At 44.4% G+C, this 231,039-nt stretch overlaps 1 protein-coding gene across 6 annotated transcripts; it reads left to right on the top strand.

The window, feature by feature from the left end:
- The first annotated feature begins 37,214 nt into the window (after positions 1-37,214).
- On the top strand, positions 37,215-212,670 carry TMEM164 (transmembrane protein 164). 6 transcript variants are annotated; one of them, XM_039233521.1, is made up of 7 exons: positions 37,218-37,246; positions 37,942-38,606; positions 105,335-105,384; positions 136,315-136,381; positions 174,191-174,269; positions 206,470-206,570; positions 208,276-212,670. In XM_039233521.1, exons 2-7 carry the CDS (start codon positions 38,217-38,219, stop codon positions 208,480-208,482), a joined length of 894 nt encoding a protein of 297 aa, XP_039089452.1. In that variant the 5' UTR covers positions 37,218-37,246; positions 37,942-38,216; the 3' UTR covers positions 208,483-212,670. The 6 variants fall into 6 exon arrangements, with proteins under 6 accessions (XP_039089456.1, XP_039089452.1, XP_039089455.1 ...); XM_039233520.1 differs by lacking the exon at positions 37,218-37,246 and adding an exon at positions 37,568-37,600; XM_039233519.1 differs by lacking the exon at positions 37,218-37,246 and adding an exon at positions 37,576-37,622.
- The last annotated feature ends 18,369 nt before the right edge of the window (positions 212,671-231,039 follow it).

The raw sequence follows: 231,039 nt of genomic DNA, 5'->3' as shown, positions 1-231,039 counted from the left end.
TGGTCAGCAATCACTTATGTCTCCTGAGAGAGAGGAGTGGGGGAGTGAGAGCCTTCAGAGGGTAGCAGGTAAAATCAGTTGAAGGAAATTAAATTGTAAATTTTTGTCTTTGGCTCTGAAACATATTTGGTCTCATGGAATCCGGAGAGCTTGGAATCCAGAACTTGGAGCCCTTCACCTGCTATTTTCCATACTTGGTCAGTCTCAAAGTGTTCATTCAAGAACAGCTCAATTGTTGCAATCATCTAACAATCTTTCCCCAGGATCTATATATGCATTTTAGGTTCTTAGGCCACTCTTTTTCAAGGTACGGTTCTTGGGCCACATCTACCAGAATCACCTGGAACGCTTGTCAAAAAATGCTTCACCTCAGGGGCACCTGGGTGGATCAGATGGTTACGTGTCTGACTTTGGCTTAGGTCATGATCTCAGGGTTCATGAGTTGGAGGCTGGCATTGGGCTCTCTGTGGTCAGCACAGAGCCTGCTTCAGATCTTCTGTTTCCCTCTCTCTTTGCACCTCCGCTACTTGTGCTTTCTCTCTGTGTGTGTATGTGTGTGTGTGTGTGTGTGTGTCTCAAAAATAAAAATAAACATTTAAAAAATGCTTTGGGGAACCTGGGTGGCTCAGTCAGTTAGGCATTCGACTTCAGCTCAGGTCGTGATCTCAGGGTTTGTGGGTTCGAGCCCCGCATCGGGCTCTGTGCTGACAGCTCAGAGCCTGGAGCCTGCTTTGGATTCTGTGTCTCCTTCTCTCTCTGCCCCTCCCCTGCTCGTGCTGTCTCTCTTTCTCAAAAGTAATAAATAAACATTAAAAAATAAAAAATAAAAAAATGCCTCACCTCAGACTACTGAATGGGAATCTCTGGCAGGCGACCCAGGCATTGGCATTTTCTTACATTTACTGGGGAAATCTGTTATAAAGGGCAAAGACTGCTGTCTTTACTGTGAAGAGCCTTGGTTTAGGGGTTCCTAATCCTGCTCAAATATGTTTCAGTGTTATAACTACATAAAAACACCATAATAATGGAAAAGCATATTAACTGAGCACTTACTTTATACCACCTAAGTGTGCTTAGCACTGTGCTAAATACTTTGGGCATTACTGTTACACATGCAAACCTCGCAATCACCAAGTGAAGCAGGGGATGTTGTCTATATCTCACAAATGAAAAAAGTCAATGTTGGGAGAAGCAAAGGAAAAGCAGCTACTAAGTGGGAGATCTGGGATCCACATCTTGGTTGAGCCATCTCCACAGGCCGTGGTCTGAGACATTATTATATCCTGCCTCCAGCAATCATGCTAAAGTTGATTCTCATAGCACTTAGTCATTCTTTTTTTAATGTTTATTTAGTTTTGAGAGAGACAGAGCATAAGCGAGGGAGGGGTAGAGAGAGGGAGACAGAATCTGAAGCAGGCTTGAACCCATGAACCACGAGATCATGACCTGAGCCGAGCTTACACACTTAACTGACTGAGCCAAACAGGCGCCCCAGTACTTAATAGTTTTTAAGAGATACCACAAAATGGTAAGATGCAGAGTTGTCATTGCTATGGAGGAGCCCAACATGTCTCTGACATCATTTTGTCATCACATCCTTTTTTATTTTTCTTTCTTTCTTTCTCTTTCTTTTCTTTCTTTCTTTCTTTCTTTCTTTCTTTCTTTCTTTCTTTCTTTCTTTCAGTTTATTTATTTTGAGAAAGAGAGTGAGCAGGAGAGGGAAAGAGAGAAAGGGAGAGAGAATCCAAAGCAGGTTCTGCACGGTCAGCACAAAGCTCCACATGGGGCTTGAACCCATGAATCATGAGATCATGACCTGAGCTGATATCAAGAGTCAGACACTTAACTGACTGAGCCACCCAAGCACCCCCTGACCCTGTTTTGCAAATCTTCTTTCTCTGTCCTTTTATACTATCTTTGACACTCACCCCCGCTGGCTGAGGGTAAATCGGACTCCTCTGCTTATATTCCCTTTCAGCATTCTGGACACCAACATTCACAAAAGTGAATGAATTCAAAGCATGCTTTCCATAGAATAGGCATTTGACGTACACTCTGAATGGCTTGTCATGTGACTGCCGACCTTGCTGTCTCCAAGTTTACTCCAACCAAGTTCTGTTAATTCTCCACTTTTCCAAAATCAGTCCTTGGATGTTTGGTGTGCACCTATATTGATTCCCAGAAAAGAAAAATACATAAAAAAAAACACACTCTTATTATCATTGAACCAACTGGGTGTCATTTTATAGTTCAGCTTACCACTTCATGGTATGGTTGCTTTCCACCACCACAGTCTACCAATATGACAGTCTTCAAGGGGCTATCACAGACCTACTTTTAGAAGCTGATCTAGCTGGAAAGAAGCACAAGTTGGGTTCATTATTTTTAGAAAGGGCATTTATTACTGGTCTCTAATAATGTCAAGTAGGTCTCATCTGAAATAACAGGATCTTGGATTAGATGACAGATAAAGATCCTACTGATGGGGTTTTGGAGTCGTAGTGGGGCTATGGAACCCATGGCCAAGAAAGAATACTTAAGATCTCTTTGGTGCAAAAAGGTGATTTTATTAAAGCACCGGGGACAGGACCTGTGGGCAGAAAGAGCTGCTCCTGGATTGTGAGGAGTGACTGATTATAAACTTGGGAATTGGGGGAGGTGAAGGCAAAAGGGAGGATTCCAGAAGGACTTTCATCTGCTAAAGAGGACTCAAGATACTGAAGGCCTAGCTATTGTGAAGCTAAGGTTGTTTTTCCCTCTAGCAGAGCATTAACAGGAAGACAGTAGGGAGTTCCTGGAGAAATGTTCTACTCCCGCCTGCCTCAAGTATTCTCAATGAGCTGCAGGTTGCAAAGGAATTTAATTTTATCTACATTTTCTTCTTGCCTTTGTTCCCCACATTACTATGGAGGGGAGGGTGGTGTTGGGGCTCCAGGAAACAGTCTATAGGTTTCTGGAGATGGCCTTTTTTTTCTTGTAAATCATTAAAAACAGTTGTAAACTGATAGAGACTCATGTATGATTGTGATCTCTATCAGTTAATTAACCATTTGTTTTTCCCTTTCCTTTGTTCTTGGGCAGCCAGGAGTGTCTGAGGAATATCACCGATATCCCCTCCGAGGTGGGAGGGAGTTTGCATGGTGTCAGCCTGCCTTATGCTCCTTCATCACTTTCATTTCTAAACATTTAGAGCAAAACACCCAAAGTAGCCAACCTTCCAGAACAATCTTCCCACAAATACTCCTATTAGTTACATGCTCAACTGCTCTAATAAGAGACCCACCAATATTGTGTCTGAAACAAAATAGCTTATTATTTTTAATGTTTATTTATTTTGAGAAAGAAAGAGAATGTAAGCAGGGGAGAAGCAGAGAGAGAGAGAGAGGGAGAGAGAGAATCCCAAGCAGGCCCTGTGCTGTCAGCATAGAGTCTGATGCAGGGGTCAGTATCACAAATGATGAGATTATGATCTGAGCCAAAATCAGGAGGTGGGCGTTTAACTGTGCACCCAGGCACCCCGAAAATAGCTTACTTTTGATGTACTTAGTCAAAGTAGGTGATCCAAGGCTGATACGGAGTTTTGAAGATGTTAAGGGTATGGGCTGCTATCTTGCTGTTTCCCACCCTGTTAACTTTCCAACTCATAAGAAAGGAGAGCACGGGCAGCGAGAGGCATGCTTCTTTCTTTTTTTCGTGCTTCTTTCTTTTAAGGGCACAATTCAAAGTCAGATGAAGGGCTCCTGCGTGGTTCAGTTGGTTAAGCACCCGACTTTAGCTCAGGTCATGATCTCACAGTATGTGAGTTTGAGCCTCACATGGGGCTCTGTGCAGACAGCTCAGAGCCTGGAGTCTGCTTCAGATTCTGTGTCTCCCTCACTCTCTGCCCCTCCCCCACTCACGCTGTGTGTGTCTCTCTCAAAAATAAACGTTAAAAAAAATCAAAAGTCAGGTGAATCACTTCTGTTTGAGTCTTATTGGCTACAAATCCCATCACTTGGCTGCACGTAGCTGCAAAGGATGTTGGGAAATGCAGTTTTTACCTGGGCTGTCATATGCACTTAAGGTTCCCATTACTATAGAAAAATGTAAGGATAGATATTGTGGGGAGTCAATAGCAGTCTCTACCAGCACACCGTATTATGAATGAACTACCTTGTTTATCTCTTCCCCCCACCAAAGACTCCCTCTTTGCTTCACTGACTTGCTCTTCATTGGCTATAACCAAGCAAGAAGGTTCTTGATGAAGAATATAGAATAGAGTTCCTTGGCCTGTCATGAACTTGGCCTAGAGCCAGTCTCAAGCAGACTTTAGCTCTGGGAAGGGTGAAATATCTGTTGTCCAAGTGGCTATCATCTATAAAATCTGATCAAACCACTGGAGAAGTCACCCCAGTCTTTGAATGAATTGCATCCTTCAGCTGGATTCAAGCCATAGACATTGTTTTTGAGGCATTGGTAATACCTGGCCACCATTTTTCTTTTCGGTCCATTTATATGTATTAACATACATGTTATTTACCAGTTATTAAAAAGAGCATAGGTTCTGGTTAATCAGCTTAGTGTGACTGAGGATCCTAATCTTCACTCTGACCTTTCGTTTCTTCATCTGTTAAAATGCAGTTAAAATCATCTAATTCAAGGGATGGTTGTGAGGATTATGGGAGCCAGAGACTATGAAATCACTCAGAATATTGTGCATATTAGGCACTCAATAAATATCCTTTTTTTTTTAACACTAACAATACCATGAATGATTCATTTATTAACTGCTCATTATGTATGGGCTAGGCAGTATACTAGCTTCTACATAAATAGCTGGTTCATGTGTGCATTTTTTAGTATCTAAGAGTCATAGAAAGCTCCTTTACAAATAGTTGCTTAATTAGGGCTTTGCAAATGAATGTGGACTGAACTTGCTGTGTGTCTCACAAAGGGCTTGGATGGGGGAGGGTGCTAGGAGAGAGTGAACCAATGGTCCTCATTTGAGGATAGTTTCCATTCCTTTAGTAAAACTAAATTTACTCAGTTTTCCTGCTCTTCTGCTACTTCACCTGTCATTTGGAGAACATTTGGAATCTCAGAACTGTACGTCTTCCTTTTTTTTTAGTTTTATTTAAATCCAAGTTAGTTAACATACAGTGTAATAATGGTTCCAGGAGTAGAACCCAGTGATTCATCACTTACATACAACACTCAGTGCTCATCCCAACAAGTGCCCTCCTTAATGCCCATCACCCATTGAGCCCATCCCCTCACCCAACACCCCTCACTTTGTTCTCTGTATTTAAGTCTCATCGTTTGTCTCCCTCTCTGTTTTTAACTTATTTTTCCTTCTCTTCCCCTATGTTCATCTGTTTGCTTTTTAAATTCCACACATGAATGAAATCATATGGTAAGTCTTAAAAATTCTTAACATTCTCCCTCTCTGAATTACGCTACCTTGAGACTTGGGGTACATTTCACCCTTGAACAACACAGGCTTGAACTGCATGGGTCCACTTTTTTGATTCAGTGCAGCACTGTAAATGCATTTTCTCTTCTTTATGATTTACTTAATAATATATCCTTCCCTCTGTTGTATGTATACTATATAATACATACAACATATGAAATCTGTGTTAATTGACTGTCTGTTATCAATAAGGCTCAGGTCAACAGTAGGCTGTTGGTACTGAAGTTTTGGAGGAGTCAAAAGTTATACACAGACACTCGACTGAACTGGGGTTGCCCCCCCCCACCTCCATGTTGTTCAAGGGCCAACTGTAGTTTCAATGCCAGCCAGCCATTTACTGGCCATCTGACCTTGGACAGGTCACTTCTATCTTCTGAGCCTTGCTTTCCTCATTTGTGAAAAGAGTGTATTAACAATACCCACCTTATAGGTTTGCTGTGAGGATTGAATGAGATAATACATGCAAACAGCTTTAATATGGTGCCTGGAAAGTAGTCATTAATAAATGTTAACTATTTTCATTCATGCACTCGTTTATTCGCTCAATGATTGTTTGTTAAGTGCTGGAAATGAGCCAGGTGCTGTGCCTTCCAAAATCTTCCAATCTCACTGGGAAACCAAGACAAATTTTGAAATCAGGATGTGGGAGTCCTCCAGCTTTGTTGTTTTTCAAAACTGTTTTGGCTTTCAGGTCCCTTGAGATTCCATATGAATTTTAGGATAGGCTTTTTTTAAATTTCTGCAAAAAACATCATTTGGATTTTGATGAGGATTTCATCGACTCTCTAGATCACTCTGGATAGTATTGACATCTTAACAACATTAAGTCTTCTAATCATGCTGGGAAAACTGGATAACCACATGCTAAAGAATAAAACTGGACTGCTATCTTACACCATTCGCAAAAAGTAACTTGAAATGAATTAAAGACTTAAATATAAGACCTGAAACTGTAAAACTGCTAGAAGAAACCAGAGGAAAAGACCCTTGATGTCAGTCTTGGCAATAATTCTTTTGGATAGGGCACTAAAAAGCATAGGCAAAAAAAAGACAAAAAGAGCAAAAAGAAACAAGTAGGACCACATCAAACGAAATGCTTCTGCACAGCAAAGGAAACCATTAACAAAATAAAAAAGGCCACATACAGAATGGAAGAAAACATTTGCAAACCATATAACTGATAAGAGATTAATACTTAGAATATATAAAAAGCTCATAGAACTCAATAGCAAAAAAGTAAATAATCTGATTTAAAGTGGGCAAAGGCATTTTCCAAACAAGATATACAAACAGCCAACAGATACAGAAAAGGGTATTCAACATCATTAATCACTGGGGAATTGCAAATCAAAACCACAGTGAGATACCACTTCACACCTATTAGAATGGCTATCATAAAAAAAGGTAAAAGGTAACAAATGTTGGCAAGCATGTGGACAAAAGGAACCTTTGTACACTGCTGTTAGGAATGGAAATTGGTATAGCCACTATGGAAAACAGTATGGAAGTTCATGAACATTTTAAAAACTAAAGCTACCATATGACCCAGCAATTTCACTTCTGGGTATATATCCATCCAAAGGAAATGAAATCACTATCTCGAAAAGATATCTGCACCCCCATGTTCACGGAAGCATTACTGTTGATAGGTAAGGCATTGAAACAACCTTAGTGTTCATCAACAGATAAATGGATAAAGATGTGGTATGTACATACACACACACACACACACGCACACACACACACTGAAATGTTACTCGGCCATTAGAACAAAAGGAAATCCTGCCATTTGTGACAACATGGATGAACCCAAGGTATCATACTAAATAAAATGAGCCAGACAGAGAAACACAGATACTGCATGATATCACTCAAATGTGGAATCTAAAAAAAAAATAAGTCAAACTCATAGAAACAGAGAGCATAATGGTGGCTGGGAGAAAAAAGTTAAAAAATAATTTTTCTTATGATGAAAAGTAATGCTTTGTTTTGTTTTGTTACATTTTGTTTTGTTTCTAAATGTATTTGCATTGGGTATGGAAATCTAAGTTGACCATTTTTGGGTACAGCAGCCCCCCGCTCTTATCCATGAGGAATATGTTCTGAGACTCCCAGTACATAACTGAAACCATGCATAGTAGTGAATCCCAGTATACTATGTTTTTGTCCCAAACATACATGCCTATGATAAAGTTGCACTTACAAATTAGGCACAGTAAGAGAGTAATGACAATAATAATAAAATAAAACAATTATTTTTTTTAACTTACATCCAACTTAGTTAGCATATAGTGCAATAATGATTTCAGGAGGAGATTCCAGTGATTTATCCCCTATGGACAAGACCCAGTGCTCATTCCAACAAGCGTCTTCCTTAATGCCCCTTACCCGTTTAGACCATCCCCCCACCCAACACCCCTCCAGCAACCCTCAGTTTATTCTCTGTATTTAAGAGTCTCTTATGTTTTGTCCCCCTCCTTGTTTTATATTATTTTTGTTTCCCTTCCCTTAAATATGTATCTAAAATTCCACATATGAAGGAAGTCATATATTTGTCTTTCTCTGACCGACTTTATTTCAATTAGCATAATACCCTCTAGTTCCATCCACATTGTTGCAATAAAATCAACAATTATGATAATATACTGTAATAAAAGTTATGTGAATATGCTCTCTCCCTTTCTCTCTCTCTCTCTCAAAATTTCTTACTCTTCTTACTTTTCTTCTTGTGATAATGTGAGACGGTAAAATGCCTACATGAGAAGATGAAGTGAGGTGAGTAAGGTAGGTACTGTGATGTAGCGTTAGGTCAGTGTTGACCTTCCAATGCTTTGTCACAAGGAGGGTCATCTGCTTCCAGAACACGGTTGGCCACAAGTCACTTAAACCACAGAAAGTGAAATGGCACATAATGAGGAACTACTGTACCTTAACAATGGTGCTCCACTGTCCTCTCACTTGCATCATTTCTCATGAAAAACCTCTTATCTTCTGCACTTCTTGTCTCTTTCCTCCCTCTGTGTTTGAACTTTCTCCTTATCATTGGTTTTCAGTAATTTGATTATGATGTGTCTTGGCATAGTTATCTTTGTGCTTCTTGTGACTGAAATTAGTTGAGCTTTTTGTATTTGTAGGTTTATAATTTTAAGCAAGTTTGGAAAATTTGGGGCCTTCATCTCTTCAAATACTTTTTCCTTCTCCCCACCTATCCTCTCCTTTGACTGATTACGCACGTATTAGGCTGCTGGAAGTACTCCCGCAGCTTATGGATGCCTCGTCATTTTCCAAAAATCCTCTTTTCTCTTTGTGTTTCCTCTTGAATAGTTTCTATTGCTGTGATGGTCTGTTTCTAAAATGGCTCCCGGGGTGCCTGGGTGGCTCAGTAGGTTAAGCGTCTGACTCTTGATTTTGGCCCAGGTCATGATCTCACGGTTTGTGAGTTCGAGCCCTGAGTCCGGCTCTGGACTGGCAGTGTGGAGCCTGCTTGGAATTCTGTCTCCCTTTCTCTCTGCCTCTCCCCAACTTCTTTCTTTCTCTCTCTCTCTCAAATAAAAAAAATTTTTTTTCAATAAAATAAAATGGCTTTCAATGATCCCACCTCCTGATTTCATGTTCTTGTGTAGTGAGCTCCCCTCAAGTGTGGGCTGGAACTAATGGCTTGCTTTTAGTAAATACAATAAATTAAAAGTGGTGGAGGGCGCCTGGGTAGCTTAGTCGGTTAAGCGTCCAACTTTCGCTTAGGTCATGATCTCACGGTTCATGGGTTCGAGCCCCGCATCGGGCTCTGTGCTGACAGCCAGCTCAGAGCCTGGAGCCTGTTTCAGTCTGTGACTCCCTCTCTCTCTGACCCTCCCTTGCTCGCGCTCTCTCCTAGAAATAAATAAAACATTTAAAAAATAAATAAATAAAAGTGGTGGGATGTCTTCTCTGAGACGAGGTTATAAAACACTGTGACTTCTGTCTTGCTTTCACTCTCTCTGGCTCTTCTTGCTGGCTTACTCTAATGAAGCATACTGCCATGTTGTGAACTATACCTATGGACAGACCCAGGAGGCAAGGAAAAGAAGGGCAACCTCTGACCGATAGCCATGGATGACCTGAGGCCATCAATCCAACAACCAGCAAGGAATCGCATCCTGCCAGCAACCACATCAGTGAGCTAGGAAGCAGATACTTCCCGAGTCAAGCCTCGAGATGACTGCAGACTGTGACAGATCTAGAAACAGAGGACCCAGCTAAAGTGTATCTGGCTGTCAGGTATACGAAACCTATGAAATTATACACATTGTTTCAAGCTTCACATTTTGGGGATGCTTTGTTATGTAACATTAGGTAACTAATACAGCTTTGAGTGTCAAGGAGTGACCACTGTTTATCAAAGACATGAGAATGTGAGAGTTGCTTTGGAGCCTGGAAGCAGGTGGAGACAAACTTCCTTGAGCAGCCCAGTGAAGAACACATTCTCGAAAACTGGTGGAAGGAAGATCTTTGTTATGCAGTGGCACAAAACTTGGTGATGTTGTTTGTCACATGGGAAGCATGATATATGCACGATGAACTTGGTGATTTATCTAATGACTTTTTAAATGTTTATTTTTGAGACAGAGAGAGAGACAGAGCGTGACCAGGGGAGGGGCAGAGAGAGAGGGAGACACAGAATCTGAAGCAAGCTTCAGGCTCTGAGATGTCAGCACAGAGACCGAAGCAGAACTCAAACTCACAAACTGTGAGATCATGACCTGAGTCGAAGTCGGATGCTTAACTGACTGAACTGAGCCACCCAGGTGCCCCCAGCTAAGGGACATTTTTAAGCAAAGTTTTAAAGGAACGGCTTGTTTTCTTCTTGCCACTTGAAGTAAAATATATGAGGAGAGAGAGAGAGATTGAGAACAGAACTGTTAAACAAAAAGGAGCCAGCAACTGGTGGTTTTGAAAAGTCTAAGCCTTTCCAGAGAGCAAAAGATGCTAAAATTAAGAGACTAGAAATTGGCTAGAGTTGGGGCGCCTGGGTGGCTCAGTCGGTTGAGTGTCCGACTTTGGCTCATGTCATGATCTCACGGTTCGTGGGTTCTTCTAAGACAATGTTAAATAATACTGGTACTGGCCGCTATTCTTTCCCTGCTTCTGATTTTAATGAAAATGTTTTCCGTGTTTAACTGTTGCCTTGGATGGTGGTTATTGGTTTAGATTAGATGTCCTTTATAATGTTAAGGAATTCTCTTAATTCTTAAATTACCGAGTTTTTTTTTTTTTTTAAATCAGGAATTGTTGCTTAATGTGGCTAACTTAATGGTTTTTAAGAATCTGTTGAGGGGATGGGGTGCCTGTGTGGCTCAGTCGGTTAAGTGTCCGACTTCGGCTCAGGTCATGATTTCATGGTTCGTGGGTTCGAGCCCTGCATCGGGCTCTGTGCTGACTGCCAGCTCAGAGCCTGGAGCCTGTTTCGGATTCTGTATCTCCCTCTCTCTCTGACCCTCCCCTGCTCATGCTCTCTCTCTCTCTCTCTCTCGGAAATAAATAAAATATTTTAAAAAATGTTTTTTTTTTTAAATGTTTTTTTTTTTTTATTTATTTCTAGGAGAGAGAGAGAGACAGCGTGAGCAGGGGAGGGTCAGAGAGAGAGGGAGTCACAGACTGAAACAGGCTCCAGGCTCTGAGCTGGCAGTCAGCACAGAGCCCGACGCGGGGCTCGAACCCACGAACCGCGAGATCATGACCTAAGCGAAAGTCGGACGCTCAACCGACTAAGCCACCCAGGCGCCCCAAAAATTTTTTAAAAAAAGGAAATTGGCTAGAGTTGAGGGGGACCTGCCTTGTTGTTTGGACCTTGGAAAAATTCAAGCACCACTGAAGTGGAGATAATACATTGTTTACAGAGCCTGCAGTAGGTCCCAGGGATTTACATGTATTACCTTTTTTTTAGTTCTTACAAGACTACCCCCATTTTACATATGAATATAACGATTCATGCTGCGAGTGTGTGGCATAACTGAGCTTCAAACCCAAGGATATCTAGCCACAGAGGGCATTTGCCCTTGTAGGAACAACATAGTGGTTTGAACCTTGCCCCTGGAATAAGGCAGAAGTACAGATACTGAGATACCAAGTCAAATATAGCATAAATACAAGTTTTGTTTTGTACACACAATTACCCCCAAAAAAGTATCAGAGTAGACACCACGATACTGGATAGAGAGGGGCCAACATAATAGCTACATGGGTGGGGAATAAAAATGTCTGGCCTCATTGCCTCAGAGCAAAATATGAGTTGACACACCCCCATCCAAGAAAATGGCTTAAAAGCCTGTACTGATCACTGTCTGGGTCCCTGCTTTATTATATGAACCTGATCATTTTAGAGAGGCAGTCCATAATTAAGACCTGAACAAATTGATCATTGATTAGATATCAAATCTATAACATATCTAATATTACCACAGGAAAGGTAGGTGGTATAACCTGGTTTAAATATTTAATTTTTAATGTTTATTTTTGAAAAAGGGAGCATGGGAGCAAGAGGCAGAGAATCCAAACAGGCTCTGCACTGTCAGCACAAAGCCAGGTGTTGGGCTCGAACCCATGAACCCTGAGATCATGACCTGAGCTGAAGTGGGATGCTCAACTGACTGAGCCACCCAGGTGCCCCAAACCTGGTTTGAATGAGAACTGCAAGGGTCAGAAATCAACTCCAAATCTACCAGGCAAGAAATGAGGGAGTTGAGAAAGAAAGAGGGGAAACACACACACATACACACATGTACCCACACACACGCACTTGCACACATATAAGCATTCAAGGGGAATCTACAACTAACATTCTAAAATCCAAAAATTAAAGACAACCAGAGATGTCTGGGTGGCTCAGTTAGTTAAGTATCTGACTTCAGCTCAGGTCATGATCTCATAGTTCGTGAGCCCCACATTGGGCTCTGTGCTGACAGCTCAGAGCCTGAAGCCTGCTTCAGAATCTGTCTCCCTCTCTCTCTGCCCCTCTCCCACTCGCACTGTGTCTCTCAAAAATAAACATTAAAATTTTTTTAAAAAAGACAACCAGCAAATAAGCAATAAAAATATTTTTTTTCTCTAGAAGAAATTCAAGGGCAATACAGATGCTCTAAAATTGTCCTCAAAAGAAAGGATAAAGTACAACATCCACACAAGTAAGAAAATATTTAATTATCTTCAACAGATCTGGAAAATAAATGGAAATGCTAAATCATAGCAAATAAAAATATATGCAGTCATTTAGATAACTCAATAGATACTATAATATCTAAGGCAGTCACTGTCAAATAGGGAATTGAAAACTGAAATAGAGACTATATCACCCAGAATACAATATTTTTTAAAAAATCATGAAAGAGTTATCAAAAAGACATTAGAGTTAGGTTGACCAGCTCTAACACATGTCTTAGTGAGTTTCCAGAAGAAAATAGAGGAAATGATGGGAAGCTCCTTTTTAGGATGAAACATTAAGATTTTCCAAAAATATAATAACAGGAGTACTCTGATTAAAAATACACACTATGCTGAGAAGGTTAATAAAGGAGAGGGAGAAGAAGAAGAAGAAGAAGAAGAAGAAGAAGAAGAAGAAGAAGAGAAGAGAAGGAAGAAGGGAAGGGGGAGGTCTTTTGTTAGGACCTCGGAAGGATCAAAGCAGTCAGAGTCACTAACACCAAGGGCCCGCTGAAACAATTAAGTGTGTGCTTCACAGATTCTCTATTTGAACAGTAGGGCTGTAGGAAGCTTGAGGACATTGTCCCTCAGTTGGCTTGGCAGAGTCCCAAGGTAGAGAAGGGATAATTTTATAGATTTTTAATTATGTTTTTGTCTAATGAAGTAAACCCTGAAGAAAGTCACAGTAGCCCCACAAAGTTTTTGAGAAAACTCTGTCAGCAGAAACACTGTTGGCTTTGACAGAAAGAGAAATGATACCAACAGCCCACAGGGTATAGCCAAGTGTGATGCAGAATTATTACTGAATCTGCAAGCTTAATTACATTCTAACATCTTCCTGGTAGTTTTCAGAATTTCTATGGAACAGGGGTCCCTTCGTACATTTCATTTCCTCCTGTTTTGAAGAGGGGCCTTTATAGCAGTTATTCTATGCATAATCTACCATTGTCTACAGGGTGTTTGGTGGGAATTAGGAGACAGAAAATTTGTCTCCTTTTTTTTTTTAAGTTTATTTATTTGTTTTGCGAGAGAGCATGCAAGTGGGGAAGGGGCAGAGAAGAGAAGGAGAGAAAATCCCATGCAGGCTCTGCACCACCAGCACAGAGCCCGATGTGGGGCTCGAACCCACAAACTGTGAGATCATAACCTGAGCTGAAGTCGGATGCTTAACCAATTGAGCCACCGGGTGTCCCACTTATCTCTTTAGTTTTACAGATCTTCAAATCAAGAGGAATTGGTAGTTATATATAAAGAAGTACATTTGAGGAGCCTCAAGCACCCTGGATCTCATTTAAATGAAAAGATTCTAGGCTTGGAGCTGATGGTGTAAGGAGATGAGTATTAATGTTTTTATTTACTTTGAGAGAGAGAGAGAGAGAGAAAGCAGGGGAGGGGCAGAGAGGGAGGGAGACAGCGGACTCTAAGGAGGCTCTGTGCTGACAGCAGAGAGCCTGATGTGGGGCTTGAACTCCTAAACTGGGAAATCATGACCTGAGCCAAAGTCAGACGCTTTACCAGCTGAGCCACCCAGGCGCCCGTGAGATGAGAGTTTTAGGGAATTTGAACAATGGGTGAATTCACTTGGCCTGTGGGAAGGACACGGATCACTGGGGGTTAGAGGGTTGACTGTGCTTGCTAGATAGCTCCTGACTGTATTCACATTCTTGCATAATAGCTTCCTTTTGAGTTTGAGCTGGACCTAGTGACTTGCCTCTAACAAATGGAGTTGAGAAAAAGTAAAGGGATGTCATTTCGTTGTTTTTTTTTTAAATTTATTTCTGAGAGAGAGAGAGAGAGAGAGAGCGCGAGCAGGGGAGGGTCAGAGAGAGAGAGAGAGAGAGAGGGAGGGAGAGAGAGAGATACAGAATCTGAAGCAGGCTACAGGCTTTGAACTAGCTGTCAGCACAGAGCCCGATGTGGAGCTTGAACCCACGAACCATGAGATCATGACCTGAGGCAAAGTCAGACGCTTAACCGACTTGAGCCACCCAGGTGCCCCAAGGGATGCCGTTTCTAATATTAGTTTATAAATGATTGTAACATCCACCTTGTTTGTGCACTTTGTTTACTCGCTTGCTCTCATGAAATCAGCTGACATGCTGTGACTTTCCACAAGGAGAAGCTTATGCGGCAAGAAACTGAGGATGGCTCCTGGCCAATGGCCAGAGAGGAACTGAGGCCCTCAGTCCAACTGAGACCTGTTAGGAGCTCAATTCTGACAACCAGCAAGTGAACTTGGAAGTGGATCTTGCCCCAGTTGAACCTTGAAGTGACCAAGGCTCAAGCCAACAACTTGTTTGCAGGCTTGTGAGAGATCCTGAGCTAAATGATTCAGGTTAATTAGACCCAGATGTCAGGTCCACAGAAACTGAGATAATGCATATATGTTGTTTCAAGTAACTAAGTTTTGGGGTTGTTTACTACACAACAATAGAACACTAACAAAATTGCTATGTTTTCAAATTCACCATTTTTTTTTCTTCTGCAATGTCTCATCTACTATTAATCTCACTCTGTTTTTTCCAGTTCCTCATTTATTTCCTTGTATTAGTACTGATTCATAGTTTCCTCAATGTGTTACAATCAGTTACTTCCATTATTTCTTTTAATACACTGAATGTCTCACTATGGCCAATGGGAGCCCCCTGGCTTACATGTCTTTTCACATGCCTCTGTTATTTTTTGAATACTTCCTTGCCACAGCTTTGGAATCAACTATTTCTTAAAGGATTCCCAATTCTTTTACTGGAGAATGATATTTAAAAGCCAAGATCTGCATATCCAGGCATACATACACATACACATATACACATGCACACACATTTACCTCCATATTTATTTCTAGATCTAGCCAAGTATGTATGTATACCACCTGTGGTAGGGCTAAATAATGAACCCAGATCCTGTGAATATGTTCCTTGACATTGTAAAAGGAAATTTGTAGATATGATCAAGTTAAAAACCTTTTTAAAAAATGTTTATTTATTTTGAGAGAGAGAGAGAGAAGGTAAGGGAGGGCAGGGAGAGGGGCGAAGAATTCCAAGCAGGCTCTGTGTTGTCAGTGCAGAGCCTGATGCGGGGCTTGATCTAATAAATCCTGAGATCATGACCTAAGCTGAAATCAAGTGTTGGTTGCTTAACCGATAGAGCCACCCAGGTGCCACAGTTAGGTAAAAGGCCTTGAAATGAGAGTATTTCCATGATTACTTGCGTGGGCCCATTGTAATCACAAGTGTCCTTACAAGATGGTGGCAGAAGGAGACTTGACTACAGAGAAAAGAGATGTGATGATGGATGCAGAGGTTGGGATGATGCAGTTTGAAGATGGAGGAATGAGACCATGAATGAATAAATGTTGGTGGCTTCTAGAAGGTAGAAAACCCAAGGAAACAGAAGGTTCCAGAAGCTTCCAGAAGGAATTCAGTCCTACTGACACCTTTATTTTAGACTTTTGACCCACACAACTATAAGACAATACATCACTTAAGGCGCTAAGTTTGTGATACTTTGCTACAGCAAAAATGAATACACCACAAGTTCATTTTAATGCCTCCAAGTCCAATCTGGTACCATAAAATTCATTCTAGTTTTATCCTTTTCTTTATTTGTAACTCCTTTCTTGTACAGTGAGAAAACTGACTCCTTTCATCCGTAATCGTCCTGTATGTAACCAAACCTCCATCTCTGCTATCTCCATTTCTTCCTACAGATTCTCTTCTCGCTGCACACACAACAATGTGTATGAGTCTCATAAACATTACATCGAGTAAAAGAAGTCAGATATAAAAGAATAAAAACTGCTTGATTCCATTTATTCTTTTGTTTTGTTTTATTCCATTTAAATGGAGGTTGAGAATAGGCCACAATAATTAATGGTGATACAAGTCAGAATTATGTAACTTCTAAGGTGAAAGGTGTGGCCTAGAAAGGGGCATTAAGAATAATAAAAGTGTTCCACGTCTTGGGGCCCCTGGGTGGCTCAGTCAGTTAAGTGTCTGACTCTGGATTTCAGCTCAGGTCATGATCTCATGGTTTGTGGGTTCGGACTCCATGTCAGGCTCTGTGCTGACAGCATGGTACCTGCTTAGGATTCTCTCTCCCCCTCTCTCTCTGCCACTCCCCTGCTCTCTCTCTCTCAAAAAAAAAAAAAACTGAACTAAAAAACTTAAAAAAGTTATTCCATGTCTTAATCCAAGCAAGGATTACACAAGTACAGTAAAACCTTGATTTGGGAGCATATTTTGTTCTGAAAACATGCTTGTAATCCAAAGCACTTGTAAATCAAAGCAAATTTCCCCACAGGAAATAATAGAAACTCAGAGGATTCATTCCATGACCAAAAAATATTCATATAAAAGTAATTAGAGGGGCATCTGGGTGGCTCAGTATTATAAATAAAACATTAAAAAAAGATTATACTAGTATAGTGTAACACAAAATAATAAAGAACATACAAAATATAAAGAAAAGTAAACAAATTAACCTGCACTTACTTTTGAAAACTTTCATGTCTGGTATGAGGGAGACAAAAGAGAGGAGGGGTATTTTGTAGGACGACTTTCACTAACACTAACCGATGTTGACTCAGTACAGTATTAATAAAACTCTTGTCATCTACTGTATTTAACATAAGGCAGCAGAGGAAAGGGTCTAGATCTGCAGGCAGCCTGACCTAGAATGAAGCAAAGCATTCCTAAACTTACTCTTGAATGGAAAAGCAAAGGACTTTCCACAGGGGCTTTGAAGTGACAAAAAATACACTTGTGCCAGTTGTGGGCACTTTCCAATTTTCTGAAAAATCACTGATTTCTGCAGCCTGAGACTGAGAATCTGAGCATGGGAGACAATCACCCACAATCCTGATGCGAGAGAGAGAGAAGAGCCATTGGCTCAGTTGTGATCATTTGACATTTGGAGTCACATACTACTCGTATTTCAAGTCATCACTCATTTATCAAGTTAAAATTTGCTAGAAATATTTGCTTGTCTTGCAGAACACCTAAAGTACAAATTACTTACAATCCAAAGTTTTAGTGTGTGTGTGTGTGTGTGTGTGTGTAATTTCATCCAGCTGATGTCAGACATCTTAAAATATTTTTTTAAAAAGCAACCAACATGTTTCCTTCTGGAAACCTTTTTGAATTATCAAAGGTGGCTGTATTTTATTCCAGAGTCTTTATAGGGATTTTACAGCATTTAAACCTCTAACAATTCAAGAATACTTCTGAGAAAGTCTAATAGTGATCTCTGTTTCCCAGTTAGGGTCACAAGCATGTGGCAATGCTTAAGTACATTTTAAATTCCCTCTACCCATCATGCTTAAAATTATGTCTTCCTTTACAATTAAATTTTTTTAATGTTTATCTTTGAGAGAGAGAGAGAGAGTGAGTGGGGGAGGAGGGGCAGAGAGAGAGAGGAGGACACAGAATCCAAAGCAGGCTACAGGCTCCCAGCTGTCAGCCCAGAGCACAACTTGGGGTTCAAACCCATGAACTGTGAGATCATGACCTGAGCTGAAGTTGGATGCTCAACCGACAGAGCCACGCAGGTGTCTCTTCCTTGACAACTTTTTAATTGGGGGTTATATTGCATCAAATTTTGCCCCCAAGGTGAGGCTTTTATTAATACTTTCATATTTTGCCATCTCAAATTTGTATAATTCAATTTTTTAAATGAGCAAAGGATTTGAATAAACGTTTCTCCAAAGATATACAAATGGTTAGTAAGCACATGAAAAGATGCCCAACATCACTCACCATTAGGGAAATGCAAATCAAAACCATAATGAGATTGTACTTCATATCCATTAGGATGGCTTTAATCAAAAAGACAGACAATAAAAAGTGTCAATGAAGATTTGGGGACATTGGAACCTCCATGCATTGCTGGTGGATATGTGCAGCCACTTTGGAAAACAATTTGGCAGTTCCTCAAAAAGTTAAGTACAGAGTTTCCATATGATCCAAACAAATCCAGTCCTAGGTATGTGCCCAAGAGAATTCAAAATACATGTCCACACAAAAATGTGTACATCAATGTTCATAGTAGCATTGTTGAAAAGAGGCAAACATTGGGGTGTCTGGGTGACTCAGTCGGTTAAGCATTGACTTTGGCTCAGGTCATGATCTCACAGTTCATGAGTTGGAGCCCCACATTGGGCTCTCTGCTGACAGCTCAGAGCCTGGAGCCTGCTTTGGATTCTGTGTCTCCCTCTCTGTCTGCTCCTCTCCTGCTTGTGCTCTGTCTCTTTATCTCTCTCAAAAATAAATAAAAACATTTAAAAAAATTTTTTAAAAAGAAAAGAGCCAAAATTGGAAGTAAGCCAGATGTCCATCAAAGTATGAATGGATGGACAAAATGTGGTATAACCATACAATAGAATGTTATTTGGTCATAATAAAGAATGAAGTGCTGATACATGCTACAACATGGGTAAACCTTGAAAAATATTCGGTTAAGTGAAAGAAGCCAGACGTAAAATCCCACATGTTGCACAGTTAAATTTATATGAAATGTCCAGGATAGCCAAATCCATAGACACCCCTCTGTATTTTCTTTTTGTATATACGTTTTAGGGCACCTGGATGGTTCAATCAAGTGCATATATGTTTTAGGGCGTTCGACTCTTGGTTTTGTTTGGCTCAGGTCATGGTCTCATGGTTTAATGAGTTTGAGCTCCGAGTTGGGCTCTGCACTAGCAGGGCAGACTCTTCTTGGGATTCTCGCCTTTCTTGCCTCTCCCCCCACTTGTGCTGTCTCTGTCTCTCTCAAAATAAATAAACCTAAAAAAATTTTGGGGCGCCTAGGTGGCTCAGTCGGTTAAGAGTCCAACTTCAGCTCAGGTCATGATTTCACTGTTCGTGGGTTTGAGCCCCATGTGGGGCTCTGTGCTGACAGGCAGCTCAGAGCCTGGGGACTGTTTCAGATTCTGTGTCTCCCTCTCCCTGCTCATGCTCTCTCTCTCTCTCTCTCTCTCTCTTTTCTCTCTCAGAAATAAATAAAACATTAAAAAATATTTTTAAAAAATTTTAAATTCCTACTATTTAAAAAAAAAGAATATATATGTTTGAGATTTTCCATCAGCATATACAGACATACACTGTATTTTCCAAATGTGACATGGTAATCCATCATACAGCTATCTGGTAATTTATACAATCAGTTGTATATTAAAAAACACATTGTTTCTCTCTGTGCAGGAGTATATACTTTGTGTACCACTACAGATGTAAAGAACTTACTGGGCTGTCTGAACACAGGGGGACAAACATGAAATGTTTTCTTCTCCAATTAATGTTTTTTTAATGTTTACTTATTTTTGACAGAGAGAGAGAGAAAGGGAGAGAGAGAATCCTAAGCAGGCTCTGTGCTGTCAGTGTAGACCCTGATGCGGGGCTGGAACCCATGAACCATGAGATCATGACCTGAGCCAAAACTCAATGTTGGATACTTAACTGACTGAGCCACCCAGGCACCCCTCCAATTAATTAGCTCAAAACTCCTTCCCTTTCCTTACATAAAGTCATGTGGGCAGCATCCCTGGTTTTCTAGCCAATTTCATATGATGTGTTTAATCTAGTCTTGTCTGACTTGAAATCTTCACTCTCATTTCTGATTCAGGCTGTTTTCCAATGCCCCTCAGCTCAGGCATGCCCTGTGGCCAGAGGGACTTGAGCTCTGTGTGTTTTTCCATCCCTCTCCCCTAATGCTTCTGAATTCTCCAGATTGGGGGAGTGCAGTGTTGTGATTGGAGGAATGGGGTAGAGTTATTTAGTATAACTGGGGTAGATTTGGTCTCTTCTGTCTTCTGACAGGCATCCATGTGCTTCTCATGGGCTCTTAAGTGTATCACCCCTCACAGGTGTGATGTTCTCGAGCTGGCTTTGCTTAATTCCTACTCTGGCTCCTGGCCCTGATTGGGTCCCTGCCCCCCACAGTCTGATTGGGTCCCCTCCCCGCAATTATTATCATTATTTTCAGTTTTGGTCTCAAAGAATAGAATAGAAAATATTACAATGAATGTGGTATTTGAAGTATTATATTTTTAATGTTTATTTTATTTTTGAGAGCAAGCTGTGTGAGTGGGGGAGGGGCAGAGAGTGAGGGATAGAGAGGATCCGAAGCAGGTTCTGCGCTGACAGCAGAGAGCCTGATGCAAGGCTCAAACTCACAAACCAAACTGTGAGATTATGACCTGAGCTGAAGTTGGACACCTCACTGACTGCACCTCCCAGGTGCCCCTTGAAGTATTATTTCATGCATATTTTGTGTCCGTTATATACATGTCATTCATGTATGGGTTGCAGTGGAAAAGGTATTTGTGATTTAAGAAGTTGGGAAGCCCCTCTGAAAAGTTAACGTCAAGCTCAGGAGGCCTGGTTTCTGTCCTTAGCCTTGCTATGAACTTGCTGGTGACCTGGAACAACTCCCTACTTCCCTCTGGACCTCATGCTCCTTTTCTAGCAGAGGAGGGGGTTGAACTTGCTTGTTTCTTCTTGTTCTTCCTTTTTGCAACAAGAGTAATCACTAACACTCACACCTATAGAGCACTAACAACGTGCTAGGCACTGTTCCAGGCACTTGTGTGCATTGAGGAATTTAATTCACTCTAGTTCCATGACGTAGGAGATTTATATTATCATCCCTATCTACAGATGAGAAAACTGAGGCCCAGAGAAATTGAGCTGGAATATGAACCCATGCCTGTCTGGCTCAAGATGCCATGCTCACAACCATTACCACTGCTGGTATACAGATACACTGCCTTCCTGGCTTATTTTGAAGGAGAGATATTAGACTCTCTTGGCTCTGGGATGGCTCAGTGACTTTCTAGGAACCTGGGGCTTAGTCACCCTTCTTTGTGAAGGTCACTCAGAGCACACAGATTGATGTGACATTGCAGTATTAGGTTCTGGCTTCCTCAGGTTCCTCCTGCATTTCCTCTTATCTCATCAAGGGCATAGTTTTATAAATATCAGAATCCCTTTGTCAATCTCTTCCATCAGTTCACTCCCAACACATCTCTCTGCTGTCTCTTCCTTTCCAATATTAGTTTAATATTCTTCACATCCAAGTGCTTTCTAGCCCTACAGATAAGAAAGAAATTAGTGTGTGTATGTGTGTGTGTGTGTGTGTGTGTGTGTGTGTGTGTGTAGTTAATATTAAATTTCCTCTTTTGGACCATCTCATTCAAAACAAAGCCCAACACACTTTTTGCTGCCTCATGAGTTCCAAGGATTTCTGAAGGGAGCAGCATAGAATCTCCTGGGTGCACTATTCCCAAACCCCTCCTGTCGCCACTGTGCCCCCTTGGAGTCATACAACCCTTCTCCCCCATCTACAGGCCCAGTGAGCTCTGCCACATCTCTGGGATCAACCCTGCCCTTCAGCAATTTAAAGGCCTCTAATTCAATTCTCAGGTTCAAGGCAAGTCCTGCAATGACACAATCTTCATCCTGAGTCCAAACTCCTTATCTTCTTATCTCTGTTCTGATTCTTGCCTTTTGTTCCTGAGCTTGTTGGGGCCTTGATAATCGTCCATAAGTGGGAATCTGTTTTGTTCTTGGGTGCTGTTTCCATTCCCTTCTCCAGGAATTGAAATTCTCCAATAGCTCTGGCTTTGCAACCTTGTGACTTACTTCCCTGATGCTGCCTTCCCAGCTAGATCTCTGAAGACCAGCTGCTTCTAGAGCTCCCAGTGCTGTTTGACACACCTGTCAGGAAATTCCAAGCCCTAGTACCTTGAAACTTGCTCCATCTGCTGTAATTAGCCCTTCTGTCTAGGGTGTGTTCATGTGAAAAGCCAGGGGCCAAATAGATGTTCCCATTTCCTTGACAGTGGGGGACCTTGTTCAAAGTGTGGTTCCTGGACCAGCGGTACCAGCAGCATCTGGGAGCTTTTTTAGAAATGCAGAAAATTGGACACTGTCCCAAATCTACTGGATAGGAATCCGCATTAAAAAGAAAAGTTTATTTTGAGAGAAGGAGAAGGGGGAGAAGGTAAGCAGGGGAGGTGGAGAGAGGGAGAGAGAGAGAATCCTAAGCAGGTTCTGCACTGTTAGCGCAGAGCATGATTCAAGGCTTGAGCCCCCCAAACCCTGAGATCATGACCTGAGCTGAAGTCATCTTTTGTAGGGTTCATGTTTGTGGTGGTGTCTCTGGTATCTTTGTTCCTTGCAACCTTTCCTTCAGAGCATCCCCCTCAGGATTTCTTGTAGGGCTGGCTTCGTGGTGACAAATTCTTTCAATTTCTGTTTATTTGGAAAGGTTTTTATCTCTCCTTCTATTTTGAATGACAGGCTTGCTGGATAGAGGATTCTTGGCTGCATATTTTTACTGTTCATCACATTGAAGATTTCCTGCCATTCCTTTCTAGCCTGCCAAGTTTCAGTAGATAGGTCTGTCACCACTCTGATAGGTTTCCCTTTGTATGTTAGGGCCCTTTTCTCCCTAGCTGCTTTCAAAATTCTCTCTTTGTCCTTGTATTTGGCCATTTTCACTATGATATGTCGTGCAGAAGATCGATTCAGGTTACGTCTGAGGGGAGTCCTCTGAGCCTCTTGTACTTCCACATTTACTTCCTTCCCCAGGTCGGGGAAGTTCTCTGCTATAATTTGTTCCAGGACTCCTTCAGCACCTTTCCCTCTCTCTTCCTCTTCTGGGATTCCTATGATACGGATATTGTTGCGTTTGACCGTATCGCTGAGCTCTCGAATTCTTCTTTCCTGTTCCTGGATCAGTTTGTCTCTTTTTTTGTCAGCTTCTTGTTTTTCTATAATGGTGTCTTCTAAATCACTTATTCTCCTTTCTGCCTCTTCAATCCGTGCATTGGAGGCCTCTAATTTATTATGGATCTCATTTATCGCATTTTTTAATTCTTCATGCCTATTTTTATTTTCCATTCTGTCTGTAGCCATAGTTTCTTTGATGTCCCCTATGTTTTTTTCAAGCCCAGCTATTAATTTTACCATTATTATTCTAAAATCTTGTTCAGTGATGCTGCTGATATCTGTTTTGAGCAGTTCATTAGCTGTCATTTCTTCTTGGAGTTTCTTTGGAGGAGAGGTCTTTCGTTTCGTCATTTTAGTTAGCTTTCCGGCTCTTGTTGGTTTTAAAGACCTATTATTCTCTCTGTTTCTATGAGCACTGCTATATCCAAGAAGGCTCTTTGACTTTCCAGGGCCTACCCTTTCAGAGAGTGTTTTTTGAATGGTATCCCCTGGTCTCTCTTGTTGGGACCTTGGTTATTTTATTTTCCTATTCGTAGTGATATTTGGGACTCTCCACCTTGTGCACTCTAGCTTGTTTCTTGAGGTAGCCCTGGAAAAGAAAACAGACAGACAAACACACAGGGAGCAGGAGCACACAAACGCACAGGCTAATTCAACTAACATGCAAAGCGAGAGGGAAAACGAAAAAGTTAAGAGAAAAGATGGAGGAGGGAGGGCGAATAATAGGGAGTATAAAATACATAAAAGGGTCAAAAAGGGGAAAGGAAAAGGAAAAAAGAAGAAAACCGATGGACAAAGAACGGTTTAAAGCATATAACCAGATTTCCCAGCTACAGTTAAATAGCCGTGTGTATGCAGTGCTGGTTGAGGAGCATAGAGAAACAGAGAGAAAGCAGGGCGGGATGAGACACAATTGGAAATAGAATGAACAGGCAGAAGGGATAAGAAGCTTTTTTCAAAGAGGTAAAGGGTAGAATATGGTTGGATAGGTGAGAGAAGGGTGCTGGAATTATCCAGAGAAACTATATAGTCTAATTACTCCTGAGAGAAATAGCTGAAAATGTCAGTAGGTGTAGAATTTACATTTACACAATGGACTCGTGATTGTTTAAGCAAGCTGGCGACCAGAGTTAATCAGGTCAGTGTTCTGGGGAAAAAAGAGAGAAAAGAGAAAGAAGAAGAAAAAAAGAAAGAGTAAAAAAGGGGAAAAAAAAGAAAAAAAAGAAAGAAAAAAAAGGAAAAAAAACAAAAACAAAAAGAAAAGAAAAAAAAGAAGAAAGAAAGAAAAAAAAAAGGGAGGAGGGCACCTCTCAGGCAGGGATGGGCGTGGCGGGATCCAATGCCTCAGGCGGGAGCTCTGCCTCGGCGGTTGTGGGGAGGAGAGTGACGGTGCTCCAGTCCCTTCTTGAAGCAAGCGCTGCTCCTCGCTTTTTTGGGCGTGTAAACTCCCCGTACCGGGGGCACAGCCGAAGTTGGTTGCACTCTTCAACCCAGGCCAGTCCCAATCTCCAAATCCCAGTCGGCGCGCCCTGCTGAAGTTGCCTTAGACACAGCTTCCCAGGCAACCCCCTCGGGCAATTCCAGGCTCCCTGCCGAGCTCTGGGGGCGGAGTCAGAATTGCTGCTTCCTTCTCTGGGTCGGGCTGGCGTGCATGGGCGGGGGCTTGCCCGCAGGGGACCTGAGCTGAAGTCAGATGCTTAACTGGCTGAACCACCCAGGCGCCCTGTTTTCTGACATGATTTTAATTTTTTTTTAACATTTATTTATTTTTGAAAGAAAGAGACAGAGCGTGAGCAGGATAGGGGCGGTGGGAGGGTGGGGGGAGACACAGAATTGGAAGCAGGCTCCAAGCTCTGAGCCATCAGCACAGAGGTGGGCCCGGGGCTCGAACTCACAAGCAGTGAGATCATGACCTGAGCCACCCAGGCGCCCCATGACATTATTTTAAAGAAAAGTCTGATACATTTTGCAGATTCTTGGGTATAGGGCGTGGGAGAAAAAGGAGGAGTCAAGGATGACTCCAATTTTTTTTTTTTATCTCAGCAATTGGAAGGATGGAGCTGCCATTAACAGGGATGGGAAGGATTGGAGGAGAATCAAGTTTGTGGAAGGGGAATCAGGTAATCTCAACATGTCAAGTTAAATTTGACTATTAGTTCTCCAAGAGGGAACATTGAATATAGAGTTGGGGAGATGCATATGGAGTGAGAGAAGACTGAACCTCAGATACAAATTTGGAAATCTTCAGTGTATCCAGGGTGGTTAAAGCCACCACCTAGGGAAGAGTATAGAGAAGATAAATAGTCCAAGGTCTGAATTCTGGGACACCCTATTGGTAGAGGTTGGGAATGAGAGGAGAAATCAACAAAGGTCATGGAGTTGGAACTGCCAGGGAGGTAGCTGGTGACAGAATGCTGTCCTGGAAGCCATGGGGTGGGAGTGTTTCAAGGAGGAGTGTTTCTGTTTATAATGCTGATGAAATGTCAAGCAGGATGAGGATTGAGAACTGACCATTTGATTTGACAAAATGGAGGTTCATTAGTGATCTTGGGAGGAGCTACTTTGATGAAGTGATAGAGACAAAAGCCTGCCTGCAGATGATTCAAAGGAGAAGTGGAGAGGAATAGGAAGAGTGAAGACAGACAGCTCTTTCAAGGAATTTTGCTGTGATAGGGAGAAGAGACTAGGACAGAAGCTGGGGTGGGGATGTGGGTCAGTGGAGGACTTTACTTTTGAAATGGTAAATACTACAGCAGGTAAATAGGGAAGAAATGATTCATGCAAGAGAGGGGTGAAAATTCCTGGAGCCATGTTCTTTTTTTTTTTTTTAATGTTTATTTTTGTATTTTGAGAGGGAGAGCATAGACAGGGGAAGGGCAGAGAGAGAGAGGGAGACAGAGAATCCCAAGTAGGCTCGGCACATAGCCTGACATGGGGCTCAATCCCACAAACCATGAGATTATGACCTGAGCAGAAAATAAGAGTCAGACCCTTAACAACTGAGCCAACTAGGCACCCCATTGGAGCCATGTTCTTAAGCAGGTGAGAAAAGGTGAGATTAAGGGCACAAATGGAGTTAGTCGGTGGAGGAACCAGGATTCAAACCAGCCCTCCCTTCCTTCAGAGCCTCTTGCTCTCCATCACCAGGCTACGGTGTCACCCAGCGAATACTCATTAGACATTCCCCAGCAGTTGGATCTACTCTTTTCGTCACATACTCAGGCAACTGTCTTACTTGGGATTCAGGCCAGTATTCCTCTTTGCCTTTCATTAGGGGAAGAATTAAATCTAGGAGACATGATTTCAGCTTCTCTTCTGATTCCCTAAAGCCCTTCCTTCCCCCTTCTGATTTCATTTGTCACTGCGGGGGGGGGGGGGGGGAGTGAACGCTGTAAGAAAGGCCAGTGATGCCTTGGTCTTATTTGTTTTGCGTTTGTTTGTTTTTGAGAGAGAAGGAGGGCGCAAGTGAGCTAGGGCAGAGAGACAATCCACAAGGGGCAGAGAGAGAGAGAGAGAGAGAGAGAGAGAGAGAGAGAAGCAGGGCTCACCCAAACTAGGCCTCGAACTCATGAACCATGAGATCATGACCTGAGCCAAAGTCAGATGCTTAACCGACTGAGCCACCCAGGCGTCTTGCTTGGTCTTACTTATAATACTGGCCTCATGAGCAGGGAATACCCATTCTCTCCCTTCTGTTTGTCCTCTCTCATTCTCTATGGATCTCTAATTTTGCTCTTACTGGTTGGTACGGCGATCCAAGAAGCAACAGTTATATTTGCAGGTGTTTTTTTCACCTGGCCCAAAGAAATAGGCAAGAATCTTCGTAGACGGGAGTAAGAGGAAGGGTGGAAGGCAGGGAAATGTCGGAGTCTCCCTGTTGCAATGTGCTTCCCTGTAGAGTTGGAGAATAGCCAAGGAAGTCCCCTTAGCAAAGGCAAGTCATTTTCCCCACCTTCCCTCTGTGAGCCACAGGCAGCCAGATCCAGATGCACTTACTCTGTGGGCCATTTGGGGGAGCTGGGATGGCTCATCCCAGAACTGTGAGCCCACTCAGAGTAGGAGGGGCCCATGACAAGGGATTGACAGAAATGCCTGCCAGCTTTCCCAGTCAGGTGGCTCTATTTGAATATTTTAGGCTGTGTTTGAAGGTAAACACAATTTTCTGGGCCAAGGGAAAAGGAGAACTGGAAGCAGACAGGGTAAGGAAGAGAAGGAAAATAAAAACAAGAAGGAAGGAGCAATAACAGACATTTGGAGGGATGTCAGAAGGAAGAGGAAGTGAAAACCCAGGCTGGTCCCGCTTAATGCGAGTTCTCTTGGACCCTCGAGCCATAGGCATTGGCTAGAATGAAATAGCATTTTTGCCTTTACCCCTCCAGCTTGCGTAAACACCCCCTTCTGTGTGAAGCTTATGACTTCGAATATTTACATCAGAGCAAGAAGTAAAACCAGAGGTCATTTTTCTGGTCTAAATCTAAGCTAGTCCGCTTGTCTTCTTCATAGGGGTGCAGGGCCTTTGACCAATATAGTACTCACCATCTGCTCCTAAGAACCACCTTGGCTGGTATCCATTAAAAATGCCATATTAGAGAGCTCGCGTAGAGCACAGTATTATGTTATTTCTTAATCTAATCCTCTGCCTTTAGATGCTGGAAATGAGAATTAGTCAGAGTCTAATCTCTCCAGAGATGTTTTCTTTCCAGGCAAGCCTGGTCTGTCTCCTAGAGAAAACAGAATGAAATCCAATCTTTGGATTGGATGTGATGAGATGTGATGATGTGATGAGAAGGGGGGGAGGGAAGCAGACAGTGCTAGGAGAGGCCCAGAAAATGCAAATGGCTGTAGAAGGCAGATAAATTGTTTTTGTTTGTTTGTTTTTGTTTTTCCCCCAGAACGCCATTTGGAAAGATCCCTTCTATTTATGGTTGACCTGACCATCTCAAACAGATGATGTGGCTGGGTTGAAATAAGCTTTGTTTATTGCAGGAGACCCAACCAAGGCGGGGGTGGGGGGTAGGGTGGGGAATCATGTTGAGGGCAAAAAAGAGAAAAGACAACACCACGAGATATCTCATCCCTTTCTTTATATTTTTTCTTCTGTTTTTTTTTTTTTTTCTCCTTTCCTTCTGCACTTAGAGTTGGAGTTCCTTTGACCTTGGAGGGAAACAGAATTGTGTTCCCAATTATCCACTCATCTCTTTTAGAAACTCTAGACCAAATCTTGTATATAAAAAAATTCTGTTTGCTTTTAAAAAATTAAACTCTTTGAGATAATTGTGGATTCATGTGTAGTTGTAAGAAGTGATACAGAGAGATCTCTTGTACCCTTGACCCAGTTATGTTGACTTAAGAAAAAAAAAACACTTAACTGAGGTATGATTGATGTACAAAAAGCTATACATATTTAATATATAGAACTTGATGAGTTGGAAAATAAGTATACACTCATGAAATCATCACCACAATCACTGCCACAAATATGTCCTTCAACTCCAAAAGTTTCCTCTTACCCTCTTATAATTTATTTTTTTGTGATTAAAAAAAAAAACACCTCACACAAGATCTACTCTGTTAGCAAGTTTTTAAGTATATAATACAACATTGTTAGCTATAGGCACTATGCTATATTTAATTTTTCAAGAAACTTTAAGGTGACTTTATTTTGAGAGAGAGAGGGAATGAGCAGAGGAGGGGCAGAGATAATGGGAGAGAAAGAATCCCCGGCTGGGTCTGAGCTGTTAACACAGAGCCAGAAGTGGGGTTCAATCTCATGAACTGTGAGATCATGACCTGACCTGAAACCAAGAGTTGGACACTTAACTGACTGGGCCACCCAGGCTTATATTATACTTTTTTTTTTAATTTTTTAAATGTTTATTCATTTCTGAGAGACAGAGTACAAGCAGAGGTGGAGCAGAGAGAGAGGGAGAAACAGAATCGGAAGCAGGCTCCAGGCTATCAGCACAGAGCCTGATGCGGGGCTCGAACTCACAAACTGTGAGATCATGACCTGAGCCGAAGTCGGACGCTCAACCGACTGAGCCACCCAGGTGCCCCTATATTATACTTTTAAATATAAAGAGTATATTTACTTTTTAAAGTCCAGTCCACTTTTACTTTAGTGGAGTCCATCACTCTTCATCTGCATGATGAAGTTCATAAACATTATGCCGTTATAACCTCTGAAAACCCAGGAAATGTCATGTCAGAGATGGCCCATTCTGAAGCAGAAAACAGAAAGCATCTGAGTCCCATGCAGTCACTGCATCTTATTATTCACCCGCTGTTATGATAAATTGTACCTTTCTTGACATAGAGTTCCTATAAACTGTTGTAAGTCAGAGTAAAGGAAATATCAAATATGGAATGTAATGGTCAGAAAGAACGAATGGAGGTTGATGAAGAGAAGAGATGGAAGAAGACAGAAGGAAGTGACCCTAAAGTTAACCCTCCACAACAAAAGGTAGCACCAAGCGGGGTAGACTCTGGCAAATGGCCAGAGTGCATGGAGATGAACCAAGAATCTGAGGATAAAATGTTCATGTTTTGAACTCCTGGTGTATATATGTGATTAGCATGCTAGAGGCCAGTCCACGGGCAAAATTGGGACTCCTGTCTCTTATTCCTCTGTTCTGTCTGTCTCTGTCTGTTTCCTTAGAAACAAATCCATCAATATCCGGAGAACCCCATCCAAGAGGGAACTGCTCTGAAGATATTCAGTCCCCAAGGGCTTTGAAAGCAGATACTAGCTATGACAAATGAGTCCTTGAAAGAGCAAATCACTTCCTAATTTGGAGCAGCAAATAGAAAAGCATACCCATTTTTAAAGGTAGGAGGTATCACCAAGTACTCAGATAATTAAAATATTGTGGTCATTAGGCTGCGGACCTGTGCTCCAACTCTGTATGGCTCACTTGCTTCTCACCCACCCGGGTCCAAACAATAGAAACTGTGCTATCGTTCACAAATTAGTCCTCCGCACCTAGTCAGTCACTTCACAAGAATAAGCCACACAGGCCATATAAGACTCTGGGCAAGAGGCAGGTGGTGGGGTCACCTGGTCAGGCTCTGCATTTGGATAGATCTGGCTTGGAAATGCGCCCTTCCAGTTATTACCAGTGGGACCTTAAGCAAATTACTTTCTCTCTCTCTCCTCTCTCTCTCTCTCTCTCTCTCTCTCTCTCTCTCTCTCTCTCTCTCTCTCGGCCTTGGTTTCCCCCCAGGGTTGAGATAATTTAGCACATAACTACTCAATAAATGAGAGTTGTCACTATTTTCATTATCATTAATAATGTTGTTTTTCTCAGGTGTGGATTGAGCTACTAAGTGTAAATTTGGAAACTGATTGCTACTGCCTCACTTCCCCTCAAGAAGTCTCAGAAGAGATGCAAATTCACCTGGCTCTGGACACTCTTTAACCCATTCCAGGAGGGGGGCTTATTGTCAATACTCCTTAGTAATCTCAAGTCAAATGAAATCTATCTCCTTTCCTGGATCTGACTCCACCACTAGAACAATGAATTAAAAAGCTCTTGGCCTTCCCACAAGGGGCCCAATTGCCTTATCTTCACTGTAACAGGGAGATAGTGTCCCGACTGCTTTATCTTACAGAGAGCCAGATTAGGGTAGGGGACTTGCCTAGAGGTAGAATGGATGCAGCTACAGCTCTCAGAATCCTCCAGGGGTTCCCAAGCAAGCTTTCCAAAACTGCTTTCAGCATATTGATTTCTGACAGCGTTGCACTTCAGGAAAAGAGCAACTACAAACTGCCAGCTTGCCCACATCTCAAAATCAATTGCACATGTACCAGATGCTTGGTTTTCTTTCTTTCCTTTCTTCTCAGGAAAGCATGCGGTTTCTAATAACTTCACTGCTATGTTGTGGTGGGACAGGATGTCAGTTTCACCTGAGGCTATAGCAGTGAAAGGGTTTTCAACAGAAAATTGGTCCACTTGACCCACTTGGGGTAGATTTGATTTCTGCCTTAGGATTACAGTATGAATGTTTGGGATTGAAAGGGTGAAAATCCCTAAAGCAAACAGTTATCGAGTGGCTTCCTTGGGAGACAGGGTGCAAGCTACTTTCCATATATATTACCACATTGATCCTCACCACCACCCAGCAAAGTAAATACTGCAAATAACATATCGCATATGAGGAAAAAGGCTCCAAGAGGTTAAGTCACTTGCCTGGGGTTGCAAAAGCTCATTGTTGGCAAGGAATTGAACCCATGTCTACCTGATTGCAGGGCCAGTTTGTTCCTTTACTTTGTTATTCAAATATTGATACATAAAATAAAGTTGATACTTTTCATATTAATTTTGGCATTAGGGATTACAATATTTCTTGCAATATTCAACTTCTGAATAAAAAAAGGGATGTGGGTTTATGCATTCTAATGCTCGAAATATATGTTGTCTGTGAAATTGTAGCTATAAAATACCTGTTGGTACATGTTACCAGGCACATAGTGTCCCTCAATACATATTTATTAAGAAAGAACAATAGCAAAGGATGTGAGGAAATACAGCCAGGAGAAATGAGCCTCCCCCATGCAGATGCTGGGTCTGACATTTCCATGCACCTGTGATTAGCTTAGCCTGCTATGAATCAATTTATGTCTCTATTCAATGAAGCAACTTTTTCATTACCACATCATGGTATAGAGATAATAAAGGGATATCTGGGATTCTAAACTGGTGTCCAAATCTGTAAGGCCAGTTCTCTTACCCTAACGTTCTCAATTATTTTCATAATTTTCTTAATGTTTATTTATTTTTGAGGTGGGGGAAGGGGCAGAGAGAGAGGGAGACACAGAATCTAAAGTAGGCTCCAGGCTCTGAGCTGTCAGCACAAAGCCCAACACGGGGCTCAAACTCAGGAACCCATGAGATCATGACCTGAGCCGCAGTCAGATGCTTAACTGACTGAGCCACCCAGGCATCCCATTCTCAATTATTTTTAGAGAATATTAAAGTTAGAAGGGAATTTAGAGTGACTGACTGAAATCCTTTCGGATTCCCAAAGAGAGAAGTGAGACCCAAAGAAAGGGTCTAAGCAAATAGACCCAAGCAAGTCAAATCCAACCCCCGTGTCCTGGCTACCAGTCCCCTACACTTTCAACCAGATTACCATGCTGCCTAGCCAGGCTTCCCCAGGCTGTGTCAAGGGCGGAGCAAGCAGCCATCCTTTGCCCAGTATGCCACAGCAAGCTTTTGGCTCTGCCTGAGCCTGTGACATTTAACCACAGACCTTTCTTGGAACCCCTGGAAAAAAGACAGCCACCTGACTGCTTCATGATTTAAATAGGCGAGTAATGCCAAATTGAATTTCTGATGACAGAGTAAGTGGTGGCTGAGGACTACAAGCCAAGAAAACATTTTTCCACTGATAGTTAATGAATGGAATGAGGGGAAGGTTTCGATTTGGAAGCCTGAGGACTCATTTTTGGCCTTGAACTTTTTCTTCAAATTGGGCTTTCTAGATGATAAATAAAAGGCTTAATAATGTCAGTTTCTGGGGCACCTGGGTGCTCAGGTGGTTAAAAGTTTGAATTCAGCTCAGGTCATGATCTCGCGGGTCTGTGAGTTCAAACCCCTTGTAAGGATCTGTGTTGACAGCTCAGAGCCCAGAGCCTGCTTCGGATTCTGTGTCTCCCTCTCTCTCTCCCCTCCCCCACTAGCGCTCTGTCTCTCTCTTCCTCAAAAGTAAATAAACATTAAAAATATAAAAAAATCAGTTTCTGTGCAAAGTTAGTTTACCCGAAACCAAAGACCTTTTTGCATGTGTGATGTCACTGAAGTTTTTATTTCTGTTCTTAGCATGTCCTAAAGGTATGTATTTTAAGGACTTGCCTAGTGAAAACGTGTGACTTTTCTATGATTTAAGATTTAATGAGGGTCATCATCTTTCAGATTTGTATATCAGCAAGATTACAAAAAGCCTCCTGTGTGTAATCTTATTTGTTTTGGGCATATTCTTGTAAAGTAGGGAGAGGATGGGATTTGCACGTTTCTGCCAAACATGGGGAAAGAACATCAAGGCATCAAGTCAAGGCCGTAAGGCAAATAGAGATTTCCCTTGTAAAGGTAAATATCTCTTACTTACAAAGGGGTACTTCTCAGTTTTCAGAATTTTCCTGTGTCTGCTGTTTTTTTTTTCTTTTCTTTTTTAATAATCAGCTTAAAATAATCCTGTGTCAAAGAGGCATATTTTGGGGTGACAAGTTCTGCTTCCTTTCACTGACATGGGGACCCTTCTCCTCACGAATGAGTTTTGCCTGCTGTTGTACTACCCCTGAATTCTTCTTGCCTTCCTTGTCTGTACAGCTCATGTGTGAGATGTGCTCTTGAGGAAGCAGCTATTTGCTTTGCTTGTATTTATTTATGCTCCCCTCATGTACCGTTACCTAACCCTTCCTTGTTTGTGAGTCATGTCCCCCTCGCTGGATTTTAAGCTCCTTGAAGGCAGAAATTGCCCACATGTCTAGCATATTCCTGCATGCATAGCAGAGGCTCAGTAAATATTTGCAGAATGAAAGCTGGAGTTGAATGAATGGAGAGAAGGAAAGAAGCAGTAAGCAGATAGTCAAATCAAGACAAAGGCTTCTCTCTTCATTCTCCCCCACAGACATGCATTTTATTTTAACTGATAATACTTGATATAATATCAGGATTGTGCATTGTTTTTTGCTTGTGGGCGATCACGCATGCATTTGACTTTCAGGTTAGATTGTGGGTAGAGAGTCAGGAGTAGACTGAAAGAATATAAAGCGCAGGGGGAGAAAAGGTCAGATGGCCAAGTCAAAGAGAAAGAGCTTGCTTTGGCCTGTGCTGTTGAACCCCAAATTCTAGACCTCATTCTGTGTGATCTTACGCAAGTCACTTTACCTTTCTGAGCCTGTTTGTCCCCGTCGTACAAAAGAGGTTATAAATTCTGCTGCTTTGCACTCCACGGGAGGTCAGCTGAGCTAATACCTGGGAAGGTACTTTGCACAAAAGAATTTAGGGTATTGTCTCAACAGACAGAGAGGTGGCTCATATCACCAGGCCAGCTAGATCGGCTTTCTGCTTTAAGATTCAAACATGACTTGGATGAAAAGTTGGGAAGGCTGAGTTCTTAACATCATAGAATATCAGAGCAGACGGGTATCTTAGAAACCATTCTAGTTCAACCCCCTCATTTTACCTGAGTACGCTGAAGCAAAGAGAACTGATTTCCCCTAACATCCCCCTGAACGGAGCCTGGATTCCAGGTACTCTTTTCACTGTGCCCTGCAAGGCTCTACTTAAAAAGCAAAGTTCATTTGCTCTCGTTACTGTTGGGAGACAAGAGGCCTCTGGCCTGTGTCACAACAAGGAAGCAATCAGGACATTTATCTGAGGCTTTTTGAGTTTCTAAAATTTGACGCACCGTTTTGGTTCAATTATTTCTTGCCCTTTTTTAACCTATGGAGCTACAATCTTCTAGTGTTTGTATACTGCCTACCAGATTTGCTACTCTGCTTAGGTGCTGTGATGGGAGGGGGTGGTTAGAAAAGATTATGACCCAATCCCTGCTGTCAAAGATGTGAGTGTGGGAGATAGGACTAACAATGAGAAAACAATGGGAGGCAGTATGTGATTCAGGATAAAATGAGTAGTGCAGGCAATAACTGCTATAGAAGTTCAGAGGAGGGAGAAAGTTCTGGGACCTGGGGGTGGGGGTTGGGGGTTGGGGGAGAAAGCAGTGTCATGTGGCATCTGAAGGCTGGGTAGGATTGTTTATGCAGATGTGGGCGAGGGCACTAAATCTGAGGGTATATGCCCGTATGTACGCAAGCTCACACAGATGCAGAACTGGGTAATAATAATGGGTAGCATTTATTGGGCATTTATGTCTATGCACCAGATAATGCATAATGTCCTACATAGTGCAACACATTTAAAAGTACATAATCCTAGGAATTAGATAATAATTAATAGCCCTTCAGTTAATGGAAGTTGAGGCACAGAGAGGTTACAGCAATTGCCCAAAGGGACACAGCAAGTAAAAGGGATTACAGCCTTGGGGCCTAAAAACACTTGGCCCTTCTACCTATGAAAAAGAGGAACTTGTGACTCAGATGAGGAAATTAGCCTGGCTCCAGTCATTAAAGACGGTGGTTTTGCAAACGCAGGGCCCTGTAGCAGGCCAAATTGTCGATAGAAGTTCAGCAGGAACATTGGAGGGATTAATGAAGCCATTTACCGAATTCTATATCCTCATTTCTTCCTTCCTGGAAGACAGGAACTTGAGGTCTCCAGATGCTGCAGGTCATTGCCGGGAGCCCACCACTTTACCCTTAATGTTTCTCGGTTATGTTGCGGAGGATTTAACAAAACACCTAAGGAGAATGAATGAGGGAGCCCAGGAGTCAATTCTAGTTTGTTGTTGTTCTTTATTAATTAGCACTTGAAAAGCATCTGGCCTATCGTGGAGGCCCTACAAAGCTTGGAATTGGATAAAGCTACCTGGCTCCAAAGCTCAGTTTGTGGGGAAAACCAGGCTTGGAAAGGATGCGAGGACAATGGCCTGGTAATGCAGTAGATTGTATTTTATGTTTTGAGTCTGGCTTGTGGCCAACACCCGAAAGTATTTCCTAGGCAAAGTGCCTGTGTTTTTCTGGATATTTTCCTAACTCACTGTGAGTCTTCAATAAATGTTGAACCACTGTGAGGTAGATCCTGAGGTCCCTTTCCTGTTTCCTCCTCCCAAGAGAAGCAAACCACAGTCTAGGGTTAGAAGGCAGCCTAGAAGAGGGGACCTTGCTCCAATCAGCAGCTCTTTTCCAATTCTTGGGCTCCTGCACAGTCCCGTTGTCCTTGCTGGCCTTCAGGGGCTTGACCCTGAGTCGCGTGCATGTTGGAAAACAGCTGGTACCCTGTAGGGACAGGGGAGGCGAAACGGTTAGGAAAGCTTCTCCCCCGACTCCCCGGCAGCAAGTCCAGGGTGGAGGGCAGGAGAAAAAGGGAGGAGGGCCAGGAGAGGGAGCGGCTGTGGCCTGGGGTAAAAGGTGAAAAATACCGAAGCAGAGCAAGGAAAAGAAGGAAAAGGAGCCTCCATCCTCAGGCACTGAAATGGCCAGTGGGACTGGGGCGACAAAGGCAAGGAAAGAGGACATCCTGGTCCCGCAAGAGTCTCCTTTCAGGTCAGAAAGGAGGAGACGCGCCGAGAAGGTCACAGCCAAGCAAACACCCCGAAGCAAAGCTGGCACAGAGGCTCAGGACTAGCCAAGCTTCTTCATTCCCCGTGAGCTTAGTGAGGGCCCGCTGAGCGCCTACTATGTGCTCGGTGGACAGAGACGCGCCCGGGGCAACCGCGTGGCGGAAGCCGGAGTCGGCCAAAACGGCTTCCCGGGGTGGGCGAACTGTGTAGACGGCGCTGAAGGAAGGTGGATGTGCACGCGTGCAGGCTTGAGGAGTGCAGAACGCGAGGCAGGCCGGGGAGGAGGGGAAGGAGGCGGGGACTGAGGCCGGAGGGGGGTGGAGAGGGGAGGGGGGAGGAGGGAGGGAGGATGGGAGGTGTGAACAGTGGGAGCGGTGGGGGGAGCGAGGGAGGTCGCGGTGGGGAGGCGGCGAGGCGGGGCAGTCGCGGCCCGAGGGCGAAGGGGAGGGCGAGAGGCTGCGCTGGACGCCGCGGGGCGGGGGGGTGGGGAAGGCGGCGGCGGCGAGGGGGAGGAGAGAGGGAGGGGAAGGAGGAGGAAGCGAGCACGGCCGCTGCAGGGGGAGGAAGACGGGGAGGAGGAGCCGCGCACGGTGGCGGCGGCGGCAGCTGCGGCCGCCGGGTGAGCCGAGCGCCGGGGCGCTGGGAGCGCGGGGAGCGCGGGAGGCGAGCGGCCGCCGAGCCGGAGCCGCGGGCCGAACTGCCGGTGAGTGGAGCCCCGAGGGGCGCGGCGGCAGATCCCCGGGCCGGGCGGGAGGCGCGGGCAGATGCGACGCCGGGGCGGAGGGAGGGGGCCGGCCGAAGCCCAGCCCCTGGCTGGCCCGGCCTTCCGACCCCCCTTCTCCCTCCCCGCCGGCTTCCTCCCGCGGCTGCCTGCGCCAGGGGGGCTGGTCCCGGGCGGGCCGCGGGCGGGGGGAGGTGCTGCCCGAGGGCGGGCGTCTGGGGCCGGGGGTGGAGCTGGGGGCGGGAGGCTGGCCTGGGACGGCGCTAAATTGGCTGGAGGGGCCCGTCGGCGGCGAAGTTGCTAGCTGGGGGCAGAGACGGCCACGCGGTTGCAGGAGTAAGAGATCCCCTTGTGGCGAGTGCGTGAGACGAGGAGTCCGGCGTCCCTGCCATCCCCGTCGCTCTCCCCGCGTGCCCGGCCCCGCTAGCTCCTCTCCTGGCCTCCGCGTGTCCCCTCGCTCTCACCCCCGGCGCTCCCCGGCTGGCTCCCGCGGCTCTGCCGGGTCCCCTCGGCCCTCGCCGTGACCCTCCCGACCTCCGGCTTCCCCTGCCCCCTGCTTGCTTCGCCACTGCCCCTGTTCCCTTTTCTGCCCTCGCTAGTCACCCCGCCCCGCTTCGTAATTCCCGATGCAATTGCCTCTTTGAGACCTTTTTTTTTTTTCCTCTCCTTCCTTTTAGATTGGCCAACGGCTCCTTTCAACCCTGCCTCGTTGGTGGCCACTGGAGAAGCGCGGGGGGCTCCCCAGACAGCCGTGGGGACAAATTAGAGCCAGCACTTGACCCCGGGCCTCGCGTGTAGCTTCCCTTCCCCTGCTCTAGGTGCCCCGGTGTCTGGAGGGGGGTGCGGGGGTGTGCCCTTCGGTACACGTCCCAGCACCCGGGCAACCCTCTGGGCTTGTGTTCCATCTCGCTCTTGCTTCCTGCACGGTGGTCGAGGGGAACCAGTTGGCATCATGTCCCGGTATAGCTACCAAAGTCTCCTGGACTGGCTCTATGGGGGCGTGGACCCCAGCTTTGCAGGCAATGGGGGCCCCGACTGTGCTGCCTTCCTCTCTTGGCAGCAGCGGCTGCTGGAAAGTGTGGTGGTCCTGACCCTGGCCCTGTTGGAGATCCTGGTGGCCCTGCGGCACATCCTGAGGCAGACGAAGGAGGACGGTAGGGGTGGCCGTGGCTGCCAGCCAGAGCAGGTGACCCAGCGGCCAGAGGAAGGCAAGGAGAGCCTGAGCAAGAATCTGCTCTTAGTAGCCCTGTGCCTGACCTTCGGGGTGGAGGTGGGCTTTAAGTTCGCCACCAAGACCGTCATCTACCTGCTCAACCCCTGTCACCTGGTCACCATGATGCATGTGAGTGTGTTGACTTTTTCCCTGGCAGCCTTAGTGATAAGAGTCATTTGTGTGCTCTAGACACTCGGAAGTGTAGAGCACTTCATCCGGCGGGAAGTGGGACCCTTAAACATGATTTTCCCAGAGTGGCTGTTTCTGTGCGGATTCCACATTTGTCTTTCTTTCATCTTTGCACAATGCGTCAGCTCCACAGTGGAGGTAAGGGACATAGTGACAGAGCCCTAGGAATCACTGGCACTCTGGTAGGCTGTCCCTCCCTCCCAGCCCTGCCCTGGCCTTTCACAAGCAGGAAGACCAGCCCCAGCCAGATGCCCTTTCTGAATCACATCTGGGACTGTGGCCCTGCTGCAGTGAATGTCCCAGAGGCCCGATGACACCTTTTCCTGGAGGTGGTCATATAAGGTTCCTTGTCTCTGCTGGGGTACTTTGGGGAAATACTTCATGGGGGAGTTTTATGCTCTTAAGGTGAGGTCTGCCTTTGAATTCTGAGATGCACTGGAGCAGGCTGACGCCTGAACTTCGGGCTGGTGCTCTCTACCCACGGTGAGAGGGTATTTATTTTTTGCAAACCTCTCCATCTTATCGCTCTTATTCTATTTCCTGTGGTCATGGTCTGGGGTGCTCAGAGAACTGATTTCTTTACCTCCCATTAGTGGTGCTAAGAAAAACAAATGGGATTGAAAAGGAAAGTTGCCAGATACATAAAAATAATCTGGGTGAGGCCCAAGAGTGAGAGTCTTTCTGCACTCAGCCTGTGTGGAGAGATGTTCTAAAACTATAAAATCATGGAGGAGGAGGAAGAGGAGAGAAGGGAAAAAAAAATCTTTATTTTAGATTTCAGGCTGTGAAAAACCTGGTGTGTTTTATTCAGGGACAGTTTTGAAACCTGTCATTAGCATCTTTATTGCTTTTATATTTGTAGAAGGTTATTCTCTGGAGACTTGCAACAACCCTGTGTGGGGCAGGAGGTTGAGGTTATTATCTCGGTTTTATAGGCCGGGTGGGGCCCAGGGACGAGAGGTTGCTTGCCTGCAGCCGAAAGACGAATTAGCGTCTGGGTTGGAAAGTTCACCCGCCCTCTTTGGGGTTGCAAGCTGTCAGTGGAACGACAGGGAGGTCTCATGGGGAGGCCCAGGCTGATAGGCATGGCACTGCCTACTTGTGGCTTCCAGGCTTGCTCACTCGCTCTGTGAGCCCTTTTTTGATTGCAGGTTCCTGCCCTCAGTTTCCCAATCTGTAAAATGTGGCGAACGGTCCGTCTCCAGCCCCTTCCTGTCTTGCAGATGTGGCAAGGGGGTGTGGACAGCCGTGTGGCAGTCAGCAGTGAGTAGGGCCTCAGGGTGGCATTTTTTTTTTTTAAGAGAGGGCTTTTTGGGATGTAATGTTGTTCACAGGAAGCCCAGGGCTCTCCCAGCTAGACTTTCTGTGTAAATTTGAGCCCAGTCCTCTTTCTTTTTTATTTTTATGAATGGGCTTTTTGTTAATGAGAGGAAACAACGCATCTCAGCCGCTGCTGTGTGAGGCTCTCAGGACAGGAGTGCTTTTTTTGGACGGCAGGTGGTGAGGGTCAGAGGGTGCCTCTCCCACAAAGGGGTCTTGAGGCCTCTGGCAGCCCCGTATCTAGAAGGTCAACAAAGGAGTAAATTCAGCCTGGCTGGGGCTGCTGCTGGTGTGATGACATCAAACCTGGCAGCACCATGGTGTTGAGTGGAAGGGTTTTTAGAAGCTTTCAGAAGACTCTAGAGACTTAGTTCTGGCATTATGTAGTTGTGTGACTTTCAGGAAAAGTAACTTCTTGGGCCTCAGTTTGCCCATCTGCCAAATGAGAGCATGCTTAGCTCTGGACAGTCAGCGTTCTGTGATTCTTTTCTCCTCAGGTAGTGGCCAAGGATGCAACAGAGTGCTATTCTAGAAATGCTTCTGGCCTCCTCGTGTGGAAAAAGGAACCTCATTTCTTCTTTGCTGGGGTCAGGTGGCCTTGTTCATCTTCTGCTTCCTGTATCTCCCCAGTGAAGTCAACCTGACCTGGCCACCCTTGGCCACATGCATAGATGATGATGATGCTTGGGGCTGGTTGCTGGAGAGGGATGGATGCTTGGGTGGGGGCAGGGGACTATGGGCTGTTCCCTGTCACCTGTGCTTTTTCTCTTGTCGTGTGCTTAGCTTTGCTCGTTACTCCTGTCCCTGCTTTGTGTCATTTAAATAGTAGCCTCAGGCCTGCTGTGGGACCCAGCCTTTGGTCAGTCCCACATCCCATACCCTATGTACTCTACATATGCCTCTTCCTGGGAAGCAGGAAAGTATGGATTTTTAGAAGTTAGTAGGAGTCCTTAGAAAAAAATCACAACGGATGGTCAGAAACCATTTTCTGACTTCACTGCAACAAGGGCTCATGATAGCCAGTGTGGTTAATAATACCTTACACTTATCTGCCACTTTACTGCTTATAAGGCACTTTCATGTACATTATCTTATTTAGGCTTATGATAGGTTAGCTTGGGCCTGGAAAAGAGATGTTAAAATGTTTCCTGTGACCGTGTATATATATTCCACAGGGGAGATGTTGAGCCCGGAGAAATGCTTTGGCCAGTGAACTTGCTGAATTAGTCTACACTATGGCAGGACATTCTGTGGAGTTCAGAGGTCCCGAAAAGGAATGGGACACATTGGCTGAAATGAAAGGGACAGCTTAGCAGAAAACATTTCTGGTGTGTTTCTCCCAACAGGATGACTCAATTTTGGCTTCATAGAAAGGCCTTGTTCCTCCGAGTGTCTGTAAGTTTGTAACAAGAACAGTATTGCTTTACGCCAGGAAGTGGAAGAGTTGGAGGGAAATTGGTTAGTTTCCCCATCTCCCATTTTTCTGTCTGTAACATATTTATTCCCAAGGCCTTTTTAAACAGCGCCTCATCATGACCATGCTGCTCTTGGATGGCTGCCAGCATTAGAAGCATAACGAAGGGCAGTTCTGGTGTCTGAGCTCTGTTCTTGATTAATATTCCTGCTGTCCGGTTTCTTTTTGGTCTCATCTGATGTCTCAGAGGCCTTGGGACCGTGGGTGATCGTGGTTTGTATGACTGAAGCACCACCATCTCCCATCTCCCCTTCGGCTGGAGCGCGAGAGGGTTCTGGGGATCTATAAGCCCCAAGATTCACACACCATTGTTAAGCCCCTTGGTGAAGATCAGTGGTGTCTACCAATGAGCATTTCTTCGAGCGTGGCTAGTCCCTTCGTGCATGCTACTCTGGCAGGTATGGGTGACAGGGAGTGAGTTTACTCAGTGATTATGCTATTTACCAAAAATCACCCAGCAAGTTCATGGCAGAGGTGGCTTTAAGACTGAGCCACCATGGTGGGAACTGAGGCATTAGCAGAAAGAGATTCTCGTAGCTGTTTAAGTCGTAAAGTCTACAGTTTCTCAGCAGAATGGTTAACATGCTCAGCAGTTGGACCAGTTCTATCTGTATAGACTGGTGTTCTTAAATTATTGGCCCTTCATCTCCCTTGCACGGAGTTATACTATCTCTGTCTTAGGTGTGTAACAAAAAGATCCCATACTGATGGCTTTTCTAATTGTCTGGTTCCCGTCGGCTGTGGATGTGTCTGTGTTGAACATCTCCTGATTGAGCACTGAACTCAGTGGGGCACAGCATATGGCTATGCACATAAGGCAGGCTGGATCCAGGCTGGATGTTTGCCAAATTAATAATTGATGCCACAGACCCTGGAGCGCCACGTCACTGTTTTTTTTTTAAATGTTTATTTTTGAGAGAGAGAGAGAGCATGTACGCAAGAGAGAGCGCGAGTGAGCGAGCAAGCGGCGGTGGTGGGGGGTGATGGGCAGAGAGTGAGGGGGACAGAGGATCCAAAGTAGGCTTCTACTGACAGCAGCAGGACGATGTGGGGCTAGAACTCATAAACTATGAGATCATGACCTGAGGTGAAGTTGGACACTCAATGGACTGAGCCACCCAGGCGTCCCTTAGCCAGTTGTTCTGAGTGAGCCCCATCCTGTTTTAGAGGATGCTATTGTTTTATCATTGCTATTGATTCCCTGTCTTCTTTATACTATATTAGAAGTCTGATTTCTACCAAATTCGGCTTGCCTGCTTTTGCTTCACTGTTTGATTTTCCTCCTTCCTCCTTCCTCACCGCAAATGTAAGAATGGCACATCTTCAAAACATTCCTGAGCTTTTTATGACACCTTTTGGAACTAACTGAATAAACAGTGGTGTGTTCCATTCACCCTGTGATGGATTTGTTTTAGAGAAAACCTGATGGATTTGAGAACTAGGCTTTTTACCCCCCCCACCTCCTTGACTCGAGACCAGCCACACCTCCTCATCCCCATCTGTTGTCTGGAGCACTGGTAACTGCTCCTGTTTGGAATTGACGTCGGTGGGTAATGGGTACAATGAGGGATCCAGCCATCTGCTGACAGCTTATCAGATGGACTCTGTCCTGTGTCATCAGTCCAGGGGGACACAAGAGGCTGATGTTTATATGGGCCTCAGCAGTGAGGCATGACATTCCTTTTTAGTTTGTTTTATTTTTTCCCCCAAGGAAATTTGCAGAGAATTTTTCCATCTTCCATTGTTACCGTCTTTTGGGGGCGTCCATTATAAAGAGAAGTCGTGTGTGGATTGGTGGATCCGACAACTCACAGAACGCCTTGGGACTTAACACTATGATGCTGGTTTTGCTCATGGCTTGCTATGGGGACCCGAGGAAATTATTCCATCTTTTCCTGTCTCTGTCTTCTCTGTGAAATGGGCCACGTGGAAAACAAAGCATTTTTAATCCTCTATGTGGTCACTTTAACAGAGAAGCTGGGTAGAGCTGATCAGAGCTGGCACACGACCAATGTATTTTCACCTCAAAGTCAGAAACTGACAAACCTCCACTCCTTTGCACCTTTCTTGATAGCTTTTGAAATTCATTCCCCTGAGCATTTCTGTTGCTCTTCTCTGGCTCCTGGCACGCGTCTGCATGCGCTTCTCATGTACAGCCCATAAAACTGGATGTTGCGACTCTTTCCTGCTAACAGGACCCAGCATGGTGCTCGCTTTTAAAGGAACAGTATGTTGCTGGCTCCTACTCATGTGATGATCCACAGCCTCCCTGAAATTTTTTTAAACTTTTAAAAAAACATTTATTTATTTTGAGAGAGAGAGAGAGAGAGAGAGAGAGAGAGCACACACAGGGAAGGGACAGAGAGAGGGAGACTGAATCCCATGCAGGCTCTGTACTGTCAGCACAGATCCTGATGCGGGGTCGAACTCACAAACCGTGAGATCATGACCTGAGCCAAAATCAAGAGTCGATGCTTAACTGACTGAGCCACCCAGGTGACCCTCTCTGGATTTTTGTCCCTTTGCCATACCTGGGCCACCGTTGTTATCATTGTCTTTGTAGGATTTGTTGTGTGTTCCTCCCTGCTGTAGATTGTCCTGAAGATCTTTACAGATGACTCTGACCAACTCCAGTTATTCCAGTCATTCTGGTAACACCTTTTGTCATCCTTTCTCAAACCACCCTCTGAACATTCCTCAGATGATTTGCTTAATTAATGTATACCTTTGTGTACACGTAGGTAATTCTGCCTTTGGCTGGGTCACTTTTTTTTTTTCATGTTTGTTCAGTCTCCACCATTAGCGTGAGCGCATTTTTTTTTTTTTTTATATAATGGAAGGGGTCAGTGTTATTTTTTTCTTCCCCTTTGCAACTCCCTGCAGAGCTTAATACAATACCATACACATACATTGGTTGTTTAACGTGTACCTGGATAATACTGACTGCTCGACGGACAGAGCGAAGTCTTTTCTCCCTTTTTTGTTTGCCTCCGGTGGCCCTGCCTGTGTTCCTTTGAGGTCTGACAGGCATGGTTCCTGTGTCTCTTGTGCCCATTTAGGGGGATCTCCTGTCCATTTTTTGAAATCGCCAGAGGAGAGACGTGGTCGGGGCTCCAGCTCGCACATCTTTTTTGTTGCATTTCCATCACAAAGAGCCAGTGATTAGCGCTGCAGCCTGCTCTCTGCTCAGAGCCTCTGCTCACTTTCATCCCAGTGAGGAAATTATGCTGTTGGATCTTGGTCTTAATCCCTCGGCAGACATCTGGATAGGCCTACTTTCTTCTTTTCCTTCCTTAATATTGTATAAATTAAAGAAATGTTATTAGGCTAGTGACTCACTTTCCATCTCTTTCTGGATGTTTCACTGGGTAGCTCATTGTTAACATGCCTCATTGAAATGCCCTCTGTAAGAAGAGCCAGATTTGTCAACTTCTCCTGGCCTTTTGTATCTTTTTTTTTTGTGCTTTAATTTTTTTTCAGCTTTATTGAGGTAAGATAGCTGTAAGATACTTAAAGTATGCAACATGATGGTTTGATGCACACATACATTGTGAAAGGGTTCTGCTTATCGAGTTAGCGTATTTGTGATCTTCTGTATCTTTTCTTAAATTGAGAATACCTCTTTCCCGGTTCCCCTCTTCTGCCAATAACTGCCAGTGTGGACATGAAGAGCCTTGGGGTGTGGGGAGAAAGGATTCTTGAACTTTTTCTGTGAAAGATGACCTTGGTAACTTGTAGTGCAGATCCCTGGCTCTCTACATGGAGTCTGAATAGGTAGAGGGTGGCAATGGGACTCCGCATTTATTACATGCTCCCTAGTAATTCTGATGTTGGTGAGCCTTGAACCCCACTTTGAGAGACATTATCTAGTAGCAAAAGCATTAGGTAGCACGTTGGTTCAAAAGCTTATCCTGACTGGCACGAATCTGGGTGGCCTGTGGTCAGGGCATTGAGCCTTCTGGCAGTGCCTCAGTGTTTATGTAGGTGTGAAATAATGTGGCTGTGATTAAAAGTGTGAGGGCCTCAAGTTGTTGTGAAGTAGATTTTAAGGTAGCTTCAGCATTCCAGCAGCTTCTTTGGTGACTGGGAGTTCTGTCACTGACATATTTCAGCCAGGCCTCTATCACCTTCCAGTCCTCCCTCCCTTCCAGTCTCTAAGATCTTTGGAAACTAAGGGGAGGAAACATGCACATAGAGTTATTGCATGCTAACTCTCTGTTTGGAGGATACTTGTTTTATTTTTTAAATTTCTTTTTGAGAGAGAATGTGAGCAGGGGAGGGGCAGAGAGATGTGCGGATCTGAAGCGGGCTCCATGCTCTGAGCTGTCAGGACAGAGCCCGGCGCGGGGCTCGAACTCACAAACCCCGAGATCATGACCTGAGCTCAAGTCGGATGCTCAACTGGCCGAGCCACCCAGGCACCCCACATTCAGCAACTGTTTATCCAGTGATTCAGAGATAGATACGAAACATTCTTTCCCCTCCTGTTACTCACTTTAAATGAGACAGGCAAGAGAGCAACAAAATTACAACATGACATGTACAGTAACAGATTTGAACAAGACATAGAGCCCAGACGGTCTTTTTTTGTTAACCTTGTGCAATGAAGGAAAGCCTTCTAGCAGAGGGGACATTTGAGCAGGTTCATGAAAGAGACCCATTAGCTGCAGGAGAGCAGGGACTCTTGTTTGGTTTTCTGTTCTAGTGCCTCTAGCAGGGCCTGGCTCATAGTAGGTGGTGGTCAGTGAGCACGCGGGAGCGCGTGGGTCTGTGTTTGCTGGGCATTACAGGAAGGAAGGGATTTCTAGGCATAGGAAACAATATATGCAAAGCATAAGAAAGCATCTCAACTGTAACTGGGAGTTGTTCGCATATTACTGTCAGGGGCAGATTTCATCTCATTTCTCCCTTGGCAAACCAAATAAAACTCCAGAAATGCTCTTGTCATTTCTGCGCTGCTGATAGCCAACTGCAGTTGCCCATCAGTGCTCAGTCGGAGGCTTGCGAGCTAGAGCACTGTGTTTTCTGTGCTGTCCCAAGGAGGGCCCATGCTGTCAAGGACAGACAACAAAGAACACTGATGAGAGCTAGCAGGCATTAAGTACAGGAAATGAGATAGCAGGCATCCCACCTGCGACCAGAAGATTTTTAGTGGCTCGTGGGATGGCTGCTGCCCCCACTGAGGTTCACAGCAGAACCCAGCTGATGAAATGCGATGCCGTCCTGCTACCTTTCTTGTTCGTGTCCCTTCTCCCCTGCTTCCAAGTCTCTCCCCCAGCCCAGCCCACTCAAGCCTGTCCCTTTCCAAAATAATCCAGGCTCCAATGCAGTTCCTTCTAGGGTCCAAAATGCCCATTCTGTCAGAGGCGGTGATATCCACGGGGGAATTAGGAAGAAAGCCATTCCAGTATGAAGAGGTTCCAGACCCAACCAGGTGTGTATGAGGGGGAGGCTTTTCCAAAAGGGCCTCATTACCCCAACTTGATTTCAAGTTGGTGAGGTGTGTCCCAGTGTTTTTTTTTTTTTTTAAATGTTTAATTTATTCTGAGAGAGAGACAGAGAGAACAAGTAGAGGAGGGACAAAGAGGGAGATACAGAATCTGAAGCAGGCTCTAGGCTCTGAGCTGTCAGCACAGAGCCTGATGTGGGGCTTGAACCCACAAACTCCAAAGTCATGACCTAAGCCGAAGTCGGACGCTTAACTGGCTGAGGCACCCAGGCACCCCCGTCCCATTGTTTTTGAGCACGTGGCCTTTTCTCATGTTCAGTGTCTTGCTACTTGCTGGCCCCCAGCATGAGTCTCTCTGCAAGGTGCTTTAGGTCTTGGGGGGGACTCCTCCTCTGGGCATCAGCCCTCTCTGTTTACCCTGCTTCTTCCCAGGGAGAGAGCTGCCACCTAAACAGGGCATGGCTTGCACATCTGTCCATGCGTGCTGTGTCGAGGGATCTGGACCTGAAGGGGGCGGTTGGGGGATCTGAGTTACCTGTGGTTCTGTTCCCATAGCTGCTGGAGGAAATGCCAGAGGGAAGAAAGTAGGGACGAGTCTTGTCCTGGGCCTGGCGGTGCTCAGGGAAGGGGATGGATGGCAGGAGCCATGGATGGATGGCAAAAACAGTCCAAGCTGTGCCCTGTTGGGCAGATGTTTAGGTGGGTAGAAGAGGGAGAAGCAAAGTCACCCAGAGGGGAAGTCAGGAAGCATGGGCCCGTGCTGTTTCCATCCTGATGCCTTCAGTCTCCCTGCCTCTATCACATATCAGTGGTGGTATAAACTCAGGGTGTATTTTGCCTGTGTGTTGAATCGCCTTTGCCAATCGACCAGCTGTGTTTGCAGAAAGCCTCTGCCTGCCTGTGCTCTGGCTGTTGCTAGCAAAGAGACATTTCATTCAGGTGCTGATTAAATAGGGCGCAGAGCCAGATTGCACATTAAGGCCCTTAACTATGGCTCTGGGAGCCTGGGTAAACACTTATTAGATGTTCTGGGCAGAGCTCTAGCAGAGGCTGCTGGATGTGAGGTGCTTTCTTCAGAAGACAGGTTGAGGGAAGATAGGGGTGAGGAGAGACTTCTAGAGAGAGTGTTGATCCTCTTTTCCTAGATTAATGAGAGCCAAATTAACCTGGGAGGGGTAAACAGCTTTCCTCGTTGGCATTTACTTGTCACATTCCTGCTGGGACCCTGGAGGTTTGGAGTTAGGACACAGCAGGGAGCCTGACTAGGTAGGGCAGTAGAAATGCCTCCTTTTCCAAATGCAAGTTCAGCCGTGCAGCTTGAATTTTTGGACCACATTTCCCGGGTCTGCATTTGAGCTGCTTGACCATGTGATGTTAGACATGTAACATAACTGCTGCAAGCCTCGGTTTCACTCATCTGTAAAATGGGAATCGCGGCACCTACCTAATAGTGTTATTGTGAGGATTTAAGGAAATAATGTATGTCAAGCATTCAGTGGCAGTTCTGGCTCATTGTGAGCACATAACTAATGTTAGCAGTTTTTCAGAGTAGTAGTATTACTACCATCTATTTCAGGGCAGTCAGTGGTGGCACAGTGAGTGGGTCAGCACACAGAGAGCACAGACCCGAGTTGGGGTAAGGGCCCGGGTTCAGATCTTACCACCAGCTGTCTGCCTCTGCACAAGTTACTTAACCTCTCTGAGCCTACGATTCCACATGTGTAAATTGGACTAAATCATACCTACGCTGCTGGGCTGTTGTGAGGATTAAGTGAGAATAAATGAGAAAACCCTTGTGAAGTACTTAAGATAGTACCTGGTATCTAGTAAATGTTTAATAGGTTTTAGCTGTGATCATGGTGGTCGTAATGGTGACCGTCATCATTGTTATTATGGCTGCATGCTCTTGTGAGCTTGGGTGCTTGATGCTGTGGTAAGAAGATAAGGCTTATGTACAGGAAGGCAGTGTTGGGAATCTCATCTAAGTAAAGCTTTCCTGGCACATAGTGGGCAAAAATATTGGTTCTGTGTTGTTAGTGCCCATGTAACTCCTTGGGGCAGGGTTGGTTGGCTGTTTGAGGCCTACGGACAGCTTGATGGGTAATTTGAAAAGTTACTTTGAATCACCCAGTCCCATCTGAAGAATTTGGAGGATGGCTGTCACTGGTAGGGAGCTTGGTTTTCCAGAGACCTCTGGGCCACTCTTCCATCATTGTGCTGGCTTCATGGGGCAAGCTATCTTGAGATTGGTAGCCTAGGAAACCAGCAAATACATGACGGAAGTATGGAAGGAGTGGTTTGGCGGGTGGACAGAGACAGGTGTGTGGATTTATTTTTCTCCTTTTTCATTAATTCCTTTTTATTGAGGGGAGTGTAACTTTCTCAAATGCTGTCTGTTACCAGGGTTAAGTAATGGAGGAGGTAGGGCTGCTTCTAGAGCTCTCTCTGAGGACAAAGGTAGGTTTAAAGTAGACCAATGCTGGGGCACCTGGGTGGTTCAGTCTGTTGAGCGTCTGACTATGGCCCACATAAGGATCTTGCAGTTTGTCAGTTGGAGCCCCACATCACGCTTGCTGATGTCAGCATGTCAGTGCGGAGCTTGCTTTGGATTCTCTGTCCCCTTCTCTCTGCCCCTCCCCCACTTGCACTCTCTCCCAAATAAATACATATTTAAAAAAAATAGAGTAAGCCAGTGCCTTGCTTTCCATGTCAGCAAATAGACAGGAAAAAAAATTAGACAATCCTGGTAGCTTTGGGGTGTGGCAAACCTCTTGTGTTTTCAAGACCAGCTAACTCAGAAATGACTTTGTTCTGGGGGCTAAGCCACCTTTAAGTGCTGCCTTCCAGGGCCAAGGCCTTGGTCATATGACTGCACAGCCGTGGAGTGGGGGTTGCCCCCCCCCCCGGACCCTCTCCCCCACCTCAATGCCATCAGAAGGCCTTCAGGCAGATTCCCGAACATTGTGGGTAAATAGGCAGTTTCTTAGCTGTGGAGTTGCAAGAACTGAGAAGGCTAAGGTCATGTTTTCTGTAATAATCCTGGTTCCCTGGCTAGAGCTGGCTTGGAGGGCCTTTCTAAAACAAACAGCAGCCCAAAGAAATAGCAGCTCTTAGAAATTCGCTGTGGAAGGTCACCCGTTCCAAGACCTAGGGGAGATTGTAACAAAGGGTCCTCTTCATATGACTACTTGCTCCCTGTCCGTTTGCATTTGCTAAGAGTTTCCTTTTTTAAGTTGGAGGCACTTGAGTGAGTGTGTGTGTGTGTGTGTGTGTGTGTGTGCCTGTCACTGCCCTTTATTCTCTGTGCCCTGCAGGAATGTTGCTGAGGGTCATGTGCATAAGTGCCTTATTATCTTCAGCACTTTTTAAAGAATTTTTTTAATGTTTTATTTATTTCTGAGAGAGAGCGTGAGCAGGGCAAGGTCAGAGAGAGAGAGAGAGAGAGAGAGAGGGAGATACAGAATCTGAAATAGGCTCCAGGCTCTGAACTGGCTGTCAGCACAGAGCCTGACGTGGGGCTCAAACCCAAGAACCGTGAGATCACGATCTTCGCTGAAGTCGGACACTCAACCAACTGAGCCACCCAGGCGCCCCTCTTCAGCACTTTTACACTTACTCCCTTGGGCTGCAGCAGCTTCCTGCAGCTCCCAGTGGGCATTTCTCCCAATTTCCAGGGCTCCCAGGCCCACAGGTAGCAGCAGGGCACCCACCTGGGATTGCTATTCCGTTGCATGGCACCTCACTGGACTTCCACTTCACCCCTCCTCAGAACAGCCCTGCAAGCTTAGCCCAAGCCAAGGTCATGTTTCTGTGTTTTCTTGTGAGGTTTCTGGCCAGTGAGGGAAGAGAACAGATTGACGCCCCCGCCCCCACCCCCACCAGGGCCTTGTGGCTGTTCTCCCTGGGTGTGGCTCTCAGGGGGTTGGGGGGTATTGCCGTCTTGATCACAGGAGGTCAGGGGTGACCTTTAGGTCGAGGCTTCATTGGATTTGTGGAAAAGAATGCGAAGCCTGCTGCGTGGCAGGGGCTCCTGACTGCTGCGGAGTGTTTGGCCGTACCTCACAGCTGGTGGTGCTGTGTTTGCTCAGATGGACACATGTAGAAACCAGGCTGGGATCATCTTCCCAAGTTTCTTACTCCCTGCTTTGGGCTTGTTTGGAAAAACAAATTGCAAAGTACACTGGGGTCCGCACCTGTTGTTGCTGTCCACCCCCCACCCTTTGCCATGGTCAGTTGGTCAGTTATCAGTGAATTGAGGATTAACCTTGGCCCCTCCCACTCACATTTTCTCTTCCCCTTCCTTTTGGGCTTGGGGGTCTCGCTTTCCAGTCATAACTGTCCATCACTGTTGAGAACAGTTGGTGCCTACTTCTCCTAGAGGGCTCCCTACTCCTGCCACACACACCCCCCCCCCGCCCCACCTTTTAAACACTATAAACCTGGAACAGTCAGGTAGGCAAAAGAGAGTCAATTTAGATCTCACTAGAAGTTCTGGTTATCTCTGTACACTCTCTGAAATTTAGTAGCAGTAATACCACTTGTAATGTTTTTGAGCATGTCATCCCCCAGGCAGGGTGTTAAATACACCACCTGCCTGTATATTACCTAAGTTGCTGGCCTTCCACAAAGATCATTTTTGTTTTATCTAACTCTTTCTTTCCCTCCATTCTGACCGATGTCCCCTTTGGTTGACTAAAGATACTGTATAATGTATTCCAGCAAAACTTCCTTGGTTTTGCCAGAATGGCAGAGTGATGCCAAGTCAGAGCTGAAAGATACCTCGCAGACCATCCAGTTCACCTCCTTCCTCATTTTTCCGGATGAACAAATGGATCCAGAGAGGTGAATTGATTTGTACAAAGGCACACAGTAAACAGAAGCAGAGCCAAGTCTCTTGACTCCCAGTTCATGGTCTCCCTCTCATGCCACACATGGCCTCCTTCTATCCCTAACTATTCTAGCCCGAAAGAAGCCAGACTTTTGTTCTTGTCCACTAGTAGAGAAACAGAAATCTTGGGTTGTTTGAGCAGGACTCAGAAACTTAGTCTAGCACTGGTGAGACAAAGGCCAAAGAGGAAAAAGGTCAGAATAATCTGTCAGCTCAGTGGGAGAGGTCTGTTTATCTTGGTAAACAATGAAGAGTAATAGAGTGCTGGATTAAGTGTTAGCCAGCCCTAGGCCTACAATTCATTCCAAAACTAGATGACAGAACCTCGTAGTTGTGGCTGTGCAGGTAGCCTCGCTGTGCTTCACTGTTATTGTGATAAGACATACAGCGTGCGGGCTTTGGAGCCAGACTGGCCAGGTTCAGATCCCAGCTCTGTTGCTTTCCAGCTGTGTAGCCTTGGGCAAGATCATTGACATTGCTGAGACTTATTTTTTTCCCTCTGTAAAGTGGAGAGAATAGTATCTACCTTGTGGGGTTTTGGGAGAATTAAATGTATGGCTACATATAAAGTATTTAGAACAGTATCTGCTGTATGGCAGGAGCTTAGGAAGTATGAGTAATGGCTGTTATCATTGTAAGATAGGGATGATCTCCACCCTTCCTAATTCATAGGGTAAGCATGGGAATCAAATGAAATAAGGTATGTGAAATGAAAGCTCTGGCTCAATGGGAAGAATTCTCTTTTGAGAGCACGAACATTCAAAGCTTTATTCTCACATTGTGTCTAGGATCATTTACTGATTGATATTTCCCTGGTGATCTGGTAGGTTTATATTTTATAAAAACACTGAGCCCATCAAGTGATGGGTATTGTGCTTTTTCCCTCCCAGTGTACTCAAGGGCACTTGAGACTCCTGCATCTCAAGTAAAGTGGTTTGAGGATTTGAAATGAAAAGCAATTATACTCTTCCCTCAATGCTCCTATCTTAGTTGATGGCACTGACGTCCGTCTAGTGACTCAGGTTATATCCTTGGAAACCTTGACACATTTCCATTCTTCCCTCTTTCTCCCTTCCATCATCACAGGCTCTGATTCGTCTTGATTCTGTCTTTCATTATCTCTTCCATCTGTCTCTGCCTCCTTTGATTCCTCTGCCCTAATTCATCCAATTGTTTATCTTTATCACCATCACCATCTGGCTTATTATATCGGCTTCCTGACTGATTTGCACTCTGTTCATCCTTTACACTGCTGCCCGAACGATACTAGTAGCACACACGTTGAGTCATGCAATTCCCTTGCTCAAAACCTTTCAAGAGCTCCCTATTACCTTGTGCCTTATGCATATACCCAAAGGTGCCCTGAGCTGATTTTGCTGATTGGTCATACACATGTTTTCCCAATGAGTCTCCCTGTAGGTCCAAACTTTTTTTTTTAGCACAGCATAGGCAGCTGCTGTCAATCATTTGGAGTTGGCACATAGACACAGGCTGGCAAATAAATAAACTCTTTGGAGAAACCCTAAAAACTCCATGATGATAGGATTCAGGGTCTTCTATGACCTTTCTTTCCAGCCTTAGCTTCTAGGACATTCTTTTTTTTTTTTTACAAATAGTTTATTGTCAAATTGTTTTCCATATAACACCCAGTGCTCATCCCCACAAGTGCCCTCCTCTGTGCCCATCCCCCCCTCCCCCCCCACATCCCTCAGTCCTCAGTTTTTGTCAGCATTCAAGAGTCTCTCATGGTTTGCCTCTCCCCCTTTCCCCCACCATTTCCCCCCTTCTTCTCCCCCATGATCCTCAGTTAAGTTCCTCCTAATCCTCCTATACGTGCAAACATATGATATTTGTCCTTCTCTGCCTGACTTATTTCGCTCAGCATAACACCCTCAAGGTCCATCCAGGTTGCTACACATGGCCAGATTTCATTGTTTCTCAGTGCCATGTAGTATTCCATCGTATAGATAAACCACATCTTCTGGATCCACTCGTCCGTTGATGGACACGTAGGCTCTTTCCATGTTTTAGCTATTGTTGAGAGTGCTGCTATGAACATTGGGGTACATGTGCTCCTATGCATCAGCATTTCTATATCAGCTTCTAGGACATTCTTATTCCGTGTGTGCATCATGCACTTGCATGCTTCTCTGAGTTTATACTTTGGTCATGTCATACCCTCAGCCAGAAATATTCTTTCTTTCCTATTCCTATTGAAATACTCATAACTCAAGGCTTAGCCCAAACACTGCCTCTTGTGAAGCTTTCGTCAAACCTCCACCCCAGACTTAGCCACTCTGGTCCATTTTAGCATTTTATTCTGCCATGCATTACATAATTGTTTATGTATCTTTCCTGAATGCAAAGCCTGTGTTCCTGTGAATGTCTCTGCCCCCCCACAGCATCTAGTGCCTACTAGAATCCTAATTTGGACAAATCCCTTTGTTTTGCAGATGGGGGAATTGAGGCTTCGAAAGGGTCATGAGTTGATTTTGGGACTTGTTCTGTTTCAGGTGTCTGAGACATGGAGGCTGGAACGTCCAGCAGGCAGTTGAGTTGTGGTTAGAGTAGAAGTGTCGAGTTAGGAAGCTGTCTAGGGAAGACAAAAGAAAAGGCAAGAACATTGTGCCAGTTAGGGAAGAGAAGGAAGCAAAATATTCTGTGGAATGCCTACCTTGGGGGGCAGAAAGAAGACTCAGCGAGGCAGCCATCCAAGGAATTGGGAGGCATTTCAGGAAGCAGGAGCAGGTCGCCTATGTCATGTGATGCAAAGAGGTGGAGACCCAGGAGGCCTTGAGAAAGGGCAGTTGGAATTGGTGAGTACAGGCTGGTCCTGTGGCCAGCCATCCACCCACTTCTAGCTACCTAGATATTTGAGTGGGAAGAAGTTGCATACAAGGACGTTTATGGCCTCAGTGTTGGTAAATAGAGAATGTTGGGAATCTGCCCACCAGGAACAGAATGGTAAATCTGGCCGGTGGAGTATTGCACAGCTTTTAAAGGGAGGCTGATCTCTGTATTCCCTTTGAAAGATGTTCGTGATATATTGTTAAAATTAAAAATAAAACAAAACAAAGACAAGTTGCGGGGATGCCTGCCTGGCTCAGTTAGTAGACCATGTTAATCTTCATCTTGTGGCTGTGAGTTTGAGCCCCACATTGGGTGTAGAGATAACTTAAAAAGTAAAAAATAACAATAAAGAAACAAGTTGCCAAGCAGCATGTTTGATAGAAACCCATTTCCTAAGAAAACAAACAAAGCCTTTTATGTGTCCATGGCTGTGAACCCATTGTAGAAGTCTACAATAATTAAAAAAAAAAACACTAAACTAAAAAGGGGCACCTGGGTGGGCCAGTTGGGTAAGCATCTAACTTTGAGTCAGGTCATGATCTTGCAGTTTGTGAGTTCAGGCCCCCAGTAGGGCTCTGTGCTAACAGCGCAGAGCCTGGATCCTGGTTTGGATTCTGTGTCTCCCTTTCTCTCTGCCCCTTACCTGCTCATGCACTGTCTCTCTCTCTCAAAAATAAACATTAAAAAAAGTAAAAGTCTAGAATATATCCCAAATGATGCTTACCCCTGAGTGATTAGAGGAAAGTGGGTACTCTCACTTTTTACTTACTTCATTTCTGTGTCATGCGAATTTGACACAAGTACAAATTTTGTGGGTTTTTTTTTTTTTAGTTTATTCGTTTATTTTGAGAGTGAGGTAGAGTGAGAGGGCGAGAGAGAATCCCAAGCAGGCTCTGCACCACCAGCGCAGAGCCTGATGTGGGGCTTAAACTCCCAAACTGTTGAGATCATGACCTGAGCTGAAACCAAGAGTCTGACACTTACCCAACTGAGCCACCCAGGCGCACAGAGAAGGGACAAGTTAAATCTCCATCTTGGGAGTAAAGAAGCTTCCAAAAAGAAGGATGAGATCTCAGGCCAATTAAATCTCCAATAAAAGGAATGATTGGGGGATAGACTGGACTAGCTAATTGCCTTCCGTAACTGAGAGTTAATTAAGAAAGCCTCTTTTCGGTTAAAGACTTGCCAAAAATGTTTGACTTGCCAAAAATGTTTTGGCACTGGCAGAGTTACCTTAATGCTCAGAGAATACTCTGGTAGAATTTGGGGTGTTCTGGTGGGCCTTGGAGTTAGCTGCTGGACCTGTCACAAAGTTGGGGGCTGGAAGTGGGCATGGAGAAGGTGGGGGCTAGGAGTCCTGAGCCCTGGCTGCACGTTATGGTCACCAAGGAAGCATTAAAAAAAAAAAAATGCCAGCATCTGTTTGCTTCCACCCCATTCTTGAAGAATTTTCTGGGCTGGGCCCTGGGCAGGCATCATTTTTTAAAGCTCGTTAAATGATTGTACTGTACAGCCTGGATTAGGTACAGTGGTGTCAAAGGGCGGATTAAATGTGCCCTAAGCCTGAAGTGGGTGGATCACTGGCAAGTGCTCATCCCATTGGGTGCTAGCTCTTGGCTGCTCTGTCAGGAGAGCTCTATGCTGGAAGATTCAGGAGTTCATTCTGCACTTATTGGGCCTTGCATCGGGCTGGGTTAATTGACTTGCCCTGACTCCCGACAGCTTGTAGGACAAGCGCTAGCATTTGGCTCGGGTCTTCCCCCTTTCCAGTATGGAGCAGGGTGCCTGGCACCTAGGTGTTTAATCATTGTCACGTGAAGTCACAAGGAGCTTTGTTTTCTTATGCAATGCTGCTTTTTATGAAAAGCCCAGGAATGGGAAAATCTGACCTACTCTCTGGTGGGAGAGAGGTTGGAGGGGAACTGCTTGGCATCTGAAAAACTTAGGATATGCCAGGCCCTCTGAAGCGAATCTGTATCACTCAACATTTATTATACAATTGCTCTGGGCCTCACAGTGTACCGGGGGCCGTGAGCCACCCAAGGACTAGCAGATAAGGTTTTTGCTCCCCAGGGAGCCTATTATTAAGGCTTAATTACTGCATTTTTTTATGTGGCAGGATAATGTGCAGAACTTAAAGTGGGAGAATGCCAGAGGTCAGAGGCCCTTTCGCATGCCTGGAGTTCAGGCACTCCATTTTGCAGCTAGGGAAAGAAGCCCAGAGTAGGAAAGCCACTTGCCCAAGGTCACACCACTAGGGAATGGCAGAGCCAGGCTGGTGTGCTAGGCTGCCACCCTTTGTGGTCCTATTACCCTGTTAAGTTTATCATTTGAGGGACAAGGGAACCTAACGGCCCATGTTAAAACTTGAACAAGATACCGATTTTATGTTTAGGCTTCCTTACAGTTGCAGGAGGCGGGGTTTTGACTTTGAGTCTTTCTTAAAACCTTGCCTGGGGAGGGCCAGCACTGGTTACCCCTGAAATTATAGCTCAGGCCCAAGAGGCCTAAAGATAGCTAATTTTCCCTTTACTGAAACAGCCATGGACTGTAGCCCCTCCTGTGTCTGATTATGGCACTTTTCTACTTTTTTTTGGGGGGGGGGTGGCTTTCCCCAAACATAGTATGTTGATGACTTTTCTGCCTTGGTCATTCTTTTTCAGGTAAACCTCTTGTGAAATTGACCTTAGAAGTAGGAGTTGCATGGTGTTATGTGTGCATCTCAGAATTCGTGCAGGGGGTGGGCTCCTACTGGTGCCAGCACTAGGCTGGTTCTTTTAAACCTGTTCTCTGTCAGTTTCCTAATCAGAAATTCAGTGTCAAGTCGGGGACCTTCTCTGAAGAGACAAGGGTACCCCCACGTACAGATACTGGGTTGCTCTTCCCAACATCCTCTCGGCACTCACAGGATTAAGGACCTGATAGCCCTGCTGTCTGGTGTGCCAGGTTACAGGAGTACTCACAACTAATATTTTATTTTATATTTTATATTTTATTCTATTTTTATTTTTCATTTCATTTCATTTTTTATTATTTTTTAAAAATGTTTATTTTTGAGGGGGATAGAGAGAGAGAGAGAGACAGAGCATGCACAGGTCGGGGAGGGGCAGAGAGAGAGGGAGACAGAATCACAAGCAGGCTCCGTACCATCAGGACAGAGCCCGAAGTGGGGCTCAATCTCACAAACCATGAGATTGTGACCTGAGCCGAAATCCAGAGTTGGTTGCTTAATGGACTGAGCCACCCAGGCACCCCATAACGAATACTTACTGAATGAGGCTTCTCATGTGCCAGGCACCCTGTGGGATCGATGTTCTTATTGGCACTTCTATTTTATGGGTGAGGGTGATCAGATTCAGAGAAGTTAAGTAACATGCCTGAGGTCACACAGCTACAGAGTGCCCAAGCTGGTATGGACATCTAGGCCTGGCTGACTCCAAAGCTGGTGTTGTTAACTGCTAGGCCATTAGAGCCTATCATTTAAAGAGGTTACCAGGTACATTGCCTTTTATATTGAGGAATGATTTGCCAATTTTCTGCAAACCCATTTAAGAGCTAGTGAGAGAGGCCTGCATGCAGTTCTGTTCCACTGTGAGGCGAACTGTGTCAGGACGCCTGCCAGTCACCAGCACTGCTGTGTCAGGTGAGTAAGTCACTTCTCTTCTGTAGAATTCATTTTCCGTGTCTGTCAAAGCGAGGGCTTGACCAGCTCTGATATTTCCTGACGCTTTGGTTCAGGTCTCGCTTCCTGGCAGAATGGAAAAATCAGGGTACTGGACGAGGGACAAAATGCATCAGAAATGCCAAAGTGGGGAGAATCTAATGGTGCTCCCAGGAGCTTCCCGGATGGATCAATTAGATCAAGGAACCTCAAATAGCTTACCATGCTTAGGCAGTTACACATCGGTTCTGTTTTCCCTTGGGAATTTATGAGGATCTAGTTTCTTGTCAGTTACTCATAACAGAAAGTACTAGCTTTCTTATAGTGGCTATTATAGAATTTCAGGTCTTGTAGTCTCTAAAAGTATTTCTAAACATCAAATAAAGACTGAATGGTAATAGGGCACTTATGTATGGGTGTGCTCATATTTTTTTGCTCTATGTTAGAATTACTAGGATTTGTGTCCTGTTTTGCAAGAGGGCTTTGGGAGATAGTGGTTTCTAAAAGAGAAGCAATCTAAATAGATTGTATGTGCAACTTTGATCTCCTGCCAGAGTTTAAAAGCAGGTGGGTACATAGCTAGGTCTAGTATAATTTACCTTTTATTTATCTGTTTTGTTATAAAAAATCACCTTGTATTCAAGAACACTTAAGGTTAATAATCTGTAAGGCCTAGATGATGCCTAGTTAGAATGGTGGCTCTGATCTTAAAAGTATTTTTAGGTGATTGTTGGGGAGCGTGGATGTATGTGTTCTTGAACCTGGAGGCCCTTATTTTGGATGGTGTGTGTATCAGCTTGCATCGAGCAGACCTCTAAAAGCCTGCACCTAAAGCCAGCCTCTTCTGTCTGTTCAGATTACATACTGCCATTAGGAGCAACAGACTCATTTACCTGGGGACAGAAATGCTGAAGCCCTGATGGGTAGACTATGATGGTGGTGGTGCTTGGCCCATAGTCCATGCTGTGCAGATGTTAGCCTTGCGCCTGCTAGTCCCATATGAAAGCGCCTGGAATGCTCATCACTTGTGGGCAATCAAGTGAGTTAGCCTGGCTAACTGTGGAGGAGCTAACAACCCGGTGGTATCAAAACCAACCTAAGCTGCATACACATCCTGTTCCTCAGCTACTGGTCCCATACTCCAAGCTAATTTGACCTTATTCTCACCTGAGTCTGGGTAAGCTCATAAGGAGAATCTGTTCCGGCCGTAAGATCCTGGTTTTCAGCAAAAGGGTTGAAGTCAGGCTACCAGAGTGGCAGTATTTCTGTGGGTTTTTAAAAATACTGCTCAGTCATGCCATGAAATGGCACCAGCATGTCATCTGGCTATGTTGCAGACACGAACTTGTATACCCTGCTGGTTTGTTGATCTTTAGGCTTCTCATGATGATTGTTTGAATCCCCATTCTAATTTTGGCCTCTGTTTTCACAATTTTTTTTTAATTATTAAATTTTATTTTAGAGAGAGAGGGTGAGAACAGGAGAATGTGGGGGGTGGGGAAGGAGAGAGAGAGACAGAGACAGAGACAGAGAGAGAGAATCTTAAGCAGGGTCCATGCTCCATTTGGAGCCTGATGAGGGGCTCAATCCCAGGACCCTGGGATCATGACCTGAGCCGAAACCAAGAGTCAGATGCTCAACCAAGCCACCCAGGCGCCCCTGGCCTCTGTTTTCAGGAGAATTGGAATCCGTAGCTTTGTACATGCACTACCACTTCCCTCATTCATTTGAGAAACCAGTTTCTTTTCTTTCTTTCTTTTCTTCTACCTTGGCTTAGGAGTCAGACAGATCTCAGTTTGAAGCTAATTTCTTTCTTGGTGGGAGATGCACAGAGAGAGAGAGAGAAGGAGAGGGAGCAGGAGAATCCCAGGCAGCCTCCACACTCAGTGTGAAGGGCCATTGCGGAGCCCGACACTGGGCTGGATCCCAGGACCTTAGAACCATGAACCGAGCTGAACTGAGCCACCCAGGTACCCTGAGGCTAATTTCTATCACTCATGAGCTCCAAACCTTTCAGCAAGTCACATAATCCCTGCCATCCTGTTTCTCATTTGTAAAATGGGCCTGAGAGTTCCATAGGCTTCATAAGGTTAGGGAAAAAGTTTAATGAGTTCTTATTTGTGAAGCCCTGAGAAACATGTATGGTACATAGTAGGTGGTCAAAAATACTTGTTCCTGTCTTCCTCCTTCTCCCCGCAAAATGGACCTGGTAAGCAAAAGCTTTTCTTTCTTTTTTTTAAAAAATAAATTTATTTTTATGTATTTTAAAAATGTTTGTTTATTTTGAACGTGAGAGAGAGAGGATGTGCATATGTGAGTCGGGGAGGGGCAGAGGACCCAAAGCAGGCTCCGCGCTGACAGCAGCGAGCTCACCTGACGCAGGGCTTGAACCCACGAACCATTAGATCATGACCTGAACCAAAGTTGGGTGCTCAACTGACAGACCCACCCAGGCGCCCCACAAAAGCTTTTCTTCTAATACCTCACAAAGGCTTTGCAGCATTAGTTAGAGCTAAGAGGCTGAGGTTTGCCTTTTTCTTAAGATGATGAAAAGTAGCTTTCAGGAACTCTGGATTGCATCCTCTCAGGAAGCCTGAAATTGTTGACTTTTGTGGCCATTACAGAGTTAGTAAGATTGGGGCAGAAGTCTCCAGAGAAAGGGTGTATGCTTCTGCTGATTGCCCTCTAGACTGCAGAGTGTGTGGGTAATGAGCTGGGTGTTGGGTGTGGGAGTTGGGTACCCACCCTTAGGGAAAACATGGGTGACTTTCATTGGCTCCTGTGACAGGTGGCTCCCTGATGGTTCACCCTTGGCTTGGAATCCAATAGATGTTAGAACTCTTGGTAATGGGCCTATTAACCACTTCTTCACATGAATAACAGCAGCTTGCATTTATTTAGTGCTGACTTGGTGCCAGGCTGGCCTAAGTGCCTTAGAAGCTTTAACTCTTGTAATCCTCACAAGAATTCTAAAAGGTAGGGTACAGAGGAATGAAATAGCCTGTCGGAAGTCACACAGCTAGTGGTGGAGCTAGGTTTAGACACCAGACCCGGGGGCTTCACCAACAACCCTATATAGTCTCTAGCCTCTTTTCTTCTTCCCTTCCCTTCCCATTCCTTTTGAACTTTTGGATTGTAATCGTTTTGATTTTTGTTCATTATTTTTGTATATAGCGACCTTGCTAAATGCTTTTCAAGTAATGGTAGTTAATTTTTCTGAGGATCCTTTTGGGTTCTCTAGGTTGTTAATCATAATCTGCAAATAAGGAGGCATTTATCTCTTTCTTTGCAGCCATTGTCTTTTAAAAAATATCTTTATCCTGCCTTACTGTTCTGGTTAAAACATTTAGTATAATGTTTAATAGAAGTGACAGTAGTGGGTACCCTTATCTTGACTTCTGTCTTAAAGGATGTGCTTGCTGTGTTTCACCATCAAGTATGATGTTTGCTGTAGATATTTTTCTTGTTGATCTCCTTATTACACTATAGAAATTCCCTTCTATTCTGAGTTTCCTAAGTTGTTACATTTTTTTTTAAGTCATGATTGGATAGTACACTTTATCAGAGGTTTTTGCTTCGTCTGTTGAGATGACTTTTGTCAGTATGATGAATTACATTGATTGATTTTCTACTATTAAACCAACTTTGCATTCCTGGTATCAAATCACAGTGGTCATGGTATATTAAGTTTCTAGTTCCTGGGTATGGGTTTCTAGTATTTGGTTTGATGTTTTTATAGCTATGTTTGTGAATGAGCTGGCTCTCGTTTTACTTTTTCATACTGCCCCATTAGGTTTGGGTATTAAGTTTATGCTAGCCTCATAAAAAGGGTTGGGTAGTGCTTTCTCTTTTTCTAAACTCTGGAATAGTTCATATGAGGTTGGAGTTATTTGTTTCTTGAACGCTTGCTGGGACTTGCCGGTAAAACTATCTGGGCTTTGGTGTCTTCTTTGTGGGAAGATTTTTTTTTTTAAATATTTTTATTTATTTCTAGGAGAGAGAGAGAGAGAGAGACAGCGTGAGCAGGGGAGGGTCAGAGAGAGGGAGATACAGACTCTGAAATAGGCTCCAGGCTCTGAGCTGGCAGTCAGCACAGAGCCCAAAGCGGGGCTCGAACCCACGAACCACGAGATCATGACCTAAGCAAAAGTCGGGCGCTTAACCGACTAAGCCACCCAGGCGCCCCGGGAAGATTTTTTTTTTAATGCTTATTTATTTTTGAGAGAGAGAGAGCATGAGCAGGGGAGGGACAGAGAGAGACACACACACACACACAGAATCTGAAGTAGGTTCCAGGCTCTGAGCTGTCAGCATAGAGCTGACACAAGGCTCGAACTCATGAACTGTGAGATCATAACTGAGCCAAAGTTGGATGCCTAACCTACAGGCACCCAGGTGCCACTGTGGGAAGATTTTGGACTACTGATTCAGTTCCTCTCATGACAATAGGAATTTTCAGGTGTTCTGTTTCTTCTTTAGTCTGTTGGTAGTTTGTTTTTCTATGAATATAGTAACTAACAGTTGTATCTACATTTTCAAATTGGTTGCTTTAAAATTGTTTAATAGCCTCTTAACTGTAGAAACATTAAAAAAGATCTCTCCCTTTCCATTTATAATATTACCAACTTTAAAAAACCTTTTATTTGATTTTTAATTCCAGTATAATTAAGTGTTCTATTAGTTCCAGGTGTACAATGTAGTGATTCAACAATTCCATACATTACTCAGTGCTCATCACATATATGTATTCTTTTTTAAAAAAAATTTTAATGTTTATTTTTGAGAGACAGAGACAGAATGTGAACAGGGGAGGGGCAGAGAGAGTGGGAGACACAGAATCAAAGCAGGCTTGAGGCTCTGAGCTGTCAGCACAGAGTCCAATGCAGGGCTCGAACCCAAGAACCGTGAGATCATGACTTGAGCCGAATCTGACACCCATACCGACTGAGCCACCCAGGCACCCCATTACATACATGTACTCTTACTCTCCATCGCCTCTTTTACTGCCCTCCCAACCTCTCCTTTGGTAACCATCAGTTTTTTCTTTAGAGTTCAGAGTCTTATTTTTCATCTCTTCTTTTCTTTGTTCATTGGTTTTGTTTCATAATTCCACATAGGAGTGAAATCATGTGGTATTTGACTTTCACTGACTGGCTTTTTATTTTTCAAAAAATCAATCTCACCAGAAGCTTGTAAGTTTTATTTATCTTTTTTAGGAAGCAATTTGGGCTTTGTTAATCTTCTCTATTGTATGTTAGTCTTCTATTTTGTTAATTCCTGCTCATTTTTAAAGTCGTTCTTCCTTCATATTGTCTTTGAGTTTTATCTCCTCTTCTTTTCCTAACTTAAGTTGGATGCATAGCTCATTTATTTTCAGACTTTCTTATTTGACTATAAATATGAAAGGCTAATAATTGTGTGCTGCCTACTGCTGCAGCTACATCCCACAAATTTCATTATGCACTATCTTGTTAGGCCGTTCAGTTTGTAAGCATTTGGTAATTTTCATTGTGCTCTCTAAGCCACTGTGTTCAGAAGGATTGAAACAGTTTTTTCTAAATATTTGTTTAGTTAGCCATTGTTGTTGATTCCTAACTTAATAATATTGTGATCAGAGAATGTGGTCTCTGTTGTCTGTTTCTTTGAAATTTGTTGAGACTTGCCTTGTGCCCTGGCACGAGGCCAATGCCTACTAGATCAACCTTGTAAATTTTGCTGCTCTTCTACAGCTTTGCCTTTTTTTTTTTTTTTTTTTTTTTTTTTTTTTTTTTTTTTTTTTTTTTTTTTTTTTTTTTTTTTTTTTTTTTTTTTTTTTTTTTTTTTTTTTNTTTTTTTTTTTTTTTTTTTTTTTTTTTTTTTTTTTGGTCAGCTTCCCGCATCAGTGGTTGGGAGAGTTGTTAAAATTTATCACCACAAAGGTGGATTTATCTCTTTCTTCCTTTAGTACTATCAACATCACTTTGTACTTTTTAAGGTGGGTTATTAAGTATAATAGGTCAGTTTTTACATTTCTTTGTTACATCCATTGATCAAATGTTCAATATAGGGGTTCCCATTGCAGCTTAGCCTGTAGATAGATTAATAAGGATGACTTGGTGAAAGCAGAAGCATCCCTCTAGGTGGGCTAGTAAATTGGATTTTGAGCTCCAGGGAAGAAACACATTTAAAATCAGAATTGCATCTTCCCAGTTATAGAATTAAATTCTTAAAGCAATTTGACTTTGCCAGACAAAATTAACACTCTCATATCCTCCAGTGTCAGAGGCTTTTGTCATCATTAAAGCAGTTTTGAAAGCCTTATTCCTTTTAGGGTGGGCAAGAGGTTGGGAAAGAGAGCTTTATTTCTCTTGGGCCTTATAACCATTGCTGTTGGCTGGTCAGATGTGTTTCAGACCCTTCGGCATCTTTCTTTCTGTTGCCTAGCATTTTCTATGGGACCTGGCCCAAATCCCATTTACCTCTCTGCCTTTTAGGCTCAATGCTTGTAATTATGTGGGTAGGCCTCATTCCCTTTCCATCTGACAGAGGTGAGGTGTGCAGAAATTGAGATAATAGTTGCATAGGGATTGTAAATAATTCACCAGCTCCTCTGCTCACTCTGCAGGAAAAAAAAAAAAAAAGAACAAGAAAGAAAGTCTGTGGGAGACAAGTGCTCACAAGGACCAAGCAACAGGAATGATGGCAACGAGTATGCCTTTTATTAGATTTTCGAAGAGAATCAGACTCCATGAAGCTAAAAGTCCAACAGGGAGACAAATTACATTTGGTCACATTTGGGTGGGAATGGAACTTTTCAGCTCTGGCTCTTGAGCCCACATGGTTCTGGGAAATCTCATTTTCAGGCTCCGTTAGGGCAGCCCCTGATTCTGATTGTATTTCCTAACTGGGTATCCCGAGATGGTCCCCTTTGCTGGTGCCTCCTTCCCTCCCAGAGAATTTCAAAGAAGGGGGAGTAAGTGAACCTGTTAGGACCCGCTCTTTCCCGCTGCCTTTTGATTTAAAATGCAGATACACCCCTCTTTCTACCTCTTCATTTTTATTTTAATTTTTTTAACGTTTATTTATTTTTGAGAGAGAGAGACAGAGACAGAGACAGAATGTGAGCAGAGGAGGGGCAGAGAGAGAGGGAGACACAGAATCTGAAGTAGGCTTCAGGCTCTGAGTTGTCAGCACAGAGCCTGACACAGGGCTCGAACTCAGGAAACGCCAGCTCATGACCTGAGTCTGAGCACCAAAGTCTGATGCTTAACTGACTGAGTCACCCAGGTGCCTCCCCTCTTCATTTTTAAAAATAAACTTGGATTTTTTTTTTTTACTACAGAAGCAATCTGTGATCATAAATGTAAAAACTTAAAAAAAAGACAAGAATGTGTAAAACAAAAGTGAAAGTTTCCGGGAATCCATCTCCCTACCCTCATTCTCTTTCTTTCAGAACACCTTGGCTGATGCCAAAGAATCTCTCCTCTCTACCTTCTGATTCTTCATATTTGCTTTTCTCACCAAAGCGTAGTGCAAAAGAAATTCCAGCCTAATGGTGGTGGAGATGGTAGGGGCGAGGTGGAGCTGCAGATTGCACACGATATGGCCGTGTGCAGATAAAAGTCAAGGCAGAAGGAACTGGATGTGAAAGTACCGATTATTCATCTTTATTTAAAAATGGATAAATTACAGGGCAAGGGGATACGATCCAGCTGTGTTTCTTTGTGTTGGGGGGATGGGTAAATAAGAGGTACACGCCACAGTCACCAATTTTTGTGAAACTGCTTTGGAAACTCTTAACATGTTTTACAAGTATGAGATTAGCATTAACATTAGTACTGGCTCTGGTGTGGTCTCCTGTGTTTGCCTGAACAGTCAGTACACGTGTGTCTGTGGGCCTTGGCATGAAAAACCGACAAAATGGTATCCTGTGCCTCAGTTGTTACTTCTGTTTGCAGTTCTAAAAGCTTATTCAGTTGTCCTCATTACCGCATCCAAGGGGTAGAAAAGCAGAAGTCAACCTCAGAGAGGAAAGGCCCAGAACAAGTGTAGCTTACTGGTGGTGCGCACACTTGAATTACCGTCCTCCCCCGTGGAGGGTATTGAAGAAAAACAGAAGCATCGCCTAGTAGTGCCTCAAATACAATAAAGTGGGTGACAGTGCTCTGTAAACTGTAAAGCTGGGTAATAATACAAAGGATCGTTGTCATCATAACTAGTGAGATTAGCTGTCACCCAGCGACTTAACTGTAATATGCTTCCAGGCAGTTCCAGAGGGGTGCCATACGCTCCTTTCCTGTCCAGGTATGAGAAAATGCCACAGAAACACAGTCTCCCGATAACTGTAAAACCAGGCAGCTCAGTTTAATAAGACGTTTGTCAAGAAGATAGAAGATAATGACCAATTTTTGGTAGATAGATAGTTGCCTGCTGAAACAAAGCCTGTATTGAACTATTACGGAGTGGGAAGAAGCATTGCTATGACAACAAATTACTTATATTTGATTTAGAAGAAGGAGAGCAGTGCAGCTTAGTGGTTCAGAAAGCTCGTGAGAACGATTGTTGGCAGTGGGTATGTGTTAACATACAAAATGTTAAGCATGATCTGTTCAATAATTGAGCACCTTGGTGCATTTCGCATCTTCTCCTTCTTGGACCAATATCCTACAACACAAATAATTTTTTTTAAACGGCTAGCAGATTTACACATGAATTGCTCTGTATTATACGGTGCCCCAAGTGCAATTCACAACTTTAATTTGCTGAAGTCCTCAAAATGTCATGTATTTAAAAAAAAAACAACAACCAAAAAAAAAAAAAAAACCCCACGTACACACAAAAAACACCACATTCAGAGAGACCTATTTCCTTTGATTTTTATTCCATCAAGACGTGAATTAATGGTAGTTGGGAGTTTTTCATTCTGTAGATGATTAAATCATCTTTGTGATTGGTAGTTTATTTGAAAGGAAACTACTCTTAAGACTGTTTCCATGCTTTCCCTGTGTCCATGCCGGAGAGAGTGAGTAAATGATAGTTTGTGGTTTTTTATAGTGCATCTGGGGAAGTAGGGCTGGCGCAGGTGGGGAAGGCACGGAGAACCTGCAGAAAGCCTGTGAATGTAGACGCTTCCTTGTAGAGAGACAGCTCGCATTCCTTGGAGGCAAGTTTTAGGGTCTTGACCAAGTTCCAAGGGTGGGTAAACCTAGGAGCTCCTTGAGTGTCTTGAGGCGGGAGCCCAACACTTGTTATTTTTTCCTTCTTGTGCCTTTCCTTGCCCCTTCTTCCCCTTTACCCAACATCATGTCTTCTCTCTGTGTCCTAGAACAGGAAAGAAAAGTAGGAGATAGGAAAAAGCTTGGAAATTGGAGGACCGACCTCAAGAAGGCAAGGATATTACCCTAAACTTTACAGCGGTTTCTGCAGGCAAAAGTCACAAATTTGCATATGGCCTCCCCCTTTCTTCGGAGGGAAAAATCTGATTGGTCGTTACTCCAAGGGAGGAAGCCACTTCTTAGGGCTTCTTCTTAGGAGGAAGTTTGCAAACAATAAACAGCCAAGTCTTAAGTTCACCTTCCCCTTTAAATGAGGAGTGGCCCCGAATCACAGCTGTTGATGAATCACAGACTTTGCCTGGCATGCCTTTTAAATTCCATCCTTTTAAAGGATGTGATGTTCTGTTTTGCTAGCAGGCATCATGTCAGATCATGTTCTACCCTCCTCAGAAACTTCTAGTGCTCCCAGTTACTTACAAGATAAAATGTGAAGTTGTTTGCTTGCTCCTTGTGGCCCTTTGCAGTGTGGAAATAGACCTTTTAGAAAAAAGATCACAAAAGTAATACATACTTGTTATGGACACTTTGGGAAATAGAAGAGTTAGAAACCTTCTTCTCTAAAGGGGCAGACGGTAAATATTGTGTCTGTCAGAGCTACCCAACTCTTCCTTTGTAGCACAAAATCAGCCATGGGCAATGACAATATGGAAATGAATGTTTGTGTTCCAATAAAACTATAAGTCAGAGTTGGTTTGACGGCTATAGTTTACTGAACCCAGGTATAGGGAATAAAAATCACCTATAATCTTGCTACCAAAATGTTAAAATTTTTGCTAAGTTTTCTCCTTTCTTTCATAATCTTTGACATGGTTGTGATTATGTATTTTTAAAAATTTTTTGAGAGTGAGTGCATGAGCACATGAGCAGGGGAGGGGCAGAAGGAGAGGGAGAGAAAAAAAAATTTTAAGCAGGCTCCACACTCAGCATGGAGGAGCTCAACTTGGGGTTCGATCTCACAACCATGAGATTATGACCTGAGGTGAGATAAGAGTTGGTTGCTTAACCGACTGAGCCATGCAGGTGCCCCAGACTCTGTATTGTATACTACCAATTTTGCCCCCCCCCCCAATTTCTTTCACTTAACAGTCCCATAATGTTTTCCACATCATTTAAAGCTTGTCAGAAGCATAATTCTTTTTTTAAAGTTTTTAATGTTTATTCGTTTTTGAGAGAGAGAGAGAGAGTGTGTATGTGTGAGCAGGGGAGGGAGAGAGAGAGAGGGAGACAAAAGAATCCAAAGCAGGCGCCAGGCTCTGAGCTGTCAGCACCGAGCCCGATCTGAGGCTTGAACCCACAAACCGTGAGATCATGGCCTGAGCCGAAGTCAGATGCTCAACTGATTAAGCCACCCGGGCTCCCCAGAGGCATAATTCTTAATGACTCTATAATACTCCATCCTATAACCAGATCACAGTTTATCTGATCATTTCCTGTTTCTCAATTATAAATGACATTGCAAAAAACTGCACTGTGCATAAATCTTTCTATTTCCAATTTTATACACTATTTTTCTTGAAGTGGAATGATCAGGTCAGGGGTATGAATGCTTTTAAAGGAGCTTAACATTGGCTTTCCAAAAAGGTAGCACCCGTTTACATTCCCACCAGCCATGCAGAAGAGAGTCTGTTCTAACTCATCTTTGCCAACAGATACTCTCACTAAAGCAAAATCTTTTTCAAAATGGCATCAAGTTCATATGTAGTTCTTTAATTATTAGAGTGGTTGGAAAAAATGTGAAGTGATTGTTAATTAGCTGCTGTATTTCTTCTTTGGCTCTTGTCTGTAAATGCACCTTGGGCTCTAACTTGCTACCCTGTTTGCTAATGCAGCTTCCCCCTTTCATTCTCTGAGCTCCTGTGTCAAAATTTTACTCATCTTTTAGGGCCCAATCCAGATCTGAATTCATCTCCCTGTCCATACAGCCCTCCTTCGTTCTTACTCATTTGATCTCTTTGCTCCCCATAGTATCTGTTGTAGGGCCTTTATCTCTTTCTCTCTCCTGCAGTTCTCTGTATATGGGCTTTCTTCCTCGGAGCAGGGACTGGGCCATGTTATTTGTATTGGTTCCCAGAACCTAGCAGAGAGTAGTATACAGGGCCCTGACTCATCTATTAGTACTTTGTTGAAACGTTCCTGAGGTCTGCGGCATGTGACTTTTTGGGGAAAAAAGTTATATACAAAATTAAAACAATGTTGCAATTATCTGCAGTGTTTACAGACCTAGCTGGGATCACTGATAAGAATGCATTTCCAAAGTCAGGCAGAGAAGGACAGCTACCATATGTTTGCACGGATAGGAGGATTAGGAGGAACTTAACTGAGGACCATGGGGGAGAAGAAGGGGAAAAATAGTGGGGGAGAGGGAGGGAGGCAAACCCTGAGAGACTCTTGAATGCTGAGAACAAACTGAGGACTGATGGGTGTGGCGGGGGAGGGGGGAGATGGGCATGGAGGAGGGGATTTGTGGGGATGAGCACTGGGTGTTATATGGAAACCAACTTGACAATAAACTATTAAAAATTAAAAAAAGAGTGCATTTCTAGTTGCTTAAGATGGGCTGTAGCCCTAAGACCCATGCACTCCTTTTTGTGAAATGTGAGTCTTCAAGGTTTCCAAGTGATGATAAACAATTTTAGCACATATTAGGCTACTCCTCCCTTGCATATATAGTATAGTACTGTGTTGTGCAGTAGAAATTTCTGTGATAATGGAACTGTTTAATGTCTGCATTTTCCAATATGGCAGCCACCAGCCACATGTAGTTACCAAGTATTTGATGTGTTGTTAGTGTAACTGAAGGACTGAGTTTTTATTTAATTTTAGATACTTTACATTGAAATAGTGCTCGTAGTGGTGTCTACCATATTGGACAGTGCAGTATGTCTTTTATAGCTTTAAAGGTACAGTGTCTTTTATAGCTAAAAGCATGTTATTTATGGTAATCTATAGTAACATTGACGTTGTGGCTGCCTGGACGTTTGGAGAGGCATCCCAGATCCTGGTGGAAACTTGGAGAGAGAGAGAGGAAGCTGTGAGTTTGTTTCACGATGGCACCTGCCTCCGGTGGGAGGAAAATAATGCCAGATTGGTAGGTTGGAGGCAGAGCATGACAAGCTGGAACACCAAGAACAGACATTTGGACTTGATACGGTCAGTAAGAGGGAACCACTAAAAATTCATGAGAACAGGAGTGACGGATGAGCGTGGTGTTACAAGGTCACCTTTGCCAGGGGCGTGCAAGCTGCTGGGAGAGGATGTGAGTTATTGGACCCTCCTTTATTGGATAGGGCTGGACAGTAGTGATTCACCAACTCCATCAAAACCCAGCCACATCAGAAAACATAAGTGATTTACTTTCGCATTAGCTTCCAGTTATTGTGTGTCTTCCTGTAGCTCAGATACACACCAGCACTGAGCGCCGCAGGCTTCTAGCTGGGAGGTGGGAGAGAATGGCTGTCTGTTTGAGGAGGGGCAAGCCAGTCACCGCTGCTTAGCCACAGGCAGAATTGACCTCTGCAGTCCTGGTGCCTTGAGCGTTGAAAGGTGTGTCTCAGATGGCTCTCTGATCCTTTCAGAACTAATCTGGGAGCCCACCCATTCTGTCCTCACTTGCCTGCTTCCTTTAAGGGCTGGTTGTAAATTTCTAATTTTTTTTAGAAGACTTTTAATCTGATTGTTGCCCCCCCCCCACCATTTTCACTTATGTTGAATAGTTACATTTCTTTGTTCTATCTACTCCTTCATGTCCCCATCCTTGTACTTGTACTTGTACATCATGTACCCCTCTCTTAGGACTTTGCTTATACTTCCATAACCCTGTCATGACTTTAGGACCTGGGCTTAATAATTAACTGTCAGTGTTCTAAAGATCTGCCTTTGGACTCATTTTTAAGAAAAAGAAAAATGTTATTGAAGGGAACTCTCCCTCCCCTCACATTCTCCAGCGCTCAGTGAATGTAGCTACTCCCGTTTTCCACCCTACCTGGGTGTCCATCCTCCAGGCCCAGGTTGGCTCAGAGAGACAGGCTAGCTCAGAAGTAACCTGCTTTTTTTTTTTTATGTGTATTTATTTTTGAGAGAGAGAGTTTTTGTTTGCAAGGCAGGGGAGAGGCAGGGAGAGAGGGAGACAGATTCTAAAGCAGGCTATCGGCTGACAGCAGAGAGCCCAGTGTGGGGTTTGAACTAACAAACTGCAGGATCATGACCTGAGCTGAAGTCGGATGCTTAACTGACTGAGCCACCCAGGCACCCCAGAAGTAACCTCCTTTTTGGGAAAACATTCTATTCAAGTCATATCTAGAAGTCTCCAGATACCAGTGACGGGGGGGGGGGGGGGGGGGGGGCGGCGGTGGCAAGGCTTTGAGAGACAGCTGATTGTTAAATCTCCATGTGTCAGTGGGGGTTGCAGTTGAGAACAGAGGGCCCTTCCTCCACTTTACTCAAATTGCCGGCGCCAGTTGCTGAGAGAACAGGTGGCCCTGTGTGGGCCTCCCCTCACCTCCTGCCCTTGAGACACAGCTACAAGAAGTGAGTAGTACTTCTCTCTCTTGGTGTAGTGAAGCAGCTTCCTCACTCCTGTGTTGCCTGATTAAAGGAAAGAGAAAACTTCTTGTCTTGTGTTGCCACTGGGGAAAGGGGAAAATTTCATCTTAAAAAATTTTTTTTATTTATTGTTTTTGAGAGCGAGAGTGAGCGCGCGAGAGCGAGCATGTGAGTGGGGAAAGGGCGGGGAGTGGGGGTGGGGTGGGGATAGAAGATCCGAAGCGTATTTGATGCTGTCAGCACAGAGCCCAATGCGGGGCTCAAACTCACGAACGAGAAGATCATGACCTGGACTGAGCCACCCAGGCATCTTGAAATGGGAAAATTTTAAAGAAAAAAGCTACTTTGAGCTGTACACTTAAGATTTTTGCAAAAATAAACAATCTCTTATGGTTTCTTTCTGGATCACAGGGGTGGTATATTTTAAGCATTAAGAGCATGGATTCTTTTTTTTTTTTTAAATACCAGAACTTACATTAAATTTTTTAAATGTTTATTTATTTTTGAGAGAGAGACAGAGACAGACAGAGAGACAGAGTGCAAATGGGGAACAGACAGAAGAGATGGACACACAAAATCCGAAGCAGGTTCTAGGCTCCGAATTGTTAGCACAGAGCCTGACGTGGGGCTCCAACTCATGAACTGCGAGATTATGACCTGAGCACAAGTCAAATGCTTAACCGACTGAGCCATCTAGGTGCCCCAAAAGTGTCTGACTCTTGATTTCGGCTCCGGTCGTGATCTCACGGTTCGATTTGTGAGATTGAACCCTGAGTTGGGCTCTGTCCTGAGCCTGAGTGTGGAACCTGCTTGGGACACTCTGTCTCTCTCCCTCTCTCTGCCCCCCCTCCCCAAGCTCTGCTCATGTTCTCTCTCTCTCTCTCCCTCTCCCTACTCTCCCTCCTCCCTCCCTCAAGATAAACATTACAAAAAAAGAGCATGGATTCTTGCATTGTGTATTTACTGAGCATGTACTATCAGCCAGTAATTCTGCTAGATACTAGAATCTGACTCTAGTGGATTAATCTTTTGGTTCTGCCAGTTGTTAGCTATTGGAGCTTGGGTAAGTTTCTTACCTTCTTTGAACTTCAGTTTATCTGTCTGTAAGACAGAAGTAATAATGCATACCTTGCATGGTTGTAAGAATTAGGGAGTGTCTGTAGAGTACAGTGCCTAGGACCTTGTTAAGTCTCAGTAAAACATAGTTATTATGAAGGCAGTCCATTTATGTTTGTAATAACTTCAGGGTTAAGCCCATTGACCCAGTGTCCTTTCCCCTCATTCCTCAGGATGCTTGCTTTTGCCTTCCTGAAGCCACATATCCTCAAGTAGGAAACATTCATTGGGCGTGACAGATTTAATAAGCTTTTCTTGACAGGAAGAGGGTTCTTACATACTAGATGTCTGAGGAAAACTCTAGAGCTGCCTTTGCTAAGGAAACTTAAGGTAATTGTCACCTGTCTGAGAGGTTTCCGCCCTGTCTGAAGGCCTGGATGGGATGTGGTTGATGGTAGTGCCTCCTGGACTTTTCAAGAGTAAGGTCCCGGGGAAGATGGCCTCTACTTTCTGTAGTTGAGGGGCTGGTTGGTGGGTGGGGGATATTGTTTTTGAGTTAGGGAATTCTTGTATTCCATACTTGAGAGGCATGGTTGCCCCGCCTGGGGATGCTCTGTTGGCCTGGCTTTAAGGGAGGCTTTCTAGCTGATCTCTTAATCTTCAGCAATAACACTGAAAATCAGTTACACTCTCAACCTTACTTAGAAACCGACCTAGCCGTCACTTAGCCGAGTCATTTTCTTGGGATTCTGTGGGTCTAGATTTTGATTTTCTGTAATACCCTGGCCAGATTTCTGTTGCAATAGCAAGAAGAAATATAGTCTTGAAAAATTGTTTGTGGTACAAAATCTGTATGTTAAATCCTACTTTAAGTGCAGAGGGGGCAGCTTACAAAAGTAAGGAATTCCACGGAGAGCCTCATAGGGAAAAAAAATCCTTTGGTAATGTGAATCATAGCTTTTGGATTTCTTGTTTGTTAAATCTTGATTTTAATGTTTGCTTCAAGCAAGTCTGCCTAATATTTAGGCTACAACCTCCTTTTAGTGAAATGACTGAGTGGGTTATGTTCCATTTATAAAATACTCAGGGAAATGGAACTAGTGTCTTGGTTTCCCTTGATCTAGGTCCCTGGAGGCTAAGACCTTAGAACTATAGCTGCATCTCTGTTAGTTCAGTTAGAATGGGTGTTTCCAGCAGCTTTTCCCTGTCTTTATTTTAAGGAGTTATATATAGTCACTTTTCATGAGGACCGAATACAGAGTAATTTACTCTGGATTCCTTCCTTCTTTCCCTCCTTCCTTCCCTGCTTCTTTCCCTCCTTCCTTCCTTCCTTCCTTTTGATGGAGAAGGATGCAGAAAGAGAGGGAGAGAGAATCCCAAGCCGGCTCTGCACTGTCAGCACATCTCCCCCCAACACCATGAGATCATGAACTGAGCCAAAATCAAGAGTTGGTGCTTAACTGACCCAGGCACCCCCAGCGTAATGTAATTAAAAAAAAAATAACTGAATGAACTTTTCACTTCCTTCTACTGGCCTTTGCCTTCTCTATGTTCACCCAACCTCTGAGGTTTCCTACTGCTTGGGCAGGTGCTAAGGCCATGTTGCTTCTGAGACTAGAGGACACACTTGAAGACTGACATTTGGGTCCTAACTTTTAGCTTGATTCAGGGCGAAGCTGCTGCTAGATATCCTCTTCTTTTCCTGGATCCATATTGTGAATTTTGACTCTGACCCTTTGGATAAAATACCTCTGTGAACAACAGATTAAATGGGGGAATTCTTCCATGAAACAAATGCATTTAATAGTATTACCTTGTAAATAAGTAGCAAACCTGAACAACTCACATTCCCTCACCCCTACTAGCCATACGACAAGAACTAGAAAGTAGATAATTTTTTTTTGTTTCTTTGATTTTGCTTGAAGTGAGTTCTCAGATTACACACATCCCTGTTTGTAGAGAAATCTCAAAAATATTTGTTGCAAAATGATCTAATAAGCCAGTTTGGTTGTCCACAGTTACTAGATTCTGTTTTGGGGGGGCAGGGTATCAAAGATCTCCAATAGTTAAGAGGTAGGTAAGAACTATAGATTTCTTACCCACAATCAGTATATTACAATGAAAGCAACTCTGTCACACAAATATTATTAACAGTCAGGCCCAAAACAGTCCTATGGCATGATCTCTAAGCCCAGAGACTTCCATCTCTTATTCTTTCCAACCACTATTTCGGATGAAAGATTCACTGGCGGTAGATGTAACAATGTTGTAGTAAGTAGGGTTCCACTTACTTTCTCAATAAAGGGCACATTCGAATCCTCTCTTAAGTATTTGAACATGAGATTTGTTGCATCTCCTGAGCCTAAGGTGTCATTCCAAAGGGATGAATGACATTTGGTCAGCTAGAGTCTTCTATCTAGGTCATGTATTTCCTAGTGAAATATAATTTCTAATATGCATTGTTCTAGTTAATAAGCCATCTGAAGGATTTTGTAGCTGAAGCATTTGAGTGGGCTTTTTATTCCCCTTAAAAAAATTCAGGTGTATTTTATACTCCTTTTAGGATACAGTTCTGTGAGTTTTGGCAAATGCATACACCATAATTAAGATAGAAAATTGCTTCCATCAACTGCGCCCCCCCCCAATGCCACATGACTTGCTTGTGGACTTTTCAAAATAAGCAGGTTTATTGAGATGTGATTCATATACCATAAAATTCACCCATTAAATTTTTTTGAGGGGTGGACAGAGGGAGAGGGAGAGAGAGAATCTCAAGCAGGCTCCATGCCCAGGGCAGAGCCCGATGTGGGGCTCTATCTCATGACTGTAAGATTTCATGACCTGAGCCAAAATCAAGAGTTGGACACTTTAACCAACTGAGCCACCCAGGTGCCCCTCACCCATTTAAAGTATCCAATTTGGGGGTGTCTGGCTGGCTCAGTTGGAGGAATGCACGGTACTTAAGATATTGGGGTCATGAGTACAAGCCCCATGTTGGGTACAGAGGTTACTCAAATTTAAAAAGACACTTGAAAAAGTATACAATTCAGTATTTTTGGAGTATTACTAATTTTTAAAAATTGTGGTAAAATGGGTATATAATATAGAATGTGCCATTTTAACCATTTCTAAGTGCACTATTCAATGGCATTTATTGTATTCACAGTGTTCTGCACTCATTACCACTATTTCCAAAACATTTTCATCATCCCAAACCAAAACTGTACCCATTAAGCAGTAACTCCCCATTCCTTCCTTCCTGTGACCCCACCCCACCCTGCCTAGCCCCTGGTAACCACTGTCCTAAGATGTTTCTAAGATGGCACTTATCTAGGTATATCATAGAAGTGGAACTGTACAATAGTCCTTTCATGCCTGGTTTATTTCACTTTGCATAATATTTTCAAGGCTTACTCATGTCATGGTGTTAATCAGTACTTCTTTCCTTTTAAAGGCTGAATGATATACTCTACTCTGTGAATATACCACATTTGGTTTATCCATTCATCCATCCATGGACACTTGGCTTGTTTTCCCCTGGCTATTGTGAACAGTGCTGCAGTGAACATTGGCTTCCAAGTGTCTGTCTGAGTTTCTGTTTCCAATTTTTGGAGTATATACCTAGGACTGGAATTGTTAGGTCATACTGCAATTCTGTGTTTAGCTTTTTGAGGAGCCGTAGAATTGTTTAACAACACCTGAGCCATTTGTATTCCTGCCAGTAATGTACAGGGATTCTCATTTCTTCACATCCTCTCCAGCACTTATTACCTGTTTTTAAAATATTAGCCATCCTAGTAGGTGTGAAGTGGCATCTCATTGTGATTTTGTTTGCATTTCTCCAATGACTAATGATGTTGAGCATCTTTTTATGTGCTCATTGGCCATTTGTATATCTTCTTTGGAGAACTGCCAGGGTAAGTCCTTTGCCCATGTTTAAAAACTCAATTGTCTGTATTTTTATTGTTGGGTTTGTGATTGTGGGCTTTGATTAGTGACTTCAGTTGCTAACTAATCACCGCTGGAGTGTGTATTCTCAATTAGGGTTTTTCAAAGGTTAACTGCAGTGTTCTGGTAAATGTTTAAAGGACTGATTTATAGCATTTGCCAATTTCTATGGTCCATTTCAAGCTACCAATCTGTCCTTATTAAAGTAACAAAGGAGTGGGAAGGGATGTGCACAATCAACTCTTGTTAGCAACTACTATTGGGCTTCCAGCACACCACTGAATGTTAACTAACCACCCTACAGTGTAGGATAAAACTCTCTCTCTCTCTCTCACACACACACACACACACACACACACACACACGTCACAGCATCTTTGTTGAAAGTATTTTAAATGAATTTGCAGACATTACAACTAGAAGTCAATGAAAATAATTTTCAATTACATACTTGAGCTCCCTCGCTGAAAGTAAGAATAGCTACCATTTGTTGAGTACATCATATGCTAACATGTTCCAAGTGTTTGTAGCTGTGTTACTGCCTTCTGTCCCATGCATGGGATTTACTTACTGAGTGCCAATTGCCATAAACAGAGTGAATGACTTTCTTCTAACACCAAAGACACTTTGTTACTTTGTATCCTCCACCCTTCGTAAAATCTGCTCATATTGGAAGTGAAAACTGAAGCTGTTGTGGTACCACCTATCAATGAACTGTAGGAGTTAAAAAATATTCTTTTTTTTTTTTTTTGAGAGAGAGAGAGAGCGAGCGCGTTAGAGTGTGTGAGTTGGGGAAAGGCAGAGAGAAAGAGGGAGAGAGAGAATCCCAAGCAGGCTCCATGCTCAGCATGCAGAGCCTGACACGGGGCTCAATCCCTGAGCTGAAATCAAGAGTCGGACGCTTAACTGATGGAGCCACCCAGGCGCCCCATGAAGGGCTGTTTGTTTAAAGAAGGGGTGATAGTTGGCACATGGTACAAGAAGATTGATAACCACAGTTGGGTACCCAAACCAGCATTCCTGCTTCAGAAATACTATAACTTACCTGGAATGATAAGATGAAAATCAATTAGCATTGTTAGGTGTTATAGGAAAGCCTTAAGCCCCTTAGGGAGAGTTGTGAGATAAGACTGCATATAAAATTATTTCCTGTCTCTTTAGGGCTTTGCAGCTCTGGTCTTTATTTATTTTTTAAATTTAAATTCCAGTATAGCTAAAATACAGTGTTTTATTAGTTTTCAGGTGTACAATACAGGGATTCAACAATCCACGCTTTTGAAACCCCTGCTAAGAATCTCTTCAACTCCTGTAGGCTCTGGTCTGGGTTTGCGAAACATTGATTTCAAGGCAGCACAGCCTTTTCATTCATCTTCATCTGTTCCTGGGTTTTCAAGATGGCCACCACCAGGTGTTCCTGTCATTCTGACCTGTCAATTTTCAGTGTTCTCGGTGGTTGTGTGTCTTTGTTTTCTCCTGTGTCCAGGCACTTGTCACTAGCAGGCACCTCTCGACTTAATCCGGTGCGGCATTTATTATTGTTGCAACTGGGGATTGATAGGAGAAAAGAAGGTTATCTAGGGGAAACGGTAGAGGTAGTAGAAGTATCTGACAGCCATTATTAGGTGGCTGTCAAAGTTGCGGGCTTTACTCTCCGGCATGTACCACTCCAGGGAATGAAATAATCCAAGAATGATAAGCTCCCACTTGCTGTCAGATTGTGATGCTGCCTGCTTTGTTCTAGTTAACACTGAACACTGACCTCACATGGCACTTGGAGAAACTTAGAGGAAGATAAGATGATCATAGGGCGTAAAGCAAACTGAAAGAAGGCCTGCCCAGAGATGGGACAAAGGCAAGTGATATCAAGTTATCAGCATTTGTCTATCTCGTGCTTTCTTCCTCTTTCTTCTTTATCGTGGCAACATGGTGTTTTCCCCTGTTATACATGTTCGCCTTCTTTTACCAGCCTGGTGAAGTTAGTTTAGTGTAGGGGTGGAGGGCAAAGAGGTTTGGGTTGGGGTCAGGTTCTATAATTTTTCCCAGCTAAGAACATAAGAATATGGGTGTTTGAAGCTCATGAATGGACATGTCAGTTATCTTTCAGATTACATGCTAAGCATCAGGCTTATACATATATATTTTACTGTGCCTTCTGGCCCATGTTCCCTTCGAAGGCAAACCATTATATGCCAGCTGTGCCTGGCAGCAGCCATGATCTGTACCAGAGAACCTGCCTCCCTGGCTTCGGTTTATTGGACTAAGAGTTGGCCACCTGTCTCCATTAATAGCCTATCCATCACCTGGTAAGCAGCATGGGGTTGACAGGATGAGCTGGGCCAATTGTATTCCCCTCCTATGAAGTTAGAATTGGGAAGGTGAGAGAGTAAATAAGGCAATTTGTAGCAGGGACAAGAGCCAAAAGATGATGGGGAAGGAAGCTGCCATGTCAGGCCATGTCCAGGCTGGAGTTAGGAGGAGACAGATACTATGAGTAAGCAGAAGAAGTTAATAAGAGGACCAGAAATACCCTGAGAGACAAAGGAGCTATTCTCCACAACCACCTTGACCCCACACTCACCTTCTGCTTCTCCTGAGGCTAAGATTTATCCTGTACCGGGATTCTCATGGGGTACCTATTTCTGTTTTCACTGTAAACCTTCCTTTTCTTGAGCCAGCTTGGGTAGGACTCTGTTCTCTTGCAATAAAAATTGCCAGACCAACCCTTGTTGTCTTTTGTTGTTTTCATAATATTGGAGCAAAAAAAAAAAAAAATAGATAGCAGGTATTGGTGAGGACGTAGAGAGATTGTACACTTGTACAAGTTTCCTTGTACACTGTTGACGGGAATGCAAAATGGAGCAGTCACTATGGAAAGCAGTATGGAGATGTCTCCAAAAATTAAAAATAGATCTAATATGATCCACCAAACCCACTTCTGGGTATTTATCTAAAAGAATTGAGATTGAGACTTCAGATATTAGCCCACCAGTGTATGTTGCAGCACGGTTCGCAATAGGCAAGATGGGAAAACAGCCTAAATGTCCATTGATAGGTGAATGGAGAAATGTATATATGTACTATGGAATAGTATTCAGCCTTCAAAAAGGAGGAAATCTTGATGTAGGTTATGACATGGATGAACCTTGAGGATAATATGCTAAGTGAAACAAAGCATGATTCCACTTATAAGAGGTATTTCAATAGTCCAACCCATTGAATCAAAGAGTAGAATGGTGGCTACTAGGGGTAATGAGCTACTAGGGGTAATGGGGGGCTGGGAAAGTGCTAATCCATGGACAAAAAAATTTTAATGGTAGAAGATGAACAAATTCTAGAGATCTGCTGTACAACATAGTGCCTACATGAACAATATCGTACCGTGCACTTAAACATTTGTTCAGAGGGTAGCTAGTATGTTAAATGTTCTTACCACAACAAAATAAAATAAATTGCCAGCTAGGCCCCAACCGTTACAACTGTTGACTTCGTGGGTGAGACAACAACCATTAGTTCAGGTTTAGGGTTAACATTAAGTGCCAAAATCTGTTCTAGGTAATATGGGAGCAATGGAAAAACATGGGTACCTCATTATTTCTCTCGAGCTGAGTGCTGATGTCGAGGCTTTAAATCTGTGTTCCTGGCAAACGGTGAGAATGAAGAGAGGCAGGGATCCTGACTGTTCATTTATCACCTCCCAGCTCTCAACCAACAGGGGGCCTTCTTTATCCTGTTTAACCTCTCAGTGGAATATTTGCCTTTGATTTATTCCTCTTTCCAGTCAACTCTTGATTATTCATGTAAGAGAGGAAGGCATCAATGTGAATAATAGAAGACCTGCCCCACCTTGGCCTCTCTTCCCTGCCACAGCAGCACTGAATTCCAGAAATGGAAACTAACTAGCAGGAGAGGTAAGGAGGCTGAAAACAGCCAGGGCAAGGCCAGGCAAATTAACATTGTTTCTTCTTCTACTTTTATACCTTCCTTTTGAATGGTCCCCCTTGAGTTCCTTTTCTGGTGCCCGTGGGAGACTGCCGGAAAGACACTGCCATCTGCTTGATTAAAGTAAAAATATGGGGATTTTCAAAGACCAAAATGTAGTTGGGGGCAGGTCGACCGGGATGCTGCTTCCCCCACCCCCCACGTCTATTTTACCCTCTTCTCAGCGCTCCGCATCAAAGCCAGCCAGCCAGCCAGCCAGCCAGCCAGCAATCTGGCAACCGTTATTCTCCGTTCAGCACTTGGGATTCAGCTAGCTCAAATATCTGCAGTGGGGCTTCTCAAAGTTTGGTTTTTGAGCCCCTTACATCAGAGCAGAGGGCTTATTTAAGAAACAACAACAACAACGCTGATTCCTGGGCCCTACCTCAAACCTATGGGGGTCCAGCTATGGAGGATGGGAATTGGCCCAGAAATGTCAATTTTAAACCACCCAACTCCCGGTGATATCTCTGCACACCCAACTTTGAGAATGACGACTCAGTCAGATGACCTGTGGGGATTTGGAGGGTAGTTCTGGGAAATTGCCAACACTTGGGTTACCCTCCCTGTTAGTGAGTGGGTGGGGACAGTGGGGCATTTCAGGGATCACTGGGTATTTTTCTGAATACAGACAAGGTGGGGTGCTCTACAGAAAGGAAAGTGAGGAAACATGGAGATGCCACCATGCAAAATTCGATGGCACTGAACACTCTCAATATCTGTTGAATTACTGTCTCGAGAATTGAGGGGACATAGGGCGATTGTGTGTGTACCTTACAGACTCGTTTTGCATGTTTCCTGCTTAAGAGACCTCCCTCCTCTGCATTTCTGCATTGTGTCTATTTAGTGTGAAGAGCTTTCTAGTCCTTGCTAACATATTTGGGGTTTTGTGGTAATTTAAATATATAAATAGGAACTACATGATGCCATTCAATGGTTGTCCATAAGTATAACCCTACTAATCAGAATGAGGATATTGCATTTAAGACCATGGTTAGAGTGTTGAGTCCACCCCCCGACCCCCAAAGCACTGGCTGTACAGAGTAAAGCAAGGTCCTGTGTTTCACTGCTTTCCAGGCATTCCCAAACTACTGTTGAATGAGTTTTGTTCCAAAAGTTTCTTTGGGAGTCTGTTTAGAATTCAGATTGCATTTTCCCATGGACACAGTATACTTGGGGGTCAGGTTCCCAGACCAGCTGGCAAAAGTCTATTTAATCTGAAGTAGAATGGAAGTACAGTCCTCCACCTTCTAATGAGGACTCCTATCAGTGTTTTTATGGGAAAAAGCACCAGGGTTTCAGGCCTGTCATCCTAGACACACATCCTAGCTTCCGTCTATGAGCAGAATCATAGGAATTTATTGTTGGAGGCAAGCGTTCAGATTCATTCACCTAGCTTCCTAGGTATGATCTGGCTTTTGTAGTTCTACAGCATCATTTCTTTCTTCCTTTCTTTTTAAAATATTTTTAATTAAGAATTTTAAAAGTTTATTTATTTTGAGAGAAACAGAGACAGCACAAGTGGGGGAGGGAGGAAGGAAGAGAGAGAGAGAGAGAGAGAGAGAGAGAGAGAGAGAATCCTAAGCAGGCTACATGCTGCCAGTGAAGAGCTTGACATGGGGCTGGAACTCACGAAACCGTGAGATCATGACCTGAGCCAAAACCAAGGGTCAGATGCTTAACAGACTGAGTCACCCAGGTGCCTCGTTTCTTCTTCTTCTTCTTCTTCTTTTTTTTTTTTTTTTAAGTAAGCTCTAAGCCTAACGTGGTGCTTAAACTCATGACACAAAGATCAAGAGTCACATGTGCCACCGACTCAGCCAGCCAGGCACCCACATAGCATCATTTCTACCACGTTTCCACTGGCACTCTGTATGATCCAGGCAAAAGGAGCTACTTTGAGTTCATAAAACTAGTCTGCCTAACCTCTGCGCCATTGAAACTTTTACCCACTGCCTGGAATCCCCTCCCCCTGCCTGTTGCCCAATCGATGATGACTCTGTTACATGCTCTCAGAAATCTGATCACCGACCACTTTTATTGTAGTCAGATTTGTGCGTTTATGTCACTTCTCTTCCTTCCTGCCGGACTGCTCCATAGAAGCAACAACCATGTCGGCTAATTGCGGTGGTGTCCCTAGCACTTAGCCTCGTGTCTGGCGGGTTCTTGATACCTATATGGCAAGTGAATGAATCATTTAGTCTAGGGGTTCTCAACCTTTTCATAGCTGCTGTGTATATAATGGATGGTCTTCACGTGCTCAACCGAGTCAGCTAAGGGCTGCATCACTAAGAAGGTAATATTTACATTCTTCAGAATTCCTATCTGTGACTTACTTTTGCTTTTCCGACTACAGAAAGCAACAATGTGAATTAGCAGAGGGAGAGCATGTGCAGATGAATATCCATGCACGTAATTTGCAAACTTCAGCGTTTTAACTGTTACTCACAATAAATCCCTTGCTTCAGCTCTCTCGCCTGCATTTATTTATTTATTCTCTAAATCAAGTCTGCAGGCACAGAAACAACTTCTCCGTCTGTAGATATTTGAGGCAGTCTCAAGTCACTTGACCCAGGGTCAGTGCTGGGGCTAAGCTGGGGGGAAAGAGGAAGAGTGAAGTCATACAGAAAATACCTTCTGTACTTTAGGTTGGGTTCATTAATGCTGGGCCTGGAAGAAAAGTAAGGGAGTACTGCTTACCCGAGGCACTGCATTCAGAGTGGAGACATAACAGATGGCTCTTCATTATTCCGGAATTCCACATCTGTAGAGTGTGGAACGCGACTGAATGCTCAGTGGGTATTTCTTGATTATGCAATCGGCTGCAATCACCCTGCTGGCGTGACGAGGATACCATTTAGAATTTCTCATACCACTGAGCGTTTAATTGGTAAGCTCAAGGTTTTGCTAAGTGCCGTTTCTGTTGTGAGCTTGATGTAGCTCTTCAGAGCTAGGAGGGGCCTTCGGGCCATTTGGTTTGGGGCCCTGCTTCGGCTATTAAAAATTACATCGTCCCTTACATACCTGTTGCTAAATGTGATTTGTCCTTCTCGTTATGACTCCTGTGGATTTCTTCTGCACTGTTCGAAGCTACCATAGTACTTAACGAAAGGACAAGCCTAATGGGTCACATACGGAAAGTTCAAAAGCATTTCGGAGAAAGGCTTCATCTGTGGGCCCCTGGAGAAGAAGGGGAAGCAGTGCTTTTCCAGCTGTAAGCCCGTGACCTGGGGTAGGATTCTTGCAGGAGGTAGTAGCTCATTTTTCTGCGGGCCTTCCGGGAGGACATGCTCCAGGAGCCCCACATCAGGCTGGTTATTTCTCCCTGTGGTGAATAAAACAGCTGGCACGTGGCTAATTAAAATCCTAAGCCCAGAAGCCAAAAAGCTCAAAGGCTTGTGAGAGGCGAGTGTCCTTCCATCGGGCCACCCCAAATCCCCAGAGACTGATGAGTCTGTATGCTAATGAATAATAAAGTTAAGCAGCATTGGTGGTGTCCCTTTAAGAAAAGGTAATGTATGGGGAGTGCCTGGGTTGCTCAGTCGGTTAAACATCAGCATCCCACTCTTGAGCTCAAGGCCTTGATCTTAGTTCAGGTCTTGATCTCAAGGTTGTGAGTTCAAGCCCTGCTTTGGAGCCTACTTAAAAAAAAAGGGTGTGGGGGGCACCTGGGTGGCACAGTCAGTTTAGCTTCTGCTCAGGTCATGATCTTGCTGTCCATGGGTTTGAGTCCTGCATCAGGCTCTCTGCTCTCAGCACGGAGCCCACTTCAGATCCTCTGGCCCCCTCTTTCTGCCCCTCCCCTGCACATACTGGTTCTCTCTCAAAAATAAAAAGTTTAAAAAAAAGAAAAGAAAAGGTAATGTGAAGGGGCTTGCATGCCCCTTCTTTAACGTCACTCTGGTTAAACTCCTCTGTCTGTCTGGACTGAGGGAAATAGAATGTGCCTAGAAGGGCTGCTCCAGAAGTCATGCATTTCCTTCCCCCTTGTGTCTTACTGAATCACCAAATTCTGGGTCATTTCCATCTGCCTCAGTTCTTCCTCTTAATATGTAGCAAAAAGCATTTTGGTTCTAGGTATAATGCAAAGCTTCCTGGAGTGAACCCAATGTGGACTGCGCTGTAATTTGAGGCAGTTTTCAGAAAAGAGCCCCTTTGGGTAAAAAAAAAAAAAGCTCTTTTTTCTTTTTTTCTTTTCTCCCTCCCCCCCGCCCCCACTTAGGCCTCATCACATTTTGTCCAATTTCAGCGCATCGCAGGCCGAATTTTCCTTTTGATGTCTGCCTTCCAGAACAGCCCCTGCCTTGAAAAGGAGAACAAAAGGCCAACTCTGTGCCTTTCAATTTGCAGCGGCCCCAACCCTTTCATCCATCCCTGTGCGTCCCCTGCTTGGGAACAAAACCGGAGTTCCAGGGTCATAGCATAGACAGAGGAAGAACGATTTTTAAAAACCTTGAGTGCAGACCAATTTCATGTTTCATTGTCCTTCTGCTTTGTGATAGGGTCAGGGCAGGTACGGAAGGGAGGGAGGGATTGGAGGGAAAAAAATTGGTTTGTAACCTCTGCTAGAGCAGACATTCCCATCCCCCACCCCAGACAGTCCAATTCAGAAGACAGCATGTTTTAACCGTGTAGTTTGCTGATTCAGGGTTGCTTTCCATCTTTAGGGCATCTGTGTCAGGGTACCCAGTCCAGATGATGAAGCAGGAGTTTGAGGTGCTGACATTTGGGCGCTTGCTCAGACACCATGCTCTTGTTAAACTTGAGCTTCCCGTCCATTGCTCACTGTCTGTGTTCAGCCTTCTCTGTTCCTCTTCTTCCACTTCCTTTGGTTTCAAATCACAGAAGACCTATCTCTTTGTGCTCCCAGCTTGTTGTCTTGGTTACAGACTTCTTCGGCCTGTCTCTCTCTCTCTCTCTCTTTCTTTTATTTTTTTGAGGGGGAATATACTGCTTGAAGAAGAGTTTTAAAAATAGTGAGTGAGGACTTTTTCTCCAAGGATACTGGGCTATTCAGCAGTGGGGAGAACCGTGGTTTGCAAATATGACTATACACTGAAAAACACCCAAAGTACGACTGCCCAGGCCCAACCAGGTGAGTCAGGATCTTGAGGAGTGGGCCCCAGGCATTGGTATTTTATTTTTAATAAATTGTGTAGATGAGTCTAGTACACATTCAGCATTTAGAACCATTGCATTTGAACAGCAAAGCCTAATACCTGGGCTCTGGGCTGTTTGAAATAGGTGAGGGAAATATGATCAACTTTCGTCTACTTTTAGTTTTCTTGCTTCGAAGATGGGAGCAATAAAGCTTGAGGAGTTAGAAGCCCACTGTGACTGCCCTGTCATTGCTGTCACATACAAAAGAGTGACACCTTCCCTTCAAAAAAACAAACAAACAAACAAAACCCAAACTATCCAATTATCTAGCTGGCTTGGTGTCTGGGCTGTTCACAGTGGCTTGAAGCTGTGTCAGGGATTAAAATAAATCTTTCTGGTTGCTTGAAGGAGCTTATCAGTGGGGATGAACAGTAGTTTCACTTTCCCCAGTGTAGTGTGCACAAAGCTTTCTGGGGTTTTTGAACCTACCCCAGCTTCTAGTTGACTCCCTTCTCATGCCCCAAGTGGATAGCAGAATTAGGTACCATGTTTTTATTCTTTTCGAAATTGCCTTTTTATCTTGTGATTCTAACATAAAAGCAACAGGCGCTCACCATCAAAGCCTGAAACGTTACAAGAATACAACATGTAAGGAAGACAAAAAGTCCCTCAGAAGTCTGTCTCCCAGAGATTAACTGCCCGTCAGCGTGTTTGCCCTTCAGATTTCATGTTCAATTAGTTGTGACTTAAAAACTCCAACAATTTGAAAGGAACAGAATAGGATGTGTGATTCCCTTTAAGCCCGGAGTCCCCCACTCTTTCTTCTCCCAGGAAACAAACCACCGTTACCAGTTTCTTAGAAATTTCGAGAGGCACTATAGCATAAGCAAAGCTTGGATATTTTAGAGTGACCAAATCCATCTATATACCATAGACACATCTCTGTTCATTTCATTTTTTCATTCAGCAAGTACTTGTCAAGCGTCTTATTTGTCCTAAGCACTGCATTAGCTTCTGGATCTACAGTAAGGGCTAGCACACAGCTACTGCCTCCAAGAGCTGTCAGTCCAGCAGGAAGATGGACATTTAAAAAAACCACACAGATGCTGTAAGGTGAGAAACAATACTAAGTATTGTGAAGGAAAAGAACAGAGTTTACTTGCATCACTTTTTAAAAACGGTTTTTAAAATTTTTGAGAGACAGAGAGACAGAGAACGAGGTGGGGAGGGGCAGAAAGTGAGACAGCTCCAGGCTCTGAGGTGTCAGTACACAGCCCGATGTGGGGCTCGAACTCATGAGCATGAGATCAGGACCTGAGCTGGAGTCGGATGCTTAACCAACTGAGCCATCCAGGCGCCCCTACTACGTGTCACTTTCTAAACTGATATTGAGAGTCCCCTTCCCCAATTTCCTAATACAGAGGTGCAAATGGGAGAGTGAAAGCAAGAACATAACCCCCCAGCCTTTATTCTTGCCAGAATTTTCATCCGTCAGAATGGCCTTCCTGGGAGTGAGGGTAATCCGTCAGCCAACTTTGTCATTGGTTGGAGGAGCACTAGCAATATGGTAGATCAGAAGACGTTTGCAGACAAGACTGTGAGCTTTTTGTAGCCAGGGACTATGCCCTGCCATCTCTTTGTGAGCCCAGAACCACAGCAAGGACAAGACATCAGGCCACAGGTACTTTTCTGACATTCTTAATTTATATCTTAGCAGCACTGCAAATGGTATTCTTATTCCTAGTTTATAATTTTTTAATGTTTATTTATTTTGAGGGAGAGAGAGTGTGTGAGCAGGGGAGGGCCAGAGAGAGAGAGGGAGATACAGAATCTGATGCAGGCTCCAGGCTCTGAGCCATCAGCACAGAACCCTATGCGGGCCTTGAACTCATGAACTGCAAGATCATGACCTGAGCCAAAGTAAGACGCTTAACCGACTGAGCCACCTAAGCGCCCCAACTCATCCCTATTTTAAAGATGAGAAAAGGTGTAAAAATAAACTTTCTTCTTTAAAAATATTCCTATTTCTCTTCCCTCCCCAAAGATCCTTGACCATAGTCAGATAGCTTCTCAGGGGCAGAGCTCTGTAAACATTTGCTGGCCCACGTGGTTGTAACCCTGACATAGTTGGTCCCCTTCCTGCAGGGAACTGGATACTCTCTATCCCTCCCACGGGTTGGCCTAGGCTCTGTTCCCTCAGAGTTGTCTGGAAAGGTTTTAAGACAACCAGGTCATTCTATTCTAAATATTTTTTCTGGGACTGAGGTCAGGTCAGCAGCACGATCCTCTCTTAAATGGGTCAGAGGAGGTAGACTGCCATGGCTCCTTAAAAGGTCGAGCTTCTCTACTCACTACCCCTCTTCCCTTCTCTTCCAACTGGTGTCCTCGGCTGAGTTCCTTCCTGGGGAACTTTTATGTGTCTGACACCGTGTTACACACGCTGGAGGCAGAGGCAACTCCTTAAAAGACAAATTATCATATAGGGGAGACAAAAGGTAGTACGGTAAAACCTTGGTTTTTCAAGCATAATTCATTCTGGAGAAAGGCTTGTAATCCAGAGCACTTGTATATCAAAGTGAATTTCGAGAACCATTTACTCTGCTATGATCATGTAACGTTTGGCATCACGTACCTCTCGTATTACAAGACATCACTCATTTATCAAGTTAAAATCGATTAGAAATGTTTGCTTGTCTTGCAAACCCTTGCAGAACAGGAGCCCTTCCTTCTAATCCAGGGTTTTACTGTATTGGCTACAAACGTGATCTTTGAAATCAGACAGTCCGGGGTTTGAAGCCTGACACTTACTTAATAGTTGTGTGACCATAGGCATGTTACTTTCCTTATTAGCTTAATTTCCTCCTATGTAAACAGGACCGGGGTGGGGTAGGGAATAGCACTTATAGGATGGCTATGAGGAATATATGGAACAGTATACATAACGTGCTGAATATGGTGCCAGCCACATAGTAAAGCACTCAGGAGAAAACAGTTGCTGCTATTATGATTATTATTATTATATTATATTATTATTATATGATTATTATTATTATTATGATTATTACTATGATGACGATGACTACTACTGCTATCATTACTGATAATGGTAGTAGGAGACTAGTGGAATGACAAGTGTACACTACTAGTAAGCACAAATGTAGTTTAGAAAAGGAATGATCAGTTTTGGTGGGTGATCCAGGAAATTTCTGGAGGACGTAGAAGAAGTGGAATGAAATATGCCAGGTAGAGCAAATATATGACCATGGCTGAACTGAACTGGCATGGGTCTCAAAAGAAGGAACCAAAGGGCAGCTGGGTGGTCCAGTCACTTAAGCATCATAATTCTTGGTTTCAGGTTAGGTCATGATCTCACGGTTCATGGGATCGATCCCCTTGTGGGGCTCTGCACTGATGGTGCAGGGCCTGCTTGAGATTCTCTCTCTCCTTCTATCTTTTTCCCTCCCTTGCTCATGCTTGTACTCACTCTCTCTCTCTCTTTCTCTCAAACTAAATAAAATGTAAAAAGAAAAAAAAAAAAAAAAGGAACCAAGTCAGTGTCTGGTATATTCAGATTCTACTACCAGCTCACTTGTCTTTACAACTGATATCTCCAGCCCCCTATGACTCCCTATTTGGAGAGTTCTGCGTTACTACTTGCAATTTAGAGGGGGGCTTGTCCGCTGGCTGCCCTGGCTGCACTTAAGAGGGTATCTCTGCCTTGGTGGAGTAGATGTGCGTCCTAACTCTGCAACTTGGTTTGTGGGTTCAAAGCCTAATTTGTATCAGCTTATCCAGGGGTATTGGGTTAATACTCTTCAGCCTTACAGTTGACTTCACGATAAGCCACAAGGTGGATGAATGGATTGATGATGGGGGAGGGGACCTGTATAGGGACATAACACTCATGCCTATCAGTCACATCCTTCCTGGTGGCCAGGTTCCTGAAGCCAGACTAATCAGGGACTTGTTTGGCAACCTAAAATCAAAACCTAACAGAGTTGAAGGGTTTTGAGAGAGATAAGGTATGTACATCAATACCATTGTATTGACCTGTTCGTGTATCTTTTTTTTTTTTTTTTTTTTTTTAAATCCCACCACTGGGAAAACATCGGAGACAGTTTTTCTCTTGGATGTTTCTGTTTTCTAATTCCATGCAAATACTATATGCATGCTATGACCATGTTCTTTTCCTGACTTTTTTAATCCTCTTGATAAGATTTGGAAAACATCCACTTCTCATAGCAATATAGTTATAGTGACTCTCTCACTGAGTGTTCTTTTTGGCTTTCTTCCTAAATTCGATTGAAGTTTCTAAGCAGGGCTGCCACGAATGGCTTTGCACTGCACAACCCTAGGAGAGGGTGCCATTCACATAGACTATAATTGAATGGCGCCACTAGGGTTGTGCAGTGCACAACCTACACAACTGTACTCGGCAGCCCTGGCGTAGTGCTTTTCTCATCAAGGGCAGGGTTTTGGGAAATGTAGAGAGTAGCAGTTTGGAGCATTCTGAAGGACTTAGTAAGGGGACTGAAGCCTTGAGCTGCTGCTATGACTAGAAAAGGGGGAAAGAAGTAAAGTTGTAGCTTTGAGGGGGTTGTCCTCTGGCAATATCTCTAGCCTTTTATGGCTCCCCACTTGGGAAGGTCCGGCATTACTGCTTGCAATTTAGTGGTGGTAGTTTTCCCTCCTATGGGAGGACTACTGACCTTCATTCTTTCAGTAAATAATGTTTTGAGGGCCTACTACATGAGGGTTGAAGAACAGGGAAGGATTTGCAAGGGAGGGAGCTTTTGTATAAGTACCGCGCGCTAACCGATTGCGCCACTGGAGCTCCGCTCAAGGGAGGGAGCTTTTGAATGGGACTTTATGAAAGAAGCAGAATATAAACATGTGAAAATGAGTTGTGAGGACAGAGTACCAGGGGAAGAGGGAAGAGCAAGAGGAAAGACAGATAGGAAACTGCATGGAGGGGTATATGGGTAGTTCATTTTGGTTCAGTAGAAAGGCACGTGAAGAAGAGTAGTGAGCGATGATGCTGGTTGCTGGGAGTGGGGAGGGGCCAAGTGATCATGGGGAAGAGGAGGAACTTGGATTCCAAGTTAAGGAGTTTGGACTTCATTTAACAAGCATTATGGAGTCATCCTAAATTTGTTTTTTAAAAATAGTTTTTTGAGGCCTGATTCACTTAGTGTACAGTTGACCTATTTAAAGTGTTCAGTCAATGATTTTTAGTATATTCACAGGTATGTGCAGCCATCACCACAATTTCAAACATTTTCATCACCTCGGAAAGAACTCTCTGTTTAGCTGTCACTCCCCACCTGTCCTTCCCTCACCGCCCTGCTCTAAGCAATGACTAATCTACTTTCTGTCTCTATAGTTGTGCCTGTCTGGACATTTCATAGGAAGTCATGTAGCATATGATCTTTTTGTTTTAACAGTTTTATCTATTTTTGAGAGACAGAGAAACACAAGAGCGTGAGTAGGGGAGGGGCAGAGAGGGAGACACAGAATCTGAAGCAGGCTCCAGGCTCTGAGCTGTCAGCACAGAGCCCGATGCGGGGCTTAAACTTACAAACCGTGAGATCATGACCTGAGCCAAAGTTGGACACTTAACTGACTGGAGCTACCCAGGTGCCCTAGTATATGGGTTTTTTTAATTGGCTTCTTTCACTTAGCATGTTTTTAAGGTTAGTCTGTGTTGTAGCATGGCTCAGTATTTCATTCCTTTTAATGGCCAAATAATATTCCATTGTATGGATATACCACATTTTGTTAATCCATTCATTCACTGATGGGCATTTGGGTTGTTTCCACCTTCTGGCTGTTATGAATAAGGCTGCTATGAACATCCATGTGGAGGTTTTTATATGGATATTTCTCTTGGTTATATACATAGGAAAGGAATTGCTGGGTCATATGATAACTATGTTTAGCCTTTCGAGGAACTGCCAGACTGTTTTCCAATGTTGCAGCACCATTTTGCAACCCTTCCAGCAGTGTACAGGCATACTAAAGAGGTAACTAAAGCGGTTCCAGACCACTGCAATGAAGCAAGTATCACAACAAAATGAGTCAAATGAATTTGTTGGTTTCCCCACATGTATAGAAGGGGAAAAATAGTGGGGGAGAGGGAGGGAGGCAAACCATGAGAGACTCTTGAATGCTGAGAACAAACTGAGGGCTGTTGGGGGTGGGGGGGTGGGGGGAGACGGGCATGGAGGAGGGCACTTGTGGAGATGAGCACTGGGTGTTATATGGAAACCGACTTGACAATCAACTATTTTTTTAAGTTATTTTATTTTTTTTACAAATAGTTTATTGTATTTTTTAAAAAAAAGCTATGTTTAAGCTATGCCATAGTCTATTAAGTGTGCAATACCATTATGTCTAAAAATACAATGTTTGTACATTAATTTGGGGTGCCTGGGTAACTTGGTTAAGTGGCTGACTCTTGATATCTGCTCAGATCGTGATCTCACAGTTTGTGGGCTTAAGCCCCGTGTTGGGCTCTGTACTCAAAGCGTGTACCGTGCCTTGGATCCTCTGTCTCCCTCTCTCTGCCCCTTCCCCACTTGCACTCTCTCAAAAATAAATGAATGTCAGAAAAATAAAAATAAAATACATTAGGGGCGCCTGGGTGGCTTAGTCATTTAAGCATCTGACACTTGGTTAGATCAACCACCGTGTCAGGCTCTGTGCTGGATGGGGAGCCTGCTTAAACTTCTCTCTTCGTCCCTCTCCCTCTGCCCCTCCCCTGCTCATGCTTTCTCACTCAAGAAAAAAAATACTTTATTGCTAAAAATGCTAACCATCTGAGCTGTAATATTTCTGCTGGTGGAGGGTCTTGCCTAGATATTGATGGCTGCTGACTGATCAGCGTGGTGGTTGCTGAAGGCTGGGGTGGCCATGGCAGTTTTCTTAAAATAAGACAGCAATGGAGTTTGCTACATTGATGGACTCTTCCTTTCACAAATGATTTCTCTGTAGCACTTGATGCAGTGTGATGGCATTTTCCCCACAGTAGAACTTCTATAAAAATTGGAGGCAGTCCTCTCAAACCCTACTGCTGCTTTATCAACTAAACTGATGGAATATTCTAAATCCTTTGTTGTCTTTTCAACAGTCTTCACAGCATCTTCTCCAGGAGTAGATTCTATCTCAAGAAACCACTTTCTTTGCTCATCTGTAAGAAGGAACTCTCACCTGTTCAGGTTTTATCATGAGATTGCAAAAATCCAGTGCCATTTCCCGGCTTCACTTAGGATTCTAGTTCTCTTGTTACTCTTTCCCCCACATCTGCAGTTACTTCCTCCACTGAAGGCTTGAACCCCTCAAAGTCATCCATGACAGTTGGAATCAGTGTTTTCCAAACTCCTGTTAATGATGGTATTCTGACCTCTTCCCATGAATCACGAATGTTCTTAATGGGATCTGGGATGGTGAATCCTTTCTGGAAGGTTTTCAGTTTGCTGAGATCCATCAGAGGAATCTGTATCTGTGGCAGCTATATGGCCTTCTGAAATGTATTTCTTAAATAATAAGACTGGAAATTCAAAATGACTCCTTGATCCATAGGCTGCAGAATGGATGTTGCATTAGCAGGCATGAAAACAACATCGATTGCACAGTTCCATCAGCGCTCTTGGGTGACCAGATGCATTGTCAAGGAGCAGTAATATTTTGAGAGGAATCTTTTTTTTTCTGAGCACTGGGTCTCAAACGTAGGCTTAAAATATTCAGCAAACCATGTTGTGAACAGATGTGCTGTCATCTAAGCTTGTGTTGTTCCATTTATAGAGCACAGGCAGAGGAGACTTAGCATAATTCTTTTTTTCATATTTTTGACAGAAAGCAGGGTGTGGGGAGGGAGAGACAGAGGATCTGAAGCAGGCTCCACGCCGACAGCACAGAGCCTGATGCGGGGCTCAAATTCATGAACCGTGAGATCATTACCTGAGCCAAAGTTGAACACGTAACCAACTGAGCCACGCAGGCACCCCTAGAATAATTCTTATATGCCCTAGGAGTTTTGGCATGGTATGAGCATTGACTTCAACTTAAGGCATTAGTTTCAACCATCCATAGCCAGCTTCATTAGCACTTAATAAGAAAGTCAACCTGTTCTTTGAAGCTAGGTATTGACTTTTCCTCTCAAGCTATGAAAGTCCTAGATGGCATCTTCTTCCAGTAAAAGTCTGTTTCATTTGCATCGAAAAGCTGTTGTTTAGTGTAGCCACCTTCACTATCTGTCTTAGCTAGATCTTCTGGAGAACTTGCTGCAGCTTCTACATTAGCACATGCTGCTTTACCTTGAACTTTTACATTTCGTGGAGGATGGTTTCTTTCTTTAAACCTCATGAGCCAACGTCTGCTAGCTCCAGACTTTCCTTCTGAAGCTTCCTCACCTCTCTCAGCTTTTATAGAATTGAAGAGAGTGAGGGCCTTGCTCCGGATTAGGCTTTAGCTTAAGGTAATGTGGTGGCTGATTTGATCTTCTGTCCAGACCGCTAAAGCTTTCTCTCCATATCGGCCAAAAGCCGTTTCGCTTTCTTACCATTCATGTGTTCACTGGAGTAGCACTTTTCATTTCCTTCAAGAATGTTTCCTTTGCAATCACAGCTTGGCTGTTTGGCTCAAGCGGCCCAGCTTTCAACATACTTTCCTTACTAGGTTTAATCATTTCTAGCTTTTCATTTAGCGCGAGAGACATGTGACTCTCCCTTTCACTTAAATACTTAGAGGCCACTGTAGGGTTATTAATTGGCCTGATGTCACGATTGTTATGTCCCTGGGGGATAAGGAGGCTCAAGTAGAGGGTGAGAGATGAGGTGGGGGACAGTCAGTCAGTAGAGCAGACAGAATACCTATATGTATTAAGTTCACTGTCTAATGTGAGTGCAGTGTGTGACGCCTGGAAACAATTACAGTTTAACATCAAAGATCACTGATCACAGGGGCACCTGGGTGGCCCGCTTGGTTAATAAGCACCTGACTCTTGATTTCGGCTCAGGTCATGATCTCGTGGTTTGTGCGTTTGAGCCCTGCATTGGAGTCTATGCTAACAGTGTGAAGCTTGCCTGGGATTCTCTCTCTCCCTCTCTCTCTGTCCCTCCCTCACTTGCATGCTCACTTGCTATCTCAAAAATAAATAAACTAAAAAAATTAAAAAAAGAATAAGAACCTAATAATAATGTACGAATTAAAGTAAAGGAGGAAAGACACTAGAGATCTGGAGATCAGATAGGGAATTGTTATAGCATCTCAAGAAAATGATAGGGACTAAACTAGGAAAAGATCGTGAGGACATGAGGACATTAGAAAGGTTAAAGTGTCAACATGACAGCACTTGGATAACAGTACTTTTTTCCCCTCTACTTTGTGTTTTAAAATTATTTTTCATTTACAAATTTTTAAAGATATTATAGAAGATACCCGTATAGCCTTTACTCAGCTTTCCTAATGTTAACAGCTTGCGTAATCATGGTAAAACTATTAAACCTGAGAAACTATCATGGCTGCTATGAACTATAGATTTTATTTGGATTTTACCAGTTTTTTCACAAATGTCCTCTTACTGTCCCAGGATCCAATATAGGATCCCACATGGTATTTAGTTGTCATGTCTTCTTAGTCTTTTCCATCCATGACAGTTCCTCATCCTGTCTTTCATTACCTTGACGATTTGAGGAGCACTGCTATGTTACTTTGTAAGGTGTCAATTTAGCTGTAGCTGATTTCTTTTCAGGCTTAGATTTGGGCAGTTTGGACAAAAACAGTGCAGAAGTGATATTGTATCCTTCTTGTGCATTATATCAGGGGGTACATGATGATATGTCTTATTAACCGTGGTCATTTGGTTAGGATGGTGTCTGCCAGATTTCTCCACTATGAAGTTTCTATTTTTCCTTTGTAATTAACAAGTAGCTTGCATGCAAAAGTAATACTTACATTACTAATCACAGTAACTATCAGTGGTTCTTGCCTGTATCAGTTTTTGCTACAGTGTTTACCTAATGTTGATTTCCTTTTCCCCTCATTCCTTCTGCCTTTGTCAGTTGGAATTCTGGAGTTGGAGGAGAGGTCTTTTCTATCATATTCTTCAAGCAAGAAGGAAGTGGTTAGGGAAAGAAGATGGCATATCCAGATTTAAGCATGTTAAGTCTCAGGTACCTGTGTGACATGTAGATGGAAATATCCAGAAAGCATTTGGTATCTGCACAGAAACAAAAGTTGAGGTCAATTATTGGAGGCATGCACTATTATGCTTTTCCATTAAAAAGTTTTTTAATGTTTATTTTTGAGAGAGAAAGAAAAAGAGAGAGTGCACGCACAAGTGGGGGAGGGCCAGAGAAAGAGGGAGACACAGAATCCGAAGCAGGCTCCAGGCTCTGAGCTGTCAGCAGAGCCCGATGCAGAGCTCAAACCCATGAACTGCAATATCATGACCTGAGCCCAAGTGAGTCACCTAGGTGCCGTATGCCTTTCTGTTTTAGAATGCAGAACCCAGGGTTCAGGGTGGAAACCCAAGGCATAGTGGGAAATACCAGTGGCAAGGCAGTGTGCAGCAACATTGCTGAGGGTCTTCATTACCCTATAAACAACTTTGGACTTTGTTCAGTGGCTCATCAATGCCAATTTAAGATTTAGCAAGAGGGAATGATTGAGGGGCACTTGGGTGGCTCAGTCAGTTAAAGTGTCTGACTTAGGCTCAGGTCATAATCTCATGGTGTGAGTTCGAGCTCCATGCAGACGCTGATGGTGTGGGATCTGCTTGGGATTCTCTCACTCCCTTCCCTCTCTTTCTGCCCCGCCCAATGCGTGCATGCACATGCTTTCTTTCTCTATCTCAAAAATAAATAAATAAATAAGGAGGGAAAGATTGATAATTAGATCCTAGTTCAAAATCTATAGCACTGTATGCAGCAATTGAGAGCTATTTAATACCCCAAATTAAGTAAAATCTAAGTATCTAATGAGTTCTACAGGCTATTGGAAAAAAAAGAGAGAGGTGTTATCTGTAGTTACTGAAGCGGGCTTTGTGGAGGAAATAGAACTTGCCATGGGCTTGGATGGAATTTGCAGTGAGAGAAGAGACAGGGCATCCAAGAAGGATGCTGCTATCAATAGCTTGTACTTATTTTTATTTCCTTACAGTGTGTGCCAGGCACTGAACTAAGCGCTTCAAGCATTCAGTCCTGACCTCTACCCCATGAGATAGCCGTGTCGTAATCCCCATCTGACAGATGAAGATACCGAGCCTAGAGTAGTTAAGAATTCTCTGCTTGTAGGCAGCTGGAGAAGGGAAGCCAGGTAATATATCAGAATGTTATTTGCACATGTGAAAATTTGCAAGGATTAGAACAAGCGAAGTTAGAGAAATTGGAAATTCAACCTGAGCTGTTGTCGATGTAGCTCACAGTAGGGACGGAGTTTCCATTGAGATCAGAATAATTATAGCTATTATGTATGGAGTGCTAGCTATGTGCTAGGCATTGTGCCAAGAGTGTGGCTTGCTTGACCTCATTTGATCCTCTCCGAAACCTCGTGAGACATGGATACTATTTTGATCCCTAATTTAGCAGTGGGAATTCCTCCAGTTTCTTGCCCAGGTGCACCGTGCTGGTGAGTTGCAGAGCCAGCATGTGGACCCAAGTTTGTTTTGACCCTAAAGCCCATAGTCTGAACCACTTGGCAGTGCTACCTGTGTCGTATTTCCACCCTCTTAATAGGGATGAATTTGCCAACGGGACCAGAAAACGTGGTGTTTATGAGCCCTGGATAGTGCTGGGGTGTGGACACTACAAAATATGCCTTTGTGACTCTCCTTATTTGATACCTCAGTGGTTGACCAACCCCATTCTCTTTTAGGGTATAATTCAAGCAGGATACAATCTGGTCTTTGAAGTCTGGAAACCATTCTGGTTTTATGACCTTATAACCTTATTAATCCACTTTATGTTGATTCGAAAGCCCAACTCTTTTAGGAACTTTATTTCTCCTTTGTCTAAATATCTGGAGGAAGGCTCTCTTTTTTGTAAGCTCCTTATACTGACAAAAATGGTCATTTCTCAGAAAAAGGTAAACAGAAGGAATTAATGGAAGGAAAGTGGGTGGGCATTTAACTAAAGGCTTCATTGAGAAAATGATGCTCCATTTTGTATTTGAAGGATAAATAGGGGTTAGCCAGGAAAGAAAAGGTGAGAAGGTCATTCTGGAAGATTGAATCATATTACTGGTGGAGATTGAGATTTTAAAAATAAAGTGATGAAAATATTAGGAAAACAGTAGGTGGACTCTTCTGTAATCCCAGGATTGTAAGACTTTTAAACATCACATCAAGGACAGAAGCCATAAAGGAAATGAAAAATACGTCTGATTACATAAAGATAAAAAAACTTCTGTACATCAAAAAACTAACATTAGCAAAGCTACAACACTGACAACCTGGATGAAATATTTTCAATAAATACGAAATAATCTGTATAAAATGTCATTAAAACATAAACAGCTCTTACAACCCAGTAAGGAAAAAAACATACCAGTTGTAAAATAGGCAGAGGCCACAGATGGTCACATCCGCAAAGAAGAAATACGGCTGTCCAAAAAACATGTTAGAAAATAGCTGAACGTTTCTTGTCATTTGAGACATGCTATTTAAAGCAATAAGGTGTATGTGTGTATTATCGGGGGGGGGGGATAATTTTCTTTCCATCCTTCTAGGTTCTTGGATGAGACCGCCCCCACCATAATAAAAGACTGATTAACAGAAGAAAAATGAATGGAAGTTTAATAGCATGTATATGTACCTCCTACATATATGAGAGAGACCCAGCGAAATTGAGTAACTCCCTGAAATGGCCCAAGCCACCACCTTAAATCCCATCCATGGGTTAGAGACAAACTGAAAGATGTTTGGTGGTGGGGCTTGTGTAGGGCAGAAGGTCAGTTATGGGAGGAGACCAGGAAGAGCATGGTAATCAAGGGTAAGGTCATTATGCAGGTTGTGGTCAGAGTCTTCTCCATTGATAAGACTTTCTAGAGTCTGAATCATGCTCCTTTTCCTGGTACAGAGGGGGAGTCATTCTTACAAATGGAGATTTCCCTTATAAATGTTCATGTCTCCTATGGAAGGGTAACTTCTATTCAGTTTTCTGAGCTTCTCCTTTGTCTGCTGGCTTTTTTTTTTTTTTAAATAACCAGCTAAAATCATCCTTATGCCAAAGAGACATATTTCAGGGTGGCCAATTCTGCTCCCATTCCGTGTTTTGCCTTTTAAACAGGTTGCAGCAGAAACACATTCTCATATGTTGCCAGTGGGAGTATAAATTCAAAGAAATGTTCTAGAAGGCCGTTTAGAATTATAGGTTAAAAGCTTTAAAATGTATATTCCCATTGAAGGCCTAGAAATTCTCCTTGTACAGATGTAGACTAAGTAAATAGTAAAGGATCTGAAAATTTAGACATAACACATGCCGTAGGAGGAGATTGGTTGAATAAATTGCAGATCTATATAATTGAATCAAATGAAGCTCTTAGACAACGAGGATGTAGAAGCGTGTTTATTGACATGGAGTGTGTTCAGAGTATAGTTTGACACAAAGCCTGAGGCTTCCAGGCTGGAAAGGTAGACAGGGTCCAGAGCAGAGAAAGTCATGCCTGCCATGCTAAGTAGCTTAGGCTTTTTCTGTAGGTACTGGCAAGTCATTGAAGGATTTTATTTTATTTTTTAAATATTTTTTTAAGTTTCTTTATTTTGAGGGAGAAAGAGATAGCGTGAGTTGGGCAGGGGCAGAGAGAGAGAGAGAGAGAGAGAGAGGGAGAGAGAAAGAGAATCCCAAGTAGGCTCCCTGCTGCCAGCACAGCATGATGAGGGGCTTGAACTCATGAAACTGCGAGACCATGACCTGAACCAAAACCAGGAGTCTGATGTGTAACCGACTGAGCCACCGACGTGCCCCTGAAGGATTTAATATGGCGGGTCAGAGTGGTGTTTTAGGTAGATCTTTCTTCCAGCAGTGTGCCTGCAATGTGAGAGACCAGTGAAGAGTTTACCTCAGTGGTCCAGGGAGCGAGGATGAGGATCCAAGAGTATGATAATTAGTAAATAGAGCCTAGAACAGACTTTGGGCAGTCAGAGGAATGGACCTTCCCAGTGGTGGATAAGTGTTATAGGTGCTGGGAAATCGCTAAATATTTATTATGTACCATCATAGGATCAATGGAGGCGGAATCAGGAGAATAAGAGCCCTCTCTCACTGTTTCCCTTTCATTTAGTTTACCCCCCTTCTTCACTGCTTTACATGGCGAGTCCCTCATTTACGGCGACCGGCCCTTCTTCCCATTTACATTGCCAGTGTACTCACACCTCTTCCTGTGAACAAAAACTAATCTTCGTTAGGTGTTAGGAAAGTGGGGGTTTATCAGACCTAATGCTGGGGTGAAGCAGTTGAGGGGAGGCTGGACAGTAATGCCAATGAACTTCGGGCTGGTGTACCTGTGGGAACGGGAACAGGTAGGTAGGACAAGTGATATCTGAGAGGTGCTTTGGGTGGGGAAGGTGGGAACCTGGACCCAGAGCTACTCAGAGGTAGAGGGTGAACGAGGACAGCTTGCCTAGGTTGAATAATTTTCAAAGAGCAGAAATGACACATTTTCATTGTTAAAGAACAAAAGTCAGCAGGGTAAGTTTGAGGATCGAATTGGCTTTATTAAGAGATCCATGAATCAGGCAGCATCCCATCTAGCAAGGGAGGGGAGTTGTACAGAATGGTTGGTTTTATAGCAAGTGGGGTGAAGCACGGAGGTTATTAGCAAAGGGGAAAAAAAGAGAAGAAAGCATTGTTTCAGGCAAGATCACCTTCCCTTAGGGGGAAGGGCAGAGAGTCTTTATTAGGTGGATTATTGGGTCATCTTCCTTTGGGGAATAAAGTATCTAGTTGGTATGGACCAGAAAAATTCCAGATGATTGGCTTAACATTCTACTAGGGAAGCTGCAACTGCCCGTAAGCCTTGGTTTGCTATCCTGGGGGTGAGTGACTCTACCTTGGGCCTCTGGCTTTCTTTTTATCGCTGGGAGGAAGAGCCTTGGAGTAGTACAGGGAGCTTTCCTGGGAAATCTGAGAGGGTATGGTTTTGAATGGAACCCATGCATTTTTTTTTCTCCAGAAAAAGACTTCAGTTTTATAAGGATCCAAGGAGAAGGGGTGCCTGGGTGGCTCAGTCAGTTAAAGTGTCTGACTCTTGGTCGCGGCTCAGGTCATGGTCTCACAGTTCATGAGTTCCAGCCCTGAGTCCAGCTCTACGCTGGCAGTGTGGAGCCTGCTTGAGATTCTCTGTGTCTCCCTTTCTCTCTGCCCCTCCCCTACTTGCTCTCTGTTTCTGTCCCTGTCCCACTCTCTCTTTCTCTCAACAATAAATAAATACACTTAAAAAAAAGGATCCAAGAAGTATCAGAACCCAGCAGACCTAGTTCTGAGTGAGGTGGGGTGGAGATAAGGTGAGCACATCTTTAGGAAATGCTGAACTCTGAAACCCATTTGTGTAAACATAACTTGCTGCCTGGTTAGGTTGTGTTTGGAGATGCCTTACCTTTCGGTGACTGCATCTTGTGAGCTGTGTGGTGGTACAGGTGTGGGGCCATTGGGGTGACTCCCTGTGTTCTATTGGGTCAAGTAACTGTTGGTTGGGAAACTCATTTAGGGTCAAAACTAGATTGATTAGCTGCCTCTAGTGGAATTAGACCCATCATTGGGTTGCGACTGGAGGCCTCCCTCCCTTTAGTAGGCTTCTGGGCTTTTGGCACAGGGCAGTCATGAATCCGAACCAGTCAAATGGAGCAGTTAGAGGGAAATCTGCCCCAGTAATCTGCTCATCTGTTCTTGGCTGTGGGAAAACTAGGAGTTAACTGTGGGGCCCAGTGTTGTATTTTTGCTTCTCTGTTGAGCATGTTGGCATGAAGTATCTTAGCTATTCCAGAAACTCAGGAAGGCTTCTATCATGGCTCTTAGGGGACTCCAGAAGTATTGAGGACCTTTTCAAGGTGGCTGGGGGCTCCTATCTGCTCTCTGTATACTATATATTGTGAGTGTAGTTTTTGATGGGTTCAGTGCTGGGTAACTGTGTGCAAACCTCCATCTCAGTCCCTTGCTTAAGATGAGTAGCTTTGCTGCAGGGTAAGTGGTAGAGAATACCAGCTTTCACTCTTTCTTGGACTGCTACTGAAGGGTGGAGTGGGGAGTAGGGATAAATTAATGTTTGGATGATTGAAACTCAAAACTGACAGTCCTTATCTCAAATCATTCGGGTCAGATGTATTTCAGAAGTTAGAAATTTCTGGATTTCAGAAAGGAAACACAGGGGTACCTGGCTGACTCAGTCCATAGAGCATGCAACTCTTGATCCTGGGATCATGAGACCAAGCCCCACAGTGGATTTACTTGAAAAAAATTAGAAAAGCAATACAGTGAGTGGGGAGTATTTTACGTCTACCTTCAGTGGGATCTATGGTAGCACCTCATAATCAGAAGATATTATTTTTATGGAAGTCATATGAATGCTCAGCATAAATGGTATAAAGAAAGTCTATAAATAGTCTCAAATCCACTCAAGTTATACTTGCTACCAAATTAGCTTTGAAAAAAACATCTGACTTGATTTTTAGAGCCCTTTGGGTTTGGTGATTGCTGATGAAGTATTATGGACCCGTAATTGTCATTGGTTTTGCACTTTTATTCAAACTGATCCACAGGGGGAAAGGCCCCTTCTTGGTGGATTTCCTTGGCTGGGTTCTCTGCTCAGGTATTTTGTGGGTGATGGATTCCTGGCCACATCCTTTTTAAGACCCTTTCTCTTTTCTTCTTTTCTCTTCCTTCTGGTAGGGATTCAAGCAGGTATGTTTCTTTGTAGTGACTTTTCTTATAGTGCTGTTTACTTCTAAATGTAGATTTCAAGAGAACCAAAGAGCCAAATGCTAAAGTATATACACATGGCAAAGCCAAACAAATGCATAATGCAGATAACCTTTTTTAATACATGCTCACAACAAGATAGGGACACAGATCCATTACTTTGCAAACCACACCATTAAATCACTGTAGAGGAAGGAACTCCACAAACGTGTGTTTCTCTCTTTCATCAATCCTTAGTCCTGCTCAATGTCTCTGATTCCTGTAGTAGTCCAGGACAAGGTCAAATAGTCATCTTATCTGGTTGCCATGAGTGGTTGAATCTCCCCGGGGCATTTGTTAAACACACAGATTCCTGGAGTCCCAGACTTTTGGAGTCTGCATTCCTAATGGGGCAGCCAGGAATCTGCATAGGGGTTTCTTTGTCCCTCTTGAGAACCAGTGCTTTGATGAAGGTCAAACTGTCACGGATGCAGTTTTTCTATAACTCAGGCCTAGGTCAAATCAAGTAGCATGGGACTGATTAGTCTCTTAGAAGGATAAGGTTCTTTAAAAAAATTTTTTTTTAATCTTTATTGTTGAGAGAGAGGGACAAAGCATGAATGGGGAGGGATGGCAGAGAGAGAGGGAGACACAGAATCCATAACAGGCTCTGGGGTCTGAGCTGTCAGGGTTCGAACTTATGAGCCATGAGATCTTGACCTGAGCCAACGTTGGAAGCTTAACGAACTGAGCCACCCAGGTACCCCGGATGAGGTTCTTTTTTGTTTGGTTTGCCCGGGGAGGGGATTAGAAGAGTAGAACTCCCTGGTTAGAAAGAAGCCAGTCAAATGTGGGGCAGAAAAATAACTTTCCCTCTACCACTCTAGGCTCTTGGCTGTGACTACCCCCTCCCTCCTCCCCTCCCTCCATCACATAATAAAAGACCGATTAGCAGGAGAAAAACAAATGGAGGTTTAATAGCATGTATACCCTCCTGTATACATGGGAGAGACCCAAGAAAATGGAGTAACTCCCTGAAATGGCCCAAGCCACCATCTTAAATCCCATCCATGGGTTAGAGACAAACTGAAAGATGTTGGGTGGTGGGGCTTGTGTAGGGCAGAAGGTCAGTTATGGGAGGAGACCAGGAAGAGCATGGTAATCAAGGGTAAGGTCATTATGCAGGTTGTGGTCAGAGTCGTCTCCATTGATAAGACTTTCTAGAGTCTGAATCATGCTCCTTTTCCTGGTACAGAGGGGGAGTCATTCTTACAAATGGAGATTTCCCTTATAAATGTACATGTCTCCTATGGAAGGGTAAACTTCTCACTTTTCAGAGCTTTTCCTATGTCTTCTGTTTCTTAAAAAAAAATAACCAACTTAAAATCATCCTTATGCCAAAGAGACATATTTCAGGGTGGCAAAATTTGTTCCCCTTCAAAATCAGAGAGGTTTAGAGCCTGGGGGTGACAACATTGGTAGAGTGGCCAGGTAGAATACAGGAGACACAGTTAGATTTGAATTTTTCAGGTAAACAATGAATAATGTGTTTATATAAGTATATCGCAAATATTTCATGGAACATACTTACACAAAAACATTATTCATTGTTTATCTGAAATTCAAGTTTAACTTGGCCTCCCGTATTTTTTATTTGCTAAATCTAGCTGTGCTGGGTATTGATTAGTCTACCTTCCTCCGTGGGAGGCAAACCAGATGGCATTTTTGTATTTTGTCCCATTCATAGAATATATTTTTGTTTGTCCTGGGTTAAAAGCTTCTCAGACTGACTACTATATCATGTAGTAGTTGATATAGAGTTGAAAAATTGAGTCTTCTAGAGGTCAAGAGCAAGTGTTCTAGAGGCTAAAAGGGCCTAAGAAAGACTTTGCCCATCTTACCCCAAGCATTCCCTCACTCTCTGTCTCTCTTCCTTTCCCCAAGTCTAACACACACACACACACACACACACACACACACACACCCCTATCCACACACCCAGATGCCTGTGCAAACAGAAATATGTTTGGAAGACCACCTGCTTGCCTAAGTTTTTATATTGCGTTTTTTATGTTAGAGTTTGGTTATTTATTGGTACTGTTAATCACCATTATTACTGTTATTATTGAACTAACATTTTCTAACTGTGTACAATATTCCTCCTGATAACCATCCCTAATTCTTTTTTACTTGCAGATCTTTCTCTTGGCCTGCCCTCCGTGTCCTGGAGCTATCGTTGTATTCAAGTAAGGGACGATTGTTTTTTGCTCTGTTGCCATTGCTATTCAGAACATTCTGTCTGTTTCATAACAAAGGGTGATGAGCACATCACTGGAAACATCTTGGGCCTGCACCACTTTGTCTGGGGGCTTCCTAAGGGACAAAAGTCTACATGGCCCAATGAAACACGGAAATCTTATGTGGAGAGACTTGGCTTTTGCCAGGCCCTGACAAGTCCTTTTTAGCGAGTGTTTGAGGTGGTAGTTTATGGCCAAGGCCTGCTCGCTTGGAAGGTTGCTGGCTTCCTACAGTTTCTCTTGAGAGCATGCTGGGGCCAGACAGCTTCCCTCCTCTCAGGAATCATTGTACTTTGGTCCAGCTGCTCCACTGAGAATATGGTCCTTCACTTGGAAGGCCTTTGTTCGTATGTTTCCGTGTGTTTTTGTTTTTTTTTCTTAAAAGTGCAAATTAAAGTGAGGAGAGAAAAATATCACCTTATACAAGTACTGACTTTCTTAAAAATAGCAAGCTTTGAATTCATTAAAGTTTATTATAGGCAAATCATGTTTATCCAAAGGCAAATTTGCTTCGGTGAAATTCTCAGGAGTCCCGGAACCTGCCTTTTAACCGCGAGTTGTGACCATCTCACTTATCAAGCCTTTTATTGGAGTTGCTAATGAGAAGCTAAATCAACTGCATTAATTTCATCTCTTTCCTCCTTCTCTGGCCCCCATTTTGGAGCTATTCCCGAGCAGTGAAATGGCCACAGGCCAGAGGGAGGAGACAGGAAATAAGGGGCCCAGCAGATCCTTGGGTAATTGAGAGTAGTGTAAATGGCTTTCTGATTTACTTAAGTCGTTAATGTGTTAGGTAGGGGGAAATATACCCCATTTACTGCTTCAAACAGCTCATTGGAATAGCCACTTAGTCTCTTGCCTTAGGTGAGTAGCTTTCTGCTGGATAGGGCAAATGGATCCTGATTTCTTGTATCCTAAATGGGAGGCTATTTAGCCCTGTTTGCCTCCCTTGATTTCCCAAAATGAGCTCAATTTTTCAGTGTAATGTTTTGAAAGTAACATTTATTGGTTTTATTTCATTATTATTAAAGTAACAATTCTCATTTTAGAAAATACAGAGACACGTAAAGAAGAAAATAGGCATCACACTTAATCTACCACCAAGAAATAATTTTGGTTACTGCATTTTTTTTTTAAATGAGCAGACATCATATTTAGGATTCTTACTATATCTTTTCTAAATTTAATTCAATTTGTATATACATGTATACATATGAAAATACATAAACATGATTGCTAGATTTCTTTTTTTTTTTTTTTTTAAATGTTTTTTATTTATTTCTAGGAGAGAGAGAGAGACAGCGTGAGCGGGGGAGGGTCAGAGAGAGAGGGAGACACAGACTGAAACAGGCTCCAGGCTCCGAGCTGGCAGTCAGCACAGGGCCCGACGCGGGGCTCGAACCCACGAACTGCGAGATCATGACCTAAGCGAAAGTCGGACGCTTAACCGACTAAGCCACCCAGGCGCCCCAAAGCTAGATTTCTTTTTTTAAATAGGCGTTCTTTTTTCCTTCTTTGTTTTCTTTATTTTGTTTGGATCCTACCTCTACCTTTCCACACCCACATATTACCTAACCAGTATATATCCTTCTGTATTTTTTCCTTGCTCATAGGTATGTACACACGCACACACGCACACACACATGCACACACATGCATGCCGATACACAGGGGTTTTGTAATGTTTTGCTGTTGTTCATTGATTGTTTTACAAAAATAGAATCTTCTGTATACTGTAATCTTGCTTTTTCACTCAGCGATATCTCATGGGAATATATCAAAATTTATTGGTATACCTTATTCTTTTACAAAGCTGCCAAATATTTCATGGGTATACAACTTACGTAGGCAGCCATTCGTCTTCATTTTTTAAAAAATTTTATTTTTAAGTAATCCCTACACCCTCTATTGGGCTGGAACCTACTATCTCGAAATCAAGAGTTTCGTGCTCCATCGACCTGGCCAGCCAGGCACCTGCAGCAATTCTTCTGTTAATGAATGTTTACATTTGTTCTTTCTAGGATGCTGCCACTATAATCAATGCTGAAATCAACATCATTTTGCATATGCACTTATATACTGATGCTTCTAATTTATATTCATACACACACATGAATGTTTACAAATAAACATACATATTTATGTTAATAGACCTTTCCATTCTGATATATAAAAACAGGCTGTTATAATTCACTTTTTCCCTTTTATATGTAATACATGAGATTATTATTTTCTTCATACCTGTGCCAGCATAAGGTGTTATGACTCTTTTATAATTTTGACAACTTAATGGATGTGTTTCCTTAACTACTAATGAATTTCAGTATTATCTCATATTTTTTTATCCAGTTAAATTTGCTCTTTAAATTGTCTGTTCATACCATCTGCCCATTTCTTATGGGTTGTTTAGATTTTTCTTCATTTGTAAGACTTATTTGTATATTTTCTATATTGGCCCTTTGCCTATCGGCATCATTATAGATACCTTTTTCAGATCTATATGTACTGACTTGGCTGATAGGATATTTTTCTATGTGATTTGTTTTACATTTTTGCATACTCAAATATTATTGTAGCTTCTGGGTTCCCAGCCTTGGTTAAGATGATTTTCTTGAAGATGGCTAGGTAGTGGTACTAGCATGATATATTACATAATCCCTACTTTCCTCTGTGAACTGAACTGCCATTTTTGTCACCTCCTAAACTTTCATATACAAGGATCTATTCATGGACTCTTTATTTCATGTAGCTGTCTACTCAAATCATGTTGATTTGATTACTTAAATGATTTTGTTGATTTGTTAGTGTAAAAAAATTTTTTTTCTTGGCTATTCATTGCCGTTTTTTTTCTTACATGTAAATTTTAAGATCACTTTTATTCAACACTCTCCATCAGCCCTATTTAGATTCTAATTAGAATTGCATTAAACGTATGTTTCAGTTTTGTGAGAATTGATGTTCGAAAATTATGTAGGTATTTTCATCGAAGAAATGGTATTTCTTTCTATCTGTTCAGATCTCATTTTATGCCTTTCTTCATACATTTATTCCTAAAGAATTAATAGCTTTTCTGTCCCTGACGAGTTGAAGAATGTTCTCCTTTCCATTCCTAACTGCTTCTTGCTAGAAGAAGGTTGTTGATTTGAGCAATAGTTCTAAGATCTAGCCATCCTACCAGATTCTCTTGTTAGTTTTGGTAAAATTGATTTTCATTTTATGTGGTCTCTGCAGTGGTTATACCAGCTATTTACTTTGGTTATTGCTTTTCCTTGAAACTCAGAGTTAAATAAAAATTGTGCTGGTGGGCAGCTGTGTGTAAAACTGATCTTTTTTTAAAATTTTAATGTTTATTTTATTCTTGAGAGAGAGAGAGAGAGAGAGAGAGAGAGAGAAAGCGAGCAGGGGAGGGGCAGAAGGAGACACAGAGTCTGAGGCAGGCTCCAGCCTCTGAGCTGTCAGCACAGAGCCGGATGCGGGGCTCAAACTCAAGAACCGCAAGATTATGATGAACCGCGAGATCATGACCTGAGCTAAAGTTAGCTGTTTAACCGACTGAGCCACTCAGGCACCCCTGTAAAACTGATCTTAAATGGAGATGCTCTCTATGTTTCTCCCTGTTTGCTGTTAGTGTATGTTAGTCTATTGCCTGTAAATGCCGCATTAACTTAGAGAATTTCCAAGTAAACAGTTCCTGCATTTTATCAAATGCTTTTTCTTTTAATTTTAAATTTATTATTATTATTATTATATTTTTGTCATTTTTTAATATTTATTTATTTTTGAGAGAGAGAGAGCGAGCAAGTAAGCATGCAATTGGGAAGGGGCAGAGAGAGAGGGAGACACAGAATATGAAGCAGTCTCCAGGCTCCCAGCTGTCAGTACAGAGCTGATGTGGGGCTTGAACACATGAACTATGAGACATGACCTGATCTGAAGTCAGATGCTTAACTGAGTGAGCCACCCAGTCTCCCCTCTTATAATTTTACAAAATGTTTATTTAGTTTTGAGAGAGAGAGAGAGAGCGCTTGTGTGTGCATGCCTGTAAGTGGGGAAGGGTGAGAGAGAGAGATACAGGGATACAGAGGATCCAAAGTGGGCTCTGTGCTAACAGTGCAACTCATGAACTGCATGAGATCATGATCTGAGCTGAAGTCAGATGGTCAACTGACTGAGCCACCCAGGTGCCCCTCAAATGCTTTTTCTATGTCTGTTGAGTATGGGTTTCTTTTTCATTTAAGTTTTTGATACAATGCCCTATGTTCATAAATATTCTGGTTCTGAACTACTGTTAACATGCTGAAGTAAGTCCTGCTGCTCATACTATATTATTTTGCTCCATTTCTGGATTTAATTTGTCAATCCTTTATTTACTATTTTTATTTTATTTTATTATTTATTTTTGAGTCAAAGACACGAGCAAGGGAGGGGCAGAGAAAGAGGGAGACACAGAATCTGAACCAGGGTCCAGGCTCTGAGCTGTCAGCACAGAGCCCCATGTGGGGCTAGAACTCATGGACTGTGAGATCATGACCTGAGCCGAAATTGGACACTCAACTGACTGAGCCACCCAGACGCTCCTGTCAATCCTTTATTTAGAAGCCTTGTCTCAGTATTCATAAGCAAGATGGGAATCATTTTTGGGGATTCTGTTCATCAGCAGTAAGGATTAAAATTGAATTGCAGTGTACTTCTCTTTTTGTCTGGCCTGGAACAATGTAATTACCCTTAGAAATTACTTGTTTTAAAATTTTTTTACTTTTTAAAATTCTTTTTCTTCTCTTTTTTTTCTATTTTCTTGTTGGTTTAGAAATTATTATTTTTTTAAAGGTCAGGTAAAACTCAGGGCACCTGGGTGACCCAGTCAGTTGAGCATCCAACTTTGGCTCAGGTCATGAATTCACAGTTCACGGGTTTGAGCCTCGCATTGGGCTCTATGCAGACAGCTCAGAGCCCGGAACCTGCTTTGCAATCTGTGCCTCCCTCTCTCTCTGTTCCTCCCCCGCTTGCTCCCTGTCTCTCTCGCATGCATGCCTAAATAAATAAAGATCTAAAAAGAAATTAAAAAAAAAGGGTCAGTTAAAACTCAACTGTGAAGCCCATCTGGTCCTAGTGTCTTTTTTTGTTGGCACACCCTTCACCACCTTTCCAGTGTCTTCTATGGTAATTCACCTAGTCACATCTTTTTGGTCAGTTTTGTTCATTTGTCTTTTACTGGAAAGTTACTCATTTCTTCTGAGTTTTCAGATTTGTTGCCACAAATTTAGTGAAACATATAACACCCTCCTATTTTTGATAGTTTTAAAAACTATCTCCTCATCTGTAATCCTGTCTTCTTTCTTGGGTTTAATCTTGTCTGTTTTTGTGTTTTCATTGTTTAGAGTTTAGTCAGATTAGTAAGTACTTTGTTTTTGGTTGCTTTGTAGAACCAGGTTTTAGATGTAGTTTACACACACACACACACACACACACACACACACACACACATACACACGGTAAAAAGATGTGTATTCCTTTAGTTTTTACCTTCTTTAATTGTTTTCTATTCAGCTTTGTTTACTTAATATCATGTTTCCCCATTTTATTACAATCTCATCCATATATTTTAAAATTAAACTTTTATATTTTGAGATGATTGTATAATATAATAAATATCATATCATAATATAGATGCAGTTGTAAGAAAAATGGTGAGATCCTATCTACCTTTCACCTAGTTTCTTCCAGTGGTAACCTCTTGCAAAACTGTGGTACATTATGACACCCACAATATTTGGTACAGTTGAGGTTCAGGACAGTTTTATCACCATGAGGATCTTTCCTATTGCTCTTTTCTTAAAAATTCTTGTAATGTTTATTTATATTTGAGAGAGAGAGATAACAGAGTGAGAGGGGGGAGGGGCAGAGAGAGAGGTGGATAACAGAATCTGAAGCAGACTCCAGGCTTTGAGCTGTCAGCACAGAGCCCCGTATGGGGTCTGAACTCATGGACTGTGAGACCATGACCTGAGCCGAAGTTGGACACTTAACTGACTGAGCCACTCAGGCGCCCCTACTTTTGCCCTTTTATAGCCATAGCCAGTACTCTCCCACCTATACCTTGTCCCTGACCCCTGACAGCTAATCTGTTCTCCATGTCCAAATGTTTGTTATTTCAAGAATACTATATTATCTTTGGCTTTTTTTTTTTTTTTTTTTACTTATAATTCCCTGCAGATCCATCCAAGTTTTTATTATGTGCATAGTTTTTCTTGGGTGCATATTATTTTCTTGGGTGCATATTCCATTGTATGGAAGTACTATATACAGTGTGAGGTTACAAATCAGTATTTTGGAAAATAGTTCTTTTTAAAATTTTGTTTTAATGTTTATTTATTTTTGAGAGAGAGACAGAGCATGAGCAGGGGAGGGACAGAGAGAGAGGGAGACACAGAATCCGAGGCAGGCTCCAGCCTCTGCACTGTCAGCACAGAGCCCGACAGGGGGCTTAAATCCACAAACTGTGAGATCATGACCTGAGTCAAAGTCAGACATTTAACTGACTGAGCCACCCAGGCACCCCAATAGTTCTTTTTGAAAAAGATGTTTATTATTTTTGAGAGAGAGCACAACTTGGGGAGGGCAGAGAGAGAAAGAGACAGACATACAGGCAGACACAGACAATCTCATCTAATCCTTCACATAATGCGGTGAGATAGGGACTATGTTATTCACACTACAAGTCAAGCAGATCTTAGGTAGCATGGCTGACATTACAGAGTGGAAAACCAGGATTCCCATTCTTCCTTTCCTGCAAATGCTCATAATCAGGCTTACCGTGTGCCTAGGCATGGTAGGAAACACTTAACGTGGATGATCTCATTTAATTCATCCAGCAAACTTTCGTGGGTAGTGTGGGTAGTACAGATAGTATCCCCAATTACATTAAGAAAACAGAGGTTCAGGAAGTTGAAGTCACTTAAGTGGCTTGTAAGTGGTACAGGTGGGATTTGATCCAGTGTGTCTCTGACTCCAGCACCAAGGCTTTTCATCACCACCTTATGTTGCTTCAGTGAATATTTTCTGCTATCCTATTATTAAGGAGTTAAAACCATGAAATCATCCTAGTTAAAATTCCACAAATCTCCATGGACAGAAGGGCACCACTGTGGTCTTGATGCCAGCATGTTCTGTAGGTTTCATTGACTAGCACTATATACCCAACTCTTGTTTTTTTTGTATAGGCCCTTGGCTTTCCCAGCCAAGCATGAGTTTGTCTGCTTCCCAGCTAAGCAAGGGCTGGCATGTTCTTCTTGGAGGCATGCCCGGACACTGCAGGAAAAGGGTAAGGGGTAGCCAGCAAGCCACACGCCCCATGCTGGGCAGAGGTTGGCAATTCTCTTTGGGGTGGAGAAGGGGCAGGCTCCTCCACAGGGTTCCAATGGTGTACTTGACAAGAGGGAATGGCGGTTCCCCAGTGTTCTGGCTGGGTCTCAGAGTGCTTCATTTATGTGCCCCTCTGTGGACTTGTGACTTGCTAAGTCTGCAGCCAAGGAGGCTTCCTCACCAGAAAGCATGTATGCAGAGTCTGGAGCTGAGGCGAGAAGGGGTTTGTATCTGGCTCACCACCACCGCAAGCTCGGGCATGGTAATCTTTTGATATCCACTATCTATTACTCCTAGAATTCCAGCCTGGCAGCGTTTGGCTTCTGAAGGCTTCTTCTCCTTTCTATTCTTGGCTCCTCGTTTCCGTGGATGCTCATATTGCGGCAACCAGAATCGCTTGTTGTGTTGTGTGTACTTGCAGTGCTGTTCTGTGTCTCTTTGAATCTGAGCCATTTTCTTTTTACTCGTCTGGCTGTTGTGAGTGGTTCTTTCCTGAAGAGCCATATCCCAGTACCTTCAGTATCCAAGCCACGGAATTCTTCCTCTCAATCGGGTTTTAGTAAAACCACCATAGTCTTAGAGACCGCTTTGTGCTGACGATCCTGCTACTAACTTCAAAAAAGTACCTGTCTCAATTACCTTGATTGTACATCTCCAGTCCCATAATATGAACCAGCCTGCCTCACGGGTTCTTAATTAATTAGTTAATTCATCAATCTCTCTTGAAATTAATTAATTGAAGTATTATTAGCATATGATTTTGGGTATATGGCACAGTGATACAACAATTATATATATGATAAAATGCTCATCGGAGTAAGTGAGTTACCATCTGTCACCATACAAAGTCATTATAATATTATTGACTGTATTACCTCTGCTGTACTTTTCATCCCTGTATCTTATATTTATTTTACAACTGCAAGTTTGTACCTCTTAAGCCCCTTCACATATCTTGCCAACCCCCTACCTTCTTCCACTCTGGCAACCACCGGTATGTTCTTTGTGTGTATGAGTCAGTTTCTGATTTTTTTTCAGGTTTCTTTACGTTTTTTTTTTTTTAGATTTCATATGTAAGAGCAATCATACGGTAATTGTCTTTTTCTGACTTATTTCACTTAGCATAATACCCTCTAGGTCCATCTAAGTTGTCACCAGTGGCAAGATTTCTTTCTTTTTGATGGCTGAGTAATATTCTGTTGTGTATCTATAGCACATCTTCTCTATCTGTTCATCTGTGGATGGATCACAGGGTCTTCATACATAAGATCCCCTTTTGCAAAGCTACGAGAGAAGGGGGGTCGTGTTCCAGTGTAGCTGGGTGCTCCCCAGTTCTCCCCCTCATCTTCTTGATGGCTCCTGGTTTTCTTTCTCCTTGCCACTTTCCTCCATTTTTTCCCTTCAAATTTCATTATGGAAAATTCCAAACCTATACATATCATGCCTGTTACTCATTATATATTTTAATCTGTGAATTGCCACTCTGTGTTCTCTGCCCAGTTATTACACAGGGGTGTTTCCCTTCTCATTGATTTGCGTGTGGCATCCATATATAGAGTATTAATCCTTTATCACCTGTGCAGGAAACGTTCTTACCAGATTATCTTCTGACTTGTTGATGAGATGCTTTTGATGTACAGTTGACATTTCTTTGGACACATTGATGGGTTTCCAAACTGCCTTCAGGCCATGGTGATTTCTTCCAGTGTTTTTATGCCCGAAAATCTTTCCCCCCCTCAAAGATCAGATGGGCAATCTGGGTTTTTAATTGTTTTGAAAAATATCTAGCTGTCAGTTCATTTAAAATTCATTTTGTGAATAGCATTTGGTAGGGCTATAATTTATATTTTTCCTCAAATTGTCATCTTTTGAAGTTATTCAACTGTTGAATAACTGTTTCCCTATGGTTATTGCTGTTGCATACTTAAGTTTCTTATGCGTGCTAGGATTCGTTTTGGGGGCTTGTTGTGTTATTCCATTGATGTCTCTGTTGGATACTTAAACATTTTATTATCTTTAATCTTTTTATGTTTATTTTTGAGAGTGAGAGACAGAGTGTGAGCAGAGGAGGAGCAGAGAGAGAGGGAGTCACAGCATCTGAAGCAGGCTCCTGGCTCTGAGCTGTCAGCACAGAGTCCGAAGTGGGGCTTGAACTCACGAACTGTGAAATCATGACCTGAGCGGAAGTCAGACACTAAACCACCTGAGCCACCCAGAGGCCCCAGGTCCTTTACCATTTCAATACTCTTGTGTTTGCAACAGCCATCAGGCCAGATTTCTCTTTGCCATTGTTCATAGCCTATTACTTTACTCGCGCTTTTTTTCTTAGCTAGTCTGAACCATTTTTCCTTTCAAATGAACTCAGGATGTTTTTTGTGAGATTCTCCTTCAAATTCTATTTATTTTGATTGGAGTGACTTGAAGCCTAAAATTTCATTAACATCACTATGATACAGTCTGTCCAGATAGGAAAACACGTGGTACAGTAGTTCATGTCGCCAAGCTTTCTTTTATGTTCTTTAAAGGTGTGTGCATGCGTATCCCACGTATTTCTCACCAGAGTCATTCCTGGACAGTTTGTAGTTTATGACGTAATTTGTTTATTGTATTTTCAAAGTAGTTCTTACTGGTACATAGGAAAGATTTCGATTATACATGTTTATTTTGTATTTGGCCACTGTGCTTCACTATTTTAATAGATTTTTTGTTGTTTCACTTGGGTTATTTTGGAAATTAATGGTATCAATGCCCAGATGGTAATCCTGTCTCTTTTTATTTAAAGTTTATTTATTTATTTCAGAGAGAGAGAGTTGGAGAGAGTGCGTGCAAGGAGGGGCTGAGGGAGAGAGGAGAGAGAGAGAGAGAGAGAGAGAGAGAGAGAGAGAGAGAGAGAGAGAGAGAATCTCAAGCAGGCTCTATGCTGTTAGTGAAAGCCTGACGTGGGGCTTGATCTCATGAACTGTGAGATCATAAACAGAGCTGAACTCAAGAGTCATATGCTCAATCCGATTAAGCCACCCATATGCTCCCTTTATCTCCTTTTAAAGAACAAAACTCACCCCCCCTTTTCAAGCCTCATTATATTGCCTAGAACTTGTAAGACAATGTTAAATAATAGTGGTACTGGCCGCTTTTCTTTCCCTGCTTCTGATTTTAATGAAGATGTTTCTAGTGTTTAACTGTTGCCTTGGATGGTGGTTATTGGTTTAGATTAGATGTCCTTTATAATGTTAAGGAATTCTCTTAATTCTTAAGTTACCAAGTTTTTTTTTTTTTTTTTTTAAATCAGGAATTGTTGCTTAATGTGGCTAACTTAATGGTTTTTAAGAATCTGTTGAGGGGATGGGGTGCCTGGGTGGCTCAGTCGGTTAAGGGTACGACTTTGGCTCAGGTCATGATTTCATGGTTCGTGGGTTCGAGCCCCACGTTACAGCTCAGAGCCTGGAGCCTGTTTCAGATTCTGTGTCTTCTCTCTGTCTCTGCTCCTCCCCTGCTTGTGTTCTGTCTCTCTCTCTCTCTCTCTCTCAAAAATGAATAAACATTAAAAAAAAAAAAAGAATCTGTTGAGGGTTGCCTGAGTGGCTCAGTCGGTTAAGCGTCTGACTTTGGCTCGGGTCATGATCTCGCGGTTAGTGGGTTTGAGCCCTGTGTTGGGCTCTGTGCTGACAGCCAGCTCAGAGCCTGGAGCCTGTTTTGGATTCTGTGTCTTCCTCTTTCTCTGACCCTCCCCTGCTCATGCTGTCTCTTTCTCTCTCTCTCTCTCTCTCTCAGAAATAAATAAAACATTTAAAAAAAAAGAATCTGTTGAGAGGTTGATTTGGGTTTTCTCCTTCGATCTCCCCATTTGGTATGTTAAATGAGCAGATTTCATAATAACAACCTTTGTTGGATTTCTGAGGTCACCTTTCCTTTTCCTCTGCATACATGGCATCCATACTATGAATTTCATTGCTTTTTCTCTTTGCTATCTTCAGTGTGATATTTAATTCTGCTGCTAGGATCTTAATTTCTTTCTAATTCTTCCTTACTTTGCTAATTTCTCTTTTCTCCCCAGTTTGTTGTCTTTCCTTATCAATATTTTTTAAAGTAATCTCTACTCCCAATGTGGGGCTTGAACTCATGACCCCAGGATTAAGAGTTACATGCTCTAGTGACTGAGCCAGCCAGGCACCCATTCTTTTCAGTATGTTTTATTCTGATGGCATTCTAGACCCACTCTGGAGAGTCCATGTTTTCTCCTTTTCTACTGAGGATGCAGTTTTGTAAAATACTTCTTCTGGCTCAGACACTAAATTGAGACTTTTGTGCTTCCTCCAAGACTTCAGAATGATATGCCCTTCTGCTGCCAGTGGCTTTCAGAGGAACCATGCTGTTTCTTGGGCAAGTTTATGCTTATTCAGAGGATTTATAGGGGTGCCTGGGTGGCTCCATTGGTGAAGCGTCTGACTCTTTGTTTTAGCTCAAGTCATGATCTCACAGTCTGTGAGTTCGATCCCCATGTCAGGCTCCACGCTGACAGCATGGAGCCTGCTTGGGATTCTCTGTCTCTCTCATTGCCCCTCCCCTGCTCACTCTATCTCCCTTTTTTCTCAAGTAAACATTAAAAAAACAAAGGAGAATTTATTTTTTATTTTGCGCAAGATAGCATCTGTGGATTGCCTTTGGCTATTCTCATGTCCTCTTTGGTATTGGATAGAACCCCTTCTCAGGTCCTCTCTTGGTGGCAGGTAGATGTACAAAGCTTCGAGCCTGTTTGCCCGTGAGTATCAGCTTCATCTAGTGGGTTCTACTGGACCTGTGCTCAATCATTTACCCCGTCACTACATTCTTTTGTAACAGCATGTGAAAAACTGCCGCCTCCCACACGCATCACCCCCTGAGTTTTACTTGGGCAGACTCTTACTCCCAGGACATGGTGTGCAAGCCCCAATGCCATCATGTCAGGCCTTTTGATTTCAAGGAGTGGCAGTGAGCCTCCAAATGCGTGTAGAACAGTTTGGGGAGTTGTCGATTCCTTGGCAAGCAGTACTCCTCTAGTGGAGGCGTGACTGCCCAGTTTGCTGGTTAGGAGATGAACTCTTCTATTTCTAAGCCATGAGGCCGAAATTGGCAGGACTCAGTGTGTTCCTATTTTGTTTCAGGTTTTGGCTGCGTGCATCGGCCACACAGATTTTTTTTTCTCATTTATCATTGGTGGAGATTGGAGATTTCTTCCAGATTCTCATAATGAGATGACTCTCAGACTAATGTTTCAGTGATTTGGGGGTCTTTTCTCTTTTTTCTGTCTTAGGAATTTTAGTGGAAAGCTGGAAGAGACTATGTTACTGGCTATTAGCCAAGTGCTATTTTAAACTAGAAATTCAGTGTATATTTTAGTTTAGAGCAGAGGTTGGCAATCTTTTTCTGTAATGGGCCAGATAAATATTTTGAATTTTGTGGTCCACATGACCTATGTTTTAACTACATAACTTTTAGTAGCATGAAAGCAGCATAGACAATTACCTATTGTAATTGAGTGGGGTTGGCTGTGTTCCAGTAAAACTTTATTTACAAAAAATAGGACGACCAGATGAAAACATTCTGGAGCTGGTTGGAAGTGATGGTTGTATAACAATATAAATGTATGTAATGTCACTGAACTGTATATTTAAAAATGGTTGGGGTGCCTGGGTAGCTCAGTCGGTTAAGCGTGCGACTTTGGCTCAGGCCATGATCTCACAGTCCATGGGTTCAAGCCCTGTGTCGGGCTCTGTGCTGACGGCTAGCTCAGAGCTTGGAGCCTGCTTCAGATTCTGTATCTCCCTCTCTCTCTGACCCTCCCCTGCTCATGCTCTCTCTCTCTCTCTCTCTCTCTCAGAAATAAATAAAACATTTAAAAAAATTTTTTAAAATGGTTAAGATGGTGGGGCACCTGGGTAGCTCAGTTGGTTGGGTGTCCAACTCTTGATTTCGGCTCACGTTATGATCTAAGGGTTCATGGGTTCCAGCCCACGTTGGCCTCTGCACTTACAGTGCAGAGCCTGCTTGGGATTCTCTCTCTCTCCCTCTTTCTTTGCCCCTCCCCGACTCACACTTGGTCTCTCAAAATAAATAAATGAACTTAAAAATGGTTAAAAGGTAAATTTTATGATATGTATTTTTACCACACCCCCCAAAAAACCCACAAACAACAAGATTTTGGCTGACCTTGAGTTTAGAGCAATTAAATCTAATACAGAGGGGTGCCTGGGTGGCTCATTCAGTCAAGTGTCCGACTGCAGCTCAGGTCATGTTCTCACAGTTTGTGGGTTCGAATCCTACTTCTGTCTGTGTGCTGACAGCTCAGAGACTGGACCTGCTTTGGATTATGTGTCCCTGTTTCTCTCTGCCCCTTCCCCGCTTGTGTTCTCGTTCTGTCTCCAAAATAAATAAATAAATAAACATTTAAAAAAATCTAGTACACAGAGAGGGAGGGAGGGAGGAAGAAATTAAATGTGTCCAGTAGGACAGTGACATTGTTTAGGAATGCCTTAGTGAGTGGGGCAGGGTTCTGGGAAACTGTAATTCATCCTGGTGACATCATCCCATGGTTTTTATGGATAGAGAGACACAGAGTTCATAGTCACACTTTTTGGCATAAGTCTCAGACCAGGGATTTTCTCCTCTGGAGGCAACTTAAGAGCCAGCCAGCCTTCCTTTTTGGTAAGATTGGCGATGCTTCATGTAGATGATGTGGTCTCTTCCCAGGGCTGGAAGATCCTAGCTTTTTGGCTATTAGCCATAGCAGACTCACACGATAAAGAAAGGAAAAAAAAAAAGAGCAGCCACTGGTCTGAGTCAGCTGTTTCTGCATCTGTTTGCCAAAATTCTTATGCCATCAGAATTCACCTATCAGCTGGAGGCCTGAACCCTTCTCATCGGAAACAATGTTGATCTCAGGACCCCAAGCCGCTTTTTTCACAGCGGTGTGGAGAGGATACTCCTGCTTTCCAGTGCTAGCCTTGGCCTCCCTCAGCTTGACCAAGTTCTTGAAAGAGCCCCAAGTACAACCGGGGTCTTCCATCTGCTCTGGGGAGCAAGTCTCTGGTGTGTTTAATGCTGTTCTTGGAGCAGAGTTAGCAAATCAAGGTCCGTGTATATTACCCCCTCCCCGCCCACAGAGATCATCATGCGGTGGTTTGGAGTTTCCTGATCTCTCTCAGGTCTGTTATCCTGGCTGAAGGAGGGTGTTGTCACCACACTGTAGCATGCACTCACTCCCGCTTCCCAGTCTCCATGGATTCCAGCACCACAGAGCACTCGCGAGTGCAGTCAGCCTCTTAAGTTTTCAGCTTACTCATTGGCATCCTGGCTGCTGTGTGTGTGTGTGTGTGTGTGTGTGTGTGTGTGTGTCTGTTTGAAGAGGGTGAAATTCTTGGTTTCCCAAGTGACTGGAAGCCTCTCAGGGAATCCAGCCTTTTGGAACTCTCCTCTTTCTGAGCCTGGGTATTTTGAAGGACCAAATGAAAGAAAAGGGAGTGGCTGTTAAGATTTCCCTGGCTTTGGGTTGTGATCAGACAGTAGAGCTGCCTTTTGAGCACCCACGGCTTAAAGCGCCTGGTTATCCAAATGTGTGCTGTCAGGGCTGGGGGGACCTCATAGAGTGAGTCAGACTGAATGGGGGGGGAACTCTTCCCCCACGCTGCCCCGTAAGAAAAGTGCATAGCAGCGAGCTGGCTTGCGTCTTCCTCCTCAGGAAGTGTACGATGGCCCTTCTCCCACCCCCAGCGCCGCTGAAACCCTTAAATCTGCTCTCATGTCCACATGGAGAGGAGTGGATGTGTGATGCAAGTGGGATTATTTGGTCATGAGTATCTGCTGACTCAGTCTGGAGAGGATTTTGAAGGAGATGAGATGAAATTTCATCCGTGCTGCCGAGAGCAGGGGGCACATTGCTGGCTGGAGGGAGACTGTAGGCCTGGCGCGAGCCAAGGTAGGTGAGGGAAGCATGGGGCTGGGTGAGGGGAATGAGGGCAGCCTGACATGTGATCCTGGCATTGCGGGACTGATGCCCTGTCGGCCTTTAGGCCACATGATCTTACATGTATTCAGTAGCCCTGTGACCTTCTCTTTTTCTAGATCCCACTGTATTGTACTATCAGATTTTTAAACAGCAGGGCTTTAAGCAGGGAGACTCTGATTGCTAGGACTGTTCTGAGTTGAGGAGGTGGGCTCAGGCTGAACATCTTGTGTCTGAGTGTCTCGGAATGGCTGTACCGTCTCAGCACCCCATTTTTGCAGTGCTCAACGGATCAGCTGTTCTGGGATACAAAAGAGAGCAGCCTTTTGGCACCTTCACCTCGGAGGTGGCTGCATTTTGGCTTAGCTTTGAACTCATTACTGGAAAGGGTGTTTGGGAGACTATCTCTGACCCCAGCAGCTTTATTAAGACTGTTCTTGGCAAGGGAGAGAAAGCTCTACATATGAATGCTGCAGATTCAAAAGGGAGGGTCACCAGGAACCTAGCACATCCATAGTAAGTAAGTAGCAATTCAAGGGGACCAGTTTCTTGTCTTATACAGAACGCTGCTGCTCCGGTGGTGTCTGCTTTCCAAGGAGCCATTAACTGTCGGCTTGCTGCCTTGCATCCATATGTATTTTTTCTTTAAAAAAATTTTTAATGCTTGTTTCTTAGAGAGAGAGAGAGAGAGAGAGAGAGAGAGAGAGAGAAAGAGAGAAAGAGAGAGCGTGAGCAACTGGGGGAGGGGCAGAGAGGGGGAGACACAGAATCCAAAGCAGGCTCCAGGCTCTGGGTTTGAACCCATGAACCATGAGATCATGACCTGAGCTAAAGTCGGATGCTTAACCCACTGAGCCACCCAGGCACCCCCATACATATTCTTTCTTAATGCTTGTAAGGCGAAAGACACCTTTGGGCTGTTCAGAGGCCTCCTCCCCTTGGGTACAGACCAGAAGCTGCCTTCTTCCCCCCATGTACATATTCAGTTTTGTTCTCTCTTGGGAGCTTTGGCTGCTGCTGTCCTGGCCCATGTTTTCTGATTATTTTCATCGCCCCAACCAAATCCTCTCCTGAAAATCTCTCTGAAGGTTTCTGTAGCGGGGACTGCTTTTATTTTCTTTTTATTTTTTATCTTCATTTGGGGTGGCCTCTTCTTTAAACATGTGTTTGGATGTATATCATCTCCTGGTAAAAGTAATGAAGACCCAGATAGCTTTTTGCATCTGGGAAAGCGTGGAAAGCATTTTTCATCAGAAGAACGGGGACCGATCATTTTGGGCCTGTTTTTATTTTGTCAGCCCACCCAGTCCTTATGGAAGCTACGATGGGTGTCTTCTCTGCTATACATTGGACAAAAGCAATTCCAGGAAAAAAAGAAAAAAAAGCAGTACAGCAGAACAGACAAGGTTGGGGCAAGATCTGTAGTCACTGTGAAGTGGGTAATGAAGAGATAGGAATATTTTATTCTTATAAAAGTAATCCATGATCACTGAAAGAAAAGCATCACATGTTACAGAAAGCAATAATGTAGAAAATGAGAGTACCTGATGATTCTTTGGTTAATATGTTGGTATTACGTCCTACCCATGCTCTGTGAGAACATACCCATTTTTTAAAAAACAAATTTGGGATTATTCTAGGTCTCTCCAAAGATGAGATTTCTAATATATCCAGAGTTAATATACCATCATTGTTTCCCCATGTCATTGCATGTTTTTTTTAAACTTTATTTGTTTTGAGAGAGAGAGAGAAAGGGAGAGAGTGAATACAAGTTGGGGAGGGGCAGAGAGAGAGGAAGAAACAGAATCCCAAGCAGGCTCCAAGCTGTCAGCGCAGAGCCCCACTTAGGGCTCAAACTCAAGAAACTGTGAGATCATGACTTGGGCCGAAATCAGGAGTTGGGTACTTAACTGACTGAACCACCCAGGCACCCCACGTATTCTTCTGATATGATTCTAATGACTGCATAGTATTTGCTGTTTGATCGTTTGGATGAACATAATATATCATATTAAACAGTGCCCTGTTATTCGACATTTGATTTGAGGGGTAATGTTTTAAAGGAACCTTAAACAGTGCAGTGGAAGTAGATGGCTTAGGTTATATCTAGGTTATATCGTTGTGGTTTGGCCACTTCTTGAGGCTTAAAGTCTCAGCCTCCATTTCCTCATTTGTAAAATAATGCTGTGAAAAGTAACTGCTTCCTTGTGTGTTGGTAACAATTAGAAGAGCTGCTGCTTGTTAATTACGTAGCAAGGATCCTATCATGGACTAAGTAATCAGTAATGTTTTGTCTTGCTGCTTTACCATCTTGTGTACTTACCTCACTGTTAGAATTAGGGTCCCAGTGAATGAACATTGTTTGCGTTCTCATAAGCAGAATTTGAGAATGAAAACTGCTTTCAGATAAGTAGCCCCTTTTATTAGTTGAGTGCCTTCCACATAGGGGCTTTGGCCAACTTTCTGGACTTCACGGGAAAAAATGTTCTGCAGCCTCTGCAGTTGTGTGGCCTCATTTGCCCAGAGCAAGCAGGTGGGAAACCACCAGTTACAACCAGTACTTTATTCTATCTTTAATACTCTATAAAGTATTCTATCTTTGTGCGCATCAGGCAAAGCCAGCCAAGCCTTCTTGTTATACTTGTTTATTTTTCTTGTTTTTTTTTTTTTAATTTTCCAACTTTTAGTCTGAAAAAAATTCAAACCTCTGGAAAAGTGAACAGGGCAGTACACTGAATACTTGTATGCTCTCTACCTAGATGCAGCAGTTTTTGTCATGTGTTCTGATATGTCAGTTAAAAAATGGAAGATCCTGACCGCATTTTCTGCGACATGTGACAGGGTTGTAGTGCAGAGAGCCTCAGCAAGTGGGCAGAAAGTGTCCACCCTCAGCCCATGGGCTGATAGAAAAAAGCAGGTCAGAGTGGAAGGACCCTGGGCTCTGAGATAGTGGAAACAGATCTATTTGTATAATACAAATTATGGAAAGTAAATCTCAACACAGCTTCTGGCTGAAGGGAAAAGAGTAGATCCAGATGTCCATGAACATGGCAATGTACAGAATGACTTTTGATATACAATTGAATAATATATAGTGGTGAAAAACATGAAGTAGAGCTACGTATAACAATGTGGATAGTAAGAAGCAGCTGTGGTGACGAGCACCTAGATGGCTCAGTGGGTTAAGCGTCTGACTTTTGATTTCGGTTCCATGAGACGTCACCCTGTGTTGGGCTCTGCTCTGAAAGCACAGAGCCTGCTTGGGATTCTCTCTCGCTCTCGCTCTCGCTCTCAAAAATAAACAAACATTAAAAAAATCCAAAAGTTATATTTTATAACATAAAATATATATTTGTATATCGTATATGCATATATAAAAATATATAAGTATATATATAAGTGCTTATATATATATATAAAACATCTTAACCATATTTGTGTACAGTTCAGTGGTATTAAGGACATGCACAGTGTTCTATAACCCTCATCACCATCCATGTCTAGCCTCTTTCCTCCTGCAAAAACTGAAATTCTCTACCCATTGAACAGTAACTTCCATTCCCTCTCCCCTCCAGCCCCTGGCCACCATCATTCTACATTCTGTCCCTGTGATTTTGACTCTTCTGGGTAGGTGTTTCATATAAGTGAAATCCTACAGTATTTGTCTTTGTGAGACTGGCTTATTTCACTTAAGACCATGTCCCCAAAGGTCATCTGTGTTGTAGCCTGTGTCAGCATTTCCTTCCTTTTTAAGACAGAATAATATTCCATTGTATGTGCATATCACATCTCGTTTATTCATTCATCTGTTGATGGGACGCTTGGGTTGCTCCCACTTCTTAGCTATTGTGAATAATGCTGCTATGAAACAGGTGTACAAATAATCCTTTAGAGGTCCTGCTTTTAATTCTTTTGGGTATATACCCAGAAATAGAATTGCTGGATCATATGGTAATTTTGTTTTTATTTTTTTTGAAGAACTGCTGAACTGTTTTACACAGCTGCTGTACCATTGTACATTCCCACCACCAACGTATAAGATTCCCAATTTTTCCACATCTTTGCCAACATTTGTTTTCTGTTTTTTTTTTTTTTTTATAGTAGGCATTCTCATGGTGTCAGATAGTATCTAATTGGGATTTTGATTTGCATTTCATTGTCTAGCTTCCCATGTGATTTCTTCTTTGATCCATTGGTTGTTTAGGATTGTATTATTTAATTTTTATACATTTGAGAATTTTCCCATTTTACTTCCATTATTGATTTTTACCCCGATCATGTTGTGGTTAGAGAAGATACTTTGTTATGATATCTATCAGTTTGAATCTGTGGAGACATAATTTATGGCCACCATAATATGGTCTAGCCTGGAAAATGTCCCATGGGCACTTGAGATGAATGAATTTGTTATTGCTGGATAAAGTGTTCTGTATATATCTGTCTGTTAGATCTAGCTGGTTTATTGTGTTGTTAAAATTCACTATTTCCTTGCTTCTCTTCTGTCTGGCTGTTCTATCTATTATTAAGAGGGAAGTACTAAAGTCTCCAACTAGTTTTTGCTTTATATATGCTGATGGTCTGTTAAGTATGTAAATGTTTATAATTGTTAAATCTTTTTGCAGCCTTGAAACTTTTATTAATAAATAATATCCTCCTTTGTCTCTTATAAGCTGCTTTGATTTATAGTACTATTGTGTCTAATATTAGTATAGCCACCCCTGCTTTTTTTTGGTTACTGTTTGCATGGAATCTTTTTCCATCCTTTCACTTTCAACCTCTTTGTGTGTTTTTTTAAAATTTTTAAAAAATGTTTTATTTATTTCGGAGAGAGAGAGAAACAGCGTGAGCAGAGGAGGGTCAGAGAGAGAGGGAGACACAGAATCTGAAACAGGCTCCAGGCTCTGAGCTAGCTGTCAGCACAGAGCCTGACGCGGGGCTCGAACCCACGAACCATGTGATCATGACCTGAGCTGAAGTCTGATGCTTAACCGACCAAGCCGCCCAGGTGCCCCATATATTAGCTTAATTTATTTTATTTTTTATTAAAATTTTTAATGTTTATTTATTTTTGAGAGAGAGAGAGAGAGAGAGAGAGAGAGAGAGAGTGTGTGTGAGCAGCAGAGGGGCAGAGAGGGAGGGAGACACAGGATCTGAAGCAGGCTCCAGGCTCTGAGCTGTGAGCACAGAGCCCTACGCAGGGCTTGAACTCATAAACTGCGAGATCATGACCTGAGCCGAAGCCAGAGGCTTAACTGGCTGAGCCACCCAGACACCCCTATATTAGTTTAATTTAAATGACATACAAAATGTTGCTCCTTTATAGCTTCATCCCTACCCCTTTCAGGTATTGATCACAAAATTGTGTCTTTATGCAGTGTGTGCCCCCAAGCCTAATTATTTTCAAATGCATTAGTCTCTTAATGTAGAAAACAAAATGTGGAGTAACAAACCAAAATTACAGTAATACTGGTTTTTATACTAATAATTGTGTTTTTTTAAATGTATTACTCTTTTAAATTATGTAGAAAACAAAAAGGAGTGTTATAAACTGTTATAATAATACTAGCTTTTATAACTGCCCATGTATTTACCTTTACCACAGTGTTTATTTCTTTAACTGGCTTCCAGTGATGGTCTGGTGTCCTTTTATTTCAATCTGCAGGACTCCTTTAGCATATCCCTGGCAACCACTAATTAGTTCTCCTTCATTCACTACACTTCTGTTGTTTAGGAAATGTCATATACATGGAACCCTGTAGTAGGTAACCTTTTGAGACTGGCTTTATTTGCACAGCCTTAAGATTCATCCCCATTCTTGTTCGTGCGTTGTTTTTGCTGAGTAGTTTTCTCTGGTATGTACGTACCACAATTTGTTCTCCTTCACTACAGTTTTGTTGTGTAGGGAATGTCATACACACGGAACCCTGTGGTACGACGGGCTTTATTGGAACAACCTTAAGATTCATCCACGTTCTTGTAGGCATCAGTAGTTCATTCATTGTTTTTGCTGAGTGGTTTTCTTTGGTATCTATGTACCACAATTTGTTCATCGATTCACCCCTTGAAGGGGCATCTGGGCTGATTCTAGACTTTGGCTACTATGAATAGAGGTGCTGTGAACATCTGCTTGAAGGTTTTTGTATAAACATGTTTTCATTAAAGTAGGGTACATATGTAGGAGCAAGATTATTGGGTAAAATGATAAGAGTATTTTTAACTTGTAAGGTTTTTTATAAACTTCAGAAGAAACTCCCAAACTGTTTTCCAAATTGCTGTTAGATTTCCACGAGCTTTGTATTATGGGAGTTCCTGTTTCTCTACAGTCTCTCCAACATTTGCTATTGTTAGTATTTCTGTTTTAGTATTTCTTATAGGTGAGGGGTTGTATCTTATTGTGGTTTTAGTTTGCATTTTCCTAATGATATGGAACATCTTTCTATGTGCTTACCTACCATCCATATATCTTTTTTGGTGAAGTGTCTGTTCAAGTTTTCTAACCCATTTTTAAATTGGGTTGCTTGTTTTCTTATTATTGAGCATTGTGAGTATTCCTTATATATTCTGGATGAAAGTCCTATGTTGGGGTATGTTATTTGCATGTATTTTTCTCCCATTTTACTGCTTGTCTTTTCTTTTTTGTCAAAGTGTCTTACATAGAATGGAAATTTCAAATTATGATTAAGCTCAGTTTATCATTTTTTCAATGTTTTGTGTTTTTGGTGTCCTGTTTAAAAACTGCTTGCCTAAGTAAAGGTCATGGAGATCTTCTGCTATGTTTTCTATAAAAGTTTTATAATTTTACATTTTCTGTTTAGATTTGTAACTTAGCTTTTATGTAAGGTGTGGTTTAAGTTAAATGCATTATTTTATATACCATGTCCAATTACTTTAATACCGTTTTACTGAAAAGGCTATGACTTTTTCCCACTGAATTGCTTTTGCACTATAGTGAAACATCAAATCACTACATCACTGCCGGTCTCTTTCTGGACTACTCTTTTTCACTGACTGATGTGCTTTTTCTTGGTCAGTATTGCATTATTTTGATTGCTATAGCTTTATAGCAAGCCTTAAAATCTGGTAATGTGATTCTTTCATCTTTATTCCCACTTTACAAAATTATTTTAGCTCTTCTAGTTTCTTTACTCTTCCATATACATTTTAGAATCAGAATTGCATTGAATCTGTAGATAGTTTAGGTGAGAATTAACCTCTTTGCTATGTTAAGCTTTTCTGGAAAGTCTTTGAACATGGTATGTCTATTTATTTAGGTCCTCTTTGATTTCTTTAATGATCTTTTAACAGTTCTTAGCATATAGAATCTGTACAGATTTTGTTAGATTTATACTTAAGTATTTTAGTTTGGGGGGGAGATATTGTAAATAATATTTTTTAAAAATTGGTTTCTAATTTCACACTGTTATTATTTAGAAATATTATTGATGTTTATGTGTTGACCTTACAATCCTTCAACCTTGCTAAAGTCATGTGTCAGTTCTAGGAGTTTCTTTTTGTAGACTCCTTGAGATTTTCTACATATATAATCATGTTCTTTGCAAATAGGGGCAGTTTTATTTCTTCTTTCCCAATCTGTATTATTTTTGTTGCCTTATTGCATTAGGACTGTCAGCATGATGTTGAGAGTGGGTGTCTTTGTCTTGTTCCTGATGTTAGCCCTCAGTCCTTCACTATGAATTATGATGTTGGGCATAATCTTTTTTCAGATGTCCTTTCTCAGGTTGAGGAAATTCCCTACTATTCCTAGCTTGTTGGTATTTTTTTTTTTTTAATCATGAATACGTGTTGAATTGGGGCAGATACCTTTCCTGTATCAATTGCTATGGTCATGTACTTTGTATTCTTTTCACTGTTAATTTGGTGGAATTTATTAATTGAATTTCAGAATACTGAACCAACCTTTCATTACTAGGACAAACCCCACTTGGTCACAGAATATTATTCTTTTTAAATTGTTGCATTAGGTTTGCTATAATTTTACTGTGGGTTTTCGTGTCTGTGTTCATGAGGGATATTGATTTAGTGTGGGTTTTCTTTTTTTTTTTGAACTGTATTTGTCTGGTTTTGTTATTAGTAATAACGTCCTCATAAAATGAGTTGAGAAATGTTTCCTGTTTTATTTTCTGGACAAGATTGTATAAATATTTGGTAGACTTAGTCACTGAAACCATCTGAGTCTGGAGATTTTTTATTCAGAAGATTTTAACTACAAATTCAATGTTTTCAATGACATATTTGACTGAAACTTATTAGTTTCAGGTATACAACATTATGATTTGATATTTTTATAGATTATGAAACATAATAAGTCTAGTTAACATCCATCACCACACATAAGTTATAAAATTTTTGTGATAACTTTTTTTTTAATGTTTATTCATTTTTTTTTTTTGAGAGAGAGAGAGAGAGAGAGCGCGAGAGAGAGAGCGCACGAGCAGGGAAGGGGCAGAGAGAGGGAGACACAGAATCTGAAGTAGGCTTCAGGCTCTGAGCTGTCGGCATAGAGCCCAATGCGGGGCTCGAACCCATGAACTGTGACCTGAGCCGAAGTTGGACGCCTAACCGACTGAGCCACCCAGGCACCTTGATAACTTCTTCTTTTAAAAGTGTTTTAAAGTTGATTTATTTTGAGAGAGAGAGGGAGAGAGGGAGAGAAAGAGCGAGCATGTGTGTGGCAGGGGCAGAGAGAGAGAGAGAAAGAGAGAATCCCAAGCAGGTTCTGCACTGTCAACACGGAGCTTGATGCTGGGCTTGAACTCACGAACCATGAGATTATGAACTGAGCTGAAGTCAGATGTTTAGCTACCTGAGCTACCCAGGTGCCCCTGTGATGATAACTTCTAAGATCTGCTCTCTTTGCAGCTCTCAAAAACACAATATAGTATTATTAACTATAGTCAACATGCTGTACATTACACCCCCCATCACTTATTTATTTTATTGTGATTTATTGTAATTTATTTATTTTATTGACTGGACGTTTTTACCTTTTGACCACCTTCACCCATTTTGCCCACCCTGACTCTGCCTCTGACAGTTACCAATCTGTTCTCTGTGCCTGTGTGCTCAGTTTTTGTTTGTTTGTTTTTGGGTTTTTTATAGTGTACATATAAGTGAGATTATATTTGTCTTTCTCCATCTGGTTTATTTCACTTAGCATAATTTCCTCAAGGGCCATCGATGTTGTAAATGGCAAATCTCCTTTTTAATGGCTGAATGACATTCCAGTGTGTGTGTGTGTGTGTGTGTGTGTGTGTGTGTGTGTGTATACGTATTCCTTAATAGGATTGTTCAGGTTATCAATTTCATCTTGGGTGAGTTTTGGTAATTTGTGTTTTTAGAGGAAATTCTCCATTTTATCTCAGTTGTCAAATTTATGTGTATTGAATTATTCCTCGTTTCTCATTATTTTAATTCCTGGGGGAATAATATAATATCCATTCCTCCCTTCCTGATGTTGGTAACTCCTATCTTCTCCCTTTTTGTCCATTATTCTTCTTCTAGAGGTTTATCAATTGTATTGACTTTTTGAAAGGTAAGCGTTCTTTTCTTGGATTATTCTCTACTGTTTTTGTATTTAATTCCATTGATTATTGCTCCTATCTTTATTGTTTCATTCCTTCTGCTTGCTTTTGGTTTATTTAGCTCTTTTTTTTTTTCTGGATTTTTAAGGTGGAAGCTTGGATTACTAAATTAGGTCTTTTTTTCTAATCTACAAATTTTGTTATAAGCATCTGACACATATTGATATGTTGTATTTTTATTTTTGTCCAGTTCAAAGTATTTTATAATTTCCTTTGAGAATTCCTCTCCTTGAATTTGCCTTTCCAGTGACTTCTAGAACTTGCCACCTGTTTCGTATGTTTTGGTTCTTGGTTGTAATCAAGTACATTAAGTTGAAATATAAGCCATCTCATGAAGGTGTTTAGTAGTAACATGATATTCATTTATATTGCCTTATTTTTTTTTAATGTTTTATTTATTTCTAGGAGAGAGAAACAGCATTAGCAGGGGAGGGTCAGAGAGAGGGAGTCACAGACTGAAACAGGCTCCAGGCTCTGAGCTGGCAGTCAGCACAGAGCCCGACGCGGGGCTCGAACCCACGAACCGCGAGATCATGACCTAAGCGAAAGTCGGACGCTCAACCGACTAAGCCACCCAGGCGCCCCTATATTGCCTTATTAAGGATAATCATAGCTACCATGTACTGAGTGCTTACTATATCCTAAACACTATGTCAGTCAGTTTACATGGTCTTATTAAATTCTCTCAACAAACTTTTCAGCTGCGTACTGTGATTAGCCCTGTTTTATGATTGGGGAAACTGACACACATATTGTAACTCACTTGTCCAGAGTCACTCAATCAGTATGTGGTAGATCCGGAATTTGAGCGTAGGTTTGTTGCCAAACCCTGAATTCTTCACCATTATACTCCATTTCCATTTCCTTTCATCACTTCATTTCTTGCCTTGTCAGTAAGATTGTTACTTTCTTTTTCTTAATGTTTATTTATTTTTGAGAGACAGAGAACATGAGCAAGCCAGGGAGGGACAGAGAGAGAGGGAGACACAGAATCCCAAGCAGGCCCCAGGTTCTGAGCTGTCAGCACTGAGCCCAATATGGGGTTCAAACCCATGCACTGTGAGATCATGACCTGAGCTGAAGTAAGACATTTAACCGACTAAGCCACCCAGGTACCCCAAGCTTGTTATTTTCTTAAAGGCAGATACTATGTGTTATACTGATCTCCTTTTCCCTATAGCCTCTGAAACAATGTTAGACATAGTAATGGATTGATTAATGTTTGTGGAACTAAATATAATGACAGGAACTGACCTGGAAGAGAATTAAACCCATGACATTTGCCATATTGCCCCAGTTTCTTACCAACAAAGCTAATTTAGCTCAGTATCCTTTACAAAAACAAAAAAGCTGACAAAATATTTGTGACAATAGTAATGGCCAAGACTGAGCTGTCAAGGAGATTTATGAGCATGACTAAACTGAACAGAAGTCTGTCTCTAAGTTGTGTTGTTTGGTTCTGGCCTTCAGACTGCCTGTTTGCTTTCTGTGGACCTCCTTTTCATACTTTGGATTTTTTTTTTAACAGTTCAACTCTCACATGCTTTCCTTTTTTCTCCTTGCCCCCCCCTTTACATCTTGAAGCTTTAGGCAAAATTTTCACCAATTTACCAAAGACATATATGAGTCTTCCTATATACAATGTGTTCTTCTAAGTACTTCAACATATTAACTCCTTATAGCAATCCTATGAGTTGGGTACTGTTGTTCTTCCCATTGTACAGGTGAGGTAACTCCCATAGGACATTCTAGCGGCCCATTATCCATTTCCCATACCCAAAAGCATCTGGGTGGCAGGATGGAGGTGGATATAAAGTGAAAACAAAAGCCTTTGCCTTTCATACGGCCAGTCCCTTACCTGTCAGGCTGTGCTTGGGGTCTAGAGAGGGCAGGGCAGTTATATAATTGGGACAGTTTTGCTACAAAACACCCAAGGAGTTCTCTTGCCCTTAGGCATTACCCTCTCTCCCCTTAGGCAGTCCAGAATCTTTTCCTACTTGGCCTATAGTCTGACTCTCGTTTTGCCCTCTAGCCTACAGTCTGACTGACTCTGCCCCTCCCTCTCTCCAATCTGACTCTCTCTCACACAGATACATACACACATAGACACACACATGGAACATATATAATGTTCATCATTCATATCTTGGGTTTAAAGCAAACTACAGTGGCAAAAACAGTCTCGGAACTTGGTGAGACCTGAGTGTGACCTCTCCCTCTGACTCTTGCTGTCTCTGTGATTTGTGGCAAGTCATGTAGTCACTGAGTGCTTTGGTTTTCTCAGCTGTGAAGTTAAAGAAGATGATAATGATTATAATAAACACTGATGGATAAATGAGGTGATGCATCTGGGTTCTTAACCCAGAAATTGGCACATAGAAATGCTCTATACATGCTAGATCATTTTGTAATTATTGATGTGTAAGACCTTCTCATATATTAGAGATAAGCCTCTCTTTGGCATATATGTAGATTATAGAACTGAATTTTGGGGATCTAGAACAGGCTTGTCTTTAGGAATTTAATAGTTGTTTTGAATCTCTGTTTTAAAACGTTTATTTGCTTTTTAAGTAATTTCTGCACCCAACATGGGGCTCGAACTCATGACCCCAAGATCAAGAGTTGCATGCTCCACCGACTGAGCCAGCTAGGCAACCTTGTTTTTGCATCTTGATGTTGGTTTTCTTTTCTTTATTTTTGGCCTTCCATGGGCCTTTGGAATCATTTCCATCATCCTCACGATTTCACTTCTGGTGCCCAGATATCTTTTTGACCTTGTGTAAATGGCAGCATTCTTTTAATGCCAGTGGCAAAGCCTGGCACTGGAGTCCAGCTTTGCCTGGACTCTTAATGCGATGTTTCCCTCTGCCAGGGTAAACATTTATGCTGTGGCTAAACAAGAATATTTATGCCTGGGGCTTCCCATAGGCAGGCCCAGAGACAGAGTTAGGCCAGGCCTGGAATGGCTGATAATGACCCCTGCCCTAAGCTCTTGAGGCTTGAGCAAGCATTGTCAGCAATCAGTTTCTCAGAGCACAGAGTGCCCCCCTCTCATGACCCTGTTGTAAAAGTTATGGTCACCTGGCCAGCCCTGGGAGGTGGGGGTGACACTGCATCAGTGTCCCTTTTGGATACCTCGTCCCTTTTGTGGACTGAGCCAAGTCCTGTGAAACTGCAGGACCGCGACGGCTTGGCGTGGCCTCAGAGCATTCTCCCCTTGGTCATGCCCCTGAACGCGAATGGAGAGCTGGCTAGGGAATGAATAAGGTGGTTTTCCTGAAACCCAAAGAGAGTTTGGAAACACGAGCCTCTCTGACTCTCCACCTGAGGTCATATTTGGGAGGGACGTGGGGAGGGGAGCTCTGGTATCAGGCAGCAGGAGGGATCTAGGAGTTTGGGGTCTGGAGTTAGAGAAACCTGGGTTTCAATCTTGGCTCTTCTCTCTTGCGTGTGTTGTGAACCAGGCCACTTTGCACCTCTGAACTCGGTTTCCTCCCCACCAAATGGGAAAAGAAGTAATTGTACCTGTCTCATAAGATTGCTGTCAGAATGAAGCGAGAGAATTCATGTCAGGCAGTTAAGTAGATAGGCGCCAAGATTATGTTAAGTGCACGTTGCCACCATCCTCGCGGCATTAGTAACAGTGAGCAACAGTAATGAGCAGACTGGGGGAAGTGAAAAACCGCCTTTGGGCTTTGGTGCTGTTCTCATGGGTCTCCGTAGCGTCTCTCGGTCTTAGGCACACATCTGTGAGCTTCAAGAGAGTGCCTGAACTTCTTGGGGGCCTTCAGAGTATGGACTGCTTTCCCATTCAGGACATGGGAGAAATCCTGATATTGCAGGGCTGCTGTGTGAGTGAGTGAGTGAGTGAGTGAGTGTGTGTGTGTGTGTGTGTGTGTTTGTGTGTGTGTGTGTATGTATCAGAGAGAGAGACAGAGTGAGCACGCTAACATCTTGAGGTTCCAAAGGCCTGTTGACTCAGCGGTGGTTGTACCTGACCCAGTAAATCTTCTTTCCTTCAGAAGAACTGTAATTCTTGACTTGTCCCTCAGTTTTAAAGGACTGTTTGTCAGGGCCCCTTGGTGGCTCAGTCGGTTAAGCATCGGACCTCAGCTCAGGTCATGATCTCTCCATCCGTGAGTTCAACCTCGAGTCAGGCTGTCTGCTGACAGCTCAGAGCTAGAGTCTGCTTTGGCTTCTGGTCTCCCACTCTCTGCTCCTCCCCCACTCACGCTCTGTCTCTCTCTCCCTCAAAAATAAATAGACATTAAAAAAAATAAAGAACCATTTGCCTTGGGTGATGAAGGAAGTTGTTTAAATTCATCCTCAGAGCCCTCACAAGCAGTTTGTTCCTGACTTGGTTGTTCTTTTTTTTAATGTTTATTTATTTTTGAGAAAGAGACAGAGCACAAGCAAGAGAGGGTCAGAGAGAGGGAGAGAGAGAATCCCAAGCAGGCTCCACACTGTCAGCATAGAGCCCAACACGGGGATCTAACCCATAAACCATGAGATCATGACCTGATCCCAAATCAGAACCTCAACCGAGCCACCAAGGTGCCCTCTAATTTGGTTTTTCTTGACTTATAAAGGGTTTCTAGCATACATTTCAACAAGTCTGATATTAGGAAACAGTATTATTACTGATGCTGGAGACTGGTGGTTTTCCTGGTCTTCATCTTCATTTTCTTCTTCTCCCCACCTTTCCCTTTTTTGTTTTGCTTTGAAGTCACAAAACCCAATTTGTAAAATTAAATTTTTTTTAATGTTTTATTTATTTCTGGGAGAGAGAGAGAGAGACAGCGTGAGCAGGGGAGGGTCAGAGAGAGAGGGAGTCACAGACTCCGAAACAGGCTCCAGGCTCTGAGCTGGCCGTCAGCACAGAGCCCTATGCGGGGCTCGAACCCACGAACCGCGAGATCATGACCTAAGTGAAAGTCGGACGCTTAACCGACTAAGCCACCCAGGCGCCCCACAATTTGTAAAATTAAAGAAAGCCTGGAAAGTCACCACTTCTGCCATTCCCACCTCTGACAGCGACCCTGAAGATATTTCTTTTTTTTGTTTTTTAATTTTTAAAATATTTATTTTTGAGAGAGAGACAGAGTGCAAGTTGGTGAGGGGCAGAGCGAAAGCGAGACACAGAATCCGAAGCAGGCTCCAGGCTCTGAGCTGTCAGCACAGAGCCTGATGCTGGGCTCGAACTCACACTGGTCATGAGATCATGACCTGAGCTGAATTTGGATGCATATCCCAGTGAGCCACCTGGGACCCCCTCCTTTTTAAAAAATTTTTTTTCAATGTTTATTTTTAGAGAGAGAGAGAGAGAGTGAGAGAGCGAGTGAGCGAGCTGGGGAGGGGCAGAGAGAGAGGGAGACACAGAATCTGAAGTGCACTGAAGACATGTCTAAGAATGTGGCAGAATACAGTTGACAAAATACTATGTTCGGCTTGCCACATTGAATAGCCTTTTTATGCCTCCGCCACTGTTTGGGGAAGAAGGATCATACGTGGCTGTGTAAATAAACAAGCACATTATAAAAAACAGAGTGTCTCGTACTCCACTGCAGTAACAGGGCGGTTGCCTTGTATAACCCCTCTTTTCAACAGTTGCCCTGAACCGCGGAGGCTGAAGTTGTTGATTGGGACTGATCGGAAGCCTAGGGAGAGCAGGGCTCATTATGGAATGAAGTAGTGTAGCCAAAGCGTGTTCAGAGAGCATTTGGGGAATTTTGAGGCAGTGGTCAGAACATTTCATTAGTGCAAAACGTGCTGCTTTCAATTTATTATGCGTGTTCGCCAACACTGGTGCCATTTTACACAGAGAACCGCTTGTTGACATGCTCTCCCATATGGCATGGTGTAACTGGACACATTTTTGCCTGCTTTTGCAACAGAGTGCGAGTGTGACCTGGACTTTTATCTGTTTTTCCTCTCCAGGCTCCAGATGCACATGTTGAATGGAGCACTTCTGGCCCTGCTGTTTCCTGTGGTAAATACCCGGCTGGTAAGTTCCCTGTTCTAGAAACATGCCAGCAATGTACAGAGCAGTATTTGCTCGCTCCTTCACTATCCTGTGCTTGCCCTCATCCTTAGCTCATGTGCCCATGTAGGTGTTAAAATATCTATATATTTAATATTGAGGTTTGACACGGCCCTATTTGGATGCAGTGGAGCTTGGTAGGTAAGGGTGGGAGTATTTGATGGAACTCTGGGGCGTTATTAAGAGTTGAGGCCAGAACCGGGATAGACCGACAAAGCCTACAGGAGCTCTTGGAGAGTTTTGGTGGAGAGAAGGGGGGGCTGGGCTGAGCAACTCAATTAGAGGTTTCCAGATGTTCAAAGGTGCTCTAGTTTGGACTCAGCCACATTGGCTCAGAATAATCAGATGGGGAGCCTCAAAGCCTGTCTGCTTTGCCAAGAGGCCCATTGGGAAAGAAATAGATTCTTTCCCCCATTCACCCAAGCCTGCAGGGCCGTCTGGGCCCCTGCCCCCCACCCCCTGCAGTGGCTAGCAAGTAGAATCCCAGTGTAGCAGGGGCTGGTTGATAAATGGGCATAGAGAGAAGCAAGAGTTTTAAGACTGGGGTGGCAGGGCCCTGTCCTCAGACTCCCTCATGCGGGACTGTGGAGGGATTAGCCGGCCATGTTAGAAAGCACAGGAAAAGAAATCACCTGTAAAATCCTGGCTACTGCTTTCTGTTTTCATGACTTAAATTTGCGTCATGCATTAAGATCACAGTTTAGGGGCGCCTGGGTGGCTTAGTCGGTTAAGCGTCCGACTTTCGCTTAGATCATGATCTCGCGGTTCGTGGGTTCGAGCCCCGCGTCGGGCTCTGTGCTGACTGCCAGCTCAGAGCCTGGAGCCTNCTCCCTCTCTCTCTGACCCTCCCCAGCACACACTGTCTCTATATCTCTCACCAAAAAAAAAAAAAAAAAAAAATAAAAAAAAAAAAAAAAAGATCACAGTTTAAATCTCATGATGCTAATCCTTGCTCTTTGGATAGCATTTTATAGTTTACGGGGTCTTTTCACATAACAGTTACGTGAGGTAGATAAGGGCAAGTATTATGACCTCTTGTTATGGAGGAAGAAACTGACGTTCTGGGATTCACACAAGTTCTAAGTGGCAGTTAGGAATTGAGAAGCCTCTAGATCCTATAAGCACAGCTATCCTTCACTCTCTCCAAGGATGTTTTCACACCTTCCTCACATGTACGTATACCCTTATGATCGCTCTATGTTTCTAGATGCATGTTGTACATCAACAGAAATTAAAAGAAAAAGCATTCATCTAAAGCAGTGATCTTGAACCCAGGCTCAAAACTTTGCTCCAGGCTCACCCAGGGGTACTTAAAAAAACAAACGAATGAACAACAGCAACAACAAAAACAAGCAGAAACTATTGATGCCTTGGAGCATCTGAGTTCTTGATCTGTGACACAGCCTGGGTATAGTGTTTTTAAGAAGTGTTTCTAATGTGGAGCTGCAGTTGAGGACCACTGATTTTGTGCAGTAGCTCTGAAACTCAATGTCCATAGCAATCAACCTAAGGAAATGACTAAAAAATGTGGATTGCCAGACTTCACCTTCAGAAGGTCTGATTCAGAGGATTGTGGATGATGCCAGGAAATGAGCCTTGGTAATAAGTCCCCAGGTAATGTCGATTGCTGGGGTCCTCAGACCACTGTTGGAGAATCAGCATCCTAGGTGATTATAATTCCAGGTAACTCCAAATGCAGAACTCCAAGTGTGGTCTGAGGACCAGCCCACGTGGGTGCTTCCTCTTAGAAATGCAGAATTTTATTTAATTTATTATTTAATTTTTATTTTTTAAATTATTTATTTAAATCCAAGTTAGTTATAATGATTTCAGGAATAGAATTTGTCACTTCATTGTAACACCCAGTGCTTATCCCAACAAGTGCCCTCCTTAATGCCCATCACCCATTTAACCCATCCCCCCCGACCTCCCCCCCAGCAATTCTCAGTTCTCTCTTTTTAAGACTCTCTTATGGTTTGTCTCCCTCTCTGCTTTTTAAATAACTAAATAAATTAATTTATTCACATTTTTAAATGTTTATTTTTGAGAGAGAGACAGAGACAGAGTACGAGCTTGGGAGGGGCAGAGAGAGGGAGACACAGGATCCAAAGCAGGATCTGAACTGTCAGCACAGAGCCCAATGTGGGACTCCCATCCCATGACCTGTGAGATCATGACTTGAGCTGAAATAGGATGCTTAACTGACTGAGCCACCAGGTGCCCATTTTTATTTATTTTTGAGAGAGAGAGAGAGAGAACAGAGCACGACATGAGTGGTGGAGGGCAGAGAGAGAGGGAGACACAGAATTTGAAACAGGCTCCAGGCTCTGAGCTGTCAGCACAGACCCCGACATGGGGCTCAAAGTCACAAACTGTGAGATCATGACCTGAGCTGAAGTGGAACGCTTAACCAACTGCACCACCCAGGCAGCTCTCCCTCTCTGTTTTTTTATCTTATTTTGGCTTCCTTTCCCCCATGTTCATCGGTTTTATTTCTTAAGTTCCACATATGAGTGAAATCATATATTTGTCTTTCTCTGACATACTTATTTCACTTAGCATAATACGTTCTAGTTCCATCCGTATTGTTGCAAATGGCAAGATTTCATTCTTTTTGATGGCGGAGTAATATTCCATAGTGTGTGTGTGTTTGTGTGTGTGTGTGTGTATGTATGTGTGTGTATAGTGCTGCTATAAACATTGGGGTAGAAATGCAGAATTTTAGGCCCATACCTCAGACCTACTACGTCACAATCTGCGTTTTAACAAGTGGCTTACAGGGCATCCCTGCTTTCTTTCAGAGAGCCCAAAGCATCTCATAGATAGACCGGAGGAGCTCCTGAAGTGGGGAGTGCCAGAGTAGGATAAAGACAGGCAATATTGTCTCTGTCATGATAGGCCGGGCACATGCAGCTCAGTGTTCTCCTGCGAGCTGGCATCAGCAGGCACAGGCTGCTGACACAGGTACCTTTGCTCTCCCTTCCGCATTCCCCACAATATACGACTTGCCTGACTTTACCTAAGTCCTTCATCAGAACGCCTGCCTTGGTCTCAGAGCTATAGGGGATAGTACCCAAGAATGGTGCAAAGCAAACAAATTTAAAAGCTATTTCTTCACTCGCCCGGGGATGTTGAGCCACGCTGTGGAGGTACCGTGCTAAGGCAGAGAAATGACTCCAGTGCTTTCTTATCCCATCTGTCCACTCACCCTGTCACTGTTTTCTCAGATTGAGGGGTTAGGCAGATAAAAAGCTGCTTCCCTTCTTCCTTTTCAGAAGTCCTGGCAGATTCCAGGAAGGGGTGGCACACCAGAAAATTCCCCCCCACCCAGGCTCACATAGTCAGTGATCCTGAGTTCGAGTGCTTCTAGCCCATAGCTCAGGCCAGTCTCTGCCATTGGTTGAGGTAGATATGGTTCCTCTAGACAGGTTGCCTTCATCTCTCTTCTTAGTGGGACCTTTCCCTCAAGGAAAGCCAAACAGTCGTCTTGCAGGACCGGTGAGCATAAACAGACATGATGATTCCCATTGTATGAACTTGAAAATAAAAGCCCCCAAAAGCCCATTCATGTACCTGGAGTCAGAACGGCATGGGTGAAGCTTTTATTCGGTCAGTATTGTTATATCACAGCTGTGTCTCTTCACTAGGCCAGCTGATACTTCTGGAGCGCTTACTATGTACCTGGTACTCTTCTCAGTGCTCTGCATGGGCTAAGGTATTTGATCCTCACAATAAACTTCTGAGGCAAGGTACTGTTCATTATCCCCCAGATCAAGATGCCAGGAGGGTTGGTTTTCTCTGAAGTCTGTCTCCTTGACTTGCACGTGGCCGCCATCTTGATGCCTTTTCACATGGTCTTTTCTCTGTTCATGCACATCCCTGGTGCCTCTCTGTGTATCCAAATCTCCTCTTCTTTGTAGGGACATCTGTCTGATTAGATTAGGGCCCACCTAATGGCCTCTTTTTAATTTAATCACCACTTTAATGGAGGTATTTCCAAACGTAGTGACATTCTACGATTAGGCCTTGAGCCTATGAATTTTGGTGGGGACACAATTCAGCCCATTACAGCTTTACTGCTCTGTAGAGAAAACAGTATTTCTCTTTCATTCCTTTTTCTCCTTCCTTCCTTCCTTCCTTCCTTCCTTCCTTCCTTCCTTCCTTCCTCCCTCCCTCCCTCCCTCCCTCCCTCCCATCTCTTTCTCTCTTTCCCCTTCTTCTCCTTTCTCATGGCAGATTTGCTATTACAGTTGTTATAACACTTAATACTTTACAAATAGGTGTCAAGCTATAGCCAATCAGCTAATCAAAAATGTTCAAGTAACTTTCCTTAACATTGAAACTTCTTTGATGAGCTCTCTCTTAATGAGCAATTCTAATCACTCTGGTAAATAATATTGGTGCCCTTTTTCTAACATGAAGCTAAAAAGAGCTCATGGTGGTGGCTCCATTTGCTTGTGCCTTGGCAACTGGCTTTCCCTTTGTTTTCTTAGATAGTTGGGATCCCTCCTGGGCTACTTCTGGCCTTTAGGACTTTTTGCTTTGTGATCTCTTTAGTTGAGCACAGATTGAGTTAAAATAAGATGCAGGAAGATAAGCAACTCTTTCTTTCTTTTTTTTTTTTTTTTAGTGATATCTTCTTTTTTTTAATGTTTTTATGTATTTCCTTTTTTTTTTTCTTACAAATACTTTATTGTCAAGTTGGTTTCCATATAACACCCAGTGCTCATCCCCACAAGTGCCCTCCTCCATGCCCATCTCCCCCCTCCCCTCCCACACCCATCAGTCCTCAGTTTGTTCTTAGCATTCAAGAGTCTCTCATGGTTTGCCTCTCTCCCTCTCCCCCACCATTTCCCCCCTTCTTCTCCCCCTTGGTGTTCCGTTAAGTTCCTCCTAATCCTCCTATATATGCAAACATACGGTATTTGTCCTTCTCTGTCTGACTTATTTCGCTCAGGATAACACCCTCAAGGTCCATCCATGTTGCTACACATGGCCGGATTTCATTCTTTCTCACTGTCATGTAGTATTCCACGGTATAGATAAACTACATCTTGATCCATTCGTCCGTTGATGGACACTTAGGCTCTTTCCATGTTTTGGCTATTGTTGAGAGTGAAGCAACTCTTTCTTAAGCCTGATGATCCAGTTAGGTAAGAACCCAGTTTTTGACTTCTCTTTTGCTTTTTCTCCCTTTTTATATAATTTTTAAAGTTTGTTTGTTTCTTTGTTTATTTGGAGAGAGACAGAGACAGCACAAGTGGCAGAGGGGTAGAGAGAGAGGGAAAGAGAATTCCAAGCAGGCTCTGCACTGCCAGTGCGGAGTCCAATATGGGGCTCGAACCTACGAAGCTGCGAGATCATGACCTGAGTCAAAACCAAGGGTTAGACACTTAACCAACTGAGCCACCCAGGTGCCCCAAAAGGATATTTTCTCCTTCTTCTTCTTTTTTAAGTAACCTTCTGGCCCAGTGTGGGGTTTGAACTCACAATCCCAAGACCAAGACTAACATGCTCTACTGACTGAGCCTGCCAGGCACCCCTCTTTTGCTCTTTGTTCTTGACCCTTTTTTAATATTTTTGTTTTTGTTATTCTTCATTAGCAGTAATATAAAAGCAAGGAAAAGAAAACGAGCAAGTGTGTGTGTCAGTAACAGAGTTCGATATATGCTCATATATATAAAGACAGAGAAGGAGGGTGTTCCAGGAAGTTGTCACAGTCAGCTAAAGCTGACTGGTCATCAGTGAATTTCCATTTGCTGTACTTTGTCCTGTGACTTCCTGGAACCAGAATATGCAGACCAGCTAGAGAATGCCCGGGTCCCAGTTTTTCCTGGTTCTTCACCTTAGAAGCTGACACCTTAGAGGAAGGACAACATATTCCAATGGGTCATGTTATAAGGAAGAGCTCTTTACTGCCAGGATTTTGGAGAATGTCTATTCCTGGCTTCAGGTGAAGTGTCTTAAGTGCTGTTTCTCTTCTTGGAGGGAAGAAGAAAAAAATGCATCATGGAACTATTGACTATTAGATTAGCAGGGAGCTGAAAGCTTGTCTGGTCTCATCTTCTAGAGGGAGTCTTTAGAAGGATAAATGCCTTGCCTAGGAAGCTAAGGTAGGTGGCCTCTAAAACCCAGATCTCCTGACTCAGACTTCAGAGCTGTTTTCCTATTCTATGACTAGAGTTTAGGGCAAGTTTGAAAGCTGGTGAGCCCAGATGCTGGAGATGCTTCTTAGCTTCTGTCCATCTAAAAGAGTTGGGCTGTAGGTTTCTTTGAGAAGCTGAAGAAGACTGTAGAGCCTCTTCCTAGATAAATGCACAAACACAGTTTGGCACATAATTTCAGGAGACTCTCCTCTTCTGTCTCCCCCCAACCTCTAGCCTATCTGTGGATCCAATGTTAAGATCCCCTCCCACCCAAGCTGGCTGTAGTCCCTGGCTTGAAGAATAGATGTGCTGCCTAGTTAATGAACTCCTTGTTATAGCCAGTGGCTTTGGGGCTGGTTTTGATGCTGGCTTCCTTATCTGTGCCTGTGACTTAGCAAAACATACCCATTCCAGGCTAAAACACCTTTGTGGAAAGTGAAAGCCAAGAGGTAGGAACTCAGTAGGGTACCCACGGAACCTGGTTACATACTGGGTTCTCATTTCCATCTCTTACCTTGCAACGTTGGTGATCTGGTCCTCAGAGTGAGACACAGGGCATGAGCTACATCTCCAGCCCTGTGCCTTTTGTCCTCAGATGTCCAGAAGAGTTCCTTCTGAATGTAGAGTGTTCTGAGCAAGGGAGAGTGGAAGCAGAAAACAAACATAAGACTCCATATCCACCCCCTTCCCAGACTAAAGACTCTAGCCTGACCCGTATTTTTTAATGTTTTTTTTGCAGCCATCTGTCTTCTACTAGAATAATAATGACAGTAATGATTCTTTTCATCATGCTCTTTTTCTTCTTCAAGGCCCAAAGCCTCGAGTATAATTAACTCATTATCAAAATTGTCCATTATTACCTATCCCTGTTGATCTCTCATGTGTTCTTTTTTCCTCCTTTCCCATCCCCCGCCCCCACCTTTTGTCTGGTTCCTGTTTTGTGAGAGATGGTTTTCTCGAATGTCCCTCACTCTGAGACTGAGTGGAAGAGGCTAATAATGATTTTTTCATTACTGGGGCTGCTCCCTGGCATCCACAATCATTATCTTAATGTTCTCTAGTCACAGCCTTGCCGCTGGCACACCTTGTCCCCAAGTGTGCTGCTTGAGAAACTTTGCTTTCACCAGGGCAAATGGGGTTGAGAATCTTACATTTGCTAATTGGCACGTTGAAATGTGCTAACTGACCTAGAAAAGTTACTTTGGTGACTGGCAAATTGAGCCATTTTAAGAAAGTTATAGTTTAAATCTTGGACCTGAGCTAGGGACAGAATGTCCCTTTGCTTTCCTGAGAGCACTTAAAAGATAAAAAGCTTGGTTTGAGAAGAGGCCTTCACGTTTTGAAGACTTGATTTGGTCAAAATTGTGCCTCGGCCTTCTACAAAGGCCAGTTTTTTCTGATGAGATGAAACCAAATTCTAGGGACTATTCTAGAATATGTCTAATAGCTGCCTTTATTTTAACATTAATGTTTTTTTAAAAGTTTATTTATTTATTTTTTGAGAGAGAGCGCACGCAAGAGAGGAGTAGAGAGAGACAGAATCCCAAGCAGGCTCGGCACTAATTGCACAGAGCCTGATACAGGACTTGAACTCATGAACTGTGAGTTCGTGACCTGAGCCGAAGTCAAGAGTCAGATGCTTAACCAACTGAGCCACCCAGGTGCCCCAAGATTAATTTTTGAGAGCCTCTCATCCTCCATGAAGCTAGCCTAATCACACAGCCAGTCCAGATTTTCATTGAGCAGTTTTTGGTATTATGTTTTGTGCGATATGCTGCAGTGAATGCAGAAACAGCCAAGGGTATGTTCCTGGCTCTCAAGGAACTTGCAGTTTAATTAGAAAGATGAGGCATAAATTATGGCAGTATTAATACCGAAATCATGAAAAATGCATATCACAAGGCAGTTCATGCTGAATTGCTAAATTGCAGTTGTTCCAAGTTCTAAGATGGGAAGAGGATTAATATTAGCATTGATCAGGCACCTGCTGTATGTCAGGTAGTTTACATATATTACCATTTAACTCACACAAGAACCCGATTTTACTTATGAAGATTAGGGTGCAGAGAGGTTTAAATGACTTGCCCAGAGTTATGTGGTTTCCAATATGCTACAGCTGAATGTACTACCTCTTGGAGAGATCAGTGGGTTAAGTGGTCCATAAAGGCTTCACAGAGAAATAAAGCCCAAACTGAGCCTTGAGGGGTGAATTAAATATGCATGCAATCACAGAAGAGCAAAGCAGTTCAAATAGGGAATGCCATGGCCAGGCACGGAGGTAGGAAACTGTACACTCATCAGTGGGATTCTGAAGAGCAGGATGGGGAATCATGAATTCTGATTGTATGTGTAGACATTGCCACTTATTTGGATACCACTAGACGTTGCTTCCGTTTCGTCTTTACTCAACCCTTAACCGTGTTTAGATTTCTGTGTATTTCTTCTCTTTTCCACCTCTACTAAGAATTCCTTACAGGTGGATGGGACTTTGTAACCAGAAAAGCTCTTTCACAGATATTTCACCCTACTGTATTAAGAATATGAATGGGTGATGGGCTTTGAGGAGGACACTTGTTGAGATGAGCACTGGGTGTTGTATGGAAGCCAATTTGACAATAAACTATGTTTACAAAAAAGAATATGGATGTAGGGAGCAAGGGTATGGATGCAGGTTCATGTCCTGGCTGTGCTACTCTCGTGTGTGTGTGTGTGTGTGTGTGTGTGTGTGTGTGTGTGTGTGTGTAAGAGAGAGGGGGAGGGAAGCTGGCCAAGTTACTTCACTTCTGTGGACCACAGTTCTCTCTCATCTATAAAATGGAGGGGATAGTCATGCTTACCTCCTGAATCTTGCCTGGGTAGTAAGCAGTTACTATGTGTAAAGCATGTAGTACAGCACCTGGCAAACAGGAAGCCCTCAGTTGGTGTTAGCTGTTAATTATTAGTCTTGGGTCCTCACAAAGGTCCTGTGAGGTGGACAAGACCATAACCGTTTTGCAGACTGAGCCATACAAAGTTTAAGTAACTTGTACAGGGACACATAGATAGAGGTGGCCCGAGAACTTTGGCCTTTCTGATACAAAGCTCATGGTCTTCCTCCTCTTTCTTTCCTAATCATGTAGATTGATTTTCAAGTATTAAGCCAAATCAACTCTTTGTGGTAAGTTTTATACAGTACTCATTAGAGATTTGAGGGATGGATTATACCTTTAGGATTAAAAAAAAAGTTTATTATTTTTGAGAGAGAGAGAGAGCACGAGCATGTGTATGTAACGGGGCAGGGGCAGAGAGGGACTGAGGATCTGAAGTAGGCTCTGCACTGACAGCAGTGATACTGATGTGGGGCTCGAACTCAAGAATCGTGTGATCATGACCTGAGCCAAAGTTGGATGCTCAACTGAGCCACCCAGGTGCCCCTGGGATTATTATTTTATTTTTTTTAATAGGATAAAATAAAAATAAAGTAGGATATGCTTTGTTGAAAAACCAATCAGGATTATAAAGAGAAAGCTAATCATTTTACCCGCCAGCTTTCAATCCTTCTCCCCACCAGTGGTAAGTTGTGTTAAAGGCTTGTGTATCTTTCCAAATTTTTCTTTTGCAGAGAAAGATTTTCCTATTTCTAGGGTTATTGGTTTGTGTGCATTTTGGTTTCCTACACAATTGGCATTATACTGTAAACATTGCTCCAGTGAATTTCCTTTAACATAACAGATAATCAGTAATCTGTGCAGATAATGGAGGTAACTCATTCTTTTGTAACGGCTGCTTAGCACACAATAGTTTGGTTGGACTGTATATTCAGCCAGTTTTCTGGGTTCCCAGCACTACATCATAGCTAGTCTCTGTGTGCAAAGATAGCGTCTCTTGTGATGTTTGTCCCCCGCAGGACTGTGCACCTAGCGTATGGTAAGTAACCCCAGATAGGATAAATGAATTAGTCTGCCAACCTAAACCTCTGTCTCATTCAGGGAAGTCCCAGGGAACCCTCTCACACATGTCCTGAGATCTTGGGAATGAAGACAGAGGGATGATAGATGATATTTTTTGCCGCTGGAGTATTTTTTTTAAGCCACTCGAAATAATGATGTTTTCTTGATCACAACAAAAGACATATGCACTGTCAAAAACTTATGAAATACAGGAAAGTATAAATGAAAAAGAAAAAGCACCACCAGTGCAAAGGCAGTTACTTTTCAATACATTTAAAAAGAAGTCACAACAAAAAGCATGAGGCATTTATGCCTTCATCTTTACAAATGTATGAATGTTTTATTTATACAAGTAATATCTGTTCATAATGGAAGAAAATAGAGAATACAGAAAAACAGCAGAACAAAACACATCATTAAGCAATAACAACTGCTAACATTGCTACATATTCTCAAAGTCTTTTCTCTCTGCGTTGATGTTAAGAGTTAGTCTAGCGCGGGGGTCAAAAGTGCCGACCCTGGAGCTACCCTGTTTGTGGTTTTGTGGCTGGCTCCTCTGTCTTCAGTTAACATTTGTGAACTCATTTTCTTAGGTATGAAATGGTGCCCAGGTGAATGAAGATTGTGGGTGGTAAGCACTTGGCCTAGTCCCTGGCACATTGTCTGTGTTAGATGCTGTTATTGTTACCACTATTCCTGATACTGTCTTGGACATCGAGGGGTGTTCCTACTGGCATGAACTTTTTTCGATGTTTGTCTCCAGAACTTTGGCTCCATCTCCTTAAGCTGTTGGGTGATGGTGAAGTAAACGGGGGGCTTTGTTTCTGAATTAGCCATGCTGAGCAAGATTAAAATTCCCTGGCAGGCTTCCTTTTGTGCACTAACAGTACTTTTGTTTTTTGCATTTGTTTCCAAGGCAGCCTGTTTGGTTAGAAAACTGGCTAGCTCACTCTCTTTCATTCTGCCAGGTGAATTAGGCTCACTCTTGGTTTTTCTTTCCAATTGAATAAAATGTCCAGACTCTCTGCTTTGCCAGCGAGGTCTGAGCCCTTTGGCCCATGGAGTGAGTGAGTAGCAGGGAGTAGCCTTTTGGCCTCCAGAGTTTGCTAGTCTTTTGCCTTTGTTTTGTTTTCCTAGAATGAGGTTAGAAGGGCTAGCCTCCAGCAGTTCTACCAGAGTGCTTCTCATGGAACCTTGAGCTACTAACCCCAAGGGATATTTCTTTATGCAATATGGAGCCTTATCTAGGGGGCAACTTCATTCTCTCCAAGTTGTGGACCAGTTGTTCTTAACCCAGGCTTTACAACTAGAATCACCAGGGCCGATTTCAAAACATAACCCATTTTCAGAAATCACCCCAGTTAATTCCAGTGTGCAGGCAGAGAAGCTGTGCTGTACACCCCATTTTAGTCCCAACCTGCTTGAAACAGGTAATGTCACTTCATTGACCATCAGCTTCCTTGTCTAGCAGATGCAATTAGGCATATCTGTTCTCTCCACCTCACAGAGCAGTTAGGAAGAACAGAGAGTGGATAACAAAAGATAACAAAGAGATAGCAAAGAGCTTTCAAAAGTTAAAAAGCACCATACAAATGAGTTCACTAGCCTTGTTCTCTCTCCCTTTGCTCATTTTATTTGAGGGGGGTTTACTTAGGATGTAATTTACATACCATCAAGCTATCCTTTTAAATGTGAAATTCTGTATTTTTTTATTGTATTCAAAGAGTTGTGCAACCATTGGCACTATGTTTAATTTTAGAATATTGTCACCATCCCCAAAAGAAGCATTGTACCTGTTGGTGAGAAAACATTTTACCTGACCCTTCAGTGTTCTTCTGGCTGGGCTAAGAATTAAATTGACACAAAACAGATTAACAGGAGAAAAAAATTACTTTGTGCATACAGAGGTCTCATAAATACGGGACCTAAGAAGCGATCAAGACAGGCAGCTGTTCTACTTTTTAGACAAACAAACAATAAATTTGTGAGGAATAAGACAAAGAAAACTTATGTTTCAGAGCTTCAGTTTGTAAGGAATTCTAAACAGAATTTGGGCCCGGGTGGTAAATTAGTGAAAGTAATAGGCTTTGTTTATATAGGCTTTTTTTGGCCCTGAATTCACTGCCTTTGACAATAAGGATGTCTCCCTACTTTCTGGTGCAGGGGAAGTACCTTTCACATGGAAAATGTATTTCTTGCATTCTGGAGACAAAAGACAGGGAGTCAGAGTTATCTTGTACTGGCTGTTTCTTAAGTAACTTTAATTTAAAATAATCATTATGCCACCATGACATATCTTGGGGCTGCCTGCCCTGGGCCCCCAGCACCCATTAGTGATGTCTCTCCATTCTCCCCTCACCAGGCCCTTGCCTGGACCACCTTCTGTCTTTATGGTTTGGCCTCATCTGGACCTTACGTGTAAATAGAATTCCTATAACATGTGGCCTTTTCTGAATGACTTCTTTCACTCAACATAAAGTTTCAGGTTCATCCATGTTGTGGTATATATCAAGTCTTTACCCTTTTTAATGGGTGAATAATATTCCTTTGTGTAATATACCACATTTCCTTTATCCATTTATCCATTGATGGACATTTGGGTTGTTTCCACTCTCAGGCCGTTATGAATAATGCTACTATGAAAAATGGCATTCTTATAAAAGTATCTGAGTGTCAGCTTTTGGGTAGATCCCTAGAAGTGGAATTGGCAGATCACATGGTGACTCTATTTTTAACCTTTTGAGGAACTGCCAGATTGCTCTCCAAAGTGGCTGTAGAGTTTTATATTCCTACGAGTACTGTATGATGGTTCCAGTTTCTCTGGACTCTGACCAACACTTCTTACTGACATTTGTTATCCCCATCCTCATGGGTGTGAAGTGATGTCTCACTGTGGATTTGATTTGCATTTCCCTGATGCTGAATGACGTTGAACACCTTTTCATGTATTTATTGGCCATTTGTATATCTTCCCTGGGAAATGTCTTTTTAAATTCTCTCCCGTTTTTTGTGGGGTGATTTGTTTTTCATTGTTCAGTTGTGACAGTTCTTATGTATTCTGGTACTAGACTTTTATCAGATAGGTGATTTCAGATATTTTCTCCTAATCCATAGGTTGTCTTTGCATTTTATCTGTGTTGTCCTTTGAAGCACAAAATCATTAAACTCTGATTAAGTCTAATCTCTAATTTTTCTCTGGCTGCTCATGATTTTGCTGTTAAATCTAAGAAACTATTGCCTAATCCACTGCCATGAAGTTTTATGATGGTTTTCTTATAAGAGTTTCATGACGTTAGCTCTTACATTCAGGTCTATGATCCACTTCACATTAATTTTTATATGTAGTATGAGGAAAGGGGTCCAAATTCATTCTTTTGCATCTGGGTAGCCAATTGTCCCAGCACCATTTGTTGAAAAGACTTTCCGGTTGAAATGTCTTGGATCTTTTGTTAAAACTCAATGAAAAATGAAAGTAAGGGTTTACTTTTGGACCATCAGTTCTATTCCGTTGATGTATATGTCTCTCCTTAGGGCAGCACCACTCTATCTTGATTATTGTAGCTTTGTACAAAGCTTTGAAACTGGGTAGTATAGTCCTCCAGATTTGTTCTTCTTTTTCAAGATTGTTTTCGCCATTCTGGTGCCCTGCATTTCCATATGAATTTCAGAATCATCTTGTCAATTTCTGTAGAGCAGTAAGGTGAGATTTTGATAGAGGTAGTATTGACCGTAGATCAGTTTGAAGAACATTGCTGTCTTAAAAATATGAAGTCCTCAAATCCATGAACACAGCATGTGTTCTATCTATGTATTTAGGTCTTCTCGAATTATTTTCTCATTCTTTTGTAGCTTTTTTTTTTTAATGTTTTATTTATTTCTAGGAGAGAGAGAGAGACAGCATGAGCAGGGGAGGGTCAGAGAGAGAGGGAGTCACAGACTCTGAAACAGGCTCCAGGCTCTGAGCTGGCAGTCAGCACAGAGCCTGACGCGGGGCTCAAACCCACGAACCGCGAGATCATGACCTAAGCGAAAGTCGGACGCTTAACCGACTAAGCCACCCAGGCGCCCCTTCTTTTGTAGCTTTTGCACTCCTTTGTGATAGTTATTTCTATGTATTTTGTTCTTTGTGATGGTATTGCAAATGGAATCATGTTTCATTTTCAGATTTTTTCATTACTACTCTAGAAATACAATTCATTTTTTCTATATTGATCTTGTATCCTGCAACCTTTCACAACTCATTTGTCACTGTTAGTAGTGTGTGTGTGTGTGTGTGTGTGTGTGTGTGTGTTTCAAGCGTTTTTTTTTTCCCCCATAGATAAGATCATGTCATTCACAAATAGAGATAGTGTTACTTCTTTCCAATCTGGGCACCTTCTGTTTGTTTTTCTTGCCCAGTTGCCCTGGCTATAGCCTCTAGTACAGTGTTGAATAGCAGGGGCAAGAGTGGACACCGTTGTCTTAGGGGGAAAGCACCAATCTCTAATTATTAAGCATTATTTTGGTTGTGGGGTTTTCACAGGTGCCCTTATCAGGTTGAAGAGAACCAAGGGTAGTAGAATGTTGCCTAATGTGGAGTTACTTAGTCATTGAAGGTTGGGAATTGGCTTAGGGTGCGAGAATGTCCCTTCTTCCCGAGGGGGAGGCAGAGTGATACTTCAGGGGCTCAGAGTCATCTACGTTCAAATTAAAATACAGAATCTCAAGCATATTTAAAAGAACAGTTAAAGCTAATAGAGTTTCTGTGAAATCACAGTGATACTACGTTGCCATGAGGGAGTTAAGAATTAAAGGCAAATAAAGTGATACTTCGGTGCTGGTATAGAGTAGGAGCTCCATAAATGGTTACTGGATAGTTCATATGCTTAGGATAGGTATGTTAGTTGGTTCACACTGCCATAATGCAATACCATAGACTGGATGGCTTAAGTAGCAGAAATGTATTTCTCAACAGTTCTGGAGCCTAGAAGTTGGCGATCAGTGTGCCAGTGTAGTTAGTTCTGGTGAGATCTTTCTTCTTTGTAGGCAACCACCTTCTTTCTGTGTCCTCCTAGGGCAGGGAGAGAGCCCTTGCAATCTCTGGTATCTCTTCTTATAAGGGCACTAATCCAGAGGCACCTGGGAGGCTCAGTTGGTTAAGTGTCTGACTCTTAGTTTCTGCACAGGTCAGGATCTCATGGATCGTGAGTTTGAGTCCCACATTGGACTCTACGCTGACAGTGTGGAGCCTGCTTGGGGTTCTGTCTCCTTCTCTCCCTGCCCCTCCCCCACTTGCTCTCTATATGTTTCTCAAAATAAATTAAAAAAAAAAAAGAAACTTAAAAAACCCCACACTAATCCCTTTGTGAGGGTCCCACCCTCAGGACCTCATCTAAGCCTAATCATCTTCCAAAGGCCCCACCTCCAGATATCATCACATTGGGATGAGGGCTTCAACATGTGAGTTTTCGGGAGATACCAACGTGTATTCCATAACAGGAGGTTAGACTACTATACACACCAGGTGTGGTGTGGCTAAATTTGAAACTTTAAGATTCATAATAACAAAGGTAGGGGATGGCAGGCACAATCAGATATTCACAATAGCTACCATGCATTGAGAGCCTACATTTGTGCCCAGAACTATGCTAGATTCATTAATTCCCTCATCTCATTCCACACAGCAGCCCCGAAATGTGGACGATCAATCTCATTTATACAGAAGAGTAAATTGAGATGTGTGGGGCAGGAAGAGTTTTCCTCTGTCCTTTGAGATTCTTCTAGCTGGACTAAGAATTAAATTGACATGAGCTAGATTAACAGGAGAAAATAGAAGAAAGCTTAATAACTTGTATGCCTCCAGTATACATGGGAGACACCCAGGAAGTCTGAAAAGCTTCCTGAAGTGCCCAAAGCTGGCACCTTAAATACCATCTACAGCTTCAGGCAACAGATGACTTTAGGGGCAGGGAGTCAGTTATGGAAGGTTATCAAGGGAAAGCACAGTAAACAAAGGTAAGGTGGCTCTGCAGATGTGAGTTCCCTTCTCCCCTGATGGGCACTTTCAGAAATTTAGAGTCACCCCCCTCTTCTTGGTGGTGAGGGAGACACCCTTACACATGGAGATTTCACTTATAAACATAAATAGCTCTTACAAAGGGTAACTTACTCCATTTTCAGAGTTGCTGTTGAGTCTGGTTTCTTTAAAATAACCAGCTTGGATTTGCCAAAGAGCCATATCTTGGGGTGGCAAAATTTGCTTCCCTACAGAAGCAAAGAGATTAGGCAGCCCACCTAAAGGCACTGAGCTAGTGAGTGGCAAAATTGCAAACTAGAACCCATGTTTCTGTTTCCAAAGCCCATTTTCTTTCCACTATACCTCCCCACCTTCCTCACTTCATGCTCAAAGTGTGGTCCACCCGCCAGCAGTGTTGGCCTCCTCTGGGAACTTGCTAGAAATTCAGAGTCTTGGGCCCCATCCTAGACCTATAGTCTGCATTTTAATAAGATCTCCTGGGGATTGGTGTGCACACAAAATTTTGAGAAGGCCTGCGAAACAAGATTGAGAGGAAGCAAAATGACTGATACATAGTGTGCAAAGGAGGAAAGGCAGCTCACTCCTACTCAGGTCTTTTCTTTTTCTTTTAGTTTTTTTAATTTTTTTTTTTTTTTTTTTGAGAAAGAGAGAGTGTGAGTGAGGTGAGGCAGAGAGAGTGCAGGAGACACAGAATCTGAAGCAGGCTCCAGGCTCTGAGCTGTCCGCAGAGAGCCCCACATGTGGCTTGAACCCATGAACCGTGAGATCATGACCTGAGCCAAAGTCCGGCGCTCAACAGACTGAACCACCCAGGTGTCCCCTGTTCTTTCCTTTAAAGAGACTGTCTTCCAACAGGTGTTGGAAGCATACATGGAGTGGCGCATACGTGGTGTGGAGCATACGTGGTAAAGATGGGGGTCTTCCTGGTCGGTCATTCAGCTACTGTAACTGAGGCCTAAACAATAGGGCTCCACAAAAATTGAGGTATTTTGCACTTTACAGTATGTTGTTATACCTCAACAAAAAAGGAAGTAAAAAACTTAGCACCTGAAATCCAAAAATTCTAAAATCCACTGCAGGTGAATTTTAAAATGCATAGAGCCTAAATAGGTGATATACCCCAAAGTAAGGTTGAATAGCTGCTTTGATTTTTGAAAGCAGCAAAGGGTAAATACTGGGAGTTCTAGATCCACGAGATACCCATTCAGAACAGCCTCCAGCCAAATGGAGGAACACTGTAGAAAGCAGTTGGTCTCTGGCCACATGGAACAGGACACGGAGCCAGCATAGGCCTCCCAAAATACACTTTAGTGAAACTCTCCGTGTTTCGTTTTGATAGGATTACTCAAACATTAATTAGGGGAAGCCGGAGTATCATCTGGATGTTGGTAAGTCATTTTACCTAATAGTTGCTCCTGATAAGCTAGAGAGAGCTAAGGTATCATTAACAGACAATGCAGTTAGCTGGCTTAATGGTTTGCTGAGCTAATTTAAGGAAGTGGTGGCAAGTTTGGTCAAGGCAAGGATAATTCTCCAAAGTGTCAGATTTGCTTGTGTCCCAAAGCTGGGAAAGACAGCTATGTCAAAGGGTGCTTGGGTGACTCAGTCGGTTAGGCATCTGACTTCAGCTCAGGTCATGATCTCATGGTTCGTGGGTTCGAGCCCCGTGTCGGGCTTTGTGCTCAGCTAGGAGCCTAGAGCCTGCTTCAGATTCTGTGTCTCCATCTCTCTGCCCTTCCCCTGCTCGTGCTCTCGGTCTCCTTCCCTCTCAAAAAATAAATAAACATTAAAAAAAAAAGACATCTATGTCAGGCAACAGTTTCAATATCCCAAAAGTCCTAGAAGATAGCACCTAAGGAACAGAAAGGAAATTTTATAGGAGTAAGGATGAAGCTCAATTACTTTAAAAAATCAACTAGATCCTAGCACTTTATTTATTTTTTAATGTTTATTTTTGAGAGAGAGAGACAGAGCGAGAGTGAGTGAGCGAGCATGCAGGTGGGGCAAGGGCAGAGAGAAGGGGCAGAGGATCCAAAGCAGGTTGTGCACTGACAGCAGCGAGCCCAGTGTGGGGCTCGAACTTACGAACTGCGAGATCTTGATCTCAGCCGAAGTTGGACCCTCAACCTACCTACCGAGCCACCCAGGTGCTCCTAGATCCTAACACTTTAGAGCTTGCGAGGTCCTTAGAAATTCAGGTAATCTAACTATGTCATATCACACATGTTAGAGCCCAGAAAAGGGGAATGACTAGGTCATATGGCCAGTGATTGACAGCTCTTAAGACCTGCACTCAGGTCTCCTGACCCCCAGACCAGTGCTCTACCTCCCCTGCTGCATAAGTACTGAATGAGATGCTCAGGATATGTGTGTGTCAGGGGGCGGGGGTCTCCACACCAAACAGTTGTGTTGACGGACACCAGCTGGGTATCCTACCATTTCATTCAGTCTGACATTGTCTGCCTGGAGGTGGCATCAGATCTGGCAGGTTAAGGGCTCAGTCCTATGAGACTGCCCCCATTTCAGATGCCTGTCACACATCCATGGTGTTACCTGGGCTTCAGACCGACAGACTATAAATTGGAGGTGCCCATGCCCCTCTACCCCCAGGTCCGATGAACTTGCTAGAGCAGCTTACTGAAGTCCAAAATGCTGACTAATATCTACCAGTTTATTAGAAAGGATCTTTGAAGGATACAGGTGAATAGTCCGACAAAGAGGTATAGAGAGCAGGCTTCAGAAGGGTCCTAAGCACAGGAGCGGCTGTTCCCGTGGAGCGAGGGTGTCATTCGCCTGGCCTGTGGATGTATTCACCATCCGGGGAACTCATCAACTCTTACTGTTCAAGAATTTTTATTACGGAGCGTAATCTGTTGCCGCTCTTTCCCAGAGGTCAGTGGGCGTGGCTAAACACTCCCACTCTCTCATCCCTTTCTGGTGACCGGCCCCCTCCTGAGGCCCTGGTTTCCTGGGCAGCCATGGGCTTAAAGCTCCACCTGGTGGGGACGGGACTGCACAGCTCTGCATCTGGGCATGAGGGCTGGAGACGTGAGGCAGGTGTGCCCTGTCATCCTCTGAATTATTCCCTGTCTTCTGGGGCGACTTTGCTGTCTGTGGCCTGTTACCGGTGTCAGCTGAAGGCTTTGTAATAAAAATGGAACCCAGAGGAGGAATGATAAGGTATCTGATTTTAACCCGAAGTGAGAGAACACCAGATGTTTCATTCTGTCTGAAGGTTGGAGGGAGGAAAAGCAATTAGCAGCTGCTACTGATTTAGCAGCAGACACCTGCTAAGTGAAAATCTGTAAAACTGGCCAGGCTTGGCACCAGAAGTGTGTATGCCGCTTCTCAGACATTTCTGGGAATTGTAAATTATGTTGGCCCAAAATAGGTTGTGGGTGGCGGGGTGGGGTGGGGTGGTGGTGAGTGGGCTCTCGAGAAGCTAAACATGTCTGTATTGACCAGGGTTGTGTTATTCTAAGATGACAGCAACTTAAAATGGCTTTTTGGTGGGTAAACGGAAAGGAAGAGAAGGAGTCTTTCAGAAGCTTCCTGGTCACGCCGTGCTGCTCACCTGACTCACAGGCTGCCCTCTGGGATCCATTCCATAGGAGCAGAAGTAGAGCTGACAGAAGGATTGGGGGAGACCTGCTTCCCCTTCTCGGCTGGTCCAGAGTACACTTCTCCCCTCTCCCAAGGACAGTGAGTCTCAAAGCAGGAGGAACCCTCCTCCACTGTGGGCTCACAGAAGCTTCTGCCCTGTGACAGTGACAGACTATTGGCTCTCAGAGCCATCTGGGCATCTTCTGCTGGGCTTATGCTTTCCTTTGGCTTGGAAAGAGTCTTCTCTTACAGCATTTTGCTTTCCAGAATTCTTTTGCAAGTAGACATTAACTACTGCTCCCTCTCCCCCCCATTTTCCTGAGGCCCACACTAAAACACAAACAATGGAAACAGGAATTCATTGAGAAGGCCTTGGGGATCTGTATATGTGTGGGGAGGGGTAGGAGGACATAACATCATATAAGGAGTGGGTGTTCAAGATACGATTGATGATAAAGAAGGCCAATTTGTGATGGATTGAGATGGTGGTGAAAGAACTGGGCTGCTCCCATTTGGGCTTTGTGCCACATTCACTGGATGGAACTGTTGGTTCTTAGTTTCCACACCGGGCCAGAGGTCCACTGCAACTTGGGCCAGAGGGATGGTCTCCATCTTGAGAGAAGGGATGGTCACTTTCCCTGTGGAGCAGGGGCCATGGGGTGCTGTTGGCAGATGCATGACCAGAGCCGTGCTGACTGATTACCACCTGGTACTTTATCCCGGCAACGTGTTTTAGTGTGCTTGAAGACCAGAGTACTCATTCTACAGGGGGCATCCAAGAGACAATTCTTTTTTTCTTTAACTGAGTAGGTCCTTGGGCAAGAAGAGTCATTCCAGCTCCTTTGGAATTTTACTCTCTCTGTACCCTAGTGCCAGGCAGGAAGGGAAAAAAGAGAGTGACAGAAGGGGGGTGGGAGATCTGAGATTCCCCACTCTCCAGCCAGTACTGGGGGGGTGCTCTACCCTACCCTCTGTGGTCTATCGCCTGATAGGCCAGCATTCCCATCAGTCAGTTTCAGTAGGAGGAAGAACCATAGCACAAATCTGCATCCTGTGACAACAGCCTCCCCTAGAGGGAGATCCAGAGACCCTGTCTATGATGGAGTACCCAAGGCACACTCATGACTATATTCTGTCTTCCATTGATTATTACTGGAAATGGAAGTCTGGGTCTTGTTTTCCAGCCTTCTCTGGTGGTGTCCTTACTGTTGAGGGGGCAGTCATTCCGGGGGGGGGGAGGGCGTTCTAATTCTGTTCGTTGGTTTGGCCATCTGTCTAGATGTTCTCAGTGGTCTCCTGACATATCTCTAAAGAAGTTGATAAATTTCTACTTTGTGTCTGCCTAGTACGGTGCCAACTTCTGTGAGGTATCAGCAAGTCCATCTAACCCATCATGTACCTAACATAAGCCCTTGGCATATGAATTTAAACCATCTTTTGGGGTGCCTGGGTGGCTCAGTAGGTTGATCGTCTGATTCTTGATTTTGGCTCAGGTTGTGATCTCATGGTCATGAGATTGAGCCCCGTGTCGGGCTCTGCACTGAGCTTGGAGCCTGCTTGTGATTCTCTCTCTCTCTCTCTCTCTCTCTCTCTCTCTGCCCCCACCAAGTGAAAATACATATAGAAATACATAAGCAAATCATATTTTTATGGTTTGTATGGTTTCATTTCTGGCCTTCAAAATGCCAGAAATGAGCATTTAGAGTGAGTTGGGTATAAGACCATAAAGCACCTGCAGGCTGGGACCATTTGTATTTTGTTCATAATCGTTGACACATAGCAGGTGCTCAGTAAATATTTGTTGACTGAATGAATGAACGTTTTGGTGTATGGGGGATCATGAAGGTAGATTCTAGCGTTGATTAATTCCCAGGGCAATATAATTAGAAGATTCCAGGCCTGGGCTCACATGGTGGGGGTGGAAGACAGGACATTTCAATAGCAGGAGGTCATGGATTTGAGTCATTTGTAAAGCAAGTTTCAAAGTCAGTGGCTGTCTGTTAACCACAAAGGGCCTCAGCACACATAAGGGTAAGGTAGGTCAGAGTTGAAAAACATGAACTCTGGAGTTAGTCTGCCTGGCTTCCATCCAGGCTCTGTAACTAACGTTGGTGCAATTAACTTAATCTGTGTTTCAATTACTACTTCTGAAAGAGGGAGATTATGACAGCTATCTAATAGAGTTGTTCTATGTATCAGTTAATACATATCAAGTACATAATGCCTGGCAGAGAATACTACATACCAATAATTATTAATTACTGTTACTGTTATTGTTAAATTTATTGTTACTTTGAATACTAGTCCTATCACTATCTTTATCAGTACCTTTTCCAGGGAACCGCCTGTCATTGCTCTGAGAAACTATTCTGAGTTTCACACCTACCACTTAGACTTCAGGAGCCCGGCCGCACGAGTATTTCTCCAAGTATAGGTTAAATGTTCCTCTATCCAGATTACCTAAGGGAGCTTTGTTAAAGTAGAGAATGCTGGGCCTCATCCCAGTGGGTCCAAAGAAGATTCTTTGTCTAAAAATCTGTGCTGAAGGTAAAGAGTGTGTATACTCTATGTGTGTGGGATTAACCAGGAGCTGCTGCAAGTGTCTATTTATTACCCTGCAGAGCTGGTAGAAAACCTGGGAAGCAGGCTGGGAGCCAGGGAAGAGCTAGAGAAGAGGAGAGTTAAATGGAAGAGAAGAGAAGAAAAGAAGTAGGGAGAGAAGTGAGCAGAGTCTACTCATGCCAGGAGGTGGTCAGGTCCATTTCTGGTGGCCTCCAGGAGACATGTGGCATTTGCCTTCCCTTGATTTAGGGATTTATGAACTTGGCTCCAGCTTGTAGCAGAGGTAATGAGTCCAGTTACTGGGAGATGATAGACGCAGCAGGGCAGGGAGGCCCGTCTTACAAATGGCTGCCTGGCCCACTGGCTGCCTTCATCTAGGGCCCCCAAAGATTAGAATACTAAGCAGACTCTCTGGTCGGTTGATGGAGGCCAAGGGGGCGGTGGACTGGGTGCTGAGTGCCCTTGAGCTGTTTTGCCTCGGCTGAGAGCCAAGTTTCAGGTGCTTTCGTCCCACTCTTTGCTCCAGGGCTGGTGTGAGGTTTGCCTTATTTCATGCCATCTTATGCCCAAGTCCTTTGAAGGCACTAAAATATAGGCAGATGATACCACAGGCTACCTGGGCTACTGAGGGACTGGGGTTAGCACCCTTCCTCTCTTACATGCTTTCCATGCTACATGGCTTACATATTCTGGGTAGAATCTGTAACCCAAGGCTGGGGAAGATGACACTGTGGTCCTGTTAGCAGTACAGAAGACTCCCGTGGAGCGCCTTGTCACACCACCTAAGCCAAGAAGGCCGGCCCTGGGCAAATCATTCTGCAGGCACAGTTTGGCCTCCACACACAAGCTGGTTGTCTTCTGACTTGCAGCTGCCCTGGCTCCTCTATAGGCCTTTTGAACAATCTCTGTCCTTAGCCTTTTCCCCGAGTTCTCTGGAGAGAGCCACACAAATATTTACTTTCCCTCCTTGAGTAAAAAGTCAAGTAACGTGTTCAGGGCTGGGCCTCCAGGTCCTGAAGTACCTTCTTGTGTACTAAAAGCTTCTCTCCTTTTTCCATATGAAATTGTGGCTTTGGCTCAGTCTGAAGAAGTAGTGAATGTGGATTTTGTGGCTTCAGGGCCCCCTGGGTCCTCTTGAAAGCCTAGTGCCAGGGGGCGCCTGGGGGGCTCAGTCAGTTGAGCATCTGACTTCAGCTGAGGTTGCTCGGGAGTTCGAGCCCCATGTCAGGCTCTGTGCTAATAGCTTGAAGCCTGGAGCCTGCTTTGGGTTCTGCGTCTCCTTTTCTCTTTGCCTTTCCTCCACTCACTCTCTGTCTCTCCCTCTCTCTAAAAAATAAATAAACATTAAAAAAAATTTAATGCCTAGTGCCTGTGTCCTGGTAGTTAGGTAGAATAAGGCTTTCAGGTCTCCTAGGAGACCCTGTTTCTTTTCTATCAGGCAAATAGCCTGGAGCCCAAACCAACAACAGTGGTAATATCATTTGTTCTGGAACCAGGTTTCCTGGGTTTCCTGGCTCAGCCATTTAATAAGCCTTGAGACCTTGGACAAGTTATTTGAGTGAACCCCCGCCCCCCCCCTTAACTTTTTAAACCCACCTGGGGTACACAAAATGGGGGTAATCCTATTTTATAATCCTCAACTCATAACAGACTCCACCTTTGGTCCATGCATGGCCTGCTTTAATTTTCTTCATGGGTGCACTTATTTAGTTATGCATAATGTAATAAGCAGATAAAATGAACCAAACCCAAGAACTAGCCACATTGATAATACCTACATAAACCTATGTGCCTGCCCCATCCTGCTCACTACCTCCTTATCCACCTCGACAGAACCACTAAGTTGAATTTTGGTTATTCCTTGGCTCTTTCTGAAAAGTATTTTTTAAAAAATTTATTCACTTATTTTCAGAGAGAGAGAGCGCTCAAGTTGGGAAGGAGCAGAGAGAAAAAGGGAGAGAGAGAGAATCCCAAGCAGGCTCTGTGCTGTCAGCATGAAGCCTGATGTGGGGCTTGATCATATGAACTGTGAGATCATGACCCGAGTGAAAACCAGGAGTAGGACACTTAACCAACTGAGCCACCCAGGCGCTCCTCTTTTTGAGTTTTATTTTTCTGTCTCATGTGTACTTTATCTATATGTCTGTCTATCTATCTATCTATCTATCTATCCCTAAATAAGATAGTCTTTAATTTTAGTCATTCTTTACCCTTAAAAAATTATATTATGTTGTATATCTTAGTTGTTTTTTTTGACCATCATAAAAATGTTATGTTGTATATAGTCTTCTGGGATTTGCTTGTTTTCTTCCATGTTATATTACTAAGATTTCTTCATATTAAGGAGTATAACTACAGTTACATTTTCACTGTGCTATGATACTCCATCCAGTGAATATACCACAGTGCCTTTGTCCATGCTCCTTGACATAGGCATTTCATCATTCCTGTTCTCTTGCTATTACCTCTTTGTGCCTCAATTCCCTCAGCTTAAAACTGGAGAACAACAATATGAACTACATTATAAGTGTGTCAGGAGGATGAAAGGGGTTAATAGTTGTGAAGTGCTTAGTACAGGGCCTGGCTCAATAGTATATGGTTGGTCAGTGGCTTCATTTGCTTTTGCTTGGGCTGTCATGACAGATACCATATTCTGGGTGGATTATACAATAGAAACTTATTTCCTCATGGTTTCAGAGGCTAGAAGTCTAAGATCAAGGTGTCAAAGCTGTTAGTTTCTTCTGAGGGCCCCTCTCTTTGGCTTGTAGGTGGCTATCATAGTTGGCTGTCTTCCCATGGTCTTTCCTCTGTATCTCTTGTGTCCTAATTTCCACTTCATATGAGAACAGCACGCATTCGGTTAGGCCCCACGCATTGGGCCTCATTTTATCTTTATTTCCACTTCAAAGGCCCTGTCTCCAAGGAAGTCACATTCTGAGGTACTGGGGGTTATGAGGTACTGGGGGTTATGACTTCAACATCTAAATGTTGGGGGGACATAACTCAGCCTGTAAGAGTCAGTAAGTATAAGCCATTATGAGCATCCTTATCTTTCCCCTCCTCATTTCAGTTCAGGAAAATGCAGCAGACTTTGTTATGACATATCCCCTGGGAACACGCAAATGTTAAGTTAGTAGTAGTAGTAGTAGTAGAGTAGCTGGGAACACGCAAATGTTAAGTTAGTAGTAGTAGTAGTAGTAGTAGTAGTAGTAGTAGTAGTGAACACGCAAATGTTAAGTTAGTAGTAGTAGTAGTGAAGACGCAAATGTTAAGTTAGTAGTAGTAGTAGTAGTAGTAGTAGTAGTAGTGAACACGAAAATGTTAAGTTAGTAGTAGTAGTAGTAGTAGTAGCAGCAGCAGCAGTAGGAGTGGTGGTGGTGGTGGTAGTCTTCCTCCTCCTAACTACTAACTCCTAACCAATTACTAAGTCTGCTAGAGGTGAGAGAAGAGCTAGCAGGTATCATTTTCATCTTGGTTACAGCAAATAGCTACGCAAGGCCTCACCACGTACCCAATGGCTGGCTGACCCCAAACCCCCACTTAGTAAAGTTCTATGGGGTTGCCTGGCTGAGGCAGGCGGGTCTGGGCTGTCGAATCTTATACCCCGAAATGCACTTCCACATGTAGCTGGGCCTCCAGAGTAAACGGCATCTTTCACAGGTTGAAAATATTTTGTTCTGACATTCTAATAGGAGCTGGCTGACAGCCGCAGCTCTGTTCTGCTCCCTCCCTCCCTCTCTCTCTCACCCTCTCTATTTCTCTCAGGCTCTGAGCACCAAGGAGGAAGTCTGGAGTAGCTCTGATAGGGTGTGGACTCCAAACGGAAGGACTAGTCTCTCCCCTACCCGTCACTCACTACTCGCTCTCTCCACATCAGACCTTGTGGGCACTGACCTTACTGGGGCCAGGGGTGGGGTCACCAGGGAAGATACAGTGGAGAACAAAGGATTTGGGGGTGGGAGTCTATAGACACCCTCCCCCCCCCGCCGTTACGTGTTATTTTCTTTACGTGCTCAGATACTCTGAGAGCAAGGGTTCATAGAAACTAGAAAAATTCACGCTAACCATCCCTAATAGCTAAATGCATCTTCCTGGTTAAGGATTCCTGCAATGTAGAGATAAGCAGACTCTAACATGAGTGTTCTCCCCTGATACTCTCCAGAGGTAATTGCTGCTCACCGTTTGGTACATTTGTCTTTTGACCTTTTCTTTGACTTCAAAAAACTTTGAGCTACATGTTTAATAAGTGAATACATTCCTTTGCTGTAAAACTCTGACTGCACAAGTCTGCCACATTCAAAGTCAAGGTCTCCCCTATCCTAACCTCTCCTCTCCAATCCTGTTCCCCTGCTCAGTTTGCTAATAAATGTCTTTCCAGTCGTTTTGCTATGCATTTTACATCCACCTAGAAGCACAAATACCAAATTGTCCTTTTTCTTGTACAAAAATGATCATGCTTTGTATAGTGTAGATTTGCTTAGTTTTACCAACAAATGGTTGGAGAAAGAGAGCGCACAAACAGAAGGGACGCACGAGGGTGGCTGGGGAGAAAATCCCAAGCAGGCTATACACTGTCAATGCAAGTCTGATGCAGGCTTGAACTCACAAACTGAGATCATGACTTGAACCGAAATCAAGAGTCTGATGCTTAACCGAGTGAGCCATCCAGAGTCCCCCAGAGTATTTTTTGATGACCCTCCAATTAATGGACGTTTAGGTTACTTTTTTGTTATTACATACTTTTATTTTTTATTTTATTTTATTTTTTGGGTTTTCACAGAACTCTTTATTTGGATTTTTCTATTAACAACAGCTCTTTTTTTAAAAAAATAGATTATTGTCAAGTTAGTTTCCATATAACACCCAGTGCTTACCCCCACAAGTGCCCTCCTCCATGCCCATCACCCCCCCTTCCCCTTCCCCCCACCCCATCAGCCCTTACTTTGTTCTTGACATTCAAGAGTCTCTCATGGTTTGCCTCCCTCCTCTCCCCCACTATTTTTCCCCTTCTTCTCCCCCATGGTCCTCCATTAAGTTCCTCCTAATCCTCCTTTTCGTGCAAACATATATTACATACTTTTAAAAATTACAAGTAACATTCCATTGCACATTCTTTACACTCCGTGTGTGAATGCAAGCATCTATGTTAGTATAAATTCCTAGAAGTGAGTCAAAGTAATGGGTATTTAAAAATTCTGGTAACTATTGACCAGTTGCTCTCCAAAGTGAAGATCCCTTCACTTATCTTTCCTTCCCATGAATATCTGTTAGGATTTCTGCCATATTAGGTCATATAGACTTACCTCATTTAAATTTATTTAAATTTAAATAATTTCCCAACTTTTTATTATAGGGATTTTCATACAGAAGAGTTGAAATGACAGTGTAGTGAACAACCACATGTCCTCCAGCTGGATTTAACAACTGACATTTTCCTGTATTCCATTTCTACCACTATCTCTTCTTTCTTTCTTTCTTTCTTTTAAAGCTGAAAGGTGCTATCTCTTCTTTCTATATTGAATATTTTACAAAAAAGTTGCAGACATCTTGACACTTCAGTTCCAAACATTTTCAGCTTGAGTTCCCAAGAATAAGGAGGGGCTCATATACAACCACAGTACTGTGAGCACACCCAAGAGAATTCTCAACAATTATATAATGCTGTCTACATTATCTGATAATCAGTTTAAACTGAAATGTCCCCAGTTGTTCCAAAAATGTGTTTAACTTTTTAAAATAATTTTTAATGTTTATTTATTTTGAGAGAGAGAGAGAGAGAATGCATGAGCAGGGGAGGGGCAGAGAGAGAGGGAGAGAAAGAACCACAAGCCGGCTCCATGCTGTCAGCACAGAGCCCAGCACGGGGCTCGATCTCACAAACTATGAGAAATAAGGAGTTGGACACAACCTACTAGCCACCCAGGCAACCCTTTAATTTTTGTTTTGTAATCAGGATTCGGTCAGGTTTCAAGATTGTTTTTGACAATTCTATCTTTTCAATTTTTGTTTGTTCATTTTTAAGAAATCTAGGCAGTGTCTCTCCCAGCCACTGCTTGTCTTTATTCATGGCAGTGAAATTTTGATGACTCTGGGCCATTCTGTAGACTCCCATACATTCTGGATTTGTCTGCTCTTTTCTCATGGCACCTTGTTGTTCTTAATGACAGCATGGTATTCTGTTCCATGAATGTATTGTGGTTTATTTTAGGTTGTGGACATTCCTTCCATGGCGCCTCTAACAAGTAGTATTTAGTCCCTGGGAGTTTGTGGCACCCGTAGGCCACAGTAAAAGTCTGTGGTCAGTTAATGAAGATAAAGTGTTCCAAAGCCGAACTCGGTTGGCAGGAACAGTACCAAAGGCAGCAGTTAGAGTGGATTGTGTCCTTTCCCTACTAAAGGAGATGAATTATTGTTTTGGTCTGTTCAGGCTGCCTTAACACAGGCCCAGTAGCTTCTATAGCAGAGATGCGTTTCTCACAGTTTTGGAAGCTGGAAGCCCCAAACTGGGGTGTAAGAGCCCTTTTCTGGACCACAGGTTCCTTGCTGTGTCTTCACAGGGTGGAAGGGGCCAGGGGTGCTCTCTGGGGCCTTGTATAAGAGCACTGATCCCATTCATAAGGGCTCCACCCTCGTGGTCTCATCACCCCCTAAAGCTCCCACCTCTTAATACCACCACATCGGGGCATGAGTTAGGGGGAGGGACACAGATGTTCAGACCATAAACAGTTATCTTTTCCCACAAGTCAGGGGCTGAGCCGAAACTACGGTCCTCTCCTTGGAACCACCTGGTCTTAGTCTACACCTCATCATCAGCCAGGGAGTCTTCTGGTAATGCCGGATGTCTTGCCACATGGCACGAGGTCTGGAAGTCATGAGCTCTCTGGACTTCTAGCACGCCCCTCCCTCAGACAGTTAGTTACTGCTTTCTTAAAAAAATTTTATTATTTTTTTAAAAATTTTAAATATTTATTATTGAGAGACAGATACAGACAGAGCACGAGCAGGGGAGGGACAGAGAGAGGAGGAGACATAGAATCCAAAGCAGGCTCCAGGCTCCGACCTGTCAGCACAGAGCCTGACATGGGGCTTGAACTCACAAACTGTGAGATCATGACCCACGCCAAAGTTGGACGCTCAACCGAGTGAGCCACCCAGGCGCCCCACAGTTAGTTATTCTCCTTTTGCCTTGTCCTTCCCTCCTCATGTCCTGGAGCCCGAGCCAATACCCTCTCTCATGCTCTGGGTCCCACTCCATGCCTGCTGCAGGGCCTCTCATCACCCAGCGTCTCCTGCCTACCTTGCTTCTTCTGCTTCTCCCTCTCCACTCACCACTGGCTGCTTCCCTCCCTCTGTAAATATGTTCCAGGCTCTCCCATTCTTCACTGTTATCTCTCTGTCGACATGAGCCTGGAGTTATGACTTCGCCTCTCTCTACCCATTCACTCTTGTTGGGAGGACCGTGGGCCCAGGGTCTGCAAAGTGGGGTGCATAAGATGTTCTGTTGTGGTGCCTAAGAAAATATTAGCATTTCTGTACATCGTAGAGTTTCAGCTTCTTATTTTTCCATGCTAGTGGGTTTTTTTGTTTGTTTGTTTGTTTGTTTGGCTTTTTTGAGAGAGGAGGGTGCAAGTGAGCAAGGGGCAGAAAGGAAGAGAGAGAGAATCTCAGGAGGAGCAGAGAGGGGGAGGGAGGGAGGGGGAGAGAGAGAGAGAGAGAGAGAAGCAGGGGCTCACCCAAAGCGGGGCTCATGGTCACCAAAAGTGGGGCTTGAGCTCACCTGATGTGGGACTAGAACTCACCAACTGTGAGACCATGACCGGAGCCAAAGTCAGATGCTTAACAACTGAGCCACCCAGGAGCACCACCATGCTAGTGTCTTATAATGTACACGTATATATTATAATGTACAGTTAGTTACAGATTTATATTATTTGCCTTTCAATGCTCCTCACCCTCTCCAGCCTCCTTGAGATCCAGCCCAGGGACTCGGGAGCCTCTCTGTCAGGGTAGCACACTAGCCTCACAAGGTCAGCATGAGCCCAGCTGCTTCTCATGTAACCCTGTCTCCTTCACTCTGCTTCCTTGACCACAAGCCCCACCTTAAAGGGGCAGCCCCAACGTCCCACCAGCCACCGAGGCCCTCAGTCCTGGGGCCATCTTTGACTTCCCTCCTCCTCCTGTTCAATCACTCCATGTCCTCACGATTTACCTCCCTTACCTTCTCTCACAGCTGCCCATCTGTGCTTCTCTTGGAGTCTCTGCCTTAAGCTTGATTTAGACCTTCCTATTGCCAGTCCCTAACGGCTCTCTCTGCCTCCATTAGCATCCCTTGCACGCCGCCACCAGCAGCGGCTCCTCATAACTGCACATCATACAGGACTCTCTCTCCCTTTCAAAGAATAATCAAATGCTTGGTCTACAGGTTTTTCTGTGATCTTTGGCTACACTGACCTTATCCCTTTTTTTTTAAGTTTATTTATTTATTTTGAGAGAGAGAGAGAGAGAGAGAGTGAGCATGAGCAGGGAGGGACAGAGAGAGAGGGAGAGAGAGAATCCCACACAGGCTCCACACTGTCAACATGAAACCCAACGCGGGGCTCGAACTCAAGAACCATGAGATCATGACCTGAGCTGAAACTAGCAGTTAGATACTTAAGTGATGGAGCCAACCAGGCGCCTCCTGACCTTATCCGTTTACCCATTAGCCTTCTCAACTTGACCATGATCTCTTGTAGGGGAGAGACCGTGTCTTCATCATTGCTGTAAACCCAGAGCCAGGCACATTCCCTGCCATCTAGTAGTGTCTCAGTAAGTGGGTTTTTTTTTTTTTTTCTATTGATTGGATGAGAAAAAGAATAGGACTGTCATGGGTAAGAAGAGGATAGTGGTGCTGACAGTCCTTTGAGAGATAAAGAAGTCTCCAGGGAGAAGCTCTCACCTAGAGATGGGCCAAAAGAATGAATCATGTTGAGGGATGCCTGGGTGGCCCAGGCAGTTAGTTAAGCGTCTGACTCTTGGTTTTGGCTCAGGTCATGATCTCATGGTTTGTGAGTTTAAGCCCCATGTTGGGCTCTATGCTGACAGTGCAGAACCTGTTTGGGATTCTCTTTCTCTGCCCCTCACTCTGTCTCTCTCTCTCAAAATCAATAAATAAACTTAAAAAAAAAAAAAAAGAATGAATCGTGTTGGGAAGCTAAAGTTATTCTGGTAGTCACCTGATAGATACACTGATGTGTGGCTTAGGGCTAACAGACAGGCGCACGCTCCACCCTCTCTTGCTGGAGGCTCTTGCTAAGGCAGAATCATGAGGTAAAAAGCTCCATCTTTTGACCCAAAGAGGCCTGGCCTTAAGTCTTTTCTTGCTGGATGGAATTGAAATCTGGCCTTTACCACTTACTGGCTGGATTAATGTTGAAGAGGAGAGGTGATAACAACTGATGGAGCACATTTCGTATGCCAGTGCGGGGCCAAGAAATCTACATGCATTACCTCACCTAATGTCACCACAGCTTGATGAGATAGGCTTTATTATCATTCCAATTTTACAAACGAGCCATGTGAACCTCAGCAAAATTAAGTGGTTTGCCCGAAGGTACTTTACCACTAAATGATGGAGCTAGAATTTCAATCTGAGCATCCTGGCTCTAGGCTGGACATCTTCATTTGGAAGACATCAGTAGACAGAGATCATTTAGAGCCAGGAGTCTGGATAAGGTTATCTAGTGAGTGAGATCACATAGAAAAGAGGGCCAAGGACTTGGTCCAGTATAAGGGACAGAAGGAAGATCCGGTAAAGGAGGTTAAGAAGGAGAGTCATTGAGGTAGGGGAAGAATAGGGATCAAGTAAGATGAGGCCTGAAAATTGGCCAGGACCAAGTGGCATGTATAGTTGCACGGGTTGTTAACTACACAAGGGGGCGATTGTGCCAAAAATCTTTGGGACAGCCTGGCATGGGGATAAAGAAAGAGTGGCTCCTTAAAGTTCACGTGGTGTGTGCTTCTGTCCTTGTTGCCCATTGGAATTAGGAATATGAGTGTCATGAGCAACCTCAATAAAAGCACTTGGGGGTATGGTGGGTGTGAAAATTTGGAGTGGATGGAAGGATAATTCAGAGGAGAGGAAATGATGGCAATGAGAAGAGACAAATTTTTTTAGGACTTGTGCTAGAAGGGGAAACAGAGATATGGGGTGATGGCTGGTGGGGAAAGCGGGGTCAAGAGTTTTTGCCTCTTTCAATGGAAGATATTGTAATGTATTTGTTTTCTGATAGGAATGATCCAGTGAAAAAAGGGGATAGTTGCTGGTGCGATGTTGGAGCAGGCATGAAGGGATGGGATCTAGCATACAAGTGAGGGGTCTAGCCTTAGTCATCAGCATGGTCGGGGGTTCCTGAAGAGCAGCAGAAGAAAATGCAGCTCTGGTGGTTGGGGTGCAGGGAGGAGGGAAACGTCGAGGCAGGTGCCCAAGGATGTCCTTTTCCCATTTCTCCCCCCGCCCCAATGGAATAGGAAGCCATTTCACTAGCTGAGGGGGAGGATAGGGGAAGGTTTGAGGAAGGCACAAGAAGTTGTAAAATAGTTGTCCAGGAAAGAGGAGAGCAAATGGATTGGAGGATGTGGACAGATAGTTGGGTAGCATTAACACTTGCTCTCATGAATTTAAAGCGGGTAACAGCATAGTTTTGTATTTTTCTCCAGCCACGCTCACTTGCCTGGGTGGTAGGGACGGGAAGGCAGAGAGTTGGATTTAACCAGCAATGTGTATTTGTAAGGCAGGTAGGATAGAGGGGGGAAGAGAATATCCGGAGAGTTGAGAATGTGGGGAAGGGGCTGATGGGCAAGTGTAGAAGTGAGGATGTGAGGTCGGTGAGGGGCAGTCAAAACATGGTGGGATGAGTGGACCATAGGTCCCAGTGACGTTGGAAGATGGATACGAGGAGAATGAGTTGCTGGCTAGGTAGGTTGTGGTTGTTGGAGAGTGGGGTGCATGACAGGCTAGTGCCAACACTGTTGAGGACACAGGCATTTTGACCCAGGAGCGTTGGAAAGAAATGACAAGGGAGGCAGAGTCTTTGAGGCCAAAGGGGAAATGCATGGGGAGAGGGTCCATAGGTGGTCGCAAGAAGAAGAGTGGTGTGGGTGGCAGAGTCCAAGGGCATGAGATTCCATTCGGGGGAGTGGTTAGGAAGAAGGCAGAGAGAATGGCTGTGGAAGAGCCAGTAATGTAGAAGCAGCAGTGAGGAGAAGGGAGGACCCCTCCTGACCTGTTGCAGTGGGCAGCATGGCAGGAGAACCACCCAGCACTTGAGAGAGGGCTACAGGAGTGGTGGTGTCCTCGGAGGGGCAGGAAACCAGGTTTTCGTTAGAGTAAGAAGGTGAAGGGACTTCTCGGAGGAGAGTTTGAGAATGAAGAGGATTTTGAATAGTCCTTGGGTTCCAGAGCGTAGGCTGGAAGAGTTTCTAGAATCGAGGGAAGGTGAGAGATGAGATAAGATTGGGGGGGGATTAGAATTCATGTGTTGGGGGGCACCTGGGTGGCTCAGTCAGTTAAGCGTCTGACTTTGGCTCAGGTCATGATCTCATGGTTCGTGAGTTCAAACCCTGCGTTGGGCTCTGTGCTGACAGCTGGGAGTCTGGAGCCTGCTTCGGATTCCGGGTCTCTCTCTCTGTCTGCCCCTCCTTGGCTCACTCACACTCTGCCTTTCTCTCTCAAAAATAAATAAAAAACATGAAAGAAAATTTGGAATTCATGTGTTGGTTGGTGACCTGGGAATTTGGGGCTTCTTATGGTGACCGAGGTGACCAGGGATGGAGGGCACGATGGGTTGCTTGTCTCCACGGCAGAGCATGGGGGTGTGGCCAGCATGGCCATACACCAGGAAGAAGGAGATCACATGCTTGCCATGGACAGAGTTCGTGCCTGTAATGTTTTAAGCAGTCTGCGTCCAGAGGCCTGGTGGGATTTATCAGCCTACTTTTTTTTCCAGTTTTTTTTTTTTTTTAAATTTGAGAAAGACACAGAGAGCAAGCAAGGGAGGGGCAGAGAGAGAAGGAGACAGAATCCCAAGCAGGCTCCATGCTGTCAGTGCAGAACCCGATGTGGGGGCTTGAACTCACAAACCATGAGATCATGACCTGAGCCAAAACCAAGAGTTGGACGCTTAACTGACTGAGGCACCCAGGTGCCCCTATAATAATCTTATAACAGCGTAATTATTTTCATTATACTGGTGCCAAAACGGGTGGAGAGGTTAGGTGACTTGCTTGAGGCCATGGGGCTATTAAGGACATAAGGAAATCTAGAAACACAGATTTGACAGTCTCCAAAATTTTTGCTCATAGCTACCGTGCTAAATTGCCTCCCTGGACATTGCAGGTGAAGGGTGCGCCTTCCAGGAGGGCTGTGAGTCCAGAGGGGTAAGCAGCAGCTAGAGTCTGGAAGGACATCTCAGTTCTCTGCTCCATGCTGTGCAAGAGCAGCTTGGTTTCCCAGGCCTGTTTCAGGGAGAGGTCAAGTCCCTTAGGTACCTGAACATTTGGATTATAGCCAGAGTGTTGGACCTTCCTGGGACCTTTTGCTCCTTGCCTGTCTTCTGGATGACCACGGTCAAACCAGTTAACCCTTTGTGCCTCAGTTTCCTCATCTATCAGATGATACTTGGCCTGCCTACCTCATGGGGTTTTTGAGAGGAATCAGAAGGTCATGGATATGGAAATGGTTGAAAAAGCATGAAGCAGTGCCCAATTCAAGATGGTAGGGTGATTCTGGATCGTATGCCAATTGAGGGACAAGTGTGGACCCCCAAGACCTCCAGACCTCATGGTGGTAATGCCCATTGTCAAACCTTTTCCAGCTATTCCAGCATGGTCTGCAGAGCCATGTAGGACCTCATCTCTTTTTCTGGGATTTTAATATCTTCCCGTGAGCATAAAATAGTAGTTGGGCATCATCTGGGTCCATGGGCAATTTTCCTTCTGTGTGGGTTTTTCTGTTCATTTTTTCTTTTTTTTTTTAAGTTTATTTATTTATTTTGAGAGAGAGAAAGAGAGAGAGAAAGTGTGAGTGGGGGAAGGGCAGAGAGAGGAGAGAGAATCCCAAGCCTGATGTGGAGCTCGAACTCACAAACTGTGAGACCAAGATCTAAGCTAAAATCAAGTTGAAAGCGTAACCAATGGAGACACCAAGGCACCTCTCTCTTGCCTTTTTTAATGTGTAGTTTAATTTTGAGAGAGAGAGAGAGGGTGAGTATGGGGGAGGGGCAGAGAGAGAGAAAAATCCCAAGCAGGCTCTGTACTGACAGCAGCGAGCCCAATTCAGGACTTGAACTCACAAACCATGAGATCATGACCTGAGCCAAAGTCGAATGCTTAACTGATTGAGCCACCCAGGTGCCCCTGTGGATTTTTATTTTCAAGGGCTGGAGCCAGCATCTCTGTTCATGGTCTGCAGTTGTCTCAGCTGCCATTCTGGGGGGCTCTGCCATCTTTTGGTTTTAGCCCGTGGCACAAGGCAGGCTTGGGCTCTCACACCTGGGGAACCCATAACTGCCTCCTGTCAGTAGCATGCAGTCTTGGTTCTGGGCTTACCTTGTAGGGAACAAACATGCAGCGGACCCTTCCCCTGGGTTGTCTTGTCTCTCTGGGCTTCCCTGTTGGGGGGTGTTTGTGTGTGTGTGTGTGTGTGTGTGTGTGTATTGCGGGCTGGTGTGTGTTGTGTGTGTTGCGGGCTGTGTAAGCCCCAGAGGCCAGGCCTCTTGCCAGCTGCTGAAGTCCCCCCCCCCCCCCCCCCCCCCCCGCCGAATTGTGTTAGCCACCCAGCTGTTTCCATTCCTAGCCCTCTGCCAAAGTCTGTAGCACAGTCCCCATGCCAGGTGGAGAACGTGCTCTGCTTGGCTAATCCAGGGCTTCCATTTTGTGAGAGATGGGAAACAGCAGTGAGTGAGCAGGCGTGTTGGATGGAGGGAGGATGGGGCCCCTCCTTTTGGCACGCCATGTTGGAATTGGCCCAGCTGCTTGGTCTTCGCCCAAAAGTAGGGCTACTCTGGACTGACCCCAAATATCCAGTGGGGAAACTCTTTATTCTTGGATTTAAACCATACCAGGCCTAGCAATTGCCTTTTTTGTTTTTTATGTTTTTGGAAATCTGGAAAATGGGACTAATAAATCCTACTCTTTAAATTCTTCATGTCAGATGAGAAATAAGCTTTTAAATCCTTCACCATCTCCTGGCGCCTGGGTGGCTCAGTCAGTTAAGCGTCCGACTTTAGTTCAGGTCATGATCTCATGGTTCATGAGTTGAAGCCCAGCATCAGGCTCTGTACTGACAGCTCATAGCCTGGAGCCTGCCTAGGATTCTGTGTCTCCCTCTCTCTGACCCTCCCCTGCTCACACTCTGTCTCTCTCTCTCTCTCTCTCTCAAAAATAAACATTAAAAAATTTACACATGAAGTGTATTTATATTCTTCTCTAAATTGTATTTACATATGTATAGGCCAGCTGTAGTGGCCACAGTAATTATTGCTTTTGTCTGTCTGGGTATTCTTTCTACTTCTCTTCCGGTTTCCCTGGAGAACCCTTCCCTCTCCCCATGTGACACTAGTAATCACAGATTACTTAGTCCAAGTAGGTGATCCAAGGCTGATACGGAGTTTTGAAGATGTTAAGGGTATGGGCTGCTATCTTGTTGTTTCCCACCCTGTTAACATTCCAACTCATAAGAAAGGAGAGCACGGGCAGTGAGAGGCATGCTTCTTTCTTTTTTTCATGCTCCTTTCTTTTAAGGGCACAATTCAAAGTCAGATGAAGGGCTCCTGGGTGGCTCAGTTGGTTAAGCACCTGACATTAACTCAGGTCATGATCTCACAGTTTGTGAGTTTGAGCCTCACATGGGGCTCTGTGCTGACAGCTCAGAGCCTGGAGCCTGCTTCGGATCATGTGTCTCGTTTTCTCTCTGCCCCTCCCCTGCTCATGCTCTGTGTCTCTCTTTTAAAAATAAATAAACATTAAAAAATTTTATAAATCATTCATCACCTCCTCATCTGGAGCAAGAAGTGACATTCTGTTGTGTTTTTTCAAGCATATTGTGCAGAACACTCAGTGTTCTTTGGGGGAAAAAAGGCACTGGCTAAGTTTGGGAAACACTGGATAAACAATTGTAAGCAAGTTTTGCAGTGGCAGAGACGACCCAGATCCTCAGTATACCACGAATAGCCGTGGTGAGTCTCCAGGGGATCTAGTATATGCAACATTTCTTACATTGCAACCAGCTGCCTTCTTTTAGTGAAATGGTTTTTCAAGTACCATCTCTGCCAAACGTGCTTTGGAAGATGCTGGCCCGAGGTCATAAGTGTATATTCATTTCATTTTTTTTTTTTTATAATTGCGAAGGGAGGTGAACACTTGAAATGCATGGCTTGGCTAAGATGTAGATCCTAAAGAGCATGGGCGGTCCACTTCAGAAGCTGTTGACATAAGTGCTTCCTGCTCTGAAATGCCTGTCTCTCTCCTGTCCTTACAGCTCCCCTTTGAATTGGAGATTTACTACATTCAGCATGTTATGCTCTACGTGGTGCCCATCTACCTGCTTTGGAAAGGAGGTAAGGCTGCCCAGCACACTGCCAGTGCCACTCCCCCTTCTAGCCACACCCACATCTAGCCACCCTTCTCCCCCCAAACTAGCCACTCCCACACCTAACTGCACCCTTCTGTTCTGGGGAATCCTCATGTGTTGGAGGCCCACCAGAATCTTGAGCTGCTACCAGCCTGGGTCTCTGCAGTATCCTTTATGCCACACAGCAGGGGGTGAGAAGATGGGCTTGGATAAGGCTTGCGAAGAATCTGCGGGATTTTCAGAGCCCTCCTTTGTGCTTTGTCGCTAACAAACCTTTGGTGCCGCTAACTGTGAGTCCTGGGGCCTAGGCCTTGGGATCATTGTCTGTGGTGACATTGGGTTTGCATGGAAACCACCCCCCATCCCCAACTCTGTGACTCACTTGTGCTGTGCCTTCCTCCTTGCCTCAGTGTGCAGTATAGGGTAGAAGGAGAGAAGGAAGCACTCAGCTTTCTTGAGAGAAGGACCTTGCGCTCTCGCTCATTAAGTCCATCCTCTCAGAACCAAAGATATTGAGAGAGGCAAGAAGGTCAGGGACTGAAAGGTTATAGGACTGAGGGAAGAAGCAGGTAAAAGAACATCGACCACTGTGTAAAATAAACCATGGACTACCTTGATTTCATCATGACGGAGAGACCACCAACTTGGTGGAGATGGCCTTGAAAGGAAAGCTGATCTCTTTGTGACCTCACAGTGACCCTTAAGTTATCCCCTCCCTTCTCTGTTATGTGGCAGATGAGAGGGGACTAGCCTCTCTATCTTGGTTGCTGGGACTTTTTGGGAGGAACCAACGCCCCTATCTCACCTCATGCCGCAAGGCCTTCATTTCTATCGTGTTGAAAATGACACGAGGCCCTCTGGGCTGGTGAGGCCACTGGAAGATGGTTTGGAAGTTGTGCTTCTTCTAACTCAGGAAACCTGGCAAATCTGAGGAACTTTTGGCATGAGCTAGCCTCAAGGACCAGTCAACCTGGGGACACATTGGGGGATGGGGCCGTTGCTCTCCATGGAGTCTCCTGCGAGTCTAGTCGTGAGAGATCTGTCCCACCCCCAGTATCCTGATTTCTGTCAGGTAGCATTCTTTTCATAGGGCTCGTCTCAATATTCTTTGAGGCTGTTTTTACCTTATGCAGCCACTTGGGGTCTCACAGAGTCAGAGAGCACCTCCTTTGAATTTGCCCTAAATGTACTGTTTCCCTCTCTAAGCTTTAAGGAAAGTCTTCATATCCAGGAGATGCGTGTCATTTTCCAGGTCTGTCTCCTGTGGCACAGGAAGCAATTTCCTAATAATACTCAAGTCTGGGGGGATACACTCATTCTGAATAGAACCAGGCAGACAGCTGTCTCTGTGTTCCAGAACTGGCCCCCCTCCCCTTTCTGAGGGATGAGATGCAGCCATCCTCAGCATCCCCTTCCCGCAAAAAAATCCTGCCACAGTCTGGGAAGCTACAGCTTCTAGAAGTGATAAGTTCCACTGCTGCCTTCTGTTGGATCTATCGCCACACTGTTTGGGGTAACTGAGCTGAGGAAGCAGGGATGCCAAAGCTTAATTCCAATTTATTTCTCACTTTCCTCTTTCCTCTGGTGCCTGGCCCAGAGTAGAGTCTGTAAAAACATTCACAGTAATAATAACCACAGTAAATGTCAGCTTTTCATTGAGTGTTTCCTGTGTGTGAGATACTTTACTAGGCACACTTTGTGTGTTTTCTCATGCAACTAACCCTGGTGAAAAATGCCCCTTCTACAAAGGAGAAAACCAAGGCTCGGAAATGTTATGTACCTTGCTCACAGCCATCAATAGCAGAGCCAGGATTCAAAGCATGGCCTCGAGTCCCTCTCAAACCAGTCTTTTTCCCCATGTACCTCGTTGTCCCGAAAGGCAGGTGCCTGTCCCTTAACCACAGGAGGTTGGAAATCTCCCCTCTAGCCATCCCTGACACAGATTTGTTGAACACGTCCTACATGCCCAGTATTTGTACTAGGGAATCAGAGATTCCCTGCTACAGGGAGTCTCTGTCTGTGGGGGAAGAGAGCGTTGTAAGTGTAAAACAGTGGGGATACGTATGACAGAGGATGCTATAGGAACAAGAGGACACGATTTATTTTTTACCACTTCTGGGCTCTTAGGAAGCCTTAGCTTCCTTTCTGGCTCTTTGCTGTCATCTGCTGTTCATTTGGGGGAAATTCTATGCACTTAGAGAAAAGTCTGGGTTTCCTAAGGCTGGTTTCACCTTTGGTCCTGAGCCTTGGACCTGGGCCTTGCACAGGGCAAATCTGTCTGGAGTGAGCAGCAGGAAGATGATTCCCTGTAAATCAAAAAGGCTGACAGTTTGGGCGTTCTCTTTCCTAGAAGTCTTGTAATTTTCCAGAAGTAATTGACTTTTGAGTTTTTACCCAAGGCAAGAAAGCTCTCCTGTAGGTACCTCCCATGGCCAGGAGCCCTGTTTTCTTGAAAGACAGAACTGTGCTGCTTTCTGTGGCTTGGGGTTGGTTCCTTAGTACCTAGTGGGATCCCATCCCTCCTTCATTACTACAGTCCTTTGGCATGGCCGTAGTGACTGTGACATCCTTTCTCCACACTGTTCTTTTTTATATTTTTTATTAAAAATTTTTTTAATGTTTATTTTTGAGAGAGAGGGAGAGAGTGTGTGCTCCAGTGGGGGAAGGGCAGAGAGAGAGGAGACACAGAATCTGAAGCAGGCCCCAGGCTCTGAGCTGTCAGCATAGAGCCTAATGTGGGGCTTGAACCCATGAACAACGTGAGTTGAAGTCAGACGCTTAACCAACTGAGCCACCCAGGTACTCTTATCCACCCTGTTCTTTCTTCCTCCACCCTTCCTTTTTATTTCTGTTTCTTTTCCTCCCAGCTCGTTGCCTTTGGCTCTCTCTCTCTGGAACTACACTTGACTCTTAAGCAATGCGCAGGTTAGGGATGCTGCCCACCCGCCGCCCAGCCTAATGGCCATGAATAACTTTACTCCCTTAAAACGTAACTACAACGCCTTTTGTTGACCAGAAGCCTTACCAATAATGTAAACAGCCAAGGAACACAGATTTTGTATGTTGTATGTATTACGTACTGTATTTCTATAATAAAATTAGCTGGAGAAAAGAAAATGTCATTAGGAAAATTGTAAGGGAGACAAAATTTATGGTACTGTTCTGTATTAGAAAAAAATCTGCACAGGAGTGAACCCACCCCAGTTCAAACCTGTGTTGGTCAAAGGTCAACCATATATTTTTTTTATAACCTCTCGCCCACACAGCTCCTCACAGAACACCAAGTCCTCCTGTCTCTTGCCTGAAGGTCCTCCTAATGGAGGCTGCTCTTCCTGTTCCGCCCCATATACTGCCCGGCCCCCCACTGTCTATCCCAGACTACTATTTCATCTCTCAGGTGAAAATGCTTTCTCCTTTACCATTCTCTCCACTTTTTCTTTTCACCACTACTACCACCTGACCCCTCATCCACTTCTACCATGTTCCTAGATGCCTTTGGCCCCTAGGTGCTCAGTATTTCCGTTACAACGCTGGCCAGCATCCAGAAAGGCTTCCAGCGAAGACCACTTGCCCCACCCAGCTCCTCAAAATTCAGGCTTCTCCACCTCAGTGACTTCTGTATCTTCTTATTTTCAGCTAACTGACCTTGCCTTCCTTCTTCCCCCGAAACTCCTCTGTCTGAGATCATTAGCGCCTAAGTCCCTTTCTGTGACCTGAATCTCTACTCTTTCCTACTTCCTCTCCTTCCCAGTCAGCTTGTCCCACTGTAACCAGTTACTGGAACTTTCCTTTCACCAGCTCCTAAAAGTGTCTCACCCCTTTATCCCTTCCACCAGGATCAGTGTCCAATCCCAGTGCTCAGCATTGGCCTCCTGGGGAAAGTCTCTCAAGTCAGTGAGATTTGAGCCACTAAGATTTCATGGTCTGTTAAACTGTGCTGTCAACACCATTGCTGTGGTATTCTTTGGTCAGCTTCGCAACACATTGCCCTGAGAAGAACCTTTACCCACCCACCCTCAAACTTCCTGTCCCTTCCCACTATCGATAGATGCACCGCCAACACATGACAGGAAAAACAGATTTCCAGGTGGGAATTCCCTCAGTTATTTCTTGCTCTAAAAGTTGCTTCACCCACCCCAGTCCTTACATTGTTCCCTTTCATATTGGAGGAATTGGTTTTGTGGTTATCTCACGTCTCTTCCCCTCCTCTGTAACTTCATTCTATCAAGTAGTCAGTCACTTGCTTCCTGGATTTCAGCCCTTTCTTCACTACTGGCTTTTCAGCCAAGAAGGATGCCGAAGTCTTCCCCTTATAATTTTTTTTAAATGTTTATTTCTTTTTGAGAGAGACCGGGGGGACGAGCAGAGAGAGATAGAGAGAGAGAATCAGCAGAGAACCCGATGCAGGACTCAGTCTCACGAACCATGATATCATGACCTGAGCTGAAATCAAGTCAGACACAGCCAACTGAGCCACCCAGGTGCCCCAATTTTAATACACTTTAAATATATAGCTATTAAAGATGAAACGTTTACCTGTTTCCCACCTGAAATCATCCTAGGAACAGAACATAACTGTCTGTGGGTGGCACTTGCTTGCATCTGATGACCCCATATTCTCAATTGCCTCCCATCCCTCAGAACATTGCCATCAGGCATCTCCACCCGCCACTCCCTGCCCAACTGTTCACAGAAACATCACTGCTGAAAATTGCCACGATGTCTATGTGACCAAGTGACGTGACCAAATGACTCCCTCTCAGATTTTATCCTGCTGAAGCTCTCTTCCGTGCTGGGAAGTTGTCAATCATTCCTTTTTGGAATGCCCCACTCTGAGGGCTTCCAAAGTCTCTCCCACTTGTGGCTTGCCTGCCTCGCTCTCCATGCCTTCCCCCTCCTTCATCAGGAGTTCTTTTTTCTCTGGCCTCCTGAGATGTTCATTTCTCCAGAGTTCTGTTCTGGGCTTGCATCTTGCTCTGTTTCTCTTAGCATGTTCATGTGCTCACACCGTTGAACCAGCAGTCCGAGGAGTCATGGCCGCCACACTGCTGTCTGCGGCCCAGACTTACAAGATTTTAGCTTCATGTAGTTTACTCGGCACCTCCACCTGAGTGTCCCAGCCACACCTTCAACTCAGCCTGTCTGCGCTGTCCTCATTTTCTTCCCCCTCAGCCCTGCTGCTTTTCCTGTGGTTCGTGACAGAATCTATTTCACCCATTCATCTAACACATACGTCTTATTCCTTTCCAGGTGCTATAACAAAACACCACAAACTGGGTAGCTTATAAGCAACAGAGATTTCTTGCTTTCAGTTCCAGAGGCTGGGAAGTCCAAGATCAAGTGGCCAGCATGGCTGCCTTCTTGTGAGGATTGTCTTCCTGGTTTCTAGCCTGTTCCTTCTTTCTGCATCCTCACATGGTGGACAGGGCAAGGGATCTCTTTGGGGCCTGTTTTATAAGACGTTAATCCCATTTGTGAGGACTCCAGTGTCATGACCTAAGCACCTCCCAAAGGCTCCACCCCCTAATCCCATCCATCTTTGGGGGTTAGGATTTCACCATACGAATTTGGAGGGACACAAACACAGCAATGTGTTTACGCATGCTTTCTTTCTGCCAGGCTCTGCACTGGCCCTTGGGGTGCCCTGAGGAGTGAAAATCAGACACCACCCCTTCCTTCATAGAGTTTATAATGCAGTGGGAGGAGACAGGAATGAACTGAAGAATCACACAAATAAGTACATAGTTATAACTGATGTAAGTATTCTGAAGGAAAGGAATGTGGTTTTCTGAGAGCCGAGAATAAAACAAACACCTAGTTTGCAGGTTTCAGGGAGGGTTGCCTGAGGAAGTGACGTTTCAACTGAGATACGAAGGATACATAGGGGGTTCACTAGGCAAGTGTAGGATTACGGGTGGGGGACCCTAATAGCGTCACAAAATCACGTGTACGACAGTGCTGTGGCAAGAGGGAAAGCTGGGGAGAGGACAGGTGACGCTGGTCCGGAGGGACAGGCAGGGGTCAGATAGGAACAGCTTTGTCAGCCATGGTCAGGGATTTGGCTTTTATTCCAAAAACTCTGGAAAACCAGTGGAAGTTTTCAGAGGGGGCATAACATTGGCTTATCTTCCTGTTGATTCTTTTCTCATGGAAATCATTCATTTAGTTCAACCTCTAAAGCACAAAAAACCATTCTGTGACAAATCACCTTCCCACCCTTCCCCCCCCCCCCGTCCACGCAGTGCCCCCCCTCCACAACACCATAGGTAACCACCATTTTGTCTTTTGCATATCCTCCCTGAATTTCTTCTTGCACATAAATAAATGTGCATAAATAAATATTTTTAAATATTTTTAAAATAAATAAATAAAATTTTTAAAAAGTAATTTCATTTTTCTCCTCCATAAGACACACATTCCCAAACCATTTTCTTGTTGTTACTGTTTTGTTTAGCAATATTTCTTAGAAAGCTCTCTCTGTAAGCCCATTCCTCTGCACAGCAGCATGGGTTCGATTGTGTGGATGATAAAATACCGTCTAATAAAAATGGCAACACTTTATATAGTACTGGGTGGGGGGCAGACATTGTTTCAAGCTCTTTGCACACTTTAACTCATTTTATCCCCTTAACCCATTTAATTCCCACTGTGGTGCTCTTAGACAGGGTTACTGTTCCATGCTTTTACAGATGAGGAAACTGGTACTCATCTAGTAAGTGGAAGACTCTGGATTTGAACCTACTGCTATGGCTCTGCTGTTCTTGCTGTTAAATACAACACAAGGCTATGACAGTATACCACAATTTATTTATTCTGTCTCCTATTGGTAGACATTTAGGTTGTTTCAAATCTTTGGCTAATATCAATAACACTGCACCGAATGACCTTGTACCTGTGCTGTTTTGCATGCATGCAAGTGTATCTGTATGATAAATTCTGTAAGGGGAATCAAAAGAGTCTGGGCATTCATAATTTTGATGGATGTTTCCATATTCATAAAAGATATCAATTTAAAAGCTGGCCAGCAGTGGGTAAAAGTGCCTGTTTCCACACACCCTCATACGAAAAAGTGCATTCTGAATCTTTTTCTTTCAATTTTTACGCAGTCTGATGCATAAAAGAAATGGTTTAGCAATTTAGATTTAATTTGAATTTCTCTTACTTTGGGGGAAGGGAAGCATCTTTTTACCTGTTTAAAGTGGCATTTGATTTCCTCTTCCCTGACCTATGTGTTCCTCTCATGTGCTCATTTTTCCCTTATGTTGTTGGCCTTTTTAACAAAATTGAATCTTAGGAGCTCCTTATATGTAATTTATGTATTTAAAAGTTTTTTATGTTTTTATTTTATTTTTGAGAGAGAGAGAGAGACTGAGTATGAGCAGGGGAGGGGCAGAAGAAAGGGAGACACAGAATCTGAAGCAGGCTCTAGGCTCTGAGCTGTCAGCCCAGAGCCTGACATGAGGCTCAAACCAACGAACTGTGAGATCATGTCCTGAGCTGAAGTCGGACACTTAACTGACTGAGCCACCCAGGCACCCCTGTAATTTATATTTTTTATATATTTATATTTCTATATAATATAAATATATTTTTATATATTTCTATATATTTTCCATGTAATATAAATATTTTCTTTATAATATAATTATTTTTCGCTATAACAAATATTTTTCAGTATATTTCTATATAAATATTAGGAGTTAACCCTTTGTTATCTGTGCTGTAGACCTTTTTCCCAGTTTTGTCATTTTTTTTTTTAACTTCTGATTTGTTTAGGTAGGATGCTTACATCTCTATGCAATTTAATTTATCTTTTATCATATAGCTTCTGAATTTTGAGTCATGGTTAGGAAGTCTTTCTCCACCTCAAGGTTATGAAAAATATATCCTAGGGGCACCTGGGTGGCTTACTCCATTAAGCGTCTGACTTCTGCTTAGGTCATGGGTCATGATCTCTTGATTCATGGGTTCGAGCCCTGCATCATGCTCTGTGCTGGTGGTTTGGAGCCTGCTTGGGATTCTCTCTCTCTGCCTCTCCCCCACTCATTCTGTCTCTGTCTCTGTCTCTGTCTCTGTCTCTCCCTCTCAAAAATAAATACACATTAAAAAAAAAAAAGACAAATCCAGGGTGCTTGGGTGGTTCAGTGGGTTGAACATCTGACTCTTGATTTTGGATTAGGTCATGATCTCATGTTTCTGAGATTGAGCCCCACACCAGGCTCTGCACTGAGCATGGAGCCTGCTTGAGATTCTCTCCGCCGCCCCCCGCCCCTTCTCCACTTGTGCTCTCTCTCTCAAAATAAATAAATAAAATAACTTGAAAAATACACGTCTCATATTTTCTTCTCCTGTGTTAATAGTTCCATTTTTTTTAACCTTTAAATCTTTTGTCCACTTGGAATTTATCCCAGGATACAGTGTGAGATAAGGATCTAATTTCATTTGATTTGCAGATGGCTTCTCATTTGTGCCCAGACTGTAGAGCATGTAGCCTGACATGATCATGAGTGCTTGTGGGTAAGATCATGCTGGTTGCTGTGTAGAGTAATCCCCATATTCTGCTTCTTTTATGTCCCTAATTTTTCCTGAAATCTACCCTCTTCCTGCCCTGGCCTGGCCCTTCCTCATTTCTCACCTAACCACAACAGCTGGCTCTGTGTGGTCTCCCCAGGTCCCCCGCCAGCAACTGTCCCTGTAGCTTCCAGAGCTATTTTCAAAGCCCAAATAGGATCACAGCACCTCCCTATTTGGAAACTTACAGTGGATCCCCCTTGTCCCCAGAGCACAGTGCATTTTGCAGGCAGCACAGAAGGCCTAGCATGACCTGGCCCTTCCCCATTCCCCAGCCTCTTCTTTGCATGCTCCTCCCTTCCTTGTGTTCTGCTCGGGTGTTACCAAGATTCTTAGGGACCCCACTGAGTTTACCATTTAACTTTCCTGCCTCTGTGTCCTGAATATGCCACGACTTTTGCCGGGAATGCCCTTCTCCAGCTTGGTGGCCTGGAAAGCATTCATGTTTCCAAACTCAACCTTGGCCGCTGGCTTCTCCAGACAGCCCACTGGAACTATTTTGTGGTTGTCCTTCTCATACTGCAGTGCCTGTCTGTCTAAGGACTGGAAGTGTTTCTTTAATTCTTGATATTTCAGGGCTCAATGAATGAGGGCCTGTATAGATACCCGCACACTGCACATTTTATATATCCTGTTATACATCTTACAAGCTGGGCATTTATTGTGCACTTTCCACAAACTAGGCACTGGGTAAGTGTTTTACTTGCATGACCTTGATCTCATTTAATCTCCATAAGTCCACAAGCCTATGACCTTGGATGCAAAAAAAAAAAAAAAAATCACATCTTCAGTTGCATTAACTCCAACTGATGTCTAGCATTACCTTCAGTGCTGAAATGTAGGCAACAAACCACAGCTTTAGCAGTGCTCAGGAATGTTGTCATTAGTATAAATCACAGTTTCTCTCCTATTATAGCTGCTGCAGGGATTTCAAAAAATCGTTGGTACCTCTTCATTACCTGAAAATGTAAAAACCTTAATTTTTAAAAGTACTTCGATAACTGTTTCAATGTACTCTTTTCTTTTGTAATCCTATTTTATTTTGTATACTTAAAAGATTTATTCTGAAGGGCACCTGGGTGGCTCAGTCAGATAGTGTCTGACTCATTTTTGGCTCAAGTCGTGATCCCAGGGTTCTGGGATCGAGCCCTGTGAGATTTTGGGGCACCTGGGGGGCTCAGGTCATGATCTCACGGTTCATGGTTTTGAGCCCCACATTGGGCTCTGTGCTGGCAAATCAGAGCCTGGAGCCTGCTTTGGATTTTGTGTCTCTGTCTCTGTCTCTGTCTCTCTCTCTTTCTCTCTCTCTCTCTCTCTGTCCCTCCCCCACTCATGCTCTGTCTCTGTCTCTGAAAAAAAGAAATGAATAAATGTTTAAAAAAAAAAAAAGATTCTCTCTCTCCTCTCTCTGCCCCTATCCTGCTCATTCTCTCTCTCTCCCCCCCAAAAAAATACCTTTATTCTGATAGGGGAGGCCCAAACCAGCCATGGGGTCCACAGCACCACAAAGCTCAGGAGCCCCTGCACTAGACTTCGAACTGGCATTAGAAACCCAGCAGACAAGCTTCACCACCACACACTGCTGCTCCCCCATATTGTGGCTGGGTTTAGACAGACTGTGGGTTTGAATCCTAATTCTGGCACTTAGGTGAATGCCTTAAACCTCTCTGCATCTGTTTCTTCATTTGTGAATGTAGGGTAGGAATAATACCTCCCTCACAGGGGTGGCATGAGGGTTCACTGAGCTCATGTATGTGACTGCATAGAACAGTGCCTAGCATGTGTTAAATGTTGCATACTTTCATTATTAACCACTGCAGTATGGCCCCTTGTTAATTACACATCTGTCTTCCAACTTGACTGTGGACTCTTGAGGATTCTTCCTTGCCCAATTCAAAAGTGACAGAGCCTTGCACCGACTGAGTGGACATTTGTCAGCAGGTTTAACATCCTTCCTTTTAGATGACTGTTTCTCCTTTTGCCTGCGTGACACTCCTGTCTCCTGGTTCTCCTCCTCTGGCTGGTTGTCTTTGGGCTCCTTTGCTCTGCCTGTCCCAGAGGTCCCAGTGTTCTCCATCCACAGATCTCACTGAAAGCTCGAGAAACACCACAGGTACTTCAAAGGAAACATGTCTACAATCAGAATTCTCAGTTCCATACGCCTCCCCAGCTGCTTTTCTTCTTCCTCCATTTTCTATATTAGTGGCTCCACCGATTAGTGGCTCCATCTACCCAGGGCCAAAGTTAAAAACCTAGCCAGAAACTTCCTGGATCCCTTCCTCTGCCTCATCCCTTATGGCAATCAGTTCAGAAGTTCTGATGATTCAGATTCTCAAAAAGCTCACAAATTCAGCTCTTCCTCTTTATTTCCATCACCCCAGCCCTAGTCCAGGCTCTCAGCCCCTGTCGCCGGCACTACTTTCTTTTCTGTCTCCTCTCCCTGCCTGGATTGGTCCCCTGTGTCTCACCCAGTCTCCAGAATGACTTTTCTAAGGAAAGAACAAATGTTATCAGGTTTTGCTCTGTTGCTTAAAAATCCTGTCCAGCATGCAGACCACACTCTTTTGCGTGGCATTCGAGATGTTTACATTTTGACCCTTTATCTGTCTCTTTTTTAAAAAAAAAAATACTTTATTTTTTAAATGTTTATTTTATTTTTGAGGGAAAGACAGTGTGAGTGGGGGAGGGGCAGAGAGAAGAAGAGACATAGAACCTGAAGCAGGCCCCAGGCTCTGAACCAAAGTCGGATGATTAACTGAGACACCCAGGAATCCCCCACCCCTTTTTTAGTTTATTTATTTATTTTGAGAGAGAGACAGCATAAATAGGAGAGTGGCAAAGAGAGAGAGAAAATCCTAAGCAGGCTCCACACGGCCAGCGAAGAGCCTGACATGGGGCTCGAACCCATGAAGCTATGAGACCATGCCCTAAGCCAAAACCAAGTTTTATGCTGAACTGACTGAGCCACCTAGGTGCTCCTTATCTGTCTCTTTAACCTCATTTCCCATCACGCAAATTTCAACTCTCATTACTTTACCTTCTAAGCGAACAAACCTGCTGATAGATTTGTCCCACCTGCCTCCATGTGCCTCCACTACCATGTCCACGGCACATAATGGCTTCTCTTCCTGGAGCCTAGCAAACTCCATGTCCTCCTTTAACATTAGCTCAGCGATGCTGCCTCCACTTTGGATCTTTGTGTGACTTCCCTAGGTAGCCTAAGGCACACTTTCCTAAACATTCTCTCTATATTTTCTGTATACCTCAAGTGTTATAAAGGCCTCATCTGATTGTTTGTGTTTTACCACTAGGTGGCAGCCTCATCTTTTCATCTTTTCAGGAAATCGGGCTCTACATTAAGATCACTTTTAATTTAATTTAAATTAATAATACTCAATAATTAAATTGCTAATACAGTAAAACCTTGGGATGTGAGCAACTTGTTCTGCGAGTGTTCTGCAAGATGAGCAAATCTTTCTAATACATTTTAATTTGATAAACGAGCAATGTCTTGCAATATGAGTAGTATGCGACACTGAACATTATATGATCACAACTGAGCCAATGGTTCTTGAAATTCCCTTTGATATACAGGTGCTTTGGATGACAAGCGTGTTTCCTGAATGACTTATATTAGCAAACCAAGGTTTTACTGTATTTATTATAATTAAGATGCTGTAGGAGTGAGGGAGAGGGCAAAGTCTGTGAGGCCCCAGGATTTCAGCCTGGGTGGCTAGAGGAAGAAAGGGTGCCAGTAATGGAGAAGGGGGAACAGAAGGACGGAACATGTTTTAGGAAGGAAGATTTTTGTTCTCTACTTGAGTTTGAGATACTTCTAGGCTATCAGGCTGAGATGTCCAGGAGGCAATTGGATGTGATATTCTGGAGCAGTTCAGAGGAGGCTTTGCTGGAGGCAGACTTCAGTGTCATTGGTATAAAGGTGGTGCATACAATCACGGGAGCAGATGAGACGGCCCAGGGGAGCTATGTCACTGGGGAAGAAGTAGAACTTGGAAAAAAAAAAAAAGGCCTTGAGGGGAACATCAACCTGTGAATAGTAGACGAGGGGAAGATGCAGGAATGGTCCGAGCAGTAGAAGGAGTGGCTGACTGTCTGGAAGCTAGGGCACTAGACATGTTCATCAGAGTAATAGGGATCAGGAGCGCCATGTTGTTTCAGAGAATTCTGGCAAAGGAAGGCCATTGGAGAAGTGGGAATGGGAAGGAAGGAAGAAGTTAAAGGTGTTAAAGAAGGAGGGGTTAAGGGTGTTGCAGAGCTGAGGGAGGGATTTCTCTCTCTGCACCTCCCCCTTTTCCTGCCTTTCCTTCCCCCTCTCCTCCCCTTTCCTCTCTGCCCAAGCCTGGGCATGGTCAGGTATGATAATGGAGGCCAGGAGTGAGAGGGAGCAGGGAGGATCCTAGGGAGAAAGGGGAGTGGGTGAGTCACAGGTGATGGCACCTGCTGAGAAGGAACGGGCTCTGTGGTGGATTGGGATGGTCACTGACAGGAGGAATAAGTTTTGCAGGAGATGGGAGAAGGAGAGAATTCTAGACTTTTCTGTGCTGTCCACTAGAATTCTTGGTAATGAGGGGGATGATCTATATCTGCTCTGCTCAGTTTGGTAGCCTCTAGCTCCGTGTGGCTCCTGAACAGAGGAAACGTGGCTAGTGTAACCAAGGAACTAGGACCATGGAGTTTCATGTTTGATTTAAGTTGAAGGAATTTGCGTTGAGATTGAAATAGCTGCATGTTTTGAGTAGGTACCATATTGGACAACGTAGCTCTAGAAGGTTGGTGATTAGTGCTTGAGGGGGCCCTCGTGAAACAGATTTCCTTGATTTCTCCCAGCGCTGGACAATAGAGTGACCCATTTTCTCCAGAAGGGCTCAGCAGGGGCAGGGCATCTGACTTGAGGCATCTGTCTAAAGTTGGGGCTTTGTAAGGAGGGTCAGTGGTGTTGAAGATCCAGAAAGCAAGGGATGTGTGGGGTTTGGGACAGAGTTTTGGTAACCCGGCCACACATTTACCTCCTTTTGGGTTTCCAACTGAGAGCAGGCCACCCAAGGAACAATAACAGAGCGGGAAACAGAGTTTCTTATTTATTTATTTTAATGTTTATTTATTTTTGAGAGACAAAGAGAGACAGAGTGCCAGTGGGGGAGGAGCAGAAAGAGAGGAAGACACAGAATCTGAAGCAGGCTCCAGGCTCTGAGCTGTCAGCAGAGCCTGACGTGGGGCTTGAACCCACAAGCCAGAAGATCATGACCTGAGCCGAAGTCGGACACTTAACCAACTGAGCCACCCAGGCGCCCCAGTTCTTCCTTTATTATTAGCTGAGCACGCACCCAGCACCTCCAGCATAAGCAGGGCTGCTTCAGAAGGCTGGCCTAGAGCCTGTAGCTTTGGTCTCGCACACTCCGAACCTAAAGTGGCGAGATCTGTAGAGTGAACCTGAGCTTGTTTCCCATGCAGTCAAAGGAACCGAGAAGCTTGAGAGGAAATTGAATAGGCCTGGCTGGATGCCGATGAGATGGTTGTGACATTCATTTGATAAACAGTGAAAAGTGTGTGCTGCCCATTCCGAAGCGGGACTGCCTGGTTTCAAATCCTGGTCCTGTGACTTTACTAGCTGTGTGACCTTGGCTAAGTGCCTTAACTTGTCTGTGCTTCCATTTCTTCATGTGTAAGACAAGAATGATAGTGCTTCCTCAAGGGGTTTTAATGAGCATTGAATATGTCAGTATATGTAAAGTGCTTATAATAGTGGCTGTCACTCAGTTCACACTGTGTATAAGTCTGCTATTATTATGGTTTCTGTTTGCCAAGGTACCATGACCCTGCCTTCTAATCTCATAAAATGCGGTCCGGGCAGTTTCTTAGGATGTCACTGTTGTTTTTTAAATGTTTATTTATTTTTGAGAGAGAGAGAGAGAGCATGAGCGGGTGAGGGGCAGAGAGAGAGGGAGACACAGAATCCAAAGCAGGCTCCAGGCTCTCAGCTGTGTGCACAGAGCCTGACACAGAGCTCAGACTCACCAACTGCAAGATCACTACCTGAGCTGAAGTCAGACACTTAACTGACTGAGCCACCCAGGCGCCCCAAGATGTCACTGTTAGCAGGTACCCCCTTGGGGATGAGCTGGTGAGGGAGTAGGGGCAAGTGTGTGGTGAGAGGGATGAAGAGTGCCCTCTGCCCTCCTGGGAGTTGAGGGAGCTAGTTCAAGTAATTAGTCATGGGGTCCAGGATGCTATGGAAGGAAGGGCGAGGAGAAAGTCCATGGAGGGGCGGGAATCATGGGATCAGAGGTCACCAGGACGTCTGCAGGTACATGCACAAGTAGGAATTGAGGATGTGGAATCTGAAATTACAGGGAACTGTGGTCAGATGAATGTGACTGAAGTGGGGTGGTTGGGGTGCTCACTGAAGCCGGCTGGGTAGTAGAGTGGCATAGAGGTGCAGGTCTGGAGAGTTGAGGAGGTTCAAGAGGCCATGAGGTTAGGATGTTAGAAGAGCTCCCCTCTGCCCCCGAAGTTTGGAATCACCCAGAATGCTGGCAGGAAAAGGCCTGATGTAAAGAGGGAGACTGTAAGTGAAGTGAGACTGATCTGGGATGAGGCTGACAGTGACCTGGGGGGCTGGGGTGGGGACTATGGTGAGGAAGAGAATGTGAAGCTTGGAAGAAGGAGAGAAGAGTCAACATCCGGAAGCAATAATGGGAGGGGGATCTTCAGCTCCCCTTCTCTCCCACAAAAGCTTGCTGTGAGCATAGGTGGGAGGGGGGAAGGAGCCTCTGGTCAGAGCACCCAGAGGGAGAAGCAGTGTCCTGGGGGAGAGCCGGGTCTCTGTACGGGGAGGAGGCGCAAGGGCCATCCTGTGCAGAGGTGGCATGTGTGAAAGAACTTGGCGATGGTGGGAGCAGGTTTCCAGCGTTCCCTCCTCCGGTCTGGAGAGAAGTCAGCTGCAGGGCGGGTGTAGGAGAGCGACCGCACACAGTGGTAGGACCTGCAGGGCTGGTGATCCAATTTGCTGCTCAGGGAACTCCCTCCCCTTTTCCTCACCTCTTTGGGGGTTTTTGGTTGGGTGGGTGTGGTGGTTTTATTCAGGAAGAGGTTCTTTTTTAAAAATGTTTAATCATTTATTTTGAGAAAGTGCAAGTGGAAGAGGGGCAGAGAGAGGGAGAGACAGAATCCCAAGCAGGCTCCACGCTGTCTGCACAGAGCCTGACACAGGGCTCGATCCCACGACCCTGGGATCATAACTTGAACTGAAATGAAGAGGCAGACATTTAACCAGCTGAGACACCCAGACACCTCCTAGGCTTAAGTTCTTAACATGGGGTCCACAGTTAACGATTAAGAGGTCTGTTAACTTGGGCGGGGGAAAAACATCACGCCCCCCCACTAACCTCAGCCAGAAATGCAGCCCATGAATGTAGGCATACCTGCGACTTTATTGTCACTAGCAATCACAGATAGCTTCCTGTCACATTACAGTGCTGGCAGACAGCTCAGAATACTGTTCATGCTCTTTACTGCCTTGAAATTGTGCTGGTGCTTAGACCTGCTGCTGGAGCTCATTTAAATATTAGTAAAGAAACACGGAAGTACTGAATTACAGATCTGTTTTCCCTAAGTTGATAACTTTGCTTTAATATCATCAGCTTCTTTTGTAGCCCTTTGCCTTTTAGGCATTGAGAACACTGTTCTGGGGAGAGATTCTTTGGTGCCCCACACTGCCTGCTGGGGGTGGGGGTGGGGAGGAGGACTTGGGGGTACCCATGCCTGGCTCCAGGAGGTTGAAGAAGCCAGGCATACAGGCTGCCTGGAAACCCCTTTGTATTTCACTAGAGGGAGCACTTGTATCAAAATTGGGGAGCCGGGGACTCCCAGGCTTCAAAACGGGGAGAAGGGTGTTTTGAAGTACAGGCAAATCAAATGGCCTCTGGGGACGTTTCGGGAAACTGAGGTGTAAAAACGCTGATGTTGTTTGAAGCAGGCAAGCCCTGCGTCTCTTGAGATGAGCTTTAATCTCATCTTCTGGAGGATGAGGGTTGGGATGCTGCTGGCCGCTGTGCTACTTTCTAGGACAGTTAAAGCAGAGTACTTTGGCTGGTGAGGGCTTGAAAACTGGCCCCAAGGTCACACTGACCTCAGTTTGCCTGTTTCTCTCCCACCCCCTGTTAGGCCATCACCCCCCATGTTCTTGTTCAACTAGCCTTAGGATGCTGGGAAAGTCCTCTTCCAGTGGCTTCCAAATTGCACTTTGCTGGCTAGGTGAGGAGGCGGGGGAAAGGCCAAGGGGCTCAGGTAGATTCTGAAGGCTTCTACAGGGTCAGTGGGTGAAGGAAGAGCTGCAGAATCTGAAACAATGGCCAAGGGGTAAGGCTTGTGCTGGGGGATGGATAGGAGAGTTTCTGACAACCATGGAGTGTTCCCCACCAAAGAGGAAGGAGTTAGGTCTCAGGAGTGCTTTGTAGGGGCAGAGGATTAAGTCATATACTTCTGACTGTGATTGTAAGCAGCTCTCAGGAACCCCTGCTTCTCACATATGGCCGGTTGTGGCCCCTCTTCTGGATTCAACTTTCTGGGGCAGGGTCCAGGAATCTGCATATTCTGTAAGTTCTCTAGGTAGGACACGGGTTCTCAAAGTGTGGTCCCTGTATCAACGGCAGCAGCAGCCTAACTGGGGAACTTGGTGGAAGTAAAAATTCTCAGGTTCCTGACTTGAAGTCCTACCCCACACCTACTGAATCAGAAAGTCTGGGGTGTGGCCTAGAAAGCTTCCTCGAAATAAGTCCTCCAGTGCGTGTCTGGTGGTGGGGGGCGGGGAATGGTTCTGATGCCAGCTGAAGTCTGAGAGCCACTGCCCTGAGGGGTTCTTTTTTTTTTTAAATAAAAAAAAAATGTTTCTATTATTTTTATTTCAGAGATGGGGGGAATGAGGGAGGGACAGAGAGAGAGGGAGACACAGAATCCAAAGCAGGCTCCAGGCTCCCAGCTGTCAGCACAGAGCCTGACGCAGAGCTCGAACCCATGAACTGGGGGATCATGACCTGAGCCTAAGTCGGACCCTTAACCCACTGAGCCACCCAGGAGCCCCCTTCCCTGAGGGGTTCTGACAGAGGCTGAAGCTTAGGCCTCATTGCCTCCAATGATCCAAGAATTGACCCCCACCCCCGCCACCTTGCTGAGAGCTCACCAGAGACCCGGCTGAGGCTAACTGCGTGACTTGTGCAAGCACTTTTCCGTAGAGTAGGTCCGTGCTTCTTTAGCCTTTTTCTTCCTACAAAGCTCCGGCAAGGTAGAGAGGGCCTGCAGTTGCCTCGCAAGCAGGACAGTGCTGCTTAGAGGGGTTTTGATCCACACGTGTGGTCCTGTAGCAACTTACTAAGAGTGGAAGCTGGGACCTGGCTCTCTGGACTCCAGTGCTTCATCTGCTATGCCAGGTCTAACTGCTGGATTCTTTGCCAGCTCAGGGTGCTCACTCTGTGTGCTGTTGGCAGAGGGCTGGCTGTGAGCCTCATAGATGAAGGTGAGTCTTTAAGTTGCCTGAGCCAGAGGCTGCGTGGCCCAGTCAGCCTCTCCCCCAGGCACTTTGAAGGTGAAGCCTGGCCTGAGTGAGCTGTGTGTAGCCCCTCAGGATAGGAAGTCAACAAGATGGACCTTCCACATGGATACCTAACGTAGGACAGTCTCTATTTTCTTGTACATTAAACAGACTACAGGGTCCAGTTCACTTGGTCAAATGCCCGGATGAAGGGAAACCAGACACGGGCCTGTGCTCGGCGTCTGAGAGTGGGAAATCACATATCCATGGCCATCTTGGGATCATGCCACCCAGGGCTGTATTTCCTGGGCAGTGAAGGCTTGCAGAAGCTGGAAAAAAGGTGTCTTATTTTGAGAGGGCACAAAGGTGGGAGGGCATCGTTGGGAACTGAAGGAGACCTCCTCTTCCCTGTGCCCCAACCTGCACCTTCCCCATCCCATTGAGTGGTACCACCATCCACTCACTACCCACGCCAGAAATCTACAGATAATCATTGGCCCTTTGCTCCCCTTTCCCTCCATATCCAGTCAGTGACCCAATCCTGTCAGTTCAACCTCCTGATCATTGTTCAAATTCATTCTCAGCGCTCCAACTTGAGTTTGGATTGGATCATTCCTGACTCGTTGTATTGCAACAGCCTCAACACTGGTGTTCCTGCCAGAGCCCCGCTCTATTTCTTTTCTTTTTTTTTTTTTCCTTTTTAAGTGCATTCATTTTCAGAGAGAGCGCACATATGTGTGCATGGGAGGGGCAGAGAGAGAGGGAGAGAGAGAAGATCAAGCAGGCTCTGCACTGTCCATGCAAAGCCTGACGTGGGGCTTGATCTCATGAACCCGTGTGTGAGATCATGACCTGAGCCGAAATCAAGAGTTGGACACTTAACCAGGCGCCCCTAGCCTGGATCTGTTTCAATCTGCAGCCATACTGTAAGCTCTATCCCTTGCTTCAGGGTGTGGTCTGAGGCCCAGCAGTACCAGTTAGAAATAGGTACCAGTCCCTACCCTAGACCTGCTGCACTGGAACCTGCCTTTTAACAAGATGTCAAGGTGATTTGGAGATTCCCAAATATCTAAGGTAGCAAACAGAGTTCTTCATGAACTGGCTCTCATCCCTCGTTTATCCCTCTCCCCTACATGGTAATCCAGTGATAGTGAACTGTATACAGTTTTCAAACATACTGGGCTGCTCACTTCATTCTTCCTGCAAATCTTTATGGAACCCCTCTTTGTGCCAGGCACTTGCCGGGGATAAAGTAGTAAGCAAAACAGATACCTATGCTTGCTTTCACGGAGCTTACATTCTTATGCAAGGAGACAGTAAAGAAAGAAGTAAAATATATAGTATGTCAGATAATGTTATGTGCCATAAAGGAAGAGGTAAAGCAGAGTAGGGGGTATAGGGGTACTGAATGGTTGGAGAGGTTGCACGTTTATATGAGGTGGCCTCATTTATTTTTATTTTTATTTTTTAAAGTTTATTTATTTGGAGAGAGAAGGGGGGGAGGGCAGGAGCTCAGACTCATGGACCGTGAGATCATAACCTGAACCAAAATCAAGAGTCTGCCGCTTAACTGACTGAGCCATGCAGACGCCCTGAGGTAGCCTCATTTAAAGGGAAGGCCTCACTGAGAATGTGACATTTGAGTGAAGGCTCGTAGGCGAAGTAGTGAGCCATTGAATACCTGGAGGAGGGATGTGCCAAGAAGAGCAAGTAAGTGTACGGGCCCCGAGACACAGGAGTATTTCTAGAATATGCCAGCAACAGCAAATAGGTCAGTGTGTCTAGAGCCATGTGAAGGAAGGGGTAAGTTGTAGGAGATGAGGTGAGACAGGTGCTATAGATGAGGGGGCAGATCATATATAAGGCCTCACAGACCATAATAAGGAGTAGGCATTTTATTCTTAGGGAGGTGGGAGACCAGTGGAGGGTTTTTAGCAGTGGACTCACGTGATCTGACTGAATTTTTAAAAGGGTCACCCAGTTGTTATTCTGAAATTAGACCACAGGGAGACAAGGGTAGAAGCAAGGAGACCTGTAGGTGTTGTTTGTCCTAACACAGGAAGGTGATGATAGTGGCTAGGGTACTGACAGTAGAGCCAGAGAAGAGTCATTGGATTTTGGATACATGCTGAAGGTGCAGCCAGCAAGATTTGCTGGTGGATCAGATATAGGCTGTGAGCCCAAGAGGGGCCATGGATGACTTTCGAAGGTTTTTGACTTGAGTAACTTAGATGGATGACCATTAAGTGAGGTCAAGAAGGCTAGGAGGAAGGATTTGTGCTTGTTTATTTCTTTTTGGGGGGGCATTGGAGGGTGGAAATGCTCTTTCAGTCATCTATTTTTGTGTAGCAAGCATCCTAAAATGTAGTGACTGAAAACAATGGCTTATTATTGCAGTAAACCAGATGATAAATCTCCACACTGAAAGGGAAGCCATCAACAGAACAAAAAGGCAACCTACTGAATGGGAGAAGATATTTGCAAATAATAGATCTGCTAAGGGGTTTGTATCCAAAATACATAAAGAACTTACACAACTGAACACCCAAAAACAAAATAATCCAATTAAACAATGGGCAGAAGACCTGACTAGACATTTTTCCCAAAGAAGACATACAGATGGCCAACAGGTGCTCAACATCACCAGTCATCAGGGAAATGCAAATCAAAACCACAGTGACATATCACCTCCTACTGGTTCAGTAAGGCTAGTATCAAAAAGACAAGAAACAGCAAGTATTGGTGAGGATGTGGAGGAAAGGGAACCCTCAGGCACTGTTGGTGGGAATGTAAACTGGTGCAGCCGCTGTGGAAAACAGTTTGGAAGTTCCTCAAAGAGTTTAAAATAGAAATACCATACAATCCAGTAATTCCGCTACTGGGTATCTATCTGAGGAAAATGAAAATACTAACTGGAAAAGATATATGCACTCCTGTGTTTATTGCTGCATTGTTTTTAATAGACAAGATATGGAAGCATCCCAAGTATCCATTGGAAGATGAATGGATAAAGAAGATGTATACTCCCCATACTGGAATATTACTTGGCCATAAAGAAGGGAGACCTTGCCATCTGTGACAACATAGAAGGACTTAGAGAGTATTTTGCTAAGTGAAATAAGTCAAAAAAGACAAGTGTCCTACCTATGATTTCACTTATATGTAGAGTCTAGAAAACAAAGCAGATGTACAAACAACAGAAACAGACTCATAAACACACAGAACAAACTGGTGGTTGCCAGAGAGGAGGGAGCTTCGGGGAGATGGACAAAATTGGTGAAGGGGATTAAGAGGTACCAACCTCCTCCCACCCCCCGCCCCGTGGCTCCACTATTTTTCACAATAGTGTGGGTGGACTGGTTCATTCTTTGTTATGAAGTGAATGTTTGTGCCCTCACCCCCACAAGTTCATATGTTGAAACCCTAACTCCCAATGTGATTGTATTTGGAGGTAATTAGAGTTCAATTAGGTCATGAGGGTGGAGCTTCTCATTGAACAGAATTGGTGCTTTTGTAAGAAGCCAGAGAGCTCCCTAGCCCCTCTTACCTTGTGAGGATACAGCAAAAAGATGGCTGTCTCTGAACCAGGAAGTGGGTTCTCACCAGACACCAATTGACCAGTGCCTTGGTCCTAGACTTTATGGCTTTCAGAACTGTGAAAAAATAAATTTCTATTGTTATAAGCCACCCAGCCTATGGTATTTTATTATGGCAGCCCAAGCTACTAAGATATTTTTCTACTCGTCCTGCCTGGGCTCACCTTGAGTAGTTGGGATGGCTTGGGCCTCTCTATCTGCAGTGCCTTTCATGGCATGGGGGTCTCTGGGCAGCATTCCAAGAGGGCAGGCTCCAGTGCACAGGTGTTAATCAAGCCTCTGATTGCATCTTTTTTGATGATATCCCATTGGTCAAAGCAAGTTACATGACTGAGTCAGGTGGGCCAGATGGCCAAATTAGTGTGGGAAAGGATTACATAAGTGTGTGGATATGAGGAGGCTCATGATTCACTGGGAGCCGTTACTGTAATGATCTCCTGTAGGAGCCAAGATCAGAAGTGTAAGGAAGTGAGATGCCCATTAGGTATCCAAGTGCAGATAGTGAGTAGGCTGTGTGATATATGAGCCTGGAGTTCAAGGCCAAGGTCCAGGCTGAGCTGTAAATGCTGGAGTCATCAGCACATAGATGGTATTGAACCCATGAGAGTGGTTGAAATCACCTAGGGAATGAGAAAAGAAAATCTCCAAGTTCTGTTGCCTTGACCCTCCATTGTTTAGAGGTCAGAGAGAGGGGGAAGAATGGCTAAAGGACACTGAGAAGGAGCAGACTGTGAAGAAGGAGGGGAACGAAGACAGAGTGGTGTCCCAAAAGCCAGGTAAAGAATGTTTCAAGAACAAAAGTGTGCAGGTGTGTAAAATGAAGCCTGAGAATTGACCACTGGATTCAGCAATGAAAGATTATTTGTGGGGTGCCTGAGTGGCTTAGTCGGTGAGGCGTCTCACTCTTGATCTCACTTCAGGTCTTGATCTCAGGGTCATGAGTTCAAGTCCCATGTTGGGCTCTGCACTGGGTATGAAGCCTACTTTTTAAAAAAAAAGGGTATTTGTCACCCTGTGAGGGGCTATTTTGGTGGAGTCGGTGGTGGGGGAACTAGAAGTGGAAACCAGATTAGAGTGGGTTAAGAGAGAATGGGAAGAGGAATTGTGGACAGGGAGTATGAACAAGTACTGTCGATAAAATTAGGTGAGCCACATGTATAATTTCCAATGTTCTAGTAGCCACATTCAGAAGAGGTAAAAGAAACAGGTGCAGTTAATTGTAATATATCTTACTTAGCTGAGTAACCAGAATATTATCATTCCAGTGTAACCAGTATAAAATTATTACCAGGATATTTTACATCCTTTGAAATCCAGTATGTATTTTACATTAACAGCTTGTCTCAAACTAGCCACCTCTTGTGGGCTCAGGAGTCACACAGGAGTCACAGCAGCTACCCTGTTGGATAATGCAAGTCTAAAGAATTCTTTCAAGGAGTTCTGCTCAAATGAGGAGCAGAGGATTGAAGGGGCAGTGAGGCCAGGTGTTTATTTGTATTAGAATGGGAGCTATTATAGTTTATTTTGTTTATGTGCTGATGGGAATAATCCAGCAGAGGAGAAGAAATGGCTGATGTTAAGAAAAAGGGGAAGTAGGGCCGCCTGGGTGACTCTGTTGGTTAAGCATCCAACTCTGGATTTTGGCTCAGGCTGTGACTTCCTGGCTCATGGGATTGAGTCTTGTGTTGGGCTCTGTGCTGTTAGCTCAGAGCCTGCTTAAGGTTCTCTCTTTCCCTCTCTCTCTGCCCCTCCCCAACTCATGCTCTCCCTCTCTCTCAAAATAAACAAATAAACTTAAAAAGAACAAGAAAAAGAAAAAGAGGAAGTAGTTGCTAGAGTCCTACCGAGCAGGTGAGAGGGGATACGATCTGGATACAGATGGGAAGGCTGGCCTTGACGAGCGTTCTGGGCAGTTCATCCATGGTAACGGGTGAGGGCCAAGCACGCTGAACACTGATGCAGACAGGTGGTTAGATGCAATCATGAGGGCTCTGAAAGTTTCTGCCTGATTCCTTTTCTCTCCATGAAGTAGGAGGCAAGGCCATCATCTGAGAGTGAGGATAGAACAGACATATTGAAGGGTGGAGAAGAGAGGAACAAATATTAAATTGTTGCCTGAGAGGGTGAATGGGCTGGGGAAGTATAGTGTGATTGCCTGGCAACATGAAAGATGCACTTGAGGTCTGTGATCACGAATTTCAAGTGAGAACAGTTAGCACTGTTGTTTTTCTCCAGACACATTCAACTGTGTGGGTGCAAGCAAGGAATGAGGAGGAGATTGGAATTTAACCAGGGCTGGGTTTTGCATGTTTTTTTTTTCCCCCCAAGATGAGTACGATCATGAGAAGTGCCGTGGAATTAAAGGTGTCTGCCAGGGATAATTAGAATGATGAGCCATGGAATCTAAGGAGGGGGGAGGGCGGGAGCTGTGAGGAGCAGGGAAAAAAGATGGTAGGACCTATGGATCACAGATTCTGGCAGGGTCAAAGAAGTGTTGGGGTGAGGGTGAGTGAGTGTAAGCTGGAAAGACAGAAGTGGTCGTTGAAGAGGGAATATTTGACTTCTGGGGGCATTGCAGATATTCAAAGTTCTGAGGTTTCAGAACAGCCATGTGAGTGAGTGGCTGAGGTGCTGTAGAGGACAGGGTCACTGAGGAGAGGGGGCCAAGGAACAGAGGCTGGGATGCTGGAAGGTTCATTCAGGCATTTGTTGAAATTATCAAGAAATATGACAGGAGCGGTTTTCAGGGGAGTGGTTTAACATCCTCAAGGGATGTTGAGGGCCATGACCCATGTGTGTGTAGACAACCCTAAAAGGGAAGACTAGTGGGTGGTATGGGGTGGCAGTTGTAGTGCTTCAGGGAAGAAGAAGGCTCCATGGTCTGGAAATAGCAATGCAACAGAAGAAGTTACCTACTCTACTATGTACAGGGAGAAAAACCAGTGACTACTTTGAAGGCTAGAGGTGAATTAGGCTCCTCGTGGGGAGAGGCAGGATGGGTAAGAGGAAAAGGATGAAGGGGACATTTCAGAGAAGTGATTAAAGTATTGGGAATGTGGTAATTTCTCTGTGAGTTTGCATATCCTGTTCTCTTTGCCTGAAATTCCTTTCCTTGCCTTGTATACCTGAAAAACTTTCCTTCATCTTTTACCACCTACGTCCTGTATCACTACTTTCTTGAAATTGCTGTAGTCAAGATTACCAGTGACCAGCATGTGGCCAAACCCTGTGGCAGTATTTGTCTTTGTCTTTCTCTCTATAGAGAAGTGTGCTCACAGTGTTTTTTGTTTTTGTTTTTGTTTTTTAATTTATTTTCTGAGAGAGAGAGTGAGCCCCCTTGAGGGGCAGGGGTTGGGGGACAGAGCATCCAAAGGGGGCTCTGTGCTGACAGCAGAGAACCCAATGCGGGGCTTGAACTCAGGAACCATGAGATCATGACCTGAGCTGAAGTTGGACACTTAACCAACTGAGCCACCCAGGTGCGCCCTCCCCCGGTGGAATTTTCTGTGATGGTGGGAATGTTCTACCTCTAGACTGCCCAGTGTGGTAGCCACTAGCCACCTGTAGTTACTGAGCACTTTGAAATGTGGCTGGTGTGACCAAGGAATCAAATTTCTAATTTTATTTCATTTTAAATCCTTTACGTGTAAATTGTCACATGTAGCTCTTGGGGCTCATCTCCTCTTCAGTCCTGTCTTGGGGATTCTCTTTGTTCTGGCAACTATTACTGTTTCCCAGGCTTTGTCCTTGGTGCTTGAATCTCATCCTGTGAACTTCTTCCTCGTGGCTCTCTACATCTCAAGCTCTGTCTCCAGGTCGTTTCTCTCCTGAGTTCTGCACATGGATACCCCATAGGCATTCGTTATCAGTGTGCTCCAAACTGAACTCCTCTCTCCCTTAAATCAATTCAGTTACTTGAAGTCATAGACTTGGGAGCCGCCCTACTCGCCTCCCTCCCGTCCAGTTGGTAGCCAGGTTGTCTGTATCTCTGCAGTGGCATCCAGACCTGTCTTCAGTCTCGCCCCTCTCCAGCCCACCATCCACACAGCCAGAGCAGGCTGATTCGCTGACAGATCAATCTGACCGTGCATGCCCCTGTTTAAAACCTCTCAATGGCATCTCATTGTGCACCAGATAAAGGCCCAGTTCCAGGCTGTGCGCAAATGAGGTTCTTCATGACCTGACCCCACTTGCCTGTCTCTCTGGCTACATCTCTTGACACATTTCCCTTCCCACTTTATGCTGCACTGACACAGACCTCCTGGAGAACACATGCAACCAGCGTGCCGTGTCATGCCTCCACACATCTTTCAGACTGTACTCACCGCCCCGGATACCCTTTCCCTCCTGTAGGCTCTGACCCCAGCTCATCCTTGCTCTTCTTCAAAGCTGTCACCTCCAGCAACCCTTCCTCTGTGTCCCCATTACTCACTGTGTTTTCAGTTATCACACTACCCCGTTGTTCACTCTTAAGCCGCCAGGCAGTTCTCGAGGGCAGGGACCATCCTTGCCTCATTATCCCCACTGCCTAGCATGGAGTCTGGTGCCCGGTGCTCACTCAGTCCATGTTGGGTGAATGGGTAGCACGCAGAAGTGAATACGAGCTGAAGGGTAGCAGGACAAAGACTGGAGAATGGGGGTGCCACCCTGCCCAGCCTCATCTCCTTGGTGGAAGTCCTTCCTGGGTGGGCTTATAGGATAGGAGAAAGGGCCTCTGGGACGCCTCTGGGGATCTGTCTTTGCTACTGCTGCTGCTGGTGCAGTTGACTTCTTTCCCAGCACGTGTGACGCTTCCTTCTGGCACAAATCGATTTCAGAAAGAGCTATTATCTTGGTTCCCCCTACCTTTTGAGATGAAACGCTTCTGTCCTCCTGGGAGACAAGACACTAGCAGAAAATGTCACATTTCTTTCTTAAAGTAGAAAAAAAAGTTTTATGTGTTTAATTTTTCTGAAAGTGCTTAACTTTCTATTTGCCTTTGGAAGAAAACTGGTTTTTCACTCGGTTTGTCCCAAGGGCCACATTCAGGTATATGGAAAAAAGGAAATGTGCGTTTGCATACAATTTGCATATATCTATGCAGAGTGGATCATTTATTCTCTGGGTGCTTGCCTTTTTTTTTTTTTTTTAAGTTTTCAGAGAAATTGACTCTCTGATTATCTTTGCAATGAAAAGAACCGACAACAGTGGAAAGGCAGTGGAAACCACAGTCAAAGCTCCCACCTTGGGTGCCTGGGTGGCTCAGGCGGTTAAGCATCCGATTCTTGATCTCAACTCAGGTCTTGATCTCAGGGTCATGAGTTCAAGCCCCATTTTGGGCTCTGTGCTGGGCGTGAAGCCTACTTAAAAAAAAAAAAAAAAAAAAAAAAANCCTACTTAAAAAAAAAAAAAAAAAAAAAAAGCGGGGCACCTGGGTGCCTCAGTCGGTGAAGCGTCTGACTTCAGCTCAGGTCATGATCTCACGGTTCGTGGGTTCAAGCCCCACATCAGGCTCTGTGTTGACAGCTAGCTCAGAGCCTGGAGCCTGCCTCAGATTCTTTGTCTCCCTCCCTTTCTGACCCTTCCCCTGCTCACGCTGCCTCTCTCTCTCTCAGAAAGAAATAAAACTTTAAAAAAAAATCTCCCCCTTCACAGAGAAGATCATGTCTTTGTAAGATTCCCTGTCTTGTTCCAGGCTTTTAGGAGATTTTGGATGGCTGTGGTTTTGCCATGCTAAAAATAGAAGCCGCCTGCTGTGTGCCAGCTAGCTGCTCTATTTACTTTTCTGTATCTCCTATTCTACTCAGCAGCCATGAGAGGTGGATGTTACCTCCAATCTTCATACAAGAAAGGCTCTGAGAGGGGCAGCACTATTTCCTCAAGGTCTCTCCCACCACCAACAGGCAGTAGCAGAGGCAAGGTTCAAACCCAAGGTTGTCTGACACCAAACCCTTTGTTTTAAACCATTAAGCTCTATTTTCCATCATTTGCGTATTGCTTGGTGTTCTGCCTTTTACACTTGCCATTTCCAGCCAGGGACTTTTCCACACAGGCTCATAGTTTGGTTGTCATTTGAATGGCAGTTGTCATTTGAATGGCGGTTGATGGTAATGCGGTGCCAGAGGTTATCTCCCTATTTGGTTTCTTTCCAGGTCCTCCATATTATAGGTGGTACAGCTGTAAAAATCTTTGTGCAAATAAGAGCAGCCTGTTGCGTTCTTTCGCCATTCTGTGGTTGTCCTCAAAGTAGTATTGCCAAGCCAAAGGGTTCTCTATGGTTTGATGATTCTCTGGAAGGCCTGTGATGCTTGTTCTCTCACACGCTGATCATTTTTTGAGTGCCTGATGTGCACCAGGTGCTGAAAGGGAAGGGAGGATTCAGAAACGGCTCCTCATCCATAGAACTGATGGTCTAGGGTGGGGCGGATGGGGCAACACAAAGTGAACCGTAGTAAAGTGGGGATTTGGGCAACAGGCATTGAGAGCATGGACCCTTAGCAGTGTCTGAGTGTGTCCCTTTCCCCCATATCACAGGTCAGGGACTGCAGGGCAGGGGAGGTGCACAGTGAGGAGAGGGGGTGCCACCTCCCTGCTTTCCCCAGGTCTGCGGCTAAGCTACCTCCAGGCTGAGGACCTCTTGGCTACCCCCTCCCGTCCCTTTCCTGCACCTGGCCCATGTGACCTGTCACTACCGCACAGATGCCGCTTAGGGGGAGCCAAGAAGAGGCTGGAGGGAAGGAACACCTGGAGAAAATGGCTCAGGGCTTGAGGGGCCTGAGCATGAGCCTATGTTCCTGCTGCTCCTCCCGGTCCCCTCTTCCCCTTATGTCCCCAGCAGCCAGGGGACAACACGGTGCCCAATTCCCATTCATTCAGCACACAGTAAGTACATAGCTCAGTGTCTTTTCACAAGCCAAGTGTGGTGCCAGATGCACCGAATCTGACAAGGTCCCCTCCCCCGAGGCACTCTGGTCTAGACTGTCTGGGTAGACAGACCAGGAAAGAGATGGTACAACTCGGGTGTGGAGGTGTGGACAAGTGGCAACAGGGACGCTGAGCAGCGAGGAGCCCAGCGGTATCTGAAAACCCAGTGCTCTGTTCTGACTTTGACGGTGGCACCTCCCATCTCCCAGCCTCAGTGTCTCCATCTCTAAAATGGAGGAATGAGTTTGATGTGCTTGAAGGGCCTTCTGACTCCAATGTGCTGTGAGCCTGGCTCTTGTTCTGATAGCAAGCCTGAGCTTGCTATCCCCAGAAGACCTGCCTGGCTTCAGTCACCCCATCTTGTTCCTTCTCCCCTCCACCCTCCGCCTTCCACCCCCATGATGTTCCTTGTTATTCTGCCTCTGGCCTTCCTTTCTCCCTCTACACGTGCCCCTATGACTCTGCTTGCGTTTGTGTGCCGATAATTCCTATATCTGGATGTTCATCCTGACCCTCTTCACTGAGTTTGTGATTCATTATAATAATTAAAATAGCCAACATTTGTTAAATTCCAGATACTACACTACAACATGACTTAAATTATGTCATCTCTGGGGCGCCTGGGTGGCTCAGTCAGTTGAGTGTCCGACTTTGGCTCAGGTCGTGTTCTCATGGTTCGTGAGTTGGATCCCCGCATCAGGCTCTCTGCTGTCAGTGCAGAACCTGCTTTGGATCCTCTCTCTCCCTTTCTCTTTGCCCCTCCCCCATCTGCTTCTCTCTCTCTCTCTCTCTCAAAAATAAACATTAAATTATGTCATCTCATCTACCCAACAACGTTGAGAAGTAGGTAGTGGCACCCCATTTTATAGAGGAGTGAAACTGAATTCAAGAGATACTGAGGCTTATTTGTCCAAGGCCTTGACATTGATAAGTGACAAGAGCCAGGATTTGAAAACCTGTGTCTTCGGGCTCGAGTGCCCATACTCTCTGCCACCGTGCCGTTTCCCAGGCTGCCCTCAGCTGCCTGGGAGACATCTCCACTTGGATGTTCCGCAGACACCTCAATTTCGACATGTTCAACATTGGCCTCATCGTCATCCTACTTTCTGCCCCATTCTGCCTTTTCCTCTCTTCTCCATCACAACAAATGGCTCCATCAGCCCAAGGAGGCCCAAGCTAGAAGTCTTTCTAGATTTGTCCTGACCCTTCTTCCCCAGCATCCAGCCTTCTACCATATCCTGGTGAGACCTTCTTCTACTTTTCTCCATTCCTACTGCTATTACCTTTGAGGGCCATCCATCCCCTTCGCTCTTTGGGTTCCTGCAGTAGCCTCCTTATCAGTCTCCCTGCCTTGATATCCTCTGCTCCCTTCCTTCCCCTTTGCTAGCCAGCATGACCTTTCTCGAGCACATGTCTGGTCACATCACTTTCCTGCTGTTTTCTGGGGCTCTGCGGCAGAGCACAAAGCTGACCATCCACGGGCTGAAATCTATCCAAAAAGATGTGTTTTGTTTGGTCCATTGAGCGTTCTGAAAACATTTTGAATTATTTGCCAACATTTAGAAATCAGGAAATTCCACACAAAAGTTCAGATTTCTGGCTTCTCTTGCAAAACTGAAAACAAAACAAAACAAAACTGGCAACTCTGGGAACCACGTCCCCACAGGGCAATGATTGGATGGAGCTGAGTGGTGGTTGCCATCTTTAGAAGGGGCATGGGCTTTCCAGTTGGCCAGTCTCCAGCATCCTTAATGTCTCTTAGTCTCTGGTCACTCTCCTCCCAGTTTCCTACCTAAGCCTTGTGGTACCTGGGCTCATGACCCTGCAAGTATGGGATGAAGCCCAGAGCCCCTCCGTGTGGCTCCTAAGGTCTTGGAGCAGGCCAGCCCTCTGCCAATGTCTGGGTCTTACTCCTGCTCACCACCCCTTCACACTGGCCACTGTAGCCCTAACTCTTACCCATAGTTCTCTGAATTGCCTCGCTTCCGGGAGCTCACATGTGTCATTGTGCAAGCTGCTGGCTCTGGAATGCCTTGGGCCCTGGTTACATCCTTCAGGACTGCTCTGTGTCCCCTCTACCAAGAAGTGGTCCTTGTTCCTACGTCTTCTCCCTGCCTACCCCGCCAGCCCCACCTCAAGCTGGGTTCTGTTCTCCTATATTATGTAGCACAGACCACAAGCATCACACCCATTGTATTGGGTTCTAATTATTGATTTGTGTGTCTGCCTCTGCTGCCTGACTGTGAGCCTGGATTGTAGGGAACCTGTCTTATCTTTTTGTCCCCAAAGATTGGGACAGAGCTTGGAATATAATAGGTGCCTAATAGCTGGTAAATGAATGGATGAATCAGTGAAAGACTGACTTGGGAAAATACCACTATGGGATGTAATATTGCTGTCTATTTGTTTGGGGTAGAGGGTTCCAGCTTCCTTTCATTCTGGAGCACCCCCCCAAGCCCCCATTCATAGTGACACCCCACAATATCCTATAAGCCATACCCCTGCTCTGCAAGCTCTGGAGTGCATCCAAGCCTACTTGGGATGGTAGTTCCTACTGTGATGGCTGGATGGAAAATACATCATTCTCGCTGTTCCCGGGGGAAGGAGTTGTGTAATGATTTGGGAAAATGGCATCGCCATTTGATATGGCACGTTCTGTGGTTATTTGAAGAATAACGATGATGTGTTAATGACAGCATCTAACACCAATCGAACACTCACATCATACACAATCCTGTATTACGAGCCCTCACGCGTAATATCATTTCCTTTATTCCTTGCAACAGTTCTGAGAGGGAGGTATGACTGGTATCCTGAGATTTAGGGGAGTTTCAACAACTTTTCCAGGGCCACGCAGCCAGTAAGTGGTAGAATCTAGATTTGACCCGAAATCTGCCCATCATGACAGTTAGTTCACCTTCTCAACCACCCTAACCATACTTCCTCAGCGGCATCCCTCTTTAGAAACATGAGGGAAAGATGCAAAGTAAACATGAAAGGGAAGGACATGTGAATATATATACAGTTAGATTCCAGTTAGCAATTAAGAAGAAAAAAAAAAAGCAACTCCTGAGGCATTGAGAAAACCAAGCAGACTCATTGAGTGTGTGTGCACTCGCGCGCGCGCGCACACACACAAGTGTGCAGGGTTGCTTTTGGGTAGTAGAATGGTGGGGGTATTTTTCTTTGTTTTCTCCACCTTGTTTCTACTTTCTAGTGTTTTCTGAATTTCCTTTAATGAGCATGCATTCCTTTCATCGTCGTCGTCATTGTCATTGTTGTCGTCGTCGTCATGACGTCATCGTCGTCGTCGTCGTCGTCGTCACCATCATCATCATCATCATCAAATCCTCCCTTCTTAATGGCCCTGGCAGTATGTGGCAGAACAGATGGGATGGCATGACTAGCCAGCTAATCAGTGGCACTGGCTTTGAAGTAGACATCACTGAGGAGTGAGAGGAGGGCATCAGCTGGCAACGGCTGTGGCCTCAGCACCTGCACCCTCGAGGGGCAGAGGAGAAGTGGGTTCCCAAGCTTGCCGTCTCATCATGTCCCCCTTTTTCCTCCAGGTGCTTACACCCCAGAGCCCCTCAGCAGTTTCCGGTGGGCCCTTCTCTCAACTGGCCTCATGTTCTTTTACCACTTCAGCGTGTTGCAGATCCTGGGCCTGGTAAGTTCGGTTCTGTCCCCCTTCTATCCCCTCCGTTTGGAGTTCTCCATAAATCTTGATAATCCTGGTTGGCGCTGGTGTATCGTTTTGTTTTGAAAATTCAAGATGCCAAGGGCCAGGATGTCACGTTGTTGTGTCTGGGTTGCTGATTTATGAGCCACAGCCTGGGCCTCTCCAGAGAGTTTTCTGAAGCCTTCAGTATTGATTGTTTCTTTCATCCCTGGGGAGGCAAACATGCCCTTCACTGATGACCACCCAGGTTGGAAACAGTGAGCTGCATCTGGAAAGTGATTTGCTGTGGACCCCATGGTGGGGAGGTGAGGGAGGCAGGACCTTAAGCCCAGGCCCCAGGGCCTGGAGGAGGCTTTTGACGTTGGGTCTATTCTGGGTCTACTCCCAGGCCCTGGGCTGTGTGGCCGGTGCAAGTGCAGTGTTGGGGGACTCCCGTGGCATTCTGGGGTGTTCAGACCTGCCTAGAGCGTGGATGATGGCTGGACTCAGTAGTTGAGTTATCCAGAGCCCAGAATTGCTGAGTGCATGGGTGTCTGTTGGTGGCAGAGTGAGGAGGATGAGCTCGGGGCTGGGGGTCAGGAGACACAAGTTCAAGTCCTGGCTCTGTCACCGTTCTGGGTGAGTCACCTCCCCCTCGAGGGCAGAGAGCTCTCTACCCCTTTGTGACATGGTACAGAACCCCCAGCCTCCCCGAGAGGTGCTGAGGACTTGTGTCTGACATGAATGGGCTTGAAGGGCTGTGGAAGGCAGGTGTTGTGGCCATCCTTGGGGCCGGAGTGGCAGGTCTGGTTTTGTGCATGAGCGGCATTTTGACTATTAGCCGTGTGGAGCCTCGCGGAACCTGCAGGACTACGGCACGGGACTGATGTTACCCACGCCTCTGTAGAAGCCATCACTTTCCCTTCCCCACCCTGGGGTATTGCTTTCCTCTGGTTTGCCTGGGGGACAGTTTGAGCTCTTTGCCAATGGTGTCCTGCGCCCTAGGAAGAAAGCAGTATGACGTTCACACCTTACTCTGAGCGCTCTCCACTGGAACTGCTTGATTCCAGAGGGGTCAGTGTCCTCATGTCACCACACATAACCATGTTCAGTCCCACCTCCAGGCCTGACTCAGGCCACACCTCCTCCAAGGAAGGCAGTGCGCACTCCATTCCCTGCCATGACCCCTATCCATCCTTCATGAGTCCATTCAGGGTGCCACCTACCTCATGACATCTTCTCTGAGGACTCAGTCCCCATGCTGTACACTCCTCACATCTCATGGTGGGGAACACCTGGTGCACACCGTCTTCTTTGAGGTCAGATGCGGTTGCCCATGCCAACGCGGTTGGCTGCCAGTTAAGCAGAGGCAGAGACCATGCCGTTGACTGTTCAGTCATCCCCTGACACCTCTCTGGGGACTAGGCACATAGTAGTTGCTTAGGAATGACAGCAGGCTCTGGACCCAACCAGAAGGCATGACTGAGCAAAACCAAACAGCTTTTGCATTGGATGGCCTCCCCCATCACCTCCCGAAGGCTCTATCCTTGACCCACTCCAAAACCCTAGGGCAGAGAAATCCCGCTATGAACAGGTGGGGATTTGTCAATCCCTCCTTGTCTAGTTCCCCATTAGGTAGAGATGGCTGAACTGGCGGAAGCCAGAGAAAGCCTCAGGATGGCGAACGCTCACTCTACCTCCCTTGTCCCTGCAGGTCACCGAAGTGAATTTGAACAACATGCTGTGTCCGGCCATCTCAGACCCATTCTACGGCCCCTGGTATCGCATCTGGGCCTCGGGACACCAGACTCTCATGACCATGACCCACGGGAAGCTGGTCATCCTGTTCTCATACATGGCTGGGCCCTTGTGTAAATATCTGCTGGATTTGCTCCGGCTTCCAGCCAAGAAAATAGACTGAAGGTGCTTGTCTTTTTTTTTTTTTTTTTTTTCTCCCCGAGGAAGCAAGTCCTGACTTGACTTGGAGAACACCCAGTTCTTGATGAAATCATGGGGAGAGGGCAGTAGGATGTCTGGTGTATTTCTCTTTCCCTCCTCTCTGTCCCTTTCTTCCACACTGTTCCCTCCCCAGCTCTTCCACCCAGGACATCTCCTGGGGCCTGAGGCGTCATGCTGAGGGTGGGATCCTTTCCCCTCCTCTTTGACTCCTTCTCCCTGCTCCTAGTGGCCTTACGTGGGTGATGGTAGTCAGTGGCTTTCACTCTGCTTGTTGGTGCTTTCATGACAGCTGGTTGAGGGGGATGGGGACCAACAAGCAGTAGTTCTTTTGTTGGCCTTGAGGTGATGAGATTGAGTTAGGTTTCATTTCTCCACTGCCAGGGACCTCCAGGCTTACGCCTGGGTCCCCTCTTGTCTCCAGCACAGCCCCCACCATGGTGGGACTGAGGCCTTGTTTCTATACCAGTGGCATGCCGAGAGCCGAGGGATTTCCCCACTCATGGCCAAAATAGAACCTGCCAGAGTCTTCCCATTGGTGTCCCACGACTCAAAGCGAGCAGCCAACTAGCCACTCCCTCCAAGCTGCTTCCCTGTGGTGGGAGGTGGAGGCACTACTCAGCCCTAAGGCTAGATTCTATTGAGGGTGGAGAGCTGTTGCAGTGGCAGAATCCAAAGTGAGTAAGTGTTTAAAGTGTCCACAGCTCCTACTAGGCAGGACCCTGGGTCAATCTTGCCTGAGAGAGCTGAGAAGTGACCCATATCCCAGTGAGAAGTCATCATAGAAATTAATTAATGGAAGTGGTAACTTGAGAAAACTGTGATTTGAATCATATGCTCCATTTTAGTTGAATGTTGATAACAGATGCCATTTTAATCTTGAGTGCCCCTTACATGTTTCTCTCTCTCTCTCTCTCTCTCTCTTTTTAAAAGGCAGCTTCAGGGAAGGGTGAGCTAGAGTTGGTGGGGGTTTTGTTTTGTTTTTTGTTTTTTGTTTTTGTTTTTGCTTTTGCTTTTTGCTGCTTTTAATTTGTTTGCTCCTTTGTTTTTGGATGTTGGAGTTCAGAGAGTCCTTGCATTGGGGCCTGTCTCTGCAGGGGCCCCTGTCAATCCATTTTGTGATTTTTACAGGCTGTGTCAGCATCCAGGGTTTGGAAAGATCCAGATCCTGCCAGTGTTGTTTTCCTAGGCCAGACCAGATTCACTGCTGAATTGTTCAGCTTCAGGCGGACATCGCACACTTCCCCCCCTCCCCATGCGGCCCACCCTCAAAGTCCGTGTCTAGGTTGAAAAGGAGGTACCAAGAAATCAGATCTCCACGGGTGCAGGTTCAAATGCTTCAGAAGGAACACCTTCTCTTGAAAGACTCGAACTCAGTCACACATGGACTTGAAGGAGGGAGCCAGTGGCTGGGCATTTGCTGACTCCTTGTGGGCTCCAACTAAGAACAAGTTTGCTTCAGAACAGAAAAGCTGGTTCGGTGACTCCTTCTGATGGCCCCTGCTCCCCTCTCCCATTGTAGGCAACTCAGGGGCTTTGTGCTGGAGTCCCGTATTTCGGGTGTTACATATTAGACCTAGATTGAGTGTCAGTGTCTCAGTGGTTGATTTTAGCAATCAGACGTACAGAAGGCAGCAGGGTGCAGGAGAGTCACTGAGCATGGTGAGGCCTGGGAAGCCACCCCTGGGAGGGACTGCCTTTCTCCAGAGGCCTTGCGGCCTTGAGGCCATCAGTGCTCATGGTGTGGGGGAGCTGTAGAGAGCACACCTAGTACTCTCTTTCCCTTTGAGCTTCTCATGACGTACAACCTTCATTTTCTGCCGTCTTTGAGGGCCCGGCCAAGTTTTTCTTAGTGACTCTCATCCTGGGGTTGTCCTCCAGAACGGGGCCCCTCTGGAGCAGCTAGACTCACCCTACCCACCATCAAACCACTGCATGTAGGGATGGCTGATGGGGAAATGTGCGAGGCCTCGGTGCCCCTTGGCTCATCACAAAAGGAAAGGTTGGAAGGAGGGCACGGGAAGAGCCCCTGGAGGCGTGTACTGTCCCCTATCAGAACATGGAATTTCTGCAGGCAGATGGTTTGTGCTGCAGCTGGGGGCCCGCAGCCTGGGTGTGGTAGACACTCCACTTTGAAATGCCACAGTGGCACAGTGACTCTACACACCCTCTCTTCCTCTCTGTCCCTGTGGCATGGCTCAGGTTGCCCGTCAGCCCAGGCTTCCCTGAATTGGCACACCTTTGCCCTGGCTACAGCTCAGTGCCCCATTCTGGCTGATATTCTGCTGCTGGGAAGGAAAGAAGACGGTGACATCCTAGAGGCAGCCACATGTGTCAGGGGAAGGGGGTGGGTGGAGGGTAGATGCAGGGCATCTGGGGGCCAGGTCAGCTCAGAAAAACGTAGGCAGAAAGAACGGAGAGTGAGCCCTGTCCATAGGCTGTGCGGGGCATCGTGGCTTGTGTTGGAGGTGTTGGGGTATGGCAGGTACCTGATGTGGTCTATAGCTCACTCTTAGTTTGGGCCCAGCCCCTGGTGAGAGGTGACCTGGGCACCCCTATGGCAGCCTGCCTTGAAAGGTGGCCCCCGTGCCAGTGGGCCTGGGCTTCCCAGCTGCTGCCTAGGGCTTTCCTGGCAGGTGCCAAGGAGGTTCCCCAGCCACCTTGGCCAAGTTTCCATATACCGTTTGCCAGCGTGTGGGAGCTTACTGTGCGTGTGTGTGTGTATCCGAGAGTGTTCGTAGAAGTGGACAGTTTCTTCTCAAACAGCCCTCGGGAAGGGAAAGGAGGGCTTTCCCAGCCCCCAGGTAGCCTTGGCCAAGGATCTGGGCCAGTGAGAGCAGTCTGCTCAGGTGGCCAACTTTGTGGCATCAGCTCAGAATAGCGGAGATGGTCACGCCTGCTTGCAGCCCCCTCCCTCTTCCGGAGTTTGGTTCTGTACACCGAAGATGGTCTTCTTCCCGGAGGCCTGGGGATGCATTCCTCTGTCTTCTTGCATGGTGGTCTGGGGTTCAGTGGGATGGTCGGCTTACATTGCCGTCTGGTACCTCCAGGCTAGCTACCAGGTCACCCCTTTTTGCTGCAGCCTCTGTCGGGGGTTTGCCATTTGTGCTCGTGTTGCGTGAAGTGCGCACAGCTCCCCACCGGCAGAAGTTGTTGGTCTGTCTCTGCGCACCGGGGCTGGGGCCCAGCGGGGCCCCGGGGCTGAGCTCAGGGGTACCCGAAAGCCCGTGATCTCCCCCCTCCCTCTGCCGGAAGGACTTCCCTGGATTTGTAGGCATTGATCCAGAGTCATCTGTCCTGCCTGGGAGATTGAGGGGACATGGGGGAGGAATGGCAGCGCAGGACAGGATGCTGGTGCTGCTTTCTGTCAGTCAGGTCTTCCCACTGCACACCCTGCCCTGCCCTCTCCCAGGGGCTTAGAGTCCACAAGAGGGGGTGAGCCGCCTTCTTCTGTATATAGAGTGAGCCGATACTGTGCGTAGGAAAACCTAGTGGCTTGTTGTTGCTCTCGTCTGTGACATTTTTGTACACTGGTTTGCTACTCCTGGCACGAAACAAACACAAAACAAAGGCGTTTCAAGCAACGCTGTCGTTTCGGAAACTGGCTTTCCTTTGGTGTGCGTTTTGTATCCTATTCTAAAGAATTCTTCATTTATCTTGGTGGTGTTGTGGTGGAGAGAATAAGAGTCTCATTTTTGCCAGGAAATCAGCAAATGCCTGTCCCCGCCCCTGCCCCCATCCTTCCCCATTTGCTGTGCACTGGGCAGACCCCTCCCTGTCGCATCCCATCCCCCACTCCGCCGGCGGCTCCTTTTAGAACCAGTCTTCGTGAGCCCCCTAGACAGCGGCAGGGGGGAGTGTCCTTGCCAAGCTGGTTCTTGGGTGGCCCTGTGCCCCCACCAGTTTGCTCACCTCCCTGGGGCATCTTGTCATGTGTTTTCCTCGGTTTTGTAAACCCTTTTGATTGTGCCGAAATGGTTTCTGCAGTCACCTTTGGAAATAAGCAGTCATTCATTTGTGTACTTAGCATTCTGAACTTTCAGTCTTAGCTGTTGCTATTGTTGAAGATCCCTGAACGAAAAGGAACCTTCACCATGGGACTTTACTGTTACAATGTTTTCTTCATTTACTCTTATTAAAAGATTGATGAGAACCCAGGAGTCCTGGCCTTCCTTTCCCAGAACCTTCTTAGAAGCCTGTCTGCTTCGAAAAGTAGACAAAAAAACGGCTACTTGTCCTCCACACCATCGAGGGACCACCAAGGGGCAGCTGGCACTGTGCACAGCTTTGCCCTGGGAGCCCTGTGGCTGGCTGTGAATTCCCATGCACTGCCTGCTTCCACTGGGGCTGCCCCGGATGCAACAGGCCTGCTTGCTTTTAGCAAGGCACTGTCTTCTGGAGACATCTGCCGGGTACCTGGAACCCCATGGTGTGCTGGGCCATGCAGGGTGACCGCTCTTAGAGGAGGTAACTTAGAAACTAGACATGTTCAGGGCCACCCATCCCGAGTTCCCCAAGAGCTGGCTTCGTGCCACAACTGTCCAGAACAGGCAGACTGTCCCATGGGGTGGGGGGTGAACACGATCGGCCCTGCCCCTTTGGGAACAGTCGCACCTGCCTTTCCAAAGCCACTCACTCACTGAGCAGCCTTTCGTAACCGTGAACAGCCCAGCCTGCCTTTATACCGGACAGAGGCCCTCCATGGTGTTTTGCTGCTTCTTGAAGGGACACCGCTAGCCAACGTAACCCTCCCGTGGTGCAGGTGGATCGCCTCGATGGCTGGTAGTTGGGCACCCAGGCTATAAATGAGGCAGGGGTCTGCAGTCCCGGGCCACAGAACCACTAGCTTGGGTCAGGCTCTCCATCTGCAGAACAGTAGCTACATCTGTGTGCCTGGCATGGTGCTCAGCTGGTCCACACGCATGCTCACACGTGTCACCTCCTGTAATCCCCATAGAGGCACACTGAGCTGACTGGTAAGGCCCTCCCGCCCTCCCTGTCGGACAGGCAGAAACTGAGAAAGCAGTCTCTGCGGCAAAGGAGATGCTGGCATGCAGAGGCAGTTTTGTTAGACTCTAAAGCCCATGTGCTTTGCGCTCCGCCCGGACGCCGCTGCCTGTCTACGGTGCTGGGATTAACAGGGCAGACCCCTGCTCAGGGCCCACCCCCAACCCCCCGCCCCGAGAGGAGTGGGTAGAGAGCCAGGCAGTGATGTGGAAAGCGTGCGCGCGCACAAGAGGCAGGTGAGCGCCATGATTATGAAAAGCAGAGAAGCCAAACCCCTCTTTTCTTGTGACCCTGGTGAGCCCCAGAGCGGAGCGGAGATGGGACCCAAGGGCAGGCGAGAGCCAGGGGGAAGGACAGAGAGTGGCTGCTGGAGGGGGGTGAGGAAAATTGGTTGTGTGGACTTTCTGTGTGGCTCCCTTTTCAGAAAGAGCTGTTGGAACACCTGGGTGGCTCTGTCAGTTAAGTGTCCAACTCTTGGTTTTGGCTCAGGTCATGATCTCATGGTTTGTGAGTTTGAGCCCCACTTTGGGCTCCGTGCTGACAGTGCAGAGCCTGCTTGGGATTTCCCCGCTGTCTCTCTGCCCCTGCTCCACTCCCTCTCTCTGTCTCTCTCTCAAAAATACATAAACAAACATAAAAAATTAAAAAAAAAAAAAGAGCTACACACCAGTCACCTAGGCCTTCTCTCCCCGGGCCTAGCTCGTCTGCTTCTGCCTGCCGCCTTTGTTTCGGTCTGTGCCCCGTGCCAGACAGCAAATGTAGATCTGATCCCATCGCTTCCCCAGGCCCCACAAACATTTTCTGCTTCACCTCCTCACCCCCAGGCCTCCCCCCTCCCCTGAGAACCATACACAGGGAGAGAGACCCTTTGCTCCAATCCACTTTTCACACAGTGCCATTTTCTGCTTCTTTGCCTTTCTTCTCTGCCTTTTTTCTTTGTGCGGGTTTCTCAGCTCCCCGGTCTCCCTTCTCGCCAAAAGGCCTGAGAGCTCTAGTGTCGACTCCTGGGCCGGTCTTCCCTGAGCCACAGTCAGAGTTAGGTACCTCACCTTGGCTCCTGCAAGCACCTGGTGCTCACCGAGGGGCGCCATGCACCCCCTTACTAGGTAATGCATTCTGGCTCTCTGTGCCTCTATAGGCTGAGTTCCTGGAGAGCTGGAGGTGGGGTGTGATTCATTCTCCAGCCCGTGGCACAAGACCTGTTCCATAGAAGGTGCTCAGTGAACACCAGTCTCACCCAAGAGTGCTGCAAAATGGCAGGAGGCACCACTGTCACCCCAAGGAGAAACCTTGCCTTATAAGCTGTCACCCATCGCCTCCATCCATGGATGCTCCCGTGTGGAGCTGTGCACCTTCATTTGCCCAGGCGCCTCGAGCTCCAGCCCCGGGGGCCTCCCCGCTGAGCCTTCCCTGGACCCCTGGGTGGAGGGTGGGCAAGGCGTCCAGCTACTTTTCTGTATCCTTGGGAGCTGTTCCGTCCCCACCAGGGTTGCCCCTCCCCATTCCCTGGGGGCACACGGGGTTGGTGTTTGCACGGCCATAGCCCCGCCTGCCCCTGGAATATGTCCCCTACACCTTGGAGGGGTAGGGAGTGGCTTGGGTGGTTACAGCGTGATCCCCCCAGTGAATTTCCCCCTTGTCCTGTTTTGCCAAGGCCAGTGGAGAGACGGAGCTATGTACGTCAGTCTGACAAACGCAATGGCTTATTCAAAGGATGTGTGGTTTGCTGACCTTGGCAACAGGCAAGGCCGGCCTCATCCAAAGTCAAGGACTCCCTGTTACTGCCTGTACCCACCCCTCTCCTGGTCAGCATTTGCGGGGCATCTAGAGTGCACATCTGGGGTGTCTGAGCTGCCTGGCAAGGAGGTTTAAGTGTCTGCCAGGGGGGCGGTAGGGAAGGCTGCTCCCGTTGCTAATGGATGACCCGAAGGGCTCTGACATCCACCGCTGACTTCCTAACGTCAGTGCTGCACCTCCTGTGTCCTAGCCGGGCCCGGGAGCCCTCCAGGAGTCTCACAGCAAAGGCGGGTCTTGGCAGGGAAGTTAGACTCTTCCTCGACAAAGCTCTGACAGGTGATGGGGCCAATGGTGCAGGCCGCCTAGGTGTTCTCCTTTCCAGCGAGGCCTCCCAAGCCGTACCTCTGCTCCAGCTACCAGTTCTGCCTCATCTCTCCTGCTGCCCCTCCCCCTCCCCATTCAAAGAGGCACAGAGGTGCTGCCTGCTCCAGCTGGCCTTTCAGCCATTCACTTTCTACTTTCCAGGAGTCCCAAGTCCCTTTACCAGTCAATCCGTAGAAGATGACCCTGGGCTCTCCACTCTCCTGCCTGCTGAGAATGGGGAGGGGGGGGGCTTCCTGTGCCCTCCAGTGTATACCCCCTGATTTCGAGAATGTGGGAGCTGACAAGATACCACTAAGGCAAGAGCTCCTTGATATTTCTGCGTATTAGAATCACCTGGGGAGCTTTCACAACATGCCCCATGCCCAGGCCTCGCCCCAGCCCATGATTCAAAGCAAACTTTTTTTTGGTTTTGCTTTTATTCAGCGATTCCAGGTTGTGAGTCATCTCTTTGACCTGACCCTCTACACCAGTGCCTTTTTTAAATAGAAATATTTAAGGTCTAACAACAAATATGAAGACTAATACCTAAATCCAGCTTAAGGAAAAGAACATTACCAATGCCCTTGAAGCCCCCCTTACTCTGGAAATTTGGAGATTGTTCCTCAGAGCTTTGGGGAGTCTGGAGAAGTTCCTTAGGAGCCACCTCGGGGTGAGGGATGGGTCGGGGCAGGGTGGGTGAGGCTCTGATCTTTCCCCTTGCTTCCCCCAGAACAACTCCAATTTTATTGTTTTATACATTGAGGGTCTGTAAGTAATTTCACTGGGAAAGACATTTAAAAGTCACTTATTTCCCTGCTCACTAGTTCTGTCTCCACTCTCTGCTGGATGGGGGTCGTTCCGTAAGAGTAATAGGTGCCCTTGGCCAGGCCCTACCTCGCCGAACTCCAAGATGGCTGTGAAAACAACCAGTGGGGGAAAAATGGCTTCATAAAGTCCTGTCTGATGTCAGGGGGCTCTTTTTCCAGACAGTGCAGTTACTCTGCGTGTTCTCAGAGCACAGACATTAGTTGGGGTTTTGACTACACTCAGCCATTGTGCCCTAATGTGCCCTGTGTGTTCGGGGTCTCTGGGGTGTGTAGGAGAGGTGATACCTCAGTTTTAAAGAAGGTGTCTGTATTTCACTGACTCTAAGACCTCTCCCCACATCCCGTCTTTTTTTCTTTTTTTTTACACTTTTAACACTTCTAAATATGCAATACATATGGGGCACCTAGGTGGCTCAGTCCGTTAAGCGTCTGACTCTTGACTTTGGCTCAGGTCTGATCTCACGGTTCATGAGTTTGAGCCTCACATCAGGCCATCTTACAATCTGAGGTGTCTTGGAGTTGCTGGGAGGCCGTAATCGTTACCTTTGGTTCCCCTCCCTTGCCCTGTGAGAGTCACTGTCCTGGTAGAGAAAACCCCTTTGGAAAAACTTACAAATGAACTTTTCACCTATAGTTTTGTTCCAATGCTCCCTCCACTTTCTTTCCTGCCAGCATCCACACGGGCCGGGCAAGCTCTCTGCTTCCTGACCAGAGGGGGGCTCACTTTGCTGGGCTACCTCTTGGGGCAGCAGAGGAGGTGGGGGTGCACCTACATCAGGGAGCATACCATGCCCACCCCCAGGGACGGAGGGAGGAGGGAAGGAGGAGGCCAGAAAGAGGGCTGGGGACGGAGCCAGACAAGCCAGGCCAGCCATCCCCAACAGCTTTGATTTCTTTATTTCCCACCCACAGTCTGGCCAGACAGCTCAGGCTGCTTCCCTGGGGAATTCCCAGGGCTAGTCATTGCCAGAGGTGAGCTAGGAGGGCTATAGGGGGAAGGGACCCAGCCTTGCCCTGAACTCCCTGGGCTGACATGAGCAGCTATCTGGCCCACATAGAGAAAGACCATGACTTCCTCACCTCCTCCGACACGGCGAGAGCGTTGGGCAGTGAGCCTCTCAAGGGGAAGCAGCACCTCGGCCTAGGGCAGCATAAGCCATGGACATTGATTGCACTTGGAGATTGCCACCAACCATCCCTCAGTTCTGGCAGCCACTCTAATGAAGCCTTGAGGCCAAGCTCTTCCAGAAGGGGAAGGAGTGTCTACAGGGAGATTCAGGGATACTTGAGCACAGGAAGCAGTTTTTGGACGTCCCCCACCCCCTCTCAAGAGCTTAGGAAGACATGATCAGCCTGGATTACAGCTGCCCTCATATAACTGGGTTAAAGTGTTGGCCTACTTAGGCCCCTCCTGCAGTGGCCTCCTTCAAAGCTGATGAGGCCGATTAGGAGGCTATTTCTGAGCCCTAGTTGTGTACCCAGCAGCCTGGGGGCCGTCCTCCTGTGACAAGAAAGACAATAACTAAGGCTAGACAGCCAAGGGCAGAGTCGGGCCTGCCTGTGGGAGAGCAGTACTGTCAGACCTCGTGTGTCCTTGTAAAAGAAAGAGTCAAATAATGTCAAGTCTAAGTGCCTGGAGTTTGAACTTCAAAAACCAAGCCAACCAGTTTTCAGCCAAAGACCTTGTCCTACGTCTCTGCCGTCTCCAGTCCTAGAGAGGGATGGCAGAGAGGCAAAGATGAAGCCTTCAATGATAGTCGCTGGCCTCCGTTCAGTAGTTGCTGTGCTTTTGGGGGATATTTTTGTTTAACTTCTCTGAGTCTCAGTTTACTCATCTATAAAATGGAAATAATAATAGTACCTGCTTCCTAGAGCCAGGGTGACTATCGAAAAGATAAGGCACATAAAGGCACTTGGCGCAGTGCCTGGCCTCTTAGAAGCCCTGCTTCCATAAATGTTAGATGCCATCACTGCTATCATTACCACCACTACTGCCACCACCATTGCCACCCTCATCCTCATCCTCATCAAGACACCAGAGTGAATGCTGGAAAGCTCAGTCTCTGGAGCCTGACAAACTTGGTTTGAATCCTGGCTCTGCCATTTTGTAGCCTCGGTGGCCTTAGGTAATAACTTCTTTGAACTAGATTCTTATTCTGTAAAATGGGAGATTTATAAGGCTGTTGAAAAGTGTATGCCATAGTCCTTACCACACAGTAAGCACTCAATCAGTGTTGGCTATTTTAATTATGTAAAAGGGATGGTCATGATCAGCGGTTAGCAGGGGTTGGGGTCAAGAGGGATGAGTAAATGAAGAACAGAGGACTTTTAGGGCAGCGAAACTGTTCTGTATGATACTATAATGGCAAATACATGTCATTGTACATTTGTCCAAACCCATAGAATGTACAGCATTAAGAGTGAACCCTAATGAAAATGCTAGACTTTGGGTGATAATCATGTATCAATGTCGGTTCATCATTTGTAACAAATGTGCCGCACGGGTGTGGGGATATTGATAGTGGGGAGGAGGCTGTGTGTGGAGGGCAGGATGGCAGGCAGTGAGTATATGGGAACTTGCTGTACTTTCTGCTCAATTTTGCTGTGAACCTAAAAGTGCTCCAAAATTAGTCTATTTGAAAGGAAAGGGAAAGAAAAAGGTGATCAAACTAGATTGTTATAAATTTAGGATGTTAACCATAATCCCTATGGTAACCGCTAAGAAGATAAATAAAAGATACAGAAAGGGAAGAGGGAATCAAAATGATTCACAAGGGGGAAAAACTCCATCAGACACAAAAGAAGGCAGAAGGAACTGAGGAACAAAAAAAGATAGGACATGCAGAAAGCAGCACAATAGCAGGGGAAAAAAAATCCTTATCAGTAATCACTAAATATAAATGGGTTAAACTTGGCAATTAAAAGAAAGATATTGTCAAAATGGATGTCAAAAAGACACGACCCCACTTATATGCTGCTTACAAAATACTCAGTTTAGACCCCAAAACACTAACAGGTTGAAAGTGAAAGGATGAAAAAGACACTCAGTAGAAATAGAGGTTACCAAAAGAGAGCTGGGGTGGCTACATTATACCAGGCCAAATCAAATTTAAGTGAAAAGCTGTTACAAGAGGCAAAGAAGGGCATTTTTATTGATAAAAGGCTTGATTCATCAAGAAGATATAACAGTTCTAAACACACACACCAGGGGCTCCTGGGCGGGTCATTCGGTTAAGTGTCTGACTTCAGCTTAGGTTTATGAGTTCGAGCCCCGCATCAGGCTCTGTGCTGACAGCTCAGAGCCTGGAGCCTGCTTCAGATTCTGTGTCTCCCTCTCTCTCTGCCCTTCCCATGCTTATGCTCTGTCTCTGTCTCTCAATAATAAACAAATGTTAAAAAATTTTAAACACCAAACAACAGATTCAGAAGATAAGAAGGAAACATTGACAGAATCAAAGGGAGAAATAGACAGTTCTACAGTAATAGGTGGAGACATCTATATCCCACTTTAAATAATGGATAGGACACTTAGACAATAATAGATCAATAAGGAATAGAAGACTTGAAGAACACTATAAACCAACTAGACCTAAAAGACATACACAGAACACTCTACCCACATTCTTCTCAAGTGTACATGTATCATTCTCCAGGATGTATCATATGTTAGGCCATAAAACAATTCTCAGTACATTTTAAAAGACTGAAATCATACAAAGTATCTTTTCTGATCAAATGGAATAAAGCTAGAAATCAATAACAAAAGGAAAACTTAAAAATTGCAAATATGTGGAAATTAGACAACACACTCTTAACCAGTGGGTTAAAGAAGTCACCAGTGAAATTAGAAAATGCTCTGAGATAAAGGAAAATGAAAATACAGTATGCCACAATATACAGGATACAGTGAAGGCAGTGTTCAGAGTTGAATTTATAGCTAGAAACACTTTCATTAAAAAGGAAGCTCTGAAGTCAACACCCTAACTTTCTATCTTGAGGAAGTGGAAAAAGAAGAGCAAAGTCAACCTAAAGGCAACAGAAGGAAGGAGATAATGAAGATTAGGGCAGAGTTAAATGAGAAGGAGAATAGAAAAATATAGAATCAGTGAAACCGATAATTGGTTCTTTGAAAAGAGAGACAAAATTGACAAAACTTTAGCCAGACTCATTAAGAAGAAAAAGACACAAATAACACAAATTGGAAATGAAAGCAGAGGTGTTACCACCAACCTTACAAAAATTATAAGGCTCATCAGAGAACACTGTAAGCAGTTGTATGACAATAAATTAGATCATCTTCAGGAAATGGACAAGTTTCTAGAAACGCACAAATTACCAAAACGGACTCACGAAGAAATACTAAAACTGAATAGACCTATCGGTAAAGAGATTGAATCAGAATTAAAAAAAAAAAAACCCAATTAGGAAAAGCACAGGCTTTATTGATGAATTCTACCAAACATTTAAAGATTTGACGATAATCCTATTCGAACTCTTCCAAAAAAATGTAAGAGGACGGAACACTTCCTAAAACATTCTATAAGTCCAGCATTACCCAGATCAAAGGCCAGATAAAGATACCATAAGAAAAGCAAACCACCGACCAATATCCCTTATGAATAGAGACACCAAAGTCCTCAACAAAATATCTGCACACCAAATCCAACAGCACATTAAAATGAAAATACCGTATGCCCATGTGGGATTTATCCCAGAAATGCAAGGGTGGTTCAACATAAAATCAACCAAGGCAGTACACCATATTAACAGAACAAAGGAGGGAAATGGTCGTTTCAATAGACACAGAAAAAGCATTTGACAAAAGTCAACACGCTTTCATAACAAAAACATTTGACAAACTAGGAATGAAAGACAAGTTCTTCAGTGTGATAAAGGGCATTTATTAGAAACCCACAGCTAATATCATACTCGGTGGTGAAAGACTAAAAGTTTTCCCCCTGAGATGAGAAACAAGACAATAATGCCTGTTTTCGCCTCTGCTCTTCAACATTGGAAGTGCTAGCCAGAGCAGTTAGGCAGGAGAAAGAAACAAAAGACACCCAAAATGGAAATGGGAAGGAAGAAGTGAAACTTTATTTGCAGGGTAATATGATTCTCTCTCTATAAAATCCCATAGAATACAGACACACATGTGTGCGCGTGCAAACACACACACACACACACACACACACACACACACTACTAGTGTATCAGGAAGGAAGGAAGAAAAGAAAGTAACTAAGTTAGTTAATTACAGGATATAAGATCAACACACAGGGGCTCCTGGGTGGCTCAGTTGCTTAAGCGTCTGACTCTTGATTTCAGCTCAGTTCATGATCTCACAGTTCTTGCAATGAAGCCACGCACTGGGCTTTGCACTGACAGCATGGAGCCTGCTTGGGATTCTGTCTCTCTCTCTCTACCCCTCCCCTGCTCTCTCTCTCTCAAAATATATAAACTAAAAAAAAAAAAAGTCAATGCATAAAAATCAATGGTGTTCCTATATAGCAGTAATGAATTATATGAAAAAGAAGTTAAGAGAAACAATTCCATTTACAATGGCATCCAAAAGAATAAGATTCCTAGGAATAAGTTTAACCAACAAGGTACAAGGAAAACTTAAATAAATGGAAAGACGTCTCATGCTTCTGGATTGGAAGACTTAATATTGAGATGGCAACAGTCTCTAAAGCAATCTACAGATTCGGTGCAATCCCTATCAAAAATCCAATGACCTTTATTTTGGCAGATATGGAAAAGCCAACCCTCAAATTTATAAGAAATCTCAATAATTCTTGGAGAGCTCAAACAATCGTGGGAAAGACAAACAAGGCAGGAGGACACTTCCCCATTTCAAAACTTACTACAAAACTAGAGTAATCAGGGGCTCCTGAGCCTGAGTGTCTCAGTTGGTTAAATGTCCAGCTCTTGGTTTTGGCTTAGGTCATGATCTCACAGTTTGTGGGATCAAGCCCTGCATCAGGCTCTGCATGAACAGTGCAAAGCCCGCTTGGGATTCTCGCTCTGTCTGTCCCTGCCCTGCTCATTTTCTCTCAAAATAAATAAACATTAAAAACAAACATAACTAGAATAATCAAACCAGTGTGGTACTGGCATAAGGGTAGACATACAGACCAATGGAATAGAATTGAAGATCCAGAAATAAACCCAAACCTCTGTGGTCTATTGATTTTCAACAAGGGTTCCCAGACCATTCCATGGGGGAAAGAATAGCTTTTTTAGCAAACAGTGTTGGGACAACTGGATATCTATATTAGAAAGAATGAAGTCAGGCCTCTACTTCAAACCACATGTAAAAATAAACTCAAAATAGATCAACAACCTAAATACATGGGCCAAAATTATTAGAAGAGAACATAAAGGTACATCTTTATGACCTGGGACTGGACAATAGATTCTTGAGTTTGACACCAAAAACATGAGCAAAGAAAGAAAAACATAGATACACTGGACTTCATAAAAACAAGAAAGTTTTATTCATCAAAGGACATTATAAAGAATGTAAAAAAGACTGACTACAGAATGGGAGAAAATATTTTCAAATTACTTCTCTGATAACAGTTTAATACACCCCTTTCTCTCTCTCTCCCCCCGACACACACAGCATATACATATGGCACACACACATACATGTACCATTATATATACATATATGTGTGTATACGTACATACACACATATATATACCATTATAACGCACACATACATATACCATTATATGTGTGTGTGTGTGTGTGTGTGTGTATCATTAAAACTCAATAAAAAAGACCAACAGTCCAATTAAAAACTGGGTAAAGGACTTGAATACACATTTCTCTAAAGAAGATATAAAAATGGACCAATTAGCACATGAAGAGGTGTCTCAGCCTTACTGATGATTAACAAAATGCAAATCAAAATCACGGTGAGGTATCCATTCACACCCATGAGGATAACTATGATCAGACAGATACTAACAACTATTGATGAGGATGTGGAGAAGTTGGAACCTGCATACATTACTGGTGGGAATGTAAGATGGTGCAGCCACTGTGTAAAGGGTTGATGGCTCCTCAAAGAGTTAGACATGGAATTACCCTATGATCCAGCAATTCCATGCCTACATATACAACCAAGAGAAATGAGAATGTATGTCCACACAGAAACCTCCGTAGACACGCATGTTTATGGCAGCATTATTCATAAGAGCCAAATGTTTGAAACAGCCCAAATGGTCATCAGTGGATTGATGAATGGATAAGCCAACTGTGGTATAGCTATATAATGAAATATCATTCAGCTATAAAAATGAAGTACTAAAACTACAACTTAGATGGGCCTTGAAAAAAACATGCTAAGTAAAAGGAGCTAGTGACAAAAGGTCACATATTGTATGATTCCATTTGTAGGATATCCGACAATATGGCGATACATGCATTATGTAGATATACTATCCTACATAGCCTATGTATCCAGGTTACGTAAATTCCGAGAGACCGAAAGAAGATTAGAGGTCACGTAGGATATGGACGAGGGGAAAATGGGATGTGACCTCTCAATGAGGATGGGTGTTTTGATGGAATGATGAAAAAGTTGTAAACTAGAACTATTGTAAATACACTAAATATCACTAAATTGGATGCTTTAAAGGGGTTGATTGTATGCTATGTGAATTTCGCCTCAATAAAGACGAAAGACCTCTAACAATGGAGGTGAAAAGAAAGGAGTGTCTTTTTACCTCTCAAGTTCCACTTGCAGGACTCACTGTGTAACTTTGTGTAGAATGAAGGGTATTGCCTGCACTTTCCCAGCCTAGGGAGGACTATTAGTGATTTCTGTTTGGCCTTCTCCAAGACCACAGATTCCTCTGGAGTGGTACAAACTCAAATGGGGGAAGAAGGGGCCACTTAGACCCATCTACTCCACCAGAGCAATCCCATCCTACTTGAACACCCATATAAACCCCTCTGCCCCCTTTACAACTCCATCATTCATGTGTACCACAGATCATATATGCTGGGCAAGATCAACAAGAACCAAGTCACGAAGGGGCACGGCTTCATGGACAGAGGTCATGATGGCCACCCACCACCGTCCCTGACCACAGTTCTGGGAAAGGGGCCATCACTGAGGCCTAGACAAGCAGGGCGGCAATGTCTCCATGCAGAGTTCCTGGAATTCATCGGAATGTTTGAAGTAGAGAAAGTTTAGGGAAATGTTTGCATTACTCACACTAGTCCTGTCCTTCAAAAAAAGATGGGGGTTTCCTGCTCTTTCCAGTCAATACACCCTTTCTGCTCTGCCAGGGTATGTGCGAGTGGGCAATATGATTGCCCCATCCGGCTGTTTGGTGAACCCCCATCTCCTGTGCTGATACACACAAATCCATCTGTATGTGTTTATGCATACCATGTACCTAGGGTCATTCCAGAATGAATGTTTGGGTGGAAATGCTAGTTCAATGAAAAGTGACTATAGCAACTCCTACTTTCAAATCTGCCTGGTGTTTTGGCAATGGCTCCAAGCCTTCAGCAGCTTCCTGTCGGTTGAAATGTGATTTACACGTTCTATTGTGTACCAGTTGTGTTTCCTGTTTTACAATTTCCAAATTTAATCCTGCCTTCCTGGCCTTTCCATGTAGCAGGTGAAAGTTGCACTGAAAGTCACTCTGACTTTCCTCTCTGTGTCGGTTACCCCTACAGTCCTCTCTCCCTTCCTGCTCCACTAAGAGATTTTTTTCTTCCCTATGGGGTAATTTTTCAGCCAGTAGGCACACAGTAAGCTTTCTTCTGTACCTCAGGCCTCCAGGCTGCTTCTTCGAGCAAACAGCCTAGTCTCTGTGCTGTTTTCTCTCTCCTAGACACGGGAAGGGCCTGAAGCCTTTCAGAGGGCAGCTTCATGGCACAAAGCGAAACTTTCCACCACAAATGCCGTCCTGCATGTACAGAAGAAACTTGTTTATTTTACAGTCCCATCTTTTCTTTCCCAACCACCTCGTACCTTCCTGCCAGGGAGCAAGACAGCTAGCTACTTTGTGGGGACGGACGCATTCTCCTCCTGCTTTCAGCAAATCATGCTTGTACTCAGTGCTGGGTGCCGCTGACATGTTGGAGAGCCAAAGAAATGCCACTTGCCAACTGGGGAAGCCAGAGTTCTTCTCCCGTGCCACTCCGGGGTGGAAGCCATTTGAGGGAACCCTATATAATGCCATCCCGATGTTGCCTAGGCTCCAGTCAGAATGGCTTTTCCCAGCCAGACCAAACTCTTATGCCCCCACAACTCCTAGCTCAGCGTGGACTGTTAATTTGCCTTGCAGAATTACACCATCTTCATTCTCAAACCAAGCACGGTGCCATACCTCTGCAGGGACAGGCACTCAGTAAATATTGATGGATCGCATTGAGCTTGACATTTGGGAGGAAAAGGCCAGAGTGGAAAAGGGAGATGAAATGACAGCTTGCCAAAGGCTCTCAAAATAACTGGGTATGTTGGGGCTCCAACAGTGGTTTTCAGATTATCCTGTGGGACCTGGCGTTCTGTTGGAATGGATCCACGCTTCTGTAAACATGTGATTCCCCCCCCTCCCAAAATGTGTGTGTACATGTACAGTATTTAAAAACTGCAATACAACCTGAAAAGGCACAACCACGTACCTAATGTACATCCAGAATGGCCACCGAAAGCCATCAGTGGGTTAACCAGGAGCTGTCAGGTTGACTCCTCTCTGTTCTCACCTCAGAAGGGCCTGAACTTCTGGTAGGCATTGTCAGGCCTGGATCAGAAGGTTGTGACTGGACCAGGATTTCACCGTTTAGGCCTGTGTGCACACCCACTGTCATAAAAAGACACAAGTAAGAGCCCACCTCTTCTCTGTGCGAACTAGGACCTTCTTGCCACCCAAGAGCAATACAGAAATATATGGAGTGCCGAGGCTCTGAGTGCCGTGATGATCTGTCGCCCCGATTATAAATTTTTATAGTCATCCACGCAAGGTTTATTGTTCTCATTAGCTTTATAAGTAGCTGGTAGGCATCTGTAATTTATAACAAAGCACTCTTTCTAATCTGTTTCACGTCATGAAGCGTCAACTGAGATTTGGATTAAAAAGCAGAGAGATTCTTGCACCATGGAGGGAGACTAAAGACTGAACAAATTACTAGCCCCTTGTGACACAGCTGTGTCCTTTTAGAATGGGGGGCATGAGCTCAAGGGTGCCAGGTCCCTTTTGGAGAGCACAGAGGCACATAACGCAGCCACGACCCAGCTGCATGCTCCAGACTTAGCACATCCTACATCTAACCTCTGTCGAGCTAATGTGAGCATCTGTCATGATGGCAATGTGCAAGTGCAGGTCAGTGTTCAGTTCTAGTAAGTGCACAGCTCCTGGGCCAGTTCACTGAAACGATTTGAGATAGTACAATCTGAACAGGATACAGTAAGGGTCATTTTTCAATACAGTCGCAACCAAGTTCTTGGGCTGAGGTCGACTGGCTTCGGGATAAGTGCTGAGGATCTAAGGCAATGTGTCCTCCAATTCTGGAAAGATTTCTTTCAATAGGCTCAGGGTTTGGAATGGGGGACTGTTCCCTGAACTACGGGATCAAGGAAGTCCATTTAACATAGTAGCTAAAGCAGTGGACCCAGGGCCCGCCTGAGCCGCGTCCTCCCATCCATCTATTCCTCCTGCAGGTGAAAAGCCTGGGCAAACAGGTGCGAAGCCATGACAGCTGAGCCCAAACCCGCACTCATCTTGGCTCTTGTGGTCAGAGCTGCAGCAAGTGGGAGAAGCCACTCTCTGAATGGGCATTCACCAGCTCTCCTGACAGGCAGCTCAGAAGCTGGGTGTGATTTCTCCACAGCCGACTTCCCCCAGCTCACACGAATAGGACCCCTTGGGCACAAGAGTGTTTTCCATCAATAGGAAACTGCCACATCCCATATAACCACGCTTGTCCTCTGAAGCAGTGGAGCTATTTAAAAGGTGCCTAGTGGGGCATGAAATCTAGAGAGGAAATGCTGAAGCTCTGTGAAGAATTTAGGTAGGTGGAGTGTGATTACTGAAGTTGAAATCTGTCCAGACCATTGAGTTAACCACTAATGTGATAAAAATGAATACTGTGGGCTTGTTCGATGACTTCATTCTACCTGAGCCTATTAATATTGTCTAAGTCATTAAAAAATCCTGTGTACCATTAAACATGAATGATGACACTGGGTAAACCTTGGGCAGATGGTCGCCTTAATGGAGCACCACTCAAAACCGCAGTGGCCCCCTAGGATTGGAGCTGGCTGTTTTTAGCCATTGTGATTGACATAAGCACGTGTCATCAAATTCACATGGGGAGCGTGGCTTTGGGGCAATGTAACAGAAAATTATCCCTCACACACTGACGAGCAATTAATCCTGAAATATGCATGAGACGGCATAGGATTTAGTACTGAGACAAGCCAACGATTTAGAAAAAGCCAGAGGTATTTCAGCAATGTCCTCGGTAGCCTTTCCATAGGGAGAGAGATAAAGGCAACAGCTGATGGAGATAGCACGCCAAGAGCTTTTTTTTTTTTTTTAAGATTTATTTATTTTTGATAGAGCGAGCATGGGCGGGGGAGGGGGCGGAGAGAGAGGGAGACAGAGGATCCCAAGCGGGCTTGGTGCTGACAGCAGTGGGTCTGACGCGGGGTTCAAACTCACGAACAGGGAGATCATGACCTGAGCCAAAGTCGGACACACTCAGTTGACTGAGCCACCCAGGCGCCCCAAGAGCTTTCTTTCTCGACGCAGGCTCTCGTCTGGCCCTGGAAAGTCAGCAGTGCCCGTTGCCTTGCCCTATGTTCAAGATGTTCTCCCCAAGTTCCCGTTGGGAGTAGAGCTTGTGTCCTATCACTCTGGAAGCAGAGAAGTAACTGGTAATACGTTTGAATGTATGGCAGGCCTGGTGTGGACAGGAGTGTGGACACTCTCCAAGGAGCCACACCTTGGGCATTTTTGAGATTCTGTCCCATACTGAGAACCTGGCAAACCTTCACGGCAGAAGAAACGAAAGGCTTTCCACCTCATGAGATGGTTCCTTCCACTGGGAAGCGCTGCTGTCACTCCCTAGCAGCTCACGAGGGGGAAACACCCACTGATAACACCCCAATCTGGAAGGAATTTGGAGCTGGTTTCGGTGCACAGCTACACGACCACCAGAATTCAAGTCTGATGCCTGCCTCAGACCCGCGGCCAGGGTGGACTGTCCAATAAAGACTGGACTCAGTCGCCGAGCTGGGATTCAGGACTGGGCAAAAGGATGACCCAGGCAGATCACAGGGTAGCTAGGGAACAGCTGAGTTTTCCTGAGCGCAAGGTTGTAACGAAATAGGCCTCAGTGCTGAAGTGTATGATTTCAAAGTCTTCCACGGTTTGCCTTGTAGTCAGAAGCCCCCATGAGACCAAGATCCTTATGAAGAAGCAGGTTAAAGAAACAGACAACTGACGCTAACTCGGTTTTAACGTTTTATTGGGTAAATGATTTTAAAGATAGTAACAATAGTGTCAAAACTACTACAATATCTTTCCACAGCCATACCTTACAGACCCACATAAACCTTCTCATGTTTCCTTTCGCTCAGTTTTAATATTTTCAAGCTATACATATCATATAAAATGCCCGTTTCCAATAGTTTCTTCAAACTATTAAGCAATTAAATGTGGAGGGAAGGAGGATCTAGTTTATACCTGGAGGGGTTTCCGGTGATCTGTGATGTTTCAAGGTAACCCAAAACCAGGGGACTAGGAAAGGAGGAAAAGTAGAGCTACTCCAGGTAGCTGTTGCTCATTACAAGTCTCACCACTGTATCACCAAGAACTCAGTATGCTGGTGACGGATTCAAAGTAATTTCAGGGAACATATAAAACACTAAAATAACTTAGAAACTAGATCCAAATATTTCAAAAGTAATTGACTTCGATATACAAAAACAGTCAGAGGTGGTTACAAAAGTTTATTTTCTCAGTGCGTCTATGTACCAGCGCAGTTACTGGGTCCAGAGCAAAATAAAAGGTTTCTTTTCTTCTGAAACAGTAATAAAAAACAAGGAAAACATATCTTTGTATATAAAGGATCGATGCTGGTCTTAAGAATAATGTAATTGGAAACCCTTAAATCGAGAGGCACACAACGGGTTTCTGCTTTTAAAAAATAAAAGGAAAGTCACCAGTTTATTTCAATGGAGGAGGTGCTCACACCACTCAAATAAACGTAATTCAATTTAACATCACTAGCAAAAATCACTTAGAAACTGTACAAAAATAAAAAAGTGAACACATTTAATCCTGCAAGGTTTTTGTAAGGACTGGAAGGCAGGCTTTTAGAGCAGCATTTGGGCATGGCTGGGGGCTTCTTTGGTTTGATCTAACACACATAAGAGATGGAGCCTATTCCAGATGACAGTTTCAAATTTCCTGCACATTTGAAGACACGAAAAGAGGCCAGTATACAAACTTCCGGTGTGCTGGGTGTTGGGACTGTGTGTACTGGATTGAAAATCTTACAATTGCTTTACAGGTGGTGGGGGGGAAAGAGCAAGCCTTGCACTTCCTCCATCAAATACACCGACCTCTCTCCGTAGGGGAGACTGGAGCTGGAGCGGGTAGTAGCACATTCTCGTGCAGTCAGAAGGCCACTTAATGGGGGGGGGGAGGGGCACAATTGTTCTTTTAGAATCTGGTACCTGGCTGACCTTGTTTAAGAACAAGAAAACCTTCCAGATATGAAAGCCTTTTGCTACATACCAAAAAGTAAAACGGGTTACTGTTTCCCAACAGGAAAAATACCCAGTTGCATTTAAAAACAAAACAAAACAAAAACAGAAATGGAACTAATTAACATTTAAAAGGGGGGGCAGTGTAAACTTTGTGCTACTCAAATGAAGTTCAAGTATTACTTCCGAGCTGTTTAAAGATCGCTGAACTTATACAATATTCTGGTGCTAAGAGTGCAATTCGCATTTGTGTTTCTGAACAAATAAACCACAACTGGCTAAAACAACCTGTGCAATCAGAATCTTCGTCTGAGTTAAAAACACTTGCTACATATTTCAACATGTTCAAAGTGAATTCAAACCACATATTTGACAGCTTTGTAATATACGACAGAGGTGAAAGGGTCTAGCACTTGTTTGTTTGAAGCACACCATTATGGTTTGTATAACACCCTTTACAAAGCTACGAAGTCTTTTTAGTCAACAGCTAGAGACAAAAATGCACTGTGCATTAATCCGAAAACAAAAGGAGACAAAACTATCCTTTTCCCCCAAGCCATGGTGGGAAATATTGCTGACCTCGTCCTCTGAAGCCTGCAGGATGGTTATTTCTTCAGTATAACATTATTACACTGGTTTAAGAAAAATCTGTATAACATCTGCATATATCAAGAATTTTAAAAAATCTGATATGATTTTAGAGTCCGCATGACCAGTCACGTGACCTGCTCAAGATTGATTAGCACCGTTAAATACATAAACACACATATGTGTGTGTGTATAAGTATATGTATACACACACACATATGTATGCCATAGATCTTTTCTTAAAAAAACAAAAACAAA

This window comes from Hyaena hyaena, unplaced genomic scaffold (genome assembly GCF_003009895.1).
Source record: "Hyaena hyaena isolate Hyena2069 unplaced genomic scaffold, ASM300989v1 scaffold_77, whole genome shotgun sequence".
NCBI classification, from domain to species: Eukaryota; Metazoa; Chordata; class Mammalia; order Carnivora; family Hyaenidae; genus Hyaena; species Hyaena hyaena.
Note: the sequence above shows the minus strand (reverse complement) of the source record. Positions and strands in the feature narration are given on the sequence as shown.

Bases quoted from the DNA above. Each gene is read 5' to 3' on its own strand.
- TMEM164 (XM_039233521.1), top strand. From the start codon at position 38,217: ATGTCCCGGTATAGCTACCAAAGTCTCCTGGACTGGCTCTATGGGGGC. The intron at 38,607-105,334 runs GTGAGTGTGTTG...TTTTACTTGCAG, and splicing joins ACCTGGTCACCATGATGCAT to ATCTTTCTCTTGGCCTGCCC. The intron at 136,382-174,190 runs GTAAGTTCCCTG...CTGTCCTTACAG, and splicing joins CTGTGGTAAATACCCGGCTG to CTCCCCTTTGAATTGGAGAT.